This window comes from Mustela erminea, chromosome 10, assembly GCF_009829155.1.
Source record: "Mustela erminea isolate mMusErm1 chromosome 10, mMusErm1.Pri, whole genome shotgun sequence".
NCBI lineage: Eukaryota > Metazoa > Chordata > Mammalia > Carnivora > Mustelidae > Mustela > Mustela erminea.
Window position 1 is genome coordinate 38,801,762 of NC_045623.1, and position 263,087 is coordinate 39,064,848.

Sequence of the window (263,087 nt, forward strand, 5' to 3'; positions counted from 1 at the left end):
TCTTTTTCTCTAGGTTTTTTTGGAAGGGGGGGTGGGTAGGAGGCTCCGGGGGCCAATGCAGGCCGCGGTTGTTCATCGCCTAGCAACTGGCGGAGCCAATGGGAGGCGGCTGGGCCTGCGGCGCTGGCGGCGCGGGGGCGGGGTGGGAACCTTGCGAACCTGCCGAAGCAGGGGGTGGCCACGAGGGGCGGAGCGAAGCCGGGCCGGGGGCGGGGAAGGCGGGAGCCCGAGGCGGAGGCGGGGCCGCAGGCGCTGGGCGCTGCGTGCCGCCGCGCCTGTGCGGGCCCGCGGGGCTGCGCGAGCCGGTCTAGGTCGGCGAGCGGTGCGTCCCCGCCGCTCTCGGGGGCCGTGACGGTGAGCGATCCCCCCGCGACGGGGATTGTGACGCGCCCGCCCGAAGAGGGGCGGGGGCGCCGGCAGAGTCTGGGTCGGGCGCCGGCGGGGAGCCGGAGGGCGGGCGCGGAGGTGAGCGCCGGCACCTGGCTCGGCGCCCCGCTTCTCGGCGAGAGGCTCGGCGCGGCCGTTGGGGCCGTTGGAGGAGGCGGGCGAGCCTTGACCCCGGCAGTGCCTGGAGGAGGAGGTGGGAGGTAGGTGCCAGCCCGGGTCCGCTCCCGCAGGCGGTTGCCACACTGAGCCCGCGGGAGGGCTCTGGCCCGGGGAGCCCAAAACCTTCTCTGGGATGGAGAGAGGGTGGCGCCTGGTGTGGGATGACGAGCGACGCGGGGACGTGGGGGAGGAGGGGGTGGCCAGTTTGGGGCTGCGGTGTGTCGCTCGCGGAGGCTGCGGAGTTTGCCGGCTTCGGGATTTGTTGGGGCGAGCCGCAAGAGGCAGTCCTTAGAATGAGTTACTGAGTGGCCCGTGGCCGCTGCAGGGGAAGAGATCTAGTTAAAAGTCAAGGGGAAGAGCTTACATCATCTGAACGGCAGGCAAGTGTGAAAATATTTTGGTATAGAATTTTATAGTCAAGAACGGTAAACCGAATGGTGAGCTCCTTACCCGCTTTTGAGCCTATGCTGGTCGCCGTTTTGCAAGTCACTTGGGCCCAGGCAATGCAATCAGCTAAATAATCTGTGTTTAGCACATGTAATGGGGGGGGGGGGAATCTTTAGATTGTTACCTCATTCCAAGGTCCAGAGTTGTGATTGCCAGAATGTCATCTTGCAACGCCGATGCGTTCTTGTTGAATCGTTGAGAATTGAGATCTCGCTCTGGGGGTGGGGAGCGCCATGGGGAGAGGATTAGAAGAGGCAGTCCTCCAAGAGTGGATCAGAAGTGTAAGTGGAAGCTACCTGCAGTTTGAGATTGTTGGGCTTCCCTGACAACACAGATTAGAATCTGTCTCTGGAGTTGGTTGTGAATGATGGATGCTTTGGAACATTGCGTGGCTTGGGAGAAAATTCTGGTAGCCTTGATCCAGAACTGAAAGGTAGGTGTGACTTGACACATTTACGAGACTGAATAAAATTTGAACGGGAGGAGCGATCTGGAGAGAAACAAAAATGCCGTTAGAGTTAAACTTTAAGTCAAGCTGTCTTGAAATTTAGAAGAAGTTAGAGGTAGATTTAGGAACTTGGATTCAGTCAGCAAAAGTTAATCCATCAGAACTGCTCTCCCCGAGCTATCATAACACAGAGGCCTGGGGAGCTTAGGTTATTCATTCACACTAAACAAGTAAAAGCTAATGACCAATCTGACCCTCTGTTGTGCTTGCTGTCAGTGAAAGTTTCTCAAACAAAATGGTTCTTTGAAAAGAGGATTAGCAGCGGGTGGTTAAAATGAAGGCTCTTTGGGGGACTTGTGGGGCCTCTTCAGCTAAGTCATTTTATCCCTTCCTTCCCTTCTCTTTCCCCATCTGTGCCTTGAAGATAAAAAAGCCCCAGGATTAAGTAACATGGGTGCAGCAGCCTGAAGATAACTGCAGAGACTGTTATTGTAAGATGAAATGTGAAGATCTCCTCATAACACATCGTGCCTTGTGACAAGACTTGTTAAAGCACATTCCCTTCCAGACATGCTGAGGCGCTATATGAGAAACTACAGTGTTCCCTGTTCAGATGATTTGTCAAAAGCCTGAAGGCCACCACAAAGATGATATTCTTGGGTTCTCAAAAAACCTGACCTAGCTGCTCTTTGGCAAAGCTGGATATGACATGGGTTTCATTAAAGTAGACATTTGAGTCTTCTGGGTAGTATGCACCTACAGATTAAAAGGTTGAAAGATACTGACCCAGAGTTGTGTGATTTTAATTGATTTCCCGTCTTTAAATTGGAGACATTCCAAAGTGTTTTAAGTGATGGGTGGGGGAGTGTATCTTTTACAGTAGTAGTGAATATGTCTTATTGGTTTGACTCTTTGCTCAGGCACCAAGGATTTTGATTCTCTGAGGGCCTTTTTCGTGTCTTTAGTGATGATGATTATGATTAGCTGGTAATGAATTCACAAGTTAATGAGATGAACTGGAATAGAGAAGTGCACCATTCATTATTGCTAATGGAAAACAACCTGAAATCTTTACTTTTGATAGTGAGTCAACAGTATACATGGTACCAGCAGAAATACTGAATCCTGCTTTAATAAACGCTTTCAGAGCTGCTTCTTGCCAGGCCTGAAGAGAGAGAAAAGATGAGTGTTGCCTTGAGGAGTTTGTTTTTAGGAAATTAACAGTGCAGTAAGGGAGAGAGAGCAAAAATAGAAAATGAAAATTGCAAATATGACAAGGCTTTAGGAAGGGAAATTTCAGCTGTGTCTTGACAGAAGAGAGGAGTTCACCTGGTGAGTACGTGGTGTCAGGTCCTGCCGAATACACAGTTGAGGAAGTACTGGTGGATTGGTCCTTGGAGGCAGGTGCGGGGTGTGAGTGATTAGGTTAGAGAACAGGGCTGTGACCTTTGACCAGTAGGTGCTAGGGAACCTTTAAATGATAAATGATCCAGGGAAGGTACATTTGATTTTTAGAAGGGTATTTCCACCAAAATCGGTGATTTGAATGATCTGAAAATGTTCTGAACACAGTCTAAGTAGCATCTAGGAGATATCAGTCCTACTCAGCAATTAAATACTTGAAAAATATTTCATTGAAGCCCACAGAAACTTGAGGAAGGCAGAAATGATTATTCATACAACCAAGTTTTATTGAGTATGTTTTAATTTTAAGATTGGGGGAATAAGGATACAAAAATAAAAAAGATACAGCTCTATTTTCAAGCAACTTGCAATGTGATAAGAGCTAATAAAATTATAATGCAGTACAGAATCTTAGTGTCCTAAGGGCCATGGGGAAAAAAAAGATTCCAGCAGTGTAGGATTCTGAGATGAGAGAAGCCACAAACTCTCTTTCAAATTAAAAATAAGTTCTTAAGTAGAAATTAAACTACAACCAGTTAGCCAGTAATATTTACAGTTCTCATCTGTTAAACTCTTGCTTCCCACAGTGCCCTCCCTCCCTCTAACTCTGCTGAGTCAGACTTTGGTTTTGACTATCATACTATTAGCTACACAGTCTTAGGTTACTCTTAGAGCTTATTTTCTCTGTGCTTTAGTCTCATTTGTAAATTAGGAATAATAATATCTACTTCTTAGGGTTGTGATTAAATAAGAAAATATGTTAATATCCAGAATGGTGCCTGGAAAAATAAATTTATCGGGTATTTAATATTATTTATATTTGATATAAAAATGCTCTAATTGAATAGGAATTAACTCAAGGACAGTTTTTTTTTTTTTAGTTGCTAGTGAATACGTGAGCATCTAATAAAACCTTTCTACATTTAAAGTCTGTTTTCACATTCTGTGAAATGAAGCTTCATGAGCAAATGATTTATTGTCTCCTTATTTGCTGATCACTTTTCTAAAATCCGATTTTCATTTCTACTGCTCAGCTTTGTCATAAAGTCACTAATTGCCAAATCCACCGTATTTTTCTATTCAGATCTTGCTCTTTCATGGCATTTGCTCTGCTGTTCATCACCCCATCCTCTTTAAAAAAAATTTTTTCCCTTGGCTTTCCTAAAACCCACCCCTGTTTTTATCTCCTATATCTAGGTCCCTTTGGCTCACCTGCTACATGTTGATGTCCTTTGGGGTTCTTTCTGCTGCTCTTTTTTCTTTTTTTTTTTTTTTTTGCCACTTTTTTCTGTATGGATTCAACTACCCACATATATGTTGATGACTCCCTAATTCTGCCCTGACGTCTTTTGATTTCCAAGCCCTAGAGTCTTATCTCCATTTAAATATCTTATGAGGGCTTCTTAAACCCAGTAAGTTCTACACTGAGCTCATTATCATTACATACTTAAACCCAATTTTATTAAACTTACTCCTCTGTTCTCTTTATCTAAGTGACTTTGTTCTCTATCTACTACCAAAGACTGACTTTTACATGAGAGAATAAATGCCTCCCTTTTGTATACGTGCTGCTGAAGCGAGCACAAACCTCCCTTTTGTATACTTGTCATCATGTTTGTCAGTCCAACTTCTGAAGTATTTACCTGACCTTCACAATTCTCATTATCATGGCTAAGACTATCAGCCAGGCCCTGACCATTAATTGCCTAGTTAGGTATAATACTTTTGTGCCAGGGCTGCTGAAAATGGAACTTTAATGTTTTGGAAACATCAAGCTGGGAGAATATTGCTGGAAGTGTATTACTCTAAAGAAATCATAGCACTATAGATGAATTTAAAATCAGGTATAGAATTTAACAAGTGGCCAGTAGCTACCTACAATCCAAGATGGGCACCAGGCATTGCATCTGCTCTTTATCTGAGAGTTAGTCTATGTTATGAGGATCCCAGTCTTGAGTTTGTTGGTCCTTTGCCAATAGATTATTTGCTTGTCTGTACTTTCCTATCTACAGGTTGTCATCTTCAACATTCATCTTTTATTCTGTATTCAAGTTCTAGAAATATCCTTGCACGTAAGATCTAAAATATAAACTCAAGAAGACATCCTAGAAATCTTCAATAAATGCAACTCATCATCAGCTGTGTTATTTTGTAATGAAGAGTTGGGCCCAGAGAATTTATATCATTTACTTGGGATACTTGGTGAGAGTCAAGAGGAGGACAGGATCTGTGAGGCTTTGGAATCATAAATAGCTAGTTTTTATTCTTAGCTTCCATATTATTAAAAGCTAAGTTTTTATTTCCGCCCCCAGGTTTATAAGTAGACAAGTTACTTAATCTCTCTGAGTCTGATTCTTCCATCAATAAAATGGTGTTCTATGTCCTCCTTTCTTGGGCCATTGTAAGGATAGCTGATGACCCACATCAACTGAAAGTTGAGTGCCCCCCCCCCCGTTTCTTGTAATTAACTAGTACAGGAGTTTCAAGTCTTCCCTCCTTGTCCATGGATCCCATGTAGATCTGAATGGCTCCATAGGTGCTCTGAAACTATAGCCGAAACTGCTTGTTCTTATACTTTTAAGATGGGAGAGTCACTGGCTTTGGATTCTGTGACCCCAAACAGGTTAGCTCCTGCCTTGGCAGTTGTCAGTTTGAGGACCCAGAGCTCTTAGTGTGTCGTAGCCAGGACTGGGTAAAATTTAGAAGCGTTTGACATATTTGAGGAACAGTGTATATATATATATATTCTTTAAATTTATTTTTTATTTTTTAAAATATTATGAGACAGAGTGCACACACGTGCATTCGTGCATGCACACGTGAATGGGGGTTTAGGGGTAGAGGAAGAGGGAGAAGCGGATTCCCTGCCAAGCAGGGAGCCCAGTGTGGGGCTCAGTCCTGGGACCCTGAGATCATGACCTGAGCCAAAGGCAGCTTAACTGACTGAGCCACCCAGGTGGTCCTTTATTTTTTATTTTTTTAATGTAGGCTCCATTTGGAGCCCAGTGCAGGGCTTGAACTCATGACCCTGAGATCAGACCTGAGTTGAGATCAAGAATCAGATGCTTAACCAACTGAGGCACCCAGGCACTCCTATATTTAAAAAAAAAAAGAAAAAGAAAGGAAGGAAGGACTTTCAGGTACAAAGAATTAGTTATATGGATTGGCTTAGGACATATTTTTGTAACTGATATGTTTACTTAGTTTTAATACTCAGTACTAGCTACCATAAGTAGGACCTTGACAATAATCTCTATATGACCATTAGGGCCCATCCAACCCTTTGCTCTACTTGTCTCACCTGAGGCAACTGTTTACTGAATCTTTTTTTTTTTTTTTTAAGATTTATTTATTTATTTGAGAGAGAGAGAGAGAGGCAGAGTGTGAGTTGGGGAAGGAGCAGAAGGAGAGGGACAAGCCGACTTTGCTGAGCCCAGAGCTGGATGCAAGGCTTGTTTGTATGTTGCTGAGATCAAAACCTGAGCCAAAATCAAGAGTCAGTCACTCAACTTCCCGAGCCACCCAGGCACCCCCTGTATACTGAATCTTACAGCCATCATTCCCTTGGTATCTTTTAAAACATAGCTTTACTGCATCTCTGAGTTTTCCAAACACATTCACGATTAACACCTATGTCACATGCCCTGTCTTCTGCGGCGCTTTTTCACTTACTATAATGCTGAAATTCATCCACTTAGTATTTGCTGACAGTCCTCTAGATTGTGTGTCACTGCAGCTTCTGATCGTGGCATGAGATTCCATTTTGCATATGTGCCACAGTTTACTCATCCTCCTGTGGAGGGGTGTTCACGTTGCTTCCAGGGTCATGCTCTTGTGCTCCTTGGCTCCTGTGAGGATGCCACTGTTGATGTTCCTGCCTCTTGGCACATAGATGCAAGAGTCTCTCTGAGATTTGTAGCTGGACGTGGACTTGCTGGGTTGTACAGTGTGTGAATAGGATATATCAATCTCACCTGTCGAATTTGTTTTTCAGAGGTTCTCCCTCCCACTGAGGTTTAGTAAGCCTTAGCCAGACACTCTCTAGGACTATTATGTTCAACCTCCACCAAGTGCTCTGAAACACTTTTGCATTATTCCTGAAATCCATTCTGCAGCACACTTAAGTCAGAATCCTTTTGGCATTCCATATTCTAAACTGCTTAAGTAGAATTCTAACTTCTTCTGAAGCACATTCTGCAGAGTAGAACCATGATCTCATGTTTGATGCATCAGAATCCCATGGAGGTTCTGTTAGAACACTGATTTGTAGGTTCCACTCCCAGAGGTTCTGAATCTTTAGACCTAGAGTGGGACTTGAGAATTTGCAATTTTTTCTTGAAGATGTTGTTTGAGAGAGACATTTTATTTGAGATGATGACCCGAGTTGAAGTCAGAAGGTTGACGGACTGAGCCACCCAGGTGCCTGGAGAATTTGCATTTTTAACAATTTCTAGGTGCTATATTGATGCCACTAGTCCTGGGACCACAATTTGAGAACTGTAACCTATGACTGAATTTGAGCTGAGTCATTGAAAAAGCTACTACAGATACATGATTACAGAATTACAAATTCATGAATTATGGTAGGTTTTGTTGTTGTCATTATTGTTATTCCCATTGTCTTTAATACATTTAGGAATAAAATAGCAATGAATGGTAACTTTTTTTATTTGATTTTTTAAAAAGATTTTATTTATTGACAGAGACCACAAGTAGGCAGAGAGGCAGGTAAAAAGAGAGGGTGAAGCAGGCTCCCTGCTGAGCAGAGAGCCCAATATGGGGCTCGATCCCAGGACCCTGAGATCATGACCTGAGCGGAAGGCAGAAGCTTAACCCACTGAGCCACCCAGGCACCCTTTTTACTTGATCTTATTGGCTACTTTCAACCTTACAAAGTGAAATAGATGTTAAAACAGTGTGCTTCTTTTTTGTTCTTAATCCTCTTGTAAGAATATGATGCTTTCTTACCTATACATTGGAAGAATTTGAAAGTGGTGGACCATCTGTAAACTATCATGCTCTTGATTGATATACAGGGCCACCTTGCTGCTTCCCTGGCACCAATCAAGACTGAATTGAACACCATTCCAAGGTGCAGCGTGGCTTAAGTGTGGATTGTTGTCTATCACAGTATTAAAGGAGTATACCTCACACTAATACGTCATTGAACTTAGTTGACATTTGTTCAGCGAATGTTTTACTGGATCCTACCATGGGTCATTTATGATAGTTCATGGCAAAGCAGAGTACAAACAGTATGATACCAGGCCTGTTGACCAGGAGCTCTGTTTAGGTGGTGGAAGAGAAGTTTCAGTACAGGGAGATCTACCTGGAAGCACAAATTGAAGGGAATGGCAGTTCGGGGAAAGCCTGGCAATTTGACGTCTCTATTCACTAGATTTTTTCAAAAATAATTTTTTTGAATTGCTATAACATCTAATGTTTTGTCTGCTCTTACGTAGTTCACATCCCTGTCACTCATTTGGAATAAGGATGATCTGATTGTAATTTCATCTCAAGGTGACTTGGTAGAAAAGTGAGTACCTGTGTGTGTTCAGTTTGAAAAGCAGCTCACGTACTATATATTCCCTCATCATCTACAATAAAGACAGTAGGGTGTAATAGTTAAATGTGTTGGAATCTTGGCTTTGTCACATTCTAGCTGTGTGACCTCAGGCAAGAAAGTTCTCTGGTTCTCAGTTTTGTCCTCTGTAATGGGGTGGATAACTATTTGTGCTATTGTGAGAGTAAATGAGTTAATACACGTAAAATGCTTTAAATTGTTCCTTGTAAATGGTTTATGCTTAATAAATTGTTATTAGGATTTGGTAGCATCTCGTTTGTTGAACAAATGGTTGTGAAGACCAGGTGTGCACATTGTTATAACAATGTAAAGAAGACATTTTGATATGAATAGCTCTATATGAAGTCCCATGAAAATGTAAAAAACATAGATAATAGGCAAAAATTCTCTAACGATCATCTAGTTCAACCTCCTTATTTTACATATGTGGAAACTGAAAACGAGAGAAATGGTGAGCAGCTCAGGGTTGCTCAGGAAATGCTAGAAGTGGCCCTGAGAACCCTAGGCCCTGCCACCTGGACTCATGCTCTTTCTCCATCCTGTGCGTCTTCCCTGATGTGACAGTGCCGTGAAAGACAAACAAAAAACGACAACTAACAAATCATTTGGGGAGCCACGACCAAAACAGATGAAAAGATTAGCAATAGACGTCAGTGTACAAAGAAATATCAGATGGTGTGGCATAACTCTAAGTACACACCTCGGTGACTTCATCAGCTGCTCTCTTGAAGGAGAGAAATACACCTATCAGTCGCTTGAGTCATGGAAGGTTGGCAGAGTAAGAACATTATTTTTTGAAAAGAATCTCAATAGTTGTAAATCAAAGTCAGTCTCTCCCCTCTTTTCTCCTACCAAGTTTAGATTAAAATAAACCAGAGGAACAGTTCCCCTTTGCCAGGTCTGCCAGTACTTTTCTGTCTTTCCTCTTCACAGCCTTTGGGGTTCGGGGTGGGGAGATGGGGCGAGTCTTCCCTGATGGGCTAGATCCCCACAGATTACGCTCCAACAAAGCAGGGCCTCAGTGTGAAGACTTGTATGCACGAATATGTGGGAATGGTGCTGGAAGTGTTAATTCATTGGTGGAAAGAATTTCTCATTTGTCTACGTTATTTCCACTAAAGGGTAAGGGTGCTACTATCTGGGATTGAGGTGGGAGTATTTCCACACACAGTATCTCATTAATTCTGCATGAATCCACTGCCTCTAAGAATTTTACAAAATAATCCATGCCCCTAAAACACTCCAGCTCTATCAAAAGGTACTATTGAAGAAGTGAATGCAGGTTAGGTCCACCCCTCCCTCTACCCAGGATTGTCATATGAGTAACAGTTTGTAACTTTTCTAGACCTTTCTCCTAAGTTTAGGTAGTATTTAGATAGTATAATTTTAAAGGAAAATGGTGATCATACAATTCTTATTATCCATAACTTGTTTTTTTTTCTTTCTATACATGCAGATCTGCCTTAATAATCCCAAAGTAGCCCATCTTTTAGCTCTACTATCCATATTGGCTTTTGACTATTTGTGGGTGACATTTAGATTGTCTCTAGTTCCTTGCCATTATGATTTGCTTGCTTATTTGTATGATGGGATATGTAGTAATAGACGCCCAAAAGTATAATTGATTAGTGGAAAGGTTTATAGATTGCAAATTTTTGTAGACTACTAGATTGCCATCTAAAACTACCAATTACTGACCGTTGCTAACCATTACTGACCACTGTTCTGTTGCCCTTTAATAATTGGGTATCTTAGTAGCTCTAGGACATTCATATACTTTCTAACCAATTTTTGCCCAACAGAGCTGCAGATTGATTGGTTAATCTGGAAATAAATATTTCATACTTTTTGTTACTTATACCATTCTACTGTTAATTTTGGTGGTTGAGAGTGATGCTATTCACACCCATTTTGTTACTTATACCATTCTACTGTTAATTTTGGTGGTTGAGAGTGATGCTTATCACTGTAATTGCTTTTTAAAAACATGGGTTTTTTTCCCCCTCATTTTAAGATAAGCACATTCACTTATAGAAAATTTGGGAGACACAAAAAAGTAAGGATTACCCCTGTGTGTGGGGGTTACTATATAAAGAGATAGAGTTCTTTTTTTCTTAACAGATTGGTTTTGTTTTCTGTTTTTTCCTGTTCTTATATAAAGTTCTATGTGTATAGAGCAGAATTTATACCTATATGTATATACTCCTATAATTTGGGTTTTTTTTAAATGACCAAATAAGGTCATGTTAGATAATCATTCTGTGACTTTTTTTAATTAACAAATACCAGGAAATGTTCCCAAGTTACTAAACTATCTAAGAATAGCTAACATTTATTGAGCACTTGCCATGTACCCAAGACCCTGTGTTAAGCCCTGTGGATGCATAAACCTATTTAATAAGGTTATCAATTAAATTTTAAAACTCAGTGTGTTACTTAGCCATATGATAATCCTTTGAGACTAAAGACTGTTTTTACTCTCCTTTTGCAAATGAGGAAAATGAAGGCCAGAAATCGTTCAGGGCCACTTCATTTGTGGGTAGTGGAACTGGGGTTTGAAACCAGGTGGTCTGACTTTTAACCATGTACTTTTAACCATGATAGCATACCGTTTCTCATACTGCAGCAACGGTGGATTCCAGTGTGTATGTTGGAAGCTTAAAGTAGAGCTCCCAAAGCTACGAAGAGGGTGGCTTTCTAATGGCAGATTCTGGCCTGGAGATTCAGCAGGATTGTGTGCCTCAACCCAAAGAGATGCACACGCAGTTTTTCCCATAATTTGTATCTTCATGCCATCTCGTGTAGTCCTGGCCCATCTGGAGGTACCGGTTAGGGAGTGGTGGCCTTAAGGATCCAGGGGAGGAGTACTGCTTCCCGGGCCTCTCATCCCCGGAAGCAGCAGCAGCAGCATGTGCTGGTGAAGAGGATGGGCCCTCGAGTCTGGGGAGGAGGCAGCTAGCCTCTCTGTGCCTTGATTTTCTTAACTGGAAAAAGGAGATAATGTAGGATTGTTGTGAGGATTGGCTTTATAATACACGTAGAACATTGAGAACAGCGTCTGGCACGTGTTTGTTCCATCAGTTCCCTCTCCCCAGGTCCGCGGTGCTTAGTTTTCACCTGTGACCTCGTTACATCCCCACAGCCACCCTCCAGAGAAGATGGTGTCATCCCATTTTCCAGGTGAGGACACCTGGTCACGCTTTGAGCCCAGCTCCGTGCACGCTGTACTCCTGGGTGTCAGTCCCTGGAGCCACAGACCCAGCCAAGAGGGGCAGGTGGTGAAGGGAACACCGAGGTTTGAGTTTCAGCCATTCAGATATTTATTCAATTTTAAGTTAGGAGGAATTTGTTTCTGTGGGAAAGTACACTATTAAATTCTGCCACTCCAATGAATTCGTTTGGATTTTAAATTTGTAAAAGATGCGTTTTCTCAGAAGTTGAATTAGTGTGTTTCTACACTGATGTGCACACCTGAATGGTTTTGTGTAAGGCAACAGCAGTATATTTAATGGAATTAAAATCTGTATTCTCCTTTGAACAGACATATAGGTGGTGGTATTAATTTTTAAATCATATATTTGCTTTTTGAGAGTAATGACATCTATTTAAAATATGCTGATAACAATTTTTAATTTTTATGACATTTGTAAGATAGGAACACTATTTAAAGGTTTTGTTTTAATGATTTTATTTTCTTAGCCTAACAATTTGGTAACTCTGACTTTGTGAGATTTTGCCCAAACGTTTAATAGGTCACAAGTCCTATACAATATTTAGAAACCTAGATGGTATACTGTTACTGCTTTCCTGTATAATGAAAATCTTTTATTTCCTGACACTTGATTGAAGTTTTAGACTTCTGATTAGGTAGGAAGTTGCGCCTTCTCAAGTTTGAATATCAAATGAACTTGAAAAGAATACTTAAAATATTGTACTGTGTGAAGGAAATCTTATAATCAAGACACTGCTTATGTTTCTGTTGAGCTCTCTCTCAGCTGGTAGATGTGTTAGAGACTTAGAAGATGAAGAGAGTAATACTTTCCTTTTAAGGACTCACATCTTCTGCCTCTTTTCCATTGCTGTTTTCCTTTATCTGCCGGTGCTTGCTGGAGTGAACATTTTGATTTGCCTGAGTTACTGAGTCTTGCTCTGTTAAGATTAGTGGAGGGAATACAGGAGTGTGAAATGTGTAGTACGTGAGAGTCTAGGAACGATGAAACAAATTAGTAGAGAATCAAGAGAACCTGTGTGGAAGGAATAATGGTGGTGGTTTTTCTGGGCTTGGAAAAAGTGTTAGATTTGGGTTAGGAGAAAGGAAAGCGCAGGCTGGAAGTGGGTGGGCCATATGTGGGACGCAGTTCATTTTATAAACATTTACTGAGCACCTGCTTTGTTTCAGGCACTGTTTGTTTCAACAAAGATCCCTACCCTATAGGAAAGCCCATAACTTCCTGTAGAATTTCATAAACCATTGAGGGAGGCATCCACCTATAATAATATAGAGTGATTAATTGTACTACTGAGTGATATTGTCATAAAGATGATTGTTGCACTTGTAGTATATGATGTCACTTTAGTTATGTTTCAGCTAAAGACAGATGAATTATGGAAGGGACTCAGAAATGTATATATATTTTAAAAATCTTATCTTGGTTATCTATTGTTGCATAATAAATTACTCTAAAACTTTGCAGCTTGAAACACCAATATTTATTTTCCAGTTTCTGTCAATCAGTAATCTGGGTGTGGCTTGTCTGGGTGCCTGTAGCTGAGGAGCTCTCACTAGGTGGTGGTTGAGGTGTTGGTCAAGGTTGCAGCCATTAAGGTCTAACTCCAGGAGAAAGAATACTTCTAAACTCACTCTGTGACTCTGGGCAGGCTGCAGGTCCTCACAGGCTGTTGTCTGGAGACATCCCTTAACCTTGCCCCACCAACCTGTCATGGGGCTGCTCTTTCATGACAGAAAGAGGGATCCGAGAGACAATGGATGATAAGTGATCCCAAAAGGAAGCCATGCCTTTTAATCACCTAAATTTGGAAAAGAAATCCTGTGACCTCTTGCTGTATTGTATTTGTTAGAAGCTAGCCACTAAATCCAGCCCACAGCGAGGGAGCAGAGGCACCCTAACGTGTGTACACCAGTTAACAGGAATAGTTGGGAGCCATCTCAGATCAGAGGCTGCCTACCCCCAGATTTTACAAGTGATTATTGTATATTGAGACCTTGAGACCCTCCTTCCCTCCATCCCCCTCCCTCCCCGGGTCTTCTGGATAAAAGGAAGAGGAGAAACTAGCCAAGGAACTTTTCTGATGGGGGGGATAAAGGTGTGATTGACCTGAACCACAAATATTTTTACTGAACATCTATAAACTTTTGAGTTTTGATGTTGTTTTAAAACGGGAAGATGAGTTATTTCACCCTCATTAAACTTTCTATAGAACTGATCTCCTTTCTGAGAATTGTTTTTAAACTTTTTCAAAGCATAGTGTTTCTAAGTGAGAAAAAAGCTGTTGTTTGTGGTATAGCAGAGAAGTTTGTAAGTATGCCTCAATTTAAGTAGTAGGCAAGTCCCTTTAAGGATTGTATGCTCTGAGTGGAATAATTTCAGGTGAACTGTAGGACTCATTCTTTTATTTATTTATTTTTTTAAAAGATTTTATTTATTTATTTGACAGACAGAGATCACAAGTAGGCAGAGAGGCAGACCGAGAGAGGAAGGGAAGCAGGCTCCTTGCCAAGCAGAGAGCCTGATGCGGGACTCATTCTTTTAAAGAAGTTTGATAGAAATCTTTTGTATTCTTTTAAATAGAGGTTTGCATGCAGTGTAGATATGTTACGTGGTGACAGAGTGATAAAAGCATTTTTGAAGAACAGATCGATGTCCAGGCTTCACAACCGATTAGAAATGGTGGCCTTAGGCAGTCCTGTTAGTGTCCCTGAGCCCAAGTTTTCTGTCTATAATATAGGAAAATATATATGAAGGAAAGTGTTTTGACATGAAGAATGGTAGATTTATGAAACTTATTAAAATCTTCATTTCAGAAAGGGTATAATTATATTAAGTTCAAATGTCTCACTACTTCCCAATTTTCTGTCAGGATTCTAACCTAGAAAATGCTGTTAGATAATTCTTAAGGTCTGTGTAATCATTTTATCCAGGAAAGACCACAGTGCCCTTGCTTATTTACATCCGAAATATGGCAACACGTTAGGGAAACCGAAGTAGTTCCTCAGAAAATAGTAAGATAGCATTTTAACTGGAATTATTGCAGGGTTTCTGCAATTTGTAAGATTTTCTTTTACGTAGCCTGACTGACTGGAATGTACATTGAGAAATTCTTGGGATCAAGGAAGTTTATTAGGTGCCTCTGTACATGTTATCCTCTAGGAAGGAATAAATGCATGTCTGTCTGACTTAAAGATTAGGAGGACGAATTCTTATGGATTACTTTATAGATTTTTTTTCTTACTTTAAATTATTTCAGGGTTATTCCTCAATAATCTTAGATGAATAAAATGACTTTTACAGGGTGGCCAAATTGTTTAATCTTCTGGTTTTGCTCATAAAATTCACTCCTGAAGGTGACCTGTCTTAGAATCTGGGTGGCTTCCCTAACCAATGATGTAAAGAGAGAAATGGGGGTTACTTGAACCAAAATGTGATTTACTGTCAGCTTCTTCCCTTTCTTCTTCTATAATAAAACCTGTAATAAAAATGCTAGTTATACCCAGGTTCGTTCTTGTATTACTTGTCATCCGTGTGCATGGTCCACTTTCGAATGCTTCGCTCTGACTTGATTAGTCTGCAGTGTGGAACTTCACTGTGTGCTCCAGCACTCAGCTTTAACAGAGTCCTTCTTGGCTGCTTTTGTAGCTTTCAGGTTGTAATGCACCTGTGACAGTATTAGGCTTATGCAAAGCAGAGTTGCTTCTGTTACTTTTTTCCTTTTGCTTTTGAAATTCGTATTGATTATCGTATCTTTATAAAATAGTTTGTAACCTTCAACAGTGAAATTTGACTGCTTGAGCTAGAATAGAGTAACTTGCTTAAATTAGTCTCTCGGTTTTGGCTTGGATGTTATAGTCTGGTTAGGTAACTTTTATCACAAGCACCCTCCTAATGTGTTATTTGGTGCATCATTGAACAGAATAGAATTTGTAGAAACTGTAAGATTGTGTGAAATCATATACTTTTGGTGACTTCTTTGTTTTGTAGTGCTTCAAAGTGGAGTCTTGGTTTTTATTATGAACATTTGACTAGACCTGAATATTTCAGAGTCGATTGTTGTTTTTGTTTGTTTGTTTTTTGTTATTCTAATTAATAGGGCAGGGAACAATTCACTGCCTAAACCTGTAGATGCGGGAGAGCTGAATTCAGAGAGAAGAATAACTGACTGAAATTACAACTTTAAAGGATGGGTGTATAGTAGACATTTTGGTGGTTCATCTTTCTGTATGAGGAGAAAAGGCACGTAAGGCAGTGTTGTGTCTTATTTTAAAAAAACAACAGGAACAAGGTGGTCTTGGAAAAGTGTCTATTTGTATTTTCTTCTGATCCCATCCCTGCCCTCAGCCTAACGAATACAAAGAATTAACCCCATGGCCCAACGTGTTTTTATGAGTATATCTGTCTCCACATTTTCTAAGGTGCTCAGCTTTTATTAAGAGCCTTTTTTGTTGCAGGTTTTGGAATTCTGTCATTTATACCAAACAGATCTGTATCCAGGTGATGGTGGTGATGGTGGTGACGAAGACAACCAACTGACACTCATTTCGTGTGTCCCATATGCCAGGCCGTGTGCTGAATACTTCTTTATGTGCATGATCTCACTTAATCCTCTGGGGAAACTGTGAAGTGAAAGTCATTATTATGTCACCAGTGAGGAAACTAGGGCTTGGAAAGGTTGAGTAACTTAGCCAAAGTAGAGCTGGGTTAGAGTGGAGGGGTTTATTGTCCCATAGATCCCGTTTTGTTTATGCCTGCTATCTCTGGAAGTGAAAAGTAAAATCATTGTCATTTTTTGGTACAGACTCAATCTTTATCCTGTTCCTCCTGTGGCTGATGGCACCCATATAAGGACAGGGGGAAGAGTTCAGGGTACTCTCAATAAGGCACAAGAGTAAAAAAATATCAAGAGTCCATGCCAGACCGGGTAACCCCCTGTATGTGTGTGACACTAACATGTAATACACCACACAGCAGCATTTGCACTAGTGTATGTGGCAGGCCACTCTGTGGCCTAGGAGGCATCTTTGATTTCTCTTTTGCCCATATTTCATTCCGTCTTCCAAGTTCTGAAGGTTCTATCTCCAGAACCCATTCCTGATTTATCCATCTGTGTCTGCTTCTGATCGAGCTGTAGTGAAAACTGGCCTTCTTGCCTGAACTATTGCAGTGGCCCAATATCTTCCAGCCTCCCACTGTCGCCCACCTGTAATAAATATACGCAAGAGGGTAGAGGGTAGAGTAGCTGAAGGGGATCTTTTTCACACCCTAAAGAAGATCCTGTTGGCTTTCCTGCCTAAAGTCCTTCACTAGCTTTTCATCGCAACTTAGAGAAAATTCAGCTTCCTGCCGTCTATCCTTGGGTACTGTGCTCCAAAGGCACTGGCCTTCTTTATGGTTTTCATACTTACCAAGTTCGTTTCCATTTTGGGTCTTTGTACCTGCTGTTTCCTCTACCTGGGCTGCTCTGGTCATCGATCATCTTGTGGTTGACTGTATATTATCAAATATCCGCATCCCGGTGCAGCCGTCCTTGGTGAATCTGAATATCCCACTCCAGTACTCCCTCATGTTACTGTATTTTGTTTTCTTTATAGTTCCCATCACTCTGTTATGTTAATTTATTGCTTTGTTATCTATTTCCACCCCCCACTAGAATGTGAACTTGAGGGCACGGCCTCCCCTGTGCCTAAAAGAGTGTGCCTATCATGTAGCAGCACATTTAAAAATCTATCGAATGAATGAAAATTTTCATCTCACTTCAGCATTCCATTATGAATATTTCTACATAATCTCTTTAAAAAAAGATTTATTTATTTATTTGAGAGAGGGAGCAAGCGACAGAAAGCATGAGCGGGGGCAGGAGAGGGTGAAGAGCAGACGGAGGGCGAGAAGCCGATTCCCCCACCTCAGAGCAGGGAGCCTGATGATGCGATGCGGGTCCTGACCTCTGGGCTCTGAGCTGAAGGCAGACGCTTATCTGACTGAGCCACCCAGGCACCCCTATTTCTCCACAGTCTTAAATATTCAGAATAGGGGTTGTGAACTCTGATTCACAGTCCAGATCTGGCCTAAAGACTCATTTTACTTGGCTTATTAAAAAATGTTGTCGTTAGGGGCTCCTGAATGGCTTAGTCAGTTAAGTGGCTCCCTTAGGCTCAGGTCACGATTCTAGGCCCTGGGATCCAGTCCCACGCCAGGCTCCCTGTTCGGTGGAGAGCCTGCTTCTCCCTCTCCCTCTCCCTGCTGCCCCCCCAACTTGTGCGTACTCTCTCTCTGTGTGTGTCAAATAAATAGATAAAGTCTTTTTTAAAAAAAAAACAGCCATTAGAAATATAATTTACATCCAGTCAAGTGCCCAGATCTTAAGTGTACAGTATGGTGGCTTGTGCAGCCTTCTCTGAGCTCAAGATGCAAAAGGCTCTCTCACATCCTGCTTCCAGCTGCGTCCCCTTCCCATAGGGTACCTTGCATAATCTTTTTAAGTAGCTCCTCACATTTACGAATTGCGAGATTTCACATAAAAATCCAGAATTCCAACATCCCTTGAATGATGGAAAGGTAGCAACACACGATCTGTTTTCTCTTTTGGCCATTATATGGCCAAATATTATATGGCCATAATAATATATTATAGCTGAGAAGCAGGTGTCCAAAGTGGTGGCACCAGTGCTCTCCAGTTTGCCTGTAGCCTTCAGTCCTCCTTCTATCCCTAACTTTGAAATCAGTTCCCAGTTGCCATTTATAATTTCATTTGAATTTTTTTTATGATGGAGAAATATTTATTTCTTCCATTTTCTCTCTAAAAAAGTAGAAAAGTGACGGTAAGCTAAAAATTTGTGTGAAATGGTTACATGGAAGGTTCTTAGACTTGGTCCACTTCATTCATATGTATCGGTTGCCCACCCTAATTCCACATGGTTGTGTTTAAAGGTGATCTGTTGTATAAATGTGTCATTTATTTAACTAGGCTCCTGTGGAGCATGTAAGCTAGTTCCAGTTTTTTGACATTATCAAGAGCAACGTGTAGATGAATCTTTGTACAAATCATTTTTTTAAAAGGTTTTATTTATTTATTTGACAGAGCGATCACAAGTAGGCAGAGAGGCAGCCAGAGAGAGGGGGAAGCAGATTCCCTGCTGAGCAGAGAGCCTGATGCAGCCCAATCCCAGGACCTGAGATCATGACCTGAGCCAAAGGCAGAGGCTTAACCTACTGAGCCACCCAGGCGTCCCTGTACAAATCATTTTTTTTTCTTTTCTAAGGTTTTATTTATTTATTTATTTTTAAAGATTTTATTTATTTATTTATTTGACACAGAGAGAGAGAGATCACAAGCAGGCAGAGAGGCAGGCAGAGAGAGAAGGTGAAGCAGGCTCCCCGCTGAGCAGAGAGCCTGATGTGGGGCTCGATCCCAGGACCCTGAGATCATGACCTAAGCTGAATGAAGGCAGAGGCTTTACCCACTGAGCCACCCAGGTGCCCCTCTAAGGTTTTATTTAAATTCCAGTTAGTTAACGTAACAGTGTAATATTGGTTTCAGGGTATGCTTCAGGAATTTGCATGTCATCATCCTTGTGCAGGGCCATGCTGATCTCTGTATTGTTCTGATTTTAGTGGATGTGTTGCCAAAGCAAGCACAAATCATTTTTTTCTTAGGATAAGATTTTAAAAGTGGTATTTCTGGGTCAAAATATATTTTGTTTGTAAGATGTGATACACTTTGCCAAATTTCTGGTAGTGGTATGAATTGATGTGATCTGTCTGGAGAACAGCGTAGGGAAGTATGCTTTTTTCTATAGTAAATAAAAAATTTTTTTTCTGCTCATGTAGTTAGTAAAAACAAAAAATGAAAATGCTAGCTAAGAAGTTTTTCATCCTCTTATCTGTAGAAATAGCTTGTATTTTATTTTTAAGGATATATTGAAATCTTTTTTAGTACCATGTTTAGTACCATGTTGTACCTTAGATTTACATTGTGAGTCAAATCATGTACTGTGTACTTTGTATATGAAGTAATGTGAATACCTTGGTAGAACTCGATAACCCTTTACTCCTGATTCTTAAACACACACACCACACACACACACATACACACACGGTTATAATGAGCTCTACCATGCTCTATATGGGAATATATGGAAATAAATAATGCAAAATCCTTTTTACCCATTGATTTTATATTTGCTTTTATATTTTTGGTTAAATGCTACTGTTTTACAATTTGTTTTTTAAGGAGATGCCTACATAGAAGGGTGACAGCAGCTGGACTGAATGTTTCACTGTTGAACTGGTTCCTCAGGTAGCCTGGCTCTGGTGACTGCTATGGGAGAGTGGATGACTGTTACAGACCCACATCTGTCTTCAGGTAATAGAGTCTAAAAGGAGTGTAAACTAAAGTGTTTTTAATTGTAGTGGTGAATTTTTAAATGAAACCGTAAAATAATTACCACAAGTATTGAAGATGTGACTAGAGAGAGACATAAATAGTTGTAAAATATCTAACTTTTATCTTCAGAAAATTCATATGGGAAAGCTAAGAATTGTGCCATAATTAGTGGGGTTCAGTGCCTTTGGTAGATGATGGTTTGTTATTATTTTGGAGAAGAATGTTTATGTGTTTGAAATAAATTTATTGGCTACTTCAATATGTTGCTGTAATTTGTTCCTTTAATACATGACCTTTGACTCGGGTGATTCTTATCTGTTATTTTTATAAGTCTGAAATACTATAAATTAAAGTCATATATTGTAGCTTAACATGCCTACTAAGGGCACTCTCGTATCTTCTTGGAAAAAAGTTCAGTTGACTCTTGGATAACATGGGTTTGAAACGTGTGCATCCATTTATACATGGATTTTTTTTCGATAAATGTAATATACTGTAAATGTATTTTCTCTTATGACTTTCTTAGTAACTTTTTTCCCCAGTTCGCTTTATTGTAAGAATATACTAATGTAGTGCATATAACATGCAAAATATGTGTGAATCAGCTGTTACTGGAAAGGCTTCTTGTCATCAGTAGGCTGTTAGCTGTGCAGTTTTGTGGAAGTCATCAGTAGCACACAGCTTTTCTGCTGCGTGAAGGTTTGGTGCCCCTTACCCCTGTGTTGTTCAAGGGTCAACTGTATGTAGTTTTCATACAAAGAACAGTTTTGCCTTAATTTGAAAATTGTTAAAAATATTTATATAATTCAAAATCTTTGGTAATGGAGGTAATTTGCTTTGCATGTTTTTTTAAGTTGTTTAAGTAAATGCCTTTTATTCTTTCAGAAAGCAAAAATATCTGTCAATATACCTCAGAAACAAAGATGTCTCCATCAAGTTTATACTCACAGCAAGTGCTATGTTCTTCAATACCTTTATCAAAAAATGTGCACAGTTTTTTCAGTGCCTTCTGCACAGAAGAGAATATTGAACAAAGTATTTCGTATCTTGATCAGGTAAAAAAAAATTTTGTGTGTGAGAAGCAATAGCCTGAATCATGTTATATAACAAAACATATCAAAGTTATGAGAAAACACTTGTCAAGCACACGTATATTGTTATGACTTGGCCTGGCCTTACAACATATGAGACAGGCAAAGAACTGTAGTGAGCATTCCATGTGAGTACATGGTAAACGTGTTTATCAGGAGCAGGGTGGCCTCCACATTGCCCTAGAGACTTCTCCCCTGGACTCTCTCCATTATTTTACTGATACACTAAGTTCCTTGTCCAGGACACAGGCACTTGTAGAGTAGAGGCTAAAAAGAGCCTCTCTCAGTTCTCTCAGTTTTTTGTCCTTTGGGATATTTACAGTTTTCTTAACTTAGGATAGTTTTCATTATTTCTGAGAAAAGATTTCTATCTTTTGTTTCTATACTAAGTCATTTGGTAACCAACTTTGAAGAAAACATTTTCTCTTACCAGGAATTGACTACTTTCGGTTTTCCTTCATTATATGAAGAATCCAAAGGTAAAGACACAAAGAGAGAATTAAATATAGTTGCTGTTTTAAATTGTATGAATGAGCTACTTGTACTTCAGCGGAAGAATCTTCTAGCTCAGGAAAATGTAGAAACACAGAATCTGAAACTGGGAAGTGATATGGACCATCTGCAGAACTGCTATGCAAAACTTAAGGTACAACTTGCATGTCGACCTGTATTACAATAAGCCAAATGTCTCATAAGCTAAGCATTAGCTCTTTAACATTTTTGGGGTTTTATACATACATCCTACAATGCCTGAAGGATAGAGGTCATTCCTGAAGGGGGGATCTGTGGTGAGCTGGAGGGGGTAGTTAGTGGCCTCCAAGGTTATAAAAAGGCTGTGAGTTATGGATAATACTTTAATCTTAATCAGAGAGACCTAGGGAAGGTCTTACGAATTAGACTGATTCAGCGTTGTAAGCACTTGAAGGCTGTAATTCTGCATTAAAACTTTTTATACATGGGTAACCTTTGCCAAATGTTTTTTAAGTAGCTAGTGAATAATTACACAATGATATTGGTGATCCAGACCTGTTTAACCTTTCCTCTGAGGGGTTGCTTATTAGGACAGCCCAGAGTATAGAATGTTTTCCAGGAAATCATCTAATTCTTCTCTTTTAATTTGACCTGAGCCAAAATCTGGTATTTTTCTCTGGACAGAAATGTTTGTTCAGTGGTAAAAGTTGCTGATCTGCCCTTGAAGAGCTTCTGGATCTAGTATACGATTCATTCAATTCATTGAGCAAAATTTATTGAGTATTTTTGCGCCAGGCACACTGGGTTTCACAGAGGAGTGAACCCGGTCCCTGCTCCCAAGCAGATTGTAGCATAATGGAAGGAGATACGTTGAACCATAATTATTTGCTTCATTAGTTGTTCTTTGTGTGGGAGGTGAGGGGAGACTTCACAGAGAGTTCACATTTGATCTCAAGTTGGAGGAGTAAGTACAAATTTGCTACTGTTTGGAAAAGGTGTTTTAGGCAGAGGGTATATAACCTGTAGAAAGCATAGAGGTAGGAAAGAGCATTTGACTTTCAGGGAATAGTCAGTAGCTCTGTAGGGGCTGAAGTGGATGATGATGATGATGATGATGAATGACAGAGGTGACACTGGGCCCCAGGCATCCGAGGATGTGAGAGGCTCTGTGCAGAAATGCGAAGGCACCAAGGAATGTAAGTGAGAAGAAGGTATCATTGGTATCAGGTAGATATCAGCCTGGCAGTATGGTGGAGAAACTATGGGGAAGGGGCAGATTTGTATTTGGGACAGAGGTGGAGAGCCCAGAAGTCTTGGTGGAAAGGACAGCTGTTAGCAGGCCTTAGCAGCTGCCAGAGCCAGAGAGGTTTTGGACTTGAACTAAGCTAGCACCAGTGGAGAGGTTAAAAGTGAAATATGAAGCAAACGTGGGAGGTAAAATGGGTAAAGTTTTATGAAAAATTGAATTTGGGGAATAAGAGAGTCATGAATTTAGGAGACCGGCTCAGTATCTGTCTCAGGTTTATAAAGGATGATAGTATGAGATAAGTGATGTAGTAGGGGGGTGTGTAGATTTGCAGGGCTGATGGGAGTTCAAGTAAAGCGTTGATAATCACTCAAAGTGAATCTGATTTGACATATATGGGACATAGCAACTGGCCCAGTGCCTCTAAGTTTAGTCATTCCAAATGGTCTGGCATGATAGGAAGTCATAAACATTTTGAAGAAGAAGGTGCCAAAAATTCTGGTAACTTTGGAGTTATCGGAGGTGTGTTCCTAAATTTCACAAATTCCTAACTCTCCTTGAGGCCCATTGTTGTAGGTATTGTGCAAGTTGTTATTTGTGGTCAGTTATGCCATAACTTGAGTGGCTTTTATATTTTATAAAGATAAGAGGATTTAAAAAAATATCCCAGTGGCCTCATGCAGAACTTGGCACATTTCCTCAGGAAATGTGTGGAATGAATTCAAAATGAACATCTTATCTTGTACTGATTCCAGCAATGCTGCCATTCCCTTCTGGAAAAAAAATCTTCAGAGGTTAGCACTTGCAAGGGAGAACAGATGTTGTGCTGGATTCCTACCCTTTCTGACCTGAAGGGTTCCCATTTTGCTCCACGTCTTCCTAAAGAGCTTCCTAAAGAAGCTCCACATCAATTTGATTCTTTCTCGAAGAATGTACCGTAGACTGTAGAAGTGCTAAAGAGTCCGAAAAGGAGATTTAAAAAGCGTCCAGTGGCAGCATCACTGGAATAAGTGAAGATTGCCTTTCAGGGGATGCACTTTGAAACTCATTTGTATATATATAAAAATTGTTGGTATTTTAAGAAATTACCATATGACATTTAAACTTAAGTAAATTTATAACCTTACAGTATTGTCTTATATTGTTTTAAGTGAACATTTTGTGTGCCATTAAACAGCAGTTCTAGCTAACAAATCCTAGTTTGTGTACGCTGTTTTTACTAATCTTTGAAGAATTCATTTGTTCCGAGTCCTATGTCAATTTTAATCACAGTTGCATGTGGATTTTTTAGGAACAACTGGAAACCTCCAGGAGAGAAATGATTGGGCTTCAGGAGAGAGACAGACAGTTACAGTGCAAGAACCGGAATTTGCATCAGCTACTGAAAAATGAAAAAGATGAGGTGGGTTGTCAGTTATTGAAGATGAAGTTTAAGTGATTTTTTTTTTTCCTTTTGGATTTGACATGACCATACCCCACTTTAAAACAAGAACATTAATTCATCCTTTGTCAGACTGGTATGGTGCACCTCTGTGTATAGCATTGCAGCATATTTAACTGAGCTCAGGACCTCTCCCTGGCACCCCCAACCCCAAGTGGATTCATGGAGTTTAGGATATTGGTCCATAGCTTGTGGCAGCCAGTGTCCTCTGCTGTCCGTCCTGGACTCTGGTGCATTACAACTTTTTCGTAGGCACCAGGGTGCTTTAAATGCAGATCTTTTATTCTCGGCCATACCTATACTTAATATCTGACATGCCTCTTCTATCTCTGTATTAAATACTGCCATTGTTCATCCAGTCAAGCTATTAATTACTTATCTAAATGGGCACAAGAGTTACTTTTTTTTTTTTTAAAAAGCAATTCACATTACAAAACTTATTTCTGATTGTTATCAACATCATGATTTTAATTTCATTTCTGCTACAGTGACTACTTAGTATTTGGATCTACAGAGTTAATGCATTTGAAATGACCATTTTTTAATGTATATAAGAAGAAATCATTATGTTCTTACCGCTCTGCACTTTGACCCTGGCCATGTAATAACTATAAAGACACAATATTTATTTTCAATGTTTTTTTTTTTTAACTAAAATTAAGGACTTTTAGGGGAGCTTATTTCTTTCATGATTTTATAGTGATTTAGGCAGATTGTTTTGTCATATTTTGACTGTTTAGTAATGCAGTTAGTGGATAGTGAAGTATCTTAAACTGCAAGGTTGCTTATGCATTTCCTTGGGTTGTTTCACTGAAAATTTTGACTAGATCTGCAGATTACACATAAGTGATTTGAATATAGTTAATCTTTAGTAGGAATTGAGTTAAACATCATCTCCAGCAGAGATTAAAAATGTTTATATAGAATAGAACACACTTTCTATCTAGGACTTCCTGAGAAGCGCCATAGATATAAACACGGAGCTGCAGGGCCGGACGCATAATAGGTACTCAGCAAGTGTTAGAGCCGGATCATGTCTGCTGTTTGGACTTACTCTAATTTGAGAACTGTTCATGATCAGATAAAAACAAACCTCCTTATGTGTTGTGATGTGCTAGGGCTTGTTTGTCACAGATTAACAAGGAATCACGTGAGTCAAGTCATTTACACAGTATAAGGAAGTCACTGCAGATAATCAGGTTAATTCTTGTTTCAGACGAAGCTTTAATCACTTTAATACTTCTCTAAGTGTTTCTGGTTTCTAAATGAGCAGAGTCTGTACGTAGCATAAAAAGGAGCACTGGGTGTTGTACATAAACAATGACTCTTAGAACACTGCATCAAAAACTAATGATGTATTTTATGGTGACGATCATAACACAATAAAGAAAAGGTAGAAAAATAATTTAGGAAGTTAGCAGCTCTACAAATTTCAGAATTAAGAAGTAAAGACTTCATGTGATTCACCTAATGATACTTTAAAAATTGATTTCCAGTGGTTATTGGGAAGGAAGAATAATCCTAAAATAAACTATTTTATGAGGAGGTGAATGCTAGGACTTCTCTTTTTTGAATTTACAAATCGTACCTGTGGTTATCAATCATAAAGGGATTCATTTGATCCAAAATGCTTTTTTCCAGGTACAAAAATTACAAAATATCATTGCAAGTCGAGCTACTCAGTATAATCATGATATGAAGAGAAAAGAACGTGAATATAATAAATTAAAGGAACGTCTGCATCAACTTGTTATGAACAAGAAGGATAAAAAAATAGGTAAGAAACCAACTGGTTAATATAAAGGAAATAAATAAAGCTAATATGCGAAAAAATAAATGAATAGATGGAACATGATAACTCATGAAGTATTATTTTTATGCTTTATGCAGTTGTTTGTAGATGGTGTGTATCCATATAAACTAGAAATCGAGGCAGCACACTAGCAAAAATAATAATTTTGCTTTGCTTCCTTTGTTGCATATAATTACAATTTTTTAAAAAAATACGACAGTTGTAGTTCCACAGAGGAAAAACTAAGCCAGAGGATCTTCTGATCTTCCATAACAAAGAACTGATCATATGAAAACTCAAGATGAGTGTCTTGAGTGTCAAAACAAGTGTGATTTTAGAATTGAGTTCATAAAATTATTTATCAGACCAAATCATTTACATCAGTTCTTTAAATAAGTGTTGCTGTGCATTTTTGAAGCAGCTAGTCTGAAGGATGGACTGTGAATTTTATGCTTATGGTTGTGCTTAAGGTGAACTTTTTTCTAGTGTTACTCTTTTGAAAATCAATTTGCAACTTCATCCGAGTATGTGCATAATTTCAGGGAAATCACATAGGTGGAAAAGTAGAACTATGTGCACATGCACGTGTGCACACACGCACACACACACACACGCACGACTACTACTGCGCAGATACAGTTCTGCTGGCCTGGGAAGATAACGGCACAGGAAATCCAAGCATTGATTTATCAGACAGTGGTTTCCAGGTGGACTGTAGGTCGTGTTCTAAGCCACAGTGTACGGTAATGCCCTGAACTGTGGTTTCCGAAGCTGAGCTTGGTGAGACTTGCTGACACAACAGCTGATGAGCAGGTGTCTCAGGCCGTCCTGTGGTGGGCCATGTCTGCTGTCAGCAGGCGGCTTGGTGCTGGTGGCATCCCCAGCAGAGCTCTTGCACTCAGTCGGCTAGCTTATTTTATAAAAATCACTGAAAAATGAAAGCATAATAAACAGTTAAGACAGCATTGGAAAATCTTTAGGTAATCAAATTTAAACTTCGTTGGTTAACCTCATGTTCATTCATGAATTAAATACAGAGCAGGAGGAAATGCTGGAAGTATAAAATGTAACACCTGATTAGAGAGGTTTATTAAAGATGTGACTGGTAACAGAGCCCTTATTTTATGGGAGTCTGACTGTTTCCTAGTCCAAACCTAACTGGAAGTGACAGTTTCGTAATGATTTTATCAAGTCTAAACTTACAGTAACTTACTGTCTTCTTACTTCCTTCTGATGGCAACTGCTTCCATCCCCCGCCAGACAGAAGAGAAAGTAATACACAGGGGCCTTGACTCCTTTGATGATGACAACACAGGGCTTGGCAGACTTTTTCTGTGAAGATTCTCCTAGTAAACATGTTCAGGTTTATGGAGTCTATAGTCTTTGGTCACAGCTGTTCACCCCTGCACTTGTAGCTAAAACTGTATTAACACATGGTCTGGCAGTGTGCTAATGAAATGTATCTAGAAAATCAGGCAGCTGGCCTGCAGGCCATAGTTTGCCAACCCCAATGATAAAATGAATAATGATAATAAAATAATACCAATCACTTTGTTAAGTGTTGTAACAACTTCTTTTACTCTTCACAGCAACTCTTGGGTAGATACTTACATTATTCCCTCTGTATTGATGAAGAAACAGGCTTCATAGTTAAATAACTGGTCAAGATCTTAGTGCTTCTCAGAGATGAAGAACTGGAACTTGAAATCCGGGCTGTTTGAGCCCAAGTCCTAATCTATACCAGGTTGACTTGTGTGTTCAGTCTGTATAGAGTGTGTTAGGGTTTTATACACTTAAACGTATGTATGGTAAGAATTGGTTTTGTTTTGCATGTTTGTGTTTGTAGCTATGGAAGTTTTAAATTATGTGGGGCGAGCCGATGGAAAAAGAGGCTCCTGGAGGACGGGTAAAACTGAGGCCAGGTAAGGTCCAATTTAAATTGATATATTTCATTAGTGTGTTCTTTCTATAACTGCATTTTCATACTGACAGTTTCTTCCTCAGGAATGAAGATGAAATGTATAAAATTCTCTTGAATGATTATGAATATCGTCAGAAACAAATCCTAATGGAAAATGCTGAACTTAAGAAGGTTCTTCAGCAAATGAAAAAGGAAATGATTTCTCTTCTTTCTCCCCAAAAGCAGAAACCTAGAGAAAGAGCAGATGATAGTACAGGAACTGTAAGTGGCTCTTTCCTCTCTAATAGAGTTTCGGAATGCTAAGTCAAACAATTTAGACAGTAGCTAGGTATTCCCATTGGGGACACCCTTGGTATTTTGGACAGAATGCTCATTGCTCTGCTACCCCTAGTCACTGTGACAATGACAACAGAATGTTCCTGTGGGTTTCTAGACGTGGCCTGAGAAATGATGTAAGTGACCTTCCAGGGACTTACTCTGTGCCACACACTGTGATAACCACTTTATGAACATGTCTCATTTCATTTTTCTAATTCAGTGTTTTGCATATCATAATTATCCCCATTTTATAGCTGAGAAAACTGACGCACACTCGTCTCATTAGCCAAGTATCACAGGTGACAGAGCTAGGATTTAAATTCAAGTTTGTCTCAGCCCAGAGTTCATGTTTTTAACCACTCTGCTGAGTATCCTCTAAATAGTTTAGGTATTGTGTACTTTAAGCAGGCTTGACTTTCGGAATGAAATGTTTATTGACTTTGGGAACCAACTCATCATTCAGTCCAGCAATTTGCAGAATGAACTTTATGTTCTGGTCCCCGGAAAGAAAAAGCAAAAAGGAATTTCGACTCCTTCCTTTGTCTCATTTGGGACTGTTACAACAAACTACCACAGACTGGGTGGTTAAAAACAACAGAAAATTATTTTTTACTGTTCTGGAGCTGGGAAGTTCAAACTCGGGATACTAGTAGGGACAGTGTCTGGGGAGAGTATGTCCTCCTGGTTGCACATTGCCGGCTCCTTGTACCCTCACCCTCCCATGCTGGGAAGAGGAGGAGCTCACCGGAGTCCCTTTTTAGGGGCACTCATCCCACGCACGAGGACACGACTTTTCATGACCTCCTCACTTCCTAAAGGCCCCACCTCTGAACACCTGCACATTGGGCCTTAGAATTTCACCATGAATTTGAGGAACATGAACATTCCGTCCATTGCATCATTCAAGAAGCTCTTTTGGGGAGATGGGGCATAGGCCAAAGTAATGGTTACACATCTTAGGAGCTGTAATAGGGTGATACAAACGTGCTGAGCAGAGGAAGTGTGGCAATCAAGGAAGGCCTCACAGACAAGAGTGACCTTTGAATTGGCTCTCAAGTTTTGGGGGTAGAAGTGTGTGACACAAGGGGAGTAATATGTGCGGAGGTCTGAAAACAAATCATGTAATGGGGAACATTTCTTTTAACTCAGTCGCTTTACATGTTTAAACTAGAGTCAGGCAAGTGACTAAAATCTGAAAATAAAGTTGATGGGGACTGCTAATTATCAGCAAGTCATCAGAACTTATTTTATAAACCTGTATGAGGGGATTATTTACCTTGTGGTATCACGATTAAGCACATCCCACCTTCTATTTCTTTTTTCCTTCTTTAAAAAAAAAAAATTACCTGAATGTCTTTGAAACTCCCAATCCAGGACCTGCTTGACCTCCGCCTTTTCTGTCCAAGTCTGTCACTTTTTGTTGTGTACGTGCACAAAGCCCTCTCCAGAGTGAGCAGTTCCCATTACTCCCGCAGCGTCTGCAGTTTTTGGCCCCACCTTTACTAACATTACCAGCGTGTATTCAGTGCAAGTAAGGAGTAACTCAAGGAGCCCTTTCTCAGATGTTTCAATTCCCCTCTCCTTGCCACTGCAGCCAGTGGGGAGTCTCCTGTATAATTCTTAAAAATTCAGGTGTTGACCTTTGGAGACGCAATAATCTCTTAAGTAGATTTCTTGTTTTTAAAAGATCTGCTTTTCTAGAATTTTTTTCTCTTGCAATTTAATTCTATTCCTTCTTTTCTTTTAAGGATTTTGGAGCTGTTATAGCAAGAGGAATAAGATTAACCTTAGAATGTCCAGGTAGCCTTGAGGTTTCATTAATTTATTATTGTGCTTAAGTATAGCTGCAACACATAACCAAAATTCAAGTTAATTTTTTATTTTCAGTGTGTGGTTTCAGTTTCATTCAGTCTGGGCAGTGTGAAGCAATTACTGTTCATTTTTTTAAATAATGGAATTATAGTATTCTGGCGTGCTTTAACACACAGAAGGTGTGGCTCCTTGGAAGAATTCCTGGCAAGTAGCTCCAGAGGCAACTTAGTAGCTCCAACCTGCTTCCCCTGGGAGACCTTGACCTCTGGCAGCCTTTGATACAGTTCTCCCCCTCTGAGTCACTCCCTCATTCCTGCCGTACCTGCCTGTGGGAACAGTCTGATCAGCATTTCTTTCATCTTTGATCTGTTTTCTTTTTTCCCCAGCAAGATATTTTATTGTTCATATCAAGGAAGTATATCTCTGTCCACTTTCCTGGATGTTAACAACAAATTTAGGACTTTGCAGATTATTATGCAGATATGTGTGTGTGTTTATAATAATACATATTATTATTTATGTAGCTGCAGATTATTTTGACATAATATATGTTAGTATTGTTTGCCTATGTTCTTTATCCTGCTTTGATTCTGTATGATTCTTTGTCAGTGGTTTGCTGTATTTTCCTATGATTTAGTGTCTTGGTAGAGTAAAAAGAAAAAGAATCCCTAGTTTTATTTTTTAAAATTATATGAAAAAAATAGGATTCACAGTTGCTTTTATTTTGTAGATAACCTCACTGGTTTATTTTTTTAAACAGACTAGGATGGGAGATAAGTTGATCTAACTTCAGATCTCAATTCTACCTCTTGGCTATATGATAATGGGCAGTATCTCTCCTTCTCTAAGCATCATTTTTCCCACATTGTAACATGATTTGGGAATTAAGTAGCATGTGAGAGCTCTAACATAACACTGGACAAGTAGAGAATAACTCTTCCTCACACAGCTCCATGACTCTTATCACTAACTATGTTTGGATTCAAAGTCATATTTGATGAGGCCTGAATTGGAGAATTTCTGTCTTTAATATTAGGTCATATATGCATAAGTGACAGCACAGAAATGATTTTGATAGGTATCTCTGATAATCAGTTTGATTACTACTGTCTGAGTATCTGGAGCCATTTTAAGATACTAGTCTTTCCTTCTCAATCTCTCTTGCTCGTAGGTTATCTCTGATACTGAAGAAGATGCTGGGGAACTGAGTAGGGAGAGCATGTGGGACCTTTCCTGTGAGACTGTAAGGGAGCAGCTTACCAACAGCATCAGAAAACAGTGGAGAATTTTGAAAAGTCATGTAGAAAAACTTGATAACCAAGGTAACTTACTGTCTTGGTGCCTGCAAAGTGAGTTATGACACTCGGTTCTTAATTTCAGTCACTTGGAAAGTCACGTCAGGGGCTCAAACCCTGAAGTACTGGAGCTCAGTTTGGTGGTTTGATAATCCACCAAAGCTTCTATCTACTTCTGGAGGTGAGGTTTGAACCTCACTGAGAAATACTTTCCCCTCAGTGAATCTTTCTCTGAATCATCGATTCTGAGTGCAACGTACAATTGAATAAGGTGAACTGAGTCTCTTCCCGATCTTGGAAATTAAGAATTTATTCGTGATATGGTATAAATATGAGCCTTTTGCTTATTATTCCTAGATATTTGCATACTCCTGGTTCCTACTAATTTATTTTTAAGTTACTTTCAGAATAATAGATGTTTAATATAAAATATCAATTAAGAAATATATGAAGTAGAATATTCAGGTTTCTGTTTCTTGTTCATGACACTTTACAGTTTGGTGCTTATCTTTCTGGATTTTTCTGTAGGCATTTACAAAATATATATTTTTTGAAGATTTTATTTCTTAATTTGATAGAGAACACAAGCAGGGGGAGCAGCAGGCAGAGGGAGAAACAGACTCCCCACTGAGTAGGGAGCCCAATGTTGGACTTGATCCCAGGACCCTGGGATCATGACCTGAAGCCAAAGGCAGACACTTAACTGGCTGAGCTACCCAGGCACCCACAAAATATTTATTTAAAAATATATAAAAAACTGGGGTGCCTGGTTGGCTCAGCATCTGACTCTTGGTTTCAGCTTAGGTCATGATCTCAAGGTTGTGGGATTGAGCCCCATGTGGGGCTCTGCACTCAGTGGGGAATGCTCGAGATTCTCTCTCTCCCTTCTCCCTCTGCCCCTTCTGCTGCTCATGCACATGTACTTGCACTCTTTCTCTGTAAAATAAATGGAATAAGATCTTTAAAATATATATATATGTATATATATATATACACACACACATACACATATATAAACAGAAATTGAACATTACATATTTTTTCTACACTGCTTTTTTCATTTAACACTGTATTTTAGACACCATTCCCTGTCACTGCAGATAGTATAGATTTACACTAATGAATGTATTCTTAATATTTATATTTGTTAAAGTTTGCATGCTTTTAAATCAAGAAAAAGTTTCTGCTCAGTAAATGAAGTCTGTTGAAAGAAAAGTTATTCTAAATGTCAGAAGTCATAAAGTCACTGTCAGTTGTCTTCAGTAGTAATGGGTAATCAGCAACATTTTGTGCCAAAATTAATTTACATGAGATTTTATTGATGTCAGTCTCCATCTCTTAGTAAATGGCAAGTGTGTTTAGACTTTGTTGAATAGGAATTTACAAGCTTTGTAGCATTGCATTGATCTTTGAAGAAGAGTCCAAAGTAGTTTATGGATTTGTTAATTATTTTTCTCTTTTGTGAATATCGATTGTCCATTATTTTAAGATTTTATTTATTTATTTGAGAGAGTGAGCAAGCGAGAGAGAGAGAGAGAGTGTGCGCGAGCAGGATGAGGGACAGAAGGACAAGCAGACTGCCTGCTGACCAGGGAGTCCAATGCAGGGCTTGATCCCTGGACTCTGGATCATGACCTGAGCTGAAGCCAGATGCTTTTAGGTTATTAGGACATAGTCTTGGGTAAGTAGGGATTACAGATTAAATGTTCATAGTAGAACTATTAGTAAAGATATCATTTTAGTCCCAAAATGGTACGAATTTGTAGTTGTCATGAATACTTTATAATAAGTTGCTTTGCTTTTTAAATTTTTTTATACTGCTAAATACTATAAATTTAGTTGTATTATTATAGCTTATGAAATTTTTAAAGGGCAAAGGGAATAAGTACCTTTTAGGAAAACCTATGAGAGTCTAGAAAGAGAAGTTCTGAGAGCCTTGATTTTTAACTATAATTCTAAAAGCACCATAAACTGAGTGGTGTAAAAACCTACATAAAATGACTGGTTTTATGTTAGTTTCAAAGGTACACCTAGAAGGTTTTAACGATGAAGACGTCATCTCACGACAAGACCACGAACAAGAAACTGAAAAACTCGAGTTAGAAATTCAGCAGTGTAAAGAAATGATTAAAACTCAGCAGCAGCTTTTACAGGTTGGTGTGAGTTGCCTTTTCAAGCTGTTTTCCTGTGAGAGTGGTCAGGATTTTAACTGAGCCTTGCTAGATTGTTCCTCCTGCATCTCAGAAGATCTGGAGCGTTGGTCGTTTTTCTGCTCTCAGCTCAGTTCTTGGCTTGCTGACAGGTACAATGTACGCTGTTCCTCAGGCGGGACTTCGCCAGCTGGAAAATGAGAATCCTTGCTTGCCTTTCTGGTTTTTCATCATTTCTGTCCTTCCCTGAAAGTTTGACCCTGCTTCCCTTGCTCTAATTTTAACGGGGAGCATTGCAGGGACCCCCTGGAACTTACTATGTTTCCAAATTTAATAGCAGCAGCTCGCTACTGCGTGTGACGATGACACCACTTCCCTGCTACGAGACTGTTACTTGCTGGAAGAGAAGGAGCGTCTCAAGGAAGAGTGGTCCCTGTTTAAAGAGCAAAAAAAGAATTTCGAGAAGGAAAGACGAAGCTTTACAGAAGCGGCTATTCGCCTCGGCCTAGAGGTATTTTCAACAAGTAGCTTTCCTTGCAGAGCTTTGGGGAGTTCTAGGGAGGTGCAGCAGACTGCATCCAAGTTCTGCCTTTGGTTGTTTCTTTGCTATCCGGTGTTTGTTTTTTCCAAGTATTTTACCAGTGATCTTATAACTGGAAGGGATTGTAAGCACGTGAACTACTTTAGAAGGATATTGTTCTGCCTTTACCAGATTTGGGAATTGAAACTTTTCTTTTTAGAAAACCATAAGCATCCATTATCCCCTTTGGGTGGGCTTTCTACTAATGAGTGTTTAGCTTCCTACAGGAGATCTCTCTTGGACACTTGTGATCTGGCCACTGTCAGTAGCTACAGCATCAAAAGACAGTGTGACTGAGAGCCTTTTTGTTGTTTAGGAAGCTGGAGAGGGGAGTATGAATGGAAGCTCTCCCCCCCCCCACCCCAGTGATATGTACATACCCCTTCTACAGCTCGCTTTTTAACTGAACAATTTGTTAACCCTCATATTTCCCTTTCAAAAATTGTAGAAGTAATGTGTTGAACATGGTTTCAAAAATAAAAACCTGTATAAAAAGCCACAAAGTGAAAAAATATCACCCATTCTTACCGCCAGTTTAATTCCTCAGAGGTAACAACTAACTTGTAATTCTTCTGGGAAGTACTATTTTCACTTTAATATACTTCAGCCTTTTCCCCTTGATAAAAGTCTGTTGATTCCCCTGCTGTGAAAAATAAAGAATTTCTATCCTTATCATACCTCCCATCTACACTGTTCCTCACTGTGTATGTGTATATATATATATATATATATATATATATATATACATATATATATATGACTTCTTCATCATATTATTAACATTTTTAACCTCACTTTTTAAAAACGGTTTCTTATGGTTGACTTTTTCTTTAACTATTATATTTAATGCTTCCATTTCATGTTTGCTCCTCTTGAGACAGTGTCCGTTTATCCCAATGAAAACTGAAATTCTTTTTTTTTTTTTTAAAGATTTTATTTATTTATTTGATAGACAGAGATCACAAGTAGGCAGAGAGGCAGGCAGAGAGAGAGGGAAAGCAGGCTCCCTGCTGAGCGGAGAGCCCGATGTGGGGCTCTATCCCAGGACCCAGGGATCATGCATGACCTGAGCTGAAGGCAGAGGCTTTAACCCACTGAGCCACCCAGGTGCCCCGAAAGCTGAAATTCTTGGAGTCACCCTTGTTCCACTTCTCTTGTCCCTCTCCTTCCCAGTTTTTGTCTGTGCTTTTCTTTTTCATTGTCAAGTGTTAGCCTGTGAAGTAATCCAGGTGTAAGTACTTTGGGCAAGACTGAGACTTAACACTTGAAAGAACACTGACAGCATCATGATTCTGTAAATGTTCATTCTCTAACCTAGTAATACATTTGGCCACATAGAAAATATTCTGTGTTATTAAGACTGCCGCCTGGAAGAGAATCTTTTATATATACCTGTGTAGTGAATCCCTTGACTTTCTTTGTACCTTTATGATTTCCTGACTCACATTCAGCTTATGTTATTTCTCATGTTATCTTCTTTCTTGGGTTCCTTTGTCAATTTGCTATATTACCTTCTTGAGTAATTTTTTTTGTAAGTATTGTGTGAGTGAAAAGTATACTGAATTCTAGAATATCCAAAAATAAATTCATATGATTGGTTTGTCTGGATACAGAATTTAGTTTCCAACTTTTTCTCTCAAAACTTTGAGTTACTCCCTTTCTTCGGCTGTTTGGTTTTACTAGGGAGAAGCCTGGTTATTATATAGCCTACTTATACAGTACTTTGTCAATATCCTGCTTTGTTTTTGCCTTCTCTCCTTCTTTTCTCCCATCTTTTTATCTTAAAGTTCCAAAATTTTACTAGGATATATCTAGGCGTAGCTCCTTTTCAGCCTCAAGACACTGTATTTCTTCCATTTAGGGATATTTTCTTTAGTTCTGTATTTTTTCCTTCTCTAACTTTTCTTGCATTCTGGAATGATTTTACTAGGCAAATGGTTGGCCTCTGACTATATCTATAGATTAACTTTATGTTCTGAATTCAGAGATATTTTCTCACTTTTAACTCTTTCCTTCATCCACTGAGTTTTTATTTTAGATTTGTTTTTTTTCTTGTGTCCTCATTTTTTGCTTTTCCTTATATAGCACTATATTATTTTACAGATGTGTTCATAAATCTGATCATTTGTGTCAGAATTTTTTTAAAAGGGCCTCTTGAACTATCTTATCTCTGGTCCAATCTCTTTATTTTGGCTATTTTTCTGTCATGCTCTTAGTTTTCTTCAAATGTCTGGCGATGCATGATTTTGTATTGAATTTAGGAATGAAAGACTATGTTCTGTTTAAAGTAACTAGCATGGAAGTCCTCCACAGCTGTGAAAATCTGTCTCAGCAATAGCTAACTTTCTCAGAAAATTTGCACCAGCATTTTCTCCTAACTTCAGGGAACCTATTTCTGGGTCTCTGTCTCCCAGCCTGTTTCAAGAGATACTCTGGTTACTTGGTTTCCTGTTCCCAGCTCTCTGTAGGAGAAACTATCTGCCTCTGGGCATTGGGGCCACTGGGGCCAGGGAAGGATGAGAAGGAAGCGTGAGCGACCTGAGGGCTGAGGGTGAGTTTAGGATTATCAACTGTTGGAAAGGGGAAGGTCTGACATGTGCCCTCTTGTGGTTTAGTGGTGATGGCTGCCGGCGCTGGTAGATGGTAGAGGTTGAGAGCAATGCCTGGTAAAGTTACAGCTCCTTTTTCTCAAGGATTCATTTGCAGTGGATATTTTTCTGTTGTTTGTACTTCTATATTTATAATGTTCTGTATGTTCAGGAGTTTAGCTAATATGCTATGATTTTTGTTTTTGGATTGTCCATTTGAGTTTACTCAAAACAGATGTGAAAATAGTGATGAGTTGTTTATTAGGTGAAATGGATGATTTTTTCTTTCTTAAATATAATTTACTTAAATAAAATTTTTCTTAGTTTTCTAGGTTAATTCATTTGACTTACAAAATCTGTATGATAGCCAGAAAGCAAACACCAACAACTACAGAAGTCATGGGAAATGCCAACAATGTGAATGTTGAAATATTGATCAATATTTCTTTGGTTTGCTTGTTATGATAGAGAAAGGCATTTGAAGAAGAAAGAGCCAGTTGGTTAAAGCAACAGTTTTTAAATATGACTACATTTGACCACCAGAACTCAGAAAATATGAAACTTTTCAGTGCCTTCTCAGGAAGTAAGTACTTCGTTAACTCTTTAATCAGAAAATGCATGTAAATAGATACTGTCCATTATTAATAGGCAACTTTGCAGATCACCAAATATTTTTAAAACTAGATCCTTATATGTTTATGGAATATGCAGAAGAGATGGCGAGATTAGATCAACCAGAGTCAAGGGCTAGAGGGGCCACCCACCTTAACTTGTTCTACCCCAGACCTCACCCCCTGCAGAAGATCATCATAGTTAATACCCTTCACCTTGTTGATACCTCACCATACACACTTACTATGTTCTTTTCTCTCTTCACAGGTTCTGATCGGGACAGTCTAACAGTGCACTCAAGGCCACGGCAGAAGAAGCCTCACGGCGTGTCTAACGGATCTCTGGTTTGCGCATCCAAACTTACTAAGTCTCTTCCCGCTTCTCCTTCTACTTCAGACTTTTGCCAGACACGTTCCTGTGCGTCTGAGCATAGGTACTGGTCTGTAGGTGATCTTTGCATGTTTCTGTCCCACTGCTGGAGTTGCATTGTTGAGGGCAAGTTGGCATGTCTGTGGTGTTAGCAATGGTAGTGGCTTTGGAGAGCATTTAGTAGGTTGATCATTTGTTGTGCAAGTATTTATTGGGCAGCCATCGTGTAAGGACACCTGTTAGGTGCTGGGAAGACAGTAGTGAGCAAGGTAGACCTGGTTCCATTCTGCTGGGAGTGAAATCATATGATGTTATTCATTTCACTTCACATCCAAAGAACAATTTAAAAACAGTCTTATTTACAGGAATCACTTAGTATTTTGAATTCTTTAATTTTATTAAATAGAAGTATATTTTCATCATCTTTGTAGAATATTATATTTTAAAATTTCTTTTGCTATTCCCATTTTATTGGTGTTGAAGGGCAAAGAACTGAGAAAAATGTCCTCATAGTGACTGGTAAAAATCTGTGCTCAAAAATGACAGGGTCACAAAAAGTTGTTCCCCAACCCCAGGAAACCCATATATTTCTTTTCTTTCTTTCTTTCTTTCTTTTTTTTTTTTTTTTTTTTTTTTTAACCCATGTATCTCTATTAACTGGTACGTTTTGGTATTTTTCTCTGTGTCAAGTTGTTAAGTCACCTTATAAGGTGGAAAATCAGCATTTTGCCTAGGAGCCTATTCCAAGGTTAATTAGCTAAGCACATAGAACATTCCTAGTGAGAGAGGAATTGAAAAGAGCAAAAGGATACCTTGGAAAGAGTGGTGGTGATCTCTCCTCTTAACCACAGTGGGAGATGGTAGCATGAGGGGCGGTGTGTTTGGCAGGTTCCCTAGAGAGCAGGTTTCGGAGCTCTGGTATGCTTGACCTGTGGTTGTGAGAGGCTAGTCTGGACGTAAGTGTTGAAGAAGCCCATTAGCCCGTGGACCAAGAATTGTTGAATAAATGAATTTAAAAATGAAAATATGAAGCTTAAAAAGAATAAGACCCTGTATGTATTGTTAATTTGTAAAAAGAGTAGGACCCTAAATATTGAGGGGCCAAAAAGAGCGTGGGAAGAGTCCTCCAAGCAAGTGTTCCACCTGAGGCGGAACACTGGTGTGTTTGTGGAGGACGAGTGGTGTTAGTGAGCAAGACCAAGAGGGGAGAGGGGCGGTAAAGGGTGGGCAGGCGTCACACCCTGTAAGGCCCTGGGTGAGTAGATGAGGAAACCAGCTTTATTATGTAGAAGTTCAGCTATCTACAGGTGAAGAGAGAATAAAGTCATGATGCCCTTCACCCATCACCCAGCTTCAACAATTATCAACTCGTGACCATGTTGTTCATCCTTAACCCCATTCTGCTATCCCCACACACATGCACATATTTGACTTCTCATTTGTGAAGTATTTTAGTCTGTATTTGTAGGATTGGATTATTGTTCTGAGGGCAACAGGAAAAGCATTGGAGATGGTTAAATAGGAGAGTGAAAAAAAAAATCTGTTTGAAAAGGTGACTGTTTTCTTACATGGGAAAAAGACTATAGGATCCCATGCTAGATGCCAGGAAACACAGTTAGGAGGCTCCTGGGGAGTTGCAGTGAGATGGTCACAGTTTAGGCAAGGGTTGTAACATGAAGGCAGACCTGATGGGATCAGTTAAGAGCCAACAGATTGACTAATGGGTGAGTTTGGGGAGTGAAAGTTTGGGATTTACAATAAAAAAATACTGTAAGTTCAGTATTGTCTTATACAGAATGTTATTAAACTCCCAAATTTGACCAATCAGAACCACCTGTATAAATATCACAAATTCTAGTTACCGTTTTCAGCTGTGTTCTCTATCCGAGAGAGAACATAGCAGTTGCCTCGATTATTTTTATGTCTCTATAATTCTTACTTTTTAATCTAATTATTTTTAGTTAATAAATATTTGCATTAATAATCATTTAGGACATTATTTTGTGCTAATAAAGGTAAGTCCAGCATTTAGTACCTACATGAGATTTCAGTGATGATACATTTAGAGCACTTAAAACAGTACTTGGTCCATTATCAGCCATATTGGTCCATATTCAGTAGCAGGCTATGAAAATGAAAATACATGTAAACATATATGGATTATAAAAGTGCTTTTCTCCTTCATGTATTCCGAGGGTTAAACAACATCAGTGACATAGAAACAATTTTTTTTTAAGATTTTTATTTATTTATTTGACACAGAGACAGCGAGAGGGGACACAAGCAGGGGGAGTAGGAGAGAGAGAATAGGCTTCCTGTTGAGTAGGAAGCCCAGTGGGTGTGGGGTTTTGATCCCAGGACCCTGGGATCATGACCTGGGCTCAAGGCAGATGCTTAACCACTGAGCCACCCAGGTGCCACCTAGAAACAGAATTTTAAGCATAAAGAAACTCCATTGAGCTATTCATGTTCATGGTCATTGGCTTCTGAAGATAAAACACAGAATTGAGTTACTAGTTATCAGGAGAGAAGCTGTAGAGCTTGACATAGTTCTCAAAATTTTAAGTTATTTGGTAAATTTGGACTCCTTGCTCCTGAAGCACCTTGGATCTGGGTTTGTAATAAGATTATAACAAAATGATAGGAGAATTTATAGCTAATTTCTACATCAACAACCTCATTGCTTCTACACTGTAGAATGGAAAATTTTACACAAAGTAATTTAGGTACAGAATTACAGAGAAAATTTAGTTGATCATTGAGCTTATTTTGTCTGAGATGGCAAGGTTTCCCAGGGCTGAATTATAAGCAAGTTCTTTTTTTCTTTTAAGTATTGGCAAATAAGCGTAAATAAAATTTTTAATTGTTTTGGGTTTCGATTTTTAGAATTAAAACAACTTTTTTTTTTTTTTAGGATTGGCACATTGAGTTTGAGTTAGTAAGCCAAAGTGACAAAAAATGCATATTTAGGGGAAAAAAATGTATATTTGTGGAAAAAATTATATATGATATTTAGTTGGTAAAAATGTTTCATTTGTTGACTTAACTCCTTAGATCTGAAAGTAGTCATTTAGGCAGATTTTTTAAAAAAGATTTTATTTTTTATTAGAGAGAGAGAATGGGTGAAGGGGGTGATGTGCAGGGACAGAGGGAAAAGTAGATTCCCCACTGAGCAGGGAGCCTCACCTGGGGCTCCATCCCAAGACCTGGGATCATGACCTGAGCCGAAGGCAGATGCTTTAACCCACTGAGCCATCCAGGCACGCCAGATTTTTTGTTTTGAGGTTGGTCGCAGAATACCTCTCAGATTGTGTCATTGAAGGGTAGCAGCTGTGTCTGTGTTCAGACACTGAGATTGTTACCCCCAGACACAACTGAGCATTGGTGTAAGTGCTTAATGTGTGTTAACTCAGTTCCATCCGCCTCTATGAGGTAGATGCTATTATTATTTCCATCTTAGAACTGAGGAAGCTGAAGAAACCGTGACTAGTGAGCTGAACAGGCCAGTGGGGATGAGCCTAAACCCTCTGACTTTAGAGTCTCAACTCCTTACTGCTTGTGTCAGCACTCGTTAAATAGCTGTGCGGGGCAATGGCTGGGTGGAGGAAAGCTTGCATGAGCAAACGGATGTGTGAGGAGTAAAACAGAGATTATTAAATAGTGGCAGGAAGACAGGGACATAAGGATATATGAGCTTTCAAATTTCACACGTTCTGTCTATGTTAGGCCTCAGTGGTGTAGAGAATGTCAGAGTAGACCAAAGAAATAAGTAGATGGGTAAACAGATAAAAAGGTAGATAGATAGGCTAAAAGTGACAAATTAGGACGTTTTGAAACACTTCTTTGTTCCTAATCTGTGTGTCCTCAGATTTTACTTAGCATAGGACAAGGGGCGGTTGGACCTTCAGGCAGAGCTTAAGTATAAAAGAAGGAGGAGATGATTATTAAGATCTATCTCTCTGATGGAGGCTTAATACTCCATAGAATACCCAACTTTTGTAGCAACATGGATGCACTGGAAGAGATTATGCTGAATGAAATAAGTCAAGCAGAGGGAGTCAATTATCATATGGTTTCACTTATTTGTGGAGCATAACAAATAGAATGGAGGACATGGGGAGATAGAGAGGAGGAGGGAGTTGGAGGAAAGTGGAAGGGGAGGTGATCCATGAGAGACTATGGACTCTGAAAAACAGTCAGGGTTTTGAAGGGGCAGGGGGGTGAGAGGTCGGGGTACCAGGTGGTGGGTATTATAGAGGGCACGGATTGCATGGAGCATTGGATGTGGTGCAAAAATAATGAACACTGTTATGCTGAAAATAAATAAAAAATAAATAAATTTTTAAAAAAAGATCTATCTTTCTTTTCCCAACAGCTCCATCAGTGTACTGAACATAACTCCTGAGGAAACTAAACCAAATCAGGTTGGAGGAGAAGGTACAAGTCAGAAATGGAGCATGGCCTCAGGCTCTGGATCACAGGAAGGTTGCTACAGTGGCTGCTCCTTGACCCACACGAACTCCCATGTAGAAAAAGATGACTTACCTTAGACATGCAGCCTGGACTTGTTCTCACAAACACGTTCACCAGATTGCACATCTCAGCTGAAACAGGGTGTGTCATAAAGTCATAAAGTCCGTCGTCTCTGATAATTTAAGATGGTCTGAGGTGTTTGTTTGGACTTTCCTGTTCCTCCCCCAAAGAGCTAAAATGTTGAATCTATTTAAAAGGATATAAAAGCTTTGGATATGTATTTTTAGTAACAGAAGCATCTGGTTCTGTGAATAGAGGAATGTATATGTTTGGATGGGAACAGAAGCACTAGAATGAGTTTCCTCTTATAGGTATTAAAAAATAGCACTTTTAAGAAACTGATTATTGTAAATGTTTTAATTTTGTCTCATATGTAGTTGGCATTGGAAGTTTAGCCTTTACTTGAATGTACACTGTAGATTTTTAACAAAGCAAGTTCTATATTTATTATGTTTAGTGTGATTTGAAATTTCCTCTTTCATATGTTTTAAATAAAGTGAAATTTATGTATGTTTTGTACATAGATATACATGATTATGTTAAGAGGCTTTAAGATTTAAAAATTTTACACATCCATAATTATAGTATTTCATGCCAATAAAATTTTTTTAGTGGTATTCTGTTTACAGATGTGTTAGAGCCATTGCCACATTATGTTCAAGAATTTTTTGAATGCATCTGAGCAATAAATACTCAAAAGCTGTTCCATGAAGCTGATTCTTTAGATAATTATCACTACCGTTACATTTTTGAGATTTCTAGAGCAGCAGACTTTTATATATTTTGGATATTATAATTTTTTGAAGAACTTCTGATGACAGGAGAAGCAAGACAACAAAAGTACCTTGGATAAACAATTAAAGAATATTGTTTTAAGATATTTGGGGTGAGAGAAGATATTTAAATACCTGAATAGGGATATTTTCTTTACTACATGAGGACCAGTCCCGCAACCACAACTTCGGGCTTGGTATAATTTGGGGTATGTGCTGCTCATGATAAATCTGACAATGTGAAAAGCACCCGACTTTGTCTATCATCCTACCACTCTGGACAAACTTGAGTCCTCTCGCTTTCGGAACTGCTTGCGTGTTTCTGCATGTTGTTAGTGACGACGATAACTGTAGGTCCGGGCTCGTTCCCAGAACTTGGACCACAGAGCTTCGGCGCCGAGCCCTGTGTGCACATAGAAGCCTGCACAGATCAGCCCGGCTCGAGCCTGCAGGGCTCGCCTGCCTTCCGGTTCTCTAGTGAGTAGTCAGCCACAGACATAATTCACCCTGTAGGGCTGTTCTGTTTAAATTCAGCATGTGAAAAGTGGTCTTATTTTTGTCCTCCACCTACTGTATAGGAGTTTGTGTAGCAGCAACCATTTTTTCAGGGCTGAGAGACTATCACTGAGTATCAGACAAGACATTAGTAAAACTGCCTGTAACACGATAACCACATTTATAGTCTCAAAAACCTGGCCCTTAAAGGCAAAGCAGTCACTCACGACCTTCAGTGTGATGCATGGTCACTTCTTCACAGTTTTAAGTATTAGAAATGACAAAATTACCAAGATCATACCATATCCCAAAAGAAGAAACAGCTGAGCTTTTTTTTTTTTTTTTTAAATGATTGAAGAAAAGCAATCAAATTTTAAAAACAGTCCATGATACATTTGTCAGGAACTTTTTTGTCGGGGGTTTCCCCTCATAAACTTCTCCAGAAAAGAACACTTTCGTGTTTGAAGTAAGTCTCACTCTAGGGAATAGTGCCTTCCATGACAATGGATTTCTACAGAGGAGCATCTATTTTTTGTTCTGTTTCCATTTTTTAAGTTGGTTGCATTCTCATAGTGGAAGGAGAAACTCCCACTTACTTTGAAATCTAAGGTGTGGGGGAAAAAATACAGTGAAATAAAAGCCCAGTTCATTGTACTTTTGATCAAAAGTCTGCACAGATAGCTAGAAATTGTATGTTTGACCTGGGAGCATCCATTTTGCTTTACTGTAAATTCCAACTCCAAAGGGATTCCCAGTCACACTGAACTTCCCAGATTATGGGAATGGTTTCTATGTTGGAAAACTCCCGACTTCACACCTACAACTCCTGGGATTTTGCTTTCCTTCCCTTTCTCTGGGTATTTGCAGTGTACTTAACAATCCAGCAATGCTGCGGTCTTAGGTTGAGCGATGATTCAGTCATGGTACCACAGGGAACCTTAGCTTTCAAGTCCTCCTAATACTCTTAAACGTTTTCTTGTTCATCAACATGTAAATCCGCAACCTTGCACCTCCTTTGTTTTTACATGCCATCCATTTTGAATTCCTTTTTTCATTTTGAATTTCCAAAGGACAAAAGCGGCCACCAAAATTAAGAGAAAAATTGTATTTCCTACTCCTTAAAATTTTTTATCTTGAATTTATGATGATGAGAAACTTAGAAGAATCATCATACCAGAAAATTAAGATTAAAATTTAACTGAATGAGTAGGTGTTTTTTTTTTTTTTTTTGGTAGAAGCAATGTAATACATATTTAGATTTGCAGAATAGTCCACAGCAAATTGTTTTCCCTATGGTATAATTAAAACACTTGTTATTTCAAAAGAGTTCCATGTTTCCTACCTTAGCTTACCAGTATTGGGTTTAGGTTTGTAGTAACATGGCTATTGTGGGAAAACACGTTCCGTGCTGTGTGATGGTGCTAGGAGGTCTTAGGTGTGTATGACCAGAAAGTGTAAGCAAGCCCATTGTGTGATCGCCCTGTTTTAAGATCTTCAGAGTCCGTTCCTAGGTTGGGTTTAAGGTAAGTATGGGTCACCAAGGCTCGTAAATACACTTTTCTCTGTATTTGTCCTTAATTTATATCACTGTTTTCCTAAGCATTTATGAAGTACCTATTGTATGTCAGGACTTACTGCTATGTTTCTAGATAGTTAAGTGCACACACTACCACTGTGAGCCTCTGAGTTGGATGGGAGACTGACTATTTAAACCTAAACTAGAACAAAGAATGGGACATGCCATTCAGGCATTTGGTCTTGTAATAGAGCCTGGGCTGATTTTTCTGCACATGACAGTGACATGGCTGGGCAGTTAAAGTCTTTACATTATTTTCTACGGGATGTACTGTGTAATTTATCATTTTGTTTTGCTGGGTTTTCATTTTGTTTTCTACAATCAGAATACTGTCCTGCAGGGACGCCTGGGTGGCTTAGTTGGTTAGGCATCTGCCTTCAGCTCAGGTCATGATCCCAGGGCCCTGGGATCGAGTCCCAAATTGGGCTGCCTGCTTCTCCGTCTCCCTTTGTTGCTCTCCCTGCTTGTGCTCGCTCAATGTCAAAAAAGTAAATCTTAATAAAAAAAAAAATACTGTCTTGCAAAGATTTTTCTCTCCACAAGAACATATATTACTATCTAATAGAAAGTACATTTGCAAAGATTTGGGACATGTTAATAAGGAAACAAATAGTTTATTCTAGTTCTTTTCTAAATATATTTTTCAGGAGGGATACAAAAATGAAGTGGACTATTGATAAATTATTTGATAAATTTAAAAACTATTTCACTTGACTGGTCAAGATTTTATATTCTTCACATTTACACATACATGAATTCAGAGGATTCAGAAAGTACTGTAAATGCCAGTAATAAGTCCCTGATAAAGGTCCACCTCAGTCTTCTTATATTTAAGATTCAGAAATATTTGTACCTAGTATGATGCTTGACACATGGTAAAAAGGTAATTTGATAACAAGAAATAAATAATTTAGCACTTGGCTTCACTGGCATGAATACACTATCAGATTCTCAAGAGTGTAAGAACCTGGAGGGTGGGAGTCCTATTTCCAACCCCATCTAGCTTAGTTGTTTGTGCAAACTATTTAAGACAGAATGGGCCATGTTACAAAAAAACAAAACAACAACAACAAAACCCCACAAAATCAGTGTGGCTCAATACAAAAACTCAACTCTTGCTCATGAAATTCTTCATGTGGGTGGGGCAGTCTTCCTCCATCTTCACGTGTGCCATGCGGAGCACGCGGCCTCCAACGTTGTCAAACCAGGAAAACCGCAGCCTACAGGTGGTGCTGGGTGTTTCTACAGACCAGGCCTGAAGGAGACCTGCCTTCCACCTACATTTCTTTGTCCAGAACCTAGACATACGGAACCAGCCTAACCTCCCCTGAGACTAAGAGGTATGGACCACGAAGCCACGTGCTGGGCGCTGACGGTTTGCCGCTACCTGATGCAGGTGCGTTTGATAGCTCATCCCTTCAGTCATTTAAATAACCGCCGAAACCTATTACCTGGTGCGAGAGATTTAATACTGAATTCAAAGGAGTCAAATATTCTTAATTTTAGAAAGGAATATATTTTAAGGAATGTATTTAAGGCTTCCTTTACCTTCTCTAAACTTTTCATTATCATGAAAAGTCCTGAAGTGTCCAGATGGTAGTTTTACAGGTACTAAAATGTTCAACATTCATGTCCTCTTTTGATTCCTTGATTAACAGAATATTAACCTTCCTATTTTTAAAGAGTTAGTAACAGACTCAGAACCTAAGACACATAGCTAATAACTGGTAAAATGGGAACTTGAAACCCCAATCTTTTGATCCCTAAATTTCCAGCTTATTCCAGGCCACTACAGTGCCTTTTGGGATCCCTTTTTAAGTGAAACTGTTTGGTTCTTAACCCATAATTCGCCACTATAATTTTCTGCACTAAAGGTATTGATCATTCAGTCTGGGTGCTAGGCTCAGTCTTGTTTTAGGGAATAGTTATCATGATAACTATTCAGAATTAAACGTATCTTTTCAAGACTGGGGCATTAAGGATCTAATTGAAATAGTTCATAAGATATAATAACCTAAGGGCCACTGGAAAATTCCCAAGATATACCTAGACAACCTGCCCTTTCTGCCCTGTCTTTGTTCACTCTGCACTGTGTTCGTGTGCCATTTCCCTCTGTGACCACAGTCACTGACCAGAAACACTGTGCACAAGTAGTAAAGAGAATTTTTAAATGTCACTGTGTGGTGAAATGGGCATTGGGGTGCAGTTTTGTTTTGTTTTTTAAGATTTTATTAATCTGACAGAGCACAAGTCAGGGAAGCAGCGGGCAGAGGGAGAAGAAGAAGCAGACTCCCCACTGAGTAGGGAGCCCAACATGGGGCTCAATCCCAGGATCCTGGGATCTTGACCTGAGCCGAAGGCAGATGTTTAAGGACTGAGGCCCCCAGACGCCCCTCGTGGTGCAGTTCTAAGTAGCAGTGGAGTAACGCAACAGGAGCATCACACAGGGCCCTGTCCCAGCTCCGCTCCACCATCTTGGCAGGAACGCCATCACAGTGGGCAAATACATGAAAATGATTGTGTTAGCACAAACCTTAAGTTGTGGTCCCTGAGGTTGAATCTTCACTTTTTACATGCCTCAAGATCTTCTCTTGGGGGTAAAAGGAGTGAGCTTGACCGGGCCTGGGGTCACCATCCCAGCTGCTAGACTGCTCCACATAGGGCATAACTGGCAGTTCCAATGCCATCGTCACAGCAGACTTCTGCCTGAGCCTGACTGTAAGTGGTAGAAACCCAGTTGGAAGTAAGTTAGGTAAAAAGAAAATTTGGCAGCTTGACTCATAAACCACCAAAGAAACACTGGTGACATGCTCCAACAGAACACAATGCCAAATCTGTGGTTGGAAATACAGGGCAAAGGATCCCTTCCATCAGGAGAAGATGCTGGCAAGGCCGGTGGAGGCTGCCGGGACCCCAGGCCCATGTGAGCAGAAACCCAGTCCTGGAGACCAGGCCAGTGGTTCTCATCCACAGCTATGTGGCAAGAAATAAGTGACAGTAGGGTATTAATGCTTGCAAATGAATTCCTTTTTTCAGTGTTCCTTAGAGCACATTCAAGTGTTCAAGTATATCCCTCTTATCCTTCCCACACACTGCACTTCATTAGGTCTCTTGAGAACAACAGAGGCCTATTGGGGGAAAAAACAAAACACTAGCCTGGGCAGCCAGACTGCCATCAAGAGAGGGCCCGTCGCACTGGGCAGCGCTGCCCACCTGAGAGACAGTGGTACGTGTAAACATGATCCCACGCTGCCTACGGGCTGCCCCTGTTGGCTGGTTTGTTGCAGAACGAGATGGTTCTCAACCTTAAGGTTGAAGTTCATCACTTCCGCTTCAAGTTCACAGAATTATTCTTCCCTCTGAAGTTCGAAAAGAGTCTTCCAAAACTTTTCTCTTGGCCTACGTTTTCTCCCGGAATTCCTCGGAAGAATGGTTTGACCCATTGCTGGCTGACCCCTGGCAGTGGGCGGGGGGAGATCTGAAATGAGGTCCCCAAAGCCAGGCAACTGGGATTCTATTGTTGACTTTCTGGAAGTTGCCTGTGCAGGCTACCCTTTTAGGTACGCAAGGGCACAGTAAAGCGAGAAGAATGGGGGCAGTGGTGTGACCGCAGGTGACAGGAGCAGCTCTGAGGATTCCGCCTTTAAAGCCTACTTTCTGTTCTGTTGATACAAAGAGGGGAGAGCAGGGCTCTGTCCGCAAACAATCACCTGTGCAGAAGTCCTCTCTTCAGCTCCCAAAGTGGAGTGTGCTTTCAGAGGCTGACCTCACGTCACGGAATTGGCTCAATTTAAGATCTGGGAAAATGCAGTTAGCCCTGGCTGTTTGGTGAGGCTTCTGCAGGAGGCTGGTTTTCTTCTCTCCCCCAGGGAAGGATAGTATTTTAGGACATCTCTGTGTTGGCAGAGTCTTCTGTGCCAGCTGTCACCTGCAGTAGCTAGAGAGGAGACACGGGTGGGGAAGGTGTCTGAGGGGCCTGCAGCAGAAGGGCTGGGCCCCAGGGGTCCTACAAGGCAGCTGGAGCTCTAGGTGCAGATACTGGGCATCTGAACTCCTCCTAGAACCTGCAGGCCCAGAGAACGGGAGCTGCAGCCTACAAGAGTCAGCCCTGGATGCAATGGATCGCTTGCTGTGGGGGTAAAAAAAAAAAATCAAAAACCAAAACCTCTTTCTCCGCTGCACCTGGGGACTTAAATTTTTCTCTTTCAAAGAGAAGAAACCCAATGTGAAAACTCTTTAGGTGAGTTACTGAAAGAGGCAAAATAAAATCCCCAACAGGATTCCAAAAGAATTCTTATTTCTTTTTTTTTTTTTTTTAAAGATTTTATTTATTTATTTGACAGAGAGAGATCACAAGTAGGCAGAGAGGCAGGCAGAGAGAGAGAGAGAGGAGGAAGCAGGCTCCCTGCTGAGCAGAGAGCCCGATGCAGGACTCGATCCCGGGACCCCAAGATCATGACCTGAGCCGAAGGCAGCGGCTTAACCCACTGAGCCACTCAGGCGCCAAGAATTCTTATTTCTTGTTTTGTTTATTTGTTGGTCCTTCCAGGGCACTGCATTTTCACTTGTCCCGTCCCCCAGCTGGTATTTGAAATGTCTGCAGTTCCTGTGTTCAAGCTGGAGAACCTATCGCCCCCTGTCCACAGGCATCCTGGCAGAGACTTGGGTGTGGTGCGGGGAGGGGCAGCGCAGGGTGCCCCGGCAGTCCAGTTTGACCCCTAAAAGGGGTCGGTGTGCTGTTTTGGGATAATACAATCAAATGATGCTACCAGGAGGCATATGATTCTCTTCCGTTTGAGTGTGTACTCTACGAACAGCCAGTGTCTGCGGTAATAACAAAAGGATAAGGCAAAGTATGTGGTGAAACTTTCTTACCATTGGCTCAGCCAAGTCAAAATCAGATGCTCATCTTCTGTGGGATCAAGATTAAATATCCGAGTCCTACAGATTCTTTCTGTGTCCTAACCCAGCTCAGGGCTCAGTCTCTGAAACTGATCAAGAAAGCAGCTGTGTGCCTACCAGAAAGTTCAGTCTTCATAAATGAAGCTCAGGTCAGAGTCTTTCTTCCAACAGTGTCTTGCAGAGATAATCATCCCACCAGTTCCGAGAAATGTAGAAAGAATCTTCAAGTGACTCATTTAATATAGAAGCAGCCTATTAAGTTGTCTATTTTGAAATCTCAGTGTATAGAATCTTCAAATGGCTTATATGAGTGTCAGCTCTGTTACGGCATGTGAAGAGCATTATTAAAAAGATTCTAAACGTATAAAGAAGAATGGGCTCCTCCTCCCACTCCTGAACATTTAGAGCAGAGTCTGAGATCCTCTACCCCTTTCCCGATGTCTCCTGCACGGGGATGGTGTCACACTGCGCAACAATTCCAAGACAACACTCCTTCCCCATCTCCTGCTAGAGATGCTACGAGGGTGGGCTGGTTAGGAACTGTACTCCAGTCCTGGCCCTGGCATGGCCAAGCTGTGTGCCTTTGGGCAAGCTGTTCAACCTCTCTGAGCCTTGTTGTTGTTTATTTTTTTTTTCAACTGCACAATAGACAATTCCAGCCCAGTCCTTGATTGACAAGATTGAGACAGTGCCACTAGAAAGATCATCTAGTTCAAAGTCTCCTCCATCAAGCTGCCCATACTCCTAGCTCAGAGGTTTCAACATTGATGCAGGACCATCAAATAAGTTGAGAAAATTTGCAAATGTAACTTCAAGACTCTTTGGGGCCCAATAGCAAACACGAAACATAACCTCTAGTTAACATTACCATTCCCTGCTAGAGATGAACAAACAGATTAGGAGAGGTCAGATCATCTAAGAACATTACTAGTACATAGCATAAGAACAACCCAGGCCTTGTGGCTCAGTTGGTTAAGTGTCCGTCTCTTGATTTTGGCTCAGGGAATGATCTCTGGATCATGGAATCGAGCCCCACGTTGGGCCTCAGACTGGGGAAGGATCCTGCTTAAGATTCTATCTCTCCCTCTGTCCTTCCCACCTCTCTCTCTAAAAATAAAAATATAAAAAAGAACCCAGGCCTTTATCTCTGGGTATTACAGGTTTTCTACCTGATTCCCCAGAAGAGATCAGACCAGCTTAGCCAGTGTCCCCTAGGAGGTGGTAGCTTTTACTCCCTGAAGCCTTTATTTTCACCGGGCAGAACGTCAAGGGGGAACTCAGCCCTCCGCGTTCCCACGGAGGAAATGCTACCAGGCACTGCTGAGCAATATGTATCTCACGAGATTTTCAGTTGGAGGCGAGATAAAGGCCAGAGGATTTGACCTTGTACCCCCATGCCCCACAACATCCTCGCCGCCACAGACTGGGCTCCTACAATCCCCTCTCTCCGCCTCAGCCCCAGCCAAGTAACCCAGAGAGGGAAGGAGGAACACCTACAATGCCGCCTGTAACTCTGATTTGGGTTCTCTACTGCAGTGCGACAGCCGGCCACACCCAGGAGAGAGACAACTTCCAAATTCCCGTAGAGGAGAGTCTTGCTTGGAGGCCCCAGTGTGGCTGGAAGGCGGTGGGAGTTGCCTTGAAGCTGCATCTGTAAAGCAAGCACACTGTTTGGTGATGTGTGTGTGGAGGAAAAAGAAGAGACTTCAGCGTTCTGCCAGGGGCCAGAGATGGGCCCTGAGACCTACTCCTGCTCACAGACTAGAGGCAGGAGACCACCCAGGACGAGTCAAACAGCAGCGGGAGAAGCCTGGGAGGAGGTGCCAGGCAGGAGCTGGAGCTGGAGCCACACCACGCGGCACTGAAACTTCTAGTTAGGTAAAGCCAACAGTGAGACGGATTTTCTTTTCCCCCTCACCCCACTGGCCACTGCCGCCTACTTGCTCCCTGTAAAACAGCAACTTTAGCTTATGTGCCCCCCAGCTGAGATGAAAAAGACAAGCTTCCCTGGGGCCAGATTAACCCGTTTATCAAGCTAAGAAGCAGCCACGCCTGGCTTTTAAGGGCAGGAGGCCCTTACTCTCTGCCCTTCGGCCTTCTGTCTTCTCTTCCCAGGGCCAGTTCAACACCAGGCCTCACTTCTCAAACAGCATTGCTCAGTTTGAGTTCACACTCACCATAATAGACACTGCTGGATACAGGAAAAAACAATCAAAACACTAGATGAAAAATACTTTAGCGTGTGCTTATCTTTGATAAGATTTGGGGAGATTAAAGTTAATAATTTTCGGTGCTTTCAATTTTTTTTTTTTTTTTTTTTTTACAATGAATAAGCATTCCTTTGGAGAACAGAACATAATTGGTGTTGCAAACAAAAAGCCAACATGAGTGGAGGGAAATATGGATGAACAGGCAAGGCTGTGAGAAAATGGAAACCCCAAACCAAACCAAACCAAACCTCAGAAGACCAGGCCAGGTCCCCGGACGGGAGCCCCGTTCCTCTGCGTCCTGGCTTCTCAAGCTGCAGCCCCCCCTGCTGCCGCGCTCTGCCCCGCGGGCCCGCATCTGCCCCGCACCCGCCCGCCAGAGGGCGCCGTGGGGCCGCCGCCCCGCGTCCTGGCCCTGGCGACTCACAGCCCGGGCTGCGGACGAACCCACGAGGCGAGGCACCCGGCACAGCGAAGCGGAGTCGGGGTGGAGTGGCCGCGGGCAGACGAGCATCGCACTTCACCCTGCCGAGCACAGGTAACCGCCGTCAGGGCCCAAGCTCCCCCCTCCCCCGACGGTGCAGCTCCAGCGGCCGGCGCAGCCGGGCTGCCGCGGGCTCTTGCGCCTCTCCCCGCGCGCCGCAGCCTCGCGCAGAAGCCGCGCGCCTTCACCGCACACCAGGGGAGCTCGCGACTGGACCCCACTGCTCCCGGGAGGGATTGCTCTGGGCTTTCGCAATTTAAAAAATTAGGGAGTAAAACATACACAGTAATATGTAGTCGTGAGAAACCCCAATCACGTCTGTGTGCATTAAAACACCAGCCTCCAAGGGGCGCCTGGGTGGCTCAGTGGGGTAATCCTCTGCCTTCGGCTCAGGTCATGATCTCAGGGTCCTGAGATCGAGCCCCACATCGGGCTCTCTGCACAGCAGGGAGTCAGCTTCCTCCTCTCTCTGCCTGCCTCTCTGCCTGCTTGTGAACTCTCTCTCTGTTACAGGACGAAATAAAAAATCTTATAAGAAAACCAAAACAAACAAAAAAACAACCAGCCTCCCTTCACCACCACCTTCCCACCCCCCTCCATAAATAACTAGCAACAGTTCTTAAATGCACTTCTATCCAAGTAGTAAGTCTATCATTGTGGCTTTCTGTATGTCTGTCCATCCAGCCGTCCATGTATTCATCTATGCCTGGAAGAAGATTCATCAAAATGTTAACGGAGGTAATCTGTAGGTGGTAGAATTAGAACGATTCTTCTTTTCTGAGTGTTCCACAGGAAACTGTGTGTGGGAGGGGAGTTGTTACCATATTTAAATCGCACGCATCCTGAGGCTGCCCTGACCTCTGCCAAGGGCGGACTCTTTGTCGTGGGCTGCTCCAGGTCTCTTGCGTGGAGAGATGGGGCAATATCACGTCCCGGCTGCACCGAGCAGCCCTGGGGGAGTGGGGCCAGTAACAGAGCCCAGGGTTGTGTCTTTGTGATGAGCGACTCTAAGGGACTTGGCTCCTGTCTACCAGTTTTTACCAGTTTTAAGGGCCGATTCATTGGAAAGTGCTGCCGGCGTCTGGGAAATAACAATAGAATCACGGTGATGGTTTTATCAAAACTCTCTGGACTGAGAACCTATTGGAAGGGGCTTTCCCCCCCCCCCCCTTTGTGATCCTTGAAAAGTGATTTTGAAAATTTTGTTAGATTTTGGAGGCCAGAGAACCCAAGTTCCGATTTGAAAGCTGGTTTTAACCAACCCTGAATCTTTATAGTCCTTGAGAGTTATGTAGCAACTACAAGTCTCTTCCTCTCTCCTTCCTGGTTTCTGAAAAGCAGAAAAGGGGTTGGTGATCCGTTCTAAAAACACGGAGCCCAACCAGGTCTTCCCAGGATATTTGTCGGGGGCAGGTGTGCAAAGCCTGCAAGGCTCCCTTTTAAAGCTGCTTTTCAAAGGTGGTCTAGTTGGACTTTTGTATATTTAACCGATTTATTAAAAACACGTATATTTTAAAAACTACAACTTTAAAAGAAATTAAAATGTTTGACATTTTGGTAATTAGTGGAGGAAACAAAGAGCTTTCCTTTGCCTGGTGATCAACCATTTCCAATAAATCATTTATTGAGTACCTGTTTCAGCACCAGCCAACATGATCAGCACAGGGTGAGATAGGATAGAGAACCAGGCTCCCCCCACCCCCACACGCCCCTCTCACCGCCCCAACCCCCTCTCACCGCCCCACCCCACACCCGCAGCACAAATTGCAGGGAATCCATAGAAAACCTCACTTGCTTCCAAGATTGTGGGAAAGGCCTAATCCAACTTTAGGGATTCCCAGACTTTGACATTTCACCAACAAATAAAATTCTGAAATAAATTTAGAGACAGAGATGATGTGCCAGCTTTTAATTTTGCCAAGTAAGGTCATTCAAAAAGAGCCTGTCATCTGCTGTCACTACTGTTTGTATAAGACATGACACGCTGACATCAACAGGACATGATCTCAAAATAAAAGTCTTAAAAAAATAAATTTCACCTTTTAAAATATTTTACCATACTTTCTTTAATTTTCCGTGTTTCCAAAGTGAAAATGTTAGCAGCTTGCATTTTGCTATTTTTGCGTCTTAGCTACTAGAGCATAAGAACCATAAATGAGTCTTTATTTGATAGGAACTTTTCTTACACTATTTTTGGGCTATCATGTTGAATATCAGTGAACACTGCCAAGTACACTGAGATGAGAAATAGTAGATGTTTGGCTGAATTTATATTAATTCCTAATTTATACTAATCCTAAGATCCAACACTAATTCTGTACCCAAACTTTCCAAGTTAGACAAGGATACCACCATTTATTTGATTATTTTTGAAATTTTATTTTATTTCAATTCAGTTAATTAACATATAGCATATTCTTAGTTTCAGAGATAGAGTTGGATATAACCCACAATGCTCCTTACATCACGTGCCCTCCTTAATGCCTGTCTCCCAGTTTTCCCGTCCCTTAACTCCCTCCCATCCAGCAGCCCTCAGTTTGTTTCCTATAGGTAGGAGTCTCTTTTTTAAAAAAAATTTTAATAAACATATAATGTATTATTAGCCCCAGGGGTACAGGTCTGTGAATCACCAGGTTTACACACTTCACAGCACTCACCATAGCACATACCCTCCCCAATGTCCATAACCCCACCCCCCTCTCCATAGCCCCCTCCCCCAGGCAACCCTCAGTTTGTTTTGAGTGATTAAGAGTCTTTTATGGTGTGTCTCCCTCCCAATCCCATCGTGTTTCATTTATTCTTCTCCTGACCCCCAAAACCCTCACATTGCATCTCCATTTCCTCATATCAGGGAGATCTTACCATAGTTGTCTTTCTTTGATGGCCTTATTTCGCTAAGCATAATACCCTCTAGTTCCATGCACGTCGTCACAAATGGCAAGATTTCATTTCTTTTGATGGCTGCATAGTATTGCATTGAATATATATACCACATCTTCTTTATCCATCCATCTGTTGATGGACATCTAGGTTCTTTCCATAGTTTGGCTATTGTGGACATTGCTGCTATAAACTTTCGGGTGCATGTGCCCCTTTGGATCACATACCCTTCGTTTGTATCTTTAGGAGTAAATACCCAGGAGTGCAATTGCTGGGTCATAAGGTAGCTCTATTTTCAACTTTTTGAGGAACCTCCATGCTGTTTTCCAGAGTGGTTGCACCACTTTGCATTCCCACCAACAGTGTAGGAGGGTTCCCCTTTCTCCACATCCTCACCAGCATCTGTCATTTCCTGACTTGTTAATTTTAGCCATTCTGACTGGTGTGAAGTAGTATCTCATTGTGGTTTTGATTTGTATTTCCCTGATGCCGAGTGATGTGGAACACTTTTTCATGTGTCTGTTCGCCATCTGGATGTCTTCTTTGCAGAAATGTCTGTTCATGTCCTCTGCCTATTTCTTGATTGGATTATTTGTTCTTTGGGTGTTGAGTTTGCTAAGTTCTTTATAGATTTTGGATACTAGCCCTTTATCTGATATGTCATTTGCAAATATCATCTCCCATTCTGTCAGTTGTCTTTTGGTTTTGTTAACTGTTTCCTTTGATGTGCATAAAGTCTTTTGATCTTGATGAAGTCCCAGTAGTTCATTTTTGCCCTTGCTTCCCTTGCCTCTGGTGACGTTCCTAGGAAGAAGTTGCTGCGGTTGAGGTCGAAGAGGTTGCTGCCTGTGTTCTCCTCAAGGATTTTGATGGATTCCTTTCTCACATTAAGGTCCTTCATCTATTTTGAGTCTATTTTTGTGTGTGGTGTAAGGAAATGGTCCAGTTTCATTTTCTGCATGTGGCTGTCCAATTTTCCCAACACCATTTGTTGAAGAGGCTCTCTTTTTTCCATTGGACATTCTTTCCTGCTTTGTCAAAGATTAGTTGACCATAGAGTTGAGGGTCTATTTCTGGGCTCTCTATTCTGTTCCATTGATCTATGTGTTTGTTTTTATGCCAGTACCATCCTGTCTTGATGATGACAGCTTTGTAATAGAGCTTGAAGTCTGGAATTGTGATGCCACCAACTTTGGCTTTCTTTTTCAATATTTCTTTGGCTATTCGAGGTCTTTTCTGGTTCCATATAAATTTTAGCATTATTTTTTCATTTCTTTGAAAAAAATGGATGGGATTTTGATAGGGATTGCATTGAATGTGTAGATTGTTTTAGGTATCATAGACATTTTCACAGTATTTGTTCTTCCAATCCAGGAGCATGGAACATTTTTCCATTTCTTTGTGTCTTCCTCAGTTTATTTCATGAGTACTGTATAGTTTTCTGAGTATAGATTCTTTGCCTCTTTGGTTAGGTTTATTCCTAGGGATCTTATGGTTTTGGGTGCAATTGTAAATGGGATTGACTCCTTAATTTCTCTCTCTTCTGTCTTGTTGTTGGTGTAAAGAAATGCAACTGATTTCGGTGCATTGATTTTATATCCTGACACTTTACTGAATTCCTGTACAAGTTCTAGCAGATTTCGAGTGGAGTCTTTGGGTTTTCCATATATCATCTGCAAAGAGTGATAGTTTGACTTCTTTGCTGATTTGGATGCCTTTAATTTCTTTTTGTTGTCTGATTGCTGAGGCTAGGACTTCTAGTACTATGTTGAATAGCAGTGGTGCTAATGGACATCCCTGCTGTGTTCCTGACCTTAGCGGAAAAGCTTTCAGTTTTTCTCCATTGAGAATGATATTTGTGGTAGGTTTTTCATAGATGGCTTTGATAATATTGAGGTATGAATACTTTGAAGAGTTTTGATCAGGAAGGGATGCTGTACTTTGTCAAATGCTTTTTCAGCATCTATTGAGAGTATCATATGGTTCTTGTTCTTTCTTTTATTAATGTATTGTATCACACTGATTGATTTGCAGATGTTGAGCCAAACTTGCAGCCCTGGAATAAATCCCTCTTGGGTGTGGTGAATAATCCGTTTAATGTACTATTGGATCCTATTGGCTAGTATTTTGGTGAGAATTTTCGCATCTGTGTTCATCGAGGATATTGATCTGTAATTCTCTTTTTTGATGGGATCCTTGTCTGGTTTGGGGATCAAGGTGATGCTGGCCTCATAAAATGAGTTTGGAGGTTTTCCTTCCATTTCTATTTTTTGGAACAGTTTCAGGAGAATAGGAATTAGTTCTTCTTTAAATGTTTGGTAGAATTCCCCTGGGAAGCTCTCTGGCCTTGGGCTTTTGTTTGTTTGAAGATTTTTGATCTGTTTCAATCTCCTTACTGGTTATGGGTCTGTTCAGGTTTTCTATTTCTTCCTGGTTCAGTTTTGGTAGTTTATATGTCTCTAGGAATGCATCCATTTCTTCCAGATTGTCAAATTTGTTGGTGTAGAGTTGCTTGTGTATGTTCTTGTAATTGTTTGTATTTCTTTGCTGCTGGTTGTGATCTCTCCTCTTTCATTCATGATTTTATTTATTTGGGTCCTTTCTCTTTTCTTTTTGATAAGTCTGGCCAGGAGTTTATCAGTCTTATTAATTCTTTCAAAGAACCAGCTCCTAGTTTCGTTGATTTGTTCTATTGTTTTTTGGGTTTTATTTCATTGATTTCTGCTCTGATCTTTATGATTTCTCTTCTCCTGCTGGGTTTAGGCTTCCTTTGTTGTTCTTTCTCCAGCTCCTTTCGGTGTAGGGTTAGGTTGTGTATTTGAGACCTTTCTTGAGAAAGACTTGTATTGCTATATATTTTCCTCTCAGGACTGCCTTTGCTGTATCCCACAGATTTTGAACAATTGTGTTTTCATTATCATTTGTTTCCATCAATTTTTTCAATTCTTCTTTAATTTCCTGGTCGAATCATTCATTCTTTAGAGGGATGCTGTTTAGTCTCCATGTATTTGGGTTCTTTCCAAATTTCCTCTTGTGATTGAGTTCTAGCTTCAGAGCATTGTGGTCTGGAAATATGCAGGGAATGATCCCAATCTTTTGATACCAGTTGAGACCTGATTTATGATCCAGGATGTGATCTATTCTGGAGAATGTTCCATGTGCATAGATAGGAGTCTCTTATGGTTTGTCTCCCACTCTGATTTCATCTTATTTTATTTTTCTCCTCCCTTCCCCTATGAGCTTCTGTTTTGTCTCTTATATTCCACAAATGAGTGAAATCATATGATGATGTCTTTTTCTGATTGACTTACTTCACTTAGCATAATACCCTCTAGTTCTGTCCACATCATTGCAGTTGGTAAGATTTCATTTTCTGATGGCTGAGTAATATTCCATTGTGTATATATACCACATCTCCTTTATCCATTCATCTGTTGATGGGCATCTAGCCTCTTCCATAGTTTGGTTTTTGTGGACATTGCTGCTATAAGCTTTGGCGTGCACATGCCCCTTCAGATCACTACATTTGTATCTTTGGGGTAAATTCTCAGTAGTGCATTGCTGGGTCATAGGGTAGCTCTATTTTCAACTTTCTGAGGACCCGCCATGCTGTTTTTCAGAGTGGCTGCAGGCTTGCATTCCCACCAACACAGTGTTAGGGGGTTCCGCTTTCTCTACATCCTCACCAATACCTTTTGTTTCCTGTGTTGTTAATTTTAGCCATTGTCACCAGTGTGAGGTGGCATCTCATTGTGGTTTTGAACCACCATTTATTTTAATTTTAGATTGCTTTTGTTGTTTCTGTTCGGTTTGGACTTTTAGTGCTTTCTAGTAATTGAAGACCCTTTTAGTTGGATTCTTATCAGTTGAAGGCACTTTGCTAGTGACCACCCAAAGAATTGAGCATTTTGGTATCATATTCTTTCACCTAAAGGGTTTTCCAAATTATGATCATTGTGTTTCAAGAAATAAGTGCTTTGAAAGTGGATTATACTAGCCACCTGCTTAAGTTGAGAAGGGGTGGGGGCAGCAGATGTTGGTGGGGAAGGGGAGGGGTCAAGGAGTGGAAGCAGAGGTGAATGGTGAGGACAATAAGGATCAATTAAAGAGCACCTGCGTGGCTCAGTCAGTTAAGCATCTGACCTCAGCTCAGGTCATGATCCCAGGGTCCCAGAATCAAGCCCCCAGGTTGGCTCTGAGCTCAGTGAGGAGTCTACTTGTTCCTTTCCTTCTCCTTCTGCCTCTCTCTCTCACTCATGCTCTCTCTCTCTCAAATAAAATCTTTTTTTAAGAAGTCAATTAAAATGAAAGGGATGCTATATATAATTTTTTAGCCTTTTCTAGAATTGAAGCAGATACTGGGACCAAAAATCAACATTGCATTTCTTGAAAGCAATCAGAAAGGGCATTAAATCACCCAGAAGTTGAAAGCTGTTTGTGGGAGAAGGCGCACCTGATCTGCCATCCCTTACCACACAGATCTTAACCTGCTGGCATTGCCCAAGCCCCGAGGCCTGGCAGCCTAATGACAAGGCAGCTTCCTGGATGGTGAGGGAGACAGAAGGTTTTCTGGGCACAGGCTCTGCTGTATTACAGAGTAGTAATAGAAACCTCAACCTTAAATATGACTTTTCCCCCAAACCTAACATTAGCTGGTGTTAAAGTATTTTCGCCAGGGAAAGCAAAGGCTTTTAGTGGTTTTACCTTGTCCTGAAATGGAGACTTTGACCCAGGTCGTGGTTGTCTGGGAAAAGGATGCAACCTGAGATTTCCTGAGCTTTTATTTCCAAAGAATCTTCCATCAGAATGGACTTTGCAGAGAATTCACAGAACTTTGGCACTCCCCATCTTCATTCTTGACCCTGTTGCCTCATTCTTTTTTGGTCCAGCCATCCCAAAACCGTGTCTGCAGCTGTCACTTGGACCCACCCACTCCTAAATTGGGATTTTTATCCCTAACCTCTTTCCAGAGCTCCAGATGTGTATTTTTGTCAGTTGGCTGAACATCTTCCAACGGGTGCCCTAAACTCAGCATATCCCAAATCAAACCGATCAATTCTCCCCACCACGGACAACAGCCTCCTCCACCTTCTTTGTCCCTTCCTTTGCTTTGGTTAGCCACGTTGTCATTCATTCCATTGTTCAAGCTGAGGACGTCAGTGTCATCCTCACCTCCATCCCTGTCCTTCACCCCCGTTTTCTAACTGCCGCCAAATCCCATCCTCTCCTGCCCTCCCATGTCTGTTCTCCATTCTCTCATCTCCACCCCAGTTACTGCCCTGCTCTGGACCCTCACTGCCTCTCACCTGCACTGGGGAACTGGCTTCTATCTGGTCACAGGATCACAGGAACATCCCACCAGAAGCTGTCTGCACAGCTGTCAGGGAGATCCCTGGAAAACATCGCTCACTTTCCATCTGTCTCTTGCTTGAACCAACAAAGTTCTGGATACTAGAATGTAAGCAAAAGAATCATGAGAGGTTTCTAAGAATTTCCACAGGAGGGATATAAAACGTGTCTTTACTCCTTTTCTTTTGCCCCTTTTCCTATCCTACAGCCTGGAACAAAGGTGTGTGGCTTCCACTTTAGAGCAGGAACGTGAGGGGCACACCCCAGGGCAGGAAGAGCAGCCTCCATGGAGGGTACCATGGAGCAGAACTGCCACAGCCCTGGTTACCTACCTCTGGAATGTTCTGTGGGAAATTGTGGCAGAGCAAATGCATGCTGCCTGCGGCAGGCTCTGAGTAGCTCTTTGGACATTCCTCAATCATGGTCCTTCGCTGAGTCATGCTCACTGGTTTGCAGATCTCTCTAGAATGGGACCTGGGCGTAGGGGGGTGGGGGGACTGCGGTGTAAACAACTGTGTGCATGTGTCCTCCACATTCCTCTTTGTCTACTCCGTCTGGCACAGACAGAGCAGGCCCCCGGGGAGCATCGCGGAGCTAGTGAGTACTGAGGACGGCTCCAAAGAAAGCTCCGTCCTCTCTGAGCCCGTGGGATGGGCTGTACAGACTCCTGCCACTTGCCAGCTGAGGGCATCGGGCACAGTGTGTAGCCGCTCTGTGCTGTAGTTGCCATCTCCGCCGAGCGGCCCAGCAGCACCTCCGGTGGGTTGCGGGGATTAAAGGGCAGTTTCTGCCAAGCACTTAGCACAGGACCCGGCCCACCGATGGAACTGGAAGAGCATCTGTTACCGTTTCGTGGTTGTCTCTCTCCGGATTGCGCATGCTCGGTCCCTCTTCTTCTCTCCCCGCCCTGTACTTTGCTTTTCATTAACTTCTCAACTCAGATACATCTTCTGAGCCCCAGGACTGTGCCACACTAACACAGTCTCCACGCCTGCGGGGAGCTCGCTGGCTTTGGTGGAGGCAGGCACGGAAACCGGAGCTGCAGCACAGCCTAAAGGTGGAAGTGCTCACGGTTTCCGCGGAAGCACAGGGAGGGCAGGGGCACCGGTGGAGGACCACCCTGAATGGGAGTGGGGAGGCCAGCACAGAGTGGTCTGGCCACTGCCAGTGCGGTTCAGTAAGACTCGGCCACTGGTTCTCACACTGGAGCAATCCTCAGAATCCCCCGGAAGCCTTTGGTGAAATGCAGATTGCGCGGCCTCCTTCCCTGTGTCTCAGATTTACTAAATCCAGGGCAGGGCATGAGCTTTTGCGTTGTTGTTGTTGTTTTAAGATAGATTTATTTCAGAGAAAGAATGCGCTCAAGCGCCCTTGGGAGTGTGGTGGGGGGAGGGGCAGAGGAAAAGGGGAGGGAGAAGTTCAAGCCCACGGACACTGAGCACACAGCCCAAGGTGGGACTAGACCTTATGACCCTGAGCTCACAACCTGGACCCACCCAAGAGGTTGCTTAAGGACTGAGTCACCCAGGTGCCCTTCTGGACTTCTGCATTTTTAAAATTTTATTTTACTTATTTATTGGACCGAGAGAGACACAGTGAGACAGGGAGCATAAGCAGGGGGAGTCACAGAGGGAGAAGCAGGCTCCCAATGCGGGGCTCCATTCCAGGACTCTGGGATCATGACCTGAGCCAAATGCAGCCACTTAAGGACTGAGCCACCTAGGCGGCCCCCTTGAGCTTTTGGGTTTTTAACAAGTTCCCAGGTGGTCCTCCTGTTGCTGGCGGGGACCACACGCTGAGCACTGGGAGTTGGAGTAGGGAGCGGGAGTGGTGGGAAGGCCAGTGGACTTCACACACCAGCACTGGAGCTCAGATTCTGTAACAGCAGCGACAGTAAGAACTAGGGAGCGGTTTAAGAAGAAGAGCGGGCAGTGAGACCTGTGTTGCTTTGAAGGGTACAGGACTTCAGAAGGGAAGACATGTCGGGAGTTGAAACCAGGTGAGCCGTGGGCGGTGTGGATCACGCTGGGCGTGGAGCCCCGCCGGCCTCTCTCCCTTTGCTGCTCCTTCCTCTTGCTCATAAAGGAAGAGGAACAGCCCTTTTTGTCCAGGCTTAAAACTTCCCCTTGCCCCCAGGCCATCATGCTATCTCCTCTGGAAAGACTGTCTTCCAGACTCTCCCCATTCCCTACCTGTTGGACAGTGTTTAAACCAAACCTTCAAACACATAGGAGTTCCCAGAATCCCACTACCTATCAGCTTCTTTCGGCTGCTATTCTTGGTAATTTTAAAAAATACATTTATTTTGGATTTGAGTATAGTTGACCTACAATATTCCATTAGTTTCAGGTGTGCAACGTGGTGATTCTGCAAACCTATATGACCCATTCCTCTCCCGGGCAGCTCTGTCCCCATAGGATGCTGTTACCATACCATTGTCTCTCTTCCCTGTGCTGTGCCTTTCATCCCCCTGACTTCTTCCTTCCCATCCTGGCAGCCTGTGCCTCCCGCTCCCCTTCACCCATCGTGCCTGTCCCCCACCTTCTTCCTTTCTGGCACCCATCAGTTTGTTCTGTGTACTTCGTGGGTCTGTTTCTGCCTTTTGTTTATTTGTTTGTCTTTTTTTTTGAGATTTCACATATTGAAATACGGGTAACTTTTTTTAACCAAAACTTCTCAGCGAATGGTCGTTGTGTGCCCCATTTCTTCACCCCGGGTCCCGCACCCCCTAGTCTCATCTGCACCTCCCTGAACAGTGGAATGGTACCTTGTGTTAGGGTCTGTTATCAAAGGAACAAGACTGAGACAAGGTGAAAGTTATGTAAAGCTTTATTCTATGCCAAGTATTAGAGATCAGACTGATCAGCCAGGGCAACGAGACTAAAACAAAGTTAAAGTTATGCAAAGCTTTATTCTATGCCAAGCATTAGAAGTCCGACTGACTGGCCAGGGCCGTGTCCGAAGAGAGCGACCACCCGCCGCTTACAAACTCAAGAATTGACTGACGGACTAGTCAGAGCTGCCTCCGAAGAGAGCGACCCCTCCCAATCTTACAGGCTACCTTTCATTGGGTGAAACTGCAACCCATATCTTGGTATCTCAACCCACCGGGTTTGTGTGTCTTTTGTTGATTGGCTAGTTTCATCCGGTCTGGTGACATGTTATTCAAGATTACGCCATACTAGGAACTGTTACAAACAGTATTTCCTGGGAAGGCTTAGTCAGTTAACATATTCAGTGTGAATAATAAGATCGTCGTCCTTCCCAAGATGGAGTCATTTTGGTTTGGGCAAGACCTTCTCACTGTTACAATCAGTACTTCATACTGATTAGATGTCTCTATCTGGCCTCACTCGTCCTTGTATTCTGGGCTCTGTTATCAGGAACTAGCCGACTACATTTTACTGGTTTCCTGGACTTGCTTCTAAGTAAGTTTCTCTGGGGTGGGTGGGGGGAGTCGATTTAAGTTTACTGCACAAACAACAAAATGGCTCTTTAACCAAGATGGAGTCGCTCTGGCTAAATAGGTCCTTACGCCTTGTTTTTCTCGATTGCTTTAATAGCTTCACCACTCCTCCCACCAACATGTTTTAAAAGAACCCACATACAGAGCTCTAGTAAAAATAGTTAATAAATGTGGCAAATGTCTCAACAGAATTAATTTTTAAGCCTCCAAGCCTTTGTTAACCTTCCATCTGCAAAACCGCTTACAGGAAATCTGTATGTGATGGGAATATTTTATTGTCCCCGAGTTAGCCAGCACAATCCAATTTGTCTGAACTGATGAAATTAAAACAAAATGGAGACTTAGGTAAAATATTCCACAGAGACGTTATGTCTGCTACTCTGCTGGTCCCTGTAGAGCTCAGTTTCTTAGAAACAGAGGATTGACTTACCTTTACTTTATTACTACAATGAAATGTGCATGAATTGTCCATCATTTGTTTCTACATTTTGGATTTTCTTAAAGGCTTGAAATAAAAATGGGTCCTTGGGAGTCTGGGAGCAGAAGCAAAGACTGCTTTTAAAGGTTCTTCGTTCAGATATATAAACAAAATTTAAGGAAACTTCATCGAATCCAGTTCAAGCTCTTGAATGTATAATAGGGATTGGCTTCTTTCCTGAAGAGGCTGTTTTCTAACTTCCAAGCCCCACTTCCCCTGGATCCCTCAGAGAGCTCCCAGGAGGAGAGACTCACCCCCAACCCTGCAGGTAGAGCAGAGCCCCTGCTGCTTTTAGCCAGAGACCTCACATTTCTGTTTTTATCTTTTCCCCTTCTTCTGGGCCATTCAGATATTCTGAAATGTCTGCTAAGTGAGTTTCTGATTCAGGCAGGGTGCTGTTTGCTTCATAGTGTCAACGAATTAGAAGAGCTAGGAAGTTTATGGGAACCAGGGATGCCTATTTCTTTTTCCTTTTTTTTTTTTTTAAGATTTTATTTATTTATTTGACAGAGACACAGCAAGAGAAGGAACACAACAGTAGAGGAAAAGCAGGCTTCCCGCCAAGCAGGGAGCCGATATGGGGCCACATTCCAAGACCCTGGGATCAGGACCTGAGCCAAAGGCAGGCGCTTTATGACTGAGCCACCCAGTCACCCAGAGAGGCCTATTTCTTATTAGTAAATTCTCCCCTTTTAATTATTTCTCCTCCACTTTCTTCCTGCTGTGGCTTTGCAGAAATCCACAGCTTTCTCAACTGTCCATGTTCTTCCCTAGAAGCAAAAATAATGTTTCTATTTTTTTGGTTTAGGAGAACACCAGCAATTCTTCCACCATTATCAGAATTTTCTAAGTAAAGGGCTCCTCTCTCTTTTTAGAGAGAGAGAGAGAGAATGCTAAGCAGGCTCCATGTTCAGCATGGAGCCCAAGTGGGGCTCCATCTCATGACCCTTAGATCATGACCTGAGCCCAAGTCAAGAGTCTAATGCTTAACCAATCCTGGTGCCCCCAGGAACCTCCTCTTTTAAACATAATTCTGGATTCATTGACTTTAGAGAGAGGGACAGAGCAGAACACCTGTGATCTTAACTTCCAAGCCCCACTTCCCCTGGATCCCTCAGAGAGCTCCCAGGAGGAGAGACTCACCCCCAACCCTGCAGGTAGAGCAGGGCCCCTGCTGCATTCTGAGGGGGGAGCCCCAAAAGCCCAATGGGAAGGTGCTTGAGGAGGGATGTGGAGAAGACAGGTGGAGGTGTTTTCTTCCCCTCCAACTCTGGTGACCCTCCCCAAATTAGAAGAGAAAGTTGCTCACATTATTTTATACTTGAGGCAATCCAGTGAAATCCAAGTGTTAATCTTTCTGATTTAGCTGTTCTCTCAAGTGCACAGGATTTAGAGGTCAATGAAAAGCTGCCAGAATATTGTCTCCGTCACTCTGGCTTCTGCCAACTTAATTTGAAATTGGCTTTCTCAGCTCTTCTTTTCTCATCTGGGTAGAACCCAGATAGATTTCTGCCTGCAGACGACAAAATCCTGCCCACCCCACCCCAGATCTGCTTCTTCTAGTCCAGGTTGGGAGGTTGGCTCAAAATGACATTGGTGACCATTTGGGCCACTGGGGGTTGTCCCAAGGACAAATCAGCTGCTGCCCAGGGCTGATGGTTTTCCTGAAGACTTGCAGTTTTTCAGAAAGGGAATGGTAGGGAATTGGAGAGAAACAATAATAGCTGAAAGCCTAAAATACCCTGGAATTTCGTCAGGTATGACATCATGGAACTATTACCAACTCTTTGAAAGTTATCCCAAGGCTGTATCCTTATATATATCTTTATATGTATCCTTATGTATATCCTTATGCAGCCTTTCACTGGCAGATACTTGCTAAATATTTATAGGATGAATTAATAAACTCACTGTTAGAATGAACTAAATAAACCCTTGATAAATACTAGGGATGTTCTTTATATTTTCTTTCATTTGTTTTGCTTTGAAGAATGTCTTAGCCATTTCCCACAATCTTGTTTTCAGATTTAATTTTGTTTCCAAACTGATGAATACAATGGCCACTGGCCCAAAGACCCCTTCATAGCATCAGCAAAGGTGACTGCTTTAATGACATTCTATCACTCTGATACTGTTAAATTTGAGCATACCAGCGGGGAGCTTGGAAACATTCATGCCTCTGAAAATATGTCAAACACTCACGAGCCCAGGATGTTACATGTTGCAAGCGACTATCAGGAAAACAATCAATGTATGAACTGAAGAGGTGGGTGTGAACGCCACTGCCTCGGGCTTGCTAACATTCCTCTCAGCTTCCTGATGAAGATGATCTCAAGAAAGGTGGAGATGGCCAGGTGTCATTCCTCTCTGCTGCCAGGTAGAGACAGTCAGACAACAGGTGTTCAGATGACCTGTGGAGATAATCAGGTGACACTCTTCCCAGCTGCAGGAGATGACGGCCAGATTGTTTTTCTCAGATTGCTTGTACTAAGCAGTTCTAGAATTTGCCCACCCAATATCCCAACTAGGAAGACCTCAAGCACAACTGGGTGATCATAAGCAAGACCAAGGATGTCAGCCCTAGCCAAGGGAAGGGTATGGGGAGCAGTGGGATAGTGTACATGAATGGCCCCCAGTCCACACTCAGGCAGGTCCCAGGACAAGAGCTCCCCAGCACCTTCCTAGACCAGCAGCCCAAGGGCCATGGAATGCAATGCCCACTCTCCTGAATCAATACTGTATTGAGCTGCTCAGTGATTTTCAAACTGTGTCCTACATAGTCTGAGATGTTCTGCCCAGGAGCCCTGGTGGGGGGTGGCATATGAGTAAAGCTTCAAGCACCCCCACTTCTAAATTGAACAGTCTGCTTTTTGGTTTTTTATTGATTTTGTATGGTAGGTTTCCAGTCTTCTGATAGAAGGTAATTCGGCATTCTTCAAGCAATAATGATAGTCCAGGAGACCAAGATAAGGGTTCTGACAGTTCTAACACAGGACCTTTCCTCCTGTAGGCACTCAACACGTGTTCTCTAGAGGCTCCCCTCTAGTTCATTAGAGGCCCCTCCACACTGGTTTCTCTGAAGGTCATTTCCAAATCGCAACACTCGGGACTGAGTTTCCATTCCTGTGACTTTCACTGCAGGAAAACTGAAACCGACCTGAAGCTGGACCATGTTTTGTTTGGTTGGTTTTTTTTGTTTTTTTTTTTTTTTGCTGTTTATCCGAACCAACACCTGTTGTTTACTGATCACCTAGCTCTTAGTTAGCCCTGGATGAATGTTTGCTAAATGGTTGAATAGTTAAGTGAAAGATGTGTAATCCTATGCAAGTTACTTGCCCTCATTTGTAACATGAGCTTAAATCCACCTCCTTTGCAGTTTGTGGTGAGGAGTAAATGAAAGAAGACAGGTGAATTGTTTAGCACATAATAGGATCAAGAAATGTCATTTTATTCTCTTCTCTTTCACATAATCAGTAGATATCCTGAGTGTACTTGGTGGAGGTAACTTCATACATGAAGAACCAGGCAGTGAAGAACACGCCACAGCAGCAGAGTCGGATGAGGGAAGTTGTCCGCATGCGCTGGGCTGGTATAGCTCCTCGTGGCCTCCAGTTTCATTTTGCTGGAAAAGGATATTCCACCATTCTGCCCTGAGTTTTCATCTGCTGCTTTGGACCTTCCTTCTGGGTTTCAGGCAGAGGCTGTGATGGCATTAGGAAGGTTGGCCAGAATGATCATGTAGAAAAGTAGATCATGTAGAAAAGTAATCTCTGGATGAGAAAGATGGCAGCCGAGACAAAAGGAGTCTCTTGGTGAGTTGTTTTTAAAATCTGAAAATACATTTCTGGGAACTTGAACAAAGTGGAAGATTTACACATAAAAAAATATGAATCAATATATGAACAGATAAATAACCTGGTTTATGATCTGCCTACAGACAGTAATGGAGCGCATAGAAAGTGAAAGGGATCCCCCTTCTCTGTAAAGGCTTCATCTTGCTCTGGACACAGCCATTCTGAAAGCTCTAAATGGGCCATGGGATTTCCATGAGTTCAGAGCTCCACTTGCTTCAAACGGGCACTTTTTTTGTCCTCTTCTGGGTTTCAGCATTGGGTGAATGGCTATAGGTTAGGAACATAGTATTTCTTTGCTTCGGAGTGTTGACATCTTCAGACAGTAAACACTGCTGTCCTCCAGTGAAGCTTCCTGCCTCTCAGGGCTGATTGCCTCTACTGTGTGTGTGTGTGGTGTGTATATACACACAAACATATATAAAGTATATATAAAGTATATGTGCGTGTATTTATATATCTAATATACATCCATATTAGATATAATGTTACTTCAAGATGAAGAGAATTGGGGGACAGCTTCCTTCTAGTCCTAAAAGATTTCCTAAGAGTTTTAAGGATATTGTGCTTTATTCATAGGCTTTGCATCTAGTTTGGATATAAAAATTGCACTATGGCAAGAGTGGTTTTATAATTGAGAGGGCTAGGTTAGCCTAACTGCTGAACTAGAGGATGATATGTATATTTCAGATACAATTTGGGATCTAATGGTTCAGTTTAAATTGGGTCAAATGCCAGTAAAATGTTAAAATTTTTTTTTAATTTTTAGAAAGATTTTATTTGCTAGAGAGAGAGAGAGAGAGAGAAATAATATGCACAAGTTGGGAAGTGGCAGGCAGAGGGAGAAGCAGGCTCCACACTGAGCAAGGAGCCTGATGTGGGGCTCAATCCCAGGACCCTGGGATCATGACATGAGCCAAAGGCAGATGCTTAACCGATGGGGCCAACCAGGCATCCCAAAATAATATTATTATTTTATTAAATTGTTTTTTACATGATATTCTAACATGCCACCTTTTTTCTCCCTAAGTTTATGCTGGCACACCACTCTAACATTATCTGTCAACAAAATGGCCTTGGACTGCATAAAAAACACAAGTAATCTTGTCTATGGAAGTAATGCCAAGATAAACATATAAACAAAGGATTTAAGGTTGAGTGTGTCCCGAGCTCAACAAAAAATGGAGACATTTTCTAGTTGTACTCATGTCTTTAACAAACCTCATTTGGTTGTTCCCCAAGAGCTAAGAATCGAATCTTAGAGAAGGCCGTTCCACCTGTCACATCAGAGTGGTTGATGACCCTCATGGTCAGGTCACCTTTTCCCATACCCTGGGGAAGTGACGTGCTGATAAACTGCCTCAAAAAAACAAAACCAAACCCAACAGCAACAACAAAAAATAAATTCTGATTGATTTGTGATATTTGCCAACGTCTCCAATATAAGGACCCCTGCTGTGGCCATTGTTGTGCTACCAACAGTTACTGGTTTGAAGAATTCCTGAGCAGTGGACAGTGAGATCTGGTGAGCTGATATGGGCTGTGTCAGATGCACCTTCATGTCTGTTTTTCTTCTACTCTCCTACCTCTGGGGCTTTATACCTGCTCTTCTGCCTGGAATGTTCCGGAGACCTTTCTCCTTACATTGCAGACTGGCTTTTCAGCTAGCATTATTGGAATCCTCCGGTGAATGAAACAGTGATATAAAATAAAGCACTTGGAAGAGTGTCTGGTATGCAATGAATGCTATTTAAGGAATGTTTATTAATATTCTTTTCCTTCACTGACCATCAAGACCGAATTAGGAGTTCATCATGTGTATGCTGGGCTTTCCTGTGCTTCTGTCAAGTGGTACCCCCCATGCTATATTGTTCAGGGTTCCTTCCTGGCCCTTGTCGGCTCAGGCTTCATAATGTTTACTGTTGCATCCCTGGAGAGCTTGGTGCCTGGAAACCGGAAGACGCTCAATGTATACTCATAGCATAATAACCGGCTAGGTCATTGAATCTGTTGTTTACTACCAGCATGAATTAGAAATCAGGAGGGTCAGTGTGCATGTCAAGAAATGATTATGAGAAACAGGTAAAGGGGATGATGCAGTGATAGCGAAAGAGACTCTCTTTTCTGAGGCTGTATCGGCTTTATTCGTGTTGACAGAAAGGGCATTCTTTGATCCAAGCAGCCAAATTGGGGATGCTCAGTTTGAGGGCTGCTGGTGCTGCCATTGACAATTACGTTATCGCGCAAGGTGCTGGCTTTCTTGGCATTACAAGAACACTTGTGATTTCAGGAACTCACTTTCTGTTTTGTCAAGATCCTTATCTTACATATGTATCTGGCGGGGGAGGGGGAGGAGGTAGAGGTTACTCTAAAATAGCTCTAATGAAACCTTTTTTTTTTTATTGACTATAAATGCTTCTTAACCACTTTGGGGTTACAGATTCCTTTAAAAGAATTTGCTAAAAGCTTCTAACGAAAAATACTCTGTGCCCATACATACACCAGTCTTACACACAATTCACTTGTGCACTTCCAAAGAACCCCAGTTTAAAGCTGCTGTCTTCCTGCATTTGTCTGATTTATCTTCGTGACAATTCTTTGAAGTTGGTATGCGTGGAAGCAAAGAATGATGAGTTCATTTGCCCAGAAAACATAATGGTAGTAATTACATAATTGACCAGGATAACATAAATAGCCTCACCTAGCCATCTGGAGTGACTATTGCAAACTGAAGTGCTATTTTAAGGGAACTTGCTTTAATTATGAGGTAATATCTTTATTCATTCATTCATTCATTCATTCATTCACTCATTCTTCCAAGGTTTTATTTGAAGTTAAGTTTAGTTAACATATAGTATTAGTTTCAGGGGCAGAATTTAGTGATTCATCAGTTGCATAGAACACCAAGGGCTCATTACGCCAAGTGCCCATCACCTAATTACCCCGTCCCCCCTTCCCCCAGCAACCCTCAGTTTGTTCTCTATAGTTAAGAGTCTTTTATGGTTTGCTCCAATCTCTGTTTTTATCTTACTTTATCTTATTTTCCTTTTATTCCTATTTTATTTTATCTTACTTATCTTATTTTATTTTTCCTTATTTTATCTTCTTTTATCCTTATCCTTATTTTATTTTCCTGTGTTTCTTAAATTCCACATATGAGTAAAATCATATGGTATTTGTCTTTCTCTGACTTATTTTACCTAGCGTAATATATTCCATCTCCATCCATGTCATTGCAAATGGCCACATTTGCAAATGACACACACACACACACATATATATAGATACGTATGTATGTGTATATCTCACATCTTCTTTATCCATTCATCAGTTAATGGACATCTAGACTCTTTCAATAATTTGACTATTGATAATGCTGCTATAAACATTGGGGTGCATGTGCCCCTTCAAATCAGTATTTTTTAAAAAAGATTTTATTTATTTATTTGTCAGAGAGAGAGAGAGAGAGAGAGAGTGCACAAAAAGGCAGAGGCAGAGAGAGAAGCAGGCTCCCTGCTGAGCAAGGAGTCCGATGCAGGACTCAAATTCCAGCACCCTGAGATCATGATCTGAGCTGAAGGCATCTGCTTAATAGACTGAACCACCCAGGCATCCCTCAAATCAGTATTTTCATATTCTTTGGATAAATACCTAGTAGTGCAATTGCTGGGTCAATAGATAGTTCTATTTTTAACTTTTTGAGGAACCTTCATACAATTTTCCAGAGTGGCTGCACCGGCATGCATTCCCACCAACAGTGTAGGAGGGTTCCCCTTTCTCCGCATCCTCACCAGCATCTGTCATTGCCTGACTTGTTAATTTTAGCCATTCTGACTGGTGTGAGGTGGTATCTCATTGTGGTTTTGATTTGTATTTCCCTGATGGTGGGTGATGTTGAGCACTTTTTCATATGTCTGTTTGTCAGCCGGATGTCTTCTTTAGAGAAATGTCTGTTGATGTCTTCTGCCCATTTCTTGATTGGATTATTTGTTCTTTGGGTATTGAGTTTGATAAGTTCTTTACAGATTTTGGCTCCTAGTCCTTTATCAGATATGTCATTTGCAAATATCTTCTCCCATTCCAAGGGTTGCTTTTTAGTTTTGTTGATTGTTTTTCTTTGCTCTGCAGAAGCTTTTATCTTGATGAAGTCCCAATAGTTCATTTCTGTTCTTGTTTGCCTTGCCTCCGGAGACCTATCTAGTAAGCAGTTGCTGTGCCGTCGTCAAAGAGGTTGCTGCCTGTGTTCTCCTTTAGGATTTTCATGGATTCCTGTCTCACATTTAGATCTTTCATTTGTTTGGAATTTGTGTGTGGTGTAATAAAGTGTCCAGTTTCATTCTTCTGCACGTGGCTGTCCAATTTTTCCAACACCATTTGTTGAAGGGACTGTCTTTTTTCCATTGGATATTCTTTCCAAAGAATATCAAAGATTAGTTGACCATATAGTCGTGGTTCTATTTTTGGGTTCTGTATTCTGTTCCATTGATCTATGTGTCTGTTTTTGTGCCAGTACCATACTGTCTTGATGATTAAAGCTTTGTAATAGAGCTTGAAGTTTGGAATTGTAATACCTCCAGCTTTGGTTTTCTTTTTCCAATATTCCTTTGGGTATTTGGGCTCCATACAAATTTTAGAATTGTTTGTTCTAGCTCCGTGAAAAATTCTGGTGTTATTTTGATCGGGATTGCATTAAATGTATAGATTGCTTTGGGTAATATAGACATTTTAACAATATTTGTTCTAATCCATGAGCATGGAATGTTTTTCCATTTCTTTGTGTCTTCCTCAATTTCTTTCATTAGTGTTCTAGTAGATTTCAGAGTACAGCCTTTTATCTCTTTGGTTAGGTCTATTCCTAGATATGGTTTTTGGTGTGATTGTTAATGGAAGCCATTCCTTGATTTCCCTTGTTGCTGCTTCATTATTGGAGGATAGAAATGCAGATTTCTGTACATTAATTTTATATCCTGTGACTTTGCCGAATTCATGTATCAGTTCTAGCAACTTTTTGGTGGAGTCTTTTGGGTTTTCTACATAGAGAATCATATCATCTGCAAAGAGGGGGAGTTTGATTTCCTTGCTGATTCAGATGCCTTTTATTTCTTTTTGTTGTCTGACTGCTGAGGCTAGGTCTTCTAGTACTATGTTGAATAACAGTGGTGAGACTGGACATCCTTGTCTTGTTCCTGACCTTAGGGGGAAAGCTCAGTTTTTCCCCATCGAGAATAATATTCGCCATGGGGTTTTTGTTACGGCCTTTATGATGTTGACATATGTTCCTTCTATCCCTAGTTTCTTGAGGGTTTTTATCAAGAAAGGATGCTGTATCTTGCCAGATGCTTCTATTGAATCTGGTGAGAGGATCATATGGTTTGTATCCTTCCTCTTATTAATGTGGTGGATCATGTTGACTGATGTGCAGTTATTGAACCAGGCCTGCAGCCCAAAAATAAATCCCACTTGGTTGTGGTGAATAATCCTTTTGATGTAATCTTGAATTCTATTAGCTAGTATCTTGTTGAGAATTTTTGCAACTATGTTCATCAGGGATGTTGGTCTGTAATTCTCATTTTTAATGGGGTCTTTGGTTTGGGGATCAAGATAATGCTGGTCTCATAGAATAAGTTTGGAAGTTTTCCTTCCATTTCTATTGTTTTTTGGAACAGTTTCAGAAGATTAGGTAATAATTCTTTAGTGTTTGCTTGAATTCCCCTGGGAAGCCATCTGGCCCCGGATTCCTGTTTGTTGGAAGATTTTTTTATTACTGCTTCAGTTTCTTTGCTTGTTATGGATCTGTTCAGGTTTTCTATTTCTTACTGTTACAGTTTTGATAATTTATATATTTCTAGGAATTTATCCATTTCTTCCAGATTGCCTAAGTTGTTGGCTCATAATTGCTCATAATATTCTCTTATAATTGTTATATTTTTGTGATTTTGGTTGTAATCTCTCCTCTTTCATTCATGATTTTACTTATTTGGGTCCTTTCTCTTTTCTCTTTGATAAATCAGGTTGGGGGGTTATCAATTTTGTTAATTCTTGACAAGAATCACCTCCTAGCTTCATTGATCTGTTCTACTGGTTTTTAATTTTTATTTTTATATCATAGATTTCTGCTCTTATCTTTATTATTTCCCCTTTTCTACTGATTTGAGGCTTTATTTTCTGTTCTTTTTCCAGCTACTTTAAGTGTAAAGTTAGGTTGTATATTTGAAACTTTTCTTGCTTCTGGAGGTAGGCCTGTATTGCAATATACATCATCCCAAAGATTTTGGATTGTCATGTTTTTGTTTCATTTGCTTCCATGTTTTTTAAAATTTCTTCTTTAATTTCCTGGTTAACCCACTTATTCTTTAGTAGGGTGTTCTTTTTTTTTTTTTTTTTTTTAAGAGATTGTTTATTTGAGAAAGAGCACGAGCAGGGGCAGAGGGAGAGAGAGAAGCAGGCTCCCAACTGAACAGGGAATCCATTGCAGGGCTCGATCCCAGGATGCTGGGATCACAATCTGAGCCTAAGGCAGACCCTTAACCTACTGAGCTACCCAGGTGCCCCTAGTAGGATGTTCTTTAACCTCCATGAAGTCTTTCCAAATTTTTTCTTGTGGTTGACTTTAAGTTTCATAGCACTGTGGTCTGAAAATATGCATGGTAGGATCTCAATCTCTTTGTCCTTGTTGAGGCCTCGTTTGTGACCCAGAATGTGATCTGTTCTGGAGAATGTTCCATGTGCTCTCAAAAAGAATGTATGGATGAAATGCTGTGAATATATCTGTGAAGTCCATCTGGTCCAGTGTGTCATTCAAAGCCATTGTTTCCTCGTTGGTCTGCTTAGGTGATCTGTCCATTGCTGTGAGTGGGGTGTTACAGTCCCCTACTATTATTGTATTATTATCAATGAGTTTCTTTAAGTTTGTTATTAATTGATTTATATATTTGGACGCTCATAAGTTGGGGGCATAAATATTTATAGTTGTTAGATCTTCTAGTTGGATAGACACCTTTATTATGATATAATGTTCCTCTTCATCTCTTATGAGAGTCTTTGGCTTAAAATCTAGTTTGTCTGATATAAGCATGGTACTCCAGATAAGGTAGTATCTTAAACATTTTATCAAATCCCTAGAACCTCTGCAGTTTCATTTGGACACGCCATGTTCGGAATTGTCATTGCCATTCTTGCGTTCATGGCTCACTGTTGCAAACAGACGATTGGAGGAGTTGTAAATTGGCCTGAGACCCAATAATTATATCAAATTCAATCTTTTCAATTTTATAATAATAACTGCACACCAAATACACGTGTTATCAATCTGAACTTTCTCATGTTTCTGCTAATGGAGATGGGGTGTTGGCGAAGAGGGCAACAAAAACAATTTTGTCTATATTTGCAGTCCATTTTGGAAACTGCTTTCTTCTCCTAATTTTTTTCCTTGCCTATGCAAATAGTTTGATGGATTTCTATTCCCTGGAAACAAATCATGGCAGTGGAAGCCAGCAACTCATGTCTTCTCTAAAAGGAGAGATTAAGTTTGGGGTTTCCATTGCCTCTTCTGTTTCTGACATTCCATGGTTGTCTGATTCTGTCTTGGAGACTTTGGAGAGGCAGGAAAAGGCCAACCAGGATTAAACTGTTCTGTAGATAATCAACTATTTACACTTTAGCAATTAAATATGAAAACCTTCTGTTCTCAATCTCTTACCACGTTTCACAAGAAGAGTGAGAGACTGATCTCTAACAATGTCGTGGACAAGTAGACGTGTACGAAATGAAATGCCAAGTCTTACATAATCCTGTGCATTTCAGGAAGAAATGTGGACTATTCTGAAACAAAATATCTATGTGAACAACTTTCCAAGAACAAAAATACAAAGAACCTCTTCACCAGAATGAGAATGTTTCTTAGATATCATTGCTGCAATGAATCTATTTGGAGATGACAATGTTATAAGCACCTTGAGAGGTAAGTGTGACTTTAAGAAAATAGCAGTATCATTGGGGCACCTGGGTGACTCAGTGCGTTAAGCATCTGTCTTTGGCTCGGGTCATGATCTCAGGGTCCTGGGATTGAGCCCCGCATCGGGCTCTCTGCTCGGCGGGGAATCTCCCCCCCCCCCCCCCCCGCCTGCCTCTCCTGCCTCTCTGCCTACTTGTGATCTGTCTCTCTGTCAAATAAATAAATAAACTCTTAAAAAAAAAAAAAAAGAAAATATCAGTATCATTAATGAGTACAGTACCACCCACCTCCTTTTCTCTAGAAGTTAATTCTATTTATTTAAAAGGATCCTCCGGGACATAATTTTGAATGTTGTCAGGAATTTTCTTTCTTATGTCCAGTTCTTCCAAATTCCTCGAGACAGCATAAACAATATCCAATATACTGTACCCCTGTGTGTTCACGGGGAAAGAACTTGTTCACTCACATGGCACTGGATATCTGAGTTAATTCTCCATATGTCCTATGACTCACTTTGTAACAGTAAACAAATCATACTTAAGAATGGAAAAATCTTAGCAATGAGAGATTGGAATTATCTGGAGCCTTGGCTGAACAGCTTGGAAGAATTTTTTAGAGCTGTTTTAGAGATAGCTTACCTCTATCCTCCCTCCCATACACACACACCTAACACAAGGATCTTGAAAACACAGGGGGAGAGTCTCTGAGTATACACCAAACCCAGAATAAGGAAAGATAGTTTCAAAGAAGGAGCTATGTCCAGCAACACAGGTTGTGATGGCTCTTTATCTCCATACAAGGGATGTTCCAGGCCCAAGGCACTTTTCAGCCATTGCTCAGGGGTCAACAAACTGCTCCCAACTGCCTTTCCTAACACATACCTATCTCTTACCAGCTGTGTTGGCCACGTTACTGAACCTTGCTGAGTTGTTCCCTCATCTATTTTAGAAGGTAATAATAGCAATGACAATAAGAATACCTACTTTGTAGGGTTTGGGAATTACATAGGATAAGGAATATTTTTAAAAAACCTATTAGTATCACACCCAGCACATAAGTGTTCAGTAAATGTTCCCCAAAAGTCAAGGACCTGAACTTCGGTCTGTCCCCAATGCTATGCTTTCGGGGTGGAAGGAAGTAGAGACATTCACTTACCCATTTCACAAACATTTATCGAATGCCTTTTATGCATCAGACACCATTGTAAGTAACAGGAATTCAGAGATCAAGAAGAAAAACTAAATCCCTTCTGATGGTTAAGATGCCACTAAACAAATAAATATACGTTGGGGTTGATGAGGTGCTTTGAAGAAAAATAAGGCCAAGTAGGGTGATTTCAAGTGAGGAAGAGCCTTTCAGAGAGGCTGGTCAGGAGATCTATGGGGAGGTCACAGATGAGCAGAGGCCTGAAAGGAGTGATGCGAAGAGCCTTGAGTAGCTTGCGGAAGAGTGTTCAAAGCAGAGGGAGTGGCTCCTGCAAAGGCCCTGAGGAAAGAACAAGGTGGGGGACGTCAAAGAATGGGGAGAAGCTGCGGGCACGAGAGACGCAGGAAAATGACAGGCAGAAGCCTGCATCGTAGAGCATCAGAAGTCATGGTAAGGACATGGATTTAGTCTGGAATGTGTTGGATAAGAATACCATAAAAATGTATTACCGTTTCCAAAGAGAATTCTGGCTTCTTTTGAGGGGATAAGAACAGGATTCAAATAGGGGTTATGACAGCCGGCGCGGAAAGAGCCGATGGGTATTTGGACTAAAGTGCTGGTGGAGGAGACGAGATGTTTTGGGGAGAGTTGGAAGATGATGGTTGGACGCACATGAGCGAGAAAGGGGGCTTTGCCTGAGCAGCTGGTGATTGGCTAGGGAGTGACCTAGGTGGGGAACACTGCGGCAGAAGCAAGTAAGGGATGGAAACCAGGAGCTTAACTTCGACCGGGTGAGTTTGAGATGCCTGTGGAATGTCAAATGGCAGGATGAAGTAGGTCATTAAATGCGCAGATCTGGAGCTCAGGCGAGGGATTATGGGGAAGATATAAAGCTGGGGTTCATAAGCATGTAGTTTGTATTTACAGTCATGGGGCTGGGTGAAATCTTTCAAAAAGTGAGTATGGATTAAGAAGAAAAGAGATCAAAGATGGAGCACTGGGACACTGGCTCAGAGGTCAGGAAGATGAGGGTGTCCTGCAAAGAAGTCTGGGGAGGAAGAGCCTCATTCCCACTGACGGTAGCAGATGTGGAGTCCTAGAATGCGCTCCTTTCTGGCCCGCAAGTCCCGTGGCGTCATCCAGGCCTCAGCCCAATGCAGCCTTCGCTGCCGCCAGCTATGAATTTAGAGGGATTAATACAGAATAAACCTAGGGCATTGCCCTACTCAACACATATTCATTAAATAGTATGTACGAATGAATGAGTAAGTGAATATCGACAGATTTTATTTTATTCCTCTTTAAATGTTTTCAAACACTTACTTGCATTTGATTTTTCTCCCTGGCATGAAGGTTGCATTTGCTGCATTTTAAGGTCTGTCAGAGGCAATTTTTGATGAAGTCAAAAATCTTTTCTGTTAGCTTTGATGGCTTAAACCATCCAGAAATTTATAAACTAATAATGAAAATATTTGATTCTTAAATAAAGGGATGTGCAAATTTTATATCTTGCAATTTCATTGAATAAGATATTAGCGGTACCACCTACTAATAATATGCATTTATTCATTTTATTATGAAACCAAAACTTACGTAATACTTACAGGTCCAAAACACACTCTTAGCTGTGTGTGGGATCTAGTCATTGATACCCCTCTAAAGAACAGTAATGAAAATTAGTACTAATATGTGTCAGGTACAAAGGTTTTCACATGCATTCCCTTTCTTTCATGATTCTCCTAGCATCTGTGAGAGTGAGACTGTTGTGACCTGTTTCATACAACATAACAATTCAAAGAGTTAAATAACATTCTAGTGGTCAAATGATTAGAATTAGGCAGAACTGAGATTTGAACCCAGCTCAGTGTGATTGTGGAGCCTGGACTCTGTCTCGCTCTGCTCTGTGACCCCTTTTCATGAATCATCATCATCATCAATATCAATTTTACTTATAGCATAAAACTGAAAACATCATGCAAGCTTGGCCCACATAAGCATGTGTCTCCAAAAAAAAAAAAAAAAAAAGAAAAGAAATCACAGTGGAATTCTGGAATTTAGATGGAAACCGGAGGTAATCCCGTTCAAGATTCTGTCAAAAATGGTAATGTTTTCTGTAATACCTTCTGGAAAGCTCGAGCCCAGAACTGGCCGTGGGTCTTCAGGGAGGCAGAGCAGCACCCCAGGGAGGACCAGAGTGGCAAAGTCACAACCTCAGCGTCCCTGTTGCCTCCCCAGTGAGAGCAAAAGCAAACACTCCTGGAAGAAAACAAAACCCAGCTACAGAAGGTCTTGAGCAAAATGAGCCATAATACTGAGAGCAGGGACAGTCGCCGGACAGCCTCTGTGCCCTGAGCCTGGCAAACGCGGTCAGGGGCGGTGAGGGGGTGGAAGGGAGCTCCATGGCATCCTCACAAAGGCAAGGGACTAAAGTTGGTGGTAATCGTGCTCCAGTTCAAGACTGAGCTTCACACATCTATTTGCAATATCTAGAGAGGTATTGTATCTGAATCTATTACTATTCACTGGATGTGTTTTTAATGAGATAATATATATATATTAAAGGGCATTGTGGACAGCAGCATGGCAGCTAAAAATAATTACTTATGTCTTGCTGTTAACGATATGACTGTGATCACAAATATTATGAGTAATTCAAAGTGTAACTTAAAAACTCCTTGCCACAGACACTATTGGTTATTTTGCCGTTATTAATTTAATATATAAATTAAATGGGCCCTATTTCCTTTCCTTTTGGATTCTGTCAATAGTTGCCATTCGGTAAGGTTCTTACCTTGTGAGGATGACCAGCTGGACTTTAGCTAATAAATCTGAGCTCAGTGAGGCTAATCGTTCTGTTTAGGATTCTATTACTTTGCCCAATTGCTTTGCTTTCCATAATGATTCTACCTGTTGTCAAAATTCTTAACTGATCTTAGCTGATCTTAAATGATTATTGTAATTGCTTCCCAGTACTTGCTATTTTAGTTTTTTGTTAGATGGCATTTAATGAACCTTCAATTTTTGTGTTTTTTTAATATTAATTTATTTATTTTCAGCATAACAGTATTCATTATTTTTTCACCACACCCAGTGCTCCATGCAATCCGTGCCTTCAGTTTTGATTATAGAGTTGATTCGTTCGAAAGATTTTACTTGGCTCTATTTCTCCGCCTAAAATTACAGCAGGACAGTGTCCCGTTTCATCTCGCGGTATCATCTGCAGCTCATTTCCCTTTGTTCAAAGATTCCACTGGAGAGCTAAAACCAAAATTCATATTGTCCCATGGATATAAGATAGGTCTTATTCCTCAGTGAATTCCAATTCTGAAGGAACACATCTTCCATTGATGAAGAAAACAAGCAGGCCTGAACTAGGATCACCGAGGCAATAGAGATGGGATTTAAGGAATGTACAGTTATGGCCACAGCTGTTCCTCGGTCATGCCAGAACAACCCACTGTACTTTTCTTCTTGCATTCGAAAGAGATATTGGGAAAAAAAAAAACAAAACCCAACAACAACAAAAAACCACTTAGGAGCCAGAGTTAGAAAACTTAACATTTTAATCAGAATTTTCAACTGTAAGAACTTTAAAATTGGTTTTGAAACTAAAACAGTAAGCCATAACATTGCAAAATACTGTTATTGCTTCATAAAGGCACACTCTAAATTATAAACTTTAAATTATAAATTTTAACTCTAAATTATAAACTTTCTAAATTATAAACTTTTATATGGCTGATCTTTTATTGGGTGAAAGCCCAATTATTTCTGAGGACTTGGTCTTCGTTCAAAATAAAAGATTACACCCCGAAGCCTTAGAGACAACTCCCTGATGTACTCCTAAGCTGACAAGGAAGCATTTGCAGAGGGTCAGAGGCATTTCTGTCAATTCTGTGAAAAGATTTTGCATCCTAGCGTCATCTTGAAGTTTATTCTGATTGCTTTTGGATTCAAAAACGAGAGCTGAGGGGCGCCTGGGTGGCTCAGTGGGTTAAGCCTCTGCCTTCGGCTCAGGTCGTGGTCTCAGGGTCCTGGGATCAAGCCCCGCATCAGGCTCTCTGCTCAGCAGGGAGCCTGTTTCCCTTCCTTTCTCTCTCTGCCTGCCTCTCTGCCTACTTGTGATCTCTGTCTGTCAAATAAATAAAATCTTTAAAAAACAAAACAAAACAAAACGAGAGCTGTGAAAAGCAAAGAGAGGCAAAGCGGCCCTAGCAACAGCCCCCAGATCAGCAGCTCCAGGGACACCTCTGTCCCTGTTGGTCCCCACTGTCTGGCAGCAGGTGAATGGACACTGTTTTGGCGCTGTCCATGCAGGCAGACAGAAGCCATGTTAAAGTGTTAGGCTGACAAGATGTCAGATTTTCCCTTGAACTTCTCTCCTTTGAGTACACGGGGACACATGGTCTGAGTCTGGGCAGGCAGGATGGACAGCCTCCAGTGAGGTAGAATTTCAAGGGATGGATGTAAAGTCTTTTTTTCATTAAGCAAACTAACTTCACGGGTAAAAGATGAAAGAAATCTGGTCGAACAATACTTTCTGTCAAACAAGACACAGCAGGGATTTTTAGTGGGTCATGAGTTAGTGACGAGCCAACAGGTGCATCGCTGCCCCAAAGCACCAAGGCGTGTCAGCTCCTCAGAGGTAACAATTTTGCGTGATCTTTGTTGGCTGGATCATGCCTGACCTGGAGGGTATAGATGACTGTGTACCACGTCCTTAAAACTCATCAGAAAAGGTTCCTGGTGGGATGGTGAAAAGTCTGAAAACTATATTATATGAGGAACAGTTGAGGGAATTTGATTTATTTAGTCCAGAAAGGGAAAGATTTGGAAAGTGGAAGAGGAGGAAATATTGGCTGTTCATGTTCAACACCTGAAGAGTACCTTGTGGAAAATTCTGTCATAATAGCTCTGGAGGTTTCCCCCCCTCCAAAGGAAAACCCAGGGCCAAATAGGGTAATAGTAGATGATTTCCAGCTCAAGGTCAAGAAGCTTTTTGTAATTATTCCTTTCCCTAAAGTAGGCTGGGGTGCTTACTCAGTGGGGTGGTGACCTTGTCATACTGGGAAGACCGCGAAAAGGGCTGAATGCTATCAAGGGTAGGAGGGGAAGATGGCGGTAAGGTGGGACTCTGAGAGTTTCTGTTCAAAGTGTGGGAAGGATGACCCCTGGAGATTCTGGAAGGCATCCTGGCCCACGCTGCACACTCTGAGGGTAGAGTCTTGGACGCTGTCACCCTAACAGTGACTGTTTTCTCCATCGCTGCAAAGCAGACTGTAGTCTTGTTATCTAATTTAAATCACCACCTACCAAAATAACATTGCTGTGGTTGCTGAAAATGGCTCCGGGATGCTGTGTTCCTCTATGTGAACTGGTGACTCATGCTCATGGGCATGAAGAAATGGGGCTCCCAGGCATCTAACCAGCCTGAGCCTTGCTCTTCTCAGCTGTGGGACCGAGACTGAATAGCATACTTAAGATCGTGGCCTTCTGAGCTGCACTAAGTTCAAAGCCTAGCTCCACACCCTTACTCTCCGTGCGAAAGTGTTGTTTAACTTCCGGGACCCCTCTGTCTGTAAACTAGAAATGACAGTGGTTGAGTCTGTCTCATGGGTTCTTGTGAGAATTAAGTGAGCAAAGGGTATTACCCACTTTGAGCAGAGCTCACTGCTGTTTTTATTTTTAAGGTCCACATGAAACGTACCTGCCCCAGGCTGACACCTGCTCCCTTGTTTTCAGACAGCCTCCTTCTGTTCCCTTCTCAACCCTGAATTCCTGAGCCTCTTTTTGCAGTTCTGGAACATTTTGAGGATTTCTGTAGTTTAAATTGGTTGTTTCTCAGCTTTCCCTACTGTTGGGGTTTGGGGTACTTGCCTCTCGTGCTTTCCAGCTTCCAAATATGTTGCTGTCATCTCCTTGTCCTTGTGGGCTTAAGTTTTTACTGGAATTTAAGCACGAGAGGAAGCAAAATTAGATGTTTGTATTCGACAGGATGGGAGAGCAGGATAAAAAGTTAAGAGATCTTCAAGTGCTGTTTTTCAAACTAGGAGGGCACAAAATACCCCAGATAGAGATCAGGGCACTTGTGACAAAGCTTGATTAGGATGCTAAGTGGTGGAATTTCTAAAAAATAATGAAAAAATTAAAAAAAGATTACAGTAAATGGTGGTAAGCTGCCTGTCTTCTGACCCTTAATGATGAAGTCCCAGAACCTAAGTCAGGTTCGGTGGGGTGAGGAGGTTCGGAGCCGACGACTAAAGAAAGAATTCTTAAGACGTCATTGGTGCAAAATGGTGGTTTATTAAAGCACGGGGACAGGACCCGTGGGCAGGAAGAGCTGCTGCCCCGGGTTGTGAGGGTCGGCATGTTATATACGCTGCGGTTGGGGGGAGGTGGTGAAGGGATGGGAGGTTTCAACAGAGTTCTCACATGTTAGGGAGGGCCTACAAGGTGCCGGGGGAGGCCTTGCCCTTATGGCTTGATCAATGTCGTCCTTAGGTCAGGCATTAACATCAAGATAATTGGGGGATTCTTGGTGGGGCATTATGATCCGGCTATCATTTACATTCCTTTCTACCCCAGTCTTCTCCAGTTTATGGTGGGAGAGGGACATTAGGGCTTCAGGAACCAAGAGTTATTTGCCTCTGGAAATTTGTGCTATCGATAAGGTAACCTCCCTGTTTAGGTCTCTAGGACATCTTGTAGGGCAAGGGAGATTCCTGTTCTGCAGGATTGCGATCCCTGCAAGTTAACTATTTATCATTTTATGGCGATCAGGGGTGCCTGAGGAATGCTACACATATGGAGGGGAGCGGGTGAAGAGGGGGTGCAAGGCGCCAGCTTCTGCTTTGTCCTCAGCCAGCCTCCTGCTCCCTCATCATTAACACAAAGGAAAATTTTTTTTTAATTTTTAAAATTTTTTATTTTTTATAAACATATATTTTTATTCCCAGGGGTACAGGCCTGTGAATCGCCAGGTTTACACACTTCACAGCACTCACCATAGCACATACCCTCCCCAATGTCCATAACCCCACCCCCCTTCTCCCAAACCCCCTCCCCCCAGCAACCCTAATAGCAATTGCCCTTGAAACTCTTAGGAGAAAGCTTATATTCTTTCTCTGTCCTTTGAATTTGTAACTCTCCTCCTGTCTTTAAAAAAGAAAAAAAATGTAAACACCCCAGGAGGTAATCAAAACATTGCCCACAGGGGCCAAAGAAAAAGAAGGTGTGGGGGAAGGCTTTTTTGAAAAATCCAGACTGCTTGAAATGAGAAGGAAAACAGCTCTGTAGGTAGGGAAAGGTGGAGGTGTGTGAGAGCGGTCTAAGGAACGAAAATACATTCCTTTACTGAGGGGAAGAGAAACTAACTAATTTTGTCCTAAATCGAGGTTGGTTTGTTTAGAGAGGGAAAACTTGGAACAAAATTCTGAGTGAAAAAGTCGTGGAAGGTTTTTGTGAAGGGGAATCTTTGGAAAGGAGGTTTACGGGTGGTCAGGACGGATGAAGATTGGAATAAGTAAGTTTTAAAAGTACGCTGGTAAAAGACTAAAATGTGGTTTTCTCTCTATTTAAGAACGCAACATTTTCTTGGATTGTTGGTCTGTTCTTGATAAAAAAAAGTTATAAACAAAGGTTTATAACTAAATTTAAAAATTATAAACAAAGGTTTATAAATACATTAAAAACAAGGTTTCTATGTTTTGTCTTTACCAGGTTTATAAGGAGCTCTCATCAGATTTTAACCATGGCAGTTTTTAAGTCTTTTGTTACCTGCAGAGTTGCTGTTTTACTCTGCTGTCTTGGCCAAATGCGTTCCTGCAAAAGTGCTTCATCTTCCAGGAGATTCATGGAAAAGGCTTTGACAAGTACAGGTTTCTGGTAACTACGATCAATTTGCCTTCACGTAGGAGGGATGATGATAAACCTTCCAAGTGTTCCCCCAAGGCCATATGCATAGCCCTACACTATGTCATGGGATGGTGGCTGGGGACCTATCCCTGGTCTCCTTCCTCACATCAGCACAGTGTACATCAGTGACCATAATATTAACATGAGGGGTTTGCCTCTGCCATAGGACTTTGCTGGAGCTTCTGCGAGGAAAAAGATGGACAGGAAATCCACAGAAAATTCAAGGCCCAGGCGCTGCCATGAGGTTTTGGGTTTCACCTGGTCCGGTAAGAATTACATTGTTCTAAACGTTATGATTAATAAGGTACAATCCTATCCAACCCCTAAAAATGTGAAGGAGGTGCGAGCCTCTGTAGGGATTCGGGGGTTGGGGAGGACTTTGATTCCCGACCTGGCATAGTACCTCCATCTCTTAACTCTGCCGGGTAAAGAAAGGGCACATGTGGGACTGGGGATCAGAGCAGCAAGCTGTTTTTGAGAAAACAAAAATAGGAGCAGAGCATACTAAAGCTCTGGGCATCTCCTAAGTAGGGCTAACATTTAGGTTAAATATGTTTGTGACTCCGATGATATGGATAGACAGAGGGGAGTGCCCCTAGCGTTTTGGTCCCAGTTCTGGCAGGGGGCAGAAACCCAGTATACCCCGAGCAGCAGCTCCTAGCAATGTACACAGCGCTCCTCCAGGCAGGGCCTCTCCCTCAGCAGCGTGGTCTGGCTGGTGATTATGCGTGAGCCCGGACTGGACCGTTAACCCTGTATGCTGACAGCTGCGGCTTGGACAATGGGAGGCCAAGGGGTGGAGGATTACGAATAAGCCCTTGGGGGGTCAAGATGTGTGGGAAGACTCTTCAGTCCATCGGCAAGATCTTGTCTGAGGCAGCCCTCACTGGTTTCCATGCTGCGGCTCACAAGGCACGGATAACCGCTGGCAGCGGGGAAGCTGATGCCCTACCTCAGACGCAAGCTTTAGCCAGTCACCCTTCAGTAGGTGCAACAGACTGGGTGCACAGAAGGAATGCCCATCCCAGTGCCCAGGTGGGATGGCGTATTGCCAACGATGCCAAATTGCCCTTCAAATACAGCGACATCAGTAATGAGGGAACAGACTCTCCTGTGGGTTCTAAACAACACCCAAAGCAACTGCTGAAAGAATCTGGGGCATTCAAAGTTCCCAACTGGTGAAGAGCTGGCCAACTGATTATAGCCCCCCCCCACCAAGTGAAGATGCTGTATATGGCCTGGTTTGTGTGGACCCTGTGTCTGGCCTAACCCAAGCCTTCCCCCGCTGTTGTGCACAACAGGCTGCCGCCGTTAGGGGATTAGAGAAACTGAGTAGTGGGCATGGGTACCTGCATCGTACAGACAGCACTGGAGAGTTACATTTTGAAGCTCATGATATATAAAACTGGGTTAAAAAAAAAAAAAGGAGGTTTTGTCCCCCTTATGATCCATAAGCAACAGGGTTGGTAGAAAGAAAAAAATATTAAAACAGCAGATCAAATTATTAACATCTAAAACTACCTTCGCCAAGTTGGTTTTATTCAAATTGATTATTTGAATGATTAATGATGAGGACCAGTTGCCCCATATGTCAGAATGGGGACCCCCTGCCAAGGCCCCCAACACCAAAGGGGTGTGGAAGTGGCAGGAAATAGCCATTGCTCCAACTCCTGACCAGGGGACAACATGCTATGCTGCCGAGAACAGCAAGCCCATCATGCCTGGGAAAGGAATTCTCTCCTGGACTTTGCAGTGGGGCTGACAGGCCTGCGTGAGGAGAAACTGCTCATTCTCCACTGGGATCCATTGTCCTGCTGCAAGCTGGACTTGCTGGAATGCATTATGCCTGAAATGGAACATCCACCCTGAGAGAGAAGGGAAGGTGGGGGTCCTGTTCTGGCATATTCTGTCCTCAGTCTATCTCCTCATGCCTGACCATGCTGTGTCTCTTGGCCAACAGGCATAGTATGCACAGCTGAGTCAAATTCCTAGATTGCCAACCTCCCTCTCTCCTCAAGCCGAGGTGGGCACTGTCTCCCTGGTGTGATTATCTGGCTGATGTCTGTGTTCCCTCCACAGGCTTGGAGATGTTAGAGCACGCATAGAAACCCTTAGTAAATTCTGTCAGCAAGCCCTGAATGATAACCCCCAAAATCTGTCCTTCCTGAACACTGAAATGACTCTAATGAGAAAAACTGTCCTCTAAAATATGATGGTCTTGGACAGTATTCCTACCTCACAAGGAGGCACCTGTGCCATTATCAAAACAATGTCCTCAGCTCATGCCCCATGGGCCTGCTAAGGTATCATCCTAATTAAATCACATGAGGACTCAGGTGAATGCCCTGAGTGGTCCAACTCCCAGCCTAGCGGAATTAATAAGTTGGTGGTTTGGTCCTGGGGCTCTTGACAGAAAGAGTTGTCACTAATTTGGGGAATTATTGTCTTCATCTGTGATTTCTGTTACGCATGCCTGTATTGTTGCTGTGGCATCTGCCCCTGTTGCATCAGATAGACAGCAAAAGTGCTGCCTCCATTTTAAGGAAACCCCTTGCTGCCCACTCAAGGCTCACTGTGGAAGAGGGAGGCACCAGGGGTGGAGTGTTGGGGGTGTCATCAAAAAGACATGCCCGCCAGTTGACCTGGGAGCACTCTGGGGCTCCTCACCCCCTCCTCTGTCTTTGAACTGTGGGTTCCCCATGACGTTCCTGCTCCCAGAGGCTGCTCCAAGGTCATAACCTTGAGATAGTATTGAAAACTGCATCACATAATATATGTGACTAAGCCCAGTCAGGACCCCTTTATAAGCTTTTTAAGATTTGGAGAGCTGCTGCAGGAATCCATTCATCTTGCCATCACCCAAGACAAGCCCCATGTGTAAGCTCCTTTGCTCTTATTAAAACTGCCACGTGCCAACCTGGAGGGACCTGCCTCTTTCTTTCATCTCTCCCTGGCCTGTGTGGGCAGGGGCCAGTTTCGGAGCACACCAGGAAAACTCCAGAAACCCCCTCCCCACCGCACCCATTCCAACCGTGGTGCTTAGTCATCCCTATCAAGATTCCCTACTTCTCCCCTTGGGGGCCCCGCTTCCACTTTCAAACTGTATAAGGAGTACAAAGGGCCATGACACAAAGGTACAGAGTGTTGAGGGGGTATAAATGGTACCGATGATATTGACTTGGCTGAGTCAACAGGTCTGCTGGGGGCCAGAGGCACTGGCTTGTGGGGCAGGTGTCCAAGGCAGCCTTTCTCCTTCACCCCACCTTCATGTCGCCATCGGCCTAGACTGCCTAGCCCTTCCCATGTCAGCCCCTCCCAAGTCCGCTCTGCCGGGAGGCAGGGCCCGCCTTGCTGAGAGTCTTGACCTGAGCCAGGAGGTGGAGGAACCCAGTCCTGCTGCGACTGTCTGCTGTCATGTCCCCTCTGCAGCTTGGTCACCGGTGCCTCCTCGCCCGCCCACCACATGGCATCCCCGGTATCGCTGTGCTGCTGCTGTCCCTGCTGCCATTCTGGGCAGGGGCCCACTGCCCTTGTCAGGACCCAGCATTGTGCCAACCCATCACCCAGCACCCTGATTTCGAGGTCAGTGCCTCTCCCTTGCTTTTTCGGGACTGGTCCTTATGGCCTGGTAAGAAGTTAGAGTAAACCTGAGCCCTAAGAAGAGGTGGTGTGGGTGCAGTCACCAACTTTGATCACTCCCAAAGGGTTTCTTGATGGATTGCCTTCATTATATGATGAGGAAACTCGAAGAGGTTGAATAACTTTTCCCAGGTCTCACAATTAGGGCCTGCCTAAAAGAGGCAGGCAGGTATTCACAGGCAGGTCAGCCCAGGTCTAACCCTAAATGAAAATTCCTTCGTTGCCCTCAGGGCCTCTCAGGTGGCACTCTGGGCATACTAGCAAGGACCTATTATGATGAGGTATTTCCGAGGTAGCAAGTTCCACTGTTTTCCAAGAGAATGAATATCTAGTATGAGAGATCTCAGCTCTCCAGGAAATCAGAATGCAGAATATTCTCCTTACCTCTGCTCTTCCCTATCTACCAGCCCTTTCTTATAGGCCCCTCAAGACCATCCAAGAAGGATGATAAAAATTATTTTCTTTCTATCCACCTAACAATTTATAAGGCTTTGGAGAACTTTAATTGGACACCTTTTCACAGGCAATATGAAAATCAGCTGATACCTAGAGTTTGATTCCTGCAACAGGAGTTGGAGGGGGAAAGGTTTAATCCTGTAAAAAAAGATAGAAACCTTCTTTATGAGGAGCCTCCGTACCGTACTGTTCTCCAGAGTAGCGCCATCCATTCACATTCCCACCAACTGTGCAAGAGCGTTCCCCTTTCTCCGCATCCCCTCCAACACCGGTTGTGTCGGGAATATTGAGGAGGGCCCTTGTTATGATGAGCACTAGGTGTGGTGTGGAAGTGATGAATCACTGACTTCTACTCCAGAAACCCATGTTGCAGTGCATGTAGGCTCACTAAGATTTAAATCTAAAACAAAACAAAACACAACAAAACAATGAATACTGTTACGCTGAAAAGAAATAAAAAATTTAAAAAAAAAGAAAAAAGAAGAAGAAGAAGAAGAAGGAAATTTCCTAAAGGAATGGTCAAGAGGCCAGGCAGGGGGAACGCTCACCTCCTTGTCGAGTGCAGACCTGATAGGGAAAGGAGGGTCTTTGCAGGTGGTACTACTTTACTGCCCTAATGGGGTAAAGGCCGCCTTTCTTCCCGGCAACCGCCCAACCACTGGGCCATCCGTACAACTTAGCCAATGAAAAGCCACTATACTTCAAACTCTCGGTTTACTCCAATCGACTTTTTGTTTATAACAGCCTTTCTAACTCCCTCCTTTCCTCTATAAAAAAGTGTTTTTCTCCTTTTTTTTTTTTTTTTTTTTTGTTTTACTGTAGCTTGTTTGTCCTGGTTTGCAAGTCTCCACAGTTCCCAAATAAACACTTCTTTGCTGGTAAGATGGCTGACAGTTCTATTTTTAAGATTGGCAGTACTTGGCTGAGGTGGGATCCAGAGAAGAACCCCCCCTAACCCCCCATCCCCCAGCAACAGCCCAGAGGCTGATAAGGAAAGAGGTGCTGGTACCCACAAGCCTGAGCTCATTGTGTCCTTGCCCACACTGGGGTTGGAAGGTAAGTCTTGTCCTGGATTTCAAGCTCCACGCTTTGTGTTTGAATTTTCTGGACATTATTTGGGATTTGTTTTAGGGCTTTGTTTTTGTTTTTGTTTTCTGGGAATACTCCCTTGGCCCTTGGTAGGACTCCTGTTTGCAACTGGATTGTTCCTACTGGAACTGTGCTGGCCCTTGGTCTGATTCTTTCCGGAACCAGGCTGTTCCTGTTGAAACTGCTGTTGAGGAATTTTTCTTTTTAGAGGAAAACCTCCAGGAAATGGAATCCCAGTCATCAATCTGATTAGAGCATGCCCCAGCCAGGCTCTGGCTAGTTTTGTTTTAAAAATATGGTCTCAGGGCCTTCGGCTCAGCTGGTGATCTTGGGTTCTGGAGCCCAGCCCCATGTGGGGCTCCCTGCTCAGTAGGGAGTCTGTGTCTCCTTCTGCACTTCTCCCTGCTCGTTCTCTTTTGCGCTCTCAAATAAAAATCTAAAAAAAAAAAAAAAATCGGTCTCTCCTGTGCGCATTTATAACTAAATGGACTGACTTAACCAAAATGTAGAGTATCAGTGGCCATTATAGGGAACTTCCATCTCCCTAAACTTGCTTAACTCAAAGTTAGAAAGCTATGGCTCCAAAACAAAAAACTGAATGGGATGATTATTTTAAATGGTACCTCAAGCCTTCCAGATATTCTCAAGATTCTAAGTTTGCGTCTTTGCAAGATATTATTTCTAATATGAGGCAAACAATTGAAAGGCATCAAAATGGCTGCTGAGGCCCTTTTCCCTCCCTCATCTTCTTTGCAGACGTGAATCTGTCTCCTCCTTCCTTTCCTGAGTCTCCTAAAAACCACACTCTTTATTAAAAAAAAAAAATTTTTTTTTTTTTTTTTTTTTTTTTTTAGATTTTATTTATTTATCAGAGAGAGAGAGAGGGAGGGAGGGAGCACATGAACAGGAAGGGGAGAGGGAAAAGCAGACTCCCCGCTGACTGCTGAGCAGAGAGCCCCAGGTTGGACTAGATCCCAGGACCCTGAAATCATGACCTGAGCTGAAGGGCAGACACTAACAGGTTGTCCATTTTTAATTAGGACATAGTCTTGAATAAATATGGATTACAAATTAAATTTCCACTATGAAATTAATAGTAGAACCATTAGTAAAGATACCATTTTAGTCCAAAAATAGTATGAATTATCATAAAGGAGAACATTCCTTTGAGATATGGCAGAAGTTTGACAGAAATATCAGTGAGGGGGGTTACTTTGTCCTCTGGGAGTGAGTCTGAAATGCCCAGGAACCTTAAGAGCCAGGGCAGCTGACAAAAATATGGCATCTAATGCATTTTGGACATAGGCATTTTAAGATTTATTTCCACTGGAGATAAGGACAGCCCATTGTCCCCAGAATATTCCAAAGTCATGAGATACCCCCAAAACATACCAACGAACAGTATAAATGTTGCAAATTTTATCCTTGGCTAAGGTATGAACTCAAGTAAGGACATATGGTTCAGCCTGTTGGGCAGAAGTATCCAAAATGTAAAGGTGGTTTTTCAGTGATTTTGAAAGGAGTTGTAATAGAATACTCAGTATGATATTTACGATTTTCATCCTTTAGATAAGACCCATCAGTTAACCATGAAAAACTTGTGCTGGTTAGAGGAGTTTTATATAAATTGTCACAGGGATTCAGAGGTAATCTGTCAGCACTAAGCAGTCATGAGGGGTTTCATCTGGATTCAAATGTACTCCTTATTCTGAGATCAGGTACCTCAAGTATCAAACCCGAGTTTGAGAAAACTGCAGTTTTTCTTTGGAGACTTTATGTCTCTTTAAGGCCAAAATTTCAACAGGTGGATGCATTCTTCCTATGCAGAGGTTTGAGAAGGGGAGAAGAGAAACAAATCATCTGTGTATCATATAACAAGGTAGAGCCTGCAGAAAACTCTGTCATCCACATCAGCTTTTAAGGTTCATGAAAAGTTAAAAGGACTCTGTGAAACCCTGGGCATTATGGTTCAGGTATATTTCCTTCCCAAGTGAAAGCAAAGAGATATCAGCTGTCCTCATCAACTGGTATACTAAAAAGGTGTTGCATAGACCAATTACAGTGAAACATTTGCTTTCAGTGAGAATCCATGTTAGTGACTATGAGGGGGAAGTAGGAGCCACAGGGTGCCAAGAAATAACAATGTTATTTATTGCTTGGAGGTCTTGCGCCAAATGTCTGTTCATGTCTTCTGCCGATTTTTAATTGGATTATTTGGGGTTTTGGTGTTGAATTGTATAAGTTCTTTCTATAATTTGGATACTAACATTTTATTAGATATGTCATCTGCAAATATCTTCTCCCATTCAGTAGGTTGTCTTTTAGTTTGGTTGATTATTTCCTTCAATGTGCAAAAGCTTTTTATTTTGATGTAATCCCACTAGTGTATTTTTGCTTTTCTTCCTCTTGCTTCAAGAGATCTATCTAGAAAAATGTTGCTACAGCATGGCCGATATGAGAGAAATTACTGCCTGTATTCTCCTCTAGGATTTTTATGGTTTCAGGTCTCACATTTAAGTCTTTAATCCATTTTGAATTTATTTTTCTGTATTATATGAGAAAGTGGTCCAGCTTCATTCTTTTATGGATAGCTGTCCAATTTTCCCAATACCATTTGTTGAAGAGACTTTTTCTCATTGCATATTCTTGCCTCCTTTGTCAAAGATTAATGTCCATATAATTGTGGGGTGGTTTCTGGGCACTATATTCTGTTCTTTGATCTATGTATCTGTTTTTGTGCCAGTACTGTACTGTTTTGATTACTACAGCTTTGCCGTGTATCTTGAAATATGGGATTGTGAAACCTCCAGTTTTGTTCTTTTTTTTTTTTTTTTTCAAGATTATTTTGTCTATTCGAGGTCTTTTGTGGTTCCATAGAAATTTTGGTAGTATTCTAGTTCTGTGAAAAATGCTATTGGTATTTTGATGGGGATTGCTTTAAATCTGTGGATTGCTTTGGGTCATATGAACATTTTAACAATATTGGTTCTTCCAATCCACGAGCATGGAATAGCTTTCAAGTTATGTTGTTTTCAATTTCTTTCAACATTGTTTTATAGTTTTCAGAGTATAGGTCTTTCACTTCCTTGGATAAGTTTATTCCTAGGTATTTTATTATTCTTGGTGCAATTGTAACTGGGATTGTTTTTTTAATTTCTCTTTCTGCTACTTTGTTATTAGTGTATAGAAATGTAATGGATTTCTCTATATTTTATATACGAAAATCTTACTGAATTCATTAATCAGTTATAGTAGGTTTTTGGTGGAGTTTTTAGGTTTTCCTATATATAGTATCATGTCATCTGCAAGTGGTAACTGTTTTAGATTCTCCTTGCCAACTTGGATGCCTTTTTCTTTTTCTTGTCTGCTGTGGCTAGAACTTCCAGTACTATGCTGACTAAAAGCAGTGAGTGTGAACATCCTTTTCTCTTTCCTGATCTTAGGAGAAAAGCTCTGTTTATCACCACTGAATATGATGTTAGCTGTGGGTTTTTCTTATATATTGAGGTATTTTCCCTCCAAATTTGTTTGTGGTCGAATGGATGCTGTACTTTGCTGAATGCATTTTCTGAATCTGTTGAAATGATCATATGGTTTTCATCCCTTCTCTTGTTGATGTGATGTATCTTGTTGATTGATTTGTGAATATTGAACCACTTTTCTAGCCCAGGAATTAATCCCACTTGATTCTGAGGAATGATTTTCTTTAATGTAATGTTGGATTTGGTTTGCTAATAGTTTGTTGAAGATTTTTTTGCATCTTTGTTCATCAGAGATACTGGCCTGTAGTTTTGTGTGTGTGTGTGTGTGTGTGTGTGTGTGTCTTTGTCTGGTTTGGTTATCCAGGTAATGCTGACCTTATTAAATGAATTTGGAAGCTGTCCTTCCTCTTCTATTTTTTTGGACTGGTTTGAGAATAGATATTAACTCTTTTTTAAATGTTTGGTAGAATTCACCTGTGAAACCTTCTGATACTGGATTTTTGTTCGTTGACCATTTTCTGATTACTGACTTAACTTCATTGTTGGTAATCAGTCTGTTCACACTTTCCATTTCTTCCTGATTCAGTTTCAGGAGGTTATATGTTTCTAGGAATTTATCTATTTCTTCTAGGTTGTTCCAGTTTTTGGCATATTGGCATATTCTTTCTGTGGTACTAGTTGTTACTTCTCTTTTATTTCTGATTTTGAGTCTTTTTTTTTTTTTGGATAGTTTTGGCTAAAGTTTATTAATTTTGTCTATATTTTCAAAGAAGTGGCTCCTGATTTCATTGATCTGTTTTAATTTTTATTATGTCCATCCTCTTACTGGTTTGGGCTTTTATTTATTCTTTTTCCAGCTCTGTTAGGTGTAAATATAAGTTGTTTGAGATTTTTCTTTGTTCTTGAGATAAGCTGCTATTATTCTAAAATTTCCTCTGAGAACAGCTTTTGCTGCATCCCAAAGATTTTGGATAGTTGTGCTTTCATTTGTCTGCATGTGTTTTATTTCCTCTTTGATTTCTTGGTTGACCCTCTTATTGTTTAGTAGCATATTATATTACCTCCATGTATTTGTGGTCTTTCTAGACTTTTTTTCTTGTGGTTGATTTCTAGTTTCATAATATTGTGATCAGAAAATATGCATAGTGTGATTTCTATCTTTTTGAACTTGTTGACTTATTTTGTGTCCTCACATGTGATTTATCCTGGAGAATATCCCATATGCCCTTGAAAAGAATGTATTCTGTTGTTTTAGGATGGAATATTCTGAATATATTTATTAGATCCCTCTGGTTCAATGTGTCATTCAAAGCCACTATTTCATTTTTGATTCGTTTTGAGAATCTATCCATTGATGTAAGTAGGGTGTGAAAGTCCCCTCCTATTGTATTGCTGCTGATTACTTCCTTTGTTATTAGCTGCTTTATGTATGGGGTGCTCTCTTGTTGGGTACATAAATGTTTACATTTGTTATATATTCTTGTGGATTATCCCTTTTATGGTTATGTAGTCTTTGTCTTTGATTTAAAGTCTTTTGTCTGATTGATATCTGCCTATTGCTGCCTCAGCCCTCTTTTCATTTCCATTTGAATGAGAAATGCTTTTCCGTCCCTTCACTTTCAATCTGCTTGTGTCTTTAGGTCTAAAAGGAGTCCCTTGTAGGAAGGATATAGATGGGTCTTCCTTTTTTTTTTTTTTTTTTGGTAGGCTCCATGCCCAGTATGGAGCTCAATGTGGGCTGAAATCACGAGTCAGATGCTCAACTGACTGAGCCACCCAGGCACACCCAGGTCTTGCTTTTTTATCCATTCTGTCACCTTATGTCTTTTGATTGTTGGAGCCTTTAGTCCATTTACATTCAAAGTAATTATTGATAAGCATGTACTTATTGCCATTTTGTTATTTGTTTTTAGTTGTTTTTGTAGTTTTTCTCTGTTCCTTTCTTCTCTTGCTCTCTTCCCCTACAGTTTGCTGGCTTTCTTTAAGGATATACTTGGATTCCTTTTTCTTTATCTTTTTGTACATCTATTTCTGTTTTTTTGTTTGATTTGGTTACCATTATGTTTATATATAACATCTTAGGCATATATCAATCTGTGTTAAATGGATAGTCACTTAAGTGTGAATCCATTCTGGAAGCACTAAATTTTTACTCCTCTCCCCTTCATATTTTCAATGTATGATATCCTAATTTACATCCTTTTATTTTGTGAATTCCTTGACTGATATTTATAGATACACTTAATTTCACTGGTTTTGTGTTTCCAACTTTTCTTACTGTCTTTCCTTTCCATTCAAAGGGTCCCTTTTAACATTTCCTATTTCCTATAGCACTGGATTAGTGGTGATGAATTCCTTTAACTTTTGTTTGTCTAGGAAACTATTTATCTTTCCTTCTATTCTGAATGAAAACCTTGCCGGATAGAGTATTCTTGGTTGCAGATTTTGTTCGTTTGTTTGTTTTTTAGCACTTTAAATATATCATGCCACTCTCCTCTGGCCTGCAAAGTTTTTGCTGAAAAATCAGCTGATAACCTTATGGGATTTCCCCTATGTAACTGTTTGCTCTTGCTGTTTTTGAAATTCTCTGTTGATAATTATCTTTTGCCATTTTAAACACTATGTGTCTTGATGTGGACCTCCTTGGCTTGATTTTGTTCGGGTCTCTCTGTGCCTCCTAAATTTGGATATCTGTTTTCTTCCCAAGATTCAGGAATTTTTCAGCTATTACCTCTTCCAAATACATTTTCTGTCCCCTTTCTCTCTCTTCTCCTTCTGGAATCCCTATAATGCAAACGTTATTATGCTTGATGGTGTTATTGAGTTCCCTTTAACTTATTTTCATTTTGGGTGTATGGATGTATGCCTCTTGTTCAGCTTGATTACTTTCTATTAGTCTGTCCTTCAGGTCACTGAACTGATCCATTCTTCTGTTTCTTCTCGTTTACTATTTATTCCCTCTAGTGTTTTTTAATTTCAGTTATTGAGTTCTTATAAAAGAACCTGTTTTATTCTTTTTGATGTTTTCTGTCTCTTTGTTGAGGGTCTGGCAGAGGGTCTTCCCTCTCTTCTCAAGTCGAGAGAGTATCTTAATGACTGTCACTTTAAATTCTCTTTCAGGTATTTACCTGAAATTTACCTTTATTTCATTCAGCTCTCTTCCTGTGGTTTTGTCCTGATCATTCATTTGGGACATATTCCTCTCCTCATTTTGACTAACTCTTTGTGTCTGTTTCTCTGTGTTAGGAAAGTCAGCTACATCTCTTGCTCTTGAAAGTAATGGCCTTATGAATAAGAGGTTCTGTGGTCCTCTGCAGTGCAATGTCCCCTGTTCATCAGAACCTGGTGCTTCAGGGATGTCTCTTATGTGTGTTGCATATTCCCTGCTAATGTGGCTGAGCCATGTTTGTCTTCAGACAAGTCATCATCTGTAATGGCTCTTTTTGCCTGTTGTGGGCAGAGCTTAGTATTTGTGCTGTTAGAGGGTCAATCTGGGGCTGCCTTTGGCTTGTGTTGAGTTTGACCAGGTGTTTTCCAGGGATGCAGTAGCATGGAACTAGAGGACACTTTTCTTGTGTGGTCCCCTGAGAAGTTTTGTTTGGTGGGAGGGGCCACCAGGTGTCTGCCCCTAGGCTACTGCCTGGGCTGGATTGGTCTTTGTGGTTATCTTCCCCTCTCCAAAGGGGCAGGAGTCATTTTGGAGTGATGCTCGTCCCTGTTGGGGCTTGTAGACTGCCAGGTTTGTGACACCACTTTGGATGGGCCAGGCTAAGGCTGTACTGGAGGGGACAGTTCTGCAGGGGAATGTGGGGGCAGGATGGATGGTGCCAGCAAGGTCTGTACTAGGCCAAAGTGGGAGAGGAGCTGCAGCCATCCAGGAAAACTCCTGCCAAGGCCAGCCAGTTTGTGGAGGGGCAGATCTACAGAAAAACATGGGACCTAGTCGTGCTGTTAGTAAGCTAGGTAGAGAGTGTTCAAGTAGTATTGTCTTCTACAGTTCTCTCTGTATCTAGACTAGGGGAGGGAAATGGTGCCTACCAGCTCGTTTGTTGTTAAAGCCTCCTAAAGATCCCTGCCCCTCCAACACACACTATTATTAAATCTGCTTCTTGTATATCTCTGGTGTTTTTCAAACTGCTGCTCTGTGCTGTGTCTCAGTGGAGCTGTTTGGTGTGCTGTCTCTTTAAGGGTGAGAACTCAGTTGCCTTTTGCGCTCTGAGTCTCTCAGAGCCAAGCCAGCTGATTTTTTTTTTTTTTAAGTTCATGTAAGAACTCATGAAATTTGGCCCCTCCCATTTTCAAAGCCAAAGATTAGGGGGACTTGTCTTCCGAGAGTGGGTTCCTTGTGCCTGGGGTGGGGTCTGCTCCCCACTGCTACCTGTACCTGTGGTATCCCTCCCTACCATGGACAGTCCTGTAGGTCACTTTGGCTCCTGACCACATCTCTGTCCTTCCTGCCCTCTTTGATGTGTCCTCTTCTTTTATATTTTGCTGTGGAGACTCTGTTCTTTCAGTCTATGGGTTGTCATCAGGGCTCAAAAATAAGCATAGTTGAGTAGAGCAATCTTATCACAATGTACTCTCAGGAGATTTTGTTGGATAAAAATTCCTCCATAAAGTCTTCTTTCTCACTGGAAAGACCCTTACTAGGAATTGCAAACTAATCCTTGTGCCAAAAAACTCCAGGGAATAGACTCTTGGATTCATGTAACTCACCTAAAGAAAGCACCAAACTATAACTGGACCTGATGGCATAAAAAAATAAAGATTTCCTGGAATTGAAGCAGGTGACATCTGATGAGACAGCTTTCTCAGGATGCCTGGACCAGGCCTGTATACCTTTTACTCACCGTTGATGCTTCTTTCTCTTTTATGGGAAGACAATGCCTCTTCTTTATTTCCCAAGACCTTGTAAAAGGCAGAAACCTCTTCTTTTGATTATAGCTTTTTGGAAATCGCTTCATCATGATCCTGGGACAAATTAGTTTTCCACCTGCTCTATTTTTGAAGGGTTAGAAAGTTCAGAATTCACAAAAGTCTTTCATCTGAACTATCGACTGACTTTGGATTCTTATCCAGATTCATGGTTTCTGAGTTTGCAACCATAGACTGTATTTTTAATAGCACATTTGATTCCAAATGGTTCTTTGAGATAACAATACTGTTGTAAAACATCTTTGAGTTTGTGCTGTTTTGTAAAAAGTTCATCAGCTACTGCTTCACATTTATTCCTGCACTGTAACTTCTCATGATGCCTCATTAATTCTTTTTTAGTGTTGTCTTCTAGTTTTTATGATTCTGTTTTCATGGTCTCTATAATTGGAGCTTCCCAGGAGGGATACATGACTCCAGGTTTGCCTTCATAGGATTTTTCTCCCATAAGTTGGAATAAGTGTCAATAAATATTTCAGTGGCTACTTCAGACCTAGAGTCCTGGTTTAGAACCATTATAGAAAATGGAATTGGTATGTTACTTCTGTTTTTTATATATAACTTTTTATTTTGTTGCCTGTTAGACTTTTAAAAAAATGTTGTATCCACTAACGTGATGCCAGCTCAACCCTTTGAGATGATTTCTAATACTTAGGACCTTGAGTAGATACTACTTTGGTTGAGAGATCCTGAGAGTTTCTCCCTCCTAATCTTTCTTGTTACTCAAATGTGACCTTCAGGGCTTTCCAACTATAGAAGTACTTTCTCTCCAATGTAGGCTGTGGCAGCAGGGGAAGACCCTTCCCCGTACTAAGGGACAAAACCACTAAATGTGGGATACTTCCCTCTTGATCAGTTATGCTTTCAAAAAAAGATCTTGATCAAAAGTGGGAAATGTGAAAATTAACAAAAAGAAACCTCACTTAGAATAGAGTTGGGAGGCCAACAGGGGGAGCCGCCATGTCCTGGCAGTTCTGGCTCATCAACAGCAGACCCAACAGAAGATGCCCGGGTACCTTGCACGTGGATACTACTTTACTCAGCAAGAAGGATTTCCTCCTCCCCCAGTTAAGCCCAGGTAATTAGAGACTGTCACAACTTAGCCAATGAAAAACCACTGTATTTCAAGTTTCTAGTTTACTCCAGTTGACTTTTTATTTATAACAGCCTCCTCAATTTCCCCTTTTCTTCTATAAAAAAGCATTCCTCTCCTTTGTTCTGCAGATTTACCAATGCTGTTCCCATAGCTTGGTTGTCCTGGATTGTAATTCTCTGCTATTCCCAAATAAACTCCTATTTTTGCTGGTAAAATAACTGGCAGTTTTATTTTTAAAGCTAACAGTCCAAAGGGCAATTCTTTTTTAAAGACTGGAAAATTTCCAGTTCTCAATCTAACAGATTTTGAAGCAGAGACATTTAAATGCCAGTAAAAAGGTATATGTATATTGCTTAGAAGAAGTAAAGGTGGTAAAGTGTTTGTAAAGAAGCTTAGTGTGACAACCCTAACATCTGAAAGACTTATTTATCATGGCCTCCAATATCTCTGTGGTCTTATTCAAGGGAGCAAAATTTTGTTCACTTACATGTTCATGATAAACAGTCTTTTTTGTTTCTGACCTATATTCTTCAAACAAGATGAGAATACATTGCTCATTTTTCCCTTATGTTTTCAGTTGATTCATCCAGTTACATTTTTAGGATTTCTATTATATCACAACCTCTCGGTATTGAAACTTAATCTAAACAAATTCAATCTTAATGATCAGAATTAAAATAGGGGATAAGGTTTATGATGGAAATATGAGTCTAAAATCTCCAGAAACAATGAGCCATTCCAATTTCACATTCTATTTTTATTTTGGTGGGCAACTGCCTAAGAGAAAAATGGGTTATGCATAGTTAATTCTGAAAAGTAAAAAATAAAAACTTAAGGCTACTGGGAAAAGTTAAGAAATGTCTGGTTTAATTCTTATACCCAGTTCTCTGCCACCTCTCACCCATCCATTCTCCTCACGGTGACCCAAGGATTCATGATATCTCCCCCTTTCTCATTTGTTAATGCAAATCTTATGTCCTTCCCCTGCTTAAAACACTATAATGACTGCCCATTCATCACAAGATAAAATAGAAAATCCTCAGTGATCTACAAAGCTGAACTTGATCTACCTACCTTACTAGTCTTACCTGATTTCATGTTACTTTTAGGATTTCTGTCCTCTAGCCCCATTGATACTAGTTTGGTTCCAGAAATTCAGAATTCTTCTGAGGTATTGAGACATTCACCTGTTTTGCTTCCCTCCGCTGAGAATGCCTTTTTATGGTTAATCCTCCATCATGTCTAGGTCATTGCCCAGATTTCAGTTTTTCCCCAAAGTGTGTAGTTCTCAGAAGTTTCCTGCCCTACCAGGGAAGCAGGCCCCTTTATATGCTGTCATGGCTGCCTGCAGCCCTTAGCACTATTGTAATTGAACAGCTTATGAACCTGGTCTCTTTAACTTCTGTCACTAATGTCTAACAATATGCATTCCCTAAACCTTACTAGAATTCAATAAATATTTCCTAAATCAATGAATTAGTGAGACTTATGTGCTTCTAGAATTATCTGTGGGGGGAAAATACTGGTAAAATATAACATCCACCAGCTTAGAATTATTCTAAGAAGTCTGTTTGGCCAAAACCATTCATAGTAAATGCACTCTCTGGTATATTTGTATAGGTGGAGTGGCTCTATCTGCAGCAGCCAGAAACAAGTATTAATCAACCTCTCTTTCTCTTACTTTACTCATTCAATTAGTTATAAAGTCCTATTAATTTTGCCGTTAGGATCCTCCATATCTGTTCATTTATCTTATTTATCTCTACCTTTCTACAAGTTTAGAGGTCACCATCATCTTTGCATAGATGCTTCTAACAGCTGTCCTGTTATTCTTTCAGTTTTAGTGTCTCTTCCCACCTTCCCACTGAAGGTGTTTTTCTAAAATGTATATATAAATGCATACCTAGAATGTATACATTCTCCTTTTAAAACTCTTTCCCTCAGGTTAATGTGCTAATTTCTCTGCAGGTTTACAAAGCCTTTTAGGACTTAACCCTGCCTACAACTCTTGGGCTCTTTACTGCTGTCTCCTGCCAAATTCAAGGTGTCCGCTACACTTAATACGTACTCATGCAATCACTGTGCTTTCTCTGCCTTCAAGTCTTGGCTCTTTCCACGATTTCTTCCTGGCCCTACTTTTGAGGCCTGGCTAATTTCTCCAACCACCAGTTATATTAGGACACCTATGTCTTACTTGCTGTTGTACTCTTAATGCCTGGCTTATGATCAGTGTTTAATGTTATTTTGGGTGATCAGCATTGTATTCTAGGTTCAAGTGATGATGCTTATCTTTGTTGTTTTGGCAGGTGTTTGTTTTTGATGTTGGAAGTAAAGCTTGGAAATTTTATGATTGGTCCCAGATTACAACTGTGGTGAATTTTGGAAAATATGACCCAGAACTTATGTGTTATGCTCATTCACATGGAGCCAGAGTAGTGCTAAAAGGTGAGTTACAGTTTTTACCAGATGTGTCTGGCCAATTGGTAAGTTGACTTGTGTTGTTTGCCATCATGACTTTCCAGAAAATTCCCTTTTCATGTTTATCTGGTTTATTTTTTATTGTCTTAGAATTAATCTTAGATACTAATTCATTTCACAGATAGTTATTCTTAAAGAATTAAGCTACTATGATTTTGAGCAAAATGTGAATCATGATTAGCATGATGACTTTTAGCTAGTCAGTCTTCAATTTCTACTTCTAATTTGAGAATTATGTTACTTATTATTCATAATGGTTATTTGGGGGATTGAGACTTTATTATTATTTTGGTATATGATTTCTCTACTTGGAAAACTTAAATTGGGGACTTAGTATTCCAAACTAATGAGACGTTTTAAAGGGTTTTTGAAATAAATGTCATTAATCTGCAAAAAGCATATATGCACAAAGGATGTGTATTTCTTCCATAGGAGATGTACCCTTAAAGGATATCATCAATCCTAGTTTCAGAGCATCCTGGATAGCTCAAAAAGTTAAGTTGGCCAAAACACAATACATGGATGGAATTAATATAGACATAGAACAAGAAGCTCATTGTTTATCACCTGAATATTATGCATTAACCAATTTAGTCAAAGAAACCACAGACTCTTTCCATCGTGAAATTAAGGGATCACAGGTAAAAGTTAATTTTTTTTTTTTTTGGAAACTCCTTATTTTCCATATCAAAATGTATTCATGAAGGTGTGACTAATAGAATCTCAGTTTTACTGAGTAGGAAAGAATTTCAGCACATATATTCTAAAAATATTTTCTGGAACCTTTGAGGTTCTTATTAGAGAAGTTTTACAGAATTTTAAGGTGCTCTGTTCTCTATCCTTATGAAGACACAGCATTGAGATTGTTCCCCCTACTTGCCTTGCAGCAGGTTAGAGATATTAAATAGGCAATTAGATCAGCAAGAATAAGGACGTGCTTAGCTGTCCAGGCTCTGCTTTCACCAGGGCAGGACTCCTGCCTAAGAGTAGACATAGTCCTAGGGGAAGTATCTCACTCACTTCATAGGCTCTGAGTTACTTGTAAAGCACCTGATGGCCAAGAAAGCTCAAAGGACTAACTTCATAGAGTTAGAGCTATGACAGAGGCCTCTGCGTTGCCCTAGTGAGCAAGATTAGAGCAGAAGATTACAGCAAAAGGCATCTTGCTGGGCAATATATGGGTAATAAAAGATAATGTGGCCCTGGATCAGTGATCTCAAACCTGGTCGCATATTAAGATAACCAAGGCTTGTCTCCTCCCCTCCCCTTCTTCTCCTCTCCCCGCTCCTTTCCTCCCTCTCCTCCTCGCCCTCACCCCCTTCTCTTCTCTTCTGTATCCTTTCTCTCTCTCTCTCTCTCTCTCTCTCTCTCTTTTAAAGAGAGAGCATGCATGCATGCAAACAGGCAGGAGAGGGGCAAAGGGAGGAGGAGAGAGAAATTTAAATAGGCTCCATGCTCAGCACAGAGCCTGCTACCAGGGCTTGATCTCATGACCCTGAAATCATGACCTGAGCCCAAATCAAGAGTTGGACACTAACCAACTGAGACACCCAGGCAGCCCAAGCAAGTCAAATGAATTTTTTGTTTTTTCAGTGGGTATAAAGTTATGTTTACACTACACTATAGTCTATTGAGTGTGCAATAGTATTACATCTGAAAAGTAATGTAAATACCTTAATTAAAAATTACCTCATTGCTAATGCTAACCATCATCTGAGCTTTTCAGCAAGTTGTAATCTCTTTGCTGGGAAATGAGCTTGCCTTGATGTTGATGGCTGTGACTGGTCAGGGTGGTGGTTGCTGAAGGTTGGAGAGGCAGTGGCGATTTCTTAAAACAATAACGTTTGCTGCACTGATGTACTCTTCCTTTCATAATTTCTCTATAGCATGCAGTGTTGTTTAAACAGCATTTTACCCACAGTGGAACTTCTTCCAAAATTGGAGTCCATTCTCTCAAATCCTGCTGCTGCTAAATTGCCTAAATTTATGTGATATTCTAAATCTTTTGTTGTCATTGCAACCATTTTCACAGCATCTTCACCAGGAGTAGATTCCATCTCAAGAAACCATTCTCTTTGCTCATTCATAAGAAGCAATTCACGTGGAAGTTTTATCATGACACAGTAGCCTTTCAGTCACATCCTTAGGCTCCACTTCTAATTCTAGTTCTGCTAGGTCTACCTCATCTGCAGTTACTGCCTCCATGAAAGTCTTAAACCCCTCAACATCCTTCATGAGAGTGGGTATGAACCCTCCCGTTCCAAACTCCTCTTACTGTTAATATTTTGATTTTTCCCATGAATCACAAACGTTCTTAATGACAACTAGAATGGTGAATCCTTTCCAGAGGTTTTCAGTTTACTTTGCCCAGATCCATCAGCAGAATCACTGTCTATGGCAATTATAGTCCTATTAAATATGTTTCTTAAGTAATAAAAGTTGAAATTTGGAATTTCCATTCTGGGCTGCAGAATGGACCTTGTGTTAGCAGACATGGAAACAACATTCATGTCATTGTCCATCTCCATCAGAGCTCTCCAATGACCAGGTACATTGTCAATGAACAGTCACATTTTTTTAAAGATTTTATTTATTTGACAGAGATCACAAGTAGGCAGAGAGGTAGTCAGAGAGGCAGGCAGAGAGAGAGAGGAGGAAGCAGGCTCCCCGCTGAGCAGAGAGCCTGATGTGGGGCTCAATCCCAGAACCCTGAGATCATGACCTGAGCCGAAGGCAGAGGCTTAACCCACTGAGCCACCCAGGTGCCCCGAACAGTCATATTTTGAAAGGAATCTTTCCTTAGTAGTTCTCAACAGTGGGCTTAGAACATTCAGTAAACCGTGTTGCAAACAGATGTGTCCTCATCCAGGCTTTGTTGTTCCATTTATAGAGCACAGGCTGAGTAGATTTAACGTAGCTCTTAAGGGCCCTAGGATTTTCAGAATGGTCAATGAGAACTGGCTTCAACTTGAAGTAATTAGCTACTTTAGTCCCTACTGAGAGACTGCATGTCCTATGAAGACTTGAAGCCAGCCATCGACCTCTTTCTAGGTGTGGAAGTTCTAGATGGCATCTTTTTCCAATAGAAGGCTGTTTTGTCTATCTTGAAAATCTGTTGTTTACTATAGCCACCTTCATTAATGATCTTAGCTAGATCTTCTAGATAACTCGCTACAGCTTCTTTATCAGCACTTGCTGCTTCACCTTGCACTTTTTTTTTTTTAAGATTTTATTTATTTATTTGACAGAGAGATCACAAGTAGGCAGAAGTGGGAAGGGGGAGGCAGGGTCCCTGCCGAGCAGAGAGCCCGACGTGGGGCCCAATCCCAGGACCCTGAGATCATGACCTGACCAAAGGCAGAGAGAGGCCTAACCCACTGAGCCACCCAGGCACCCCACTTTTTCTTTTTTTTAATGGAGAAAACTTCTTCCCTTAAACTTCATGAGCCAACCTCTGCTGCTTCAAACTTACTTTTGCAGCTTCCTCACTTCTCCCAACCTTCACAGAATTTAAGGCCTTATGCTCTGGATTACGTTATGGCTTAAGGGAATGTTGTAGTTGGTTTGATCTTCCATCCAGACCACTACAACTTTTTCCTTATCAGCAATATAGCTGTTTTGCTTTTTTACAATCCATGTGTTCACTGGAGCAGCACTTTCTATTTTCTTCAAGAACTTTTTGCTTTCACAACTTGGCTGTTTGGCATAAGAAGCCTAGCTTTTGGCCTATCTCAGCTATTGACATACTTTCTTTAATCGTTTCTAACTTTTGATTCGAAGTGAGAGATGTGTGACTCTTCCTTTCACTTGAACACTTAGAGGCCATTGTAGAGTTATTAATTTGTGTTTTTTTATTATTATTGATTTGTTTTAATTTCAATGTTGTGTCTCGGGGAATAGGTAGGCCAAGAGGAGGGATGGAGACAGGGAAAGAGCCAGTGGGTAGAGCAGTCAGAACACACACATTTATGGGTTGTTTGCCATCTTATATGCGTATGGTTTGTTGCACCCTAAAGCTCTTACAAAAGTAACATGAAATCAGAGCAAATAATGAAAAAGTTTCATATATTGTGAGAATTACCAAAATGGGACACAGAGAAATAAAGTGAGCAAATGCTTTTGGGATAATGGTGCTGATAGACTTGCTTGATGCGGGGTTGCCAAAAACTTTAAATCTGTAAAAAAAAAAGAAAGAAAGAAAAGTGCATTATCTGTGAAGCACAATAAAATGAGATATACCTATACCAAGACTAAATAATGAGATATTTTGAAGGTGGAGACCAGCTCTTTTCTATCTCACACAATGTTAAAAATTGTTTAGCGAATAAATGATACCTGCCTTTCAAAAACTTAAAATTTAAATAGGAAATATATACATATGAAATATATATTCTATTCCATATAAATAAGTTTAGAGTTACTGGTTTAAGAATCACCAGATAAAATATCTCAAGAGATTGATTCAGTTGGTCTGGAATAGAGCCTAGGAACTGTATTTTTTACCAACTGTGTTGAGAGATTTTGGTACAGTTGGTCAACATGAATTTGAGATTCATTGGAAAATAATAAAAGATGTAAGGATTGATATGCCTGTGGCTTTATATAAATAAAGGAAGTTTGTCAGTGTAGAATTTGGCTTTTCAGCTGAGTACGACTTATTTATTACTTTCCCCTCACCACCTCTCCTCTGCCAACTACTAGTTCTCTGTATTTAGAAGTCTGTTGTTTGTTCCTTTGCTCACTTTTTTTTGTTTCTTAAATCCCACATATGACTGAAATCATATGATATTTGTCTTTGACTTATTTCACTTAGCATAATACCTTCTAGGTCCATCCATGTTGTTGCAGAGGGCAAGATCTCATTTCTTTATGGCTGAGAAATATTCCATCATACATATAGATGTATAGACAGAGAGGGAGGGAAAGTGGGAGAGAGAGAGGGGGAGACAGACACAGAAATACTCCCACATCTCCTTTATTCCTTCAACTATGGATAGACACGTGGATAGCTTCCACATCTTGACTATCATAGATAATGCTGCAGTAAACATAGGGATGCATATTTTTTTTAATTAGTGTTTTCAATTTCTTAGGGTAAATACCCAGTAGTGGAATTGATGGATCATATGACATTTCTAATTTTAATTTTTTTGAGGACACTCCATACTGTTTTCCATAGTGAATACACAAATTCACATTCTCACCAACAGGGCACAAATGTTCTCCACATCCTTGTCAATACTTAAATTTGTCTTTTTGATATTAGCTCTTTTGATAGGTGATATCTCCTTGAGGTTTTGATTTGCATTTCCCTGGTGATTAATAATGTTGAGCATCTTTTTATGTGTCTGTTCTGTTGGCTATTCATATATCTTCTTTGGAAAAATATCTATTCAGGTCCTTTGCCTTTTTTTTTTTTAAAGATTTTATTCATTTATTTGACAGGCAGAGATCACAAGTAGGCAGAGAGGCAGGCAGAGAGAGAGGAGGAAGCAGGCTTCTTGCTGATCAGAGAGCCCAATGCGGGACTTGATCCCAGGACCCTGGAATCATGACCTGAGCCGAAGGCAGAGGCTTTAACCCACTGGGGCACCTGTTTTAATTGGACTATTTGTGTTTTGGGTTTTGTGTACATTTTTTATATATTTTGGATATTAACAGCTTCTTGGATGTATCATTCACAAAGATCTCCCATTCAATAGGTTTTTCATTTTGTTGATGGTTTCCTTCACTGTGCAAAAGCTTTTTATTTTGTTGTAGTCCCAATAGTTTATTTTTGCTTTTATTTCCCTTGCCTGTGAAGGCGTATCTAGAAAAATGTTGCTAAGGCTGATCTTAGATTACTAGCCATGTTTTCTTCTAGAATACTTTTGGTTTCAGGACTCACATTTAGATCTTTAAATCATCTTCATATATGGGTTTGAGAAAGTTGTCCAATTTCATTCTTCTGCATGTTGCTGTCTTATTTTCCCATTAACATTTGTTGAAGAGATATTCCTCATTGTATATTCTTGCCACCTCTGTTGTAGATTGACATAAAAATGTGGGTTTATTTCTGGCCTTTCTATTCTGTACCATTGAAATTTGTGTTTCTTTTTGTGCCAGTACCATACTGTTTTGATTATTATAGCTTTGTGAAGTATATTTTGAAATCTGGAATTTTGTTCCTTCCAACTTTGTTCATTATACCATAAGGAGTTTAGTATTAATTATTCTAGGTCTGTTAAAAAAAAAAACTGGCGCTTTTATCTTGAAAAGGATTGCATTAAATCTGTAGATGGCTTTGGGTAGTATGGACATTTTAACAATATTAATTCTTCCAATAGCTTTCCATTTGTGTCATGTTTAGTTTCTTTCATAAATGTTTTATAGTTTATAGAATACAAGTGTTTCACCTCCTTGGTTAAGTTTATTCCCAGGTATTTTTTTTTTATTCTTGGTGCAATCATAAATGGAATTATTCTTAATTTCTCTTTCTGCTACTTCATTATTAGGTATTGAAATGCAACAGGTTTCTGTATATTAACTTTGTGTCCTGCAACTTTACTGAACTCATTTATCAGTTCAAGTTTTTTGTTGCAGTCTTTAGGGTTTTTTATTTATAGTATCATGTCATATGAAAATAATAACAGTTTTACTTCTTCCTTACCAATTTGGATGCCCTTTATTTCTTGTTTGATTGCTACAGCTAGGACTTCTAATACTGTATAGAAAGTGGTAAATGTGGACATCCTCTGTCAAATAAATCATTTAAAAGAAAAAGAATTTTCTGCATCTATTGTTATGATCATATGACTTTTATCTTTCATTGTGTTACTGTGGTGTACCATGTTGGTATGTGGATATTGAACCATCCTTGCATCTCTGGAATAAATCCTGCTTGCTCTTAGTGGATAATTCTTTTTTTTTTTAAGACTTTATTTTATTTATTTGAGAGGGAGAGAGATCACAAGTAGGTAGAGAGGCAGGCAAAGAGAGAGGGGGAAGCAGGCTCCCCACTGAGCAGGGAGTCCGATCCCGGCTTGATTCCAGGACCCTGAGACCATGATCTGAGATGAAGGCAGAGGCTTAACCCACTGAGCCACCCAGGCGCCCCAGTGGGTGATTCTTTTAATATGTTGTTGAATCTGCAACAATATATTGTTGAATATTGGTTTGCTAATATTTTCTTGGCTTGTTGTTTTCCCTTTTTTGTATTGTCTTTGTCTTGTTTTGGTGTTAGAATCTCAAATAATCAATTTTTTTCCTCTTTTTTTTTCCCTCTTTTTTTTTTTTTGTAAGCGGTGGTGAAGACTTTGAGAATAGGTATTACCTCTTTTTTCAATGTTTAGTAGAATTGACCTGTGACAACATCTGGTTTTGGACTTTTGTTTGTTGGGAGATTTTAGATTATAAATTCAATTTTGTTGCTATTAATTGGTCTGATCAGATTTTTTTATTTCTTCCTAATTTCTTTTTGGGAGGTTCTATATTTCTAGGAATTTATCCATTTTTTTAGGTTGTCCAAGCTGCATATAGTTTTTTGGTAGTAGTTTATTATAATCTTCTGTATTTCTGTGGAGTTGGCTCTTCTATTTCTGATTTGAGTCCTGTAATTCTTGACGGATTTGGCTAAAGTTTTCTTACCTTTATCTTTTCAAAGAAATAGTTGTTTCACTGATATATTTTTTTAATTCTTTCATTTATTTATTAATCAGATCTTTTTTATTTTCTTTAAGCTTTTTTTTCCTAGTTCCTTTAGGTGTAAGGTTAGAGTGTCTATTTGAGATCTGTCTTGTTTCCCGAGGTAGTCCTATATTTCTATAAACTTCCCTCCTACTACTGCTTTTGCTGTGTCCCATAGATTTTGGACCATATTATTTTCATATTTGTCTCCGTATATTATCTGTTTTCTCTTTGTCAACCTATTATTATTGTTGAGTGGCATGCTGGTTAGCCTCATTTCTATTTTTTTTTTTCCTGGTAATTTCTAGTTTCATTCCATTGTGGTTGGAAAATATGCTTAATATGATTTCAGTTTTCTTGAGTTTATTAAGACTTGTTTTGTGGCCTAACATAATTTATCTTGGAGAATGTTCCATGTGTGTTTGAAAAGAATGTGTATTTTGTGGTTTGGGATGAAATGTTATTTATACACACACACACACACACACACACACATTATTTATATGTGTATATATATAATATATATATGAAAACATTTTTAAAATATATATCTGTTAAGTCCATCTAGTCTGATGTGTCATTGAAAGCCACTGTTTCCTTGTTGATTTTATGTCTGGATGAATTATCCATTGATGTATGTGGGGTTTAAAATCCTCTACCATTATGTATTGCTGTCCCTTTTTTCCTTTAGGTCTGTTAATATTTGCTTTATGTAGTTAAATACTCAATGTTGGCTGCATAATAGATATTTACAACTGTTGAATCCTCTCATTGGATTCAATGATCCTTTTATCATTATGTATGCTCACCTTAGTCTCTTTTTTTAAAACTAAATTTTATTTTTTTTCAGTGTTCCAAAATTCATTGTTTATGACCATACCCAGAGCTCTATGCAATACATGCCCTCCTTAATACCCGCCACCAGGTTCACCCAACCCCCCACCCTTCTCCCCTCCAAAGCCCTCTGTTTGTATGTTAGAGTCCACAGTCTTGTTTTAAAGTCTGTTAGGTCTGATATAAGTATTGATAACACTTCTTTTTTTCTTTTTTAAGGTTTAATTTATTTAACAGAAAGAGAGAGAGTAGCAGAGGGAGAGGGTGAAGCAGTTTCCCTGCTGAGCAGGGAGCCTGACATGGAGCTTGATCCCAGGACCCTGAGATCATGACCCAAGCTGAAAGCAGACACTTAAAACTGAGCCACCCAGGTGCCTGCACCCTTTTTTTCCCGCCTTCCATTTTTTCATCCTGTTATTTTTCCCTTTGATATTTTTTCCCCTGATATTTTTTTCATCCTGTTACTTTCAGTCTGTATGTGTCTTTAGGTCTGAAGTGAATCTCTTGCAGGAATGTACTGATGGGTCTTGTTTTTTTGGAGGTGGTTGTTTTTTGATGGGTCTTTTTTTTTTTTTTAACCCTTTTGTCTAGGTCTTTTGGAATATTTAGACCACTTACATTTAAAGGAATTTTAAAAAACGATTTATTAGGGAAAGCATGCACACAGGTGGGAGGGGCAGAGGAAGAAGGGGAGAGAGAGAGTCTTAAGTAGACCCCGTGTTGAACATGAAGGCTGACACAGGGCTCAGTCTCACAACTCTGAGATCACACCATGAGGCAAAACCAAGAGTTGCACATTTAACCAACTGTACCACCCAGGTGCCCCTTTAGTAATTATTGGTAGGTATGTACCTATAGACATTTTGTGTTCTGATTTTTTAGGTAGATTTTTTCTCTCCCTTTCTTCTTCTCTTGCTCTCTGTAATGGATGACTTTTTTAGTGTTTTGCTTTATCATTTTTTTGGGGTATCGTAAGTTTTTGGTTTGTGGTTACCAAGAGGTTCATATATAATATTTTAAGTATATAGCTGTCTATAATAAGTTAATGGTCAGTTATGTTCAAACACATTTTATATGAACTTCATTTTTAGTCCCTCCCATGTATATGTGGTCATATTTTGTATCTTCCTATTTTGTGAGTCCCATTAACTACTTTTTTAGATATAATTGATGTTACTACTTTTGTCTTTTAACTTTCATACTAGCTTTATAAGTAATTTCTCTACTACCTTTATTGTGTTTCCTTTCACTCATGAAATTTTTTCATTATTTTCTTCTAATATGGCCTTTTTCTTCACTTAAGGGAGTACCTTTACATTTCTTGTAACTGTGGTGATAAATTTCTTTAACTTTTGTTTGGGAAACTCTCCCTCTCCTTCAATTCTGAATGATAACTTTGCCAGGTAGAGTATTCTTGGAGGTTTTTCCCTTGCCATGCTTTCAGTATATCATGCCAGTCCCTTCTGGCCTCCAAAGTTTCTGCTGAATAATACGCTGATTGCTGGGGCACCTGGGTGGCTCAGTGGGTTTAGCCTCTGCCTTCGGCTCAGGTTATGGTCTCAGGGTCCTGGGATTGAGCCCCACATCGGGCTCTCTGCTCAGCAGGGAGCCTGCTTCTCCCTCTCTCACCTTCTCTGCCGACTTGTGATCTCTCTCTCTCTCTCTGTCAAATAAAGAAATCAAATCTTTTAAAAAAAAAAAGGGAATACGCTGATTGCTTTAACCTTTGTATGTAATTAATTCTTTTTGCTGCTTTTAAAATTCTTTCTTTAATCTTTGACATTTTAATTATTATTGTCTTGTGGCCATCCTTGAGTTCATCTTACATAGAACTCTCTGTGATTCTTGAACCTGAATATTTCCTTCCTTCCTAGGTTAGGCACATTTTCAGCTATTGTTTCTACAAGTTTTCTGTCCTCCTCTCTGGACCCCTAGAAAGTGAATTCTTCTTCTTTGGATATTCAAGATAAGAACCCTTAAGCTATCCTCTCATTTGGAGCATATTCCTCTGTCATTTGCTTGACTTTGTGTTTGTTTCTATGAATTAGATGGAAGAGCTACTTCTAAACTTGAAGTGATCTTTTTGTATGATCATCCCCTGTGTACAGTGTAGCACTTAGTGATTTTGTGTGGCTGGAGCTGTGGCTGTCCTTTAGGTTAGGACAACCCTGTTGGATGGTCAGAGGGGAAGTGGGCATGGTCTAGACAGTCCAGGGCTCTTTGCAGAGGATGCCTTAGCAGGACAGCTGATGCTTAAGGAAGGTGGGGGGTCTTGGGGTATCAGGTGCAGGGGTACCTGGCAGGGTGGCTGGAGCAGAGGCAGAAGGAGGCCAGGGTGTCCCAAGGTGTTTTGCTTGGGGGGTACCCTGTCAAATCACCTGGAACCAAAGCAGTGCCGGCATGGAGTATTTTAGGGTGTTTTGCACCTGTGTCATTTTAGTGAGCTAGATCTGTAGTAAGTATTGGCCAGGGGTGTCCTGTGTTGATTGTACTCAATCTGCATAGGTGGGATGGTTGGGGCTGGTATGGGCTAGGAGCCCAGGGCTTACTGAGGTAGTAGGCTGGCTTGGGTACTCACCCAGACCCTCTTCCTATTCATGCTATCAAGGCAGAAAGGGAAGGTAAACCATGGGGCTCTCCAGGCCTTCTGATCCAAAGAGTTCCAGCAGCTCCCCCACTGTCTGACAAAGTTCTAGGACTGATCTTATATATTCTAGTTGGTCTTTTAAACAGTTGCTTTTTCCCTCCTGTGCCCTAAGGCAGAAAAATCTGCTCATGGTCTCCTAGTGTGTGTGTGTGTGTGTTCATTTTTCCCCACTGCAGTTAGTAGCATCAAGGGGTGGGGATTTCCTTTGTTACTGTGTCTCTCTTGCTGTTCTCTAGGTGGTGTGTTTATTTTCTGTTGTGTAAAAGCTGTTCAGTCAGTCTTCAGTTCTTCAGGAGGAATTTTTTTTGTTATTTTTTTTTAAGATTTTATTCATTTATTCATGAGAGACTGAGAGAGAGACAGAGGCAGATGGAGAAGCAGGCTCCCTGCTCAATCAAGCAAGGAGCCTGATGTGGGACTCGATCTCAGGACCCTGGGATCATGACCTGCGCCGAAGATAGTTGTTTAACCGCCTAAGCCACCCAGGCACCCAGGCGGAATTGTTCTATAAAGAGGTATAGATTTGGTGTGTCTATGGAGCAGGTGATTTCTGGGTTTTCCTATATCACCATCTTGTACCCTTCCTCCTCAGATGTAAACAATTTAGATTAAGAATAGCAAATACCTGGTATGCAAACCACCATACTCCTCTCCTGTCAGATTTTGTTCTTGGAAAACTTTTCCTTCAGTCTCTAGATTGCTGTTACTAATAGGTTGAATTAGTGTGTGGTAAACAATTTCTTTGCTAGCTCTGATTATCCTACAGTGAAAGGGCAAGGAGGAAGAGACTGAACAAAGACTTTGCAGTAGGAATATTTCCATGTCTGGGGGGCAAGTAGAACAATTTGGGCTACTCTGTTAAATTCAATTTTAAAATTAAGGGGAGGTACGATTATGAAAACAGGTCAGATTATGGAATATCCAGAATGTCAGACTGAAGTACTTGCATTTTATTCTGTATGTACGTAATGGGTTTACATGGTAGAAAGTGTATGGGGAAGGTTATTCCATAGTAGTATGTATAATAGTCTAGAGGGGAAATGGAGACCAGTATGGACTAATCCAGGTCTAACAACTTGAGATCTATAGTTTGGATTAGGATGATGGCATAACCTTAACACTAGGAAGTGTTTAATAAATATTAATTAATGGAAAGAAAGAGGCAGAAAGCTGTTCTCTGGCAGAACAGAGAAACCACTCAAAGGAAAATGTGAGATTAGTTATGGGGGGGTGAGAGAAGTCCCCCAAAAGTTCTTAAACTGGCCACCAGAAAAAAAATGACTAGAGTCTAGAAGGAGAAATGAGTTTTGGGGGGAAAAATGATTAAGATTATAGAATTATGGTCATTGAATTGAAGAGTTCATCATTTTTTACAGGTAGGAAAACAGTTTGAGATGTTTTTAGTGACACAGACCTAGTTATAATAGAGCCAAGAGGAGAACCAAAATCATTTTGATTTGTCTAATATACTAATGTTGCTTTCTCCAAAATAGGAGATGAACTATGACAGAAAGTGCAGGTAAAAATACTCTTAATGCTCAGGAGGGGATAAGGACTTATACAATGGATTTGAAATTTAACTGTTTAGAGGTGATCATTTAGTTTTTCTATTACTAGAATATAGCTCCTATTTTATAATAGGTGAGGCAGTGATAAAATGGGATCGGATGTGTAAAACAAATACACTTTATAACCTATTTTGCTGTAGTGCTATTGAGGAAAGCTTGTACTTGTAAAGCTGAACTTCCTTTAGTGCTGATACTTAGACAATTATAAAATTTTGATAAAGTCCTAAAAGGAGTAATAAATTGGCCAAAGTACAAAAGTTTTAACTGAACTATCTCAATTTTGTAATAATTAATGTGTCTAATGAGAGAAAAAAACCTTTACTGAAGCTTTAGAACATTTGCACATATATAAAATAAGGCTAATTAATATTTGGCTAAGGCAGTAAATACTTTAAACAGACTTATCCTTGTTGAAAATTGGCTCACCAAAATTCATCACTCAAGTTTTATTTGACTATTCCCATAAAATAAAACCATTTAAGTGATTTGTTCAACATTTTGAGTTAATTTATCCTTATAGCCATAAACCACTATCCTTTAACTATAATGTTGGATTAAACCTATCATGTAACGTAATTGTATATCAGGGTGTTAAACTCCCAACACAGGTCAGTCAACTTGTGCTAAGAGATGACCTATCTAGCCTGCATGATATTTAAAAAAAGAAAAGAAAAGAAAAGAAAAGAAAAACAACCTTTTGTATTTGACTTATTTTAGTGTGGTTTCTTTACTGCCTAGTTGCTTGGAGGCCTCACCATACCCTACTGTCATTACCTATTTCTTTTCTCAGTTGAGTTACTAGTCTAGCCTTTGAAAACTTTTAAGTTTAAAACTCCTCTTTTACACAGAGCCCTGCTCCTGGACATCATATCTGGCCAAATATTATTTAGGTCAATCCATATGGGCAGAAATATCTTAGAACTGTTCTATACGTGTCGAATCCTATGTTCATATATGTAAACAGTCTTTCCTCTTGGATAGTATAAGGCAAGAAAATATATAATTAAAAAAAAACCCACACAAAATAAGCATATTTGATCATGTTCCATAAAATGGCATGTGTTTTCCCGCAGGTAACCTTTGATGTATCTTGGTCTCCAAAGTACAAAGGCAGGTGCTATAATTATGCCGGAATTGCAGATGCTTGTGACTTTCTCTTTGTGATGTCTTATGATGAACAAAGTCAGGCCTTGTCAGAATGTACTGCAGCAGCCAATGCTCCCTACAAGGAAACATTAACTGGTAAGAATCCACAAATGATAACTTAAACAATAAGATTATTTGTAAGTCATTTGTATACCTTTTCCATTTATAAAGCTGCCTTGAAACATGAGTATCATTTAATTTGGAGAGCTTTCAAGTTTATACATTCCAAAGTTTTCACTTAGTTCTTTTAAAAATCTTGTGGGACAGGGCGCCTAGGTAGCTCAGTGGCTTAAGCCTCTGCCTTCAGCTCAGGTCATCAACTTAGGGTCCTGGGATCGAGCCCCACATTGGGCTCTCTGCTCAGCGGGGAGCCTGCTTCCCCCTCTGTCTGTCAAATAAATGACAAAAAAATCTAAAAAAAAAAAATCTTGTGGGACAGGTATATTACTAATCCTCTATAATAGATCAGATGATGAGTGTTAAGTTCTCATTGCACTGCTATTCAAGCAGTTGACTACTAACTTCAAGTCAACACTCTTCTCCCAGAATGACATGAAGGAGATCTTTGCTTATCTAGAATTTGACAGGATATTTTTGTTGAAATAACTAAATAGCAAAGATAATTATAATGTGAGTACCTACTATGCATGATTGATAGAGGATTGTCTTACTTGGCATTTATTAATGCTCATGCTATATTAAAATTCTTAATTAAAAATTAAGAATTCTAATTCTATTAGAATTAAGAGCACTTCTGTCATTAATATAATGTGGGTTTTGCATTAGTATCCCATCAGCCAACTGAATAAAAGATTGCTTGCTATCTTTTGAAGTCAAGTGAAATTTTCTGGGATAATTGGCCCTGATTAAAGTGTTGACTAATAAATAAAAACCTTTTAATTTAGAGATAAAAATCTTAAAGCCTAGCCTCATCACATCCAAATTAACAGTCTAATCATATGCATATGTTATTTAAAAATAAAAAAATTCTAATTACAAAGGAATTATTTAACCCAGTGTTCCCAAACTGTGTTTCATAAAGGAGATAACTGTGTTCTATCAATACAAGGCTCATTATCAAGTATGTTTGAGATTTGGATATTTAGCATATATTTATTTAAAGGCTCTGAAAAATAGCAAATTTAGTTAATCTTGGAACATTCTTGGTGGAAAAACAAATTTACACTGGGCACAAAAGGGAATGACCAGGAATTTGTTCATCTTTCTCTTTGTTGACTAGAGCAAAAGGGGGGCATTTCTTGTCCCTGTCTGTAATTATACTTCTAGAAAGCACAAGTGTTCCATGCTTTAGATATATACTACAAAAAGTTCTGAGAGGTGCTTAGGTAGCTCAGTCAGTTAAGTGTCTGCCTTTGGCTCAGGTCATGATCCCGGGGTCTTGGGATCGAGCTCAGCAGGAAGCCCGCTTCTCCCTCTCCTGCTCCCCCTGCCAAATTAAAAAAAAAAAATCTTAAAAAAAAATTATTTGACAGAGATAACAAGTAGGCAGAAAGGCAGAGGTGGGGGGGAAGCATGTTCTCTGCTGAGCAGAGAGTCTGACTCAGGGCTTGATCCCAGGACCCTGAGATCCTGACCTGAGCCGAAGGCAGAAGCTTAATCCACCGAGTCACCCAGGCACCCCCCTGCCAAAGAAATTAATAAAATCTTAAAAAAAAAACTCTTAGACCATCCCTGCCAGAAAATTTAAGAACTTTTCCGAATCTAGAATACCAAATATATCTTAGCACCTAATATACACACATTAGCTTGCTTTCCTGAAATGTCATTCTTCCTAGAATTAAATTTTGTGAAATTTTTGCTTCAGTTTGACCTCTTGAATGTTTCTATTATTCAAAAAGAAATAATTTATCAAATGATACAGAATTTATAGTTCTTAAGGGATAATGTTTAGAATGTCATGTTAGGGAAACACTATTAGTATTTTGCATAAACGTACCTGGCTTTTCAGACTTCAATTCTGAATGGTTGCATAGCTTGTATAAACCCATTAGTAGAATATAAAAAGAAAAACATATGCTTTTTTCTGTCCCAATTTGATTAGGCTACGATGACTACATCAAGATAGGTATTAACCCTAAGAAGCTTGTAATGGGTGTTCCCTGGTATGGTTATGATTATACCTGTCTAAATCTACTGGAGGTAAGTAAGGATTATTTCTTATATAATTTTTTTTCTTCCTATTCTTTAAAGCCTGTTTTAAGTTTGAGACTAAAAAGTAGTTTATTTTTTAATTATTTAATCCCATTTAAGTTTCTGAGTATTATATATTTCATTTCAGTAGTGAAATTTAACTTTTATACTGTATAGTCCATCTGTTTAGAGTATACATTTTATTTCTAATGTAGTTTTTCTGATTTGGTTCCTAAGATTTGCTTATACTTATAACATGAACATTTTTGTATTTCTAGGATCGTGTTTGTACCATTCCAAAAGTCCCTTCCTGGAGGGATTCTTGTGGTATTACTTCAGGACATCAGGTGCCCTATAAAGTAATTATGAAGCAAGTCAATAGTTCTGTTTCTGGAAGCCACTGGGATAAAGATCAGCAGGCTCCTTATTTTAATTACAAAGTAAGATTTTTCACAAATTATGAACCTTTATTTTATCCATTTTCTTTTAGGGTACAATATACAGATTACTGTTTATATGAGTAAACTTGTCTAATCAGGACTTTACTTTGCTGGTGAGCAGTTCAAGTTATGGTAATAATGGAACTGCTCTACATGGGCCACTTGTCATATCATAAACAGGACTGCCTTAATAGTCGATAATTATCAACTGTGGCTTTGGACCAAAATAGGTTACTAGGTCTGTCAAAGTAGCCTAAGGATTATGATGAGACTGTTTTATAGGGAGCTCATAGCATGATGCTGAGACTAAGAAATGCATTAGTGGAAAATGGTATAAACAGAAACTTAAAGAAATAGAGTACATGACCAGAGCAATTCTGTCAGGTAGTGTTTGATAAAAAGGAACTGCTATACCAAAAAGGCAAAGAAAAGTTACATTTTTCATAAATGAGATTTTTCCACACTTCAAAAATCTAATTACAAACCATCTTCAAATTTACTTTAGATTTTGTCACTGTGAAAGGAGCCCTAAAATGTTATGACTTAAGTTGATTTCAATATGAACTTACATTCTTTATTATTCTGGTACCCATTTATGAAAAAAACTATAAACATTTATATTTAATATTTTATATTTAATATTTTAACTGGTATACAGGCATGCACATACATATCAATTATACAGAAAGCTTTGATGTAGAGCTTTCTAAATCTTGAAAATTACATACTTACTCATTAACTAGGCTTATAATTTATATAACTAATTAAGATATTTATTAAATTAGGGTATATTATACTCCTGTCTTTGCCAAACAGTGTAATAGTTTATACTCTTTTTGTAGTCCTTGACTTATTTTTACCTTGATGAAAAAAACACCTTCTTTAAAGTTTTAGAATTCAGGAAACATTTTGATAAGCCTTTGAAGGCCATTCATTTAATGGTGTTTTAGACAACAATCTGGTTATAAAACTTTCTTTTATTGTGAAATTCCATAGCAAGCAAAATCAAATTTCTTGCTGTGACTGAAGAGAATCATTCTGCTTTTTTATGCTCTTTCATCATACACTCAATATTCTTGAAAGCATATATATTCCATGATCATGCATATGTTAATCTTACATTTGACTCAGTTTTTCATCCTTCACTATTTTGAGGCATATGAAATTTCTTAAAAGTATCAAAATGGCTCAAAGTAGCCTTTTTGCCATAATAATGGCAAAATTCAGAGATCTAGGACTTTGGGTTTGCCCCTAAATCTGCAAAAATAAGTTCTACAGTTGCCTTTTAATAGTGAATCATAATTTAAAATTTTAAAGAATGTGAGATATGCTTGTAGTGAGTGAGTCTACTTAAATACCCCACAGTTTATTCATTTACCAAGTGCCTAATGTCCTGTAATCATCTTAGGGGACTATTCTAATTCCAGTGGTGCTACCATAAACAACCTATTACTGGTATCTACTGAGAACTGCCTTTGAAAGTGTCCCAGATGTTATATAAAAATCAGTAAATTATTTTAAATCACAGGCCATTATATTTTTTAGTTCTTATCTTTTCTTCTTTTCCTTAACCTTTTTGCCTAGTTCTGTTCCTTTCCTCTTTTATCCCTTATCCAATAGAATACCTACCTTCTAAGAGAGACGGTGTTAGTACTAGATAGAGGCAGTTGATGCTGGGGAGGACTTTACAGGCTAGTTTATGGTTCTTAATTCTGTAAGACCTATTAAAGGAGATATTTTCCCCACCCATTACCTTTTTATTTGGCAAATTCATCATAAACAAAATCATCCCCTGAGCTCCTAACTAGGCAAATTTTCGGGAACTGTAGATTAAAAAAAAAAAAAAAAAAGCATAAGCTGGTTTTAGAGGACCATAGCAGTGATCCTCCTTAACTATGTCTGTATATCAGAATTACCTAATGGGATAGTAAAACACAAAACAAATACATGTCCTAGGTTCCAGCCCTAGAATATTTTGATTAAGTAGGTTTCATGTGGGTCCCAGGAATTTGTATTTTGAAAAGCTCCATGAGTGACTCTGATGGTCGCTAACCATCAGATCAGACCAAGGAAGAAATCTCAGGACATGAAGGAACGAGAGCATGAGAAGGACTTTAAGTATAGTACAGACTATATTACGAAGCTCATTTGTGTAATCTCTGCTGTTGTGAAAGTACTACAGTCATATCTAGAAAGTATCACATACAGAACCATGAAAGCATAATGTACTGTGCCCTAAAATTTCTATTTACTTCATTGTATCCTTTTTGAATCATTGGATTTAATATTGTACTAAACAGTTTAATTTATTCTTATAGGATTCTTCTGGCCATTTTCATCAAGTGTGGTATGACGACCCTCAGAGCATTTCTTTAAAGGCGGCATACATACAAAAGCGTGGCTTACGAGGCATTGGTATGTGGCACGCAAATTGTCTTGACTATTCTGGAGATGCTGTAGCCAAACAGCAAACTGAAGACATGTGGAAAGTCTTAAAACCAAAGCTGTGACAGATAAACATCTTCTGTCAAACTATTAAGATTTAGAAAAAATGATCAGTTTAAATCAGTTTCTTGAAGAGAATACAAATGTCATGTCACATATTTTAGTTATTCTACTTAAAAGCAGATAAAGAAATGCTTTGTTTAAAAACAAAGGTAAGAAGTCAACTTACTATATTACTCTTTTATGTTTAACACTATAATTAGGAAAAAATTTTTAGGATTTTATTATGCTAATTTTAAAAATACGTGTAATTGGAAGTGGAAATTATTTGCTCAGAATAAAATTTTTAAAAACCTAGACTTGGAGAAGCACTTTGCTCTGTACTTTTTGTTCAATAAATTTAAAACTTGCAATTTAGTATCTTTTAGGTTCATCAAGCTGATGCACTTAAACTAATTTAATTAAGTCTCCAAAAGGGGGAAAAAGGATTAAAATAAGTAATATTTTGAATTAGTATTTTTCACTGAAACTGTTTTTATGAAGTTATAGCAGAAACTTTATTTACCCTTCTAGTTATTATTCCTTCATTTATGAACATCTATAATTTATTTCCTAGCTAGTTTCTATTGGCATTTTATTTTTAATTTTCTAAGGACATTGGTTTCTCAATTATTTTCTCTGCACAATTAAAATTTTTCTAAATGTACAGAGGTCTCTCTTTTCTTCAGGGTAATTAAGAATATTGTGTTACACTTATATTAGTTCCTATAAACACATTAAAAATTTGCTTCCTTGAATTCTGGTTTTACATAAATCTGCCTTCCCTGTATAGGCTCCCTGCCTTCAAATTGGAATAAATGATGATCCAGTCGTCTGTTATTGAGACTACTTCATTTTCTATTTACTCAGTTATTTATCACAGAGAAAAACCAACCATTTTCCATAGTATTAGCTGAGTTAATACTGTCTGTATTTCTAAACTTTTAAATTCTTAGATACTATATTCCCAGATTGCTTTTAATTAAAATACAATGAACAAACTGTCTCTATTTAAAAGAGAAAATTATATGGTACTATAAAATATGTAATATTTAAAAGCTTCAAAAATAACCAAATAGGCACCATTTTGCTTTTACATCTAGTATTTCCTGAAACACTTTGTAAAACCCGTATGAAAAGTGAAAATATATAAAACTTATGATTTATATAAATTACTGCACCAAGGAGAACAATGGTTAAATTTTTTGACAAGTTATAAATTAACATACCTAATGGAGACTGTAAAGATGTGTTAATTTTCTTCTGTGCCAGTTCAGCTTTCAATGTGCGTAAATCTGAGACTGCTTGCTTTCTCATCTATAAAAAGAATCACCTTTCAAAAATGAACTTTCATCTTACCCTTCTAAAATTGAGAGATGCCTAACTAAACACTGCTAATGAAAAGAATCTAGACCTGCACTATTCAGTACAGTAGCTACCTGCCATGTGTAGCTACTTATATTACATAAAATTTACATAAAATTTATATTATATATTACATAAATATTACATTATATATTATATATATTATATATTACATAATATATTACATAAATATATATTACATAAAATTTATATTATATTACATAAAATTTAATAATCAATTCCTTAGTTACACAACAAGCTACCCTTTGAAGTGCTCAATATCCTCACGTGGCTACTGGTTGCTGTATTAGTGCAGATACAGAACATTTCCATCATTGCAGAAAGTTCTAATTGGACAGTTCTGATTCTAGATCTATTTTTGATAAAGAAGTGAACTTAGAGCTTTCATATAATTATATGTATATGAAAATAATCAGAGCATAATTACTCCCAGAACAGGTAAAAAAACTAAAAATTAAATGGCGTTCAGTGGTTTGTCAGACTTATTTATGGATGACTCAATGTATGAAAATTACTTTTAAACTATTAAGACTCTGCACTGATTCAGAAGGTCCTTTTCCTTTAATTCTTAGTGAAATTCTACTAATTTTACTTTGGCCTTGTTATAACCTTTACACCTTTACACAGGGTTCAATTCCTGCATTTTTCTCACTCATACTCTTGGTTGTTAAGATAATGATTTTAAGACAATCCTTTGCTATCCTTACACTAAATTAAATTTTGATGCCCAAAAGTAAAACACTAAAACAATTTATTTCAAGATAAATGTTACCTGATTAGGAGAAATGCAAATTACCTTAACTTCTATTATAAGTTTCATTTTGTCAGTATCCAGTTTTCTCTTAAGTTGGTCAATTGCATGCTGTACTTCAGTGATCTGGATGATGAGGTAATTCTGTGTGAAATACATAAAGACACCCTTATTTAGTAAAACATCTATTTTTATTGCCTTGTAAACTATGAAGTGATAATTCCAAAAAGGCAAATCATAACCTATTGCATAAAATAAACTCATTGCTTGGAGTAAATTTCTTATGTCTTAAGGACCACATTCTCTTCTGTTCTACCACCTTTATTCATGTTTTATAAAAATAAGTAGATATCTGTACAAATTGCCATTAAATTAGCACCACAAAGGCAAGAACTATTACTACAAAAGGAATATATTAGGTTTAAGATACTAGGCTTTTGAAATTGTCAGTATACTTTATTAGTTGAATCAGATTAGTATTTCTTTAAAATATTTAATAATGAAATACTATATTTTATATAAGAAGACTTTCTGGTTATTTTTGTTTAGAAAGATTTAAGTATAGTAGTCCACAAAAACTATTAAAAATTTTAAGCTGTCATTGTGAAAAAAAATTGATAAAACAAAAAATCAGCTATGCAAAATAAAAAGTATCTGCTAAAATGGATTACTTGAGCCTATTTGAGTTTTACATTAGGTTTATCTAAAATGGTAAACTTTTATTCATAGAAACAGAACAGATTCCGGGGATGGGTTGGTAGAGAATCAGGGGAAATGGGTGAAATTCTGAGGATATAATGCCCAGCATGATAACTATAGTTAACAATACTGTATTGCAGGGGCACCTGGGTGGCTCAGTGGGTTAAAGCCTCTGCCGTCGTCTCAGGTCATGATCTCAGGGTCCTGGGATCGAGCCCTGCATCAGGCTCTCTGCTCAGCAGGGAGTCTGCTCCCTCCCTCTCTCTCTGCCTGCCTCTCTGCCTACTTGTGATCTCTGTCAAATAAATAAATAAAATCTTAAAAAAAAAAACCAATACTGTATTGTATATTTGAAAGTTTCTTAGAGAATAGACCTTAAAAGCTCTCATCACAGGAAAAATAGTTTATAATTAAACTTACTGTGTGAATCATTTTATAATATATACATATATCACTTTATCCTAATGTTATATGCCAATTATATCTCAATAAGACTGGGAAAAAATAAAATAGCAAACTTTCAGTATTTCATCATGTCTAAAGTCAAATCCATACTCTCAATCATAATTAACATGCAATCTTTTTTGGTCAACCAACAAAAATTGATAAGTGGCCTTGAATTTATTTGTTTATATACATAATAACTCAATTAAAAAGTGAACTTCATGTCTCTGATCTATCAAGGTTCAATACTATCTCAGGAAAAAAAATCAAAATATAATTCAATAATTTTCTTAATATACCAATACCTTTATATTCTGTGGGTGTTATTAACTAGTCCCCAGCTAAAGAAAAGGAATGTAGTGCAGACTTTTGACCCTGCCATATTGCATCAGGTATTCATCTCTTTCCCACAGATTCAAAGAAAGTGACCCTATCCCCAGGTACCGAAGTAGATCCTAAGTAGTCTAAATAAACACAGAGTACTCCCTGATAACTACTATTAATCCAGGTTCAACCTGGTTTAACCCCCACTGGGCTAAAGGAAAAGTTTTATATATTCTTTTTTGGGAGGCATATAGTCCTACTAGCTATCGGAAACTCTACTGGTACCATGAGGAAAAGCAGTCTTATAATGAAAATAATAGGGGAGAACTACTGGAAGCACCTAGCCCTTTAAAGACATCATTAAGCTGCTGATGGTATTTTCTCAGCACCCATTACAGGAGATCATACATTTTCTTATTGTTGAAGCTAGGTTAAGTCAAGGTTTTGTTACCTGTAGCCCAAAGCATCCTACATATGATAATACTAACAGTGATAAACCACGTATTTTGAGTAGAACATCTCTAACATAATATGAACACATTTAGTAATAAGTACCTTAGAGTCTGTGATGTTTGCCAAATTCTTTGGTCTCATCTTGATCTCCCTGGATTCAAGTTGCATGAGCAGTTTTTTATAGTAAAGTTCCAAATCTTCTCTAAGTTTTGTTAAAACATCCTCTAGTGATGCTGTGATTTTCTTTGTTTCCAAATATTTTTTCTTCCAACCATCACAGGCTATAAAAAAGCAGATTATAGTGTAAGTCTGACTAAAGGATTAAACTTTTCCATCTGGAAAGGACCCTAGAGTTAATTTAAACCCTTCTACTCCCCTAACCTTTTTCCCTCATATGTTGAGGAAATTAAAGCAAAGATTGAAATGTGTATTAGATAATAAAAGGATTTGCCTTACAAATATAGTAGTGATAAACACAGGAACCAAACGAAGTTCTTTAAATTTATAATTACTTCTGAAAAATCTTCATTGAAAATACCACCTATAGCAAAACGTGTGTATTTATTTTGATCACTTTTTTCCAGAGAAAGGCATACTGTTTTTTCAGCCCTCCAAAATGACTTATGTTTTATAAAGTAAGCTGATTCTGATTCATCACTTATTAAAATTATTCCAAATATATTACCAAAACTTATATAGGGCAGGAATTTCTTAAATCTGAGCCCCTTAGTTGAGAAAATTAGAAACTTAATACTGCCAGTTTAGGCTCTCAGTTTGACACCAAGGAGATTCTAAATACAAACTTAACAGGAACACAAATGGCATGCTATTATATCAAAATATGGGTTTATTTTTAAAAGATTATCAAAGAAATGCAAACACCAATTTAAAAAGTCTATAAGGAGATTTGATTAAAATTCAAGAGTTTTATTTCCCTCATGCCTTCTACCCAGTCCTTCAGCAAGTTCTATTGATACTATTGCCAAAATACTTCCAGCATCTGGCACATTCTACCTTCTTCAAAGCTATGTCCCTAGTTAATCCACTATCATCTTTTTTTAGGATTTATCTTGAGAGAGAGCATGCATATATATGTGTGTGCTCAGAGGGAGAGGGAGAATCTGAAGCAGACTTCCTGCGAGCGCAGAGCCAAAAACATGGGGCTCAATCTCTGAGATCATGACCTGAACTGAAATCAAGAGTCAGATGCTTAATGGACTGAGCCATCCAGGCACCCCCACTATCATCTTTTGAAAGTCCATTAGTTTCTAACTGGTCTCTCTGCTTCCATTCTTGCCCCTGTAACAGAACAGGCTATTCCATATAGCAGTCATTCTGATCTTTTAAAAATATTTTTTAAATCCTATAAACCTCTGGCTTAAAAATCCTCCAATGGCTTCCCACCTTACTTAGAATAAAATCTAGATTTCTTGAATGAGACTATCTGTTCCTTGCTGACCTCTTGATTTTATTTTCCTCTACATTACTCTGTATTTCGTTCCAGCCACACTTGCCTCATTTCAGGTCCTTAGTACTGCAAAGCTCGTTTCCATCTCTGGACCTTGACATTTTAGTGTTCCTTCTGTTCAGGCTTTCCCCCTCACCTATTTTCTTATCTGCCTGCCTCCTTATTAATCATATCTTTATGACACCACCTCAGTGATGCCTTCCTTGAAAACTCTAGCTCAAGCAGCTCTACTGTGCCATCACCCTTTACTATGCTCTTTTAACTGACTTCTGAGCTCTGCTCAGTAGCTCATACTGTCTTATTTGTTCACTCTCTGTCTCTTCCCATTTAGAAGCAAGCTCCTTAGGAGCAGGGCCTTGTTTATCTTGTTTGCTGGTGTACCCTCAACATTTAAAACAATGCAGGGAATTGAGGCACATAACCTCAATAAATATTTGATGGCTGATACATGGTCTTCTATCTTGAAACATTCCTGTTGAAATAGAAAGTGAATGATCATTCTCATTTTATAAACAGAAAAAGGGAGGCACAAAGAGAAGAAATAAGTAAAAGATAGATCTGGCATTAGAATCTTGGTCCTAAGATTTTTAGTCCATTACTCAAATTTGTCTCATAAAGTCACTTTGAACAGTACAACAAAGCTGAGTCATTGCCACCATTTCCAGAGTAACACTTATTATGAGATGGAGCCTGCAGAAGTATCTCTGACATTGTCTGTAACTTTTAGTCAGTTATAGTACTAAAGAAATAGTCTTGCTGTAAATTGAGGATCCTAAAACCAGTTAATTCCATATATACCTTTTATTCATACAATCCTCAAATACGACTCAAAATGTAGTCCTTTCAAATCCTTCAACATCTCTCAACCCATTGTTCTATACTTTCTCCATTCTGTCTCATTTTTCCATTTCTACCAGTCCCAATAACAATTGTTTCTAATTCTGTTGCAAGAAAACAAGCTATTTTTCTACCTAATTTTTCTCATTCGTTCATTCACTCAAAGCAGATAGACATATACCACAAAATTAAGCATGTAGGGAAGACTAAGATCCTGAGATTGCTAGAGTAACTGATTCTAAGGTATTCTAGAGTATGAATCCTGAGATTCTAGAGTAACTGATACCTAAAGCTGAGATTGAATGATTAGTAGGAAAAAGCCAGGTGACCTGGGATGAGGGTAGATAGAAGGAAAAGAAGATGTAGCTGGCAGAGGGAAAAACATTTCTGAAGGCCTATAGGCAAGAGGAGGCACATTTCAGATTCTAGCATCCTTAACACTTTTCCTGGAAGCCTTTCTTGATCTCTCCCATCTAATTTGGGTGTTTTTCCTCTGTACTTCTAGGTGTACAATTCTGTAATTCCTTTATCATAGCATCATCAGGATGCATCATTGTTTTCCTGATTATCATTTTCTCACTGGACTATAAGCTCTTTGAGGGCAGTCAAAATTGTGTCTGCTTATTATTTCCTCAGCCCCTAGAACAGTGGCTAAATTCAGTAGACAATAATGAATAAATGAATGCCAATTATAAAAAAAATTTGAACTTAAAAAAAAACTTTCTGTAAAGCATGTTAATGATAAAATATAGAGTGATAAAAGGTGTAATAAACTTTACCATGATATCGCTTCAATTTGCTCTGTTCACATAGCTTTTCGACTTTTTTTAGAAGTTCTTCTCTAATTCTTTCCAGATATCTTCTTTCTTCCTTTACTTGTTTCATCTGTTCAATAATCTTCTCTCCTAAAAGGTAATAACCTTTTAGGTGTAAAACTTAAGAGTACTTAAAATAGCAAGAGTAAATTTTACCCAAAAGTCTGTTTTTTTGTTTTTGTTTTTGTTGCATTTCCCACCATGGAAAATACCGAGGAGTCATTTCAGTTTCTAACAGGAACACAATAAGGGGATTTTCAGATATGTAAAGAATATAGTATGTCTCTTCTACATTTACATATATGTGTAGAAATTAGGTAAAGTTGAAGTAATTATGCATCTTGGTTTAATTCTTTTGGTAAATTTATCTTTGACCTAGACTTGTTGTTCTTGATGTATTTTTATATATAAAAATCTCATTAATTTTTGAGAGAGAGAGAGTGTGTGTGTGTGAGCAGAGAGAGGAAGAGAGAAAAATCTTAAGCAGACTCTGCACTGAACACAGATTCCAATGTGGGCTCACTCTCACAACCCTGAGATCATGTCGTCAGTGGAAATTACGAGTCAGATGCTTAACGGACTGAGCCACCCAGGTGCCCCCCAAAATGTATATTTTTAAAAGCCCAAGTAACATTAGTGATTGTTAAACATATTCAGTAAAAACATATCATTCACATACTTTAAAATAACATTTTTGTGGTAAAATACACATCAACAGTTTTAACTACTTTTAAATGTACGGTTCAGTGGCATTATGTACATTCATGATGCTTTGCAACCATCACCACCACCTATCTCTAGAACTTTATCTTCCCAAATTGAATCTCTCTACCCAGTAGGCAATAATTTTCCATTAATATTTAACTTCACCTCACAGAATCATCTGTACTTACAGTGTCAACATACTTACTTTCAATCTGTAATAAAGATATATCAATTATTCCTGGAGAAAGAGCAGGTTGACAAGGAAGTGAAGGAAAATCAATAAGATCTGGTAGAGTGATACACTCTTTTTTATCTATCTGTAAGCAAACATGAAAATCAGTAGGATCTGATAGGATAACACATTACTTTTCACCTATTTGTAAGTATTTGATAATTCACAACAGCAATGCATTTTTTTTTTTTTTTTTTTTTTTTTTTACTGATATGGTGACAAACTCCCAAATCTGTATTTGTAACTATAGATTATCCCTTGTGCTCCAGTTTCTCCACTATTCCTTGGACATTATACACAGGCACTTCATTTAAAATTAAGAGTGAAAAAAAAGGAATCCATTAATCCTTCCTAAACATGATTTCCTTCCAAGATTTCTTAGTTACTTATAACTTTAAAATTTTTCTAAGACGACTACTGATTTTTTAAAAATTGGGTCAACTTTGATCATTTATATTCTACTTTGAAAATTAGGAAATGTATTACATTTTCAAATTTTAGGAAATATTTTATTCTCATATCCTTTATCTGCTCTGTATTTGTGTTTGTATCACCTTCACCTTTCCTAACTTTTGTGTTACCACCCTTTTATGATAAAGTACCTTAAGCCTTACCAATGTTGATGTTTCTCCCACTAGCACGTCATAGATCTTGAGTTGTTTTCAGTTCTTTCTGCTAGGTTTTTCATTTCTGTAACTTCTTAGTTTCTCCTATCTTCATTAAGCCCTTACTCCTCCTTTGTTTTATTGTTCTTTTTCTAGTTTTTAAGGTTAAGCTCAGATTCTAATAAAATAATGGCAACCACCTAAATTACAATCTTTCCATATATCTTCCCAATTACTATAAAAGGAAAGCAAATAAAATTACCCATAATTTATGTCTACAGCATAAGTAGGACACAGACTCCTTTAATTTACACATACTTTACTTTACATATACATGGGGAAATAAACACCCTAGATGAGGAGAGTGTGCTCAGGAGCCCACACCTACAAGCAGATGGGACTGTGCATTAGTGACTACTATACAAAGATAACACAATAAACATGATTTAGTCTTGAAGGAGAGGACCCCATGTGCAGAAGAAATACTGAGAGTAAGGATCTTTTAAATCAGAGCACTTGATGAGGAGGCCAGAAGAAGGGGTTTATAAAATATAGGGGGCCAGAGGTGCTAATTATGGGAAGACAGATTCTAGGAGAGAGGAAAATAATTGGAAGAGGGTGTTTATTCAGGGCCAAGTGGTAAAAGAAAGTGGCCAAGATAGCTCTGCTGAATTAAATAGTAGAAGAGAATTCAACGAAAATAGACAAAAAAGACCCCATTTAAAAATAAATTGCTGCACTTCACTACAGCAACAGAAGAGGGAGCTCCTGATCTAAGCAAAAGAAACCACCAAACAGCATTCCCTGTCCTCTGTAAGAACACCTGTTATTACTTACACGAAAAATCCAACACAAGTAAACATAAACAATATCTCAAAATAATCTAGCATTCACACAGATTTTTTAGAACCCTCAAAACAGAGAACTAAAACAAAACAAAATAGGCAGCCATGAAATAGAGAAAGACTTAATAGTTCCAATATAGATTAAACATAATTAAGCAAGCATTTGCAGATACCAACAAACAAAATAAATCAGAAATTTTAAAACTCAGAATAAAATAGGAAAAACAAGAGGAAGATGTGAAAGTTGGCTGAACTGAAAAAAGAAGTGAAAGGAAAAACAAAATTGTCTCAGAAATGAATAAATTAGTATCTAATAAAGGAAAAAAATATGGCCAAAAAGAAAAGGATAGTGGAGAATACAAATAAAAAGAGCAAAGAATATGAAACACAAAAATTAGTAAAATATGTCTGTTTTCCTATTTTAGTAAAATATATCTATTTTACTATTTTTATTTATATCTAATATGTTATTTAGAGAAAGTAACATATATAAAAGGTAAAAAAGAAAACAAAACAACAGAATGGATCTGCTATTTGAATTGTTTTCTGAAATTACAATTTTGTTTACTTTTGTTTTTTAAAAGATTTTTACTTATTTATTTGACAGAGAGATCACAAGTAGGCAGAGAGGCAGGCAGAGATGGGGAAGCAGGCTCCCTGCTGAGCAGAGAGCCCGATGTGGGGCTCAATCCCAGGACCCTGAGATCATGACCTGAGCAGAAAGCAGAGGCTTAACCCACTGAGCCACCCAGGCACCCCTGAAATTATAATTTTAAAAAACATTCCTGGTATAAAGAAGTCCTGATTTTCACACTGCAAGAATCCACTGTGTACACAGCAAAACCTGTCCTAGAATTCTCAATTGAGATACAGTCTGGTAAAACTAGTACACATTAAAGGAAACCTCTAGCCTTCCAGACAAATCTACACAAGCTAGTTTACAAAGAAAAGAAAACCAGTCACCACACTTATTAGTAACATATAAAAAAAGACAATTTCAAAGAAATTGAGAGGAAAAAAGATGTAAGCTAAGGATGTAATACCCAATCAAGCTGTCCTTCAGGTATCAAAATTCTACAGCAAGGATTAATACATTTTGTAAAGGGCCAGAGACTAAGTAATTTAGGGTTTGTGGGCTACATATGGTCTCTGTCCTGATTTTTCTTTTTCTTCTCAATTCCTTAGAAGTGTAGGAAACAGGGCACCTGGGTGGCTCAGTGGGCTAAGCCTCTGACTTCGGCTCATGTCATGATCTCAGGGTCCTAGGATCAAGTCCCTCATCAGGCTCTCTGTTCACTGGGGAGCCTGCTTCCCTCCCCCTCTGCCTGCCTCTCTGTCTACTTGTGATCTTTGTCAAATAAATAAATAAGATCTCTTTTTAAAAAATGTAGAAAGCACACTTAGGTTCAAGGCCTTTACAAAACAGTCTCCAGGCCCTAGTTTACTTAACTCTGCTCAAAGTTTTAAATGTGGAAGACGAGAATATTACAGTGAGGTGCTTTTTAAAATTGAACTTAATCCAACCAAGAGATGATTGAAAAATCTTCTTCAGTAAGTATTTAATATATTTAACTACAATCTGCGACTAAAAGAAAAGGTGGGGGCATAAGACTAGAAGTATGGTATATAAATGTGATATTCTCTGATACAGTAGAAATAAAAGAACTAAAAATACATGAGAGAAGAAAGGAGATTTTTTTGATTGCCCTGACTATAACAGGAGTCAGTGAATAATTTGAGGTAACAAATCAAAAGCAGAAGCATACATTTTTACAAAAGGAAAAAGGAGGGCACTAAGAATACTAGCCATCAATGTATTAGTGTAAAGATAAACACTAGAACAAAAATACAACCTTTCTAAAAAAAACGAGGAGGGGGAGAAAAGTACAAATAAACTACATAGTAACTCATAGTAACATAAAATAAAATGACAAATCTCCAGACAAACACATCAGTCCTGTCAATAATATAAGTAGACATAACTCACCTACTAAATGAAAAATATTTTCAGACTGTCTCACAAAGTAAAACCCAACTCTATCTAGGCTGTACATATAAGACATACCTGGGGCGCCTGGGTGTTTTAGTCAGTTAAGCATTTTCCTCTGCATCCGGTCATGATCTCAGGGTCCTGGAATCAAGCCCTGCACTGGGTTCCCTGCTCAGTGGGACATCTGCTTGTCTCTCTCCCTTGGCCCCTCACCCCAGCTCATGCTCTCTCTTTTCTCTCTGTTGCTCTGTTCTCTCTCATTCTGTGCGCTCTCTCTCTCTCTCTCTCTCTCAAATAAATAAATAAATAAATATCTTAAAAAAAAAAAAAAGACATACCTAAAATAAAGCAATTCAGAAAGGCTGGGAAAAAAGTGGGGAGGGAAGATGAGGGTATGCCAAATAAATGTATATAAAAGAAAGCATATCTTGATATGCAATAAAGGAGAATTCAGGCAAAAAAAAAAAGCACTAAATGAGTCAAAAAAGTGCAAGTGATCCTAGTATTCAAATTAGAACATTGTCCCAAATAACAGAGAAATCTAAGTAAATCAGAAACCACAGGAGATGCAAAGATAAATAGTAACACACTAATAATAGGAGATTCTGATATACTATTCTCAGTCTAAGACCTAACAAGAGAATGTGGAAAAAAATAAGGATATGGAATACTTAAGGAATTCAGCAAAATAGACTATAGACAAGACAGAGAGTAGGGGAGGATACTTGCAGCATAGCATAAGCATAAAAGAAATACCTCCAGGGAATTAAAAAAAAAAAACCATACTAAACAGAAACAAAGAACAAGCAACTCTAAAGAAACATTTGAAAAGGTACTTTCAAAAAGTTACCAAAATGGAGTCCATAAAATTATTAAAACATGATCAACTTTAAGGATAATTTGGGCAATTAAAATTCAAACCATGGATAGCGTTAAGCATCCACTAGACTGTCAAAAATTTTAAAGCATGAAGATAGCATGTTTTATTAATATCCAGAAACAACAGAACATTTATTTGCTCTAAAACCCAAGGGCTCTGAGCTGTGATTCTCCTACCAGAGCTTGCCTCAGACTCCATTCAGCATTCCAGTCTACTACACATCAGGCAGTACTGTATGACCTGGCCTTTAAAACCTAAGTGGCAACTTGCAGTGTCTCTCAGATCACTTCCTGAGCCTTCTCTTGCTTTGGGCCCAAAGTTGGCAGTTTTTTAGATTACTTGATTTAAAAAAAAAAAAACCCAAACAAACAAAAACCCAAAACTGAAGCAGCACATCCAAATGTGGCAAATCTTTCTCCAACTTCCAAAGAGGTCCATCAAATGACTGATTCTCTGTGAAAACTAGGGCAAGATATATAAACCTCACTTTCACTCTAAAAGGCATACCTCAATATGTCTCACCCATACCATGGAACACCCAAAAATTTCACTGAAATGGTTGACTCCTGAGCTTTCTTGAGGCTTATCTCCCATCCTCTAACCTTAAACATTTTATGCTGCAGTTTTGTAGTTATAAATATTGTTGTAATATTGCATTTAAACAAAAACTTTAAAGTCATACCTGATTGTCCTCTGTTCTAATGATATTAACCCCATCATCTTCATTTTTCCAAAGAAACGGACTTAAAGGGAATGACAGATTTGAAAGTCAAAAGTTAAAAAACGATTCCATGAACATTAGCTTTTTGCATTTTACATATCTTACTTGATATTCTGTAAACACAAATATAACATTAAAACCTTAAAAAGCCTGAGACCAATAGCATATTATCTTTAATGATCATTAAACTCATTAATGATCAACACAAACTATGTTTAGTATGAGTAAGAAAATCATATTTACTACAGCTAAATTCAAATCACATTGTACTGTCTATAGCAAAGTAAAATAATTAAAAATTTTGGAAAATTTTATTTATAGTTCTTTTGTGAATGATTGTTTATAAAATCCCTTATCTTAATTTCAAAATACTATATGCAAAACTGTTGTCTAAATACTATATTCTGAATGAAATGATTCCATATGAAACTCAAGCATGCTGGTTAGTTTACCCATAACCTAGAATCTAAGTGAGGCAGAAAAATTAATTCTAAGAAAGTCAAGTAAAGGCAAATTTTTCTGTCATTACACTGCTCTGATAAAATAATCACAATGGAAATAAATTTAAGTGATAAACTATTGATTATATTGGATTATTATTAATTCTATTGTTCATATATAACAGTAGAGATTAGATTCAAGGTCATTTTTATTAAAATATTACTAATTTCACTCATATGTTTGTTCTGATTAGAAGTCCTTGTACCAGTACTCTGGATATCTCTTTCTTATAGTTTAGACTATGACACATAGAATCAACATCTGTAGTAATTACCTTTTTTTGTTGCTAAAATAATCACTATTCGATTCCAATGATCCTGGAACTTCAGAATTTCCAATTTGATTTTTTCCAGTCTGGTTTTCTTTTGGAGTGGCTTTCCCCCCAGCTGATGCTGCTGTTCATCCATGGCAAATAAAGTTCATAATATTAAGAAAATAGTAAAATGAAAGTTCATACAAATATGTATGTGTATATATATATATATATATATATATATATATATACTATAATCTTGTCCCATGTTTCAGAATTTCCATGAACTCTACTATTCATGATATAAGGCAACAATTTCCAAAGTGAATTTCATGAAACAGTTTATGTGAAGAATTCTTTGGTCAATTCAGTTTGGGAAAAAACGGATTAAGGAACCCTACCAAGAATACAACCCTGCCCCGCTACACACACACACTTGCAGGATTTCTGTGTTTATGTACAATGTGAATCTGCAAGATGGGGATAAATTGGGTTTTACTCAAACTTAATTGTCTTCAGAAAGTTTTTGCCAAAAGCATCTTTTGAAATTATATTGAGGAAACTTCTCTGGAAAATGCTGCTATAAATACAGAGCATATAATGTCATTTGTTATTTCACATACATTTCTAGCTATAAAATCTCCCTCCATTTTAACAAAATTTCCCCACGTAGGAAAACTATGCAATGCCTTTAAAATGTTAACATTAATGTTCTCTATATGATCTATATGAACAAAAGATCCATCAACCTGAAAGTGTTAATACAGATATTTTTCCCTTGGAAAAATCAAATTTTTTAACTTAGAAAAAAATTAATGGTCATGTTAATAATTGAAAAATCATTTATAATGGTTGCCACAAAATTTTGCAACCCATACCGATTTAAGTTTAGTCTAGCTGCTACATTTCCCTTTGAAATATACATTTCAAATGCACATTTGAAAATCTTTTTAGAACAAACAGGGATTTTCTAAAGGATATATTCAATGCAAAATGAACAAAACCCAGATATATCAGCTATTTTAAAGCTAAGAGTAAAATACCAGCTCCCCTCCCTGCCAAAGAAAGAAATAACAATGCAAAATTCAGATTTTGAGTAATTGTGATAGGGATATGGCTAGTGGATCTCATTCCTAGTAACAGTATAGAGCATGATGACTGCACCATTCAATACCTATGCAATTTAAAAACATAAAGAAAGGTCTATTCACTTTGAAAAAATCATAATAGTGCTTTGAGAGGTATAGTAGTATATGCATAAAATGTTGCAAATTCAGAGAAAAGGAAGTGATAACTGTGAAACTATGTTTTGAACTGTGAGATGTTTGCCTGAAAAAGAAGAGAGTAAGAATAATTTATGCAAAGAAAATGGCATTTGGAAGATACAGTGTACCAATATATGCAGTATTTTTGACAACAGTGAAAAGTTCAGTATGACTCTAGCACAGTGTTATAAATAAAGCATGGGCCTTTAGTCAGACACACAGGAGTTTAAGTCCTGACACTGTCACAGCAGGTGTCATTTCTCTAACCCAAGTCTCCTTATTTATTCCTAAAATGGCAAAGTACATGTAAAGCACATAGCACAGTACCCAATCCTCAGGAGTTTCTTGATTTCAAGTTCTGATTTCTATTCCCTACTGCATTTCATAGTTTAGGTCTTATTACCTCGGTCTATTGTGCATAATGTAACCTAAGTTGTTTTTCCAGAACTGAAATTCAGCCATGTTACTCCCATTAAAACAAAAGAGGAAAGAATAGCCAATGGAAAAAAAGACCATCTCTTCAACAAATGGTGTTGGGGAAATTGGACAGTCATATGAATTTCCCCAACACAATTTCCCCAACACCAAGAAGAATGAAACTGGACACTTTCTTACACCACACACAAAAATAAATTAAAAATGGATGAAAGGCCTAAATGTAAGACAGGAAACCATCAAAATCCTAGAGAAGAACATAGGCAACAACCTCTTTGACATTGGCCTGAGTAACTTCTTATTAGAGGTATCTCTGAAGGAAAGGGAAGCAAAACCAAAATGAACTAAAAAACAAATGAACTCAAAAACAAAATGACTTCATCAAGATAAAAAGCTTCCACACACTCTTAATCTCACAAAACAAACTGAGGGTTGCTGGGGGGAGGGGGTTTGGGGAGGGTATGTGCTTTGGTGAGTGCTGTGAAGTGTGTAAACCTGGTGATTCACAGACCTGTACCCCTGGGGATAAAAATATATGTTTATAAAAAATAAAAAATTAATAAAAAAAAATAAATAAAAAATAAAAATTTAAAAAAAAAAAAAAAGCTTCCACACAGCAAAGGCAACAATCAATAAAATTGAAAGGCAACCTTTGGAATAGAAGAAGATATCTGCAAATGCTATATCTGATAAAGGATTAGTATCCAAAATCTATAAAGAACTTACTGAACTCAATACCTGTGAAATAAATAATCCAGTTGAGAAATCAGCAGAAGACATGAATAGACACTTTTCCAAAGACATACAGATGGCCAACACACACACATGAAAATACGCTCAACATCACTGATCATCTGGGATATACAAATCAAAACTGCAATGAGAAACCACCTCATACCTGTCAGAATGGCTAAAATCAATGACACAGGAAAGAGATGTTAGCAAGGATGTGAAGAAAGGGAAGCCCTCTTACACTTTTGGTGGGAATGCAAGCTAGTGCAGCCGCTCTGGAAGACAGTAGAGGTTCCTCAAAACATTAAAAACAGAACTACCCTACAATCCAGCAATTGTATACTACTAGGAATTTACCTAATACTGATTTGAAGGGACACATGCATCCTGATGTTTATTATTAACATTATTAATGTTAGTAACATAGCATTATTAATTATTAACATATAGCATTATTAACAGTAGCCAAACTATGGGAAGAGCCCAAATGTCCATCAACTTATGAATGAATAAAGAAGTTGTGATGTGGGGACACACACACACACACACACATATATATAAATATATAATGGAATATTACTCAACAATGAAAAAGAACGAAATCTTGCCATTTGCAACAATATGGATGGAGATGGAGTGTATTAGGCTAGGTGAAATAAGTCAGAGAATGAAAAATACCATATGTGCAATTCAAGAAATGAAACTGATGATAATCGTGGGGGGTAGGAGGGAAGGCAAACAAACCATAAAACAGACTCAAATATAGAGAACAATCTGAGGGTTGCTAGAGGGAAGGTGGGTGGGCAGATGGGCTAAATGGTGATGGGTATTAAAGGCCTTGCGATGACCACTGGGTGTTATACATAAATGATGAATCACTAAATTCTACTCCTGAGACTAATATTACACTAACATTATTAGTGTAATATTAATATTACACTAATATTAGTAATAATATTACTAACCAGAATTTAAATAAAAACTTGAAACAAACAAACAGAAGCTCAGATGGCTTTTCATTGCCTAAAATTCCCTTAGTTTTGGAACCAAGGCTCTTGCAGTCCCTACCTTCTCTCCAGTTGTACTTCATGGTATTTCTTCCTCCCCTCCTACCCCCAAACTATAGTAGTAGTAGTAGCAGTAGTAATAATAGGAGTAGTAGTAGTAATAGTAGTAATAATAATAATAATAATAATAGCTAGAAGTTACAGAACCAATTACCCCATTAGGCAAATCCTGAAAGCTCTATTCATATCATCATCTATGTGAAAGAAGCCTTCAGGCATTAGGCAGTGAACAATCTGCATGGCCAAACATTTGCAGCCCTGGGTTTGCAACCTGGGTTTGAAGTCAGAGTGCAAAGCACTCCCTATGTCATCTTAAAGAACATGGGCTTTAAGTAGCAATCAATGAGTCTTTCAAAGGTTTTCAAGCAGGGAGATAAATAATCCAGCCTGTAACAAGAATAATGATGCTGACTACATTCTGGAGGATAGACTGGAAAACAGATTATAAGCAGCAAGGCAGCTACAAAATGGCTTTCAAGTTTCCTTTACTCTAAGAATCTATTATTCTATAGTGAGGAATATTTCAAAGTTTGAACAACTAGAACAATAATGACTAAAGTCTGAACAACTAGAAGAATAATGAAACCAAACAAGAAAGCATACTTGTTTGGAGGCAACAATAAAGTATTAAACACATTAAAGTTGAGACACAAAAATGTAGAGGTGTGTAGCACAGACCCATGGGAAGGAACAGAAGATATCTAATGGAAGGGAATACCCATTTTGATATGAAAATGGGTAAAGCATTACTCTTTTCTCCGTTATTAAAGAACTTGTAAAACATACTATGTACTGCCTTCCTAGCTATATTTGATAATATAATGCTAGACCTCAGATATTTTGCATTCTCATGCACCACAAAAGAGTAATTTGGTATTTTAAGAAACTGCACAACAATCAAATGGGGAAGGGTACATATGGAAAAAAAATTAAGGAACTTTACCTCACATCACATGTAAAAATTAATTCCTGATAGATTAATAAATTAAATTGGAAAAGCAAACACAAAATGTTTGAAAGATAATACATCTCAGGGTATAAAAGGGATTTTTAAAAAAAGATATAAATAACACTACCCATAAATGAAAATACCAATAAAGTTGATTATATTAAAATTTAAGAACTGCAGTTCCATTTTTGGTTAGAATTATAAGAAGATGAAACAGTGCTCCAACTTGAACAAGGAGAAAAAGGTACATAACCTATAAAATAATAACTTTTCTTGAATTCATTGGAGAATTATATTTGCAAGGAGTTGAATTCCAGTTTCCATCTAGGGGAAAATTATTTCCTCTATGGCAGAGCACAGGAGGAAGGGGTAACTACCATTAAAAGAAATAAGAAAATAGTTAAAATTTTAAGGCATTCTAAAGGCCAATGTAGGCTACCAGGATTGTTTAGAAACTCTGGGATCCTCAGACACAAAGGACATCAATACTTAATAGCAAGCTTCTTCCCATATGCCTGTATCATACTCACAAGAAAGACTGGGGGTAGAGCAGGTAAACTGAAAGAGCCATCAGTGGCACATAGGTATGAAACCCCATCCTTTTCAACACTATCTTTTCATACAAAGTAAAAGACTAAGCCACTGCGGGGAGGAAGAGGAAACTCACCCATCTCAGAACCCATGCAAAAATCTATTGAGACTCATGGAGGAATAGAGGCAAAAGCCATCAGCAAGCAGGTGACTCTCCTTCCAACAATATTAGCTTTGAAAAGTCTTTGGGGAGGGGATAGAAAACCCTCTCATCCCCAGTTAGAGGCAAGGCCTAAAGGAAGGGTAGGAGCCAAAGCTGTAAGGATCATCTTGAGCCCAGGATCATGCACTGATACAAAGATTAGGTTTATTATCACTGGGTGGGGAGAAAAAACTCTCTCTTAAATATAAAAAGTCATTTTTCTCCTTACTTTTTATTTCTTTAAAAGTTGACTAACGGTGTAAATTAAAAATGGTAAAAACGTATTGTGGAGTTATACACAGAAGTAAAATATATGACAACAACAGCACAAAGGAACCAAGGGAGGAAATAGTAATACTGCTGTATGGTTCTTATCTATGATGTTGTATATGATTTGAAAGTAGACTTCAAATTAAAAGTGTATATAATGTATACCTCAGAGCAAATCTTTTCTTAAAGGGCCAGATACTAAATATTTCAGGCTCATGGACCATTTGGTCTTTATCATAACTACTCAAGCCTGTCATTATAGTGTAAAAACAGTCATTGAAAATATGTAAACAAATGGGTATGGCTGTGTTCCAAAAATATTTATTAAAAACAAGCCAGAGGTATGGATTAAAATAAAATAAAGTAGGGGTGTCTGGCTGGCTCAGTCGGTGGAACATGCAACTCTTGATCTTGCGGTTGTGAGACTGAGTTCCACACTGGGTGTATAGATGACTTAAAATTAAAAAAAAAATTTTAAGTATAAATATAGGTATTTGCTTACCTCTACCTTATAACAACCACTAACAATTTTCTAAAATAAGAAATAGTAAGACAATAGTGGATATATAGTGAGCAAAGAGTGGAGATAAAAGTTAATCATAAAAAACTTCTCAATCCAAAAAAGGCAAGAAAATGGAAAAACTAGGAAGATAGAAGACACGAGACAAATAGAAAACAAAGAGTAAGACCTGAGCCGAAGGCAGAGGCTTTAACCCACTGAAGCCACCCAGGCAACCCCCAAATGTTCATATTCAGCATAAATAAATTATGGTATAGTCATAAATGAAATATTATACAATGAAAAAATGAAATGGTGTTTTATGTGAAAGATGACTGAATCTTACAATGTTGGACAAAAGAAGCAAGTCAAAAATAAAATACTTTCAATATGATTCCATATTAATGCAACCCAAAACATACAAAAACTAAACTATTGTTAAGGAACACATATTCAGGTTGTAAAACTGTAAAGAAAAGCAAGAAAACAATGATCACAAAAAAACATAGTAGTAGTTATCTCTAGGAAGAAAGAAGATGTGACTAGAGGAAGACACACAATGTTGAAAAGTTCTTAAAAGAAAAAGAATAACAACAAGAAACACAGCCTTAGAAACAGCCATTAAACTTCTTTTAAAAAAATAAGACAAATGCACAAAGCACTTAGAAAAATGTTGCTTGCACCAGTATTCATAATAGCAAAAACATTGATACAGGGTTGGGTACATAAATTATGCCACAAGGAATTCTATAATGATGTAGATCTGTATTTATTGATAGGAAAGATATACAATATATTCTGAAATATAAAGAGGGTCTAAGAGGGCCTGTATCCTCATTTTTAAAAGCTAAAAATATTTATTACATACAAGAACTGAAAAAAAATAACTGGAAGAACATATACCAGAATACTAACAAAAGCCATTTCTGGATTGTAGAATTATTTTTAAACTTAATTTTCTTCTTTATATAGTTATTGGTGTTTCCAGAACTTTTTAAAAATGAGCATATGCTGGCCAGCATACTTCTTTTTGGAGGAAAGCATCAAGAAATATAATTTAAAAACTACATTTTCACAAAATTCAAGGGTTAAATATTCTCACCAAGGATTTTTTTGTGTGTTTTGTGCAAATATCTGGCCAGTAGAGCTCAGTATATGAAATATGACACTACTCACAGCTTTATGTAGGGCAAATGCCCACTTCATTAGCTACTTGACCTTGTACTTTTCAGGAATGCTGGGATTCCACTCTGAATTTTTTTCCCCAGGTATTTTCCCCCTTTAAGTAATATCCTGACTAGAAAGCAATATTTAACACTGTAGCAAACACAAGACTAGATCAATGAGGTAAAGATTCTGAGTATCTCACTGGCATCAAATAAAATAGGTGGATCTCATCCACATGTCTTATCAGAAATAATAAACCACATCAGAAGGGAGCTATAAACTTACAAAGTAAGAATGACTATAACTGAAGATGGAGAAAAATGCAACTGATGAAGAACATGCATATTTTGCAGCTGTAACGGATGTTGTCATTAGTTGGAAAGATTCATTTATAAATGTCTAGTGTATTTGTTTTTCCATCATAAACAGTTTATTTCTTTATGCAACATTTTTTTCAATAAGTTCTTATAGTTCCAGCTTTATTTATATGTTTAATTTTGTTTAATTATCTACCACTTTTTTTAAAAAAAGATTTTATTTATTTATGAGAGAAGGAGAGATAGCAAGAGAGGGAACAGAAGCACAGGGGAGCTGGAGAGGGAGAAGGGGCTGGATTCCATAGGAAGCTGGGAATCATGACCTGAGCCAAAGGCAGATGCTTAAAGACTGAGCCACCCAGGTGGGGTGGCTCTTTTTAAGAGCTGAACTATCAGTAAATTGATGAATGTAATCATATAAAGATTTGTGATTCTTTGAAATACAAATGTCTCCCAGAATTAAAGTTGCTTTGCTTTGGTTTGATACAGTTGTGGCTAAGATCTTCTCACTCATAGTAATACTACCAAGGTTCTATGCAGTGATCACTTCCTTTTCCTCTGGCCTTAACTTTATCTGAAGCTATTACAAAAGAAGGTAGTAGAGTTTACTTAAGTGCAATAAGTATTTTTATTTGGCTTTTTCACATACTAATTGTTTTTTTTTCTCCCACTTGGTGAAACTATTTTTTAAAAACGCCAACTGGAACTATAGCTTTCGTTTGCTATTGCTACATTTATAAGGCTAGATTTGCCCAGAATTTGCTTACAGGCCTGACTACTAAAACGTACTATAATAACCTCTTTGTTTTTCCCATTCCGGTTGAAATCACCTTCTTCCTGATTCTTGTTGAGAAGCTCTTTCAAAGTGTTTACTAAAAAACTGGGATCTGTTCCAGGTTCTTCCTTCAACAAAGTTACTCTAAGTGGTCTGTGGATTATTCCATCAGCCTCAGCAACACCATTATTAGTTTGCCGCCCATCTAAAGCAACAGTTGATGCTGAATAAATATTTCCTAAATGATCCATTATAGGAAGCAAATATAATTCTGGTTGAAGAGCCTAAAACATACAGAAAATTTTATAAAAAATTAGTTTGTAATTTAAAAAACAGTAAGTTAAAAAATTAACATAAGTTTAAAATGTTACATTACATACATATGGAGGAGCAAATGATTTGAGTTTCAGTTCTGATTCTTGTTTTACCTTCACCTAGAAATAAATGACAAAAAAATCAAGCTTCTGTATGTTTTCAGTTATTTTTATTCCTTTTTTTTGTAGAAGGCACATATCTGTGACATAAAAATCAAATCTAAAAGCTGGTAACTAAGGCTAGAGTCTAGAAAATGTAGAACATAATCCTCTTTCTATTCACTATACAAAACATAAAAGAAATTCTATGTCATTTAATAGGTTCTATAATCATGGCTATGATTATATGGTTATATGATTATATGGCTATGATTATATATGACTATAAGTCCACTTACATGGACTCACTTTATGTCAAGCACGATTTTAGGTGCTTTACATATATTAGCTCAGTTAATCTCCACAATTCCATGTGATAGGCACACATATTACATATTAGACAATAAGAGTGAGGAAAGAGAAGTTAAATAACTTGCCCATGATTTTATAACTAGGAACTTTCCAAATTGGGATGCAAAACCAGATAATCTGGTTCCAGAGTCCAATGTTGTAAATTTTATTTCCTAAATATATAGCCCATAGAGTTCATTTGTTATTCATCCATCCATCCATCCATCTATTCATTCAACAAATACTGAGGGCATACTATGGGTCAGGAAAACCCAAACTATGGATCAGAACTATGGGTTCTATATGGTGGGAGATATGATGGTAAACAAGGCAAAGTCCTTGCTCCCATGTAGCTTATATTCTACTTAGGAGAACAGATGTTAAATAAACATGATTTAGGATAGTGAAATGTGATTTATGAAAACGAAAACCTGATGTAATAGAGAGTAACTTAAGAGAAAGAACATCTAAAAACTAGGTGGTCAGAGAAGGCCCTCTTGAAAATATAATACTTGAGGCTGAGATCTGAATTATGAAAAGAAAAAGAAAGCTATTTGAAAATCTTAAGGAAGTAATTTCCAGGCAAAGTGCAAAGAACATAAATCAGAAAGGAGTTTGTTGTATTTGGTGACCAAAGATTTTTGTGTTTGAAATGGAAAACTAAGAAGAAAAATAGCAACAGTTAAAATCTGAGAAGGAGCCTGCCTATTCCTTATGCCCTCTATATCTCTGGCTTAACCACTACAAAGTCTCCTAATTAAAGCCTGCTAGTTACAATCCCTGCCTCTAGTCTTTGAGGGCTCTCATCGTGTCATCTTTTGCTCAAAAACTCCCAACACTTCAGAAACAAACAAAATTCATTAATCTGGCTTTCAAGACTTTCAGCAAATCACTTCATAATTTATTCTCTATTATTCCGTTTTATACCATGTTCCAATAAAAAGGGCAACATTTACTCTTCCTTAATTGCTTGTTTTTCTACTTCTGTGCTCATTCTATTTTCTCTGCTTAGAAAGCTTTTCCCACCCAACAGTTTTGCTAGGTCAAATATTTATCTTTCAAGATCCAAACTGAATATAGTTCTTTTCTCAAAGTTCTCTATGTCCCCTCTTCTCCTGCTGGAAGTAATCCCTTTTTCTTCTGAATATACAAAAAACACTATTTTAATTATGTGTTTTCTCTGCACACTACAGTGAATGCTCTTTAAGGGCTGGATCCATAGCCAGTTTTCTTTTTTTTTCATTTTGTTTCTAGAAAAACACCAATAAATATTTGTTAAAAAATAATAACATATTAGAAGGATTTCAGAAGTTGATTTAAATTATCTTTATTTAGGTCTCTTTCAACCCAGGATTCTGCAATTGATAATTTGTATTTTAGATATTATGAAAAAGAACAAAAAGGAGAATTGTTTTTTCTTCCTTGAGAAAAACTTAAAGGTAGATATTTAACCATACTGAACAGACTTCAAATGACAAAAACTTCATATCTAGCTGCTGATCCTGAGAATTCCATACAGCAAATTCATTTACAGTACTACTTTGATGGAAAATGCTTTTTTCCTCCACTATCATTATTTAATTTGTCCAAAAAACACTGAAATACCTCTAATTTAATTTTAGGCACTGGTTATAAACACAATAGTGAATTAAATAAAGTCCCTACTCACAGGGAGTTATAGTCTAATGGCAGAATCAGATGTTAAATATAAACAATCACATAAATACATACTAATGACATAATATGTTAACTAGAGGGGAATAGGAATATACTGCATTTTTAATATAGAAAGTCTTTTTGATTAAAGAAATAAACCTTATGTAGTTAAGAGAAACCAGCAACTTGGAGATCTGATGGCTTGCTAGATTAAGAATTTCAAGTAGGAAAACTCTACTTAGAAAATCCCACCATTAGGGGCACCTGGGTGGCTCAGTGGGTTAAGCCTCTGCCTTCAGCTCAGGTCATGATCTCAGGGTCCTGAGATAGAGACCCACATCTGGGCTCTCTGCTCAGTAGGGAGCCTGCTTCCCCCACTCTCTCTGCCTACTTTTGATCTCTCTGTCAAATAAATAAATAAAATCTTAAAAAAGAAAAGAAAAGAAAATCCTGCCATTAAACCACAGAAACTATAAACAGGAGTGTTCAAGAGATAATAGTAGCTGAAACAAACAAACAAAAATTGTTGGGGTCCTATAATTTCACATCAAATAGGGCTAGCTGTGGCCCAAACAATGAAGCCCATTTTTGTCCAGAACACAAGTACTTACTTAAATGTTTTAGGGGACACCTGGGTGGCTAAGTTGATTGAGCAGCTGACTCTTGAGCCTATGACAGGCTTGCATTGAATGTGAAGCCTGCTTAAGAGTCTCTCTCTCCCCCTCTGCCTCCCACCAGCTCGTGCACACACATGCATATGCTCTCTCTCCATTAAAAAAAAAAAAACTTTAAACACTCATTTAAATTTAAAACTACACATTATTTATATAATAACATTTTAAGTTTGTCTTCCTTTTCTTCCCAAGGAAAGCATAGCCCAAAATATCCCCCATCATTTTAGTGCCCAGTAATATGCCAATAAGTCCCATTTTTTCTTGATGATCTATGTTTTTAGTGATTTTTCATTTTGTTATGATTGATATTACTTATCCCATTTATAGAAGTGACTTGACAAGAAGCTGAGTTGACAAGCATTTAAAAAACACAATTTGTTAAGTTATGCTTTCTTTAATCAAAAGGAAAAACAACTTTTTAAAAAGATTTTATTTATTTATTTGACAGAGAAAGAGAGATAAGCAGAGAGGCAGAGAGGTGGTGGGGGCGGAGCGGGGGGAAGCAGGCACCCCGCTGAGCAGAGAGCCTGATGTGGGGCTCCTTCCCAAGACCCTTAGACAATGACCTGAGCCGAAGGCAGAGGCTTAACCTACTGAGCCACCCAGGCACCCCCAAATGGAATAAAATTAAGAAAACTTACCACAGCTAGATTATTTCCAATGCATTTCAGAAATAAAAATTTTTCTGCAACAGCATCTTCGCCAAGGAACTCACCAAGTCGTTCTCTCAGGGCTTGTAAAGTTAGGTGAGGAGATACTCTGAAATATCATGACATTGCCTTATAATGGAAAATGAAACAGGTTTCAGCTATACTACAGATTTTATAACGTTAGCTATCTCAAACATAAATACTAATTTAATGTATCATATATAGCTCAATTTATTTTTACATTGTCTGGCACTTTATAGAACTTCAGGAAATTTAAAAAAATAAAATGATTATACAAATAAATACTGTTTATAAAAGTCCTTTCTGTACTGAAAAGGAAAATGGTTATCTACTTTTCTCATCTGCCTCCAGACTGTATTATTAAAAAAAGAAAACTCTGCTATGGAATTTATGTACTTTTATATATAAAGAATGATTAAGCCACAAATATTTATTTTGGAAGCTTGACAGGATGATCCAGTGCTTAAAAATTTCTTTGATAATCAAATACTGTTGGACTCCATGTCTTTGTTCATTAAGAATACTTCACTCCTCAACATCTAAAATTTAAAGCCATCATTTATGCTACTGTTTTGGGTTTTTGTTTTTCTAGGATTTTATGGGAAACATTATATAATTAATTCATTCAACCACAAAATATTTATTGAGCCCCCACTATATATCAGGCATTGCTCTAAAGGATGGGAATACGTCAATCAACAAAAGAGACAAAAATCTCTGCCCTTACAGACTTTATAAATCTAATGGTGGGAAAGAAAATTAGACAAACAAACAAAATATAATTCATAAGACACTGCTAAGTACTATGAAGAAAAATAAAGCAGGGAAGAGAGGGTAGCTATAATTTTAAATATAGTGATTAGAGAGGATCTAAACAAAAAAGTAATATTAAAGTAAAGAGTTAAAGAAGAGATAGGATATATTAGGGCAGAAGCAGCATTCTAGACTAAGAGAACAGCAAGTAGACACGGATCCTGAGGTAGATTCATGTCTGATGTGTTCCAGAACAAAAACGACACTAGTATGCTTGAAGTGATGGGGAAGATAAGGAATAATGTCATGTGTGCTTCCTATGTATACATATACTTACATGTACATATATGTAAGTTTACATACACATATAGTCTCTTTCTATTTTGAAACAGTTCAGTAAAAATGTCATTGTGGATATACTGATCTAACCACTATTCAGAGATCTTCAACAGGTTTCCAATTTCAGATAATTTCTCTTAATTCTCTCATTCTCTTTGTGTGTAATGATAGTAATATACCTGTTATACCCTTTTATCTGGGTGGCAGTGGCACCTATGGCACATATGTTAACTAAGTAACATATGTTTCTAAAATACTTATTAACTGTTATATAACATTATTTATTGATAATATTAAGTTAGAAACTGGATCATCATACGGACCAGAGTGTCTCACTTATAATGTAAATTTCCAAAGAAACATTTTTCTCTGCAGAAAAAAAGACTGCTTTTTCAGACATAATAACATGACCACAAAATACTTGCCTTATAAATCCAGCTGAAATGAATTTGTTAACAACTTCTATTGAAATGGTATTTAGCTTATAGTTCCACGATCCTTCAGGGACATAAAAAACATGAAGTTCCACCAACTAAATAAATAAATTGAGAAGAACATCAGTTAAAATATTTTTAAAGTGAAAAAAATCAACCAATCTCCTCTAGAATTTTAAGCTTAATAAACGTAATTGAAATAAACATGGAATACATGTATTTTTCTGAGCAGACACAGAAAACAAAATGAAGAGCCAAAATTTTGGTTAGTTGGCTACTTGGCACTTGGAGCACATCTCCTTAGAAACAATGTCACAGATGTGGTCCTAGGGTACCCTAACATCTCTGACACAGGTTTCTTTCTGCAGCTTGGAATAAGAGTACCAGCCCACCAAGATCAGTTTTCTGGTTACCAACCTTTTCCTCTCCCCTGATCCCTACCTACTCAGTTCTGTTGGGGTGATTTTGTGGAATCCTTATACTTTACATATTGTCTCCCTAACAGAGTTGTGATGATTTCTAGTTCTCAGCAATTGCAAATGTGTGAATACTGTGGTTAAGGAAGTATTTTTGTTTCCCAGAATTCTAGGAAGAACCTATTCCTGATGGTGATAGGGAAGGAAATGGTTGTTCTTACATAGGTCATGTCTGTCAGCTTAGCTTGCCTGTGCTTATAAATACAACTTTCTTTTCTATTAATGTTTTGTTAAACCTCAATTAGAATACTTTGTTTAGAAGAATATTTAGATTACTACAACAGAAACAGGACAATTATAGCAAATATTCCAATCTTTTAGTCTAAGGAAGTTATTCATTGCATATTAAAATTTAAATGATTATTCTCTACAATATTAAATATCTGAGAAAAACTTTAAATAGTTGAATATAACCAATCATTAAAATTAGAAATTTTTATATTGAACTGAATGTTTTGCTCGTTTTTATAGACCAAGTAAATTATTTCTATACATTTGATATATGTATATATCTGATGTCAGGCTTGCCACATGCTGTATTTTGAACACCAGAGCATTTAAAAAATAATTCCCCAGCTACACTATACTATTCATAGATAACACTATACTATACTATTAATACTATAATATTTAATAGCTACATAATATTTGCAAAACCTTCAGAAGACTTAAATATGACCTTATCCTTTATATAAATGCATTAATATTTTCTAGGAAAAAATATTTATTAAACATTTTACTCTATTTTTGTATAAACCAAGTAAATTCTGTCAATATTTTTATAATAATTCATGAACTATAATTCAAAGTGTTTGTACAGATTTAATTCCATAACTGAATGAGTAGGCAATACAGAGAAAATATACATAATAAAACATTTCTTTAACAAAATTTATAGTGAATTTGTGTTTATTCATTCCCTCAGTAAATATTTACTGAATGTCTATCATGTGCCAGCACTGGTCTAGGCATTAGGAATACATAGTCAATAAGACAAAGATCCTTGCCTACGTATAGCTTTACATTCTAATGGGGTATCAGGGCAAGAAGAAGGGTGAAACAAGTGAAGCACTAACCTCAGGTACAAAATTTAAGGCTATGCCAAAACCTCAGTAATCAAGACAAATAACATTAAAAAAAGAACAAACTACTCAGTGCAAAAAAGTTCACGATAAACAAAATCTCAAAAATTTAAATAATGACAGAATTTACTACTAGTAGTAAAGCCTGAGGAAAAAGGAAAAAAATATGAACTTCAGTATGTTTCTTTGAAAATATATATTTCTTGATGGTCAACTGTTTTCAGAATAACCTAGTAGTTGAAAAAAATACTGAAAACTTCAAAAGGATGTATTAAAATTCAAAACATTATTTTAATGTCAAATATTCTCTTTATGTCAAATCATGAATTTGTTATAATTTTACTTTCCTGGCTTTCATGGAAGTTCATCAGTAATATTTTTATCAAAACTATTAGCCATTTAAAAATATACTAAAATATATGTTTATGGACACATATTTTGCCTTTTGCTTCAGGCTCCAATATGGGTAGGCATGGCACTATCAGATTCTATTTCCATTTAAAATGTTGCTATTATGAATTTCTTGCATCAGTTTTTCATTTAAAAAATCTTTTGTTGAATTATTTATCTTAATTATGAAGGTTTTTTTTGGTGTGTGCCCTTAAATTTTATATCCAAGGCAAGTGGCTTATTTGCCTCAGACTAGTCCCAGACCTGTGAAGGGCACAAACAATAAACGATAAATATAAAACACTGATAAGTTATACAGTATATGAGAAAGGGGTAAGTACTAGGGAAAAGGATAAGAGCAGAGTAAGGAAAATTGGATGCTAAAAGGGGAAGTAGGTTTCAGTTTTAAATAGCCTGGGTAGGTCTTATGGAAAAGGTAAGATTTAAGACTGCAGGGGAAAAAACAATTAGCCAAGTGCTGATGTAGAGGGAGAGTTTCAAGAAGACCTAAAGCAAAGGTCTTTTTTTTTTTTTTTAAGATTTTATTTATTTGATAGTGAGGGGGTGAGGAGAAGTTGGGGTGGGGAGGGAGCACGAGCAGGGGTAGGGGCAGAGGAAGAAGCACACTCCCTGCTGAGTTGGTTCCCAGGGTCCTGGGCTGATGATAGACGCTTAACCAACTGAGCCACCCAGGAACCCCTAAAATGAGAGAGTGCTAGTATGATTGAAGCAGAGAACAGTAAGAGATAAAATAATAAAAATGAGGAGCACAAGGAACAAAATAAATAGGGTTTTTCAGGCCACCAAAAGATCTTATTTTCAGAAAATGGGACGCCAATACAGGGTTTTAATAGAAGGACATCTGACATTCATTTTATAATTTTAATATGAAAAATTCTAAACATACATACAAATAAAGGAATAAAACTCTGAATACCCAAATACCTACTAAGTAGATTCAAAAGTTAACATCATACCACATTTACTTTCCCTCTCTCTCTCTTAAAGGCAGACTGCCACATGCAGGCCTTATTTGGATGTGTTTGAAGTGTGGGAAGCTTGATTACCCTAACTTCTCCTACATATGGACCTTGAGAGCTTGTTTGGAGGTTCTAGCAGGCAAGCGCAGCTGCTCCTATGCCCTTGACTGAAGAATGATCCTTCTTTATTGGGGAAGGTCCTCCTCTTCAACACAGCGTGCAGCTTCGGAAGGGATGAACATGGAGCTGTGAGGGAGGAAGAGGACACCACCCTCAGCCAGCCAGATCAGCCAAATCAACCCTGGTGATCAATGGGCTGACAGATGTCACAGATTCTCTCAGATCCTCTATCCCATTCTTGATAAACCATTCAAAGTAAATCAGATGTCGTGAAAATATACTCCTAAGTACTTTGGCAGCCATTGCCTAAAAATAAAGATTTGTCCAAAATAATCACAGTACGATTTTCACATTTAAGAAAATTAACAATCCTTTAATGTAAAATAATATCCATTCCATATTCAAATTTCCTCAAATGTCCATTTTTCCTCAATGTTTTTTCAATCTAGAATCCAATCAAAGATATCTTTGCATTGGGTTTGTCACATACTTCAATAACTTAATCCGCAAGTTCTTCCAGACCTGTATTCTTTTTCCCCCTTTTCATGGCATTAACTTTTTGAAGAGACTGGGCCAGTTATTTTTTTTTTAAGATTTTATTTATTTATTTGACAGACAGAAATCACAAGTAGGCAGTGAGGCAGCAGAGAGAGAGAGAGGAGAAAGCAGGCTCCCCACTAGGCAGAGAGCCCGATGCGGGGCTCCATCCCAGGACCTGAGATCATGACCTGAGCCGAAGGCAGAGGCTTAACCCACTGAGCCACCAAGGCGCCCCTGGGCCAGTTATTTTAAAGAATGTTTTGCATTCTGAATTTACCTTATAATCTCAAGATGGCATTTAACTTAATTCTCCAGTTTTTTTTAAACATAGTATAATTTTTAAAATCATTTTTTAAATCATGAAAAGTGTATTCTTTAATCCCCATCCCCTATTATCCTCATTCCCCCAAGACCCCTCCCCTCTGATAACCATCAGTTTGTTTTCTACAGTTAAGAGTCCGTTTCTTGGTTTCTCTCTCTCCCCTTTTCTTTTCTCACTTACTTTGTTTCTTAAATTCCACATGAATAGGATCATATACTATTTGTCTTTTCTCTGACTGACTTTGCTGAGCATTATACTCTCTAGCTCTAACCATGTTGTTGCAAATGGCAAGATTTAATTCCTTTTTATGGTTGAATAACATTCTGTTGTATATAAAGATATATAAAAACTTCTTTATCCAGTCACCTACCAATGGACACCTGAGCTGCTTACATAGATTGGCTACTACTATAAATAATGCTGTAATAAACATAGGGGGTGCATGTACTCCTTTGATTCTTTGGTAAATACTCAGTATTTTGTATTCTCTGGGTAAATACTCAGTAGTGTGATTACTGAAGGGTAATTCTATTTTTAATTTTTTTAGGAATCCCCATACTGTTTTCCATAGTACCAGTTTGCAGTCACACCAACAGTGCAAGAAGATTCCTTTTTCTCCATTATTCTCTTCAATGCTTGTTATTTTTTACTTTAGCTATACTGACAGATATGAGGTGATATTGTGGTTTTGATTTGCATTTCCTTGATGATGAGTGACGTTGAGCATATTTTCATGTGTCTGTTGGCCATTTGGATATCTTTGGAGAAATGTCTGTTCATGTCTTCTGCCCATTTTTCATTAGATTGTTTTTTGGGTATTGAGTTGTATTAGTTTGTTATATACTTTGGACACTAATCCTTTACCAGACATCATCTGCAAATATCTTTTCCCATTCCTTCGGTTGCCTTTTAGTTTTGTCAATTATTTCCTTTACAGTACAGAAGCCTTTTATTTTGATGTACTCCCAGTTGCTCAGTTTATTTTTGCTTTTATTTCCCTTGCCTCAGGAGACATATCTAGGAAAATGTTGCTATGACTGATGTCAGAGAAATTACTCTCTTCTAGGATTTTTATGGTTTCAGGTCTTGAATATAGGTCTTTAATCCATTTTGAGTTTATTTCTGTGTATACTGAAAGAAAGTGGCCCAGTTTCATTCTTTTGCATGTGGCTGTCCAGTTTTCCTAACACCATTTGTTAAGAAACTGTGTTTTTCCCATTGTATATTCATTCCTTCTTTGTTGAAGATTAATTGACCATATAATTATGGGTTTATTTCTGGGGTTTTCTGTTCTATTCCATTGATCTATGTGTCTATTTTTGTCGGTACCATACTGTTCTAATTGCTACTGCCTTGACAAATGACTTGAAATCTGGAATTGTGATTCCTCTAGTTTTGTTTTTATTTTTCAAGATTGCCTTTGCTAGTCGGTCTTTTGTGGTTCCATACAAATTATAGGATTGTTTGCTCTAGTTCTGTGAAAAATGCTATTGGTATTTTGATAGGGATTGCACTAAATCTGTAGTTTGCTTTGGGTAGTATAAACATTTTAATATTTGCTCTTCTAACCCATGAGCATGGAATGGTTTTGCGTTGTCTTGAATTTCTTTCATCAGAGTTTAATGGTTTTCAGAGTATAGGTCTTTCACCTCCTTAAGTTTATTCCTAGGTATTTCATTGTTTTTTGGTGCAACTGTAAATGGGATTATTTTCTTAATTTCACTTTCTGCTGCTTCATTATTATTTTATAGGAATGCAACAGATTTCTACACATTGATTTTGTATTCCATGAATACTGAATTCATTTATGAGTTCTAGTAGCTTTTTGGCAAAGTCTTTAGGGATTTCTATATATAATATTTCATCTGCAATTAGTGAAAATTTTACTTCTTCCTTCCTTCTGCCAATTTGGATGTCTTTTATGTCTTTATGTTGTCTAATTGCTATGGCTAGGACTTCCAGTACCATGTTGAATAAAAGTGGTAAGAGTGGACATCCTTATTGTATTCCTGCCCCTGGAGGAAAAGTTATCATCACTGAGTATGATGTTGGCTGTGAGTTTCATACAAGGCCTTATAATGGTGAGCTATGTTTCCTCTAGGTTTACTTTGCAGAGTTTTTATCATGAATGGATGTTGTCCTTTGTTGAAAGCTTTTTCTGCATCTATTGAAATGATCATGGGTTTTTTAGCCTTTATCTTATTGATATTACATATCACATTTATGGTTTTGTGAATATTAAATTATCCTTACATCCCAGGAATAAATCCCACTTGATTGTGGTGTATGATTTTTTTAATGTATTGTTGGATTTGGTTTGCTAATACTTTGTTAAGGATTTTGCGTCTATATTCATGAGAGATTAGCCTGTAGTTCCTCTTCTTCTTCTTCTTCTTCTTTTTTTTTTTTTTTTTTTAACAGTGTCTTTATCTGCTTTGGTATCGGGTTGATACTGGCTTCATAAACTGGATTAGAAGTTTTCCTTCCTCTTGTATTTTTTGGAGTAGTTTGAAAAGAATAGGTATTAACTCTTCAAATGTTTGGTGGAATTTGCTTGTGAAGCCATATAGTCCTGGACTTTTGTTTTTTGAGAGTTTTTGGATTACTGATTCAATTTCATTGCTTGTAATTGGTCTGGTCAAATTTCCTGTTTCTTCTTGCTTTAGTTTTGGTAGGTCATATGTTTCTAGAAATTTATCCATATCTTTTCACTCGTCCAATTTGTAGGCATATATGTTTTCATAATATTATATTACAATTGTATTTCTGTGGTGTTATCTTTCCTTTTGCATTAGTGATTTCGTTTATTTGGGTCCTTTTTTTAAATGAATCTTTCTAGAGGTTTATCAATTTGGTTGATCTGGTTTCATTGGTCTATTTTTTTAAACGTTATTCTTTATTTCTATTCTAAACTTTATTACTCCCTTCCTTTTGCTGGGTTTGTTTTTCTTTTTCTAGCTCCTTTATGTGTAAGGTTAGGTTGTTTGAGATTTTTCTTGCTTCTTCGGGTGGGCCTGTATTGCTATAAACTATAAATTTCCCTCTTAGGACTACTTTTGCTGCAGCCAAAGATTTCTGGCCATTGTGTTTTCATTTTCATTTGTTTCCATGTAATTTTTTATTTCTTCTTTCATTCTGAGATCCCTATAATGCAAATGTTATTATGCTTGAGGGAGTCACTGAATTCCCTAAGAATATTCTCAATCTGCATATTTTTCCTTCCTCTACTTTTTTCAGCTTGGTTACTTTCTATTACTTGTCTTCCAGGTCATTAATTTGTTTCTCTGCTTCATCTAACCTGCTATTTATTCTATTAAATGTATTTTTAATTTCATTTACTGTGTACTTCATCTCTGATTAGTTTTTTTTTTTTTTAATCTCTTTGTTAAGGGACTCATTGAGGTTTTCCACTCTTTTCTCAGTCTGGGAGTATGTTTATGATCCTTACTTTAAATTCTCTATCAGGCATATTACTTATAGGTTACATTGTAGTCTCTTCTAATGGTTTGGTCCTGTTCTCTCATTTGGGAGAAATTTCTCTGTCTCATTTAGTGTGTCTGTTTCTCTGTGTTATTTTCTGTGTCTGTTTCTCTATGTTAGGAAAGTCAGCTACTTCGCTTGCTTTTAACAATAACAGCCTTATGAAGAAGAGATCCTATAGTGTCCTGCAATGCAGTGTCCCATTCCCCAGCACCTGGAGCTTCAGGGAGTGTGTCCTATGTGTGTTGCATGTGCTCAGCTGTTGTGTCAGTCATCTGCAAAGGCTCTCCTTGCTTACTGTATCATTTTGTCCCCAGCAGGAATGGGGTGCATTTTAACAAGGCATATGGTCATCTGCTTATGAAACAAGACCTGTTCCTGCTACTGTCAGAAGTGAAGTCCTGAAAAATGCATGGATCAGCAGATTTGGTATTGGCAGGGTTTGCACCAGTCTTCTGGGGGATGAACCTGCAGCACTAGGACTGAAGCAAGTGGGGCTGGGAAGGGCTGATATGCCAAAGCATGAGGGTAAGGGCTTGATGCAAGCAAGTCAGGTAACAAGTTTTGGTACCACACTGTTCTTACAAGTAGCCACTATTTATTCTGGGGGTTGGGAGAGGCAAATGGCTCCTGCCAGATCCTTTGTTTCTAGAGGGGTCTCTGGTGATCCCTATGTCTCTGGGCTATGCTCTGAGATAAGCAGATCACTCTCCTTCTCTCAGCATTTTTCAAATTGCTGGTTCTACCTTGTGTCTGCATGCACTGTTTTGTGAGCTCTTTATGGGCAGGGAGTCCACTTCCTACTGCCCTCCCTCCTCTCTCAGAGTAGAGCCTACTGATTTTTAAAATTCCAGGCTTTAAGCTGCACTGGTTGTTAGAACTCAAGAAATTCAGCTCCTCTTATTTACAAAGGCAAATATTACAGGGCTTCATCTTCCCTATTTGTGGCCTCCATGGTGTGAAAATCTATTTTCTGTCCCTCTGCATACCATTGGTTCTCTGCCTATTTAAGATGGCCATGGTCCATTTTGCTCTCAGATTATGTCTTTGGCCTTCATAACTCCTTTGGTGTGGCTTCTTCCCTACCTTTAGTTGCAGAGTTTGTTCTGCCAGTCTTTTTCATGTAACTTTCTGGGTTATTTACATGGACATGAATATTATCTAGTTGTATCCATGGAATGAGGCAAGCTTAAGGTCCTCCTATTCTTCCATCTTCCCACCCAACCTCATTTCACAAGCATTTTTTAAATGAAGTCCTCTATGTCTTGTAAACAGTTAACTGTATAGCCTTCAACTGATGCAAACTAATCAACTGGGAGCAAGAATACTTTATAAATGGTACCCTGCCTTTCATACTGCTTCACACTAGGACATATATAATGTCCTAATTGCAAATTTTGCTATATGTAATAACGATTAAAGGGATAACAGATTAGGTTGTAAGGGACAAGAAAATGGAACCTGTTATGAAGCTATCTGAATAATTAAAGTGGTCAGTTTTTTTAATATAATTTGAAGCTAAAGTAGTACTTTGGAAGTGAAGTTTGAAAAAGAATTACAACTCCAAGGCATTTAGCCTTAGATACTCAAAGGATGGATTTGCCATCACCTGAGGGGGAGAAAGTCAAATAGGGGAGGGGGAAAAGATGCATAATTCAGTTTGAGACATGCTAATTTTAAGATATCTACTGGCCATCTGAGTGGAGATGTCAAGTAGGCAGCTGAAAATACACATCTGCAGTTTGGGAAAGAAGACTAGATTGGTGATATTAATTTGAGGATCCTTAGCATCAAGCTGGTATTTAAAGCTATCATACTGAATGAGATCATGAAAGAATGAGTACAGGTACAGAAGAGAACAAAGAGCTGGTCCCTGAAATTCTCCAATATTAGAGATCAAGAAGAAGAAGAAAACCCAGGAAAGAAGACTGAAAATGAACAACAAGGGAAGTAGAAGGAAAACCAAGATATGTGTATGCTAAAAGTCAAGTGAAGGAATTATGTCAAAGAAAAGTGATGAATAGTGTCAACTGTTTGGCACAGATAGATGGGAATATACGGGATAAGAATTAAACAACATATTTAGTAATGCAGAAGTGAATTTAACAGGAGCAATTCTGGTGTAGTAGTGGAATGAAAGTGATTACAGATGGTTTAAAGATAAAATGGAGAAGGTATTGAGGGTATGAAAAGGTATGAAATAGTTGTCTAGAACAGTAGAAAATTGAGTTGAGTGGAAGACAGTCTGATTGCCTACCAGTAAAATGTTCTAGTTTAGATTCAGGTCTTGAATTTAAAGTGAGAATAGTCTTCATGTTGGTATACTTTTTTTCCAGCCATGTCCTATTGTAGGCATAAGTACAGTATAGGTAAAGAGTTCAATAAACCAGGGTTTTTGTTTTGGCAAGTAGTATGATAAAATGAGAGAGATGCAAAGGTCAAAAGTATGAGCAAGAGAGTAATCAAGACTGCTCTATGGTCTATGGTATTTAAGCTATGGAGGGCATCACAAGGTGAAGAATTAAAAAAAAAAAAAAGCGATAGGATCAATGCACTGGGGGTTCCAGTACAATAAGCTAGAGATAAATGAACTGTAATAAAATAACTATACTCAGACAATGAGATACATAGTGGAGTTAATATCTAAGACTTCATGTAATCCATATTTTTTCTTTCTTGGAACTCTTCAAAAGCAATGTTAAGCAAGTCTTATATTTTCATTTAAAAGATTTTCTTACCTCTGAGGAGGAAGGTCGGCTTGGACTGAGGGGCATATTCACCAGTGTCTGAATGGGGTAATTATCAGTTGGAATTCTGTGGGTTTTTTTATCTTTCTTCATTTAAGTAGTATTTATAAAGATTTTAACAGATTTTTGACTTCTTTAAGATAGCATTCCACTCATTTCTGGTCTTTGATTCATGTGAAAAGTGAAAAGAAAAACACAAAAGGCTTTAAAATTGACCAAAAGTGAAAACTTTAGGAATGTATACACTCTTATTATAGTAATTTAAAAAGACATATTATTAGTAAATAGGACTGGTAATGCAATAAAATATATCCTATACAACTAAATAGAGAGCTGAATTATGATAGACTTATGATCAGAGCATATATTACCATTGTAAACAATTCATTTTAGAATAGAAACAAATTAGAATACTATTTAGAATATATGAATTTAGAATACTATTCTAAACAATTAATTTTTAATTTTAAAAATTAAAGTTAAATATATATAGTATTTTATATGAAGTAGAACTATGTTTCTGGAAGTGATAAGACTAAATTTGTGCAAATGACTATAGAATGATGTGAAACCATTTTACCCCATCTATTTCTCCCTAGGCTTAGATGCCTCAATAGTAAATGTGATTATTCCAGATGAAAATGCCAGTCTTGAATTATTTTACGCTATGTTTCTGTGTTGTTTCCTGTATTTTTCTCAGAGGATTTAGAGCAGTTTACAAGAATACCCAGTAAAATTTAAATTATAGGGTGCCTGGGTGGTTCAGTGGGTTAAAGCCTCTGCCTTCCGTTCAGGCCCTGATCCCAGGGTCCTGGGATCAAGCCCCGCATCACGCTCTCTGTTCAGTGAGGAGCCAGATTCCTCCTCTCTCTCTCTGCCTGCCTCTCTGCCTACTTGTGATCTCTGTCTGTCAAATAAACTATTTTTTTTAATTTTTTATTTCTTTTCAGCATAACAGTATTCATTGTTTTTGCACCACACCCAGTGCTCCATGGAATACGTGCTCTCCCTAATACTCACCACCTGGTTCCCCCAACCTCCCACCCCCCGCCCCTTCAAAACCCTCAGGTTGTTTTTCAGAGTCCATAGTCTCTCATGGTTCACCTCCCCTTCCAATTTCCCTCAACTCCCTTCTCCTCTCCATTTCCCCTTGTCCTCCATGTTATTTGTTATGCTCCACAAATAAGTGAAACCATATGATAATTGACTCTCTCTGCTTGACTTATTTCACTCAGCATAATCTCTTCCAGTCCCATCCATGTTGATACAAAAGTTGGGTATTCATCCTTTCTGATGGAGGCATAATACTCCATAGTGTATACAGATCACATCTTCCTTATCCATTCATCTGTTGAAGGGCATCTTGGTTCTTTCCACAGTTTGGTGACTGTGGCCATTGCTGCTGTAAGCACTGGGGTACAGATGGCCCTTCTTTTCACTACATCTGTATCTTTGGGGTAAATACCCAGTAGTGCAATTGCAGGGTCATAGGGAAGCTCTATTTTTAATTTCTTGAGGAATCTCCACACTGTTCTCCAAAGAGGCTGCACCAACTTGCATTCCCACCAACAGTGTAAGAGGGTTCCCCTTCTCCACATCCTCTCCAACACATGTTGTTTCCTGTCTTGCTAATTTTGGCCATTTTAACTGATGTAAGGTGGTATCTCAATGTGGTTTTAATTTGAATCTCCCTGATGGTTGATGATGATGAACATTTTTTCATGTGTCTGATGGCCATTTGTATGTCTTCATTGGAGAAGTGTCTGTTCATATCTTCTGCCCATTTCTTGATATGATTATCTGTTTTGTGTGTGCTGAGTTTGAGGAGTTCTTTATAAATCCTAGATATCAACCTTTTGCCTGTACTGTCATTTGCAAATATCTTCCCCCATTCCCTGGGTTGTCTCTTTGCTTTGTTGACTGTTTCCTTTGCTGTGCAGAAGCTCTTGATCTTGATGAAGTCCCAAAAGTTCATTTTCGCTTTTGTTTACTTTGCTTTTGGAGACATATCTTGAAAGAAGTTGCTGTGGCTGATATTGAAGAGGTTACTGCCTATGTTCTCCTCTAGGATTCTGATGGATTCCTGTCTCATGTTGAGGCCTTTTATCCATTTTGAGTTTATCTTTGTGTACGGTGTAAGAGAATGGTGGTGTTTCATTCTTCTACATATAGCTGTCCAGTTTTCCCAGCACCATTTATTGAAGAGACTGTCTTTTTCCCACTGTATATTTTTTCCTGTTTTGTCAAAGATTAATTGACCATAGAGTTGAGGGGCCATATCTGGGCTCTCTACTCTGTTCCACTGGTCTATGTGTCTGTTTTTATGCCAGTACCATGCTGTCTTGGTGATCACAGCTTTGTAGTAAAGCTTGAAATCAGGTAACATGATGCCGCCAGTTTTATTTTTGTTTTTCTAACATTTCCTTAGCGATTCGGTGTCTCTTCTGATTCCATACAAATTTTAGGATTATTTGCTCCAGCTCTTTGAAAAATTCCGGTGGAATTTTGATCAGAATGGCATTAAAAGTATAGATTGCTCTAGGCAGTACAGACATTTTAACAATTTAGTATAGATTGTTCTAGGCAGTATAGACATTTTAACAATTTAAATATTTTTTTCAAATTTAAATTATATAAATATATAATAAGAATTTAAAAATAAGGTAGCTGAATTACTATAAAAAAGAATAATCAAAGTTGGGTAAGCCTTAAGGATATAAAAAGATACCAATACCAGAACAGAAGTCTTTCCAAGATTTCAAAGCATTGATCCATCTTGATTTATATTAAATTAGTGAGTAAATCAAACAAAATTTAAAATTTCTGTGATTTGGTACTGATTAAAGCTTTATGAAATCATACCAAAGATCACTAATTGTCCTAATGGTATCAAAATTTAAAAATTATACCCTGGGACAAAACATCTTTTATTTTTATTATTTTAATTCTTTTTTGAGAGCAAGAGTGTGCACAAATGGGGAAGCGCAGGGAGAAAAGGAAACAGAGAATCTTTTTTTTTTTTAATATTTTATTTATTTATTTGTCAGAGAGAGAGGGAGAGAGAGCGAGCACAGGCGGACAGAATGGCAGACAGAAGCAGAGGGAGAAGCAGGCTCCCTGCCAAGCAAGGAGCCCGATGTGGGACTCGATCCCAGGACGCTGGGATCATGACCTGAGCCGAAGGCAGCGGCTTAACCCACTGAGCCACCCAGGCGTCCCGGAAATAGAGAATCTTTTTTTTTTTTTTTTTAATTAATTTTTTATTTTTTATAAACATATATTTTTATCCCCAGGGGTACAGGTCTGTGAATCACCAGGTTTACACACTTCACAGCACTATGACCCAGCAATTGCACTATTGGGTATTTACCCTAAGGATACAAACGTAGTGATCCAAAGGGGCACATGCACCCGAATGTTTATACCGGAAATAGAGAATCTGAAGCAGGCTCCACCACTCAGCACACAGCCTGATGCGCACATCAGGCTCAATCTCACAACACTGGAATCACGACCTGAGCCGAAAGCACCTAGATACTTAATTGACTGAGCCACCCATGCACACCATAACATCTAGTTAGTTTCATACTTCAGACCTAAAGACATAAACAGACTAAAAGTATAGGAATAGAAAAAGATATTCATGTAAATGGAAGTTAAAGAAAAAAAAAGCAGGGGTAGCAATACTTATATCAGACAAAATAGACTTTAAACAAAGACTGTAACAAGAGACAAAGAACATTATGTAATGATAAAGTAATCAATCCAAGGAAAGGATGTAAGAATTGTAAATATTTGTGTACCTAATATAGGAACACCTAAATACGTAAGAGAAATAGGAACAGACATGAAGGGAGAAATTAACAGTAATACAATTAATAGTAGGGGACTTTAACATCACACTTACATCAATGGATAGACCATTCCTTCCATCAAGAAGGAAACTGGCTTTGAGTGACATTATACCAGATGAACTTAACAGGTATAGAGAACACTCCATTCAAAAACAGAAGAATATACATTCTTTTCAAGTGCACATGGAACATTCTCTAGGATTGATCACTTTAGGCCACAAAACAAGCTTCAATAAATTTAAGAAGACTGACATAAAAATCAAGCATCTTTTCTGATCACAACAGTACAAAACTATAAATTACAAAATACATAAAAAATAAAAATACTGGGAAAAATACAATCATGTGGAGATTTGAAAACATGTTACTAAACAACCAGTAACCAATAAAGAAATCAAATAAGAAATCAAAAAACCAGGAGACAAATGAAAATGGAAATACAATGGATCAAAATTTTTTGGATGCAACAAATGCAGTTCTAAGAAGAAAGTTTACAGAGGTATAGGTCTTACACAAGAAATAAGAAAAATTTCAAACAATCTAATCTTATACCTAAAGGAAGTAAGGAAGAAAGGAAATCAAATCAGAGTGGAAATAAGTGAAATAGAGGCTAAAAAAAAAATCAATGTAACTAAGAGTGGATCCTTGAAAAGATAAACAAAATTAATGAACTGTTATCCAGATTCATCAAGAAAAAAGGCGAGAGGACTTAATAATATCAGAAATGAGATATATTTCTTCATCAGAGAAATATAAAGGATTATAAAAGACTACTATGAGAAATTATATGGCATCAAATTGGACAACCTAGAAGAAATAAATTCATAGAAACACAGAGTATGCCAAGATTGGATAAAAAAGAAAAACTCTGGACTGATTACTATTTATTTATTTATTCAATCAGTAATCAAAAAGGTCCTAACAAACAAGTAATCAAAAAGGTGGATTCACAGGTGAATTTACCAAACATTTAAAGAATAGTTAATACCTACTCTTCTCAAACTTTGTCAAATAGATAAGATGAAGGAAAACTTCCAAAAGCATTCAACCAGGCCAGCATTAACCTGATACCAAAATCAGACAAAGACAACACAAAAAAAGAAAAAAACACAGTCCTTTCTCTCTGACACAAATAGATGCAAAAATCTTTTACAAGATGTTAGCAAACAAATTTCAACAATAAAAATTTAAAATAAAAAATTATTTGCCACCATCAAGCAGGATTTATTCTAGGGATACAAGTGTGCTCCAATATGCACAAAGCAATCACCATAAGAAGTCACACTGAGAAAGCATAAAAACCATATGATCATTTTGATAGATGCAGAAAAGGCGTTTGAGAAAATATAACATCCATCCATGATAAAAACTCCCAATATTATACGTTTAGGGAGATAACCTCAACATAATAAGGCCACATATGAAAAAGCCACAGCTACCATCATACTCAATGGTGAGAAACTTAGAGCTTTCCCTCTACTCTCAATTACAAGAGAAGAATGCCCACTTTCATTGCTTTTATTCCACACAGCACTGGAAGTCCAGGCTGCAGTAATCAGAAAGAAAAATAAATAAAATTCATCCAAACTGGTAAGGAAGAACTTAAACTGTCACTATATAGATCTGACATGGTAATATACATAAAAAAACCCTTAAAGACTCCATTAAAAAACTGCTAGAACTGATAAATGAATTCAGTAAAGGTGCAGGATACAATATTAATAAACAAAATCCATTGTATTTATATACACTAATAATGAAGTAGCAGAAGAAGAGATTAAGAGAACAGTTCCATTCACAATTGCACCAAAAAGAATAAAATACCTAGAAATAAACTTAACCAGGAGATGAAAGACCCATACTCTGTAAACTATAAAACACTGATGAAAGACATGACATTGATAACACAAAGGGAAAGACATTGCATGCTCATGGAAGAATATAATATTATTAAAATGTCCATAGTACCTACCCAAAACAATCTACAAATTCAATGCATTCCCTATCAAAACACCAACAAAAAGCTAGAACAAATAATACTGAAATTTGTAGGGAACCATAAGAGATCTGAAATAGCCAAAGCAATCTTGAGAGAAAAGAACAAAGCTGGAGGGATCACAACCACAGATTTCCAGATATTCTGCAAAGCTGTAGTAATCAAAATAGTATGGTATTGGCACAAAAAGAGACATAAAGATCAATGAAACAGAACAGAGTCCAGAAATAAAACCATGCTTATATGGTCAATTAATCTACAACAAAGGAGGCAAGCATATACAATGGGAGAAAAGATAGTCTCTTCAACAAATGGTGCTGGGAAAATGGGACAGTTACCAAGAAAGAAAGAAAGAAAGAAAAAGAAACCAGACCACTGTCTCAACCCATACACAAAAATAAACTTAAAATATCAAAATATGAGACCTTAAGAAAACATAGGCAGTAAACTCTCTGACATCATCCTTAGCAACGTTCTTCTAAATATGGCTCCTCAAGTAAGGGAAATAAAAGGAAAAATAAGGGTGCCTGGGTGGCTCAGTGGGTTAAAGCTTCTGCCTTCAGCTCAGGTCATGATCTCAGGGTCCTGGGATCGAGCTCCGCATTGGTCTCTTTGCTCAGCGGGGAACCTGCTTCTTCCTCTCTCTCTGCCTACTTGTGATCTCTGTCTGTCAAATAAATAAATAAAATCTTAAAAAAAAAAAAGAAAAGAAAAAAAATAAACTATTAGGCTTACATCAAAATAAAAATCTTTTGCACAGTGAAGGAAACCATCGACAAAAAGGCAATCTACTGAATGTGAGATTTTTGCAAATGATATATCTGATAAGAGGTTAATATGCGAAATACATAAAGAACTTACACAATCTACACCAAAACCACAAGTAATCCAACTGAACAATGGGTAGAGGAGCTGAGTAGACGGGTTTTTCCAAAGAAGGCATATAAAGGCAGCAGACACATGAAAAAACACTCAGCATCACTAATCACGAAGGAAATGCAAATTGAAACCACAATGAGATACCACTTTACACGTGTCAGAATGATTGGAATCAAAGAGACAAGAAACAAGTGTTGGTGAGGATGTGAAGAAAAAGAATCCCCCATGCACTGGTGGTGGTAAGTCAAGTGGGTGCAGCGACTGTGGAAAACACTAAGCAGGTTCCTCAAAAATTAGAAACAGAAACACCACATGATCCAGTAATTCCACTACTAGATAATTTACACAAAACGAAAACACTGATTCAAAAAGAGGTATGCACCACTATGTTTATTGCAGCATTATTTATAATAATCAAAATATGGAAGCAACCTGAGTCCACTGATAGATGAATGAAGATGTGGTATATATACATACAATGGAATATTACTCAGTGATAATGAATGAGATCTTGCCCTTTGCAACAATATGGATAGAGCTAGAGGGTATTAAGCTAAGTGAAATAAGTCAGATACAGAAAGACAAACACCAAATAATTTCACTTATAGGCGGAATCTTAAAAAACAAATGAATGAACAAAAAAACAGATGCTGAAATACAAAGAACTGATGATTGCCAGAGGACGACAGGGAGGTGTATTTACCCCTCTGTCTCTCCTTGCCTCTCTGCCTACTTGTGATCTCTCTTTCTGTTAAATAAATAAATTAAAAAAAATATTGTAAGAACATTGCTGATAGATGGCGAGTACACTTACTGTGGTTAGCACTAATATATGCAACTGCTGAATCATGTTATACACCTGAAATGAATATAATATTTTATGCTAATTACACTTCAGTAATAATAAACAATCTGATATAAAAAATGAGCAAAGGGGGACGCCTGGGTGGCTCAGTTGGTTAAGCAGCTGCCTTCGGCTCAGGTCATGATCCCAGCGTCCTGGGATCGAGTCCCACATTGGGCTCCTTGCTCCGCAGGGAGCCTGCTTCTCCCTCTGACTCTGCCTGCCACTCTGCCTGTGCTCACTCTTGCTCTCTCTCTCTCTCTCTGACAAATAAATAAATAAAATCTTTAAAAAAAAAAAATGAGCAGAGGAGTGGTGCCTGGGTGACTCAGTCAGTTAAGTGTCCGACACTTGATTTCAGCTCAGGTCATGATTTCCGGGTCCTCTGATTGAGCCCCACTGGATGTTAGGTCTGCTTAAGATTCTCTCACCCTGGGGTGCCTGGATGGCTCAGATGGTTGGACATCTCCTTCAGCTCAGGTCATGATCTCTAGGTCCTGGGATGGAGCCCCACATAGGGCTCCTGGCTGGCTCAAAGGGGAGCCTGCTTCTCCCTGTCTCTCACATGAATAAAACCTTAAAAAAAATTCTCTCTCCCTCTGCTCACATTCTTTCTCAAATAAATAAAATCTTTAAAAAAAATTGGGCAGAGAACCTGAACAGGAATTTTTCCAAAGATGCACAAATGGCTAATAGACATATGAAAAGATGCTCAACATCACTAATCATTAGGGAAATCAAAACAGCAAGGAGATAGTACTTCATAACTCTCAGAATGGCTAGTTTCAGAAAGACATGAAATAACAAGTGTTGGCAAGGATACAGAGAAAAGAAATTCTCATGCACTACTGGTGGGAATAAAAACTGGTGCAGCCATTGTTGAAAACAGCATGAAGTTTCTTCAAAAATTAAAAATAGAATATAAAAAAAATAGAAATACCTACAATCTAGTAATTCTGCTACTTCATATTACCCAAAGAAAACAAACACAAAAAACTAATTTGAAAAGATATGGACCCTTGTGTTTTTTTTTTTTTAAAGATTTTATTTACTTATTTGAGAGAGCTAGCGAGCAAGCACATCCATGTGAAGGGGGGGGGGCAGAGGGAAAAGAAGCAGGCTCTCCCTGAGCAGGGAGTCTGATGTGGGGCTCCATCTCAGGGCCCTGAGATCATGACCTGTGCCAAAGATAGACTTTTAACCAACTGAGCCACCCAGGCACCCCCATGCACCCCTATGTTTACTGCATTATTTACAATAGCCAAGGTATGGAAGGAGCCAAGTGTCCACCAATAGACGACTATAAAAGAATATGTAGAATATTACTATGTAGTAATATGTAGAATATATAGAATATTACATATAAAGAATATGTAGAATAATGGTATATTACTCAGCCATGAAAAAGAATGAGATCTTGCCCTTTTCAACATGGATGGACTTAGAGGAGATTATGCTAGGTGAAATAAATCCAAGAATGGCAAATACAGTATGATTTTCCTTATATGTGAAATCTAAAAAACAAAGGAATAAACAAAACCAGAAACAGACCCACAATTTTAGAGAACAAACTTATGGTGGCCAGAGGGAGGCAGGTTGGGAGGACAGGCACAATGGGTGAAGAGAAGTGGGAGGTAAGTTTCCAGTTATGGAATGAATAATTCTCTGAGCTGAAAGGTACAGCATGGAATACAGTCAATGGTACTGTATAGTGAGAGGTGGTAGCTATACTTGTGAGCACAACATAATGAATAGAATTGTCAATTTAAGAAAATTCTGGAAAGCTTTATTATTTAATTATGAAATGAGGCATGGGTACCTGGATGGCTTAGTCATTTAAGCATCTGCCTTTAGCTCAGATGGCAGATCCCTAGGGATCCGGGGATAGAGCCCCACATCCAGCTCCTTGCTCACTGGGGACCCTGATTCTCCCTCTCCCTACCGTTCCCCCTGCTTGTGCTTTTTCTGTCAAATAAATACATAAAATCTTAAGGGGAAAAAAAAAAGAGGAAACAGAGGCTCAGCGAAATTAAAGTGGCTCGCCTGGGATTACCAAGGTAAATGGTAGTGCCAGAATTTAAACCTTGGTTTATAAACCTAGTGATTACATCTATCGCATGAATTCATATACTAAAGCACATTGTACATTTTTGTAAAACGATTTAAACTGTTTAGTAAAGAAGCTGGGTTTTATTTTTCAATTGGGGTAAATTATATGTGGATTTTCTCACCATACAAAAAATGTGTAATGTCTTAGTGATGAAATTATTCACATTTATTGAAAACATCAGGGTATTTGTTGATGTACTTGAGTTGCTGAATAGGAAACACTTGTCCTAGGTGCTGTGCCATAATAAATCTGTTTCCATGGGTGAAACACACTTTGGTTGAGCCTATTTTGCTTGATTAGATCCCACTGTTTCTCTCTCCAGGAACTCCTCTGAAGGTCAGTTTCAGGCAGCAGGTGATGAGATACAACTGAAACGTAGAACAAACTTTCCCCAAACACAAAAATGTTTTGTCAAGGTATAATAAGCGTTAATCCCCAAATGAAACGGATAACAAGAGGAGATGGTTGTCATCTTCATCAAGTACCCTGGCTTGTTCACCTCTTCGAGAAAACCAAGAGGTAAGAGGCGAAAGAAGCCAAATCTCGAAAAGCGCTTTTCCCTAGCAAACCAGCACCCCTGCTCCCGGCTCCCACAGGTCAGTTACAGGAACCTCCGTGCCCGCTCTCCGCCTCAGTGGTCTGACCGCCGAGAGGAGGCTGTAAGACCCGCCGCCCGTTGAACAAACTCGAGTCCCTTAGAGACACGTCTCCAAGGAGACAGGGTGTCAGTGAGTCGCACCCGGTACTTTTGGCTCCCACATACCCTGACTGGGACCTTCTCTTCCCTCAACCTCTGCCACCAACGCCGTCAGCAAAGCTAGAACCTCCTTGTCACCCCGCCACCACACTTTTATAAACTCCCTCAAGCACCTGACTTCCCTCACCAGTCCTCTTCAGGGTTCCCCCTCGGGTATCGGCGGCTAATAACAAACTTTTCTTTTTACCTCTCCTAAGTTGGCCTCTCGGAGAGGAAGGAGAAAACGGGCGTCCACTCGCGCTCGGGTCCCTTAGCTACTTGCCCACTGTCCGCTCCGCCCCTTCTCGCTCCCTTCCACCCTCGCTCAGACTCGGCTCCCCCAGAGGGTGAGGCGCTGGAACCTAACGCGGAGGAGGAACGCGCATGCGCGCCGCGGGTGGAGCCGCTGGGCAAAGAACCGGAAACTTAAGAGACAAAGTTCCGAGCCCCGCCCCCCGCCGCGCTGCCCCACCGTCTGGCCCCGCGGACCCACGAACGGACAGACCCACGCACGCACGAAAATCTGCCCCGCTCCTGAGAGCGCCATGTCTGGTTCCTCCAGCGTTGCCGCTATGAAGAAAGTGGTTCAACAGCTCCGGCTGGAAGCCGGGCTCAACCGCGTGAAGGTGAGCGGGGGCGGGCGGCCGAGGGGGAGGGGAGGGCGGAGGCGGAGGGTAGGATCGGGAGGCCGAGGTGGCTGGGATCCGCGGCGCTGGAGTCCTGCTCCCGCTTCGCTTGGGGAGGGCGCGCGCTCGGCGGCGAGGATCCGGGAGCGGCCAACTTTAGAGAAGTGGCGGCGCGGGTTGGCGCCGTGGCTTCGGGGTTTGCTCAGTGCGCCCTTCCGCGGCCAGGGCTTTCCAAGGCGGCTGGTCCCGGGGCTGAAAGGCGGCTTTCCGCATTCCGGTCGCCCTTCTCTCTCCCTCCCTCTGCAGTGACTCGGTGGCTGGCTTGGGCAACAGCTGCTCCTCCGAGCGCCGTCCGCACCCTTCCAGTCGTTAGCTTACCAGACTCCACCCTTTCTTTTCACTGGACAGTTTTATCTGATTTTTAATTTAGAACAGAATCTGTTTTCAAGTTAGAACGCTCCCAGACCCTCTACTTTTAATACTAGATTCTTACCTCCCGCTCTTCTTACCCATCAAACACAGACTTGAAAACGAATTTTTGCAAACGCAAACTTTAGGTTAAAGAAGCACGTTTGTTTTCAAAACGTCCCCAGTGCCCCAGTTACCACTGGTGCCCTGTACAGCCTCGTACAAAGCGTGCATTTCATACCTATTTGGCACAGTTTGCTGTGATCTGACCTTGGGAGTATCTGCTAGTTTGCATATCTTACTGATTAGGGTGGACAAGTTTTACTTGTTTTGCCGTCTGGGTGACACTGTCCTTAGGGATTTACTTTGGGGAAAAAGAAACCTTTTGTGTGTGTTGGTAGGATAACCTGACGTTGAAATGCTATTCCAAAGTTTCTCCTGATTTTTAAAATCAGTAGATTGGCCTCTTTCGGGAGGAGGTCAGCTTACAAGTGAAACACTCCTTGTAATTAAGAAACAGAAGAATATAAATCATGCACTCCGTTGAAAGAAATAGCCAATTTCCAAGATGACTTGATTATGTACTAGAGGCTAGTGTTTACTTCTCTCTGAAGTGTTCTGTGGAGTAAGCTGCCTCCCATTTACCTATTTCCTTAAATAGAAATGTCAGGGACCTAGCATACTCAGTTGTGGTCACCTCAGGACGGAAGGGAAATTCCCATCAGTTTTCGTGTGGGATTCCCCTCCCATCCTGGGCTTAATTGCTGTAGACTCCGTTGCTGTTTGGAATCCATTTCTCTCATATCCAGATTACTTTACTCATCCCTGTGGTTTATGGTCAGTCTTGGCTGGATTTAACTCTGAAATCGAAATCAAAAGTTTAACCTTTACATTATCATTCAGGTGTGCCTTTATCATAGTTGGAGTGGCTCAGGAAAGAAAAATTGTGGGGTGGGGCATAAAAAGGGGGACTGGTTGAAGGAAGTTAAGTGTTCAGTAGGGGTACTTAGTCCTTGTCTCAAAGTGAAATGGAAGCCCTCAGAGTACTATGAGGGTTTCACTATGAAAAACCCAGCTTCTCCAGTAACTCTCTGTAGAGTGATGCCTGCTTCCTATACTTCAGTTCTTCAGGAGGCTTCTGCTCAGGAGCCTTAATGCCACCATAGGTGATTTGGTTTTAGAGTTCTAGTTCATCTGCAAGGGGCTGTAGCAAAGAAGGGAGTGAATCCTGCTGTGGAACTTTCAGTGAGCTTTTCTTTAAATCTGTTGTAATAGTTAGTTTGATTTTATTTTCTGTACCTATTTTATCTATGACTCTGTGCTAGATGCTTTTTTGGGTGATCTTTAGCACAGTTTATTGTTAAACCTTTGAGTACTCTTGATAGAAATTTTCACAAACGCTTGACAAATCCTACCATATGTAGTGTGACCATACATTGTATAGCCAACCCAGGACACTTCTGAGAGTGAAAGAGGGCACTAATAATTCTGCCAGGATTATAGGGTTTCAACATCCTGGATGGTGAATATTATAATGCTTTCAGGGCTGGCAGCTTGTTTGACTTTTAGAGCCTTTGTCTTAGTTCTCCTCACTGCTTGGAATTCTGATTGGTTTCTCACATATTTATTTACCTGGCTGTTTGTCTTGTCATTGAGATCTCAGTTTAAATGTCACCTCCCCAGAGACTCCTTCCCTTAAGGCACGATCTAACCACTCTTTACCAAAGAGTTCCTTGTCTGTGTTTTCCTCTGAACTGTCTGTCACCTCCATAACAAGGACCTGGCTGTTCTTGGTATTCTCAGTGCCTAGAGTATATTTGGTTCATACTAGCGCTTGAGAAGTTTGTGAAAGGGAATTAGTTAAGTTGGAGCCTGCCTCCCCTTTAGGCAGAAAGTTAATAGATACTTTATCCTTACTGCTAGTTAACTTGAATGAAACCAAGTTTTAAGATTGTGCAGAAGATATCATGCATACCCCCCACTTTAGCTATACCTTCTTTTGGTGGGTAAACAGGGTGGCCATTTTTTGTAGCACTTGGTACCAGGTATTTACATACTACTTTACACAGTTGCTAAATAAACCTATGGAACTCATTAGAACTCTGGACTATTGGATAGGCCAAACATACAGCGAGGTTTCAGATTTGAGATTCATCTCAGGATCATGTATCTTTTTACTAGGTAGATGTCTGGGCTACAGCAGTAATCTGCAGGATTTCTTCTTATAGAGAAGTGTGATGCTCTCACCTCCCTTTCAAAGGCAAATGCCCAGCTGAACTGGACACCTGCTCTCACCCTCCTTGGGGACAGTTGAAACTAAAATGATTATTTTTCCCTTCTTCCTGAAACCTCAAGACTGAGGATATTATATTCATTTGGGGCATCTTTTAGTTATTCTTGTTCTACATCTGAACCATTCAGTTCTTTGTTTTGGTATCCTATATCACCTTATGAGGATATATACAAATAGTAGACGTTTAAGTGATACTTAAGTCCCATTTGAGTGGCATTGCATATGTGTATGAAAATAGTTAAAATAGTTAAAAGTAAATACCTTGCTTTTAAAGACAGGCGCTGCTAGTGAAGTTATTAAAATAATTCGAAGTTTGCTATCAGCCTTTCAGTCTCATGACACTAAGCAGAAAGCTGTCACAGTTTTGTAACCTCAAACAGCAGATGGTACATAATACCAAAACAGTGAACGGAATGGTTCAGATTTAGAACATAATGTTCACGGTAGCATTTTTCCAATAATATTGCTTTCAAGACAAAGTAACGGTTGGCTAGAACTTTAACACATTTTTTTATCGAACGTACTGTTTTTAATAAAAAGCAACGTGTTGAGTAGCCTGAAGGTGGAATACCTCTGAAGTTTATTAATAAACTAGAAAGATAGGTTTTATTTTACACATATACTTAGATCATTTGATGCTTTTAATAAGCAAGCAAAAGAAAACCTACTATAAACTAATTCTCTGTACATGTAGTGTTTTGAGTATGAGCTCAATATATATACGACTGTTGACCTTCATTTAGTATGTATCTTCTTTTGACCTAGTAAAATGTTTACATGGGTGCCTGGCTGGATCAAAATCTTTTTAAAATAAAAAAGTGTTTATTGCAGGTATTTCAGGGATTTGAAAAAACCTTCATTAAAACCTTATCAGCTCTTCCCACTACCCTCTCTCCTTTGGTCTTTTGCAGGTTTCCCAGGCAGCTGCAGATCTGAAACAATTCTGTCTGCAGAATGCCCAGCACGACCCCCTGCTAACTGGTGTGTCTTCAAGTACGAACCCATTCAGACCCCAGAAAGTCTGTTCCTTTTTGTAGTAAAATGAATCTTTGGGATGGTAAGTTTCCCTAAATATTTAGAGTTTTTTAAAAAAAATCTGCAGTGTTTATGGGGATTTTTAAATACTACCAACTGATTTGGATTAATTCTGATGTCATTCCTCTAATAGAACCCAGCTATAGTGCAGCATAGCAAAGAATTAGGAGTTGGGAATGCAAGAGATAATCAAGAGATGGTTGAATAAACTGACATGGTGTCAACATTTGTAGTGGGGAATAACAGATTTTACTCTTTATTCTTGTTAAGTAAAGATAAAAGGAGGGAAATGAAGTGTATGAGTTCATGGTGGTAGGCAGTGGATATGATTTCATAAGATTAAGAAACTAAAGAATTTGCCGGTTTAAGGCATGTGTCTATGTATCAATCTTTACTTTCCAGATCAAATGTCAGTGTGTGCAAAAATGTATAATGTTAACCAAGGGAGATGTGACCAAAAAACATGCTGTGGAGAATTTAAAATGTAATGCAAGGGTGCTGCCTTTTATAAATACATGGTACTTTAGTCACAGATTTACTCACTAGTACTGACCTATGAGAAGCAATTTTAAAGAAGTGCTTTAAAAAAAGAAAAAAAGACTGTGTGGCACACACCCTTTACAAACATTCTAACTCCTCAAAGTTCAGGAAGCTGCTTCTTAAAATACCATGTTACAGAATTGTGCCCTCCCTCATTAAGCTTTGTAGATTTGGTACTGTCCAGGAAGGCAGCATGTTTCCAGTAAATAAAATGGTTAAATTGGTTAAGATTTTGAAACACCAGAAACCACCTTTGAGTATCAGGTTTTCCATGAGGAAGTAATTCTTATTAACAGCTTAACACATTCATTTTGAATAACTAATAGTTCGTTGCCTCTAGCAATATTAATTCTTCATGGCAGTTTTTGGAAATTTCATATTTTTATGGCTTATAAAATATTCTTTTTTTAACCTCTTTTCCCTTTGTATTTACTTTACAAAGTGGTTTGTTTTCATTTGATATAAAATACTGTTAAGCCTGGCTTCTTATCTGGGTCTTAACAGTTTCGTTTTACAAAAGTCTACAGATGGGTGTTTAAATGACTTGCTCAAAGTTATAAAAATAGCTAGGATAGGAACCCAAGTTTCAAAGTAAAATAATTGCTACTAATCCTGGCAGTATAATAAAATAAGTTTGTAGATATGATTTGAAACACCTTAGTCCAGGAAAAGGACATTTGGATGTAATAGTATTTCTGCTTAAACCTCACTATCTGCAAATCCCCTTGTTCACATGCAGGTTCTCAATAGGTCTGAATTCTAGGGGTGAAGTATTTCTTACAGACTCCCAGGTTATATGGATGCTGCTGGTCCTGGGTGGCCCTTAGTGAAATGGCCTGGATGCAAAGAATCTACATTCAGTCTTTATTTTCACATCTTTTAAAAATATATAGCTTTTATAATTTAAATTAAGATAGTGTAGCTAATTTAGCAATAGGTAGAGTACAAGAATTATAGAAATTACCATGATCACACAATCACTGTTAATATTATAATAGATCATAATAGAATATATTATAATAGATTAGATTTTAAGAGGAAGAAATATTTATGGGCTGGTTTACAAACACTGAGGATCATAGTATGTACGGTTTTTATTCTGTTTTTAAAAACCACTTGAATTTTCTTATTTCATTATTTGCATTAAAAATTCTTTGTAGGGGCGCCTGGGTGGCTCAGTGGCCTTCGGCTCAGGTCATGATCTCAGGGTTCTGGGATCGAGTCCCACATCGGGCTCTCTGCTTGGCGGGGAGCCTGCTTCGTCCTCTCTCTCTCTCTCTCTGCCTGCCACTCTGCCTACTTGTGATTTCTCTCTGTCAAATAAATAAATATCTTAAATAAAAAAAAAAAATTCTTTGTAAATGAGATTTTCAGTTGTTGTATTATAACTTAAACATCATAAATGTTGAGGTTTCCAAGCTTGAAGCTACATTGAGGCAAGTATCTTGGTCCTCCTATGTGTAGTTTAACTCTTTCAGATAAATTTCTAAAAATAAAATTATTTAGGGATGCCTGGGTGGCTCATTTGGAAACTTTTGACTCTTGATCTTGGCCCAGGTCATGAACTCAGCTTTGTGGGAGGCCCAAGAGTAGTTGGCCTGTCCTTCTCCCTCTGCTCTCCTCCCCTGGCTTATGCTCTCTCTCTCTCAAATAAAATCTTTAAAAAAAGCAAAAAAAAAAAAAGGAAAATTATTCAATAAAGGATGACAATTAAAATTTAGTAACACTTCATAACTAGGAGCAGGCTTTCCACCTGAACCTTGAGAATGCTCTTTTGTTGAGCTCTTGCTAAACAGTTCTCAGGCTGTTCCTTATTTTCTGCCTATGTAGTTTTTAAAATTTGCCCTAATTCAGATGTTAACTGAAGCTAAACATTTTGTTTTTTCACCACTGATTCTGTTTAAGCTTCTTGAACATTTTTGTTTTAAAATATCAGAAATTTTCAAGTAGAACCATGTATCAAAAAGAAATTTTAAAAAAGATAAACTTTTTCTTCCCTTCCATATAGATGTTACTCTCTTTTAAGGAATAACTACTATTTTGTTTTTGAGATTTGTGTTGATCCATGTAAATTGTTTTACCTGCTATAGAGTATTCAACAATATGTATCAATCCTGGTTTATTTATCTATTCCCTTACTGAGTTACATTTAAGCTATTTCTGGTTCCTTGCTATTAAAGCACCACTACAGTCAGTACCTGTGTACGTGTTTCTCTTTTATGTATAGGTTTATCTAGGTAAATGGAAGTGAGACTGCATCTTTCCTTAGTAGATATAGCCAGACTCCTCTCATCATTGCCAACTGCTCATTTTCTAGGGATGTTCAGATTTTTCTGAATTTGAGAGTTTTATGTTAACTTTTTAAAAATTAGGACATAGAGTATCTTTGGGAGTGATCTTGGCAAGTTAATCTTTAAAAGTCCGTTATTTATAAACCAGAAGTGATTTGTACTTTAGGGTGGTTATGAAAATTAAGAGGAAGTTACATTTTATATACCACAGAAATCTCCTGTTTTATCATTTCCCCCCTAGAAACCTTGAGATGGGTCTGCCTTTAACAAAACAAACAAGGCACGCCTGGGTGGCTCAGTGGGTTAAGCCTCTGCCTTCAGCTCAGGTCATGATCCCAGGGTCCTGGAATCGAGCCCTATATCAGGCTCTCTGCTTGGCAGGGAACCTGCCTCCACCTCTCTCTCTTCCTGCCTCTCTGCCTTGTAATCTCTGTCTGTCAAGTAAATAAATAAAATCTGTAAAAAACAGACAAAACAAAACAAAACAAACCAGGCTTAGTTTGGGGCATCTGGGTAGCTCAGTCATTCTGATCTCATGGGTCCTGAGATCAAGCCCGAAGTCAGAGTCACTTGGATATTCTCTCCAATGGCCACACACACACCAGTGCTCACTCTCTAATAAATCTTTTAAAAAATAAGACAGGCTTAGTTTAATTGAAAGCACTTTATAAGCTGACATGTAAACAAATGTCCTTAAAGTAATAGAAAATGTATTACTTTTCAGAAGAAACTATTGTGCTTTGGTACTTTACCCTAATTCACTCTTTTCTTTTCTATTTCAGGTTTTCTAGACCACTTTTCATGAACCAGTGACTATTCAAAGGAGAACTAAATTTGAAGCCTGTACAAAAAGCTTATCCCTGTAACACGTGCCATACTATATAAACTTTTACTTTTGTCAGTCCTTAACATCTACCTCTCTGAATTCTCATAAATTTCTATTTCATAAGGGTAATTGTTTTATATACACTGGCAGCAGCATACAATAAAATACTTAGTATAAAAGTTTTTTGGTTAATTGCTGGTATTAAATAGGCTATGTATTAATTTATTTTGAATACCTAAGATAAATGACAATTTCCCATTGTTATTAAGAAGGGGTTAAGTTTTGTGCATTTTCTTACCAACTCATCTCACAAAAATTTATGCCATACATTTATTTGAAAGACTGTAGGGAAGTTGCAGACTTTTTTTTATCCTTTCAAGGTCAGGAGGAAGCTGATGATACTAGTTCCTACTCATGAGTTATTTGCAGGATAAACTTTGTTTTAATAAATTCCTAAACTCTAGGGTGTATTACCATTACACCTAAAAGTGAATTACTTCTTAATAGATTGCTCTCCTAATTAGGACAGTAAAGACTGGACATAGGAATGCCATTAAAAGATGTTAAGAAAAACATCACAGTTTCAAACATTTCTTGAGTGGAATACTATAGTATAATGTAGTAAGGTACAAAGGACCAAGAAAAGAACCACAATTTAGCTTCAGTAATTTGCAACTGTTAAGTCCTTGGTAAACCATATTGCTTTAAAATTTTTACCATTCTGAAAGGCTTAAGGAAATATTAAAACATCCCACAAACTTGGCCTCCTAGTATATAGTCATGCAAGAAACAAAGTTATGTGCCAGGTCCAAGATTAGTCTGCTAGAAAATCACTGGGTTAGTGTCTACCAAGAACTACTCTATTTTCTCTCCAGACCACATGTCCCATGAAAGTACACATGGGAAAGTTAGTTTGAATCTTGATTCTAACTTAAAATTACCTACAAATAAGAATTTTTAGGAATCTTAAGCTGCAACTTCTAAATTCACCAAAATGACTTTTATTTGTATTTGCTACAGTGAATGGCACTTGGTATTTTGTCCACATGTGAAAAGGTTTATGAAACCAGTAAATGACTTTCTGAAAAGGGTCTTCTGTCATAAATTCAAGATAGGTCTGTTTAGCACAATTCAATACTATTCCTTCAGTATTTCATAAATGGAATTTTCTTCTACTTGTATCCATTTCCCGGGGCTGAAATTAGAAGGGGGAAAAAAAAAGGTAAATAATTTATAGGTTAACAATCCTAAAAACAAAACAAAACAAAAACAAAAAAACCTTCTGGATCCATTTCAGAGACTGGTCCACTTTCGAGGACCACTGATCTTTAGGATAATTCAAATGAACCAGAGTTCATCACCAGACCAAACTACCCTATCAGAAATTTGCTCTTTTGAACTTATGGATGTCAGAAGCATAACTTGAGATGTAAGTACTCAAAGCATAATGTACATGGTTTCCTTCTCATTCCATTCAAAATGATCTAAGTGGCTTTTGAAATAAGGCACATTACCTTATGGACCCATTCATATTCTCCATATTTAGAATCAAAGGTTCCTTTCTGAAGAGATCTTAATTTTAAGGTAAAACGTGGTCCAAGTTCTTGAATTCCCACTTTCTTTTCACTCTTGAATATGTACCTTCAAAGATAAATGAAAGAATTAAGGGAAAACAGTCTCAATGAATCAAATGTAATTTCTTCAATGTGATAAGAGTTCAAAAGAAAACTTATCTCTCATCTATGATATTTGTCAATACACTGGAAAACGTTTACACTGAAATGTATTTCATGATTTAAGTCAACGTCCAAGGAGTTAAAGTACCTTCCTCACCTATGAAATCTGAAGAAGATATAGTCCCGCTGATTGTGGAATGTGGCAACCTGCCTTCCAATAAACTGCGGATTATGGGGAAAGAGAGATGCAAACATACGTCCAACTGAATGACCCAGCCTCGTTGTAAAGTTATTCAAAATTATTTCAGGTATGTGTTCTGTAGGGTCCTTCCCTCTTCTCTGGAAAAATGAGGGGGGAAAAAACAACACAACAAGGAATTAATCTATATCCTGATACTGCAAGTTCAAGTTTTAGAATTTACGTGACAAAGAAAAATTTTAAAGGCGTCTTTCTTGATGACAAACTATCATATATGAGTTAACAATCTCATGAAATAATAAAACAGATCTAAAATTATTTGCAGTGACTGTACCAAAAAGTCCTACTAGTAAGTAACCTGTTTCATTAATGAAGGCTACTGCCTGTATGCCAGAACTCAATTACAATCTCCTAAGAAAACTGCCAGTAGATAAAACTTGATTTAAGCAGAAGGACAAATGCCATTATAAAATGCCAATTCGATCTGTAAGTTAGAGTTGACTAACCATATACAGCAAGCAGATAAAAGCCAATTAAGGGATGAATAAAACTTACCTTAATTTCTTTACGCAAACGAACACTGCTCATTTTAAAATGAGCAGTTGGGCCATTTGGCAAGTGACTCAGAATTAATCCATCTGTTCAGAAAGCTAAGAACACATTGAACTCTGTAATTTAAATCTTAAATTGTATAAATACCTGGTCCTCTGTACGTCCAAAGGCTCCTAAAATTTGTAGCTAGGTGAAGAGGTAGATACGTGTATGCCTCTGGATTAACAAATTTCTTACCATACTCAAAACTAAAGCCCCATAAGTCAACCCAAATATTAAAAAAAAAAAAAAACAAAAAAAACCACAAAAAAACAGATTAAGCTATAGTAGTCCCACTTTTTCTCTTCACAATATAACAAATGAGTCATCACTCTCAACAGGGTATGTTGGGTATTCAACTAAACTAGGTGAAAAGAGCTTATGCCCACTACCCTAACAGGAATGGTAAGACAAGATGGGATTCTAGCATAATTTTAGCACAGCAAACAAAAAAGTTTACCTCCATGTTCAGAGGTCTTATAGCCCTAAAAACGCACTTTTATACATAAACAAGTACACTTACATGTGTTTTTTTTTATAGATTTGCAAGGTTAATATATGCTGTCAGCTTTGAATACTGTCCCATGAGACTAGAGACTCCGCCCTCTTCTTGAAATCAAAGTTATTAGTGTCTCTCAAAAGACAAGTTCTTATTCTTGGGATTACTGTGCCACAAATTAAAATCAATTAATTAATAACCATTTACTGATGATCTACTACAGAGATTTCTGCCAGACACACTAAACTATAAATTAAGTATATTTCAATTGGTAGGGTTAGCAGCCCAAGGGCTTTAAATGTCTGAAATGCAGCTACCTATATACAACATTCCTCAAGTCTTCATAACACAATTTGATTATTCCAAATACTGAACCTGTAAAGAGGTCAGAATCAAAATATTCCAAATTATCTGCATATAGTTTTACAAAACATGTTGCCATCTTTTTATAAAGGCATCAACATTCAACCATTAAAAAAAAAAAAAAGCAAAAACACATTCTCCCATTAGCCCATGGGTTATCTTCAACTTCCTCCTTCCCTTACCAAATTCTATTTACTGCTTTTACCCTCATAAATTCCTCACTTCCATAGCCATCCCTTCACCCTTACTGCTATTCTTAGTTGAGGTCCTTGAGAATTTCCACCTACATTAAAACGTTGCTCTGACCTCTCTCACCATTCCAAGTACATTTTCCAAGACTGTAAATCAAGTTTGTTTAAGTAATGATACGGAATGCAACTCTCATTTTATCTGTACCATGGTTTCTCATGCTAAGTGAAAAACAAACTAGATATACCTTGAGTCTTGACAGCTGTAGCTAATTTCATACTACTCTTACCACTGCTCACCTAGAGAACAAAGACATCAGTACAGCTCTCATGTGGCCCCAAACCACCTTTCTAATCTCTAATCTCCCTTTATGCCTCCCTATTTTTCCTAACTGGCAGGTACTGACACAATCTCTTGTACACTATACATATTAATCCTACTATATATTTTTTGTTCATGCTATTTCAGATACCTGCAATATTTAACTCACCTACTAAGGCCCACTTCACCAATGAGTTCCTTTATGTTTGTTACTGTCTTATATATGCAGGCGCACCCATGTTGGATGCGTATTTACAATTGTTAGATCTTGTTCAACTGTCCCCTTTCATTATGATACAGTGCTCTTCTACATCTCATGTAGATTTTAAAGTCTAGTTTTAAGTCTGATACAAGCATTGCTACTCCAGCTTTTTTTTTTTTTTTGACATCCATTCGCTTGATAAATGTTTCTCCATCCTCTCACTTTCAATCAGTAGGTATCTTTAGGTCTAAAATGGGTCTCTCGTAGCCAGCATAAAGATGGGTCTTATTTATCTATCCATTCTGAAACTGTGTCTCTTTTGATTAGAGCATTTAGTCCATTTACATTCAGAGTAATTACCAGTAGATATGTATGTAGTGCCATTTTACTACTTGTTTTGTCACTGTTTCTGGAGATTTTTCTACTCAGAGTCCCCTTTAATATTTCTTGCAGGACTGGTCTAGTGGTCACAAACTACTTTAAGTTTTTGTTTGGGAAGCTCTTTCTCTCTTCTTCTATTCTGAATGATAGCCTTGCTGTACAGAATGAACATTATTGGTTGAATATTTTTCCCATTCAGCACATTGAATATACCATGCCACTGCCTTCTGCCTTGCCAAGTTTGTTGAGAAATCTGCACCAAGACTTCCCTTTTAAATTAGGGGCTTTTTTTGTCTTACTGGTTTTTAAGACTTTTTTATCACTATATTTTGAAAATTTAATTACAATATATCTTCGTGTCGGTCTGCTTTTGTTGATTTTGATGGGAGTTGTCTATGCCCCCTGGATGTGGATACCTATTTCCTTCCCCAGATTAGGGAAGTTTTCAACTATTATTTCTTCAAATTAATTTTCTGCCCTTTTTCCTCTCTCTTCTTCTGGCACTCTATAGATATTATGATGTTTGATGGAGTCACTCAATTCCCTAAATCTGTTCTCGTGTTCCATAACTCTTATTTCCCATTCCATAACAGCTTATTAATTTCCCATTCCGTAACAGCTTATTTCCCATTATTTTGTGTCTTCTGTATCATTTATCCATCCATCTGCCTCCTCCATCCTGTTTCCAAACTCAGTTATTACATTTTTCATTTCTGAATCTTTAATCTCTATGTAAGGTCCTTCCTGAAATCTTCCTTTTTTTTTTCTCAAGCCCAACGAATATCCTTGACTGTTGTTTTAAATTCTCTAGCAGATGTGTTACTTCTATCTGTTTCACTTAGATCTCTGGCTCTAACATTATCATCTTCTTTCATTTGAGATAAATTTCTCCATCTAGCATTTTGTCAAAGTCTCTGCCTTCTTTTGTGTTAGAAAACCCGTTATGTTTCCTGCTCCAAACAGTAATGGCTTTAGAAGTAGAGGTCCTATAAGGTCCAGGGCCTGGCACTTTAGGGGAGTGTCTCTGGTGTGTGCTCTACTGTTGTGTTTTGGCTGCTCTGTCCTTTAGGCCAATTATCTGCAGAGGCTCTCCTTGCCTGCTGTGGGCAGTATTTGGTCCTTGACCAGAATGTGGTGAGTTTTAACTAGGTGTGCTCTGATCTGTTTCTGAAGTGAGACCTGACAGTACTTCCACTAGAACTGAAGCCCTGCAGAACTCTGGTCAGGAGACATGGTGCTGGTCTTCTAGGGAAGGAGCTTGGCATGCTGGGACTGAAGCAACTTAATCAAGAAGTGCAGTACCGCTGAGGCCCACTTCAAATGCCACCTCTTTTTATACAGTTAAAATTAAGCTTTAAATCTCACCTGCCACTGTTACTTAACTTTAGCCCCTGTCACTTATTTGAGTTATAATCATGTAAATGACCTTCTTCCCAACTAATCTGTTAACTCTTAGAAGACAGACTTCTTACTGATAAATACTAGTGCATATACACAGCAGATTATCAGTAATATTTGAGTTCTTCCTGACTTCTCAAATTTCATAAGGTATAGCCAAAAAGAATTTCTGGATCATTTGCACACTGAAAAAAGTCATGAAATCTCAGGGGGCTAAGAAAAGTAACGGTAATTTCTTCTAACCTAAATCAAGACTTGAATCCTTCCTAAAACATTCCCACTAATTGTTTCTGTCAAAAGAAAACTACAAAATCCAAAATAATTCCTAAGTACCTGCACTGTACAAAAAGCTTTCCTTATGTTACTGCTAATTCCTAACATAAACCATGAAGAACAGGAGTCACAATCCCTATTTCAGTAACAAGGAAAAGGGGTTGAGATGGGTTAGGCAGATTAGCCCAAATTTCAGAGCTAGGTGGCAGACCTTAAGGGTGGGATCACACCTGTGCAAAACCCCTAATGCACAGGTATAGCATTCTGTTATAAAGACTGAGGTGAAACTTTTAATACCTTCCCAAAGGTCAAGAATGCAAAACAGTTTACAAGTTGCCAGAAGTACAGCATGAAGACTTATCTAGCTCAAATTTCCATTTAGAAATACCAAATAGAGGATGTAGGTCTCTCCAGAAAAAACTTCCATGCTTTCCCCTATACCATAACATTTACTAAAATGCCTACAACAAACGAGGCATTAAGCCTTGGAAACATACATTTAATGTGATCTTTGCGGGAACCCTAAAGATTTGGTACTATCTCTTATTTTAGAATATGAGAAAACCAAGTACCCAAGAAACTTGAAAAAATTACAAAAGCAGCAAGTAATGAAGTCTGTATCTGACATCATACCTGTCTGACCCAAAGCCACTAGACTACAGTTTAGACAGTTGACAAAGCTCTTTTGTAGAGGAAATCAAGTTTGTATCTCCATAAATTGCCACCATGTGGCACTATTCTTTTATAGCAGCCCTTCCAGTATCTTATCATGCCCCCATATTCTAATTTCCTACAGGCCAAATATCTTCAATTCTTTCAACTTTTCTCCAAGCATCATCATTAGGAATCATTAGTATTTGTAAGCCCATGTTAAGCCTCTAGGAATCACACTAACATTTCTATTATGTGCCTACAAATTATTCTCCTTTAAATTATTCTACATGTTTTTTTTCCTGGATCATGAAAAATAGTAACTACAATCCTCTTTCCCTCTCCTTCCATTTGCCTGTCTTATTATCTTGCTCAGAGTAGCAAAGTCTCATTTACAAGTTGTGCAGATATTCTTTGAAAGCAGGATATGTGACCTTATTAAAAGTTTCTAGGCCTTAAATCTTTTTAACCAAGATGGACTTCCAATGCCCCTTACCGATGTCCTTATTAGTCTTAAAGACCATTCTCTTTTCAGAGAACACAAAAGCAATTTAGGAGGTCTGCTTTCCTAGCTTCTTCCAACACTTTGCCATCAACTGCATTACTACATATCAAATAGGAAAGAAAACGAAGTATCTTTGAAATTATTAAAATCAACATCCAGGGGTGCCTGGGTGGCTCAGTTGGTTAAGTGTCTGCCTTCGGACAGGTCATGGTCCCACGGTCCTGGGATCAAACCCCATGTCAGGCTTCCTGCTCAGCAGAGGCCTGTTTCTCCCTCTCGTCCCAGCTTGTGCTCTCACTATATCTATCGGTCTCTTCAAATAATAAATAAAACCTCAAAAAAAAAATCCAGGCAAGATTATACCTATAAAAATTCTATTCATTAGGACTTTTAAAAACTGCATAATTCCATACTTAAAACTTACAATCATGGGATACCCATCACATGCTTATGTGTATGTGCATATATATATTTATGTGTATAGGAAATATAATCTTACACTTGAATTAATTAGTCTAGTTATTCCTTAATATAAATTTGGTCTTTTTACTGATGGTACCTTAATGATATAAATTTATCCTACACGTATTAATACATTTTGGGAAAAAGACAATATATAAGGAAAAGAGAACATAAGCTTTCTAAAGGCAACAGATGGTGTTAAGTGAAACTTAGTGCCTATATAAAATACCTAAACTAAAAGAAGGATACAATGTTTATTGAACTGATGAATGCCTGCTAGCAGCCTTAAAATGGTAATACTTTTTTAATTGCCAAAAACAGAGAGGAACACAGACCTTGCCACTTTATTTTGGGAGACAGTTTTAAGGCAGCAGCAACTACATTAAAAACATCTCTTCTGGAATAGTTAAATATTCAAGAGATTTTTGTTATTTGGGGTACATTAACCCATAATCTAATTTCTATAATATGGCCAACAAAAACATTACATTAGAAAGCTAGTTTTAGTCTATTTTGGTCTCTGGAAAGCAACTCACGTAAAGTGGATAATGTCTTTAACTTATACTGAAAATAGTAAGGCCCTAAAAGGTATTTATTAGGTTTTTAAAACATAGCTTTTAAACTATTTTTTTAAACTATTTAAAAAAAAGGAGTGTTCATTGATTGAAAAAAAATGTTATTCTGGCAACAGGAAAATCCTCTCCCTATCTTTTATGAACCCTTAATAATTTTAATAACTTGACCCATGTAAATGATCATCTTCAAAATTAATAAGCTCACAGGGGAGCCTGGGTGGCTCAGTTAGTTAAGCTGCCAACTCTTAATTTTGGCTCAGGTCCTGATTTCAGGATCCTGGGACTGAGCCCTGTGCCAGGCTCCACACTCAGGGTGGGGGGTGGGGGCAGGCAGTTCCTTAAGGACTCACTCTCTCCCTTTGTTCCTCTCCCTGCTTGCTTCATGCACACTCTCTAAAAATAAATAAATAAATCTTAAAAAATTAAATTACATTAATGAGCTCAGAGGCGCTAGTTGATAAATAAGGAAAACAAAAGCAATAGCGAAAACAAATCTAGGCATCTTTATATGCTCTCTCATCTCCAAACAGGAAAAAATACCTTGGGTTCATCTCACACAGTTGCCTCAGATCTGAGACTCACAGAATAAGGATAGAGTATTCTTGGCATCTGAAACAGCAGCAAATACATAATATGGGCTCAAATATCTACCTCAAAAATGTAACCCTGTGACACCACCTCTGGTAACATAGAATCTAGCCATATCAGACTACCTGCAGATCCCCAACAGGGTCAGCTCCATCAGGCCTCTGCCTTTACAAATAAGTGTATCTGCACTGGGCACTCTTCTTCAACTTTATTCACCCATATTCACCTTAACTGAGCTTAGGCATCTTTTTCTGTCAAGTCCCTCGTCCCTGATATCCCCAGGGCAGATTTTACCAGACTGTGCACTATATCTTGTATTTCTCTCTTTAAATGAACTATCCACGCTATAGTTTTGTTAGTTTACTTATCTATTTTCTCTTATTAGATTATAAACTCCCTGAAGCTCCTATTTATTTCTCCATCTTTTACTAAGGATTAAAATAACGTCAGCCTGTAGCATTTACTTGATGAATACTTGCTAAATGAAAAGAAAAAAATTAGTTCATAGAATCTTGGATAGATACATAATTTTCTAGCTTAAAAAATTATATGTTCTTAAAGTTATAGAAAACATTTCCTTATTCTTTCAAATGTATTTTAAAAAGGGATGAAGGTGAAACAAGAAAACTTCTTTAATAAAACAAAAAGGATACTTGGTGTTTTACGATCTTCATTAATAACGACCAGATCTGTAAAATCTCTTGAAATGCACTGTGGAATAATTTTTTTCAGAGCCAGTCCTCTTCTGTAATAAACATGTGAGTTTGGTATAACTGTGGAGAGCTGTTCACAGAGTCGTACTGTTCTCTGCAAAACAAAATAACAGAAATCTTTGACAGTGAGAAGGAATAAAAGTCTTAAGTGATATACATTTATAAGGTAAGAAGTAATGATTAATGTGTTATTAATAGAGGGCAAGGGCAGGGAAAGAATGGAATCTGAACAGTATTTAATCCTTTATTAAGGCTGATCATCCTAAAGCACTGGGGGTGATTATGCCCCACTGGAGAACATTCGGCAAAAGAGGTTATAACTGGTGGTAGTGATGGGGATGACTGGTAGTGGTATCTAGTGCACAGAGGCCAGGCAAGCTGCTAAACATTCTATAATGAAGGGGACCACCCCCATAATAACAAATTATGCAGTCCAGAATGCTAATAGTGCTAAGGCCAGTAAACTCTACCCTGAAGAATCATGCTTAGAAATGTATAATTTTATTTAGCTTATTCATAGGCATTATCTATTGAAATTACTAATAATTTAACTGAGATCTTCTGAAAGGAGTTCTTTTAAATAGTCTATGTGGGAAAGTTAAGAATTCAATAACTATACTGATTGATAATGCTTACCCCATGAGGTCTATCTGATGTTGTGATGAGAATCTTGGGAGAAGTTTGTCTGTTGAAGTAAGAAGCAAATTCATCTGTAGCTTCATCATAAGCAACCTGTGAACAGAAAAAAATATAATTTTTTAAAAATATTTTATTTATTTGACAGAAAGAAACATAGCGAGATAGAGAACACAAGCAGAGGGAATGGCAGAGGGAGAAGCAGGCTTCTTGCTGAGCAAAGAGTCCAATGTGGGGTTTGATCCTAGGACCCTGGGATCAAGATCTGAACCAAAGGCAGACGCTTAACAATTGAACCACCCAGGCGCCCCTGGAGAAAATATATTTTTATATCAAACATACTCTACTATTAGGCCAAAATTTTAAAAGTAGCTCTAGCAGGATTCTATGGCACAGACTATCTTCCTGACTGATAGGGGATTTAAAGAAAGCCAAGAGGGACTTATATTAAGGGCAACATGAACAGGCTGAATGATTTTCTATCTGTAGAATACAAGTATAAAACTGGAAAAAATTGTAAAAAACAATTTCAAGACACAAATTGAGCTGTGTTTATTCTTTTAAAATTTATTTATTTGAGAGAGTGTGTAAGCAGGGGGAGGGGCAGAGGAGGAGGGAGACAATCTCAAACAAACTCTCTGCTGAGAGCAGACCCCAATGCAGGACTTGATCTCATGACCCTGAGATCATGACCTGAGCTGAAATCAAGAGTGAGGTGTTTAACCAAATGAAACTCTGGTGCCCTGAGCCATATTCATTCTTGAAAAACGGCTAGGGCTATGGGCAAGGACATCAGGAATCTTGCTAAGAACTATTCCATTTCTTCCACCAACACGGCTGAGAAAATACTAACTTTATTAACTTTAGGTTTGATGGTAGGCAAGAACCAGCAATCTTGAATCTAAGGGTAATGGACTAGATTGGGGACAGGTGGGTCTGAAAACCCTTGCTTTGTTAGTCCAAGGTTACTGGGCCAGTTCAGGGGAGATGTGGACCAGTCAGAAATGCAGAGCTAAGGAAGTGAAAAAGCCACAGAGGGACTGAAACAATCTCCACAAAATCCATACACATACATATGGGAGAGTTCTAAGAAACCAATTCACATGAAAGGCCAGGGAGGCTTGAGAACTGGCTCCAACTTTGAATGCAATCCTCAACCCACACTCAGCTCAGCTGACAGAAGTTTGGAAGCTCAAGGTATCTCAACACAGTACCCACCCAAAGCATTTATAAGGTAAGAAGTAATGATTAATATGTGTTATTAATAGAGGGCAAGGGTAAGGAAAGAATGAAATCTGAACATTAAGCCACACAAACACAGGGACAATCTCTAGGGAGGCAGGTTAAAAACAAAAACAAAACAAAACAAAAAAACCCAAAACAAAAAAAGACAAGTAGAGACGTACAATACTGATAAAGGAAATTCAACTTTTAATGTTTATGGGCCCTGCTCCTAGGCTCCCAAGGAAGCCAAACTTTTACCAAGGTCAGAATGACTTCACTGAACTTCAAAGCATGGGCTCTCTGCTCCCAACACACACTATATATTTGCTTTTTTTTTTTTTTTTTTTAAGATTTTATTTATTTATTTGACAGAGAAAGAGATTACAAGTAGGTAGAGAGGCAGGCAGAGAAAGATGGGGAAGCAGGCTCCCTGCTGAGCAGAGAGCCCAATGTGGTACTTGATCCCAGGATCATGACCTGAGCCAAAGGCAGAGGCTTTAACCCACTGAGCCACCCAGGCATCCTATATTTGCTTTGTTAACAAATACCTTTCTAAAAGAACATTTTAAACTAAAGGTGAGTAAAAGTCTCCCTAAGTTCTGTTTCCATACCTCCAAAGCCTTCAACCTTGCACACACTGAAACCATAAGATCAAATTTGTAATTTTCTGAATGTCTTCTGTCATGATGATTTATAACTCTTGATGTAACAAAAAATATATATAACCCTGTATTAGGGTTTCCTTCTCCAGAGTACTCTTCTTTGTCAAAAGTGTATATCCTATAAAGCCTTCCTCAACTGGACTCTCTTTCTTTTTCCTTTTCTTTTTTTTAAATAGAAATTCTAAAAGATTTGTTCATTTTGCATTGAATCATTACACAGATAGATAGATGGGAAGGATAGAGTCATTATACAGTTTAGCCAGGCAAGTTACTAGAACAAAAAAAATCAGTAACTCAAAAAATAAAAAAGTCCAGAGTGTCCAGCTTTCAGCCAAAAAATTAGGTACTTAGTATGACTAATAATCAGGAAAAAAGCAACCAATAAAAACTGTCTCTGAGCAGGTCTAGATGTTGAATTTAGTGAAAATTTTAAAGCAGCCATAATAAATATTCAAGAAATTAAAAGAGGGGCTTAATGTAGATCTATGATGGCAAAAGAATCAATGAATTTGAAATCAGATTAATAAATACCCAATCTGAAAAACAGAGAAAACAATCATTAAAAAAGGAACAAAACTACAGAAAACTACAGGACTAAGTTAACCATTTTAATAGTGTGAAAAGGAAGTCTTTGGGGAGCATGGGTGGCTCAGTCCATTAAGTGTCTACCTTTGGCTCAGGTCATGACCAAGCCCATGCCAGGCTCCCTGCTCAGTGGGGAGTCTGCTTCTCTCTCTCTCCCTGCTCCTTCTCTCTCTTTCAAATAAATAAATACAAGATCTTTAAAAAAAAAAAAAGAAAGAAAAGAGAAGAAAAGAAAAGGAAGTCTTTGAAGGAAAGAGAAAGTAGAAAAAAGTATTTGAAGAAATAATGGGTGAAAAATTCCAACATACGGCTATAAGCTCAACAAACCCCAATAGGACAAAAAGAAGAGTAACATAAACACATCAAGGTCAAATAACGAGGAGCCAAAACCAGAAAATTTTGAAAGAAAAAAGAAAAATCATATGCAAGGGAGCAACTATTAAAATGGCTGATTTCTCATCAGAAATTATGAAGGTCAAAATGTAATAGTGTATGTTCCAAATACTAAAAGAGAAAAAAGTCAACCAAGAATTCCTTAATTTGCAAAATTCTTTCAAAACTGAAGGCAAAATAAGCATATTTTCAAATAAACAAAAATGAGATAGTTAGCTATCAGATCTATTATAAAAACAAAAACATAAAGAGATTCTACAAGCTCAAAGAAAATGACACCAAATGGTAACTCAGATCCAAGGAAAAGAAGAGCACTATAAATGGTAAATACAAAGGTAACCATAAAAGACCTTTTGTGTGTGTATGTGTAAACGTTCAAGCTATACTGGTGTAACCTATTATACTTTTATCAGCATCATGTCTGTATTTACTTGGAAGTAGATTGTGATAAATTGAAGATGTTATGCTGTAATTCCTAGAGAAACTGCTAAAAGAATTCTAAACATATAACTCAAAAGATTACAAGGAATTAAAATAGCATACTAAAAAATATTTTTAAATATAAAAGAAAGCAGTCAAGGAGAAACAATAAAAATACATAAAATATATTTAAAAAAGCAAAATGGCAGATGTAAATATAACTACATCAATAATTAACATTAAATACTAATTGTTAGACTGAATAAAAGAGCAATATCCAACCATACACTGTCTGTGACATTTTAAATTCAAAGATATAAACTCATTAAAAGCAAAAGCACGAAAAAAGAACAGTAACCATAAGAGAGTTTAGGTGGCTATGTGAAATGAGATAAAATAGAAACTAAGTAAAGAAATGTTGCAATAAACAATTTAAGGGAAGGTACAACAAGGGATATACTGGATTATATATCAATACACTATGAAGATATAATAATTACAAATGGACTCACACCTGAAGGAAAGTAGAAACAAAAAAAATTTAAAAATAGGTATGTACCTAACAAAAGAACCCCCAAAGACATTAAGTAAACTGAAAGAAATGGAAGAAATGAATAACTCAAAAATTATAATTAGAGATTTCAATATCCTCTCAGTAACTTGATAGAATTAGAAATTCAGCAAGTACACAGAAAATAGGAACAACACAATCAACCAACTTAAAACTCTCTTAACAATCCACTTCGAAACAGCAAAATATACATGTTTTCCAAAGGAACACACAACATTCTTCAAAACAGATCTTGCGCTAGAACACAGAATAGTTTCTTTACTTGAAAAGGACTAAAATCAACAGAGATTGTTCCAGAACCACAGTAAAATTAAGTTAGAAACCAACAGCAGAAATATACCTGCGAAATCCTCAAGTATTTAGAAACTGAACAATACACTTCTTGATAATTGATGAACCAAATTAGAAATCACAAGAGAAAACAGAAAATATCTTGAACAGAATGAAAATGAAAACACAACAAACATATCAAAATGTATGGGCTATGGCTAACCCAGTGCTTAGGAGGAAAACCATAGCTTATGTGATTATATTAAAAAGAAAGAAAAAGTATAAAATTAGTAACGTAAGCTTCCATTTTAAGAAACTAGAAAAAGGGGGCGCCTGGGTGGCTCAGTGGATTAAAGCCTGCCTTTGGCTCAGGTCATGATCCCAGGGTCCTAGGATGGAGCCCCACGTTGGGCTCTCTGCTCAGCAGGGAGCCTGCCTTACCCCCCTCTCTCTGCCTGCCTCTCTGCCTACTTGTGATCTGTCTGTCAAATAAATAAATAAAATCTTAAAAAAAAAAAAAGAGGGGCGCCTGGGTGGCTCAGTGGGTTAAGCCGCTGCCTTCGGCTCAGGTCATGATCTCGGAGTCCTGGGATCGAGTCCCGCATCGGGCGCTCTGCTCAGCGGGGAGCCTGCTTCCCTCTCTCTCTCTGCCTGCCTCTCCATCTACTTGTGATTTCTCTCTATCAAATAAATACATAAAATCAAAAAAAAAAAAAAAGAAACTAGAAAAAGAATAAATGAAACCTTATATAAGTAGAAGAAAAGAAAGAATAAGGATCAGGGGATAAAACTAATGAAATAAAACACATCAAGCAAAAACCAAACCAAACCAAACCCTGATGAAATTACAAGAAGGAATCAATAAATCTTTCATTATAAGAGATACTTAGATTTCAACAATAAGAAAGGAAACACATCTTAAAACTTGAGGGATTTAACAAAAGTGGTACTTAGAGGAAATTTTGTGGACTTAACTGCTCATTATAGAAAGGAAGATGAAAAACAAGTTAATCAAATAAAAAGAATAAATTCAAGAGAGTAACAAGAAATAAACGATAAGGTGAGATGTAAATAAATTAGAAAATGAAGTTTCAAAATAAAGATGATCAGAAAAGTACTTTGAAAGAGTTAACAGAACAGATATTATCTCTGGTAAAAAGCCCAAATAAATAATATTAGGAATGGAAAGGACCATTACTGCAGTCTCCCTTATATATACACAGATATACATATTCTAAAAAGAGTACTGACAAACCAAAACAATGTGAAAAAGATAAAACATCTTAATTAAATTAAATTTATTCCAAGAATGCAAAAGAGATTTAACATTAGAAAATCTATTTCATTCCTACATTCACACAATAAAGGAGAAAAACTGCATTCATCTCAATATTTGCAGAGAAAAAGTACATAATTATCTCAACATTTGCAGAAAAAGCACCTTTAACATTTTACATTCATTCATGATAAACAACCCTGCCAGCAAGAAAATGGATTTTCCTTAACTTATAAGAAGAATCTACCATTAAAAACACAAACATTAATGATACATGTTAGAAGCATTCTCTTTAAAATTAGGAACATGGCACAGATAACACTATTGCTATTTCTATGTATTTGACATGCTGGAGGTTCTAGTCATCACAAAAGAAATTATCAATGGACTGAAAGTTATTTGCAGAAATGATTAGTACAATATTTAGACAAATTATTAGAAACAAATTTAGGCATACTGTTTAGAAGATCACAATCCAAAAATCAATGGATTTTTATAAATCAGCAAATAAAACAATTTTCAGAAATGTGATTTACACTAATAAAAAACACAAAATATCCAGCAATAGCTCTAACAAGATTTATGTATAAAACTTGCATGAAGAAAATTACATGTATAAAACCAGCAATAGCTCTAACAAGATTTATGTATAAAACTTGCATGAAGAAAATCACTGAAATGCATTTTTTGTATAGAAGACCTACTTAAAAAAAAAAAACAAAAAAAAACATATAAATAGAACCCCTAAGTTATCTACTTTAACACGATTTATAATTTTATATGGCAGACCAAAGGTTCACAAAGTGAATATTCCTGAAGAGAGAGATTAGAGGATGGGGGTGGAGAGGGGCATTCTGCTCTAACAGATATCAAAACTTAGCATGAAAATAAATAAGTGATAAAGCAACAAGCTGACCAATTGCTCAGAAAAAGGCCAGGTATATATGGGTACTTGATTTATGACACAGCATTATAATTCACTGTGGGAAAGGTTGTAGTACTGGAAAAATGGTGCTGGGGAAACTGGTTACATATGGTGGGGGCAGGGGAAGAAAGAAAAATTGATTTAATTTCTCATGCCAAACAAAGAAATCCATTCCTGATGATTAAGCACGTAAATGCGAAAAAAAGCACAGAAAAAGTAAAAAGAACATCCACAAATTGGAAGATACTTATATATGAAAGATTAGTATCCAAAATATAAAAAGAAGTCCTACAAATCAGTAAAATATACCATAGGATTAAAAAAACTGGGCAAAAAACACGAGATGGCATAACTGTAGCAAAACACAGTGCTTACCTGTAAAGATGCTCAACCGCATTAGGAATCAAGAAAATGCAAACTCAAACCACAATGCGATAGTCCTTTATCACTACCAAAGTATTGGTCAGAATGTAGATGGCCAGAAACACTGCCCTTATTCTATGCAAGTGAAAAGTGATATAAGCACTAGTTTGGAAAACATTTTGGCACCACCATATAAAGGTGAATATTTACACACCTCATGACCTAACAAATTCTCCCCTAGGTAAATATTGGGGAAAATTTCATATATATGTAGCCTCTAAACACCTGTGAATTCCAATTTATCTCCAGGCAAGACCCCTTCCGTATCACGTCAATGACAATTCCATCCTTCTATCCGTCTAATTAATTACTAAGGCTAAAACCCTCGATACCGCCTTTGAATCCTCTTTTTCTCACATCCCACTTCCTATCTATCAAGAAATTCTACTGGCTCTAATTTCAAAATATACCTGGGGGAAAAAATCCAAACCTTAGAATCAAATTGATTCTCAACACCCATTGTAACCTCTATAGCCCAAATCATCATCATAATCTTGGATTGCTTCAGTAGCTTCCTAAGTACCTATTTCCCCCTCTCTAAATTACATTTTCAGTATAGCAACCAATTTTACCTTTAAAAATCTATCTATCATATCATCCCTCTGTTCAAAACATCCAATGGTTCATTGCACTAAGTACAAACCAAGCCAACCAAGCCACTGCTCTGGCCTCTGCTCTTCCCAATACTGGCCCTTCTTCTATAACCCTCTCTCTTGCTCACTTAATTTCAGCATACTGGCTTCCTTGCTGTTCTTCCAAAACATACTAAGCATGCTCCTCCTGCCTCAGAACTTTTGCACTGTTTATGCACTAGGTTTTACACTGGTCATTCCTTGGAAACCAAATGGGGCAGAACTGCAAGGAGGTCAATTTCTTTACATTCAAAAATAGCTGATTTCTTTATATCCTTCAAGTCTTTGCTAAAAGGTCATCTTCTCAATGAAGCCTACCCTGACAATCATTATATAGAACTGCAACCCTAATCAACAAAAAAATGGCCACTAGATATGAAAAATTGATTAAAAAGAAAAAAAGCATAAAAAGATATTCAACCTCATTCACAACAAGTGAACAAAAAATTAAAACTACACTGAGATACAATCACCCATAAGACTGGAAAAAATTATTCGTAATTGCAAAATCTTGAGTGAAAGTTTGAATAGTACACATTTACATAATCTCAAAGCATAACCCCTCCCAAATACTTATTACAAAAGGGAAAAACAGAAGCTAAAATGGGAAAATCAACAATATATGACTCTTAATAATAGCATCAAAAAGAATGTAAGATCATATCTAACATATACCTGTCAAAAATACATAAACCGAACATAATCATGAGCAAATATGAAACTCATATTAAGTGACATTCCATAAAAAATACCTGGATTGTACTCTTCAAAAATGTTAATGTCATTAAAAACAAATAAAGTCCAAGGACCTGTTCCAAATTAACGGAGGTTAAAGTCATAACAGAATTGAATCCATGAGCTGGAATTTATCTTTTGCTAAAAATGATGCCATTTGGACAACTGTAGACATCTGAATAAGCTGTCTAGACTAAATAATAATCGATGTTAATTCTGTGATTTTGATAACTATACCCTATGCTTATTAAGAAAAACATACTTGTTTACAAGTAAAATCCACTAGATTATGTAGGAGTAAACAGGCTTCATGTCTACCATTTATTCTCAAGCATTTCAGAGAATACAGAAGAAAATCATGTGTGGTACGAATTAAAATTTAGGAAATCTAGGTGACGGGCATACATGAATTCCACTTTTCTATTAAGTCTGAAATTATGTCAAACTAAATAAATCGTACACACACACACACACACACACAAAATTGCAAACTCTCTCTACTTCAGATAGTCCTCAATCTACTTTATCCAGATTCTTCTGAGGATTTATTTATTTTAGGGGAAGAGAGAGAGCACGCACATGTGGAAAGAGAGGGAGAGAGAAAATCTCAAGCAAACTCCCTGCTAACCACAGAGTCTGACCTGGGGTGCGATCTCACAACATTGACATGGTAACTTGAGCTGAAATCAAGTTGGATGCTTAACTAACTGAGCCACCTAGGCACCCCTCTTTCACCCTAGTTTTTAACTGTAGTAATCTATCACCCACTAACACATAATTTATTTTACTTTGTTCACTGTTTATCTCTCTCCCTAGAATACAAGTTCTGGGTGGGCTGATATTTTGTGTGTATACATGGCAAAGTGTTTGGTCCACTGGTGGAATCCAAGTCCCTAAAACAGATCCCAATACACAGCAGACGATCAATAAACATTTGCTAGAAGAGTGACAGACTGACTGAATGAATGATCATATCTAGAAATGTTAAGGAATGTCAAAAACAGTACTATCTGAGAGCAAATATAACCAAAACCAAATCTGCTATACCAAAAAAAAAAAAAAAAAAAAAAGTTTAAAAACCTTGATTCTCTCACTATACTGTCACCAAAGGGCAAATGTGAAAAGTGACAAGTGGATGATAATCTTGAAACCAAGAGTTTTATGAGGACACAGAAAATATCACCAAATGTTATCCTTATATCAAAATGTCTAATACTACAAAAATCTATAGTATGAGTAATGCTTTTCGAATGATATTAAAAACAGAAGTACTATGTAAGATACTAAATGACAAAAGTTTACCTAGGCATAAAATATCATACATTTCTAGAGAATAGAAATATATTTCTATTTTCTGCCATTTTCTAGAACATTTGAGAAATTCAACTATGACATAATCTATAGCAAATAATATGTCAACATTATAGCTGAAGCAGTCCATATACAATTTCACCAGCCAGTACTTTTAAGTGTCAATATGTGAACAAATGATTTATCAACTGTGGCCATCCAAATTTATTTAAGACTTATAACATTACCTCTTCATCATTAGGGTCTACTACAGTTTCATCATATACTCTCTGGTTGTCAATGGTCTTTGGTACAGGCTTTGGTGGAGCCTAAATAAAAGAAAAAAAATTAAGTTTTTAGAAGCAATTTACATAGCTAATTTTGCAGTCTGATTGGGGAAGAATAACAGAAATTTCCAAATAATCCAAAACCCAAATCTGTTCCTCATTCATCCCAATAATACTGAGTAAAAGGTTTTTAACTCTGAGCAGAGATATAAACATCCTAGAAGAAATACTAACTGAATGAAATGACTTAATACCATGCAAAAGTACCTGAAAGAAGAAACTGGAATTAAAAGAATTATCCACTAAGAAGAATATTAAACAGAATGAGAAAAATTACAGTTCACCCTTAACCAACATGGATTTGAACTGTGCAGACCCACTTACAAGTGAATTTTTTACAGTACAAGACTATAAATGTATTTTCTCTTAACATTTTCTGAATAACATTTTCTCTAGCTTATTTTACAGTAAGCATACAGCATATAATGCACATAACATATAAAATATGTGTTAACTGATTATTTCTCAGTAAGACTTCAGATCAATAGCAGGGTATTAGCAGTTAATAGGACTTTCAACTGTGCAGGAGTGGAGATGGTCTGTCTGGAACCCAACTGCCATGTTGTTCAGGGGTCGGCTATACAAAGGTATATCTATATGCAGTTTTATTCCAGTACTTTCAGAAAGCTATGCAGAAATAAGTAACAAAGCTACAAGTCTATCTACTGAACTAGAAAGTTTGAGGCATTTACAGTAAGGAATGAAAGGGAGCAGCAATTTATATAAAAAATATGCAACAGCACTAATATTAGTGGAAATGAACAGCAAATAGGGCAAATATCATACAAAAAGTTAATGACTACGACACTTCAACATAATGGAATACTGTTAGAAATGGCAACATGCACACTCAGCTTAGACCAAAAAATTTGTAAATGAAATGCTAAGGAGCAGGAACAGAGAACTATAAGCACACACTGACTAAAATAAATTCAAAACATATGTATGCTAGCAGAGATATGAAGAAGTATGAACTGATAAACTATTTGGGATTTTATTTATTATTCTATGAAATAAATACTGAGTTTTTAAATTTTTTTTTTAAAGGAGGCAGTTCTAGGAAGTCATCTTTCTAGGAAGTCATTCTTGTAATCTGAGTCATTCTTGTAATCCTCAGATTACAAGAATGATGAAATTTCCCAATGGTGATCAGCACATTTGCTGTTATTGACTGAGCACTGAGAGTTGAGACTAATGTTGCCTGATAAGATTCTGCACATCAAAACAGTCTAATACTGGCAAGTCTGGTAAGTACTAGACTGGGATGCTTCCCCATTCCCAAAGTCAGAAGGATGAGTCTCTGTCTCTCAAACACATAAAATTAAGTAAAATAAGCACACTGAAGCAGACATACCATTTACGTGAAATTTTGAAAAAAATGCAAAACACCATTATTGTTTTCATCATTTAGGAACACAAAAAAAGAAGTGCACGGGAACAAAACATGGCAATTTCTTAAGTGGTTATCTTTAGAGGGGAAAGCAATCAGGAAAAAGCATACAAAAGACTGAATATTATTTGCCAATGCACTGTTTCTAAGCTGGGTAGAGAACAGAAAGGGGTTTGTTATTTTATTTTCACATCTTTTATACACTGGTTATATTTTATAATAAATTTAAAAGAAAGTGATACAACATAAATATCAGAGAGCATTCCTCAACATAAGACAGAAAGCAGATGGCTAAAGATTTTACTTACCTTATCACCAAGAGCTTCTCTCTCTTTCTTAAGTTTTTTCTTAATTGCCAACTTTTCCTAAAAAGTTTAAACACAAGAACAATATTGAGAAACCACCAGTTACATCACAAACACATACTGAACTATACATTACTAATGCTATGAATACTTAAACTGAGAAATCTTTGTAATATATTAAACATCCTAACACAGATTTTCATACCTAAATTATTGTAAACCAAATAAGCTGGCCAATCAATAAAACATAAGTATCTTGCTCCTTCAAAAAGATCTAAATTGGCAAGCTCAAATATTTAAAGTTTTACTAGCTTTACCTTTAACTATAAAGTCTCAACTTAAGTAAAAATGTAAAATGTATGCTTAAAAAAATTAACAAGTTTTTCTTATTTCATTTTGCATTCCTAGTAAGTTGTGTTCTAAAGAAAACCATGGGTATGCTGCTTACATCTTTTGGAAAGTACTAAAAATAAATGAGAATGGGAGATACATTTTCAGATTGCTTCCAATAAACCACCATTTGTTATCCATAAATCTTACAATCAAAATATGCTTTCAAAATTATTAAGAACTTGCAAGGTGAATTACACCTGTAATTACTGTAAATCTGTACCTTCCCGAGATTCTGAATAGAATGCTTAATACACAACAGAAAGTACACACCCCTCCCACCCCCCAGTGCCTATCTACCCTCCACCCCTCATCAAGTTTCAGATTACAGATTACAGTAGACTACAGAAGACTTCTAGGAGACCCTTCCGGCAAACCCGCTCTCCTAGAGGGACTTAAAATATATATTCCAGTAGCACTCTGGCGCTTATAATGAGTAAGGCACAATCCACGGCCTCAAAAAAAATCCAGTATCTAGTAAGAGGAGCCAGGCAAGTGAAAAGAATATTATGTGTGTGAACTTTTACGACGTACAAAGATAAACAGATGCTTGCTTCCAATTGCAATTTAACCACAGATAAGTACCGTGATCTTGAGTTTTATTTATCGCTTCATATTTACCCCTATAACAGTATGAAGACAACCCTATAAATACCACTACTAGAAACTTTGCATAAATAATTTCGGTAAGAGTCCAGGAATCAGAGAAGCATCACTTTGGGTTTACGTAGTGCACGTTTTAAGGGTTCTAGGAATCAGCCAAATTTAGGCGGACTGGGCTAAACATAGAGACGCGCGAATTTCGCGTTCCAGGTCTGGAGGGATATTTTCGCTTCTACGAGAGCGGGACATCCTGGTTTCATTCTCAGAGGGAGAACCTAGAGCGGCTGAAAAGGAAGAGGATCCTTGACGCTCAAACAGCTGAAATCTAGAGAATGTCTCCAAAGCAGTGTGAGGGGACCAGGACACAAGAACTTCAGCCTCACTCCTCCAGATTACCTCCTCCCGCACGCCGGGAAGGCGCGACCACGCAAGTGCTATTCCCCGCCCCACCATCACGCGCGCGCGTGAATAATGCGGCGCATGCGCTCGGCCGCCGCCGCCCCGTCCTACCTTACGTTGCTGCTGTTTCCACCGCGTGAACATTAAATGTCGCCGTTGTTTGTTCTTAATTTCCGAAATGCTGAAGCCTGGGGGGAAGGCGGCCGCTTTCGGGGGTTGGACCCCGCTTTCCGTCGCTCCATCCTCAGCAACTGCAGCCTCCTGGGGTTCTTCGGCGGCCGCTTTCCGTTTCAGGCCTTTCTTTCCTCGGCTGCCGCTGTTAACCCCGGTCTTCGCCATGGTGTTTGCTTCCAGGCGTCTGTACGGAAACGGAAACAGCTGACCCCCGTGACTCCCTCATTTAAACTTTTACTTCCGGGGTCAAAAAGTTCTTAAAGAGAAAGGTGGAGTACTTTGTGATTTTTAGCCATTTAAGAAGGTGGCAAAATTCAGGGGTTCCTGGGTAGCTCCTTTGGTTAAGTGGTTAATCGTCCTCCTTCAGCTCAGGTCATGATCCCTGAATTCTGGAATTGAGCCCCTCATTAAGTCCCCGCTTAGCGGGGAGTCGCATTCCACCTCTGCTCCTTCCCCTTCTCATTCTCTCTCGTTCCGGTCTTAATATATAAAAATCTTAAAACAACAACAAAAAAAAGTGGCGAAATTTAGCTTTGAGAAAAGTTTGGGGGGTGGTTGCCCTGCTGTCTGAATACTGAAATGATGAGTTTGTGGAATCCTTTATTGAGCGTCTACTATGTGTCAAGCCCTCAAAATATTGGAACAAAGCAGCCTTTGCTGTATGAAGTTTATGTCTTACTGGAAGAAGATCTGAAATGAGCACACAAATAGTGTGGCGAGCCAAAAAGTAACACACGGTAGGGAGAAAATAGAATAGGATTAAAGGAAGATCAGAGGTTGCACCTTTTAAATAGGATTGTTAGAGTTGCCATCATTGAAAAAGTTAACATTAAGCAAAGATTTGAAAGAGGTAGTGGGTAAACTTAGCGGTTATTTGAGGGAAGATCTGTTCATGTGAGTAAAGCTGGTTATCTAGGAGAAAAGCTGTCCAAGCAATGGAAACATACAATTCCAAGACTCCCCGTCAATAGTAAGCATATGTTTGGGTAACGCGATGGAAGCTAGGATTAATATGAGAAAGGAGGAAAGTAGGTGCGGGAAGTGTTTAGAAGTAACAGATTGTGTAGAATTTTTTAAGAACTTGGGCTTTTCTGTGAGATGCACATCTCCTGGAGGATTTTGAGAAAAGAAACAACATGATTTGACAACATTTTGAAAGCATCATTCAGACATTTCTTCAGAGAATATATTTTATTTAGAGGAAGGAAAGTGAAAGAAGAGGAGAAATGACAATGCTTGAACCAGAGTGGTTCTAATGGAGGTGGTGAGAAGTGATCCGATTTCTTTTGCAAGGTGGGGCTCCTGATGATTGAATGAAGTGCATGAGAGAGAAGTTAAGGATGAACCCCAAAACTTTAGAACTTAGTAACTGGAAAGATGGGTTCCCATTATTTGAGATGAGAGAGACTTTAGGTAGAGCAAATTTGAAGGGTAAGATCAAGATTTCAGTTCTGGAAGTAACTGAGTTTGAGACACTTAGTAGTCAACTGATTGTTGTTGTCAGTTGGGCTGTATGATTATGTAGCAGGAGAGAAAGGTATGGACTAGAGATAAAAATGTAGGAGTTATTGTCTATAGATAGTATTTCAAATAATTATAGCGAGTGTAGATAAAGAACTGAAAAAGAGAAGAGGACCAAGTACTGATCACTGGAACAGTCATAAATAAAGAGCTGGAGAGAAAGGGGGACCCAGTAAAGGAGAACGAGAAGGGAAAATGAAGAGTGTCATAGAAACCAACAAAGTGTTTACACAATTATTAAGTTTTTCTGTATTCCTCATTTTAATTTTATGAAAATGTCCTCCAGAGACAAAAGAATTCCTTTGGTTTATTGTTAGAAACTGCCTTAATTTGAAATAATACATTTCAGTATTGACATTGAGTGTTTTGATAATTCAGTAGTTTGGTGTCCATACTGCATTTTTTTAACCATTTAAGTTCTTTTAGATAGAATATTGAAAACATCAAAACTGCATTTTCCGGGATACAAACTCCATCAAAACCTGCTATGAAGCCAAAAGTCCAAAATTGTGATTAGAAAACTAAAACCATAATCCTTAGATACAAAACTGAATCTGACTTATACAATACAATAGGAAGGAAAAAATATTGAGCTTTAAAATCACTGACATATGGGTTGGGCTGCAATAAGTCATAAAATATTATACCACTTATTTAAAGAGGAATAACCAGCTCAAAAACAAGGAGGAGCAAGAGGAGCAGGAAGCAAGAGGAGACAAACCAGCTTATATCTAAAAAATATAGACTGAAAAAATATTGTGGAAGTATCTTCTAGTCTTAATATTTCGTCTCCCTATATTTAATATACCCTTTCCTCATAAGAACACTAATAAACCTGAAATGGAATTAGATAACTGTCTTAAATTTATTCAGAGTTACCATACAAACGAGACCATAGCTGCTTAACATAGAAACTTCTTATTTTTCCTTCATGGCTCATTTGTAATAACATTGTGTGAGTTGAATGAAAAGATTTCTGTGATCAGAATAAAATCTGAAAAAGTCACAAAAATATTGGTCAATTCAGCAAATATATATTTAAGCTACTCAATAAATGGACAGTGTGAATGACTATGATGGAAACTATGGGCTTTATGTTCTGTGTTCAGACCTTTACTCAGGCATCTGAATGCTATAAAATCTGAACTAAGTCACTTAATCTCTGTGAGCCTCAATTTCTTGATCTGTAAATGGGGCTAATTATACTGCCGTGTAGAAACACATCCAGTAAATGCTAACTAGCTGTTTTTATAATTCTAGGTGTAAGAGACTATGCCAAACATTGTGGAGAAAAAAATACATCATAATTTCCCTCAAGTAGCTTATAGTTTAGAAGAAGAAGTTGAAGCACAATTCCAGTGTATGTATTGAATAATGTCAGTGTAGAGTGCTTCTTAACTTGATGTCCATTTCAGCCACTTGTTTTTTTCTCACTAATTGTTTCATTGTCTGCTATTTTCAGAATACATTCCCAATAGAGTATTTGTTATTTTAAAGTAAAATGCTTATTTTAAATATTTAATAATTTTTTTTTGCTTATTATTTAGTTCTGGTATATGAGATACCCTGAAATACAACTCCTAGACACCCAATGAATTCAATGATCCAAACTAATAAATGACCACGGTTCTGTTTAGAATATTGGATCTATTATTTTACAGTGTGACTTAAGCTCTTTATATCACAGAAATTATTACAAAGGTACAAAATATAAATCCATTGTTTAAGAACAAGGGGCACCAGTTTGAGGTTTTATTTACAATGTGGCAAACAAGCACAAAGTAAATTAATGCTTCCTGGACTTGAATTATGCCATATAATTTGTTGGTAAGAACTGTTAAAGAAAAAACCAACATGAAGGCCACAGTTCGAAAACACACCTAGACCACCACTCATAGTCATGTAACCAAAACTTAAACTATTCCTGATTTCCCCCAAATACTGACTGACCTAAAACAAAATCTAAGCTTTTCTCAGGTCAATGTGCACCTTGTAGCTTCCTAGCCAATTAGCTACACACAAGTAAGCTTACACAGTGCTACTATGCTAAAAAGACAAAGTTTTTAGTAACCAATCACATTTTTAAAAATCTCCCAATGTACTTTTTCATTCAGGCTTTACAAACTGAGCTGTAGCTGCTAAAAGCTGAGCTCCTAGCCCCTTTTAGCTGAAGTCTCCCTTCAGTCTGTGAACAGTTTTGTTTCTTGCTCAATAGAATATTCATATCAAAGCTCTTGGAATTTTCTTTTGACAAGGACAGTAGACCTATTACAGAACTAGCCTCTCATCTGTGGATGTTTCAGAGGTACCCAAGAGCTGTTTCCGGCACTTAAACTACTTATCTCCAGGAATTTTGAGAGTTCTCCTTTTTATTTGTTTTATACTTAAAGCTATCTAAGTGATTAATGAGGTTTGTTCCTCGGGCCCTAGGGCTTTACTAACCCAGGCAGTAGGTTGAAAAGTTATTACAGGGATTTATAGTGTCAATATGACTCTCACAATAGCCGCTTTCCCTCTCCTTTGAAAGAAGTTAAAGTCAAGAAGAGCAGAATCAGTACAATTTTGGGAGGAGATGTTAGAGTCATACCTATTCCTACCAGAAAATGAATTGGTGACTCAAACATGAGGACTTTCCAAATATTAAAAACCTGAAGAGTAATCATATGGTAAATACTGTCATCTCTGTGTACTCCACAATATGAAAGAGACATAAAGCATGTGCTGGCCTTTCCAGAAACCAGAAATATATTGGGAAACTGGAAGTTTTATTCCAGAAATAAGTCTTCAGATTGTGACTTTGGAATAATTTCTAACCATTCCCTTGAAGCATTTTTAACTTTTTTGAGCATATTCTAAGCTTGGCCATGATGCTATAGGATACAAGGGCAGTTTTTGTTGTATTTTCCAAGTAGCTTGGTCCTTAACGGCAAGGTGAGCTGTTTGGATAAACAGAATTTTTTCTGCCTGCTAATATTTCTGTAGTGTATACAGTTCCACATATTTCTTGTCTGCTGATACACTTATATTTTATTTTTTAAATTAATAGGCTCCCCACCCAATGTGGAGCTTGAACTCAGGACCCTGAGATCAAGAGTCACACGTCCTATCAATTGAGCCTGTCAGGCACCCCTGGTGATACATATTCTTGACTCTCACCTGACCAGGGAAAGTAGTACCACAAACTTCAGTTTCACTAAAATATAATCTCCTAAAATGATTTCTGATTGGTTGAGTTCATCAAAGGAGGTTTTATTTATATCTTTGATTCAAATGTATATGGTGTCTCTGGCTTATGTTTCTGATAATGGAGTAACCATAAACATAACTTAAATAACAACCTGGAATGGCATTTATGTGTTTAAGAATTTTTTCTGTTGATTCATTCATTCAACACATATTTATTAAGTAGTAATTTGTATCAGTCCTCTAGCTATAGCAGTCAAAAATAAACTACTCCCTGTCATCAAAGAACACCAGTGGGGAAAGACAAACACACAAGCAAATCCAAAAAGTGTAAAAAGTTCTATGACTGCTACCTTGTTGTATAATCAAGACAAAATTTAGAATTACACCTTCTCATATCTTTTAAGAGCCAGATTAAGTATACTTCTAAGTCCCTTGTTGGTAGCTGAGGACATATTTTCCGTAAAATTTAACCCATGTATAGTGATTTGACCCACCCAGACTAGAGACTCAAATATTTGTTTCTTTTGTTTTCAGCCAATACTGTTTAGTTTTTCTCCATATTTGCATTTTAATTTTCCAGAACCTCAGAAAGAATTTCTACATGAAATAAAATATTCTCTACTATACACTTCATGAACATAAAATACGACACACATTTTGGGCAACTATCAGAGACACAATATTTAAAATAAAAGGGTGTACGTGGGTGGTGCAGTTGATTAAGTGTCCAATCTTTGGTTTCAGCTCAGGTCGTGATCTGATTCCTAAAGTTCCACTATGTTCCAATTATACTCCAGGGAGATATTATTAATTCAGTTTCCCTATCCATGCTCAGGGCGGAGTCTGCTTAAGATTCTCTCTCTTTCCTTCTTCTTCCCACTGCTCTGTCTCTCTCTCTTTTTCAAATGAATAAAAGAAAATAAAAGAAAGATACACTGTATGTTAACTAACTAGAATTTAAATAAAAATTTTAAAAAATGAAAAGTAATGCAGCATAATCCTTAGTTTAGATAGCATTTCTCAAACTTTTTGCCTCAGAACCCCTATACACTCTTTTTTTGTGTGTGTGTAACATTTTATCCATCTATTTGACAGACAGAGATCACAAGTAGGCAGAGAGGCAGGCAGAGGGAGAGGGGGAAGCAGGCTCCCCGCTGAGCAGAGAGCCCTATGTAGGGCTCTATCCCAGGACCCCGCTGAAGGCAGAGGCTTTAACCCACCCAGGCGCCCCACCCCTGTACACTCTTAAAAATTATTGAGGACCCCAAAGAATTTTTGTTTATTTAGATTATATCAATATACACCATATAGAAATTAAAACTGAGAATTAAATATGTATTTATTTATCTAAGAACAATAAAGTCATTTCATGATAATATGCACACTCTATGGAAATGACTGTACTTAAAAAAAATTAGTGAGAAGAGTGGCATTTTTTACATGCTTTGAAAATTTCTTTTATGTCTGGCTTAATAGGAAATAGCTGGATTTATACCTCCTTCTGCATTTAACCAGTTGTGACATATTGTTTTGGATGAGGTATATAAAGAAAATGTGACCTCAAACATGTCTGGAAAAGGGAGTATTTAAGAACTTTTTCAGATAACTATAGGTATTCATCTTTGATATTGCATGAAAAATTGAGAAGTTTTAAGTTTCCTAGAGGTCAGTTGCACTGTGTAATCTGAAATCATATCAATAGTCTATATGTACTCTATCACAGTAAAATCTGTATGTCTGTCTTGCATTTTGAATGGATCTTTTACCCATGCAAGACTTTGTAACATCATGCATTTGGTAGTCATTTGGAAACAATTGGTTCACTGAGTTATGTATATCTTCCAAAAGTTGACACATTTCATTATACGACATCAAAAAATCATGTTTGTTAAAATCAGTGCTAATCTCATCAATAGTCTTCAAATACTGGTAAACTGTCAGGCTTACTGTGGTGGAGAAAAGTTTCCCACAATTCTGATTTTCACTAGGTAGGGACTTTGTCCCATTACCCCTACCCCAACCCCCATCACCGATGACAATGCAGGGGCTGGACACAGGGATTTAGAGGAGTTGTGGATGATAAGACCCTTTTCTTTATCTGTAGGCCCCTGAAAGTTGGCTTACTTTTCCATTGCCGCCGTTAGTTAGCAAAGAGCAACATTATCAGAAGACTTGAATATATTTGGAGTCTACTTACAGAAGCAGTGCAAGAACTGCTTTGTCGGGTTCTTCCACCCTATTATTTTGTGCAGGATACAAGCTAGCAATCCACCATATGTTGGATCCTAAGGCGCATCTAGAGGGATCCAATGTTTATACTATTTGTTGCTTTTGACTGAGGTTTTTTTCCTTCTGGATCAACTGTGAAAGAGAATGTGTTCTCATAGCTTCTCTTTTCAATTTTTCTGAAGTTTCCTTTTTTTTTTTTTCCTGTAGATCAAATAGAAATAAAAGACACCTTGGGGTGCCTGGGTGGCTCAGTTGGTTAAGCGTCTGATTCATGGTTTCAGCTCAGGTCATGATCTCAGGGTTGTGAGATCAAGCCCCAAGTTGGGCTCTGCACTCAGCTGGGAGTGTGCTTGAGATTCTCTCTCCCTCTCTTTCTTCCTCTGTCCCTCCCCTGCTCACATGCGCACTCTCCCTCTAAGATAAACAAACAAATCTCAAAAGAAAGAAAGAATAGACACCTTATTTCTCCCTTTACACTCTAATAGGGATGGTAAGAGCTTATATAATGTTAGTCTGCCTTCACAAAAATTGAAAATTATAAGCTTCATTTAGGGGAAATAACAAATAATAGCTTTCTTGAAACAAATAGTAGCTTTCTTGAAATTTCCATCACAAGAGCCAGGAGGACCCGCTGTGACAGACAGAGGTTAGAAGATGGGAGACCAGTCTGAGGAGCAAAAGATGTGTTTATGAGATCAGCATTAACAATAGTGATATAGGCAGAAATGGCAAAATTGGATTATACTCTTATCCCATCTATTTTTTTTTCCGATGTCATTCTTACTAGATTGATACTAGGGTGAAAAAACGAACTTCAGGAATGAAAGGAGATCAGGAATGAAAACACGTAAATGCCATTCCTTGGTAAGTGATCAGATTCCTAAAGTTCCACTATGTTCCAATTATACTCCAGGGAGATATTATTAATTCAGTTTCCCTATAATTATCCCTTCTTTATTCTAAAGGAATAAAAGAGTTCAGGATACAGATTGATATATTCCAAAGTTTGCCTTAGTTAAAGGCAGTCTTTCTATGACAGAGACATGCTAAGAAGTTCCAGTGTTCTCCAGGGATCACTAGATGCTGGAATACCTTGTACTTGCTAAAACTTTGCAAAAGTGGGCCAGCAGCAAGAGAATGTGTGCAGCATCTTAGAAGCTGGGTAAAAATGCAGAATCACAGGGTCCATCTTTAGACCAACTAAAAGACCCCTAGATGATTCATAAAGATGTTAAAGAAACACTGCTGAAGAAGATGTGTATTACATCCCTCACCCCTATTGATAGCTACTGATCAGCCAGAGACCTTGTCTCAGGCCACAAATTAAAGGCTCATTTACAATGGTATTTTACTATTGTTAAAAACAATATTTTATTATTTTACAAATGATTGCATGACTTAAAGATAGAATAGTGAAAATCATTATGGAAAATTAATATATTTCTTTTATTTGCCAACTTAGTCCTTGCACACATTTAGAATGAGATTTAACAGGTTCCCTATCTGACTGATAGGCAGCATACCAATCTAAGGACCATAATTGTACCTTGTAAGAACAAAATGATTTTACTTTCTCTTAAGCAACTATCAAAAAACGGAATTTTCAAAAGTGCAGTACCAGGACCAGGAGCATCCGCATCTTGGAAGTCTTGGAAATGCAGATGCCTGGGCAAGCTCAGGCTCTTTGAATCAGAGGCTCTGGGGAAAGGTCTCAGAAACCTGTGTTTTAGTAAGCTCTCCAGGAGATCTTTTTTGCATACCCAAGTTGCAGACCCACTGATCTTGATCCGTTATCTTCTGATTCAAATAAGCAGACTATTTAAGGTTTTGTTTCTTTAGTAATTGTGGTACTTAAGCTTCCCTAACTGGAAACCAAATCAACCTGTATCTGTGTCTTCATGTAGGAAAATGTAGGTGCCCACCCTATGTGATACCAAAATAGTTATTCTCCCGGATATAAAAAAAATACCCTAGCAAAGACGATAAAGCCCATATTGATGCAATCATAGTCTTTAGGTAAATAGAGATAATGATTGACTATAAGATCATGCTTACTTTTTGCTTAAGTTAGTAAAGAATCTGACAATGTGATATGCTCAGGTGGCTCTTAGACTCTCAATTTATTTTTACTCACATTAATATTTTGACAATGATTAGCTTCATTGCCCCAAAATGGCTGATTTTCAAATCTCAGCTGAAAGACATTAAAATTTCTTTGCAACGTGGTATATGAATTGAATCATGGAACTGGAAAAAGGCAATAGCAGAAAATTAATGAGCGCTGAATGAAGTCCAAAGTTTAGTAACAGTAACGTGCCACTATTGGTTCTTAGCTTTGAGGAATGTGGTATGGCAAAATAAAATGTTAAGATTAGGGAAAACTGGATGAGGGTGTATAGGAGCTCTCCATATTATTTTTGCAATATTTTCACAAATTTAAAATTACTCCAAAATTTAAAAATGATTAAAAAAAATCAACTCTGCCTGATTTTTCACGTAACACAGCTGTTGAAGTATTACCAGATAAAAGAAATGAGAGAACTGCTCTCCACCAACCCAGGCTGCCCATTTGTCAGGTAGAGCACATTGTTTAATTCGTTTCCTTGGGGTGCCAGCGAGGGATGGCGGCTAATGGTCACCAAACACATTTGCTAAGTATATAGGACAGGCAATAAAAGCAGAAAAGGCGCTTGCTCTACTCTTCTTTCCTTGAACTTTTATGTATTGTTCCTACTTGAGTACTTTGTACTTGGTGATATGTTGTTTTAATAATAATCCTCAAATCATTTCATGGATGACTGTTCCCATCCACCCCCGCCCTCCTCCAGAGCACTTAATGCAGCCACTGCAGGAAGTAGGCATTCAGAGCTCAGATTTCTCTGACTAACTGACTGACTCAATGTGCTACCTGTAATTATATTTTAAAATTTAATCAGGGCAGTTCTAGGAACTCAAGGGGATAAAGTCAAAATCAACTACTCAAGTTAGGTTTGCATAAATTGTCTAGAATGAATAGGCCTCATCAAAACTTGTCAAAATGCAGAATTTGTCAGTGGAAACCAGAATATCAAAAATTTAAATCATCCATATGAAATACACTCAAGACTGAAGGTGAATAGTTCGTGGTGAAGTTAACATTTCTAAAATAAATTTTGGACTGAACAGAAAGTTACCAGTCTTGTTTCTTCCATGCTTTTTCTTTTATTATACTTTGTTTTTTAAGGTAATTAAGGATCAAAAATACTATCTTGCCTTGGCTCTTGATGTGTGTTGAGAAAATCTGAAAAATGTGTGTAAGAGAAGGAATCCTTTCTCTATGTGTTCCTTGGTAGTATTTCTGTAAATAAAAACCAAAGCTACTTAAAAATATCAAGAATTGGGGCTTCTGGGTGGCTCTGTCATTCAGAGTCTGCCTTTGGCTCAGGTCATGATCCCAGAGTCCTGGGATGGAGCCTCGCCTCAGGCTCCCTGTTTGGCAGGAAGCCTGCTTCTCCCTTTCCCACTCCTCCTGCTTGTGTTCCCTCTCTTGCTGTATCTCCCTCTGTTAAATAAATAAATAAATTATCAAGAATTACGATACATCCAACATTAGAGGTACTCAAAATATTTCCAATATATCATCTCAGACCTTCTAAAATTCTTATAAGTAGATGCAAGGTAGGAATTATCACCATTTTTCCAATGGGAAAATGACAATTCAAAGAGACAAAAAAACAGCACTGATTAAACCACAAATTATAATTCTTAGGCCATCGCTCTTTCAACTAATCATGAGTCATGCCTTTAGATCCATATTACTTAAATTATTAAATGAACACAACCCCATATATGTGCATATAACTCATTTTCTTTTCTTGACTCTGCAGTGAATGATCAGGAACAAAGAACTTGAAGCGCAGTGTGGATCCTTTAAAAGAGTCAGACACGTAAAGTTTGAAGTAGTGAATGTAAGAGCAATATTTGTTTTACACGGAACTCCTTTAACCTGTTTCTCTTGCCCGTATTGTAGAGCTTGATACAGTTTTGGCAAAATGAATTACTTTTTAAAGATTTTATTATTTATTTGGGAGGAAGAGATAGCAAGAGAGAGCACATGCATGGGGGAAAGGGAGAAGCAGGCTCCCCGCTGGCTTGATCCCAGGACCCTGGGATCATGACCTGAGCCAAAGGCACACTGAGCTACTCAGGGCCCTGGCAAAATGAATTTAAGCTAAAACAAACAAACAAAAAAATACACACACACACACATATATATACACATTTGTTGTATTATTTCCCAAATATGTAATTAAACTAGGGAGACTTTCCTCAGGGGTTCCCAATTACAGAAAGTAGGAAAAAATTATCTTTATGATTCCTGGAGGTGAGGTAATAAACTGAAATTTATTTGATTGACACAATTACAAAATTGTTGGTCTAGAGACCAGGAGAATGATTGATTTATCTTCCAGGTTTCTTTCTCTGGAATAAAAATTTTTTCTCAGGAATAAGATTTTACATGGGCCTTCTAGCTTTCTATAAAATGAGGACGTGCCTAACGAACTTGACATAGCTGATAAAAGACAGAACCCGTAAGGTCTCTGTATGGTTCTCTGATGTGGAAGGAGTCACCTCTTTTGACACCTTAACAATGTACCCCACAGCCTCTTGGTATTGGGGTCCGTGTACTTGTGTGTGGCCCTCTTGGTAAGGTACCAGCAACTTCTTCAAGTGTGGCTTTCTTCTCTGGTGTCTTCTGGGAAATCTGAACATCTTGCCACCCCAACTGGTGCTACTTCCCTCTGTTCTCCAGTTCTTGTTTTTCTGCTGAGGCAAATTAGCCAGTCTATTGCCTTAGTAGACATCCAATCAGCAATGAGATGCTTTTATCTTTTTCTTGAAGGCTTTTCTCTCTTTAAAATTAATTTGGATTTTCCAACTTGCCTTGTGGGAGGGGAAGAGGCACATCATTTGCCCCGGGTCTCCCTTCATGTTCCTCTAGTATATGTGTGTGCATGTGCTCATAGGCACATGCACACACACACACACACACACACACACTCTGCAGGGAAGAAGAGAGAAGGAAGGGAGACTGATGTTTGGAATAGCAACACCAGTTCTGCTGCATCTCAGTAACCCACTGATTATCTTTAGATGATGAAGGTTTGTTGATGCCTGTTGTCTTCAGCTTTGGAGCTTTGGTAGCAATTCTGAGAACACAGAGAAAGAGAACAGTTTACCATCCTGAAACACTGACTATGAAAGATGAGGGCAAAGAAAGTCAATGGTGATTTCCCATTTATTTCCTTCATTCTGAAAAGGAAGGGATGATGAGACAAGGAAAAGTCAAGAAAGGACCAGGTAGTCAGGGTAGCAGAGAGGCCCTGACTTTGATTTTGCATATTTTAAATATGAGGTATTTCTTAAACATCTAGCTAGAGTTATCAACTGTTATCAAATGGCCTGGTGCTCCAAGAATTCTGAGCAAGAAGTAGAAATTTAGGAGTCATTGATATATAGATAATAATTGAAGTCATTAACACTTGTGTAACCAACTATAGAGGGTATAGCATGAGAAGAACTGTAGGTCTAGGACTTCTCTTTGAAGAACTCCAACAGTTATTCTGTTGAATAGAGGAGTATAACTTGGTAAGAGATTGAGAAAGACTAGTAGAAGATAAACAAGGAGGGTGTGACAGAATAGAACACAAGAGATGAGAAGAATCATCAACATGTTGAATGCTTCTGAGAGATGAAGTAAGGTGAGGACTAAAACATCCATTGGGTTTAACAACCTAGAGACCATTGGTTCAACCTAGAAACAGTCATTTCAAGGGAGTGGAAATGGAAGTTAGATTGAAGTGGGTCTAAAAAGCAGTGTGTAGTGAGAAAAGGAAGACAGAGTAGACAAATCCTTTCTCAGTTTGTTTGTGGGTGGGGGAAGGGCAGTGACAGGGTGGTAGTAGGGGGAGTGAGGAGGATTGAAGGAGAATGTTTCAGAGGTGAAGACACTGAGTATGTTTGAAAGCTGATGCGAAGGATCCAGTACAGAAGACATTAGGAATTAAACACATAGAGAAGGCACGTGGGGTGAGATCCAGAGCACAGGAAGGGGACCAACCTTAGATAGGAAAAGGGAAAGTGAGAACGTATTGGTGTAATTTTACATAGATGTGTAGGTTTCAGTTTGGGAAACTGAGAGAGTTTCCGACCTGTTGAGGTAGTACAGAGGAAGTCATAGGGTGAGATTTTAGCTAACTGAAAACAAAGACTGTTCATTATTATTGCTTTACCATCATCAGTGGAAGCCTTTAGATTCCAAATTCCATTTGACTTAAGGCATTTGCCAAGGTAACATGTCTCTCTCACCCTCCAAGATAACCTCACATATTGTTTCAAACATACTGAAATAGTGCAGCTACTTTTCCATAGCCAGTAATCTCATTTCATTCATTATTATACATCCCAACAAAGCTAAACCCTAAGAGACTGGGAAGGAGGAAAATACATTTCAGTGATTTCGGAATCTTAAGGCTTGATTATCATTAAGATCACTTAGCTTTGACCCTGAACCTTAAAGCTAGTGATTATTTTCATGACCACAAAAATATCAGTTTGTAATAAAAACTATAGAAATAAGTTCAGATTTTCAAGCACTTTCCCATATAAACAAAGTGGCCATTTGGAGACTTCTAAAGAAACTTATAACATATCTCATTATATCGTTTTTACTGAGTGACCAGCATGCTTAGAAAACCAGAAAACCAGTTTTATCTAGCACTAGCTTTAGCTGGACTTACATACTTAGGTGTGAGGCAAGTTACTTAAATTCCCTTTAATGAAAGTCAGTTTTGGAGTAAATGAGTAGAGACTTTCTGATACATGACTGATTAGTAAATCTTGTAGCTCTGATCCTAGGAAATGAGACTGACTAAAAATGTAAGTACTGACTCATGAACCAACTGGATTCATTAGTTAGTTTTAGTTCCCCATGTTAAGTGGGGCAAAAAATTGTTTTTCAGAAAGGTTGAGATTTTTTCCCTGCCTTCCTTGCAAACTAAAAGGCAGCCTTTTGGGGGACCACTCAAATTAAGTAACCCCTTTGGACTCATATTTGATTATTTTCCAGTTACTAAACTCTTATGCAAGAAAGCATATTCAACTATCCCTGAGTGGATTTGGTTTTGTGTTTATTCTCTTTGTCCCCACTTATTTATCAGTTCCTCAGGGTTATTCTCAATTACAATGGTTTTGAATTGTTTCTTATGTCCCGATAATTACCTCACCAAGAACCTGAATCCTACTATGATGAAAACAAACTCATGGTTACGTGCATTGTTATTATATTTCTCATTTACTATGTTATTTTACTGACCAAAAAATTGTGATAATGTGGTAGGAAGTACATTTTATTGTAGGAATAATGGCAGCTAACATTTATTTATAGCACTGTTCACATGCCAAGCAATGTTCTGAGTGCTTTACATCTGACTCATTTAATTCTCTCAACAGTTCCATGTGTTGGGTACTACTGTGAGTCTCATTTTTATAGATTATGTATCTGAATCACAGAGAAATTAAATTAAATTAAATTAAATATTTTGCCCAGAGTCATTGGAACCCAATCTGGACCAGATCCACACACAGGCAACTTGGCTCCTGCATATTCTTAGGGGTTACAGTATAAAATGATCCACTATATGAAACTGCATGTTTCACTAATAATTAAAAAGATGATAATATTTTGGAGTATACACTTTACCACTTCATACCTGAAATGAAGATAAATAAAAATTTGCAAAAGTAAATAAGGCAAATAAAGTAGGCAGTAAGTGATGCACTATGCTTGCAAGTGGACATGGGGATTAAGGAAGAATGAATACTTGGAGATTCTAATGAAAACCTTTCATCCCACCTAGACCACTTTTCTCTCCCTACCGATGGTCTGCATATCGCTAGTAGAGACTTAACTTCTTTAGCTGATAATGCTGCATGACTCTCATACTAACGCCTTCTGTGGCAGAGTGGGCCCTTGGTGAATACTGGTGTCTGATTGGAAAGTACATTAGTTCATTCAACAACCATTCACTCAGAACCTACTCCCCAAAAAGCTCATGGATCTGTAGGGGAGATAAACACACACACAAATAACTACAACCCAGGAGAATAAATTTAAAAATAGAGGCATATGGAAGATGTATAGTAGGGGTACCAAAATGAAAAAGAGAAGTAGTGGGAGGAAAGGGTGATAGGAATAAGAAGACATCAGAGAGGCATCCCTAAAACGGAAGTGTTTGAATAGTGTGGGGGAGCTCTCCAGGCAGACCAGGAATAGGGAAAGCCATTCTGAGCAAAGGGTGTGGCACATGTAAAGACTCATAGATATGAAATAGGATGATGTGTTCAAAGAACTGTAACTCCCATTGTATTATGGGGACATAAGTTTCAGGGAAGGAAGGAAATTAAAGACGAAACTGGAGGAAGTGGGAAGGACTAGAAGAGCAGGAAGGAATTTGGAATTTTATAGGAAAGAACAAAGAGTCAATAAATGGTTGTAAGCAGGGAAGTGACAGCATGTATCGAATGCTCAAATTGAGCTCCACCTTCTTCCAGTTGATTATCACACATGAATAATGTTTTAAGCAGTAATCAAACATATGAGATTTTTGTATATCTTAAGTGGCCATCTGTAGTGGGCATATTCTGCTTACGTCTGCCTAGCCTCCATGCTTTCACTTTTTGTAATTATACCTTGTTTTTTCTTTGGGGTATTAACACTTCCCTGATGCCTACAATCTCCTACAATGATCAAACAAGACCGTCCTTAGCTGAAAGCTGAACAAAGGCTCTGAGCAAGCCTCCTTCATTTTCTCCAGGAGCTTCAGTTTTGTGAGAAGTGACTCAAGGATGAGAAAAAAGATTATAGCTGATCCACTTGATGTCAGTACCCTGGAGGAAGCCCATACTTCCTGTTGTCCTGGCCTCTAAATTTACCTTGGTTTTCCCCTTCTGAAACTAGGTGCTCCCAGATTGCCTTTGATTCTTTGAACTTCTCCATAACCTTCCAGTACATTCCATTTTTGCTTGATGGTAATACATTCTTTTTTTGCTCAAACCAGGTGTAGTTTGTTTCTAAGCCAAGAACCTTGATGTAATACCTCCCCAGTGGTGAAACTCTGCTCAACTTTACTTACTGAAAATAGCTTGAAACTGTGTACTAAGGTGGTTTTATTCCCACAAGCTTAGACCCAGCAGGTAGCCCTTTCCTCTGTGGGTCTTGCTGCTGGCCTAATATGCTGGCAAGAAGTAGGATTACGTTTGCTTTGCTCTCAGAACCTGCAGACCTCCTCCGTTCACCTTCTCTTCTCCCCTCAACCACCCATGTAGAACAAGGGGGATCTCTACTTGTAAGAACTCTCTTCCCTGTTTATTTCTGGCCAAGACACTTTTTCAATATTTAGCATAGAGACTTTCATCTCTTTCAGAGAACTACTGTGTTCTCCCAAGGTCCTGGAAGAGTAGTCAAAGATTTGTAGGCCTCTTCTACTTTCCACTTTGCCCCAGAGCTACTCAGAGTCAATAAGCACATCATTTTCTATATCCTTGAACTGGGAAAAGTTGGACATAGAAGAAAAATGAAAAGACACAAAAGAAGAAAAGAAAAGAAGTTCACACTTCCAAACACCTCAGTGGTTTAATAATAAAAATAGTGGTACCTTTCAAGACATCTTTGTTATCACTTTGTAGTATTTTTTGGTGTATTTTGTTTTATTTAATATTTTACTCATGAGTGTACATTTATTATTAGATGTATTAGATTGTTTTCTTGGGTCTATAGTGGCTCTTTTTTGTCAGTATAATGCCAGCAAGAATTATGCCTGTGTCCAAAGATGAACAATCTTTATGTATTTTCCAAATCATCTGAAAGAGCTCTTGGAAGCCACTCTTCCTTCCTTTCAGAGTGTTTGGGGCACAGTCTGTCCCTCTTAAACTTTGACTTTTGGGTCACTGGCAAGATGTTGTCTTAGTCATCTTTCTCATGAACACCCTATGTCTGCCATTCCAAGCTTCCTGTATTCATTTATGTAAATAAAATCCAGATGGGGAAATGTATGGAGGTGCAATAAATGACTGTATTTGATCATGTGTCAGGACTGGAATTTAGAATGGTTGATCTCTGCCGCATCCTGCAATATTTCTCACCAGCTTATACAGATCTTTTCATAGACCCAGTCCTCAAGGGAGAAAAACAGTTCTTTCTCTAATCCTGATCATACTCTCATTTAGAGACAATTAATGTTGTTCCTTTCTCTGACACAGAAATTTGGAGCCTTGCCGTACATAGAGGATGGAGGTGAAGAGGAGGAGTTAACAGAAACACATAAAGTATCACTTATGCCTTCTCTCCTCCTTCTACATCTGCATCTCCACCATCATCCTCCTCCTGCCCATGCCTTTTTACTCAGGATGTTTTAGCTGATGAGGGACATTTCACAAAAGTCACAATGTTGTTTTTTTTTTTTTTTTCTCACCATAGCACATACTCTCCTCAATGTCCATCACCCGGCCTCCCTATCCCTCCCCATCCCCCACCCTTCAGCAATCCTTAGTTTGTTTCCTGAGATTAAGAGTCTCTTATGGTTTGTCTCCCTCCCTGGTCCCGTCTTGTTTCACTTTTCCCCTCCCTTCCCCCATGACCCACTGCCCTGCCTTTCAAATTCCTCATATCAGCAAGATCATATTATAATTGTCTTTCTCTGATTGACTTATTTTGATTAGCAAAATACCCTCTAGTTCCATCCACATTGCTGTAAATGGCAGGATTTCATTTCTTTTGAGGGATGCGTAGTATTCCATTGTGTGTGCGCACATGCACGTGTGTGTGTGTGTGTGTGTGTGTGTATATCACATCTTCATTATCCATTCATCTGTTGGTGGACATTTAGGTTCTTTCCATAGTTTGGCTGTTGTGGACATTGCTGCTATAAACATTTGGGTGCATTTGCAATAATACCCTCTAGATCCATCCATATTTGGGTGCATTTGCCATAATATCCTCTAGTTCCATCCATGTCATTGCAAATGGCAAGATTTTGGGTTTTTGGTGGCTGCATAGTATTCCGTTGTACATATATACCATATCTTCTTTATCCATTCATCTGTTGAAAAAGTCCAGTGGTTTTGAACATGTTCTTTCAATATACATAATAGAGCTATTGCTCATCATTACTTAGGTTCTTCTAAACAGAGAACTACTTCTGACTGCTTTCTCATTACCAGTAGTAAAGTTACCTTTCTTAAAGGATGACCCAAGAGGGGAATCAAAATTTGAATCCACCTCTTGCTATCATCATCAGATGGAGCTAGCTTGTACTTGTGACTTTGTAATGTCATTTTCTATTCTTGTTCATGTTGATATATATGATACATTATATATATGATTATATATCACATATATGCAAATTATATATTATATATAGGTAAATATACATATTTATGATTTCTTTTAAACTCTATGTCCTTAGAATTATTTGAAAATTTTTGTTTGATTTCTGCTGTTTTCTTTGGATATGGATGTAACTGATAGTATTATAAATGGCATTTTGATCAAGAGGGATGGCAAAGAAAGCCTAGTTCATTCCTTTTATTATAGGCTCCTTCTAAGGAGAAGCTACACTGAGATGAAGGTAGCATTGTTTATGCTACCAAATGTTATGTGATTGTGGTGGTCTAGTATTTTGTTATTTCTGAACTTTCTGATAGAAAAATAAATATCTTTCTTCTTTCATCTAGTCACCTTAGAAGGGGAGGGTGAGAGGCAGTTTCATCCAATGATGGCATTTCTTTCTTTGGAGATTTGTTTTAATAATCACCTCAGCTTTGATGTCTATGTTTCCATATTCATTGCCATTCCTTGATGCTGGAGGTGATTTCCCTCATAACCTTTATCCTCATAACTTTACTCCCCAGAGGCAAAGGACACGCTTTGTGCCTGCCTATATTATGAAATACCTGGGTTTGTCTGACCCATCCCTCCATAGGCTGCACCACCCAGGACTCTATGAAAATGAAGTTGCCACTAACTGGAGGCCAGTAGTTGTCTTCTGGGTTCAGATGAGCCGAAACCAACATGGAACCCCAAAGGCCAGCCTGTAGAGGGTCATCTCTGAACCTCCTCGAAGTAAGTTTTCAGCCAGATTATTACTTATTTCAGTGTTGGTTTTGAGATGCTGCTTCATTGAATTTCTAAAAATTTGATGCTTGGTGATAGAGAGAGAGATAAATAGGTGAGGGGGATTAAAAGGTACAGTGTTCTAGTAAAAGATAATTCAGACATGAAGATTTCATGTACAGCGGAGAATAAAGTCACTAATAGGCAACAGCTTTGTTTGGGACAGATGGTAACTATACTTGTTATGGTGGTGATTTCATAATGTATGTGAGTATCAGATCACTATGTTGTACATTGTGCACCTGAAACTAATATAATATGGTATGCCAACTATTCTTCAAGTAAAAAATTGATGCTTAGCATAGATGCATGAGGTGTTTAAATGTAGGACTTCATGGAATAAGGGTGATCATTAGGAGGCTCTCCCTTCTTTTCTCTAAGAGCTTCTTTTCCCTTTGTTGATATTTTAACTCAAGGCCTTGGGAGAAACACTTCCTAGGAATTACCTCCATTTATTTTGTTACAGTCCAGCCAGTAAGAAAAAAGAGAGTTGAAGGGGAATGGAGATGAAATTTAAGGATTGATGTAAAAAGTATACATTTTGGGTTTTATGTGGCTCACTGCTCATCTTTATACTATAATCCATTTGATTCTCACAGGTTACCCCAAATATTCTTTACCATTTATTCATTCAACAAACATCTATGAAAGTAGGCTCTTTGCAAACAAAGAGGGAGAGATTTCAACGAGAACATAAGCTCCAGGAGCACAGGATTTTGTCTCCTTTCTTCACTGTGCCTGACACATAGGAGGCATTTCATAAATACTTCTTGTTGAATGTATATCAGTGTGCTATTAAAAAAAAAAAAAAAGAAAGAAAGAGATTCATTTAGGAGTAAGAGTTGTCCTAAGTACACTTAGCCCGGAATTGTGAATAGTGAAGGCCTATCATCCAGAAAAGGACCCCAAAGGAAGCTTGAGGCATCCAAGTGTCAGAGGAGGTATGCTCCTTTATGCTCAGACGGGGTAGCTATTTTGTGTTCCAGATTGGTTTTGCCTCAAAGGAGGCATGTGGTGAATTTCATGTTTTCATTTTCACTCTTGTTTGGAAGATACAAAGACTCTGATCTATAAAAACAATGAACTTGTTTTATTTGTTGTTTTTTTTTTTTTTCCCCTGTGTTCATTGCATGCTTATCTCTAAGGAATTCCAAGATAAAAGATAAAGATGGTTGTATTATGCCTGGCAACTCAGCACAGAAGTGTGAGCCGAGGCAGCCCTGGGGTGGACAATGTACATCTGCCTATAGCTCCTCAGGCAGGGACAAGCTGACTTTCTCTTCAGTTTCTGTGTTTGGATTTTGTATTTGCTGTTCCTCTCTTTCTGTATCCTTTTAGGGCCAGTTGTAAAGAAAGGGGGATTTGAAGATGGGGATCTAGGATGTGGGTGGAGGACTTGGCTGGCACTCTCTCTGTCACCCACTTTCTTTCCAGTCTGTCTTATTCAGGACATCTTTTTTCTCTTTGCTCCTCCAGCAGCAGAGTCAATGTGGAGAGCAAATGCACACTTGGCCAAGGGCATTCCCTACGTAGGAGGATACTATCATCTCCGTTTTGTGGTCTCAGGAGTCGAGACTTCAGAGTGACTTTTCCAGGCTACACTGTGTTTGCAGTGGGAAGACCAGAAATTCTGTCTGAAACTTGAGCCATTATACTGCTCTATAAAAAGCACACAACAGAGTCTAATACTTTTATGTTGCAGTTGAAGTGTTATGGGATTTCATTTTATAAGAACCTTAAATCCAATACATAAATCTCTCTCTGGTAAGAAAGGCTTTGTATTTTGGCTTTTTTTTTTTTTCTCCCCCAACTCATCAGAGTTCATCCAAGGCAAATATTTCTAAATCAGCCAGTTGGTTAGAAGAGACACTGCGGTATAGTGGGAAAAGCCTAAGACTAGGAATTAGGATCTTGGTTCTGGATTGGACTTCATTGCTCCCCAGCTAGATCCAGATTCTGTGCCTCATTTCCTTGGTTTATAAACTAAGGGAAGTGCATGAAATGGGCTGTAGCAGCACATTCAGCTCTAATGGTCTGTTTAGGCTCCAGACCTTTAGTCCCTCCTTTCTACATTCTTGAATAATGGAACATAAAGCATGGGAAAGAATCCTCAGGTCACGTCGGTTCCCTTAATGTTAGTACAGTCTGAGCTACACTGAATCTAAACAACCTCCTTAGTTTATAGAGGAAGGAGGTGAAAACAGAAAAGTCACGTTGCTTGTCTAAGTCACACAGCTAACCAGTAGCCGAAGCCTGACATTTTTATCAGCCAAGAATTTTTTTCTCAGAAAAATTCTTATCTTTTTGTGGTGGTGATGGTAATAATGTGTGTAGAAGAAACATAATTTTTCACAAAAAGGTGGAACTCCTATTTTGGCTAAGATGGCATTGCCTTGCCTGGGTCTCTTAGTTGCTTAAGGATCCGACCCTTGGGTCAGCTCAGGGTCCTGAGTTCCAGCCCGGTGTCAGGCTCCACAATCAGCATGGAGTCTATTTCGGATTCTCTTTCCCTTTTCCTCAGTTCCTCCCCCTGTTCATGTGCATGCTCACCCACTCTCTCTCTCAAATAAATAAATAAATAAATAAATAAATAAATAAATCTTTAAAAAAATATAGTAGTGACTGTTGTGCAAGAGGTTTTGTTGGTTGCTTAAAAGTTAAACACAGACCAGTAACTCCTGAAGAAATAGATTACCCTGCTCTTTAAGAAACCAACATCTTAACATTTTTTCCCTTCTTACTTGACTTTTAAAATCATGTTAATTGTTCACATGGTAAAGGAGATCAGAAAAATCTATTTGGAAAAGCAAAAACCAGGAGTTCCGGTCAATGCATGGGTTTTAGAAAATCTGATGGATGAGTAGCATGAGCTGGTGTGAAAATGACAACTCTGTCCCACACACAGTTTTCCTGCTCTGGAATGAGTGTTGTCTGAGTAAGAACTCACCCAGCTCTCAGAGGCTGGCTCTTCCTGACTTCTCTATTTCTTTGTTTAGTGTCACTCTTACCCAAGTTACTTACATGTCAAACTTTAGTCATTTCTAACCCTTCCTCTTTCTTCGATAATATTACAACAGTCTAAACTCTATAGATTCCTTCTTTGCAGTATGTCTTACATCAGTTTTCCATCTTTGTCCTATTATTTTTCACATATGTCAGATGAAGTTGTATTTTTATAAAGATTTATTTATCTATTTATTTATTTGACAGAGAGATAGAGAGAGAGCACAAGTAGGCAGAGCAGCAGGCAGAGGGAGAGGGAGAAGCAGGTTCTCCATTGAGCAGGGAGCCCAATGCAGGGCTCGATCCCAGGACCCTGGGATCATGACCCAAGCAGAAGGCAGCCACTTAACCAACTGAGCCACCCAGATGCCCCTAAAGTCATATTTATTAAAATATTTATTTATTTTCTTTAGAGAGTGTGTTTGAGGAGGAGGGGCAGAAGGAAAGAGAGAGTGGAGCCTGACGCGGGGCTCCATGTTACTACCCCGAGATCGTGACCTGAGCCAAAACCAAGAATTGGATTTCAGCCGACTGCACCACCCACGTGCCCCATAAAGTCAGATATTGTGAGCAGTTAAGAACATAGGTTTGGAGTCAAGCAGAACTGGATTTGAGTCTTAGCTCTGCTACTTTCTGCCTATGTGTCATTCCTGAACCTCACTGACCCTGAGTTAACTTCTTTGTAAAATGGGGAACACAACTGTAATGGTCTCAAAGGCTTGTTGTGAGAATTAGCTGACAGGATGTATGTAAAGTACTCAGTCGAATGCCCGGCACATGATCAGTGTATAGCACACAATAATAAATGTCACTGCTCAGCTCTTCAAATTCATTCTACTTTCTGCCCTCCAGTATATCCTCTTAAAGTCCAGCTCTGACATTCTCTCTTCCTTACTCCAAAGAGAGTCCTCATCACAAGGTGATTAAATGGTGTCCTTTGTAGTTGGACTGCCTGCATTATCATTTACAAGCTGTGTGATCGTGGGAAGTTTCTCAACTTCTCCCCGCCTCCCTTCTCTTATATATATAATAGGAATAATGGTATTTACCTCAAAAGGGCTATCATGAGGTTTAGTATTAACAGTTCATATTTCAAAGTACCTGGTACATAATATGTTAATATTAATTTTTGATAAATAAAAACTTAGTCTGGCTTCTTTTATTTATTGTATTTATTTCAGAAGCATGTTCTATATTAATTTCTCTGGTGTTGCTCTTTCTTCGACCTGGAATGGAAAGTGGTTTAATGGAAAGAGTACTTGCAACGTGGGGAGAGTAGCATGTTTCACTTACACGCCAGCTTTGAGTTAGTAGTAGCAGTAGTAGTAGGAGTAGGAGTAGTTACTGGATTATTCACAAATATTTCAAGGCTTTGTATGATTTCAGTGTGAGAATGACTAGTTGTGCCTCCCATGAGTCCTGAAGGGACAAATGGAGACCCATCCTTATACTTGGCCACAACAAAGAATTCATAGTCATTGATAAGAATCACGATGCTTTCATAAAAAAAACACACAGCTTAGGGTAGAAGATATACATTCTATTTTTTTTTGGAATGAATAAACCATATTTATTTAAAACACCAGGCAATTGTCAAAAGCTAGTGTTCTATTTATGATGCTAGAGAAAATTTGAAATTTTGTACATTCATTTAAAAAAAATTTTTTTATAAACATATAATATATTTTTATCCCCAGGGGTACAGGTCTGTGAATCACCCAGTTTACACACTTCACAGCACTCACCAAAGCACATACCCTCCCCAATGTCCATAATCCTACCCCGCTTCTCCCAACCCCCCTCCCCCCAGCAACCCTCAGTTTGTTTTGTGAGATTAAGAGTCACTTATGGTTTGTCTCCCTCCCAATCCCATCTTGTTTCATTTATTCTTCTCCTACCCCCTTAAGCCATGTTGCATCACCACTTCCACAATGGAATACTATGCAGCCATCAAAAGAAATGAAATCTTGTCATTTGCGACAACGTGGATAGAACTAGAGCGTATCATGCTTAGCGAAATAAGTCAAGCGGAGAAAGACAACTATCATATGATCTCCCTGATATGAGGAAGTGAAGATATACTTTCTTAATGTTGATGGCTAAAGAAAAGAATTCTCCATGACACTTCATAAATCGTGTTTTTCTAGTTGTTTTATGTAGTCCTCACAGCGTTCTCTGAGGTAGGCACTATTATTGTCCTCAACTCTTTCACAGATGAGGAAGCAAGGGCACAAGGAGGTCAAGTAATTTGCATGAGATCATGTAGTTCATAAATGGTAGGTCTGTGATTTGAAACCTGGGCAGTCTAGCTCTGATATCTATACGCTTGACCATCATACTAAACACTACTCTTGTTTTAGGGGTTACTATTCAAGTATATCCAAATTAATTTAAAAATAAGGTAACTCAGTGTATTGAGTTAATTTCATGCAGTTTTGGAGAATTAATTCTATAAAGACCCAAACCATTGTTCAGATGTATATCTCTCTGGTGGTTTGGTTTGATACAACAAGAAGATTGAGACTGTCTTGAGCGACGGAGTCAAGCCACTCAAAGCTTTAGGGTGGCACAGAGGTTTTACTGGGGGTCTGTCAGTGGTGTTAAAGGGGCTCTGAGCCGCCACCCTCATTTCAAGCAGGGTAGCCTTACTTTAGTCATTTAAAAATTGGGGTTCTAAATACGATTTATTTTGAAGAAAGCAATCTTTGCTTTAAGAAGTGAAAAATCACTGATCTAGAGAAATAAATGTATAACATATTTGGGAGGGAGCTCTTATTAAATATTTCCGGTCAGTAAACTGCCAATGTGAGTTTGTCAGTAGTGTGTGTAAAATTATACTTTTAGAGAGAAACTGGAGTGCAAGTAACATTGCAGTTATGGTCAGCAACACATTTTTTTAAAGATATTATTTATTTATTTGACAGAGATCATAAGTAGGCAGAGAGGCAGGCAGAGAGATAGAGGGGAAAGCAGGCTCCCCGTTGAGCAGAGAGCCCGATGCGGGGCTCGATCCCAGGACCCTGGGATCACGACCTGAGCAGAAGGCAGAGGCATTAACCCACTGAGCCACCCAGGCACTCCAACACATTTTTTTTAGATATACATTTATTGATGGTCTGTGGCACAAGGGGCAGTGATAATATTCTCTAACAAAACCTCAAGTACCCAACTTGGACTCACAGAATAGTCACTAAGATGTTCTTGTACTCATTGGCTCATTCCTTAAGTTCTAGTGATCTATATGGTGAAACTAAGTACTGGTCTCCTTGCAAACACCATGTTTCCTTGTCTTTATTGTTATTCAGGAGCACATATTTAAGCTCTCTTATTTATGTGTAATAGAAAAAAAATTATATCTGGCCCCAATGGATTTTGTACTATCTTGACTGTTCAATTTTTTTGAAAAATCCAGCTTTTTAATACTAAGGCATGCCCAGTTTATCCTGAGATGGAAAGGTTTCCTGTCATTAGCTTTTTATCAAATTAAAACACATGTCAACCTTGATTTGGAATGGAGGAGAGAACTGAAGAGGAAATAAGCAAGGACTGGAAGAGTGCTCCTTGAATTTACTTCGAAGGATCCAGGGAGTGCTCTAAACACAGCTGTTATTCTCCAGACCAGCTTGTCAAAATACAAGTCATTAGGTGTATGCTTGACAAGAGAAACAAAAGCAAACATGAACTCTCAGGACTACATCAAAACAAAAAGCTTCTGCTCAGCAAAGGAAATAACCACAAAAATAAAAGGCAACCTTCAAAATGGGAGAAGATATTTATAAATGACTGATCTGATAAATGGTTAGCATCCAAAATCTCTGAAGAACTTAAAAAACTCAACATCTGAAAAACAAATAATTCAGTTAAAAAATGGGCAGAAGACATGAAAATTTTTTCTAAAGAAGACACCCAGATGGCTAACAGACACAAAAATATGCTCACATCACCGATCATCAGGGAAATACAAATCAAAACTACAATGTGATATCCCCTCACACCTGTCAGAATGGCTAACATTAACAATACAAGAAACAACAGATGTTGGCCAGGATGCAGAGAAAGGGAAACAGTCTTACACTGTTGGTGGAAATGCAAACTGGTGCAGCCACTCTGGAAAACAGTATGGAGGTTCTTCAGAAAGTTAAAAATAGAGCTACCCTATGATCCAGCAATGATACCACCAGGAATTTACCTAAAGGATACATAAATACTAATTCAAAGGGATGCACACACCCAGATGTTTATAGTAGCATTATCAACAATAGACTATGGAAAGAGACCAAATGTCCATCGACTGATAAATGGAAAAAGACAGTGTGAAGACACACAGACACACACAGACACACACACACACAGACACACACACACACACACACACACACACCCCACATAATGGAATATTACTTAGTCATCAAAAATAATGAAATCTTGCCATTTGCAAAAACGTGGATGGAGCTAGAGTGTATTAAGCTAGGTGAAATAAGTCAGTCAAAGAAAGACAAATACTGTATAATTTCACTCATATGTAGATTTTATGAAACAAAACAGAAAAACATAGAAAAAAAATCAAACTGTAAAACAGACTCTTGGCTATAGAGAACAAATGAAACATTGGGCTAAATGGGGGCGGTAAATGGTCTAAATGGGTGATGGGGATAAAGGAGGGCACTTGTGATGAGCGTCAAGTATTATATGTAAATGATGAATCACTGAATTCTATTCCTAAAACTAATATTACACTTTATGTTAACTAACTGGAATTTAAATAAAATGAAATAAAATAATGAAACAAAAGCATGAAACTGCAAAAAGTAAAAGGAGAATGCCTAAAAAATATTGTATCTTCAAAAAAGGGTACAATGCCATTAACAACCAGTATCATAGGAAGCAGGGGCAATTGTGGTGCTAATTATTTAAAACTCTGTAGTTTGCTTGGTCTTGGAATGTGTTGCATTATTACCCGGTAGTGGATTTTCCTTCCTAATTATGATTGGCTTTACACAGGTGGTATTTATAATGACTTCAGTTTGAGAAGGACCCATCAGCTGGGAGCAGCTAGAATGGGTTTGGGAGGTTCCTGATAGCAGCAGAAAGCCAGGCTGGTATTAATATTCTACATAGAAAACGTACGAAATAGTAATCCACACAGGGAATAATTGAGAGTTGATTTCACAAGCAAAACCCGTTTCTCTGGTTGATCCGTGACTTTGTTCAGCTGTAACTCTAATCTCCATGGCATGCCTTGTCAATATCTTTATCTCTAAGAGGGAGTTAATAAGAGACTGATAAAGCACGAGAAGGGAAATCCTCAGTGCCCACACTAGCTCTGCCAACAAAGCCCCGGAACGCTGTGGACTTAACTTAAATGAAGGAAGACTACTTCCTGCTGAAACAAGTTTAACACTTGAAAATGTGTACACTATAAAGGCCTGCTTTTTTTTTTTCCCATTTAAAGTTACCTTTTAAAAGCGTTCTTAAAAGAAAATCTTATTGGAGATCCTGTGGAAGGCAAAACCTGGATCTGAAACAAGGTTGTATTGAGTGAACATTCAAACAGAGCACCTTCCAGTGGGGTTTTATAAAGACATTTGTGTTGGATTTCTTGCAACAACTTTTGTTCAGAAGGTTAAGAGTTTTGGAGAAGCTGAAAAAATAGTCATATGGAAATTATGCTGGTTCTTTCTGTAGTGGTTTTGGGTGTATGATGATGATTCATAACCATGACTTAGCTAAGGAAGTGGAATCTTTAGTTGTTTTTTTTTTTCTTCTTCTTCTTCTTCTTCTTTTTTTCTTTTTTTTCCTGAGCAACACTGCCTCCTTGTGTAAGAAAATTACCTTCCAGCCCGATTAGTCAATAAAATTTGGGGGGAAATATTTTCATTTAAATTAAGTGGCTTAAACAACTCAGTCCAGGTAGGGTGCCTCATTGAAGTAAACATCTTTGTGGCCATGCTTGATAATTTCCATTGATAAGACCAACTGTCGTCTTCTTCTTCTTCTTCTTCTTTTTAGGGACTGTTTGTCCAATTTGACATTATCTATATTCTTTTGCTTTTACTTTTACTCTCTCTCATTATGCCTTTAAAGTGATAGAAAGAAACAGAGAAAGTGGATGAAATACAAAGCAATATTTTTCTGCTCATTACATCGTCTTGGGAAGTTTTTGTGGGAAAATAGAAACCTGGTGGATGGGAGGGATGGGGTGGCTGGGTTATGGACATTGGGGAGGGTAGATGCTATGGTGAGTGCTGTGAATTAGGTAAGACTGATGATTCACAGACCTGTACCCCCGAAATAAATAATACATTATATGTTAATTAAAAAAAAAGAAAACTCTGGGTAAATGAAAAATATTTGCTAATCAGAAGCTTCAAATGATTCAGGTGTTCTAACTGTATCAAAAACAGTTGATCCGAAATAATTAATCCTATTTACATATTTTCTCAGTTTTTTTCTGTTTATTCTTGGTTCAGGAGATTGGTACTATTTGATTTCAGGGACGTCATTCAACAAATATCTATGTGTATTTGTTAGATACTAGGCATTATTTTAGATGCTGGGGATACTGCAGAGAACAAAACAGAGGACTATCTTTCCCCTCACAGAGCTTATCCTCTAGTGAGGGGACAGATAAGAAAGATACTAAGGTAAAATATGTATTATTTTAGATGGTGATTAGTGCTAAGGACAAAAAAATAAAACAGAGGAAAGGGGCCTGGAATTCCAGAGTGAGAATAATATTATGGTGTTAAATAGGGGAGATGGTAGATACTGAGCAGATGACATTTGAGAGAAATTGTGGAAAAGCAGAGCGAACCCCAAGGATATTTGGGAGAAGAATGTTCCATGCACAGGTAACAGCAAGTGCAAATGTCCTGAGCAGGGTATGCTGCGTGTGTGTGCGTGCATGTGTGTGTGTGTGTGTGTGTTCCTGGCTTATTTAAGGGCAGTGTGGCTGGAGCAGAGTGAACGGGGTGCAGGGTTATAGAAGATAAAGCTAGGCAGGATCTTACAGACTATGTAAGGATTTGGGGTTTAGACTGCTGTAGGGTTTTGAGCAGAGGAGTGAGATATTCTGACACCTTTTTAAATAGAATAGAATAAAAGCAGATAAAGGTAAAAATAGAAAGGGTGGCTAGAAGGCTGGATTTGGGGTTTATAATCAGCCATCTTCTCTGAAATATGCACGCCCTCAGGAAGCAAGAATTTGTTGTACAGGGTTCCTCTCGTGATCCAGGTTTGTCATTAAGAACAAGCTACTGCATAATAAAAAAGTTGAACACGAAAGCAGGGAATAATCTTTCAAAATATTCAACAGTTGGATCAACAGTAATCATCAAGGAGATTGTTATTTAAACAAATGAATGATGAGATTTGGGAATAGACATGTAAATATGATTCTAATTGACATCCTGTATTTGTAGAAACGGATCCTGTTTCTCAGAATTGTGACTTACGCAGACAGAAATGTAGAACATTTAGGAGTAGTTCATCCTCTGAAAGAGCAGGCCCTTCTTGACTGTGTTAATGTAGCCCCAAAATCCCAACCAGGAAGAACTTTTGACAAGAAATGGAATTAAAAACTTTCGTTCCTTTCTTTTATGTATAGAAACTCAGCCTTCACACCAGTTCTCCTTTGCAGAAAAGTCTTTATTTACATTGCAATTATTTATGTTTTCCTGAAATTACTCTAAAGGCACTGCATTGCCACTGTACTAAGTTAAGTTTATTTATTATTTATTATTTATTAATTAAATTAAATTATTATTAATTAATTAAACTTCATTGCCACTGTACTACATTCAGTTTATTATTTATTATTTATTCAGTGCGTTATTTAAGTGCACTGCATTGCCACTAAATTCAGTTTGTTTTTGTAATTAATTATTGGAAAGCTTTAACATTGCTGCCCCATAAGCTTGTCCCTGGAAGCAATCTGGTTTCTATATGCACTGCTAGCAAGGGAGGATAGCCTATTTTTAGATTTACAGAGATCCCTACTCAACCTTCCACACAGGAGTCCTTGATTCTGGATATTAAAGCACACAATAAAAGTGATGATATTCAGCTAACACCAACATGAGAATGCTCAAGGATTCACCTCCTGCCCCCTAGAAAACTTTATTAAGTTTTGGTGGTCTCAGGTAAGGAAAGCATTTAACGATCCCATGGCATATTACCCATAAGAACTTTTCACTATTGGGCCACCTGGGTGGCTCCATCAGTTAAGCATCTGCCTTTGGCTCAGGTCATGACCCCAGGCTCCTGGGATCGAGTCCCGCGTGAGCCTCCCTCATAGGGCTCCCTGCTAATCGGGGAGACTGCTACTCCCTCTCCCACCCCCCCTGCTTGTGATCAATCTCTCTCTCTCTAGTCAAATAAATAAAATCTTTAAAAAAGTATTTTTCATTATTTGTTTATTCAACACCTATTTATTCAACACCTATTAAGGGCAAATGGCTGTTGAGAAAATACAGATATTCAAGAATCAAAAAAAATATATAGCCTAATAAATGTGTGAGTTATCTTCAAGCTATACTTTTTTACTAATAATAGCTTTACCTCTGTCCTGAGGCCTTATTATTCACAAGCTGAAAATGAATCCTGGTCACATAAAATACTACAAAGATAGAATGTTCCCTTCTCTGTATTGACCGTCGATTTGAGAATCCCGGTCTTCTCCCTTCCTCAGGCTTAGAATAGACAAGGATCAAATAATGCTCCTTTTCCTTCCCCTTCCCATCCATGACCAAAGTTCTCGAACATTTATCTCATCTTATCTAATCGGAGTTGCTGATTTCCTCTGATTAGCCAAGCCTGTTTGTTTGACAAAACCTAGTATTCAAAGCGTTGAGGAATTTTTGTCAATTCTAGGAGGGATTAGCACCTGTGTCCCTTTAATTATGTTTCCTTGGATACCAGAAAAAAATTCAAGCTTTTTGCCTAAACTCTGTTTAGGGCCAGTCTTACCTAAAGCAAGGAATTTTCCCAGGTGCTCATAGCCTTGTTCAAGGTCCTTATCCTCTGCAGACTCTCTGAGCCCCTGTGACGTCCCTAGGCAGTTTATGTTCTCCCTCAGGATCACTTGAGAGGTCCCCTTCCTCCTAGAGCAATCAAAACCTCTCCCAGCTGTCGTTCCTCTTTCAATCCTCCATCTAGAATCTTACAGGAGAGATTTTTGAACAAACCAACCCTTGTGGATCTCCTTAAACCACAGCAAAATCTCAATATTCCACTTTGGGGGATGGCTACTCTATAGATTTATAATCATAGCGTATTTTTTAAAACTAGAAGGAACCTTACAGCTTTTGTATTTTTGTTTGCTTTTTTTAATTAGCATGATCTTTGCTTAAAAGAAACCTTATTTAGAAATCTAGCATATGAAACAAGTAAAAGTAGAGCTGTGCTAGACAGAAGGGCAACGGGTCCCCAGCCTCCTCCAACTTCTCCTTCTCACCCTCCTGTACACCCCCAGAGCCGCCGAGAGACACCACACAAACACTCTCCCACAAACACCTCTGAAGACGGCCTGATTTGCTATATACGACTTGTCCAAGAGCTTTATGTTGTACTTCTTCCTGCCTTTGGAGGTCTGATCTGTGTCCTGATGAAATTGAGGCTGTTGCTTACCTGCCCCCAACTTACCTGGAGGGCAAGACACCAGCCCCCTGACAGCCAGAGGTTTGACACCCCTTCACCATAGTGTTATGAGGGTAGGTTTGACGGATAAGGGTCCTTGAAACTATTCCAAGAGCCTGCACTCAAGTGCTAAGTTTTCTCTAATTACAACATTGCACTCTTAAAAATATTTAGCAAAAAATAGAAACTTGTGAAAATGTCCTCCTTTCCAGTGACTTTAGTGGGGAAGCACTTCCCTGTGAGTTTACAAAGACACAAAACCTTTCTCATTCTCACTTCAGTTTAGACCAGCAAAATCCAGCTGCATTTCCTTTCGTATTAATTACCTCTGTCCTCAGAGGAATCTGAGCTCATTTTCATCACTTTAATGGAAGTGGAGGGAGGATTGGCACGAAGCTACAGCGGTGATCGTGTTTGGAGACGTCTGTGTTAGAGAAGAACAAATTGTTTTATTTACGTGGCCCACAGGACAATTTAGGACATAGAAGATAATCAGGAAAGCTTGATGTTGGCAACTTCATTTAGTTTAGGTTCTGATTTTTTTTTTCAAGGTTTTTATTTATTATTTCACAGAGACAGCAAGAGAGGGAACATAAGCAGGGGGAGCGGGAGAGGGAGAAACAGGCTCCCCACCATCAGGGAGACCGATGTGGGGCTCGATCCCAGGACCCCGGAATCATGACCTGAGCTAAAGGCAGGCGCTTAATGACTGAGCCACCCAGGCGCCCCTAGGTTCTGATTTTAAAATAAAACCCAATGTTTCATGGTGAGGGAAGAGGAAGGGAGCAACGAAGGTTTCTTTTTTTTCCTTCCTGGTAATTTCCTTGCTGTCCTGTTAGACCACACCTTTCTGGGGAGGCTGCGGGGTAGAGAGAAACACATGAGCTTTCAAGTCCTTTATTCATTGCTTTTCTGGTCATTAATACATGTCCACTCTTCCTGCCTTTTCTCCTTCTTTTCTTAACAACACGTGTTGATGCTCATCTCCTTCAGTTTATATTTGCAGTTTCACTGTCTGTCCCCTCAGTACTGCCCAGGGAGTCTTTTAGACATCTTTACTAGAAGATTTAGCAGGTTTGATTTTCCCTTTTCTCTTAAAGCAACTGTTCTAGCAGTAAAAACCTTTACCTGTCTCCTTAAACCCTCATCTCAATGTGGTCCTCCAGAAATCACCACGCCAGACCACCATTCACAAGTCATCTACACATCCTCTCCTGCTGTCCGGCTGTCCCAGAAATAGATATGTTCTACTCTGTTAAGACTCACCCTGTGGGACACCAGGGCGGCGTCGTTGGTTAAGTGTCTGCCTTCGGCTCAGGTCATGATCCCAGGATCTTGGGATCGAGTCCTGCTTCAGGTTCCTTGCTCAGGGAGGAGTCTGCTTCTCCCTCTGCCTCTCCCTCTGCTTGTGCTCTCTCTCTGACAAACCAATAAATATAATCTTAAAAAAAAAAAAAAAAAGAAGACTCAGCCTGTGCTCTTGATCTTTTCCCTTCCCAACTTCTCTTGAATCTGTCTGAACCACTCATTCTTCTGTCTTTCTCTCTTCCCCAGCTCTTCCTCATTTTCCTCCAAATGTATTCAAGTCAGCTGGTCTTAGGGAAGTTTCTCCTGCCCCACTCTCTTCTGTGGGAACCACCCTTTCTCTCTTCTCCTTCCCTATCAACTACTCATTGGGGGTCACCAGGGATCTGCTAAATAGCAAAGCCAGTGGTTTCTTTAAGTTCTTAGACTTGGTGGTTTCCCTTTGGCTTTGGACACTGTTAACTTCTCCCTTGACATTTTCCGCTCCTTTTGGTCAATCTGATAATAATTTCTCTTAGTTTTCCCCCCAAAACTTTAGGGATTCTGTCTCAGTTTCCACTAATGCTTCCCCTTCTGCCCATTCTCTAACAATTGGTGATGTTCCCCAAGTTTCCGTGCTCAGCCCTGTTCTTTTCATTCTCTATATTTTCTCTTTGGATGACCTCACCCACATCCATGACTTCCGACAGATAGGCTGATGATTTTTAAGTCTATAACTTCATTCCCAGTTCCTCTCTGGACGATTCCCCCACTGGTCATAGCTGACTGGATAGGCCGCTGGTCTTTCAAATTCAACAGGGTGTGCCCTCCCCTCCATAATCTGCCCACCCTATCCCTGACACTTTTCAGCTTCAATGTCGGAGCTTTCAGCAATTTCCATGGTGAAAGAAACAAAAGCTTTGTGGATTTCACTTTCTTTCTCCCTCTCCTCTATTACGAGTAACTAGTGACAAGCAAAAATCACTAGTTAATATCATAAGCAATTTCTTGTCTCGGGCCTTTTCAGAAATTCAGATGGCCCCCAAACTGCTTAAATTATCAAGGTGAGAAAAGTATTACCTCCCAGGCGCTCTATTACTACCCTGAATTAAAGAGATAAAACAAAGAAATAGCCCCAAGCAGAGAGAAATCTGACACCTGGTCAGAATTTGCCTTTCCTGTCCTCAGATTTAGTAGGAAAGAAACTATCCCGTGTTGTTCCAGCAAGTTTGTAATATTCTTGAAATAACAATTTTGTAGATAAATTCCTAAGCTATTTACTAAAGATGTCTACTTGCCTTTGTTTTGTTCTGCTTTTGTGGTTTTGTTTTAAACTGAGAACACCACCACAAAAACAAAACAAAACAAAAAACAAAACCCCCCAAAACAACCTGGCTTCTCGGCCAGCAGGGGGGGCACTACCACTTTGCTCTGGGAAGATTTTCACTAAGGCAACAACTATCTTTAATATAGACCACATCCTAGCAACAAGGAGAGAAAAAAAAAAAAACAAACAATGATACGATCAATACATTTGCTCCCTCGTGGTTGCAATTGTTAAAAATAGCTTTTTTTTTTTCGCCTTTGTAATTCAATAGTGTTTGCTTAAGGAAAAGTCATCTGCTGTCTTTTCATCCTCTCTGTCTTGCCTTTTGGTCACATTCCAGTTAGAGAGAGAGGGGTTTGTTTAATCCAGGAGCCAGGGTTTAAAATGGGTCACGGAGGCTAGTAGCACAGCACCTGGTCAGTATTTAGGCAATGTCTATGTGACACAGAAACAAAGACACTGATTTGCTCATTTTATTTAAACTGGTCAATGCAGTGAAAGAAATCTGTCAAACCGGGTTTCTGTTTAAAACGACCTTTTGTTTGAGTGAATTGATTCAAGGATATGGCAGTGAGATCATGGTGTCCTTCTCACACTCGGCTGGAGGGAAGCCTATCAAGCCAGTGTGGCAGAACCATGAGGAGGAAGAGTCAGGAGACCAAGCTCTCATCTGGATTCTGCACGTGACCACGGAGAAAATAGTTCACCTAACTCTCTGTACCGTGATTTCTGCTTTTAATAACATCACACACTTTTGTGATGAGGGAATGTTATAAAAGATTTGAAAACACCTCGAAAGATCAGGAAATAGCTATATAATAATTGACATAGAAGATCTAGTTTGACACGTCTGTGTGTATATAGGCTTAAATGCATATATATATAGTACCTGTGTACCCCCTGTATGTGTAAGTACATATGCATATATGTACCCACGTGTGTGTATGTATAGCTAAATAGATCTCATTATATCTCTGTGAGATATACATAAAATCTGTATCTATCTCTTTATACATAGGCAATCTATACACAGAGGAGGTAAACAGGTAAGGACAATTCTTTCTGAAAGTATTAAGCTCTTTATAATAATTATTCCACCCACCCACTGAGAATAATAATAGCTTACAGGAAGAAATAATAAAGAATGCAGGATTCTTGATAATCAGTTACTTCTTAAAATTCTTATCTGGTGAGGAAAAGTTTGTATCTCCTATTTCCCATGTACATTTTATAAGGAAAGAATTAGAGATGATGCTTTAACTAAAGCTTATAATATATGCCCATTCTTATCTAATAATATACCTGATTAAACACATTGCCAGTTCGCTTTTTCCTTCATCTTATTTGTACCCTGAATAGAAGCATGGCATCAAAATTTTTTGTAAGCATTTTGAGAGAACTAGATGACAAAAATACACATGATGCCGAATAAGGAGAAATCTAGTTAATTATGATAAAAAGTCTGCATTTTACTCACTTAGCTTCAAAAATGGCTGGGTTTATTTCAGTAGTAAATTTTTCTCTTTTTCCAAATGATAACAAATAATTTAACATATGACATTAAGACTGTTTTTTAAAAGATTTTATTTTTATTTATTTGACAGAGAGAGACATCACAAGTAGGCAGAGAAGCAGGCAGAGAGAGAGGAAGGGAAGCAGGCTCCCCACTGAGCAGAGAGCCCGATGTAGGGCTCGATCCCAGGACCCTGAGATCATGACCCGAGCCGAAGGCAGAGGCTTTAACCCACTGAGCCACCCAGATGCCCCAAGACTATTATTTTTCTAAGTACTGAATTTTAAAGAAACAAATGGGATAGCTTTTACTTTTTTTTTAAATTATTTTTTATTTATTTTCAGCATAACAGTATTCATTATTTTTGCACCACACCCAGTGCTCCATGCAATCCGTGCCCTCTATAATACCCACCACCTGGTACCCCGACCTCCCAACCCCCGCCCCTTCAAAACCCTCAGATTGTTTTTCAGAGTCTATAGTCTCTCATGGTTCACCTCCCCTTCCAATTTCCCCCAACTCCCTTCTCCTCTCTAACTCCCCATGTCCTCCATACTATTTGTTATGCTCCACAAATAAGTGAAACTATATGATAATTGACTCTCTCTGCTTGACTTATTTCACTCAGCATAATCTCTTCCAGTCCCGTCCATGTTGCTACAAAAGTTGGGTATTCGTCTTTCTGATGGAGGCATAATACTCCATAGTGTATACGGACCACATCTTCCTTATCCATTCATTCGTTGAAGGGCATCTTGGTTCTTTCCACAGTTTGGCAACAGTGGCCATTGCTGCTATAAACATTGGGGTACAGATGGCCCTTCTTTTCACTACATCTGTATCTTTGGGGTAATTGTATTCTGTGATGGAAAACTATATTGGTAATTAATTAGCCAACATATAGTACATCATTATGATAGTTTTCATTTTTACCAATATAGTTTTTCATCACAAAATGCAATTTTATCTCTTTGATCTATGGCTGGTTAACTCAGAGGTTAACCTAGCCTGTGAGGTTTAGGTTTACTTCAACTACTGTGGCCACAGACCCATCTCTAGTACTAAGTATTCATTCATCTTACCAATTATTATCACTGTCAGATCTGAGACCAATGAAATGTCATCTGAAGAGGCAAAACCATCTGCATCAGTAAAAGGGAATCAACTCCCGTTCCTTACACTACCTCTAAGTGTTTTCAGTATCATCTTGGGACTGCTCATTCATAATTATATTTTTTATTTATGTAGTAGTTAGGAAAGATGGTAAGTTGAAGAATTTTAGGTATGTAGTTGAACCCTGTAGGAAACCTGATATCATACCAAACAGAAAGCTGAAGTGCAGTGAAAAATACCCAGGGAGGAGAACTCAATATTCAGTTCAGTTTTTGAATCCAGTTCTTTCCATTTATCACCTTTCAGTACTTAGACATGTCACTTAACATTTTCCAGCCTCCATTTCTTTATGGAACTGGGGAGAGAAATACCTATCTCACAGTTTATTATAGGGATTAAATAAGATAATATATGTAGACTACATAGCATAGGGCCTGGCCCAAAGTAGTACTCAGTAGCTATCAGCTACTTTTATCCTTGTTGTAATTATTATGAATCCTACTGAAGAAGTGTTGTAAGAATTAAATGAATATGGGATATGGAATAAAATATATATGGAATATATTTTGTATAGCATTAAACATTACATTAAGGGAAGATACTACTATCTTACTGGGAGGAAGTGATGTTAAGAAAAGTTAAATGATTTCTTTTTTCATTAATTTAAAATTTGCTTTGGCACGTTATTGTGTATTATGAACAAAATATTGAGATAGGCATTAAAAAGTCTTACATGGGAATTTATCTTCAGGGTCAGATGTAGTAGACCACGGCCCACCAACACTCCCCCTTGTACAATAATTAGGTTAACTTGTTATAAATGACAAAAATTATCCTGTAAAGGCATCAGGTTGCTATGGAATCACTGAAGATTATATACACTAAAATTCCAGAGAGAGTAAGAATCATTTCTGTAGTGAGATGACACCACCTGATATTTTTTTCCAGAGGGCATTTGCTGTGTAGTGTGTTGGGTGAGGGGCCTGCTTACACAGAGAACCTCTGCAGGGGCAAAGAAAAACCAGTCAGGTTTTTAACAGCTATAAAAGGATGATGTGACAAATAGGGATATGTGACAAATAAGAAGAAGGAAACTCAAATGCATGACTGATTTCCCCCCTAACATATTTGCTGAATTTCGGTACTACACGGGAGGCTACAGATCTAGGATGAAATTCTAAAAGGCAGACTTCGCTCACAGTGCTTAGGAAATAAAGACCCTCTGGAGAAAACCTTGCTTCAAAATGCTTCTCATCTCTCCTTAAGACATTTGCCAGATATTGAAGTTGTGACAGGTAGGTGGGCTGAAGAGTGGACTGGAATTTCTGAAGGGCAGGGCTGGACCTCCTGCAATCTGTCAGGGCCAAGAAGCTGAAGATCCTTAGGCTCAGAAATTCAAGCCCAGAAAGCCAGGCCCTAGGAACAAGGGGCAGGTCAGAGGTAGAGCAAGTCTCAGGTAAATTGCAGTTCAGGCCCAGCACACCCCAGTTTCTCATGTAATGGAAGGAACCAAGCCCTTACTCTCTCTAACAAAGAAAAAGGGGGAGCCTTCCCTGGTAGAGGGTAACATTCAGACTCCCTGTGATATTTTTATGTCTAATGTTTGGCATATGATATAGAATAAATAGACATATGATGAGCCAATGAAACATGGCTAATGACCAAAGATCAAGGCAGATAATAGAATTAGGCCCACTGATGATCTGAATGTTAAAAGAACAGTAAAATAACTCAGAACACAAAGTGGAAGACAACGAAGGAACCAACCATTCCAGTGTAGAATAATAAATTACTTATGGTTGGGCTGTGATTTGTGAGGGAGTGTCCTCAGTCAAGAGAAATTGTCCTGTTTCTCTCTCATCCTTATGGAAGGTCGTGGTAAGAGTAGGAGAATTGTCTTTGGCTTACACAACAGAACCAGGACCTCATGTCCTGGACAGTGAGTGAGAATAAATCCAGATTACCAAATGCAAAATTCCAAAGAGAAGCCAAGCACAACAACACAGAAGTTCAGGAATCAAGACCTGAGGTGTGAAGATGAGGACTGAGGCCCTATCCCAACCCAATGTGTAAGTAAAAGAGCACACAAGAGGCAGACTGGAGGGGATAGATAGGAGAGCTATTGAGGAAGCAGAATCAAGAGGAAGCGATGATTATTTGGGTCAATGGAGGAAGGAAGCGGAAAAATCTATGATGTCTCCTAAGCTGGGCGACTGGTTGAGTGGTTCCCAATCAGGGAAAAATGGAGGAGGAGCAGGTCTGATGAGCAGAAGGGACATTTTAAATGCCATTCCAATAGAGATATTTATTGCACTATTTTACACACGCAGATGCATGTAAACACATATGTGAGAACTTTGTCAAAGACATAGATGTGGGTGTCATCAAAGCAATAGTGGATAGGACTGCCCAGGGAGAATGTTTCAAGTGAAAAGAGATCCAGAGATAGGACCCTGAGCAATATGGACATTGAGGGGAAAAGGAAACTTGAAAGGAGACCCTGGCTGGACAGAGGTAGGAAGAAAATAAAGCAGAGCCATATCACGGGGACTTGGAGGAAAGCACGACTTAAGAAGGGGGCACAGCGAAATGTACAAGTGAAAAGACATATAAGATAAGATTAAAAATTTATTTTAATTTAATTTAATTTTATTTATATGAGACAGAGTGAAAGAGAGAGAGAGAGAGAAAGCACAAACGGGGAGGAGGGTCAGAGGGAGAGGAAGAACCAGACTCCTCACTGAGCAGGGAGCCCGATGCAGGACTCGTTCCCATCCTGATCACGACCTCCGCTGAAGGCAGATGCTTAACCGACTGAGCCGGCCACGTGCCCCAAGATTAAAACTCTAACTAGAGAGCACTGGATATTAGCAAGAGAAGATTTCTTGGGCAAGTGGCCATGAGATTCAGACCATCTTAAAAAGTTGATTATAAAAGAAAGGAAAGGCATGGGTCAATTCTGGGAGGGGGTGGGGTGCTGTAGTTGTAGGGGCTGTAGGCAGGTTCTTTTGTTTGTTTTGTTTTCAAGGCAGGAGAGACTTGAACATGCTTGTATGCTAAAGAGAAAGATGGAGTAGAGAGCATGTGGCTGGAAACGTGGGGGTAGGTAAGTAATGGCATCAGGTCCTAGAAAAGGAAGGAATATATAGAATTTGATTTAAAAATAGGTATATAAGTGTACATATATTTATATATCAGTAAGACCATGTAAGAGAAAAATCAGTTCTCTCTGGATGGGATTTATTTAATATCATAACACAGAATATACCTAATATTTTAAGTGGAGATACTATTAATAGTCACATAGTGCAACACAGACTTAAATGGTGACTTTAACATTTTATTTTGAAAAGTGATTTTTCCAAAATGCTTTACTTCGCTTTCTTAAAAGCAAATGTTCTGAACATAATTTGGCCTTTGCTTGATGATTCACTTTGAAATCAGTCATTGTCCCATGCTATAATACTGCCATGCCCTCAGGAACGTTTGAGGTCCTCAGGGCTATTAACCCAATAATAAATGGCTCCAGAAAGCTGTGAGTTTAGAGTGGTTCTGTCTTCCCACCCTGTCATTTGTCACTCCTCTGCCGTTGTCAGTGTGTCCTAACTCCCCACTTTTCATGTGTTGCCTTCGCTTTGTAGCCACATGCTGGGTGGGGGCCCGAGAGCAGCTCTGGCCAGCCCCAAAGTGCAGACATGGACCCGGGACAACTTGTCCAGCCTCTCAGGTGCCTTCACACAGAGCCCTGGCCTGAAGGAGCTGGGCTTCCTGCCTTGGGGTCCCTGTCTGTTCTTCAGGTGGGAGCTGAGGAAGCTGCCAGTCTGACTTAGAGACACAATGGGCAAGCACTACAGCTTGGTTGAGCCTCCCCTTGGTCGCCAGATACTCTTTTTTCTCCTGGAGATGTATAGACTTGAGTCATCAGAAGGCTCTATTAAATCCTCATCTACATATGGTCCTGAGCTACTGGGTACTGCTGTACATAAGTCGTGAAACTTGACTAGTGTCTTATTTCTGTTTTTGTTTTCCTGTCAATAAGGCCAAATTATTTTGTCCCTGGTAAAAGTGGTTAGAGTTTTACAGCTTCCTTTTCCACTCCCTAGGAGTTAATTCCAGATAGATTACCCCACAGGTAGAAGCTTTGTCTAACACCCCCCGTGGGAGGTATACCTCTTTGGCGTTCCTGCACACACGTGCACACAGAGGCAGCGGCAGGGGAAAACTGGGTCTGTACGCTGACTTCCATATTAACTGTGGTTAATGGTTTCACTCTACTTTCTCTGGTTCTTTCCTCGTTCCCGAGGTCTCCCACGGACAAGAAGGACCCGGCACTGAGGGGCTGGTTCAGAATTATGAAGGAAACCACAATGTCACTCCAAAATATGCCATTTTGGCGAGAGAATTATTTCGAGCTAAGGACACGTGGAAAACAGCCACCTCACGAAGGGGGCTCTGACCTTCTCTATTCTACCTAAGGGCAGGAGATGAAACTCCCCTGTGAAAGATGTCTTCTCTGTACGCAGGAAAGGAACATTCTTGTCACCCGAATCGGGTAATTGCAGCTGAGAGAATTCTGTACAAACAGACCTTGTTAAAATGGCTCTTGTCTTCCTTTAGCTTCCCCATATTTTTAGTACCTTTTCCACAGTTGTCTCTAATGACCAACCTAGTATAAAAGCATTTAGGCTTTGCCACTTTTTTGGGTCTTCATTTCCTTACAAAGGTCTCTATGTTGCATAAAACTTATGTTCAATAAAATTTTTATGATTTTCTCCTGTTTATTAGTTTTATGTCAGTTTAAGTCTTGGGCCCGGCTGGAGACTCGAGGAGAGAATAGGCAGAGTTTTCCCTGTCTTCAAATTACCTCGAGAAAATGATAGCTTTGCCTCTAGAGGAAGGGGCCAGATTTTTCTTATTGTCCTCTCCTTTAAAAAGTCTAGGAAAATTCTAGATGCAGAGGCTTGTATAGTTGTCCATCAGGCACACACATACAGGTAGGATCACATTTTCGGAGGCCCATGTATATAGTCAAGGCCATTGGCTTCAGCCGCTAGCAGGCTTCTCAGCGGTTGGTTGCCATTAAATTATCAATGGTGAATGTCGCTATCCAACATTTATATGGTGAGACCATGCCTATTACGTGTGCAATGATTGCTGAGTCTCCAGTAAGAAGATCCTAGGGGCTGAACAGGTGAAAATAGTTTTCTGTTTCTCTCTCACCAAAGCAATTTTTTCCCTTGGGTGTTATGTAATAAGCTCTGTGGGAGCGGTTGGTTATGATGGTAAAACTTACTTCCAAGTAGGAGGGTAAAAAATTAAAATCAGTAAGAACCTGTTAGACTTGATAAAAAAAAAAATAGAGATACCATTTTTTTGTGTAAACAAAAATATATGGGTATACATAGATACATAGCAAATCATTTGAAAAAAATGTACTTGAGAGTATTAGTAGTAGTTTTGTGTGGATGATGGCAGAAGTACTTTGAAAAGTATTCACTAGCTCTATAAGGTATAATTTAAATATATGCATATACGATACATTCAAAATACACTTATTTTAAGCATACAGCTTGAATTTTGACAATGTATACACATTTGTAATCAACATCACAATCAAGACAAACATGTGCATCTCCCTCTGGAAGATTTTTCATGCCCTTTCTAATCAATTCCACCTCCCCCAACCTCCAGACCCAGGGAATCTCTGATCTGCTCTTTTGCAGATCTTTCTTCCTTTTATTTATCTGTGTATTATAATATTCTTCAATGAACATGTATCTTTTTTTAACAAGAAAAAATTATTTAAAAACTAAAACAAATGAGGGACACCTGGGTGGCTCAGTTGGTTAAGCTGCTGCCTTTGGCTCAGGTCATGATCCCAGGGTCCTGGGATTGAGTCCCACATTGGGCTCCTTGCTCAGCAGGGATCCTGCTTCTCTCTCTGCCTCTGCCTGCTTGTGCTCTCTCTCTCTCTGACAAATACATAAATAAATAAAATCTTTAAAAAAAAAAAACCTAAAACAATTGAAAACTACGAGAAAAAATAGAAAGCAATGCAAAAATAGATCTATAAGGTGAAATCATTTCAAAATTAATTGATGTATTTCTCCCTGAGTGAATTTCCATTTCCTCCATTGCTCCCTGACTCTAAGGGACCTCCCCCATCCACCCACCTATCAACACTCACCCAAATCAGCAGCTCACCACCCCCTCATGAATCCATATCCTCTAGGGGTTATAACAATCTTCTCACTCAAAATGGAAAACAATGAGACAGCCCCTTTTTTTTTCAGAAGGTTTTTACCTATGCGACATTCAGAGCAATTTATTGTTTATCCATCATTTAAATTACTCCTTTCCCTTCAATTCTGTTTAAATACCTCCCAGTCATAGAGTGATAATTAAACATAGTGGAAGCTTCACACAGCCCAAACATCCAAAAAAAGATTGCCTTCCTTGGATGTTTCTCCTGCCAAACAATAGAAAACATTCTGAGGCTACTGGAAATGAAGAAAAACAGTGGTGAATGAACTAGACAGGATCTTGGGATTAGGTGAGTTTGGGTACTGACCGAGGAAGTCGGTGGCTTTCCTGCCTATGAATGTGATGAAGGAGATCCAAAACTAGTTATCAGGTACACAGAGTGCTTCCATGGAAGCCAAAACAAACGATCAAATATTGAATGAACACCTGCTTGCCAAATATCCAGATACAAAGTCTTCCTTTGTACCAAAGTACCATGTAACCTTCAGATGATGTAGCCTAGAAACCCTGATGAGAACACACAGTTTTATTTAGCTCACATGGCCCTAAGGGAGTAGGGATGCAATGCACATTGCCTGCTTCCCTTGCCTAAGAATGTCACATAGTTTACTTTTCTAATTTCCTCCAGCTCACAGATGAGGGAAATGGAGGCTTGGAAGGTTTAAGTAAATCACCTGAGGCTGCATGGAAAGTGGCAGAACTGGAATTTAAATCTCCAAAGCCCTCTCTCCTGAAGGGCCTCCTACCTGTTTGCTCTGCAAATAATGGCCACAGAACCCTGTAGTCATCCTGTTAATATTGCACTAAAAACATTTGCAAAGAATTTTCCTGGATGTTGGGAAGGTTGATGGCTGTACTTCCTCTTCTCTGAGAGCATTTCTTTCTTCCATTCATTTCCTCCCCATTCCTCAAGTGTGAGATAAAGTAAAAAAAAAAAAAAAAAAAAAGACTGGTTTTTATTTGTTTGTCTGTTTATTATTGAGAAAACACTATCACCGTGGAAAAAGGGAACAATTCAAATAAAGGGCATTCTGTGATCCTTTATTCTATTTACGCTAACTAGTGAGACTGATTTCCTCATGGAATCGAGTAGTTGGTAGAATGCACTACAGACGGAGGCTTTGCTTTTCCCTCAACCTCTCAATTAATTAATTAATACGATTAATTAATACGATTAATTAATACGATTAATTAATATGATTAATTAATGTAGTTAATATTTGTTGTTCTGACAGTTTAAAATGGAAAACAGGGAAATTCTGTATGTGCTGGGTACTAAGTGTTTTACATAGATTTTCTTATTCCTCTTATTAACGTTCTTGTTCTTCAGTTTAGAAAGTGGCTTGGAGAGGTTAAATAATTTGTTCAAGGTCACACTGCTGGTAATTGCTCAAGATCGGCCCAGCCAGGTTTCAAACCCAGGCTGTGTGATTCCAGAGCTGTTACACTGTGCTTTCAGAAGGTTTTTACACTTTTGTAAAAAGAAGTGTCACAAAGGGTGGGAAGAATGATACTAAGGGATGGGCTTTTAAAGTGATTAACTGGAAAGAAATACATTCGTTTGAATGTCTAAGTGCTGGCAAGATAGAGAAGAAATCATTTTAATCCCTTTGTGATGCTGTCTCATATGGGTCTGGTCACATAAGGTTATAGCTGGTCTGGAAGGAGTATCATTCTAATAAGGTCATAGCCATATAGTCATAGAGGCTTCCTGTTTGTGATAGAGGACATCTTTTCTACTTGGCCGTAATCAGCCAGCCACCTGCAGGATACTGGTGACAAAAGAATTGAGCAAAAGAGTGTGTGCAAATCCATGACCATCCTTACACAAAGGCTTGTATTTATCTTGCCAGTGTTCAAAGATGGGATCTTTTATGGTATGTAAGCAAATATTTATTGAGTACCTAGTATATGTTGGGTTCCCATTAAGGAAATAACTATAGTTATTATTAATTTAGAAGTGAAATTCTGGCAGCCTTTTTTTTTTTTTTTTCTTTTTGAAATGCCCCTCACATTAATCTTTTCCTGGTTTTATTTGTTACTGTCTTAGGTCAGGACCTCTTATCTCCCATCAGAATTATTGTCAGAGCCCCCTAAAATGGAATAGAATAGAAAAAAATTATTTTAGGATGGAAGGGACATCATTTAGTCTGAATCAGTTTCAAGGATCAGACCTTACCAGAAACTAACTCCCCTTAAATCATTGCCTTTATCATGATGTTTATCCATCTTCTCAAAAACTCCCAGGTTTTGTTCAACTCATAACTTGGCCTTACGGTCCCAGCTTGCATTGTGGTCCTACTGTACGTGTCCAGTCTCATTTTTTCTCAAGTTCCTAAAGTACATCCTCTCCTTTAGGTAAGCCTAACTCCTTGTGGTTCTCTCCTCAGGTCTGTCTCTGAGACTTTGCTCATGCTATTCCTTTCTCCTAGAATATCTTTCTTTCCATTCCAACTATCTAAATTTCACCTGTCCTTGAAGAGCCCTTGATGTCTACTTCTTCAATGAAATCTTTTTGACTGATTTTCATTAGTTACCCCTCTCTGAACCAATAGTGAAATTTTCATGCATCCCAACAATTTAGTGCTTAATTATAGAATTTTAGGATTGAAGAGGACTTTAAGATCATCCGGTTCTACCTCCCAATCTATGTGTGACTCCCCTCTACCACAGCCTTCCCAACAAGCTTTGGCCCTTCACTCAAATACATATCTAGCAGATCTTGCCATCTATACATTCATTCATTCAACTCATAGTTCCTGAACACCCAGTTTTCCATGCAGGGCACAAGGTACTGGAAATCTGACGGTGAACAGGATGCAAAAATCTACTTTCTATCATGAAGATAATGTCCTACAGTGAGAAATACTAAAATAAAATAAATCAAAGTGTATGGCATTAGAGAGTGCCTGAAGATGCTAACTTAGGGTGACCAGAAGAAACTTTTTAGAAGAAATTACTTTAATGCCAATGGTCTTACTGATGAGAAGAGACTAGCCATGTATACAACTGTAAGAAAAGGTTTTCAGACAGCGGGAACACCAAGTGCATGCCTTGGGAAGTGGGGGTGTGTTTGGAGACTTTGAAAAGGAGAAAGAATGGCAGTCGGTGAAGTGTAGTGAGTGGGTGGGAGGAAGGTTGGAGAGTGGCTAGAGAGTGAGCCCGGGTTATAGCCTGTAGAGCTCATAGGTGATAGCAAGAGGTTGGGACAACACAGCTTGTATTTAAATTGAGCTGAATGTGGCTCACTTTATTCTATTCCTTTATTCTGGCTTTGCCTCTAGATGTAATGTAGAACAAATGTAGAGCAATCTCCACAGAATAGTCTTTTATATATTTGAAAATATCTGTCCTGTCCCCAGTGAGCCCTTTTAGGGATAGACATTTCCATTTCTTTCCAATGTTCTCACCACTGTCTCAGGAGCCATACTATTCTGGTCAATTTCTTTTACTCGTCCTCCAATTTGTATTCCTCATAACAGTGATGATCTAGGTCACCAATACAGGATAGAGTGTGTCTATTTCCTTAGTCTTTCTAATACGTATTCCTCATACATCTCAAGATTGTATTCGCTTTTTCTTTTTCTTTTTTCAGCAATTTGCACTGTCCAGTCATGTTGACTTTTTGCCTAAACTGCTGGATAATTTTCTGTAGCATTTGCTGCTAAACTGTACTTCTCCTCATCCTACACTTCTGTGATGGCCATTGTGCAGGTTTTTTTTTTTTTTTTAATTCAAGGGCAGAGTCTTACCTTTATAATTAATATATTTAGCATCACTTGATTTAATCCATTACACCAGCTTTCCAAGTTCCCTTGCGGTGCAATTTCACCGTCTGCTGGATCTGCTCTTCTCTTACCTGCTTGTCATATACCAATTTGATAAAGTTGTTTTCTGCATATTCACTGAAATCATCTAACATGTTTATGGAACAGGGCTAAGGCCAGACTAAAGTATAAGATTTATAAGGACAGAGACTGCCTGTTTTGTTCCTTGTTGTTCCTTTTTCTCATTATAGAGTCCAGTACAGAGTATGTTTGATGGATTAAATTGGAAAGAGTGCTTAGGTGTGGCCCCAAGAGCCTCCTTTCAAACTGACACAAATCCACTCTTTGACTAATGCATAAGTTCACTGGACTGTACTCACATCTCCCAGTGTTACTGTCTTGGCCATAAAGATATCAAGAGCAATATTTGTTTGTTGCTGCCCAAGGATACCATAACCTCTTACAACCTCATGATCCACTGGTCGTATAACTCTTGTCAAAAAGGGAAATGAGGTAGTCAGAGATGCCTGACTTGCAGAGAACCTAGCTCATGCTCAGACCTGCAGATTGTCTCATTGATTGCCTGGTTAAGTGCTTAAAAATCTGGCCCTTTTAAGATCCAGGCAGAATCGCCCTGGGGATTACATTTAAGAACACACCTACCACTCGATTTTGTAAATGAAAGTGACATTTGCCTGTCTTCTGTGTTTACTTAGTGATCTCTGGTCTTTCAGTAGTTTTCACTGTCATTTATTGAGCCTGGAAACATGAATTCACTGTGGGGAGCAGTGTGTTCTTTGAAGATTGCTTTGGGAGGACTTGATTTAATTCTCTTTGACCAATTTTATTTCTACCTTTTTACTCTAAATAACATCTTTACTGAAAAGATGGAAGTAAAAGAAACAAAAGGTGCTTTGTTTTTCGTATTTTTTTGACACACACCAACTCTTATTAATTCCAATGTAATCTTGACTGCATGTAAGTATAAAATATTTTTTATATTTTATATTTTTATTTTATTTTATTTATTTTTTATATTTTTATATTTATATTATATTTTAGCATTTTTAGAAGATTTTATTTATTTATTTGACAGAGAGATCACAAGTAGGCAGAAAGGCAGGCAGAGAGAGGGGGAAGCAGACTTCCCGCCGAGCAGAGAGCAGGATGCGGGGCTCAATCCCAGAACCCTGAGACCATGACCTGAGCCTAAGGCAGAGGCTTAACCCACTGAGCCACCCAGGTGCCCCAACCTTAGCATTTTTTGCAACAAGTTTCATATTATAGTTTCACATAATTCTGTACACAGGTTGGTGCCATTCTTCTGTTCTTCTTTGTTCAATGGGCTTTTACTTCCATGCTTTGCATGTACTGAAGTTATAGAAGAGTCTGTGAGAAAGCAGGCTGTGTATTTATATTGCTTTCTCCCTTTCTTCCTCATGGAGAAATCACAGAGTCAGAATTTCTTTTTGGTCTTAAACTCCTGAGCTGCATTCCCTTTAAGAATTTTCTGCCATGGAATCATATTTTTCCTGCACCTCAATCTCAGACTTTCTAAACTTGAACTACATTCAACTTTTCTTTTTCTGATGACCATCCAGGAACAGCTTTCTCCTGGGGTACCATGTCCTTGCTTGCAAGCCTCAGGTTCAGAGTTGAAATATCTCTGGTCATTTCAACTCTTTGGAAAATGAAATAATGTATTTAGCCACAAATTAATTAAAAAATTTTTTAGCTAAATGAGACACTTAGGAAATGTCCAAATATTTGAAGCTATCTCATTACTTTTTCTTATTCTTTCCCACCAAATCCTTCCTATTTATTCCCTTAGGAATACATTAACCATGCTGTGCTGCAATCTCTAGCATACTTCCTTTATAACCCATATTCCGTGTTAGTACGTAAAACATCTGAGATTGTGGGACTGTGAGAATTGTGCATGACCCATCTCTCAGTTATTATTTTAAAATTTTATTTATTTATTTTAAGATTTCATTTATTTATTTGACAGACAGAGATCACAAGTAGGCAGAGAGGCAGGTAGAGAGAGAGAGGGGGACACAGGCTCCCTGCCGAGCAGAGAGCCCGATGCGGGGCTTGATCCCAGAACCCTGGGATCACAACCTGAGCTGAAGGCAGAGGCTTTAAACCATTGAGCCACCCAGGTGCCCCTTAATTATTTTTTCAAAGTTTTTTTTGTAAGTAATTTCTACACCCCATGTAGGGCTCAAACTTACAACTCTGAGATCAAGACTTGCATGTTGACCTATTGAGGCAACCAGGCTCCCCCTCAGTTATTACTTTAATTGAAATGATTTGGCACTGCCCTTGCACTGTCATTCTCATTTCTACATGACTTAAGTGAGAATTGTTTGCCTGTAAGAAATAGGTAACTACCCAAACCAACTGAAACCAAAACTGGGATACTTAAGGAAAGATATAGTGGTAGGTCAAAAGGTATGTGACTAGGGAGAACGGCTGGGCTCCACAGGGAACTCATCTGACAACTGGACATTTGGAATTGATATTACTCTGTGCTCTTTTGAACTCGGGGTGCATTTGCACCATCCTCTAGCTTTTGCAGCCCACTGTTCTCTGCGTCAGCAAGCATAAGGCAGTCTATGGTGATCTTATCTCCAGGGGACATAACCCTCCAGATCAAGTGCTCAAGCACCAAGACTCCGTTGTAATACCCCTACCTCATACTCTTTTCTGAATTGTATTGCCTTCAATGCCATATGGCTTATTTTCTTCTGTGTTGCAAGCATTTGGAGCTGGCGAGGAAGAGGTCACATGATATAGACTGGGAAAAATAGCTTTTCTAAGATGCTCACATCTAGGAAGGGTGTGAGGGCAGAGTAGAAATGATTTGTAACTGCCACGTTAGAATTGCCATCTCCAACCCTGATTATTGCCATAGGTTTATTTCTGTTTTTAATTTCCTCTGCAGTTACATTAAGTACTTTACAGCTAAATATAATCTTAATACTTCTTTCCAAAGTACACTTCCATGTTAGACATGAGTCTTTAATTCCAGTATTTCAAACCATGGTTTAGAACTTAAATTTTGTTCATTGATATCTCCCATATCCTTCTCTTCCTCCCAAAGGGCATCAATGAAAACATCCCTATAATCTCAAAAGTTTCAGTTTCCTTCCAGTGATGTTATTATCTTAAAGATACTCCCCAGTGTCCCTACAGGAATCACCATGCTTGGGTAATGAGCTTGGGCATATGCTTGAGGAAGATAGCAATACTAGTTTCTTTGTTCTGCTGTGGCTACTCCTAACTAAGCTCCATCCCAGGGAACTACAACACCAAGGTATATTCCTTCCTCCCAAGGTCAGTATTTGATATCCTTGAACTACTGGGGTTGTTCAATTCCTTTTCAGCATTTTTTCCTTCCTCAAAGAGGGTCTAGGCACTGCTCTTCCTCCCTTCACTGGGAAGCACATCCTTAATGTGCATTGCCAGTAGGCCAGCATCGTCTTTTTCTTCTCTCTGCCACATTCTTATCCTCTTTATTCTGTGGATTCTGGTTTTGATTCTACTCTCTTTCAGATTCTTTTGTGGTGCTTGAGATAAAACCATTTTTTCTAGAATGTCTTGATTTACCTTTGGGGAAGCTCATACCTATTGTATGTATTTTTTTAGTCCAATAAATTTCTTCTTCAATTGACCTTTGTTTTCTCTTTTTCCTTTTCATTTATTCCTATCTGTGCTATTGGATCAAGTTCTGACCCGCTTCACCTTTAAAATCAAGATCTTGTACTTTTTGGTTTTTCTGTTAATCCTATTTTATTGGAATTATTTATAGACAGATGCTTTCTGTGAGGATAAAACACATTTTTCAAACCTCTTCATACATTCAAACATATAAGCTGGCTAGCTAATATTCAACATCCCCTTAGCTTATCTTTGCTTCTGACAGTAAGATAAACTCAATTTTTTCTCTGTTTTTCATTGGACAGGTGTCATTATGTTCCATGAGTTTTGGTTGGTGTTAAGACATCATATATTGGGGCATCTGCGTGGCTCAGTAGATTAAACCTCTACCTTAGGCTCAGGTCATGATCCTAGGGTCCTGGTATCGAGCCCCGCATCGGGCTCTCTGCTCAGCAGGAGGCCTGCTTCTGCCTGCTCTCTGCCTACTTGTGATCTCTTTGTCTCTCTGTCAAATAAATAAAATCTTAAAAAAAAAAAGACATCGTATATATATTATCCTATTTTGCATCATTTTATTTTATTGTGTCTTGGAATAGGAGTAAAGCGCATAGGCTTAGAGAGCAGATAGACCTCTATAATATTGGGCAATTTACTGAAGCTTTGTAGGCTTCAGTTTCCTTGTCAGTAAAATGGGGATATAATAATTTCTATCGCATAGTATCATGATGAAGATCAAGTAAGAAAATATAGGTTGACTGTTCACTACATGGTAAATGCTCAATAAATGCTGGCCTTATTATGTTACTGTTATGATTACTTTTGTTAGATTATAATTTTCTCGAAATTGGAAACTGTATTTCAAGTTCTATTAAGCAAGTAGTTCTTAATGCAAATTTATTACTGTTTATTCATAGCACAGTTGTATTTAGTGACCAGAACTCCCAAAATGAAGCACACTGGAATGAAGATTGTTAGGTTTGATTAGGATTTATTTATGTTACTCTTCTTTATTTACTCCCAAGTTGGTAGGTTGTTTCACTTTTTCCTCCTAATCTGACTTTGAAACATTTTTTTTTTGGAAAATGTTTATTATTTGCATGTCTCAGATGAGAAAAGCAAAGCTCTGAGAGTTCAAGTAAATGGCCTCAGATCATAAGATGAGTAAGGAGCAGCAGTGAGAATAACAAATAAAACTCAACCATAAACCAGTGAAAAGAACTTTAAGAAGAATGTGACTAAATAGTATGAGATACACAGAGAAATTTTTTTCCTTCAGCAAAGAATGAGAAGAGTCAGGAAATCTTTATGAAGGAGGTGCAATTAATCTGGGAGATAGCCTGTCGATCTATGAACAACAGAGAATATTTTTTCTTCCACTCCATCCATTCTCACTTTAGTAATGTATAATCATTTATGTTTATGACATATAAATACAAAGTAGATAAATTGCCACTAAGTGGAAGATAAAATGGTAAACATGGTAGAAAAGCATTTTATTTGATGATATGTGGAGTACAGCTACATTCACAGGCTTTTGATATATAATGGATCTTATGGAAGAAGACTCATTGTCAGCAGTGAAAATGATAGTACTTATGTCCTTTCACCAAGTTGAGTTACAGGGCTCATAATACAAAACCAGTCCTTGAAATGCACGGTAAATAAGCTGATTCTGGGTACAAATGAACCCTCCACTTCTGAAGGCTTGGTATGGGCTCCGATTTAGGTCTCCAATACAGGTCCAGCGATTTTTGGTCCTCTTTTGGGAAACACACCACTTGGCATGATCCTGGTAAGAACTGAAATAAGACTGTCCAGATATCTTAATTGCTTTGACATTGTAGACATGGTAAGGAAGGGAGCAATTTGAAGGAAGCTCTTGTCTCTTTCGCTGCCAGGTTTCTGTTAGCAAGTGTGTCTTCAAATGTTGAGCCATCCAGGCTGCAAAGATGTCTAGGGTTTATAGGGAGAAAGATAGCAAGGCTAGTATTTGTACTTAGATAAGTCCCTGAAAATATCCTCAGCAATGGAACTCATCATTCACCCCTGATATGTGAATGTCATAAGCACAATAATAACAACATAATTGAGATAGTGGATGGGAGAACATTTTGTAAGTGCTAAAGTGATATGTAAATAAAAGTTATTATCCTTATTACTAAGATGACATTGGTGTTTAAAAATGTCCTCTGTTCAACACAAATAAGAGAGTAATATATGTTTTGTTCTGAAAAGATCTTCAGAAAGAATAAAGCTAGAAAAGTAACCCGGGGCCAGCTTCAAGGGATCTTTGCAAATCATGCCAAAATTTTTGGGTTTTCCTGAAATCACTGGGGCTATTTATTTATTTAGAGTGAGCAGAGGGTAGGGGATGGGGGGAGAGAGAGAATCTTGAGCAGACTCTATTCTGAGGCCAGTGCAGGGCTCAATCCCATGACCCTGAGATCATGACCTGAGCTGAAATCAAGAGTCAGACACTTAACCAACTGAGCCACCCAGGCACCCCTCAATGGGGGAGTTTTTAAAGAAGTGTTAATGGAGAATTAACAGAAACTGGTTTATGATCATAAATATCAATCAAGAGGCAATGCAGAGGATGAACTGTGGAAGGTGCATTAGATTGGAGATAGGGAAAACATCACGTTGTCACAATAACTGTGACAATAAACTCAGGTGGGACTGTAGCAGTGGCCGAAAGTTTGGAGAAGAAAAGATAAATGTGAGTGTTACTAAGGACCTGGAGCTGATTGAATTTGATGACCTGATAGAGGGGTGAGGAAAAAGGAGGGATCTAGAGTCCCCAGTTGACCATGCAGAATACAAGAAAAAGAGTGGATTTGTGGGGGATAATGATGAGTTTGGCATGTTGAATTTGATGTGGCTGTACCACCTCCAAGTAGAAATGTCCCACCCGCTTCTGAATACATCTGTCAGTCCAGAGATCTGGGGTGCAGATCTAGTCTTGGGAATCACCTGAAGGCTTGCTGGAAATCACCTAGAGTGAGTAAGTAGAATGAGATAAGGATGAGTAGAGAACCATGTGGCAACTCAGCCACCTAAGTAGTAGGCAGAGGAGGAGGACCTGGCAGAAGAGACTTAGGAGAAGTGGGAAGAAGACCAAGAGACTAGATACTCCCAAAAATCAGGGAGGGGGCGTGTTTCAGGAAGGAAAGGGTTTTCACAGTGCCAGATTCTGCAGAGACTATTTCTGTCCTGTTAATTTTTGGATCTCTATCTGGTGCCTAACACAGAGCTTAGCAAGTGGCAGGCATTCAGTGAATTTTATCTAATATAAAAGGAAGGAAGGAAGCAAGCAAAAAGGGAAGACAATGAGGTCAACTAAGAGAGTCATTGGTGACTGCGGAAAGAATGGTGTCTACAGACAGAGGCTCAAGGCTGCAGTGAAGGAGCATTGATCAAGTGAAGGCTCTGAAAAGCCCTTTAAAAAGAAGAAAAGAAGAAACAGATATAGGGGATCTAGAACTGAGGGAAGGTTTTGGGGGATGTTTGTGGGCCAAGGGGACAGAGCTTATAGAGTGGGCCTGTTGAAGTAGAAGAGGGAGAACAGATCAAGTGGATGAATCAAGGTATTCTGAGGCTGGGAAGGGTTCCAAGGCACAAGGGATGCACTTCTTCTGTTGGGGTAGAAGAAAACTCGTGAAAAGGGATTGGAAACAGATAAGATTATTGAGAGTAGGTGTGTTCTTTTTGTTGTTGTTGTTATTAGCTATTTTTAAAAACGGAAGTATAGCTGACACAAAGTGTTACATTAGTTTCAGGTATAAAACACAGTGATCTGACAACTCTGTTCTTCATTTTATGCGGACCACAGTGGAGCTACCATGTGTTATTGTACTATGCTATTGTACCATGGACTACATTCCCCAGGAATGTAGTGACTTATTCATTCATCCCTGTGACTTATTATTCCATAACTGGAAGCCTGTACCTCCCACTCACTCACATCCATTTGCCCATCCTTCCACCCACTCCCCTCTGGGAGTCATCAGTTTGTCCTATGTATTTATGGGTCCATTTCTGCTTTTATTCAGGAGGGGAGGGGTTTGTTCATTTGTTTGGTTTTTAAATTCCACATATAAGTGAAATAATATGCTTTTAAAATTCCACATATAAGCGAAATCATTATATTCCTCTGTCTGACTTATTTCACTTAGCATAATACCCTCTAGGTCCATCCATTTTGTCACAGATGGTAAGATCTCATTCCTTTTAATGCCTGAGTAATATTCCATTGTATATATATACCACATCTTCTTTATTCATTCATCTGTTGATGAACACTTGGGTTTCTTCTATATCTTAGCTACTGTAAATAATGCTGTAATAAACAAAGGGCTGCATATATCTTTCTGAATTAGTGTTTTTGTTTTCTTTGAGTAAATACCCAGTAGTGGAATTATAGAATCACATGATATTTCTGTTTTTAATTTTTTGAGGAACCTCCATACTGTTTTTGGTGGGGTTTGTCCTTGAAAGGGTTTCTCCTTGGTGATCTCTGTTCTCTCTATGAAGGAGAAATCAAGGCCAGAAATGAGGCGGCAGAGTCATGTAAAGGACTTGAGGGTAAAGAAGGTTTTAAATAGCTGCTTAGAGAATAGAAAAAGAAGGAGACAGCTGTGTCTTGTGCCCAAAAGAGGCTGCAGACTGTGAGTTTTCACTGGCCCCTGGTTGGATGGTTGTGAGATATTGTGAGTTATTTTGGTGGTTGGATCAGGAATTTTGCTATTCAAGCAGAGTAGGCAAATGTTTGAACTGATCCAATCTCCCTTTCCCCTTCCCTTCCTTTTCCCTCCCTTCTCTTCTACTTCCCTACCCCTGCATAATCCGAGTATTTCCTCTATCTAATCCAGAGTGAGTCCAACAGCAAAGTTACGTATGATTGGATCATGACCTTTCATACCATCAAGGAAAGAATCCGACTTTGCAAAATGGAGGAATTTTTGGCCCCGGGCTGACTGAAGTGCGGTGAGGTGCTTGCCGGGGATCTCTGACGAGCTAGAACCAGAGCACAGCTGGGGCATGTGAACGAGCTCCTGGTGAAAGATGGCGGGGATGGAACAGCTATAAATGTTTGGGTTATGGATCAAGAGCTGAGAATCTGAATCAAGAAACAGAAAGAAAAGTTGAGAATTAGGACACAGATGGAAATGCTTGTTGATATTATAGATCTTGCTTTGAGTTAAAAGAACAAAGCAAAACAAAAAACAAAAACAAGAGTATTCCCTTCTTGAAACCAATAGCTTTCAAATTACTCTCGGTTAAAGTAGTTGACACCTATTGAGTACTTACTTCCTACTTTCCAGCCATTGTTCTATGGGCTTTACATGTTTTTAATTCAATCCTAACAACAACCATATTATTAATTAAGTTCTTTTATCATTATCTTCATTTTATAGATGAATTAATGGAGAATTTATGTTGCATGTACAGGTTTATAAAGCTCGTAACTGATGGAGTTGATATTCAAATCCAGGCAGTCTGACATTGGAGGCCATATGGTTCTTTCTCATATATGTACATATGCAAAAGTAGAGAACTCCCGTGAACTGATCATCCAGCTTAAAGAATGGTTAGCTCATCAGCATGTACACCTAATCTCTGTGCTATTCTTCTCTCTAATCATTACTGGAACTCAAGTAGTTAAACTAGGGCTTTGAGTGAGAGCCTCAGTAATCCTTGCCATAAGGTGGAAATTTGATGAAAAACATGTTCTAAACCTCCTATACGTAGAGGTAAATCACTCATTACTACAATTTAGCAGCCTCCTCAGTAAAAAAGAGATTGGTAAAACAGCGTTCCTCCTCTTCCTTCTCCCTCAGCTTAGTTTTCCAAATCCACATCCATAGTTTTCACTTCCAAATCCAAGTATTTTTGGCACTTGAGTTTGGGATCTAAAAGGAAGATCCCATGGCTTGGAACTGTCAGGTTGGTGGCCTGCAGGTAACATGTAATCTGCACAATTTTTCTTTTAAATAAGATTGAGACCATGCTGTCTTTCTGACTCTCTCCCATCCTCCCATCCCTAGATTTCTAGTTCCTCTTGAAAAATATGGAGCTCTGGTATCATTAGGTCTGCTTTCCTGCAGAGTCACACCGCAGAGATGAGGCTTTGGAGCAGAAACTCAACACTCCAGTTTATCACTGATCCCACTGCCCATGAAGTGTTGCTTGTCTGTTTCACCCATTTTTGTTACCAAAAAATGGTAACAAAATGGCCACTGCAGATATTTGAAAATACTACCCCGATCAATTTCAAGGACATCACTGGCAGATCAGAAAACAAAGGTCTAGTAAGTGAAACAGCTCATGGTCTCACCTGGCAATGTCAATATTAGAATCTAGTAGAATCCAGGTGTCAGAGTGTTAATGAATAGAGAAATAGATGAAGTAATACATTTATTAATACATTTCCAAATCCTTTCTTTAACATTACTATCTCTTTTTTAAACATACTCTAGTGTTACCTATTGCTTCATACTGGTTGTACTTAAAAGTTACGCAGATGCCAGTTTGCCCGTGTCTTCTTCCTGTGGGTGGATAATCATAGCCTTCTTCAGGAGTTGGAGGAAACCGGGGAATAGAATGAATCAGCCAGATTCCCTGGACTCTGTTCCACAGCAGTAAGCCTACCAAAAATACAGTTAATACAGATACATTAGAAAAACAAAATCCCCATTGAACAATAGGGTTCAAAGCTGCAACATTTAAGCCCATTTATATTTCAGGCCAGTGTTTGATTCCATTAATGACCACAAAGATTTCTGCTTGTTTTTCAAAGATTTCAAAACCAATTCAGGCACACATCACCTAGCCCCATTACTGATAAGAAGCCACCAAAGAGGCAGCCAGGGCAGCCACCCTATGAAGAACTAAGAGGAATTTCATGTTGTAACCATAAGGAGAATTTGTTTTGGCAGAATGCAAATGTACTTAATTGGAATTTGACCTTGTTAAATCATATAGTCACCCGGCAAGCTTCAGATAATGAGTCTCTGTACTGCTAAGCAGCTAAGCTATTTTCAAAAGCTGGCTAAAGAGGAGGAGAAAAATATCAAACAGAGAAATGTACCTGTAGTAATTTGTTGTAAGAAACCAATGCACCTTTAACTGTAGAAGACTAGTCAATTCCACAAGCCCAGAAACAAGAGGCAAAGAGAATTAAAAGAGAAGCCATGCCAAAATGTCCCAGGTAATTGTGTTTAGTGAAGATTTGTGGAGCAAAATAACGTGAAAACCAGAAAGGAAGGAAACAGAAAGATTTTCATCATCTTGTGACATGGCAAAATGAATCCTATCCAACAGGCATCTGTGACGATTTCTGTGTTTATAAATAAACTGGGATAGTTTTGGTATGCTGACTAGACTTTCCAGTTTGCATATGACCATGTAAATACAAAGCTATTCATGTTTGTCTTATTGTTAGAATGGAAATCAAGTGCCTGTCTGTTATTTCTTTTGCAAAGAACACACTTTAAGAAAGAACACTTTTGGTCTCTCAGTGGATATGGAATCATTCCCTGTGTCCAGGTGGAAAATGTATGTCCAAAGTCCTTTTGCCTAGCAGACCTGGATGACCTTCAGAAGCTTCCTTCTGCCCAGATGAGTGAGCTGTTTGCCTGAAATCCTCAGCCCCCGGTACCCATGCCACAGGATGTCAGGCATCTGTTGGCAAAGAGAACACCCCCTCTGGACATGGGGTCCCTTTCCTTTTCCAGTCTTTCTCCCAAATCCTTTTAGCAACTAACAGGGTGGAGTGAGAATGGTGGTTAAGGGTTGTTGGAGGAGAGGTTGGAGAATGTGGTGTGTTATAAAAATTGCTGCATTCCATGCTAATAGGACCATCAGGAGGGCATCGTGGCTAAATCGAAAGCTTTCAACACTCATGACATTTGACAGCCATTACAAATTATATTCTTAATCAGAGCTTGCAAAGTAGCAGCCCAGTGGCCAAATCTAGCCTGCAGATACATATTATTATGCTCACAGAGTATTTTTAAGACTTCGAGCTCATTGCCAACATTTAAACACTGGGGGAAATTTCCACAAATACTAATTTTCAACATCTCCTGAAAAATTGCATCCCCTAAAGGCAAGCTGAGTACTATCTGCCCTTTTGACAAAGTATGCACCTTCCAGTTCTTCAGGGACCTGCTAGTTCAGCCCACCTGGCTTGCTGACATCCATTTGCCTGCCCCTGAAGGGAAGTCTGCTTCCCTTCTTCTCTCTCTGCCTGCCTCTCTGTCTACTTGTGATCTCTGTCTGTCAAATAAATAAATAAAATCTTAAAAAAAAAAAGAAAGAAGAAGAAATAAAATGGAATTTGTGAAAAGGAGATTTCCAAGTCATATGATATGATTATAACCTGTGATATAGAAATAATGCATTTTGATAACTCAAAATAAACCATTAAGAAGAAAAGCTATCTTTTTGGTGTGCAACATAAGAATATTCAAGAGAGAATGTTGAAGAGAATGTTGATTGCCAATAGGAAAGAGAAACAGCTTTTGTCATACCTTTAGTGTGTCCATACTTTCGGCTGTAATTCACAGAGGTAGGGACCCCATCATTGTAGAGTAGATAGGCTGTGTTGTTATTCTGCAGAAACACACTAGGGTTATAACGGTGTCATTCTTACGCTCGTAAATGCTCACAACATTTCTACCAGCCACCCAGACTGCGATACAGAGCTTTCATTAATACACATGAAAAGTCATCCATTCTCCTAATAGGCAGCTTCCCTATCAATATGAATTTTGTGCCACGAAAGACAGGGGAACAGGAAGCCCATTCTCAACCACGCGCAGCTTTGTCTTATGTTCCAGGAACCCTACGCTTCCTGCTGTGTATGTGAGGGCAGTATTCCTATTTCTCTTAGTTGTTTTGGACACGCATTTCTCATTTGGCAACCGGTTTATAATAAAGAAGTACTTAAATATTTGTTCAGGAAATGAAGTAGGAACAACCAGCCAAGGTTTACACCTGGGTTTTTTTCCACTGATATTAGAGGCACAATGCGGAACTGGCTGTCAGGGTCTGGGTTCCTCTGCCTGCATTGTACTTCACCTCTTGGTCAGAGTTTTGTGTTAAATCAGGATTCCTCATTCTCTGCTCCCACTCCTTCCCTGGAGGGGAGGATCTTCCTTCAATCTATTTCTCAGTGTCACTTCACCTTCTCGCCTGATATTTTCCTGCTTAGAAAAAGTGGTGAAATTGAATGTGTGGGGATATTGGATTTCCTCTGGTAAGGCAAAATAAGAGAAAATTTTCTAAACAGTGGGCCAAATCTCTGAGTAAAAATGAAGCTATTACTTTGGTGGTGTTTTTTATGTCATGTTTTGGAAATGTGCTTATATTAGTTCTGTGTGGTTCCATTTCATTGGTGTCATGACATAGTGATTCTTACTGAAGCCAATAATGTTGATATTTTAAAAAATCTTGAGGACATAATTAAAAGCAATAAAGGACAACCCAGTTCCTCAATTTAAAAAAAAAAAAAAAAAGCCTCCTCCTTTTCTCTCAGAAAATAAGTCAATAACTGAGTTGCTTACAATTGCTTCATGATTTGATATAACCTAAAACCTTTTTTTAAATGCACCCTATAGCCTGTGAAGCATTCCTGGCTACTATATTTAGGAATATCCAGGAAAAGAAGTTGTCTTTTTACACTCATTTTCCACAACTGACCTACTGAGCTACTGTTGGCCTTCATATCCTCAGCCGGAGGACTCTGACAGTGATTCAATGAGCTGGTGTTGAATGTGGTCATGAGGCCATTGTGTACCTTTGGCGTACAATGTGAAGGGGCTCTGGGAAGATTCTGTGAGGAACTTTATCCTTACAATTGATGAAATGTGTTATTCTAACAAGGAGTGTAACGGCTAGCTAAGGTTAAACGGTTTATAGCCCTAGTGAAGAGAGGCTCTCTGACAAAGGGGAAGACTATGGACCGGAGAGTAGGTAGGCCTACGCATGTGTCTCTGGACAGCTTTATATAACCGTAGGCTGGGTATTATTTTGACTACCGAATGTTGGACAAGACTAATACAATCTCTGCCCCTAGTTAGCAGGGACTATAGACAGGCAAGTACAAGCAACTCCAATATAATTTGATAAATGTTATTATAAAGGCGAATGGAAGTTTCTTATTGACAAAGGCAAGAGAAGGGCAACAATGCCCAGTGCAACCAAGATATTGGCCCAGGTCATCTTGGCAATTGAGATTAAAAACCAGTCGGTCTGATCTCGAATTCTGCTTTCTGTTAGAACTCCAGGTTGGCAGGTGGGGGAGTTCTGTCTCACCATCACGTCTGGCACAGAATTCCAGCTTCCAAAGAACACCCCATCTCCCTTGAATGTCACCCACTATTGTTGCTCCTCTTTTGGCTCTATGCCAATCAGACATGGAAATCAGCCCTTTTACTGTCATTTTCTTTCCAGAATCCATCACTTGAGGCCTGCGTGTGAACAGGTTTTACTGAGGGTACAAAACATGGAATGGTTTTACATCACTGCAAGGACTTGCTCCTGGTCTCCCTCTGTGTTTCTTACACTTTCTAATTCCTAGCTCTCATCTACTCTATTTTATTTGGCAGAGCAGTTTAGCTCTTTTGCCCTCCTGGCTCTGAGGCTAGTGTTGGGCCTCCAGAGCTCATTATTATACTCAGCCAAAGTAAGAACCATCTGTCCCAACTAAGGTGAATGACAGAGGCTCCACCATGTTGCTCTTTCATTTCTCTTCCCAGTGGGGAAGGAAATAGGGGAAGTGCTGATTTCCTCACTGATGGGTTATGGTCCCAGCCTCCATCCCCAACCTTGAAAAGCAGAAGAAGCAGCAGGCAGTTTTGACTTTACATAACAACCTATAATTTAAAACAGGGTTGCTGCTGGGATTAAATAATTTTAAAAATCACCCAGAACAGTGCTTGGTGCACCTTATAAATAAATAAATTCTTATCTTGTAACTTGGCTCTGAAGGCTGGTCTTAATGGCAGGTGAATAAAGTGACTATCAGTACACATAGGGAAGGCTCTCTGCACGTTTTGAGTAAATACTCATATATGTATCGTAGTGCTAGGGTCTAACATAGTATTATGGGGATTAAATTTATTGACCTATGCAAAGGCCCAGCACGCTGTAAGTGCTGAGTCATTTTACACATTGACTTCTCTATAAGTGAGTGTTGGGAATGCATACATGCGTGCAACCAAGTATTATTGTTTGGTTTTACGTGTCACCCCTGGTTGGAATGCAGTGTCTTGTCACCGAACAGCAGACGGTACC

General features: G+C 38.6%; 6 protein-coding genes and 1 pseudogene across 22 annotated transcripts; 3 read left to right on the forward strand and 4 right to left on the reverse strand.

Moving 5' to 3' along the window:
- The first annotated feature begins 217 nt into the window (after positions 1–217).
- SSX2IP (SSX family member 2 interacting protein) lies at positions 218–42,967 on the forward strand. 7 transcript variants are annotated; one of them, XM_032301419.1, is made up of 14 exons: positions 218–587; positions 19,893–20,024; positions 20,931–21,100; positions 21,570–21,782; positions 24,145–24,255; positions 25,936–26,071; positions 27,933–28,008; positions 28,079–28,268; positions 31,309–31,459; positions 33,449–33,585; positions 33,920–34,093; positions 37,219–37,333; positions 37,630–37,795; positions 42,107–42,967. In XM_032301419.1, exons 2-14 carry the CDS (start codon positions 19,982–19,984, stop codon positions 42,279–42,281), a joined length of 1,857 nt encoding a protein of 618 aa, XP_032157310.1. In that variant the 5' UTR covers positions 218–587; positions 19,893–19,981; the 3' UTR covers positions 42,282–42,967. The 7 variants fall into 7 exon arrangements, with proteins under 7 accessions (XP_032157310.1, XP_032157313.1, XP_032157314.1 ...); XM_032301422.1 differs by having other exon boundaries at positions 33,923–34,093; XM_032301423.1 differs by having other exon boundaries at positions 28,091–28,268.
- Positions 19,185–19,297, reverse strand: LOC116568372 (annotated as a pseudogene).
- Positions 42,968–52,631: 9,664 nt separating the features above from the next.
- On the forward strand, positions 52,632–122,493 carry CTBS (chitobiase). Of its 5 annotated transcripts, XM_032361311.1 has the most exons (13): positions 66,840–67,140; positions 68,349–68,686; positions 76,529–76,685; positions 79,781–79,896; positions 85,545–85,709; positions 85,906–86,005; positions 89,169–89,321; positions 102,740–102,878; positions 103,344–103,552; positions 116,699–116,867; positions 118,834–118,931; positions 119,201–119,362; positions 121,681–122,493. In XM_032361311.1, exons 5-13 carry the CDS (start codon positions 85,576–85,578, stop codon positions 121,870–121,872), a joined length of 1,356 nt encoding a protein of 451 aa, XP_032217202.1. In that variant the 5' UTR covers positions 66,840–67,140; positions 68,349–68,686; positions 76,529–76,685; positions 79,781–79,896; positions 85,545–85,575; the 3' UTR covers positions 121,873–122,493. The 5 variants fall into 5 exon arrangements, with proteins under 5 accessions (XP_032217201.1, XP_032217203.1, XP_032217202.1 ...); XM_032361310.1 differs by lacking the exons at positions 66,840–67,140; positions 79,781–79,896 and adding an exon at positions 52,632–52,755; XM_032361312.1 differs by lacking the exons at positions 66,840–67,140; positions 68,349–68,686 and adding an exon at positions 52,632–52,755.
- On the reverse strand, positions 116,761–170,231 carry SPATA1 (spermatogenesis associated 1). Of its 4 annotated transcripts, XM_032361308.1 has the most exons (15): positions 170,020–170,231; positions 159,384–159,555; positions 149,247–149,353; positions 147,700–147,817; positions 144,345–144,398; positions 144,020–144,248; positions 135,777–135,897; positions 134,963–135,023; positions 129,934–130,045; positions 128,988–129,113; positions 126,006–126,184; positions 124,029–124,127; positions 123,076–123,163; positions 121,116–121,185; positions 116,761–116,847 (listed from the first exon to the last, which is right to left on the reverse strand). In XM_032361308.1, exons 2-14 carry the CDS (start codon positions 159,483–159,485, stop codon positions 121,163–121,165), a joined length of 1,419 nt encoding a protein of 472 aa, XP_032217199.1. In that variant the 5' UTR covers positions 159,486–159,555; positions 170,020–170,231; the 3' UTR covers positions 116,761–116,847; positions 121,116–121,162. The 4 variants fall into 4 exon arrangements, with proteins under 4 accessions (XP_032217199.1, XP_032217200.1, XP_032217198.1 ...); XM_032361309.1 differs by lacking the exons at positions 121,116–121,185; positions 159,384–159,555 and adding an exon at positions 169,197–169,443 and having other exon boundaries at positions 170,020–170,227; XM_032361307.1 differs by lacking the exon at positions 121,116–121,185 and having other exon boundaries at positions 135,777–135,894; positions 170,020–170,225.
- A 4-nt stretch (positions 170,232–170,235) lies between these two features.
- Positions 170,236–178,009, forward strand: GNG5 (G protein subunit gamma 5). Its single transcript, XM_032361316.1, has 3 exons — positions 170,236–170,437; positions 174,050–174,195; positions 177,787–178,009. Exons 1-2 carry the CDS (start codon positions 170,357–170,359, stop codon positions 174,173–174,175), a joined length of 207 nt encoding a protein of 68 aa, XP_032217207.1. The 5' UTR covers positions 170,236–170,356; the 3' UTR covers positions 174,176–174,195; positions 177,787–178,009.
- An 802-nt stretch (positions 178,010–178,811) lies between these two features.
- Positions 178,812–201,271, reverse strand: RPF1 (ribosome production factor 1 homolog). The gene is made up of 9 exons (XM_032361315.1): positions 201,004–201,271; positions 199,504–199,560; positions 197,707–197,787; positions 188,053–188,148; positions 187,357–187,510; positions 180,261–180,343; positions 179,664–179,845; positions 179,345–179,471; positions 178,812–179,025 (listed from the first exon to the last, which is right to left on the reverse strand). Exons 1-9 carry the CDS (start codon positions 201,229–201,231, stop codon positions 178,984–178,986), a joined length of 1,050 nt encoding a protein of 349 aa, XP_032217206.1. The 5' UTR covers positions 201,232–201,271; the 3' UTR covers positions 178,812–178,983.
- Positions 201,272–252,349: 51,078 nt separating this feature from the next.
- Positions 252,350–260,674, reverse strand: DNASE2B (deoxyribonuclease 2 beta). 4 transcript variants are annotated; one of them, XM_032302333.1, is made up of 4 exons: positions 260,321–260,674; positions 258,261–258,433; positions 256,708–256,840; positions 252,350–253,739 (listed from the first exon to the last, which is right to left on the reverse strand). In XM_032302333.1, the coding sequence occupies exons 3-4, from the start codon at positions 256,826–256,828 to the stop codon at positions 253,390–253,392; spliced, it is 471 nt and encodes a 156-aa protein (XP_032158224.1). In that variant the 5' UTR covers positions 256,829–256,840; positions 258,261–258,433; positions 260,321–260,674; the 3' UTR covers positions 252,350–253,389. The 4 variants fall into 4 exon arrangements, 3 of the variants coding, with proteins under 3 accessions (XP_032158224.1, XP_032158223.1, XP_032158225.1); XM_032302332.1 differs by having other exon boundaries at positions 256,708–256,905; XM_032302334.1 differs by lacking the exon at positions 260,321–260,674 and having other exon boundaries at positions 258,272–258,359.
- Between the last annotated feature and the right edge of the window lie 2,413 nt (positions 260,675–263,087).

What these genes read in the sequence shown, in the direction of transcription:
- SPATA1 (XM_032361306.1), bottom strand. Translation starts at nt 159,485, where the DNA reads ATGAAGAAAGATAAAAAAACCCACAGAATTCCAACTGATAATTACCCC. An exon ending in TATTTTAGCAACAAAAAAAG is followed by an intron (nt 135,024 to 135,776) that starts GTAATTACTACA and finishes ATTCCCTTTAAG; the next exon opens with TCCGTTTCTTTGGAAAAATG. An exon ending in ATCTTTACAGTCTCCATTAG is followed by an intron (nt 116,848 to 123,075) that starts GTATGTTAATTT and finishes GTTTCCTTGTAG; the next exon opens with GGAGCATTGGCTGCTGCAGT.
- DNASE2B (XM_032302333.1), bottom strand. Translation starts at nt 256,828, where the DNA reads ATGCCCCAGCTGTGCTCTGGTTCTAGCTCGTCAGAGATCCCCGGCAAG. An exon ending in GTCGGATTCTTTCCTTGATG is followed by an intron (nt 253,740 to 256,707) that starts GTATGAAAGGTC and finishes TATAAACCCTAG; the next exon opens with ACATCTTTGCAGCCTGGATG.
- RPF1 (XM_032361315.1), bottom strand. Translation starts at nt 201,231, where the DNA reads ATGGCGAAGACCGGGGTTAACAGCGGCAGCCGAGGAAAGAAAGGCCTG. An exon ending in TGAAGATCGTAAAACACCAA is followed by an intron (nt 180,344 to 187,356) that starts GTATCCTTTTTG and finishes CTTTCTGAACAG; the next exon opens with ATGGATTAATTCTGAGTCAC. An exon ending in ATCTTCTTCAGATTTCATAG is followed by an intron (nt 179,472 to 179,663) that starts GTGAGGAAGGTA and finishes TTATCTTTGAAG; the next exon opens with GTACATATTCAAGAGTGAAA.
- SSX2IP (XM_032301419.1), top strand. Translation starts at nt 19,982, where the DNA reads ATGGGAGAGTGGATGACTGTTACAGACCCACATCTGTCTTCAG. An exon ending in GTATTTCGTATCTTGATCAG is followed by an intron (nt 21,101 to 21,569) that starts GTAAAAAAAAAT and finishes TTCTCTTACCAG; the next exon opens with GAATTGACTACTTTCGGTTT. An exon ending in CTCAGCAGCAGCTTTTACAG is followed by an intron (nt 33,586 to 33,919) that starts GTTGGTGTGAGT and finishes CAAATTTAATAG; the next exon opens with CAGCAGCTCGCTACTGCGTG.
- GNG5 (XM_032361316.1), top strand. Translation starts at nt 170,357, where the DNA reads ATGTCTGGTTCCTCCAGCGTTGCCGCTATGAAGAAAGTGGTTCAACAG. An exon ending in CCGGGCTCAACCGCGTGAAG is followed by an intron (nt 170,438 to 174,049) that starts GTGAGCGGGGGC and finishes GGTCTTTTGCAG; the next exon opens with GTTTCCCAGGCAGCTGCAGA.
- CTBS (XM_032361310.1), top strand. Translation starts at nt 85,576, where the DNA reads ATGGCAGTTTTTAAGTCTTTTGTTACCTGCAGAGTTGCTGTTTTACTC. An exon ending in TTGACAAGTACAGGTTTCTG is followed by an intron (nt 85,710 to 85,905) that starts GTAACTACGATC and finishes CCTCTGCCATAG; the next exon opens with GACTTTGCTGGAGCTTCTGC. An exon ending in CCCAGCACCCTGATTTCGAG is followed by an intron (nt 89,322 to 102,739) that starts GTCAGTGCCTCT and finishes TTGTTTTGGCAG; the next exon opens with GTGTTTGTTTTTGATGTTGG.